Source organism: Siniperca chuatsi, linkage group LG16, assembly GCF_020085105.1.
Source record: "Siniperca chuatsi isolate FFG_IHB_CAS linkage group LG16, ASM2008510v1, whole genome shotgun sequence".
Classification (NCBI taxonomy): Eukaryota; Metazoa; Chordata; class Actinopteri; order Centrarchiformes; family Sinipercidae; genus Siniperca; species Siniperca chuatsi.
Window position 1 is genome coordinate 21,999,361 of NC_058057.1, and position 271,425 is coordinate 22,270,785.

The window sequence follows — 271,425 nt, forward strand, 5'->3', positions numbered from 1 at the left end:
TCAGCGACCTTCCCCGGACTTGTCCACGACGCAGAGGTAGGATAATTTATTTACTTAACATCCTTTAATTCATGAAATTATAGAAGAATGTGTAGAAGAATAAATACTGTTTGTTTTAAACTCAGTCACGGAGGCATTTCGAGACAGCAGCAGCTCTCAAGAAGTCTCTAACTGGAATATAGTACTGTATCGCATGGATTTAAAAAAAAATGTATATGCATGGAGGGAAGAAATGAGTCGTGCATCTCTGCAGCTGCCGGTAAAAACGGGGCTTTTTATTAGTGTGTGGAAGTGAATGAGGCTCGTGTGTGAGCCGGTAACAGTGTGATTAGAACATTTTAGGGCGGAACACTCCGCTGTGTCTCACTCTGCTTACCTCCCATCCAGAATGAGCGAGATAGCTGGGACAGTAAATTTGCCAGCAGCTCGGTAATAATAATATATAACAGCACGGCTTTTAAAACGCTGCAAGGAGAGTGACAGGCATGCCAAAGGGAGGGGAAAAAATACCGAAGGCTCCTGTTGCCGTGCGTTCGTTCCCCTCCCGGGCGTGTGGAAATGACATCTCCTTCAGGTGGTTTAAAGTGGCACAAAAAAAAAAAAACGCTTTGAGTGTGTGAGTTGTGTTTTTGAGTGTGTTTGGGAGGCAGAGAGAGGAGACACCGGCTGATGCTAAATGACACGGCTCATATATTTCCCCGTCTCTTTATTATCTTGTAGATACGTCACGACGGATCAAACAGCTACCGGCTCATGCAGCTCGGGTGCCTGGAGTCCGTGGCCAACTCCTCGGTCGCCTATTCCTCCTCCTCCCCGCTCACCTACCCGGCGCCGGCGGGGACGGAGTTCGCCTCGCCTTATTTCTCGGCCAACCACCAGTACACGCCCCTCCACCACCAGTCCTTCCACTACGAGTTCCAGCACTCCCACCCGGCCGTGGCCCCGGAGGCTTACGGGCTGAACTCGCTGCACTCGGGCCAGTACTACCAGCAGATCCACCACGGAGAGCCCGCCGACTTCATCAACCTGCACAACGCGCGCTCGGCCCTCAAGTCCTCCTGCCTGGACGAGCAGCAGCGGCGCGAGCTGGGCTGCCTCGACGCTTACCGGCGCCATGACCTGTCGCTGATGACGTCACATGGCTCACAGGCCTACGGCGTCGGTATGCACCACCCGGACCAGAGGCTGCTGCCCGGCGCCGGCCTGGGTCTCCCTTCGTCCGCGTCAGACGACCTGCAGGTACCGGCGGCCTCCATCACCCCCCCCCCCAGCTAATTCACAGTCTCACATCACCTCGAGGCCTAAGATCCAACTACACCTTATCGTAGCCTCTCTTTCCTCTCCTCCGGCTTCTCATCTTCTTCTTTATTAACCCTCCTCCGTAAGCTAGGATAATAACAGACCCTTAGAGCTGCCACAAGGCCCAGTCCACCTGCCCCACTGGCCTACTATTGACCCCCCCCCCTCTACCAGCAACACAGCAATTCCAAAATATTGAACAGAAAGACAGCGCCAGATGTCTGTCTGTCTGCTTCATCTGTCTGTTGTCTTTGACATTGACAAGGCTGTATTTCATTTGGCCTGTAGGTTATCCCCAGCCACTGACTCTGTCCTCCTTTGGAGTAAATAATGTTGGATATCATCTTGAGATGATTCTGTTGCCAAACCAAACGTGACTGTACAGCGAGCTCAGTAAATGTCAGGTCCGCACGGCGCCGCGCCTCTGAAAGGCAGGCCTTGTTTCTAAAGGTTAATTGACTGGCAGTCTATACAATCCCATTGTGAAATCCGCCTTTTATTTTTCCAGAAACACACGTGACCCATATTTTACATAATTCTTTTCGATGTAAAGAAATGGTCGAGATGAAAACGGATTCGCACGGTTCTTGTGTGTGTGTGTGTGTGTGTGTGTGTGTGTGTGTGTGTGTGTCCGGCTGTCTGTTGAGGCAAAGAAAAGCCGCTGGTTGCTCTATTCTCCGGTAAAGGGCGGATTAACGGATCGGGGTTAAGGACACAATGCCCAGCTCGAGCGCCATAAAGCACCGTAGTTTATCCAATTACCGACTTAACGTCAATCAACTTCGTTACTTATGCAGCGACATCTGAGCTGGTTAAAACACGCCTCTGGTTAAACACAATTTAAGACAGCGACACATAATTTCAGTCACGTTAACTATTTACCAACTCCACTCAAGTTCAGCTGGAGAAAGCGTCGCTTTTATCGACATTTCTAGATGTCATTACGCCACATACACTGAAAGTATCCTTGTGTTTACACTATGTTTAAATAGCAAAAATAATAATAGTATTATTTTAATGACGATAATAAATTATTTCATCTTTAGAGCATTATTTATTTTTATAACAATAATTCAGTTTTCTTTTAATTTATTTTACTTTATTTAAAGGGTGTGGCAGTATAGCCTTGAAGATAATGTGTATTAAATTAAATTTAAAAATAACGTGACTTGTCCCTAAGTATTGCTGCGAGTTCAGGGAATTATAATTGTGCCTGCATGATTTTTTTTTATTATTTTTTTTTATTGCTCTTTCAGTCATCATGGACTTTTTTAATGCAAGTTCTGCGTGAAATTGAATTATTTTAATTCCGTGATAATGACAACAATATGCAATTTATTCTACATAACATGTGTTGTTAAATTATATTAGTATACAATTAAAATAAAAAATATCGTGTTGCCCTTATTTTATTTTAGTCTATTTTATTCTATTTTTCAAACCTATAGGCTCAAAGTTGATCATGAGCAAATGCTATATTTATCTTAAGCTTTTGGCACATGAAAAGAGCACAGGTCTGACCCTTTATTGAGGAAAAGAAAGAAACGGCTCGTGAACCTGATCTTGCACGAGGCGGATGTATGAGCTGAACAGATGCGCCTATGGTCTCGTGCAGCCCGGTCGCATCTTTGAGCGCGTTAAAGAGATTTTCATGCTGAACAAAAGCAGCTGCCACACCTTTCTCCCGTCACTAAGCTAATTCATGCAAGACCTCTGCGTTTTGTATATTGATTTTATAATCACTTTAGCTTCGGAATAGAAGAAAAGAAACAGAGCAGGAGCTGGTTAAGAAAGAACTACAACAAGCTCCTTTTTTCAGGTTTATTTTAATCAGGGGGTTCCGCGTGGGCCAGGCCTGGAGGCTCGCACGGGGGATTAAGTGTTTTCTGAATAAAAAAGCGCGTGTTCTCCTTTCTTGATGACATTGTTGATAGCACACGAGTGTGATCTGGACCAAAATGGCGGCGGTAACAGGTTTCCACACATGCAGGCCTTACGCAGGCTCCTGCAGGCTGCTGGCTGGGTGTTTGCTCCCCAACAGGTTGGTGGCTGCAGCAGACTCTGGACACTCGTTTTTCAGTCTGGATGAGTTGTGCTGTCCTCTAAAGCCGGAAGCCTTTCAAATTAAGCTCGTTTCTGTGTGAACCGTGAGCTGCATCCTTTATTTTACTCAAAGCCTGCTAAGTGACGTAGGCATACACTTTCTAACAAAAAAAGGCTTCAACCGCTGGAAAATGGTTCAAAGAGCGGTGCAACAGGGCCAATTTGTAGAAGCTATAAGGTGAAGTGTGTTCGCTCTTATTGCCAAACTGTGCGGTGCTGCGAAGAAACATAAAGGATCTATATGCAGTGGTTCCCAACCTGTGGGTCGGTTCATCCAAAGGGGTCGCAAGATACATCTGAGGGGTCATAAGATGATTAATTAACTGCAAAGGAAGAATCAAACAACATATTCTGCTACACAGAAATGCTTTTTTTAAAACTTTTTATAATGTTTTCCTGTTAAACACTGACTTCAGTACCTTAAGGCTTGTAAAACTGATTCAAATGAAACAACCTGAGAGGAGTTTTAAGTGGACAGAAGCTAAATGGTACGGAACCACTGATCAATAGGATGTACAGGACATACATGGTGTTGTCTAAAGAAGCACAGAGTGTGTGGGGCGCTGTAGATCAGCGACAGTGCTGCTATTATCATTAAATGTATTAATTATAGACTTTTCTTTATTCTGACATTGCATTCATTTTATGGGCTCAGTTTCATTGATCTTAACATTTCTTTCAAAGAAGAATGTCTCGTTTTCTGTGCCTGATGGTGAATGAAAACGTGAAGAAACACCTCCACTGGAGGTCCATAAAGCATCACAGCTCCCGAAGAAACGCCGTTAATTTCAGCTGTTTCTGGAGCCTGACAGCTGGGTAAACTGTGCTCCAGCGGTGTGAAAAATCCGGTTGAAATGATTTCACCTCCCTTCTCGTCCTAATGAGTGCGTGTCTCCGCAGGGCTCCGTGGAAGCGCAGTGTGGGCTCGTGCTGAACGGCCAAGGGGGCGTCATCCGGAGAGGTAAGGGCCCGTTTATTCTCTGTTGTTGCACCGGAGGCCGTGAACACTCACGGCTCGACACGACAAGACAGCGAGCAGACAGATAAACAGGCGGAGCACTCCTCTCTTGTCTGCTGTCAACGTGTTACAGCAGGAACGGCCCCATTTTCTCGCCTATTTAAACGCTAACACACTGTACAAGCCCGGAGACGCTGCTTCCCATTTCCAGTATGAAATTGACTGTCACTCAACACATAAGTCTGTTTTTTCCAGCCACTCTGAACACTGACATTTTAATTTTCTGGAAGAAAAAAAAAAGAGTCAAAGTCATGAATTGATATGGCACCGATTTGATAGTATAGACTTACTATAGTTCGCACGTGTTATACTCAAATGTGCATTTGACATATTATCACACAATACAATCACGTTACAACAGACATTTCCATTTTGAAGTCAAACCTGTAGGCTACATTTACACAGTGTAGACTGACGGCCTGCCTTTGTTTTCATGAAATAAACACGCTATTTTAATGTAACAGTCATGTTTATTTTAAGATCATAAATTCATCATAATCCCCCCAAAACTGCTGTTGATGATCTCATCACTCTTTTGTAATAAAATCAAATAGGGAAACACTGATATTACATTATAGCTTTTATTTTTAGTATCCTATAGAAAAACACAATTTTTGCAGACTCTAAAATAATGTATAATGTCACAACATTTAAAAGGCTGTGAGGCTTAATTTAACAAACTAATCGACTGCAAATTAAATTATAAGGTCTATAATGTCTATTGTAGGCTAAATTAATAAATCCAATGCAGTTCGATTAATATGGTATGCTAACAGAAGACAACGTTCATGTATTAGAATTACCTGAAACTAAAGGGGCAATCCTTTTTATATGGCTGTTCTCAGTGTTACCACGCATTGGATCGCTTCGGGGCAAATTCTTATTCTGTTTTTCTTTTATGTAGGCTATTTATTTGTGGGCTGTATGGTGTAAACTATATCACAGGAACAATTGTGGTTTTTGTTGTTTGCTGTCGGCCTGTTTACCTGCATGTTTAATCGCAGACAGCAGAAGTATTCCTACAGCTTTTAAAGGCTGGGGTCGTGAAGGCGGCTCGGGCCGACTCTTCAGGGGGGGAGGTGTGGAAGTGGACCGGGCCTGCATCAGCACTTAGCAGGCCGGCCGATTTCCTCATGAGTCTGGGTTTTAAACACGCTGTGGATCTGCTTTTGGTCCATCAAAGCCTGCTCCTGTTTTTTTTTTTTTTTTTTTTTTGTGGGGACTGTGTAGGCTAGTTTTCCATACAGAGAGGAAGGCTGTGTCTCGGGTTTAATTTTTCATCAGCTCTGCCTAGGTGTTGGGGCTTTTCTCTCGGATTGACGCGGGAATCCCTTCGCTATCACTTTCGGTTAATGGTGCGCCGTATTTGGCCCTGAGCTCAGCCGCTGCAACCATCACAACCAATAATCTTTGCTTTACCTCCCGCTCCCGTATCGATAGCTTCTCTCGCCTCGGGCGGACGCTTTGATATGCTAATGCCGAGCGGGGCCCCGGATTCAGCCGAGATCATATTAATGTTGTTCTTTCTGACTGCGGCTTTGGCGGCATGAATATTCACATAACCTTTTTCAAAAGAAAATCACTCAAGAAACGCGGATCCTACTTAGGAGGAGTCGTCTGTGTTTTTAATCACCCTGCTTTCCCTTTTCCAGTTCAGCTCTAACAGCAGCCTCACAGATCAAGCTGATCTGTCAGGCGCGCGCCCCCGCCACAACAGCCCGAGCACGCGCCTCTCTTTTCTGTCAAGACATTGGCGGGCTTTTTTGGCGCTATAAACATTGTTGTTAAAATATGAGGAGAATGACATTTGGCCCTTGTCTCTTTTTCTTTAATTTTCGTGGCAAACTCGTAAAAGGCGCTTGATTCCGCGTGTGATCCCGCCCGCCGCTCGCGCCGCAGCCCGAGGCTACTCTCCGTTGCTTAAATACCGTTATCGCCTCTGGGCCCGCGCGCTCCACTGACTGCACTACCGGCAATAGCTCTTTTCGATTGCCCTTGGCAACATAAAATACAAACTACTTTGAATCAAAACATTTTTAGGGGAATTAATATGATGTGAACCCGCGGCTTTCAGAGACGCGCGCCCCTGTCAGAGCGCGTGAGTCTGACAGACAGGTCTGCCCGGTTTGTGTCACATATAGACACAGACTAGCCGGACGTCACACGCGCACGCCACACACGCACCCACACAGACACACACACAGGAATCCAAGCTTAACAAATATCAATCGATTCCCTCGACCTGCAATCGTCCATTTTTGACAGAGAGAAACACGTTTCCCATACAGCCTCGCACAAAGCGCTGCCCGCTGGAGTACAACAGGCTTTTGTACCGCACCATTATGATGTCACAGTTGTGCTGTGGGCACGAGTCGCTGTCCAGGTGCTGAAATGAAACGTGCACGCCACTGTCCATGGTGCTGAAATGAAACGTGCACGCCACTGTCCATAGTGCTGAACCTGGGTGACATGTTTTTGAAGCTACTGGTCTGCCTGCTGTCTTCCTGCGGCCGGAAATATGATACGAAACTAGCACATTTCTGCTGATGGTGAATAATAGATTTTTAGAGCAAAAATATAGGTTACAGTTGGTCATATATAAGGCTTTAGCTGGTGGCCAAATTGTCCACATTGCCCCGAGAAGATTGGCGTGTGCAGATATTCATGGCCGGCAGCGTTGTTCTATTCGGCCTAAATGGCATCCTTTTTCTTCATTCCATCATATCCAGCACGGCCTAATAACAAAGCGACACACCCTACTGTTAGATTTCATAATGAGGCGGATGAATAATAGAATATAGCCTACAGTACATCAGACAGAAACCTTGCGTTTCAGCTACTTGGGACGTTAGTTCAAGTGAAAGTTTAATAATAATAGGCCTACTCAGAGCAGTCGATATATTCCAGGAGGACCCAGCAACACTGATTCAGATGCAATTAATAATGTGGAAAAAGCCTTCACAATCACAACCACAATCATTTATTCACACATTCAGGAGCCTCAAGTCCACAATGAAATCAACTTGGTGGTTGGTGGAAGGTGATTAAAGGAAGGTTTTGTTTCCCCCTCCTGGGATTATAGCATGCTTTTCTTACATACAGACAAATATTGAGCTGAAACAGAAATATATGTATATAGTAAAAAAAAAAAAAAACACACACACACAAAAAACTAAAAGTAATATTTACCAAGTGAAAAGGAGTCTGATGAAGTGCTGAGCAAAACATTGATCTCGCCAGTGGTGAGTGAAGATACTTGATCCTATGTATTTCTATGGACTGAGTGTGCATTTATTATCGCAATCTTTTCTGCCTTAAGTTTTGATTAAAATTATATTTAAACATATATTGTGTTTACAGCTATACTGTGAAGAGAGTACAAGGATGATAAAGGCTATGAACCAGCAAAACACAAAATCTGGTGATTTTGAATTTTTCAGATAAACTAAAAGGATTAAATGTTCTTTGATGGGTTAAGAAAATTCTCATACTTCTTAAGATGAATAAGCCATTTAAAAATCCATTGGACTATCTGAAAAATGTAGTGTCACAAAGCTGAAAACAGGGCTGTTTTTCTTAGCTCATGAAAGGGTGAGCGATTTTGGGGATGCATGGTTTTCACAGGACAGCAACAAAGATTTTTAAAAAAGTGTAGTTAATATAAAAATATCAAGTTTGATAAATGATTTTGATGTTATAACACAAGCAGAAAAGATTCAGTGATGAGCATTTTTCCATTCACTGTGAGTAGATACTGCACACTGGCTGCACTGACACATTACATTATTGCACCTGAAAAGAGACAAGACACTTCCTGTTTGTTCTGCTCACAGATATGTAGATGCTTTTTATAACATGTATCATGTCCTGATATGTGATTCTTACAAATAAGAACGAGGGAGTAAACAATGCTAATCCAATACTGGAAACCACTGATGGACACAGAGTTAGGGTTGAGGATACATTTCTACTTTTATGCATTAGTTCTTTTTCAGACCAAAATGTACACATATTTTCTGTGAGTGAAGGCTTTTCAAGATCTAAAGATTTTTATTGGATACACTCAGTCCAGACTTGAAAGCACCACTAAAAGTAAAGGAAAAGGCTCTTGCAGCAAAAAATACAAAATCCTCTCATAACTTGCAGCATTCATTACAAAATGATGTATCCCTCAAACTAAAGGCTGTTATTGTTGTTAATATTATTAGCTTCATGTACATGACATAGATATATGTTTAACTATAAATCTTCAGATTATAACTGCTGTTTGTGGCTGTATGTTGTATGAACATGTGGAGGCAAGAGAAATTCAGTTAGTGCACTGACAGAAGTTTGGTGTGTGCATGTTTAAATGCAAATGGACTGCTCCACAGTGCTTTGTTTAATAGTTCCACTGTTGTGCTGAATTATTTCAGCTTCATGTTGGTTTATCTGCTGAAAAAAAAAAAACAGCATCATTAGAGAAATAGTTTGTCCATTATTATTCACTCCTGTATCAGTTGAAACTTGGGTGGAGTTTGTATGTTCAAATAACACACAGCTTGTTAATTAGCACAGCTCCATGTCAGCTTTCTCCAAAGCAAACTGAAGTGACTGGAAACTGGTTAGTTACTGTTCCATGAACAGTAACTAATGTACTCACTGTGTGTTATGTGGACAAACAACCTTAATCAGTGTCTCAACTGATGGTGAGCGCACAACAGTGCTGTTTGTCCACGCTGAACCTTGTTCTTACAAGTGTGTTGTGTTTGTGTGCAGGGGGGACATGTGTGGTGAATCCTACAGATTTGTTCTGCTCGGTACCGGGCCGCCTGTCGCTGCTCAGCTCCACCTCCAAGTACAAAGTCACCATTGCCGAGGTGAAAAGAAGACTGTCTCCACCAGAGTGCCTCAACGCCTCCCTACTGGGCGGCATACTGCGCAGGTCAGTACAAATACACATACACCCGGGAAAAACAAGGGTTCATCGCAGCTTCTTTAATGGATCTAAATGCAACTATAATGGTTGAAGAGAGTGTACTGATTTGTTGACTTAGAGACAAATCAAACTAAAGAGTTGTGGGGTTTTTTAAAGTTCTTTTACTACTAAACATTGGGTCCATCTTGCAGCAGCAGGGTTATATATTAATGTGTAAGTATAATAGTGAAAGGGTGGAAAAAATAACCGGAACACCTGGCAGTGTACAATAATAACAAAAATATAGCCTCATAAATCAACAACTTGTGGACAAAGTCATGACAAATGTAACACTAAGATTGAGAGAGGGCGCTACAGGGCTGTTCTTTTGGGTTGTATTAGATTATTAAAATGTTTCAGTTATTTTGTCCACCCCCTGTATTTATTGTAACAAAATAATATATTAAGTAAAGAGGCGAGTGTGAAAGAGAGGGATTTTAAAAGTGAAAACATTGTTTCAAAAGCCTCAATCTGGCTGGTGAACATTGGAGAGCGCTGCCTGAGTCTGTGTAGCCCTCAGATGAAACAGAGGATATACAGCAGCGCCCACAAAGACTATTGTAGGCGAAAGAGGGCCAGGGCTGCACGCGCCGCCATGCCCAGGGAGCCAGAGGGAGGCGAGACCAGGCCAAAGCATGCCAGGATCAGAGGAACCAGAGGAAAGCAATAGTTGCCAGCGCTGTATTATTGATGAGGGGAGAGAAAGGGAAGGGTGGGGGGAGGGAGGAGAGAATATGGCTGGTCCTACAAGATGAGGCATCAACAAAGTTAAAAAAAAAAAAAAAACGTGTTGTTGATCCTCATCTGGTATAGAATAACTCACATCCACAACACAGAAATGATTCTAACAGATGAGAACCTGAACTGTGTTTTCACATGTGTGTTGGTGTTGTGTGATGTATCAGAACCACAATCACTTCAATGTACAGAAGTTTATTTTAAGTAAAACTGTGCAGGTACCTCTGTTTGGACACTGATGTGTTACAGAATGATAGAAAACCCTCAGTAATTTTAATCAAAACGTCCCAAAAGGATCTTTTTATTAAGTTTTATCAGATAGAAGGTATGCACGTTTTTAAAATTTCACATAAAAGATACAGAAATGACAGGGACCATCGTTCCTCTGTTTTCCAAAATAGAACTTCTCACTTTGGGTATAGAAAGAGACAAATGCTCAAACAATTAAAGAGGAAACTCAAGGGGACATAAAACCATATCTATGTCTAAAGAAAGCATATTTAATATATGAGTTGACATGTTTTAATTTTATACTCTTTGATTTTATGCTTAATTCTATGCCTTTGTCAAATCAAAGGATATCTATATTCTTCCATCCTTACTTGCAAGACTTAATTAAACGCACATTGTTTTGTAGAATAAAGGAGGCCAGATGATTTTGTTTGTATTTTGGTTTGGTATGATGATGTGGAATATGTGGTGTAAAAAAAGTTATTTTATTTTTCCACAGAGCAAAGTCTAAGAACGGAGGCCGGTGTCTTCGTGAGAAATTAGACCGTCTAGGCCTCAACCTGCCGGCAGGACGGAGGAAAGCTGCCAACGTCACACTGCTCACCTCCCTGGTGGAAGGTAAGGAACTTTTGTCCAAAATACTTTTCAAAAACATCCAAAATGTTTTAGGTATGCCTTCAGATATATTCATTTCATATTCCAGTTTTCATATTGAATCCTTTTAGCGCTTGTCTCATCAGTTTTTTTCCTGGTTTTGTGCTCAGGTGAGGCGCTCCACCTGGCAAGGGACTTTGGCTACACCTGCGAGACAGAGTTTCCCAGTAAGGCAGTGGGGGAACATTTGGCAAGGCAGCACAGTGAGCCGAAAGAAACCAGCGCACGCAAGAAAATGGTTCTGGCTACAAAGTGAGAATACAAACACACACAGATACACCATACACAAACACAGTGAAACAGTTTAGAGCTTAAATTGCTTTTGTAACGTCTCAGCAAGATACAATATGTTTTATTCTGAAATTCTCCTGATGTCAATGTTTTCATTTCTTGGCCATGATGGACCCATCAGGTCAAAAGGTCCAGATTTAAGCTAGTGTTTGTCTACAGGGTCTATAGGTGTAGGTGAAAATCATGATCAATTCCAGAGTTGCAACAGTGCCAAGAATAACTGATCATTTTAAAAAAACAATTATTTGATAAAAAAAAAGTGCTTGGACCTACATGTTCAACAACTAGACAGCTAGTGGTTGTATTGGGTGTGTGAGAGTCAGACAAAGAAAATTTAATCAAGGTTTCGGAAAGGTTTGGTTAACAACAAGAACATTATATAAAGATCTAAACTTCATGGACAATAGGGGAACAGTTGTCATGAGTTAGGACAAACTCCCACTCCAAACCACACACACGTTTCATGCATAGAGCATCTACTGGATTTGAATTTTAAGATATTGTTGATTAATTTTAGGCTATCAGGCTTGTGTTTATTTAACAGTATGAGCGGCATTTACAGTAAATTCCTACAAGCACTATTGCACATCGAGTACTGAATGTGCTGAGGGGAAACAGCTCCCACTCTTGTCCAGCTAACTTGATTTTCCTTTTCCGATAAAGTCATCCCAACAATGATTTCAACACTGAATAAAATCCAAAAAGACAGCCTGAACCAATGTTGAAAACCAACTTTGACTCTACGTTTACAGAATTTTTTATATCATGTTGTGAAAGTGTTTTGCTTGTTTTTGGATTGACATTGAACGTGTTCTTGCTCCTGCACGTAGTATTTCCTTCAATGTTTCCTGGGTGGAATTTACGTGTGGGTTGATCCAAAATGATAAGGATGGGTGCAAGAAAAAAAAAAAAACGAAAAAAATTGTGACGGTTGTGTTGGAGACAGATGGTAAACCCTCATTCCCTCCCTCCTTTTGTCTGTCAGGCAAATCTGTAAGGAGTTCCAGGACTTATTGAGCCAAGATCGTTCTCCTCTGGGCTCCTCCAGACCGACCCCAATCCTGGACCTGGACATCCAGAGACACCTCACACACTTCAGGTAACACACACATGCTCTTTATACAGAATGAATGGACCTTTTTTAACACGTGTCCAATCTGGAGTCACTCTAAACAATCAAAGGTACTGAGTGTAGACAGTTTTCTTGCAGAGCCCGGCTGCTCTCTGTTTTGGCTCTGACTGCTTTGCCATTTTCGAAAGATGCAGCTGTGCAGTTTGTTATTTGGCACAAAAGACAGAGGAGGAAGGAACAGCGGTTTGTTAGCAGAAATGTCACATCAATGGCGTCATCCTTTGCAGAATAGACAAAGTTTTATCAAACCTCCAAAGGGAGATGTACTGTAGAGTGCTGGGCAGTGAAATAAGATGTGAGCATGTTTGTATAAACACAGTTATGACAGATTGAACAGCAGCATCCTTCTGGGAGCTTAAAGGTCAGGCTGAGAGGTGACCAGACATTTAGCTCTGCCTGAGGATCTTATAGGGTGGACAAACCAGTATCATATTGTAAAATTGATTCTTAAAACCTACTTTGGGGCCATTTTTCTTACCTCAATCATCCTTACTTATCCTCTATTACTGGCTTTAAGTAACATTATTCTGATGTGTGCCATTTCTGGATTGTGGGGTAAAATTAGTTTTTTTAATACATACAGAAACTGAAAAAATAGAATTTAAAGAGCATTCTGGTAGAGTAGATTTGGGTAAATTTTGTTTTAGGAAAGTCAAATAAAAATATGGTTGATTGTGAGTGTTGATCGCTATAAACACCCACATGGGATTTTGAAGACCCATACAGCAACTGTATGTTTTGAAGCCGTCATGTATGATAATATCTGTATTAGGGCTGCAACTAAGGATTATTTTCATTGATGATTATTTTCTTGATTAATTATTTTGTCTATAAAATGTCAGGAAATAGTTAAAAATGCCCATTCACAATTTCTAAAAGCCCAAGGGGAAGTCTTCAAATGTCTTGTTTTCCCTTTAACAGTCCTAAACCTAAAAATCTTCAGTTTACTTTCACATTAGACAAACAAAAGCAGCAAATCCTCACAACTGAGAAGTTAGAACAAGGGAGTATTTGGCATTTTTGCCAACAATTAATCGATTATCAAAATAGTTGGCAGTTGTTTTTGTGTCAATCGACTAATCGATGAATCGACTCTAATCTGTAATATGTTACATACAGATTAAACCTGACAATATTCAGGCCTAGAATTTGCTAAAACAGTTGTAGTATTCAGTGTTTCCCCATAAATTATTGTAAAAACAGGGTGGAGACAGCATTTAGAACACCACAGGACTTTAACACTCTGCTCTGACAGGGGTTAGCCCGACTAAAGAAACTCTTAGGAGGATTAGAATCTCGATAATGCACGGAGAGGAAAGTTTCTGGTGTAAAGGTGTAAAAACTGAGGAATGAAAGAGGCATCTGCACTACTTCAGTAAACCAGTATGCCTTACAAACCAAACCCTAACTGTACCACTGATTTTTCTTCTTGCACCTGAATGACACAGTGGTTTGTCATTGTTCTGATGGTTGTTTCTGTCTCCTTCCTGACAGTCTGATCACTCATGGGTTCGGCACGCCGGCGGTCTGCGCAGCTCTCAGCACCTTCCAGACAGTCCTGAGCGAGATGCTCAACTACCTGGACAAAAACTCGAGCGGGAAAACGAGCGGACCCACCGACCAACAGATCAACAACAGCTCAGAAAAGACGCAGCTCCGGAAAACAGGCGAGCCCCAGAGCAAAGATGGGAAAACAGAAAAGACTGAGTAGCCCCCACCCACCCGGTCCCCGTGCCTTGGAGCGCTGCATTTAGGAGTGTGTGTGTGTGTGTGTGTGTGTGTGCACTCTCAGAAAGGATTTGTTAATTCCCATGCATTACTGTGTCTTCTTTGGGACAATTCATATTTATTGTCATTTATTTATCTTACGCTGAAATGTAACATTAACCTGAACTGTCCCAAACAAGACATCCTGATGTGTGTGTTGAAATAACACATCCTGTTTAGGTGTGTGTGTGTGTGTGTGTCTTTCATGACAAGGAGGAGCCTCGCCATGGAGACGGCTGAGGCATCGACTTATTTGTTTATTTATTAATTCTGAAAACAGGAAGTAAACATGGACATGCTGGCATCACAGTTTTCCAGGACAGGGGTGGTAACTGCCAACACAACATAACACACATCACACACTCACACACACATTAAGGGTTTTGGGCAATTTGATCTCAATCCAGCTGATTGAGATGTGAATTTTCTGCAACAATACAAAAACTGAAACACTTTTTTGAACTCTGAAGGTTCTATTTGTATTAAATTACTAAGAGAAATCGCTGTCATTGCCAACCAAACTTCTAGTTTTGCTTTCAAATTCGCAGACGACTGAATTGAAATTTTACTTTCAAACCATTTTAAACAGATTGAATTGAAAAAATATGACCCTGACCCAAACTCTCAAACATGCACACAGTCAAAAACACAGTCTGTTTTAAACCCCTCCTCCGTACCTGTGAGAGCACTTGAACCCCACCAAGCAGACTTATTTTTATTTTTACGCCATACAATCAGTGCCATAGCAACCAGTGTGTTTACCATGTGGGGCGAAAGAGAGACTGTCTCTGGATGTGAGACTAACGCCACTGCCTATGGTAGGCTACACTGTGGTGTGTCTGTGAATGTGTGTGTGTGTGTGTGAGAATGTGTCTTAGTGTGTGGGAGAGATAAAGAGAGTGGAAGAGAGAGAGAGAGAAAGGTCCAACTCAGCCATTTTGTAAAAGGTGACTTTGTGGTTGCCGTCGTTACTCTTCCCTGTGCATGTCTATCTTTGTACACTCCCCAGATCGCAAGTTTAGCCGACACAAGCTCTCTGACTCGCTCATGAACATTTGTAAAGATATATATAAATATTTAAATTACTTTTCTTGTAGGCTTTCAACTATATATATGTTAAATCCCTACCTTCTAAAATGCTGGTGTTCAATAAAGACAGTTGCTATGTGTTCTACTATTTACCCTGGTTTTAAGATGTGCTGCACACGCACACACACACACACACACACACACACAGATATATACACACTACATATAAACATAAAGAGGCAAAAGAGCAAGCAGAGACCAAAGAGAGGCAGTATAGATCAAAGCCAGCGAGTGTGAATTATCCATATGGGTTCACAGTATTAAAATTATAAAAAGTCAGAGTTCCTCTCTAATGTTGTGAAAAAAGGCTACACCTAGAGAAAAGTTCAAAAGCCTCCTTTGTGTGCATGAGCATGTGTGTTTTCTTTCAGTCTGAGCGTCTTCTGTCAGCTTTTTCTGCTTATTTATATTTCTTTTAAAAAATATCTGATGATAAAACAGAGAGGGGAGCAGCTGCCTGCTGGCGTCTCCATCCGGGCTCTGTAGGTTCTGTTTACTCTTTAATATTCCAGTCATTTAAAAGGAGGTCACGTTCACTGCAAACCACACAAATACATAATCAAACAGGATGCATTTACAGTGATGCCTGCGCTGGTTTGTCACCCTGAATCAATGCAAGCGAAGCCTCAGGTGGAAAAATAGTAGTAAAGACAATGATATAAAGGGAGGAAGTGACACGGGTGAAGAATATATATATTATATATAATATATTCCCAGTCTTGCTGTTATTGTTTGGTCTGGTATTTGACAGATGGAGTTATCCCCCAAATATACACACATGCAGTCAATGTTTTATAATGCTGAGGATAGAGCTGAACCATTGATAATGCATTGCAAAATGTCAAAAAAAAAAAAAAAATGCACGATGACAAATGGTAAATTACAGTTTTACCCTCAAGTGTTTTTTAGTTTTTACAGCAATTATTACGCAAGAGCAACACTATGCTGTCTGCAACCTCTTGTGGAGTGATTTGGGTTTTTGAAGACTCAAATCTTTCAGTACACTTCAACGATTGTGTTTCTGTCCAATACAATGAAAAACTAAAGGATCAAAGCAAATCTGCAACAGTTTAAACCAAAAACACGTCCTGTGCAATGCAACCAAACTTACTAACATAACTGCCAACATTTCTAGTGCTGAAACTATCATTCAGTTATGTGATTTGTCAGCTGACGGACAATTATTGTCAATTTCCATCGTCAGTCGAGTCATTTAGCAAACAAAAAATATTAAACATTCTCTGTTTGCAGCTTCTCAAATGTGAGGATTTGCTGCTTTTCTCTCTTTTGAGATTGTAATATAAACACAACTTATCATGTTGATATTTAACACCATTTGCTCCTGACTTCACTGGTTTATCGGATATATTTGCTGCATGTCTTGAAACACTTCATGAAGTCACATTGAAGGAAATGGAGTCTGCCAAACACTCACACATATCCTACTTCATATCACCAGGAGGTTGATTGAAATGTTGTTTACACTCAGCAGTCTGTATCAACAGGAAGTCCAATATGACATGAACTCAACATTTTGGGTGCATGAAGGGCACCCAAAAACACATTTTTCTGGCAGTTGCTAGGCTACAGAATTATATAGATATTGGCATATTCTATTATTTTGCTTTTGTTTTTAAAACTACATATTTTAATCACATTTTAATCTCAGCGGCTGGGAGGAGCTTCAGAGATATCAGGGGCTGATATGGAAGAATCAGCCTGAAATATAATCAAACTCATGTGTCTCAACCACTGTGTGTGAAGATGTAACAGAGTTGTGTGTATGAAGCAAAGCAGCTTTCTAAATTGGCTCTTTGATGGTTGCGGCATCTCACTGGAGGATATGAGCAGCAACAAATAAGCACGAACATACATACTGAATACAACCGCTACACATATGCAAACATGCACTCAGAGAAAGTAACTTAATCACACTTTTATTACTTGCATGATAAACATGTAATCCCTGCGAAAGACGTCCCTACTGACCCTGCATCAGAATAATAAGCAAATAACCAAAATGAGCTGGAAAATGAAATCGATTCATTGCCTGTGCCGGAGTTTCTGTAAATTGACAAACGGACGAGAATGAATCACAAGTTTGACATCAGCAATGCATAATGTGATGGTGTGGCCGTTGCATTATTCACACAGGCTATTGATTGTATTACAATGCAGCGCTCTGTTATCACCACATTAAGCATCAGAGCATATTTTCTATTTCACCATTCTCCTATTCAGCCTTCAGTCTGCAGTATTGTGTTTTTATGATTAAATCTAATTGAATTCATGAATCATGCCCATGTAGTGCAGATATTTATACATGGAAGGTTTAACAACACACACTAAAAATGTACATCTTCAACACAGAAATGCATGCAATGAATACAGCCATTTATATAGAGGTGCATTAAACAGTCTGAGGTCTCAGAGGGACTATAACTCTTGCTGACTGAGCCCCACAGTCACGAATACCAAACTCTGCTAACTTCTAAGCCCCATCTCTTCAGTCTCTCTCCTCTGAAGCTATAACCCCCCCACCCCCCCGCGCTTCTCTGCTAAAACCTCTTCCTCCTCTGTCCTGATCCTGTTCAGTCCCATTCGAGGCCTTTTCTCCTCAGCTGCCGTCCTGAATGTCCCCATCACTCTATGTCAACCCACCCACACGAGCTACTGCAATTCACTCAAACCTGCACGACTCTTCCACATCCAGGAAGACAGGAAAGCCCTGTTCTCCATTTATTAGATCCTGAGAGGGAATTGGATGTGGAAGCTACAGTTTATTTAATAATGTAGCATAATGGAGTTTGGTTGACATGTTAGTATGAATACAACTCTTAACTCCGTTAACCTGTTTATATTTTGACATTGTGAATATATTGGTTATATTTTGGATTTTCACCATACCATTCACCAGTTGATACTTATGTCCACTACAGTTGACCCATTTACATTTTTGGCATTGGGTATAATTATGATTTGCACCTTACCGTTAACCAGTTTATAGTTATATTTATGATATTTATCGTTAACCTTTTTATGGTGTTTCCCTCTGTTGTATTGGAGGAAGTCCTGAGCCTGTAAATGTTTACTAGTAGGCTTTTTTTTTTACAGCAGACATTTTGACTTGTTAAAGTAGGAAAACATCTGCACCATTTATGGTAAATGGCCTGTACTTGTACAGCACCTTTCTAGTCTTCCGAACACTCATGTTACACTACATGTCACATTCACCCCATTCACACACTGATGGCAGAGACTACCATGCAAGGTGCCAAGTTCTCATCAGAAAGAAACTAATCATTCACACACACTCACACACCAATGGCACAGCCCAAGGCCACTTTGACATGCGGGCTGGGGGAAGCCGGGGATCGACCCACCGATCTTCCAATTAGTGGCCGACACGCTCTACCTCTAAGCCACTGTGTCCCAGTAAGACATGACAGTGTGACAGTGAGCCAGCATGCACAATAGCAGGACCCTAAAACCGAAGCAGCTAAATGGAATTCAGCCAACATTCATTTTAATATTTACACCTGATTTTCCTACTGTGAAATATATATTATAAAAACTGTCAAATATTTGCTGCTAACATTTTCCTTGAGTCATCCTTAGGACCCATTACTCACATTTACAAGCTCAAGACACAGATTCGTGCTGATAGTTTATCAAATCAATGCTGAACTCAGGTATCCACGTTGTTGCCTGCTTTCTTGGCCATCATCTCTTTTCTGTGGTGTTCTAGCACGACCTAGTGGTCACCAACTGAACTGCAGCTTGAGTCTGCATAATTTCAGCACATAATGTGATACCTTTTAGACTGGATGGAGTTAGAAAATGAAGTCCTGATGAACATGTAAAAGGAAATGGTATCTTAAGGTGTTGTAATAAATGGCGAATGAATGAATTAAGTCTTTATTATTGTGTCACGCATAATAAAACTATGTCCAACCCACATGAGCTTAAAAGACACCACAAAGTCATGAGCCAGATCCAAATTCGTGCAGGTATTTTTTCAAATAATGGTTAAACATACTGTATAATACTGAGGAAATCAGAATAAATACAAATTAAATCATTCATCCATGGCTTTTTCCAGGCTTTTGAGACAGTTTGTTAGCATACTTATACACGTATAAATTGAGCAACCATTCATTCAACCATGGTGCTATGATAAATAGAGTACATAATACTACACTACATATTGTTACTGTACCTGCAGTAGAAGATGTCGATGCCATTGCATAAATACATTATGGTTCTCTTTGCTCAGACAGAAAATAACAGGACTGAGTTCTGGAGATGTGCACAAGCAATCAATTTATCATGTCTGTAGTGTGTCTGTGAGTCATTCTCCTCTGCTTTCAGTCAGCACTGGCGGTGCATCGCATGTAAGAAGTAACTAAATGATTCAAGGATTACTACACTGTTTTTCAGCCTTACATTCAGTTATCTATCACACTTATTGGGCAACTTTTGCCTGAACAACAATAGCCTTAATTGAGATGCACTGCTAGCTGTGAAAGTCTGTAATTGCGTGAATGTGAATGAAGGCATTATGGGACAAGGCGTACCTTGACCCTGAGCAAATGTAAAGGCTGAAAATAATCTTTACAGATGTGCAATAGGCAGTGAGACCAAAAGGGCCAGAACGGGTGGAATCAAAAATATTACCACCCTCCTCCTGACTGAAATCCCAGTAAAAGTGAAAATGAAGATTACTGTGGCTCTTTTGTAGTGATGGTTGCAAACAAAAGGCAGGGAGCAGATAGAGCAGTATCAGTGTGACATGTGTGTAATGTATGCTGATACATCGTGTGTCAAAGCCCCGCAGGACAACAACCACAACCATGCCTCCAGACTTCCAGACTGTCAGGACATCTGTCATTGCTGACAGTCATGCCCTGCCATGTGTGTGTTTGTGTGAGTGTGTGAGGGAGAGAGAGAGAGAGAGAGAGAAGATGGGTGAATCTTTGGCAGCGGGTCATTCCAGAGAACATGGGAACAGCCGTGCTTCTTAAACATTCATGTCTGGTATCCTCAGTGGCAGTTTTTTATTGTTTTTTTTTGTTTTGTTTTTTTTTTGCATCAAACATCAAATGAGCTTAACCATGGCAGCCATGTCAGAGAAAACACACACACATACAGGAGTGTATACATTGATAATATGAGAGCATGGATAAGTGTATGAGAGCTTTACTTGGGATTGATACATTTGAACTCGGCCCAGAACTGAATTAGATGAACCGAAGCTTAGTCAGTACAGCTTTTTAAACATTTTAAAGATGGCTACAAAAACGGAATTCCTGACAGTAATTTTCTGGTCCAAATGTCAAGTTCTGACTCAATTGCACACACCCAAAAAACATGTGTTTTTTCTCCTAAAGGGATCTAATTTTTACTGTTAATAAGACACTTTCAGTTTTGACTTGTTGAGAGCGAAATCAACTACATAACTGTCTGCGGTTCAACTTTTAAATGTCCTTTCTCTCATTTAACACTACTTTAATCTGTAGCACCAAATCGTTGAAATAATCAACTTTACTGAGGCCCTTTGAATTAGAAACAATGAGACAAGAAGACATGACAATTCTTTCACAGCATACAGTTTTGATAGCTTGATGCATGTACACTCTTATGACACTAGGGGGAGCAGTTTACACACTCTTGGACACATTCCCACAGGGAAAAATTATTGGGTGGTTATAGGGGAATGCCATAGTTATGAAATATTTATACTCTGGATAGATTTAAATATGATCTTTTCGTAATTTAACAATGACACTTATTTATTTGATGAGAAGGTACAAGTAAAGCAGATCAAAGGCATCAAGTCTGTCTACTGAACATGGACTCAACCCTTGAGAAACAAAGTGAAGGCTGTGATTGCTGATTTGTTTCATTTTGTTTTGTAGGTACACTTCATTAAGAAATGATGCAGATCACAGGAAAGCTTAAAGAAAAAATCCTAAGCCTTGAAACAAACAGGGCCTGAATAAGAACTAAAGTCTATCTCATGTACTCTGTAGACCTAATTTAAATGGAAAGCAATACATTTTCTATGTCATCCCCTTCTTGTGATGTCATGTGATGTATGCCATGAAAATGTAACCAGATGATAATCTTTTAATGCCAAAAATGCACTTCTCATCACTAAATGAAGACAATTTTAAATATTTTTACGCAAAATTTTCAGTTTGAGATCCTAAATACTTGAGAACATATATATTTAAATAATAGATGTTTATTTAAGTACAAACATTTTGAAACATTTGACTTATTGGAATAAACAGGTGTTTCAAATATTTTCATAAATGTCTCATACTAATATTAAGATAATACTTATTGCAATAATTAGTCTACATCGCCATCCCTACAATATGATGCAACGTGACGACAAGCCAATGATATGTTTTGAAAATTCAAGTTCAGTATCACCACCAAGCCTTGGATATTGCATAGTGATTGAGCAGCAATGTGCACTGGCCTATATAACTTACAGTGTGAGATATGATAGTATACTTCCTGTAATTATTAATGTGAAACTAGCACTGCTACAACTACTTTTTGACATGTTTGTGTCGTCCGAGCGGTGTTGGTTGGAAGTACTGTGACTACACTATTTCCAGATAAGTCAGTGCCAAGTCAGTTGATAGGTGGGTATAACTGTCCACCATCCTGTATTCCACTGCTAATTATGACAATAGATCAATAAATTATTACTCCATTAAACCAAACTACCAGTTACAAGACTGTCCTGCTCTTTGAGGATGTGCAAACACAAGTCAACTTATATACAAGTGCCCAGTTTACATGGACTTAGTATAGGCCTCATCATTACAATGCAAGCAAATATACAGACTGGTGACACATTAAAAGGAATTAAAGGGAACGTCTGAATAGATGAGTGGAGAAGAAAAATGCACAGACTTCCGCAGAGGGCACAAGCGGTCACTGAATGGCTTGATGAGTATGAAAATAATGTGAATGACATGCTATGGTCTTCACAGTCACCAGATCTCAACTCAGCTGAACCACCATGGGAGATTCTGGACCAAGGAGTTAGACAGCGCTCTCCTCCACCACCATCAAAACACCAAATGAGGGAATATCTTCGGAAGAATGCTGTTCATGCCTCCAGTAAAAATAAACAGGCTTGAGGAATCTGTGCCAAGGAGGATTGAAGCTGTTCTGGAGGCTTGTGGTGGACCAATACCTTACATTATTGGTTTGGTTTATTGGTAACATTTTATCTACTTATATTATATGCAACATGTCAGACTTTGACAGGAATACAATGATGAAGTCGTGGACTTGTTTCAATTGCTGTCCCTGGTGTTTACACAGTCCACCAACCTTTATCAAGACAGAGACAGAAATCCAATGCCTGACATTAAGACATACTAGAAGATAGGAACTAAAAAACTATAAACTTGAATAAAAAAAAACTAAAAAATTTGACTTTTAGTTTTTGCTTTAATTTGTCACCTATGTAAAAATATGTTTGATGTCCCAGCAGTGTTCTCTATATATTAACTGTAATAGATAAATAACTACATTCAATCATATTTCAATTCACTCAGATCTCGTGAGTTGTCAGTCTTTGCTTCACTTTGTTCCAAAAAATTCACACATTGTGAGAAAAATTACCATAAAGTTTGGAATTAGTGGCTTCTAAAGTCATCCTTTACCAAAGTTGTCCATCTGTGTGTACAGTACATGAAAGCTTTTGCTAAGTGGTTGTGCTTTTATTTAGGAAATTACAGAGATACCTGATGAATAAAACATGTATTCTTTGTATGTGTTTGCTTGTTCCTCATTCTTACACATGGAGCAGCCTGCTGCTGTCAACCTGCCCTATAGCTCTTTTTAACAGTAGTGGAGTCTTTACAGGGGCTCCCCATTCACAAAGCCTGACTTTACAGAGGGCGGAGAGAGAGAGAGAGAGAGAGAGAGAGAGAGAGAGAGAGACATCCCTTCCTCACTTGGCTGCATTCGGTTTACCGACACCGGAGAAGCGACCATGCTGTGGAAACTAGTTGAGAATGTCAAGTATGAAGATATTTATGAGGTAACGTTGCCGTCCATCTGTTTGTGAGGAAACAGACTTATTAGACATGCTTTTAGGGAATACTGAAGTGTTAGACGCTGTTAAGCTAAGTGAGGTGTTTTGCAGGAGGCTTTAGGGCCTGTTATTTTGTGATGTGGTGATGTGAATATGAATTGGAGAACAATTCACAAGATGACAATTTCGTTCAGGCAGAAATGTGGCTCATTTGCGCTCAAATGCTTTTAAGTGTTTATATTATTTTATGTTATGTTTGTGGCTATGGTGCATGGTCCAGTCACTTTCAGGACCATAGGGTAAAATGTAAAAAAAATATATATATATTTGACATTGGATAAAGATCAATTGTATTTCACCTTATCTTGAATTTCCACATATGGGATATGTTTTAAATATGGCAGTGCGCTTTTTTGCGCAAATTCATATTTAAAGATAATATTAAACTTTTTGAATAATTTTAGATCTGAAAATATCTATAAAAATATATTTAGAAATAGACCAGTGATGCTGCAAAAATATGTTTTCTAAAAACAGTCTAACAACAAATGAATGGCTCATTTTAGATTTTAAATGAAAATAACTGCAGAGGAGGGTGATGATATGTCAGAAGTATGTAAATCATTTGGCATTGATCCCAGAACAATAATTTTTAAAAACGAGTGAGGGGAAGGGAGAGGGGAAGGGGAGAAATACCGCCGCGCGCGGGGGGCGAAATGTTGCTCCGGCTCGCGCTGAATGGGCTCGAGCATAAAGCAAACGAAGAAAGGGCAGCTCGCGAGGCCCCTCTTCTCAGCCCGGTGGGAAACCCTTGTCTCGTGCCGCACATGGCTTTTCTCCCACGGCGCGGGGGAGGGGAGGCTATAATGTTGTTAAACAAGTCATCCAAGAGGGCACAGAGGGGCCGGTATAGACAACAATGTAAAGTTTAATCGCTTATTTTGACTCGTGACACTATTCACACGAGCCCCGCGTGCGCCCTGTTGTGTCTCGGGTGTGTTTTCAGTGGGCTAATAAAAAGGCAGCTGCAACACAACATGAGCCACCCTTTATTTTTCGGGAGTATCATGTTGGCAGGCTGAAGTTTGGGCAAAATGTCTTGGCATAACTGGAGACAAATCTTAATAAGTGTTCGCCTTTGTGCATGTATTTTGTGCCTGTGCGTAAAAGTATACTGAATTTTACTTTGGTGGAAGCCCTTTCTACATCGTCTGGCATTGGCACGGTCTGGGTGTATCTGGCAGGAACCGAACCCATAACACTGGTGGTATTAGTGTCATGGTTGATCCAGTAAGCTTTACAGCAAACCCTGTTTATATTGTTATCCACCAACTTAACTTATATTGGTTTTTATAACGTCAGAGTCTGTTTGCGCAGAAATGGTTTGTACAAAAGTGTCTCCAAAAGCAAGAAAATGTGCTTTTCCTTCTTCAGATTTGGCTTATAAAAAAGGCCACCAAAGTGCGTTTTTTTTTGTGATGGGGAATTCCTCACGGGTCTGGTCACCGTGTTCGCTTTCTCCTGCGAGAGAGAGAGTCCTCTTTCTATCTCCTGCTGTTCGCGCGTCGTTTCGGCTCTCCACGGAATTTAAACGTCACTCACGGTTGCGCGAGAGGCTTCACGCTCCATGTGTCGCCAGTCCCCTGCCTCGCGCACATTAATATTCCTGTAAGTCTCAGTCATGAATAACAATTACACCGTATACCGGGGATAGAGGCGGGCGCTCGGTGCTCACACTCAGAGCGGCGGCAGCTCCGGGCGGAGGAAGGTTCTGCATGGAGCTGTAGTCCAGGCCGTGCCTGCAGATACAAACGTGCTGCTTTTACCTGGAATGAGTTTCGGTATCTCGGCCCAACACGGTCTTTACTAGCCTGCTGTTTAACCGTGAGCCCGCTCGTGACACCAACAGAGGGTTTACAGATGTTAGTTCATTCCTACTCCACTGCGGTGAGTTTCTTCCCTCAGAATTCGTTTGTGCAAATGGTGAATCCGTAAATATTGCTAGGAGGTTTTCGTTGTGAGACATTTTAAATTAGGCTATAATATTTTTCCTCCAGGCTCTTATGTGCTTTTTTCCCCCCAGAAGATTCAATGCCAGTTAGATTACTTTGGCTGCATCACCAGGGGCAATAGGCTACATATAAATGCATAATGATCCGGATCCTAGGCCTCCATACGGTTTCATTTCGTTAAAATGTGGTTCCAATTCTGCAAGGAGTTGATTTTTTTCTGTTCTTCTCTGCACCCTCTTTAAGGACCGGCATGACGGTGTCTCGAGCCACAGCTCGCGCCTGTCCCAGCTGGGCTCGGTATCGCATGCGGGACCCTACTCCAGCGCGCCGCCGCTGTCTCATGCGCCCTCATCGGACTTCCAGCCTCCGTACTTTCCGCCGCCGTACCAGCCGCTCGCTCACTACCAGAGCCAGGACCCGTACTCTCACGTCAGCGACCCGTACTCCCTGAACTCCCTGCACCAGAGCCAGCAGGGCGCATGGGGGGCGCGGCAGCGGCAGGACGTCGCCGGGGACCGGATGGACAGCTCCGCTCTGCTGGCACAGCCTCGGGCCTCGCTGCCACAGCTGTCCGGGCTGGACCCACGGCGGGACTACGGTGGTGTGCGGCGGCCTGATGTGCTGCTGCACTCCGCTCACCCGGGACTGGAGCCCGGTATGGGCGACGGACTGCTGCACGGGCTGCATGGTATGGAGGACGTTCAGGTGAGTCAAAGATTACAGCTGAGAGTCGCCGGGGTTAAAGTGCATGTAACATATTTCCAGTTCCAACGATGATGATTTGGTTGCATTTTTGTTTTTTGGAAAGTTATTTTAAGGATATTGGGATACACATATCCGAGAAAGGTAAAACTGCAGACCACCTGCAAGTCAGAATAGGGAATATGCCACTGGGATTTTATTACAACTTATTGTATATTATCTCAATAGCACATAAAAAATGTAGATTTTAATAATCATGAATCTAACCATTCCCATTTACAGAAAAGATAGTTTTATGTTTTACTAAAACAAACATATTTACTCCAGGTATATAAACCTTTGTATTGCAAAATGTAACTAATGGGCAGCTTTTTCCTAGTTTGGATGGCAGTTATGAAATACTACAACTAAATTAAAATGAATTAATAAATGTTCCGCATGTTTCCCGTGCCTTTAGAGTTAAGGTCAGTGAACTCAGAGCAGCTCCCTCAGGGCTGGCCTCTCACAGCAGCTGCAACCTAAACGCAAATGGCCCACAGCTAAACAAACTATCACAGACCTGAGACATCTTCTTTGATGAGAAGATGCTGATGTGTGTAATAACGGGGCTTCACAAATTGCTGCATGGAGCTCAAATGTTGCAAATTCACCCGCCTTTACTGCCATAATCATTAATACATATTTAAAGCAGAAGTCTGAAGAAGATGCAGTATTTTATTAACTTTGATATGTAGAAACATAGCCATTTTTAAACCTATCCAGTTTTATGTAAAATTATATTAAATGCATTATTAATGATTATTATTATTATTTCCATGCTAACACTCTTGCTGTCATTTTGCTTTACAGGATGATATAGATTATTTGTGAGCATTGTTGCTGCTAATGTGCAAAATATACAAAGCAAGCTACCAAAGACTTGGTGAAATAGATCTTCCCCTCGTTTCCCCTCAGGGCACAACCATCACGAATTGTTTGCCATTTAACCTCCACAATAGATTCTCATTTCTGGCTTTCAGTATTTGTGTCATGCATTTATTAACCCCGTTTAAATCCGTTTTAACATTTTTTTTTTGTTTTTCTTTTTTTCTACACGAGTGTGCAGCAATGATGCCAACATCAGGTCTATTTAACAAGAAATGCATCTCGCGGGATGATGAATAAGAACAGCTTCTTCTGTATGAGCCACGTCGTGATGAGTAAAAGACAGAATGGATTATAAACCAGATGTGTTTGCTCTGTGGAAACAAACAACTTAAAGACGCCTCTTTTTCCAGCCTTTCGAGACCTGAAATGAATCCTGCAAGATGTGTGTGTGTGTTGGGAGTGTGTGATTGAATTCGAGTGAAAAAATAAGTTTCATATGCTCGTTAAGTGGGTTATTACAGTACGGATCGTCTTATGTGAAGCAGACTATAATGATTTGTATTTATCTTGGTTCTAACAGACCATTGAAGACACCAACGGAACGAACCTCCTGGATCAATCAGTAATTAAGAAAGGTAGATATACACACATCTGTCTGTGCTGTCTGATGTAGTGCAACAATGTGATAGAAATGACCAGATTTAATACAAATATCAAACATATATATACATTTTATTCATAAATCCTTTAAGATTTGTTAAGGCTAATAAAGGGGAAATATGTAGAGTTGCCACCTTATCGTGCTCCCTGTACAGTTAAATAATATATTTTCTTATGTGTGCTATGAATTGTGGTGATTTATGGTATGTAGAACTGCAGTCTCGCTCATAAAAAGGTAAATCTGGGCTCGACTTGGACCTAAACTGGACCAGGAGCAACATGTCGCCATGGTCTAGGCTGTTAAGGTCGATCCCTGAGCCATGTATGCAGATCTCGTTGTTTGGGCGTCCAGGAGGAGGAGTTCGAAGCCGGGTTAACGATCCCGGTATATTGACTAGCAGGCAGTGTGTCGCTGACAGGCTGCCATGCTGCCGCTCTGATGATGTGCAGTGATTTAGTTACGGGATGTTGAGTGACTGAGCTCCCCGCGGGGCATTTAAGCCGCTGATGTAATAAATGGCACCGCTCACGGAGATCTCGTGAGCTCGTTTAGAGCTAATCTGCGGTATTATCCCCCGTGGAGCCATCAAAACCCCCTCGCACTGGCCCCTACGCATGCATGCACGAGGCGGCTGGCTGCTTCTTTTTACTCCATTAGCGCGAGCATTAACACGCGGGGACGAAGGAGCATCCAGTGCTGCTGGTGGGAGTTAAACCGGCCGTGGAGAAAAGAATGGGGGGTGGTTAATGCGATTTGAGAGCGCGAGCCAATCAACAATCGATAATATTGTAATGAGAATGTCGCGCGACATTAAATAACAGCAAATGCCCGGCGCGTGGGCGCTTCATTAGGCCAGGGCCGCCCTCTGAGCGCGCGTGGTCTCATATAGGCTACTTAAAGTTTCACAGAAAAAAAAAAGCGATTTAGAGATTTAAAACTGGCGTCAGTCCCTTGTATTTGAACAATTTCTTATGTAAGAGAACCACTCATGTCGCCTCTAACCTTCCTCTTTCAGTTCCCATGCCACACAAGAACATGGGCTCTCTGATGCTCGGCAAGGACGGGCTGATCGGAGGAGTGACCGTGAACATAAACGAGGTGTTCTGCTCGGTACCGGGCCGCCTGTCGCTGCTCAGCTCCACCTCCAAGTACAAAGTGACCGTAGGGGAGGTGCAGAGGAGACTGTCCCCGCCCGAGTGCCTCAACGCCTCCTTGTTGGGGGGCGTGTTGAGAAGGTACGACTGCAGCCTCAGAGCATGTTGACGCAGACGCTGGTGTTGAGGAATAACTCTGTGGATGTATGAAAGCTTGTGGCTCGTTAAATATGCAGGGGCATCTATTAATTAAACCCTGAGCTGTATGAAAAGGCCTCTGTATCTGTGCCATTTACCACCCAGATTCTACTTACCATTAACAAACTCTCTGGAGACTAACTGGAGCACAAGCTGATGACTACTGTTTAATAAAGCTTCCAAACTCTGAAGCGAATATTGGTCATGTATTAATATCCTGCTCTGTGAGAGGAGGTGTGTTTAATATTATAAAGACATTTCAAAATATTTGTGCCCTGGGTAGACGTCTTTAGAAATGCAATTTTACATGCATTGGTTTCCTTTGTTTCTACAGAGCAAAGTCCAAAAACGGTGGGAAATGTCTGAGAGAAAAGCTGGAGAAGATCGGACTCAATTTACCTGCTGGAAGACGCAAAGCTGCCAATGTCACATTACTAACATCTCTTGTAGAAGGTGACTGATTTACTGTGTAGCTCCAGAAATACAGAAACTGCAGAATTATAGTCTTTACTCTTGAGATAGCCTATATGGGGAAATTGTGGCAACAGACTATAGAAACCAAACATTTTATTTGCTTCTCAGACTCCTTTTCACAATGATTTTTTGACGTACAAAGTGGAGCAATCAAATAGGCTCCAGTTTCAACATCACCAAAAATGATGCAAGGCCAAAATATAGGACTGCAAAGGTCATGACCTTACAGGCTTGACAACTGACAACGACCCTGGATTCATAAAATCAGTAATGTAATGTCAGAAAAATAAATATTCAATATTGAGCGAGTTGAGAGTGGAGGGCTGGGGTTACTAAATTACATTAAAGAATTAATTAAAGGTTGCTCTTCGGGCCTAGCCCGTTGTACACCAACATTTTGGCTACCACAAGTTGTGTATTGTCCATATAGGCGTTGTTTCCCTTACATATATCCCATTCTAATATGCCCCTTAAAATCTGCTCATTTCAATTAAGGCAACACGGTCCTGCAAACAGGTAAAATACAAGGAGATTTTTTTTTTTACATTTTTGAAATGTAGTTTAAATATTTTCATTCAACCCAGGATTTGCTGATCTACTCAGAAAGTCATATAGCTACTTAAAAAACAAGTAACATCAGAGATTTGAGACTTTTTTTGATTTTTTTTGCTGCCTGATTGGCAGTTCCTTACACTTCGTTTACACATCGAAATGTGAATGTTGTGTTCGCGCTTGCCTGCAAATAGCGCAATAAAATAGCTCTCTGTTTTAATAATAATCAAAACCAGGTAATTGGCACCTATCGTTAATTTTCACAATAAAAACTGATAATTGTACCACTTGTTTTTACGTCAGCTGAGAGGACGAGAGCGGAGGGAAATTAGTGCGTAAATGGAAAACGTCTCGTTTTAAACAAATATCTGTATATACTGAGACAACCAGGAGGCATGTGATCGCAGCACATTCATGAATGATTAATAAAAACAGAAAAATAACTGAAATTGAAACTCGCCAAAATATCCGTTACTGAGTCAAATATTGACATCCTCTGTAGCGGATTGTTTGTCTAGCCTGTATTATATTTACATATATACCGCACATACACCTCTATAACTCTGCCTTACCCCCCCCAGGTGAAGCGGTCCACCTGGCCCGGGATTTCGGTTACATCTGCGAGACGGAGTTTCCCACCAAAGCCGTGAGCGAGTACCTCAACCGGCAGCACGCGGACCCCAACGAGCTGCACACGCGGAAAAACATGCTGCTGGCGACAAAGTGAGTTTGATGGGCCGTTTGATTAGATTCTGTTCCCTCATAGTCTTTATAGGGTGTTTTCTGTCATAGAATAATACATGTCTGCAGAGAGATATCGGTGGTAATGAGATTATACCCGGTGACTAGCTGTTGTTGAATCATTTAAATGAGGAATTTAGGTATTTAGACACATTCAGCCAGAGCAGAGCATCATGGGAAATAAGGAGTGCAAAGGTCAGGGCCCTGGATGCACATACAACACTTTCTGTCTGTCAACACAGAGGTATGTCAGAGCAAAGTGCTTGGAAAAGAAAAACAAGCAGATAGGGAGAAAGTGGTTTTTTTTTTCAGTATATATCACAACAAAACAGTTTCACACAAAAAAGTTAGTCACACAAGATATTTCTAGCTCAGACTGTCCTAATACAGCAGATGTTCTCCAATTTAAAATGTCCCAAACATCCAAAACAGTCACATATTTATGGCTCAGAATCTGCCAATTAGACAAGGTTTATAGTTCCAGGGTGCCATTTGGAAAGGTTTGTGTTGCTGTTGATTTGAATTACATAACTGTAACACATACAGGGTGAAAAATATGGCATTCTTCTTCTGTAAGTAGTTCTATTTCTGGTGAATGAAATTATTGTGAAATGAAACTCATTTTCCCGGGGCCTCTATAGCCCCACTTTAAGACCCCCTGAGGGTGCAAACCTCTCCTATCCTCTGTGCTTTACTCTATATCACACACAGTCCATTTTGCCATAGTGAACATACATTGACATTTTAAAAAGGAGGGTTTTTTTTTAAAATGAAACGCATCAAACTCAATATGGATCTAACCTGTACTGAAATGGCTGATTGAAGAATCACTGATAAATTGTCACACTGATAAATTAGGGCAGTTAAATTAAATTCAACCGTTTAAGAAATGAGCAGAAATCTGCATTAAAGTCAAGAATCTTATAATGACTAAACAAAAGCAGGAAGGCATTCATTTTCACCTTTTTGGAATATAAATCCTATATTTTTTTAAATATCAGGACAAGAGATGTCTGTGTGAGATGCCTGCAATGCGATTTCACCACTTTGTATGCAACTGCACAACTTGCATCCTTAACAGCGGTTCATTTCACAGGATAACCTTTAGCTCAAGTATATATAGATTAACCTTATTTGATGCTCGACACTTAAATGTGGCCTATACAGCTCAGTTATAAAATACAAGCTCTGGGGTTGCTAGTGTATGTTTGACCTCTGCTTCTGGTCTTAGAAGCGATCCATTTTACTGTACTCCTCGTAAAGTTACTTATATTAATCCATTTTTATGGCTGTTAAACTGTGGAATTGAATCCAGGATCTTCTGATTACCTTTAGCAACTGAGCAACCTAGATTTCTTTAAAGATACCAGGGTATCAGAGGGGATATGGATTTATAAATGTGGATTAAATCACAGAATTACAGTGGATTTTTTTGCCTATTTTTACAATGAACAAAAAAGCCTTCTGCCAATTAATGAGTAGTCCTATTCGAAGTTCATTTATTCCCCTGAATGTCGGTTTTCTAGACGAAAAAGGTTGCAAGCAGAGCTGTAAACCATCTAACAACAGATCCCAGGAAGCTTGTATTTTTAGCTTGCATAAATGATACTGTCTGCTGGCCGGCACTGCATAAACCATCCGCCTGTGTGTGTGTGTGTGTGTGTGTGTGTGTGTGTGTGTGTGTGTGTGCATCCCAATGTACTCAGTATGTACGGTGTGTTCGGTGGTGGATGTTTGATGCTCAGATTCAAACCTGTTCCAATACTGTGTGTTGGTGCTGCCTGTTAGAAATTCATTATTTAGCAGTGAAGTGTTTCAAGTCGTCAGAAAACAACAGCGAGAGCCTTGAGTGTAGCCCGGGGTGGCGGCTTCTCCTCTCTACTCCCCTAACCCCAGCTGGGCTCGGCCTGCACAGCCTGTCACTCATTTGCTGGAGCTCTGCCCCTAGGCCGCTTACAGGGTGTGTGTGTGTGTGTGTGTGTGTGTGTGTGTGTGTGTGTGTGTGTGCGCGCATGGGGCATGCAAGTACGAATCTGAGAGAGGGAGAAAGAGGTCTCTTGAATATAAAATGTGGGCCTAGGATGGAGGATGATTTGCTGAAATTTAACAAGGAGAACAAGATGAAGACGAGATTTTCTTTTACCGGTGCACATTTCTCATTAAATCTATAGTGAAGAATGAAGATCCATTTGATGACCTCTTGTCTCAAATTACACATGTTAACAGTTAAAGATTTGCTCTTAATGTGGAGGCCTCAAACCATACAACTTTATTTAGCTGGCATTAGTTTCATTTCATTTTCCAGACATCAAGGGCTTGTGTTTTTTTTTACAATGTTCACTACGTGCTATTGGCATTAGCCTTGTAAGTATTGTGGTAAAGTATTTTTATCATTCTTGAAGATAATTTGTCAAACATAAATGGTATGGCATCATACTGAGTAGGTGTTTAAGGTTGAGGGGGTGGCCAATGGAGTCAGATCGTAAGGCAGAAAAATGTTCACTTATCTAAAGCATCAACAATAAACAGTTTTTAGAGTCAGGCCTGAAGAATCGAAGAAGGAGCTTTGTTTTAGATTTTGAAGGAACTTTCACCCATAAAAATAAAAAAACAGAGGTATGAACTTCTTCACAGATTCACAGACAGTAGCCTCAGAATACAATTCAGCCAGAAGACATGTTTTTTTTGTTTTTTTAGGGAAAACTCATACTCTCGCTCTCTCTGCGCTGCCACTATGTCCAGGTAAAGGTATTCTGTAGCAGCTGATTGCATCAAGTTCATGCTTTTTCTCTGATTGTTTTCCAAAAGCATTCTGGGAAACACATGGAATCACAAAATGAAACAGAGGTAAACAGAGGAAGGCTGAAAGAAAGTGTGCTACACTCCATTGCAAAATAAGCCTTGGGATACACTGAAGATCACATAAAGGCGTTAAAAAGGAAAAGTATCAGGGGGAATCTGTTCCTTTGGGATAGATTATGTCATACAGGCTGATACAGGGAAGGTAGATTTTTTTTGCATAAAAATGTTGTGGATTTAACATACTCCTCTTCTGTAATGTCATTTATAAACACTTCTAGCAGCCTTTGGAGTACAGATTAAATAAGTACAGGACAATAAGGTAAAAACATTCCTGTTCTCTTGTAAATATTGTGATTTAGTGCACAACATGTAGAGAAGCCATAGTGTTTAGTTTTAGGAATGGTCCTAAATAGCACCAGGATTGTCAGGATTAGCACAGCACTGGTGCACCAAGTTTCCCCTCCCATTGAATAGATGGGTGGGGTCATGCTGTCTTCAGGAGCTGCTGCAAGAATTTCATCAGTTTGGGTTTCAGTGATGGTCCTAATGCTGCTGTTTTATGCTCCTTCTTACCCTAACAAGATCACTGTTCTGGGTGAATCACTGCTTTTGCTTTTTGATCAACTAAACTACTGCAACATGTGCTGTGCTGCATTCAGAAAGCAGTGTGTGGGGGAGACAACCCTACATCATTTATTATCCTAACATATTGCACTGTAACTTTACTGACACCGCAATTGTTTGTTGAGTTTTTCAAAAATCCCAAAAATAAGAGATACAGTGAAATGCAGCCTAAAGTGAATGTGTTTCTTTTTCCTCAGTGCAGTTAAAGCACCATAGAACTGTGAGATTGCAACGTACCTTCTTTCCCTGCTCTGTAAGATTTTTTTAATCAATAGGTTGTATTCAGTTTCAGGTAGCATTGCAGGAACATCTGCAACTAATGCTGAAAAAAATACCCTCACTGTGATCCCATGACATTGTTTCGCCACAGAGGCATCTCAGTAAGATGTTGGCAGTGGTGGATTTGGATGCATTTTGCTGAGGTTTTCAGCTCAGCAGGGTTTGCACATACTATATACTGTTTTGCTGACAGAGTCAGTGTTGATAGACATGTTAGTACTAATTGGGTATTGCCCACTCACTCTGCAATATGATCATTTACATATTAAATGCAGATAACTTAGTGTTGTTTTGATCATATTTCACACAAGTATGCATGATTTTGGTGCAGCAGAGGTGGCAGTTATAGAATAATGGCTTTTGAGAGTTTTGATATCCTGTAGTCGAAATTCTGTGTCAGCCGTTCCACTAACGACATTTAGAGGGAAACAATGAGTAAGGCGTTTGACCTATTTGGAAAACATTAAAATATACTGAATACTGCCACCAAATGTCCACTATCAGCAGTGGTATTACCATTTTGGGGAAACCCTAAGATATTCCCTCCTGACGTCTTGTTGTGTCTTCTCCCCTGCAGACAGCTGTGTAAGGAGTTCACAGACCTGCTGGCCCAGGACAGGACTCCCCTGGGCAACTCAAGGCCCAGCCCCATCCTGGAGCCCGGCATCCAGAGCTGCCTCTCCCACTTCTCCTTCATCACGCACGGCTTCGGCTCGCCCGCCATCTGCGCCGCGCTCACCACCCTCCAGAACTACCTCACCGAGGCTCTCAAAGGACTCGACAAGATGTTTCTCAACAACCCTCCCAACAACCGGCACGGGGACGGCGGCAACAAGGCTGGCGACAAAGAGGAGAAGCAGCGGAAATGAAGCAGGGGAAGAAGGGGAGCGATGACGGAGAGCCGAACGGGAGGCAGACACACAAACAGAGGCGTCACACCGTTACTTCTAGCTTTACACCACTGCCACTGACCTGCCACACACAGGGCTGAGGTGGAGGAGGAGGAAGAGGAAAGCTTGGTAGAGAGAAAAGGGCAGAGGAAGACACCCGTGGGCCAGTGTCAGAGAGCACAGAGGGATTTTTCATCTGTGTTACGTTCTTTTCATCCCCCTGAGGACATGGTGGTTACTGTGTTACATCCATTTCGCTCCCCCTGCCTGCATCCTGTGAGACTGAGATGCTGTGAGCAGCCAACAAACAACATTGTGTGTGTGTGTGTGTGTGTGTGTGTGTGTGTGTGCCTAAGTGAGTGTGTGTGTGCTTGTGTTTGTCCTCACACAGAAAAAGCATTGTGGGTATGAAGATTGAGTGATGAGCATTCTATCTGTGAAACAGGTTTGTCTGGTTACTTCACACTTCAGTACGACAAGGGAAGGTGTTAATTTATGTGTGTAAATATTTATTTATATTAATTTAAATGGATGGTTGTGTAAATAGGCGCACCAGCTATGTTGGAGTAGGTCTGTGATTCGACCTTTGTGAGCCGGCGGGGGGGACAGGATTCATCCAGTGTTTTTCTGTTCTTATAGAGCTGTTGTCATGGTGCTGATGATGGGTAGACATGCTTCTAATTGTCCAGTGATTTCATTTCTATCACATTGATAATAAAACATGTGTTTTATTATGCAAGGTGTGCAGCCTGCGCCTTTTCTCCAGGGAAATTCTCCACTAAGGTCCCACTAAGGGTTGGGGGTCTGAGTCACTTTCAGTTCAATCTATTCAAAATGTAAAACATGATATTCATTAGCTGATGTCGGGGCATTTACTTTTACTTATTTCATGACATATTAATGAACACCTGTGAGTGAAATAGTTTACATTTGGGGGATTCAAAAGAAAATTAAACTTTCTGGATGACTGAAATTGAAATTGGATTGACCCCAACACTAATCCTGTTATTCACTGTGATAGTCAATGTGATGGGTCAGATTCATTCTGATTTAAGTGAAATGTGAGTTAGTGTTTTAACAACTGCTGTCTGTTCATCGCAACATAAATGTCTTACTGGTTTAGGTACCAGTGTAAAAAAAAAAAAAAAAACACCCATTAAGATCTAATTAATGGGCCAACAACAACAACACTGAAGAAAACCCATTAAATTTCATTTTACTTTTCATTTGAACTAAGACTAATTATTCACTGCAGCAGACAGTAAATTTCTGATCATTGTGGAGACATGGAACAATAACAAACCAGAAACAAGAATTAGTATTTCAGATATTTATTTTAAAAGCAGTTTGTAAGAACATCCCTAATATGCAGTCAGTGGTGGAAAGTAATATATGTCCATTTTATGTTACTTTGTACTTTTTACTCCACTACATTTATTTGACAACATTAGTTACTTTACTTTGTAGATTCAGATTATTAATAGAACATATAAATCAACTAATGCATGATGTATTATTATGGATTAAGCTACCTGGCAGTATATAAAGTAGTCAGCCTCACCTGTACCAGTTTGAACATTAGTGATGCTTACACATTAACGCATCACTAATTATAATCCTTATAATTATAGTGATATTATATATTATTCTGAAATGGGCGATTCTGCGTAGTGAGTAGCCTACTTTTGGTACTTTTTTTACACTGTGGTCTTTCTACTTTTACTTAAGTAAAAGATATGAGTACTTCTTCCACCAATGTATGCAGGGACGATCAATGAGTATATTCCACATGTATCCATGTTTCAAGTCAAAGTTTTCAGTTAAGTACTTTACCACACTTGTAGTTTATATGTTAAAAACATATAAACATATATTGCTAAATGGTCCTTTAAATGGGATTATATTTTGATATTGCTGACATGGAGGTTAAAGATATGCTGAAATAGTTAAATAGCCTATGACATGTATAGTCCAAGATTAAAATTCCAAATAATAATGATAATAATGTTTTAATACTTGAATAGCTTTGTAAGGTTTAAAATATCAGTAGTCTGGAGTCTATATTCGCAACGCCTCTGAAATGAATACACACACACACACCATGATGGATACTGTCTTATTCCGGGGAGATAATTGGCTGTATTTTCCGGCCAGTGAGGCCCTCGTTTCAGAGAGGCTTCTCTCTCTCGCACGCGCGCAGGGGGAATAGAATCGTGCCTCGCGGGCCCGTTTCTGCGGTGGGGCTCTACCGCCGGTGTGCTAATGACGGGGGGAGCGCGAGAGACACAGAAAAGTAGAGAGAGACAGAAAGAAAGCTAATGAGAAAGAGAGACGAAGAGAAAGAAAATAGGGAGCTTGAGAGGAAGAGAGAGAGAAAGTGTCCCGCGGGCTCAGTGTGACCCGTGGAGTGGAACGCCGCGTGACGCAGGTGCAGAGTTCAGCACCCGCATGTCCGCGAGCGATTACCGCTCAACAAAGACAGGAAGCTGCTGAGCATCAGTGGCCACAGCAACGACAGGTTGGCTGGAACAATAAACAAATAGGCCAAAGAAAACAAAACAACAAACACGAAGAGAAACGCGACGTTTTAATAAATTAACCCAGATAATATCCGTTCATCACGAGGACAAGTGACGCTGTCAGTTTAAACATTAAAAGGCACTCAATCTAAAACAACTGAATGAAATTTTAATGATCGCCTAGATTTGTCTCTTTTGGATTAATCAACCCGACTGGAATATTAAATCCTAGAAGACAGGAATTCCTAAAAACCAAAATAGTGCAGTATCTATAGTACTGTATATACTGTATGCTATTATAATGCTTTTCAGGTTTTTATAGGAATTAAAAACAAAATATTTACCAGCAAAAACATTATAGTCTATAGGCCTGCAACCAAAAAGTAGATCTCAGTCACTGAGCTGCAATGTCAACAAAACTGATATGTTTAAGAAATCACCACTAGGCGCAAGAATGTAATAACTGAACAAACTTTTGCAGCAAGACTGGTGCGCTGATTCAGTTATGAGTGATGTTGTTTGTCCAGGATTTATTTTTCAAACTCAAAACAGCTAATCAGATCACACAAATCTTTAAAAAAAAATCTAATTTAAATCTAAGCACAACAAAATGATAAACTCAATTTTAGAATTAAATGTAAAATGCAATTAATTTGCGGTAAAAATCATGTCATCAGTATGTGTGAAAATGAGAAAGAAGTAACATCAGTGGTCAGTGCAAGACTTCTTACCATTGCCAACGAAGTTGGTTTTGTCATTCTCTGTATCGAGCCTCAGGCCTGCTCAAGTGCTTCAGTCAAGGCTCTGTCTTTACAGAAACAACCTGGTATTAAACTAAATATGCAAGTATCAAATTATGGCAATCTTGTTTTCATAGATTCTCCTTTATATAATATTTTAAATTAGAAGTTTCCTTTTTTAAAAGACCAAAAATATTATACGGTCTGTAAGGCTTGGAAAACACAGAAAAATGCTGTCAGAAGTCTTTATTCTTCATTTATTTATTCCTTTCTAAAATGATATAACATTTAATGTTGACTTAAGATTTTTTTTTTAATTGCGTGGCATTGATTTTTTTATAGCTGACATTAAAAGTGTAGCACAGTACTGAGTTTGTTCCACTGTGAGAGTCTACAAACGATTGTGTGCCGTCAACAGTCAGCATAGCATCACTGTAACTGCTGCATGGCTTCTTCTTCAGTATATATTTGCTTGTGGTTTGTAAACCTTTCTACATATTATGTGTCATATATAATGTGGCTTTGATCCATTCTTTACATAAGTATTTTACACATACAACATAAAATATCATGCAAAGACATAATGCAAATGTCACCACCAATCATATTGAGTTAACTTGTACTTTACAGCTTCCCACTTTCTTTAATAGTTTGACTGGTAGTCAGCGTGGGATATAGTTTAAAAAGGAATATAAATGCGTTACAAAACTTGGAATTTGGCATTACGCTGCTTTAGTGTTTTTTCCCCCCATGAAGACTAAACAACAATATGAAATACAACAAGCTTGTGAATGGACACTTATTCCAGAAATCGATGCAAGTTACAGGAAGTTTCAATCCTCATCTAATACCACAGAAAACAAAAAAACTTGTGTGTCAGTAACACCAGTAACTCCTCAGGCACGATTGAATGCTTCCCACAAAATCCTGCAAAGTCATTTTAACTACGTTAATATGAACAAACAGCATTAAACTGGAAACATAAAATTCCAGGCTAACACAGGAGTCAGTGGAGCTTGCTAATGCAAATATCCATTTCCCATTCCCACATTGTAATAACAAGACACTAATTCACAGCCGTATGAGCTTTTGTCATGAAGAGATCATTCCAAAATATCCAGCAACAAAATATCAGCATTGATGAGAAATGTATCATGATGCTGTGACATTCATTATAGAGGAAGGCTGAGACCAAAATCGAGCAGACACCAAACGTCTGGGGCAGGATAAGCAGAGAAGGTTAGGGTGGGTTAGCCCCTGGGTGCTGACTTTAGTTCGAGTACCACTTCTATAAACCGTAACAGTGAGCCACGGTGGAATATCTACCTTTGGACTATTGTTAATTTGTTTTAATTACAAGTCTTCTTGTACTTCTCTGCGATCACCTGTTAAATTTTGAGTTTTTTTGGTCTAATGTGGCTATTGCTTTCATACTGAGACACATCACTTCCTGTGCATCAGGGAAAGATCCAGCCGCAGAGTGTTTAAAATGGCAAATAAGCATTCAGGAGCTGGACATAATATGAATCGCTTGTGTTTGATGAATTGTTGATAATGGGAAGCAAAATGTAATTTTTATGAAAATGTCACAGGTTATTACTTTAATGAGAGGACCAGTGGAAGGTAATCCAGTTATGAACGTGGACTGAGCTTATGAAGACATTGGTAATATTTGTTATACAAAGTATAAGGAAGCACTGACAGTCTTCTCTATACGCAGTTATGTCTGCATCTCCGTCAGTCTGTCGTCTTGCCAGGAAGTGAGAGAGCAGGCCCCCATCAGCAATGCCCCTCAGCGTTCTGTCACGCAATGGGCTGTAAAAATGCTTATCCAACTCACTCACACACACACACACACAGGTTATCCAGCAAGCAGACAGCCGAGTGCCGGTCGGGAGTAATTCCTGCTCGGGGCACTGTGCTCCAGGCAAGGCAGGCGCGTGCTGGATATTTCATTATTCATTAATTTACTGTTTAACAAATCCTGTCATTACTGAGCCGAGTTCACACACACACGCACACACACATACACACACAAAACACACACACGCAGCAGTGGGTGTCAGGCGTGGCAAATCGGCCTGTTTGATCCTGGCCTTCTCAACAAACGGGGAGAGAGCCATGAATAATAAGAAACGCGAAGCCTCGCCGGAACGAGAGAGCGTGACACTGTCTCACAAAAAGCCCTTTAGCATGGAGCAAAGCTCCGCTGGGGCCTCACCGAGGGCCCAGGGTTCATTATATGAAAAGACAAAAACAAACAGTTGGCACAACCGTGATCGATATGAAAGGCAAAGCTCCCACACATACAAAAGGCGAAAGTGAATCAGTCATGTTTGACAAAAGATGCCGTACTGTTTCCTTTCTGCACATGGAGGAGTCTAGCATGGCTGCTGTTTACTATTTTCACTACTGAGTCCAATAATGGGATAAGGATTAAAGCTGTGAATTTAGTTTTTGGCTCATCCATCCCTGTTTTTGGCTAAAATCCCTACAAAAACAAAGGGTTATACTTGAGTTTTGCATAAAACAGTTGAATATATACAGAAAGATGAACTCAGACACTAGAATAATGACTTTTACTTTCCCTTTTCAGTCTAGTTCACTTAATTAATTAACAGGAAGCCTCGAGGCTACAAATATTCATTATTTCACAGGAAGAAAAACATGTATCATAAATATTATAATGATATATTTGTGTTGTACAAATAAATTTTATTCTAAATCACTTTGTAACCAAAGCCACCATGTCAGACTGCATGGTTTGTGGCTGGAGAAGGTAGAGAAAGGTGACCAGAGACTTGACAGCAAACCTGCAGTAAAGCGAAGGGTTAAAGCCTTCAAGTCCTGGCACTGAATGCCACAGCGAAAGGATAAGACTGGCGTTCCAAAGAGAAACGACTCAATCTGCTGCCCTCAAGTACGCTGCGGTCTGTGGGTGGCCACAGACTTGATGTCATTAACATGTGACATATGTAGAGCTGACTGGAAAAGGCTGGAGGCCAGTGTTTGTCTCCGCCGCTGTTCTTGTGTCTACGGGGCCAGGCAGGCTGAGTCTGGGCTTTGTCAGCAGCCAAGCAGCCAGCCAGGCCACTGTCTGCTGCTGTTGATAGTGAACACATTTATCAGTATGCATGACGGACAGTGTGCATGAATATGTGTTTGCTGGTAGCTCGGGGTGGGGGGGTGGGGGGGGTGGGGGGTCTGGCTGGCTGGTTGTTCTATCAGGGGGGTCCTTGGATGTGGATGTGTGGGCAGGGACACGGGCAGTCCGGGTCCCTTAAGGTCGGACTGAAGACGCTGAGTTGAAGTGACACAGCTGCTGCTGCTGAGGCAAGGCTGCCTCTCCAGACGGGTCAAGGTTACACAGAGGAGAATACACTTCTGCCACATATCTTCTCGTGCTCACTTACACGCAGAGACACCCGCAAACAAACTCAGGAATACAAAGCAATGCTCCCTAAGCCACCAAGGTCACAAACGTCTAGTTACTTGTGCCTGTTATAAGGAGAGATCTTCATGTGTTTACACACTATATTCTAGCATCCTAACAGGTTATAGTCTGGTGTTAAAAGTGTGTTAAGTTGAATTTTGCCATGTTATCAAGTCAGTGTTGTTTGATGCTTCCATGTTATGGGCTGACCCATGTGTACACTGTCATCATCAGTGGTCATGTGGCCTTTTACATGGCTTTTGCATCTGCTCAGGTTTTGGCATATGAGGTATGAGCCTGTCAAATTACCTAGCTGGGATATACAGTATAGCCGTGGACAGTCCAGTCCAGACTGACCACTGAGGATTGATGAACCTGCAGCCTACTAAACTTTGAAAAATTTGTTTGACATTTTGGGAAATACACTTATTTGCTTTCTTGTCGAGAGTTAGAAGAGAAGATCGATACCGCTCTCATATTTGTCCGTTAAATATGATGCTAAAGCCAGGAGATGGTTAGCCTAGCTTAGCATAAAGACGGCACAGAAAACAGGCAGAAACAGCTAGCCTGGCTCTATCCAAAGATAACAAAGTCCATCTTCCAGCACCTCTAAAGCTCACTAATTAACACGTTATATCTCATTTGTTTAATCTGTTCAAAAACCAAAGTGTAAAAACAACAAGTTGTGGTTTCACTTTCAGACTTTTTCTTGGCCATGAGCAGTGACTTCCCGGAGGTTGCTCTCTGCCTGGCAACCTCCCCGTGACAACAAGATTTGTGTTCCATCTCATACCATGATGACAATGATCTTACTGTAACCTTAACCAAGCAGCATTAGTTGCCTTGATGTACCTTTACCATAACTAATTTGCCACAACCACGAGCTTTCCCTAAACGAGGCGAACGAGACGAAGTATTTTTAGCTGCCAAAACTTGAAAGAAAGTACTGCTGGTGTTTCTTCAACCAACCGACAGGGATGTGCTCACACTAGTCAATTTGAAATGGACTGACAAACAACGTATGAACAGGATTCTGTTTTCATTGCAACCAATTAACAATAGCAGATTTAAATTTAAATTTAAAGCTAAGGCGACACCTATAAGTCATTTTGTGACATCAGGACGTAAATATCTTTCTGAAACTAGCCCAAAATCAGATTTTGAAAATTATTTTTTACTGTTATATAATATATTGTGAAAATGTTGTGCTTGTTAGAGCTGACCTTGAAATTCACCGCCTTGCACTTGACGCAGGTAGAGACAAAACAATGCAGGTATCAGCTGTGGAGAAAGAGGGAATGAGAAATGATTGGTGGGATGGTGTGGGGGTTTGAGGATTACTATATGTACACCACCACCACTGAACCCCAGCTTGTGTGTTTGTGCATTATTAACTCCCCGTTTACAATATAAACACAGAGTCCTCTGAGAGCCAGTTGATATTGTGATTATTGTTGGAGGCATGCTTGGGTCATACCATTTACAGACACAAACAGACAGGCAGGACCTGTGAATGGGAGGAGGGGTGTCACAGGAGGAGGTCAGACATGAGACAAGAGCATCGATTGCAGACAAAAAGAGATTTCAAGGATACATTTTCAAAACTGGTCAATCCAGAGAGCACAAAACTCTTAACACTTGACCGACTGAGGAAGAGGATGACCACAGGAGGGGAAAATAAGGAAACTAATGATGTTATTAGCAATAATCAAAAGTATTTTTCCACTGTTCAGTCTGTGTGAAAATGTTTAGAGCCACACTTGATTGACCCTGTTGAATACCATTAAATCTTACTGGTGTCATGAATTGATTTACATTCCAAAGCTACATTTGCACAGATCCTCTTAATCCTTCTCTTTAGATAACAGAAACTGAGTGACTGACACACATATGGCTGCCATAGTGAGCCATGTTTTGGGTTGCTGACTTGGGATGTTGATTCAGCTCTGGTTAGCAGCATGACAGGCAAGGTTTAGACCAGTTTTTGGTCACCAAACATGATTATAGCTGCAGTATTTATACCTTTATGTGATGCAGGATATGTAGATAATACATATATGCATACATCATGCTGTGGTTGGTTCAGGTGTTTCTTTCTACAGTGTATAACACTTCTGTGAACGGGAAAATAACATACTATAGTAATTTTTATTTGAGGCTTTTAGGATTTGTGTGTAGTACAGAGTCAAATACCTAATCTAGGAGACACTTCAACACTTAATTAAAATAATTTATTGACAAAGTTTTGGCCAAGACATGGACTACACTGCCCTTAAAGCAGCTACAAGGAACTTTCATTTTGTGTTGATTTTGGTGGCCCCCTGTGGACAAAAGTTGTAGTGTTTCCCAAAATGAAGACTGCATTTCCCATGAGCACCACCGCCTCGTGAAGATCTTGATCTGGCTAGTGTGTGCATTTGTTTTGTGTTTTGGAAGCCAGTGAAAGAAATACGCAACTTTTTTTAATGATGTTTTTCTTTTTTTAAACACAGCTGTTTGCAGGATGCATCCATTTGTGGCTATATAAGATTAATAATTGAAATATGACAATGGTGAAACAAAGTAAACCTAGGTTACATATAAGCCTATAACTGACAGATTCAATTGCTCGGTTATAGTAATTTTGTTGAGAAAACTAAAGTTATCAACATTCCATAGTAATGTTATGTCTTCATAATAAGCCAACAGCGAGATACAGCTCGGTAGCAAGGCTAACATAAAATGTTACGTTATAAGCCAGTTGTATTACAGTAATGTCCAGGGTGACCTTTACCTCTATGGACTGTACACAGCCAAATAAAATAGACATGTTACATACCTGTCTATGAGGAAGAGGGCCAATTCAGGATCAGTTCTGAATCCTTTCAAATCCTGCAATTCTCTCCATCTGTTGAATGACCGACCAACGTTGACTCGTGTTTTCGTCCGTACTCTATCGCTGTCCCTTTTAGCTTTTTTTTGTTCTTCGGTCAGTTTTTCCTCTTTGCTCAATAACCACAAAATATAACGTCAAAAATAAGAAAAATCTCCTCCTGCTTCCTTTTAATTGCTAACGTACTACTCAGTGCGAAACTTTACTTGGGAAAATATAAACATGGCTGTTCCGGTCTGCATGCCATAAACTGTTTCGTCTGATTTCACGGGGAATTTAGAATAACTATATAGAAATAACCAATCGTCTCACTGATGGTCCCGTTTGCTTATGTCGGTCATATAGAAGCATCAGTATTAAATTGACACGGATACTTGCATTGTGCATCTAAGCCTGTCCAAGCATACACAAAACATGTATTAAACCACCTGTTTAAGCAGTATTCAGTGATGGTCTGCACCTTCCAAATTGTGTTGGGTGTTTGGACCCCTGTATACCTGCTTGCAGGTCTAGTTTAGTAAAAATGAACCTTCTGTTAAATTCTAATTTTGATCTGGAAATCACATCTGGTCAACAGGCAAAGACCAGCCATTCAGTCTCATCCTGATGTGTATCTACATAATGTAAATGCATTGCAAACAAAAGGTGTGATCAAAGATTTAGAAACGTCAACAGTCTGGAGAAAGATAAAATGAGAGAGGATGATGTGATTTAGAAGAGGATGATGAGAGAGAAAACAGACAAACTGTATTGTCTGGTTGTTACATATAATAGAAATTCTGCTTAGGCTCACAGACTATGAGACAGCAAGGGAGAAAGAGAGAGAGAGTAAGACATGGCCTCAGGGCGATAGAGGTCTCTGCTCAGTGTCTGAACAAAATGCCCAGTCTGATCGAGTGAGCAAGGCCATGAACCAACCTCCATCCCTATAGCATCCAGCTCACCCTCCTAACACTCCTAAATCTGTGTATGGGGAGAGAGAGAGTGTGTGTGTGATAAGGCTAGACAGATAGATATAGCCATCATTTCTGTGACAGTTCATTTCAGATATGACGTATATAGTGCAGTTTGTTTGAATACATATTTAATGTAGATTACTAACAACCGCTGTCTGTTGAAACAGGTTTTATTATTATAATGAATATAAATAAGGATAGGGCTCATTACTTAAAAAAAAAAAACAGGACTTACTTTACTTTGAATATAAAAAAAATGGTGAAAATCCAATTTTACGAATACCATGGGCAGCTCAAAGATTCCATTTTAACCCCCTAATGCACTTAACATAATTTTCTTTATTTCCTCCTAAGTAGATTTTAGGTTGAAAAAATAATCCATTTTCACACTGTCTAACAGTATCATATGTTTTATATCAGCTCATGCCAAATTTTTATTGAAGCTATATGATGTAAAATGGAGGAAAAAAAATTGGTATCGGTGAAGACTTTGGGATCTACTCTATAATTTTAAAACTAATTTCCTGTGGATTTTAACAATGTTTGATTACACAGCAAATACAGCAAGTTTGTAATGACTGGCCCACCAGCAGGTCAGTAAGGTTTAAAGGAATAATAATTAGACATTTTTGAAAAGTACCCTTTCTTGCAGGCAGTTAGATGAGAAGATCGACACCACTCTCCTCTCTGTATGGTAAATATGAAGCTTGATTTAGCAGCTGGTTAGCTTAGCTTAACATGAAGACTGGAAACAGCCACAAAAACAGATATAATGTGTTAGCTTTAGAGATGCTAGTTACTATAAACTGCGGTGATCAATGTCTTCTTGCAGCAGGAGACCTAAAAATGTCTGGATTCATAGGAACATAAATGAAGAATGAAAATCTGTTGGAAATAGATAAAAACTTGAATATTGAATATCAGCGCAAGCTATCGGGTGCTTCAGTCCCAAAAATAAAATGTTGGCTTTTGAATACCCACTAATCTACTGTATATACTTTTTGTACATAACATTTGTTTTTGAGTAGCATAAAGGGAATTACAATCAAAATCTCGTTATACAATCCTGTGTTGTAAAATGATCAATAAATCTATCTTGTATATCAGCCGAACCAACTGTGTGTATGAGTAAGTGTGTATGAGAAAGGGACAAGGAGGAGGACAAAGGGGACACTGGTGTGGCCGATGGGCTGCTCGGGTTAGTTTGGACAGCAATAGCAGGGCTTTTCTTGATGCTGAACCAAGAGGACAGGAGGAGGCCCGGTCATGACGCTCATCAAATCTGAAGCCCCCATCTGTACTGGTGTCTCCCCACCAGTCAACTAGCCAACACACACACACACAAACACCAACACACATGGCTCTAATCTCTTCTGACAGTGCTCACATTCAGTTAGGCCCCACAGTGCTTGTGCATGTCACTGACCATAAACAAAACATACACTCCTCTACAGGAGACACACCACAGGACACAGGGCGATACCCGAGAAATACCAAAAGACAGGGGTGTGGGGAGTGTGTGTTGTAGAAGTGTGTGTGATGCCTGTGATGGGTGTCTGTGTGTGTATGTATAGCTTCTAGGGAAGGAGAACAGATGCCTGCAGGTCATGTCATCTCTCTGACATTAGGGCAAAGTCAATGGCAGCCGAGCCAATGGAAACAAAGAGACAACAGTTAGCAAGCAGCCGGGCTGGGTGCTGGATGAAGCCATAACATCACATTATCCTGCATATCTGGATCTCTTTTCAGTATCTGGTGGTGGTTGGTTTTTCCAGTACAAATAAATGTCTTGAACGAATCTCAATGGGTGGCACCAAGAAAGTTGTTTTTCTTGAAATAAAGTTACCTTGAGGTTCAGGAAGAGGTAAGAGGGGACAAATATTTAACTAAATACTTTTTTCACTAACTGAAAATATGATCCAGCCGTAAGTTATTTATTTAGTTAATTCAGTTGGCTTTCCATGTTCAAAGTAGCATTGAATAATTATTGACATTCATCATTCATTGACATATTATACTTATATATATATATATATATATATTACCACCTTTGACAATTTATCAGTTAGCACTCAATAAAGTTGAACTCAAAAAAACCTTTGACTAAAAAGGTGCCTTCAATGCAGAGTGCCCTATACTTAAATCAGTACAGTAAGGGTGTGGAGGTCGGGCTGGTGGATGAGTGTGTAGCACGTCTTACTTTAATGCAGAGACCAGACTTTGCGTTCGGGTACAATAAATATGGCCTGAAAAATAATCAACTGGTCGAAATAAACCAAGACAGAGATTCACCTCTTCTTGTATCTTGGTAAACCACCAAATTAAAGGTTAAAATATAGCTTCAAAAGAGCAGCCAAAGCTCATTTTAATGTTGGCTTGCTAAGCCTAAATGTAAAGATACCAAAGATATCTGCACATCATTGTTTCCACGAGAAAGAGAGAAAAAAATAAACAGGAGACTGCCACACACTGGTTACAGTGTTCCCACATATTTATTCAGCCATTTCACATCCCGGCTCGAGGTCTTCATCAGATAATGTGTTCACCTTGTAAGCTACACAATGCAGTACTAGAGAAAATTTCTCATTTAGATGACGTGTGTCTCTCCTCTTGTTCAAAAGTTAAGAAAAATGACATTTTAAAAAAAAAAAAAAAAATCATTTTCATTGCGTTCAGAAAGAAATATTGACACACACACTCCCTTGGGGTTGTTTCTCATATTTTTAGCTACTGTCAAAAATTATTACTTTAGATTTTGGTGTTGTGTTTTGGGTAGATGAGCTTCCAGTGTGGGTCCCTGGAGAAAAAGTTTGAATCCCACTGTGCCAGCTCTTTGGCTGCTGACTGCTTAGCGAATGGAAACAGTCAGATGTTCCCACCAGAGAAACTGTGCTGTTTACAGACTGTTTTAAAGCAATTCTGGTTTTACTAAGCGATACACAGTGTGAGAATGACAGGAAAGATGGGAGAAAGCAAAGATGGAACAAATAAAAGATCCAAGTGGATGTGAACCAACAGCATCATGTAGATGGCGTGTCCCCTTAGATCAGTTATTCAGTCCAACGAGCTAAACGACAAAGTATATCATTCGTCAGTGTATTCCAAAATGACACATGAGAGTACTATAAAGTGACTTTTTCTGATCTGCTGCACCTGTGGTTTAGTTATGGTCAAGTTTAGGCAACTTAAAACTACTTGGTTAAGGTCTTGGAGAGCTCACCTTTATCATTAATAGAAACAATGACTTATGAGGAGACGGGACGCAAGGACCCCAGAATCTGTTGTAAACATCAAACGGTTGTTCAGACTGAAAAACACGCACAGGGCTTCGTTGGTTTGGGTGTGTTGCTTCAGCTACTGATGAGAAGATGAAGTATGATCCAGAGCGTCCAGTTTGAGTGATGTATCATTAATTTTTAAGGCTTAGATATCAAAAGACTATGCAGCAGTTTGATATTGCATGTCTGTAATGTAAGGACTGAGTAAGGATTCATTTTATCCTGCATATCAACAATCATGAAATAAATATTTACACTTTACAAAGTCTTCAATGACTAATTCATGATAGCACGTACTTGATTGGCCAATGCAGTGGGTTGTCAGGTGACGTTGCATTGTGTTGTGGCAAATGTTAAGCCAGGTTCAAAATTTTTGCTGGAAAAGCCTACATTTTTTGCCAGAGCCTGGTTTCCTGGAAATAAATGCTGACGCTGCACTTTTTACTGTTGGTCTGAACACAGCCTTTGCATTTATTGTTAAACATAAACAAATGTACAAACAGCTATATTTAAATATGTGTGTTATACATATTTATGAACATACTGAGCCTATGGATTTACAGTAAAGTTGATGCAGGAGTGGTTTGAGAGCAAGCTGAGAGATACTTTAAGTCTACAAGGTGAGGTTTGATACTCAAAACATAGTATTCCTCTAAGAGTCTGGTAATAGTCACATTGCATTATTGTTAAAGTTAAGGTAATGTTTTGGTCATAACAATTAAAACAAATTTAAGTTATGTCTCATATGTTCTACTTTTAGAGCAAAGAAATTATTTTACTTGCACAAAACACAACATCCTCCAAGTGCACAGGAAGTGTGAGGAAAACCCTGCAGCGCTAATGGACATAGGAGAAACTTTTCTAGTGCTCACTGCTAAAGATGGTTTTAGGTTACTCTTATGAGTCAATACACACACACACACACCTAACAGACTGAGCATGATTGACAGCTCTGACCTGAATGTGCACATGGCTCCTTACCCTCAAGCTACTAGCAAGCATGCGCACACACGCGCACACACGCGCACACACGCACACACACACACTGCTATTCACAATGATACACATATATTCTTGCATGTATGCCCAATGACAAAACCATTAACTGTTCCATCTGTGTGTGCATGCATGTTTGTACTATGCATATATGTACAAATGTATGTTTGTATCTATACACAGATGCATGTAATGTATATTTATTCATCTGTCTTTTTGTATGTCTTTCTGAAGATAGCTACTGCAAAATAGGACTGTAAAATACTGTAAAATTGTCAATACTGTAAAATAGGACAAGCATGAACATCGTGACTTCCAGTTTATTTGGGTCTGTGATGATGAGCAATGTGTTCTGTGTCATATAGCCAAAATACATGTACAGTTAGCTAAATATACAGTAACTTTCAATTTTAAGAATTTTGAAGTCGTTGACTGCCCAAATTGCTCTCACTAGGCTAAATTCTATCAGTATTATAAAAACTTAATATATGAAAGGTGAATGTTCTAAAACACAATAGCATTTACAAGTTATTATAAAAGTGTTTAAGTTAACACAGCCTATAGCCTTAATGTCACCTTTCATTTTTATCCCTTTTGACATTTAGAAAAGTCAATCACCCACCGGTTTTATGGTGAAGGCAGGGCTCTGTTAAAATTAATTAATTAATTACAGCTTGACCACGACATAAACTTCTGTCATGCCACTGCTAAATGTTCATATTTTCAGTGGAATGATCACAATTCTGTCACCCTCAAAATTATTAAAACACAAGTTGCAAAAACAAATGTTTGGGTTGGTTTTGATACCTGGCGTCATTGCATTTAGAGCTCTTTTAAGAATAGGGCTGGCAATATACAAAATGTTTCTAACTGTCAACAAATCCCATGATAAGACCAAACCAACAATGCGTTAGTCCACGTCCCAATACTTTCCTACTTCCTTAGCTTATCTGTGGCACTCAGCGCCAAGCCCATTCATTTCTTCTGAAGATGTACATTTTTAAAAACTGGTCTCATAAATAGTTTCATTTTTAAGGAATTTCTAAGGAATTTAATTAATTTAATTTAATTTAAGTATGAATATTAAGTATGAATTTAAGTAAGAATTTAATATAAGGAACAGCTGGGCGCTGTAGTTTTTAGCAAACACTGCTCAAACTGGAGGAAATAGTGCATTTGATGGAGACTATTTTCATTTGGTGCTCTCGTGAGTGATGGACTCGAAATGAACTACAATGTGTGTATTCATCGTAATGAAGGAACATGTCACCCAGTGCAGCTCATTGATGAGTTTTAATAGTTTTTGGACAACAATGGAGCTCTACGGCACAGAAGATATCAACTTTATCAGGCTTTGGCTACGCAGACAATAGTTGTCATTAGGATCACTTCACTGTTGGTTTAAGTCTTTTCATGGGATTTGTTGACAATAAGAAAAATATAGAATATCATCAGAGTCATCCTTTATTCATATTTAGACGTACTGTAGATGGCCATACTGTGTCAGGATTGAGGGTTGTTGTGCATTGTTTTCTCTCAGATCGTCCCTAAAATAAGCCACAGGCGAGTCAAAGTGTTAGAGGAATACCAGCCGCTTCCAGCACTGAGCCTCAACTCGCCCGCCGGAGCCAACAGTGGGCGAATATTCATCCCTGCTCACAAAATCATTTTGACTTCAGTGCCGTAGATCCGAGGGGTTGTTCTTATGACCTGCAGGGCTTCAGAGGAACTATGGTGGCTTGTTTGGATCATGTGAGCTGGAGGGATGAGGTATGATGATTTTTTTTTTTGTTTCCAAATATGTCGTTTCCAATGGAGAGAATATCTGCTCTGTCCTTAATGACTTATGGTTAAACTTCAGCTTCAAGTTGTTGAAGAAAATGCTTAAATTTTTTTTTTTAAATTAGCACTTTTATTACTACATACAAGTTTGGGGGATTTGAAGGGGAACAGATGCAAACATTCACTCTGTGTATCCCTGTTATTTTAGGCAAAAACTGAGAAAATTACTGCCTCATTATCCTGAAATCACTTTTTAATTTGAATGAATTGACTTAGGCATAAAAATATTACATACTATATTGCGACTGTGTCATGCAAAGTAGTGATAAAGTGTAATAAAGCAGACGTGCCCTATTTCTAACTTTTTAAAAACAGTTTAGTGTAGCTCTGCAAGCACACACACACACACACACACACACACACACACACAGAGATAGCAAAGGCGGAGCAGAGAGTAGCAAAGCAGAAAGCGAGAGGAGGGCTCACCATCTTCTCCGTTAAGCCTGGCTGACTAATTCTTGCTGCTAATTTGCGTTTGGTTAATTAACTAATTACTGAGGATGTCTGAGGGCGAGGCTGTCTGTCAGCCTGTATCAGTAATTATTTTCATCGTTTTAATTAGACTCACACTCCTAGACTCGATTTCTCCCCTCCTACCACACCCGCACACATTGAAGCATTCTGCACTTTGTAAACAGCCTGACCACAGTATGGAGACCCTACAACATCTATATCTCTTAAGATATAGTTTTAAGATAATCTGCATTTATAACTCGGTGTGATCATTTATAGAGAAAGAGGAGGATTGTTACTGATTTGCTGATGGGATATTATCATTATCTCATGAATACACTGCAGGGACATCCCATTGGATAGGGACAGTTTAGGTTTTTGCCACTGACACCATTGCCTCCCTGTGTGGTGTAGTTTATTTAAGGTTTAAAAGCATAATTGAACATTTAAGGAAATAAGTTTATTGGCTTTTTTGCGGTGAGTTAGATGAGAAGACTGATACAACTCTCATACTGTATCTATGTATTCAATATGAAGCTGGAGCCAGGAGCCGGTTACCTTAGCTTAACATAAAGACTGGAAACAGCTAGCCTGGCTCTGTCTGAAGGTGACAAAATCTACCAGCACCTCTAAAGCTCACTAATTAAGATTTATTTAATCTGTACAAAAACTGTGTGCAGTCTAAAAACGACAACTTGTGGTGTTACAGGGGTTTATGAAGGGACTATTTCTTGTCTGAGTGCAGTGATTTCTTGGAGTCTCAGCTGGTTGCCTGGCAACCTGCACAGTGACAATAAGACTCCAGCTGGCTCCAGCTTCATACTTAACAGACCAATATGAGAGTGGTATCGATCTTCTCATCTAACTCTCAGCAAGAAAGAAAACAAGTGTATTTTCCAAAAGGTCGAACTATTCCTTTAAATTCTTGGTTAAGGAGCTGCTCACCAAGCAAAAAATAATTTCTTTAGTCAAAGTTATTTAAGCAAACTTTTAGACAGAAATAAGAGCAGCATTAAAAAGTTGCTTCACTGCTGTGGGCATGTTACTACAGTCACAGGTGAGGAAGTGAAATACGATCCAGGAAGTCTAGTTTGGGTAATACATTCTTTGGTTTGAAGGTTTATCAAGCAGCAAAACACTGCACAGCAGTACAGACAGGATTTTACAACTCATTATATCACGTTATCACTACAATCATTTTATCGCCCACCTAGAATTACACCGTTCACAATACAAAGTTTTTATCTAGCAGGAATGTGTGCTTGAACATATTTGTCAGGCCTAAGCAGTGCTAAATGACTAACCTATGGAAAAAGTTGTGCCAGCTTCAACCCTGAGTTTTTTACTGGAGCCTTCTGCGGGATCCATGCTCTGCCACTGCAGTGGCCTCGCTGAAATGCAGGAGGAGGCTGCATTTTTTGACATTGTTAATGTCAGTCTGAACACAGCCTAAAGAGAAGTTTAGTTTCCCATGATGGTCAAAATGCTGTTTCAGCAACTAGACCTCCAATCTACATGACAAAGTAAGTTGTTTGTCAGTGCCTCCCAAAACTTCCCAAAAAAATAACCCATATGAGTGTTTCTAATCTGCTACTTCAAGGTTAGTGTAAGAATCATAGTCACGGTTAAAAGAAACCAATATCACAAACTGCGGCCAACCATCCGCCCCGACCTCCTCCCTAACACTTTTTTCACTGTGGCGTTATACCAACATCACGCTACTTCAACCTTTGCTACAGAATGTACTCATAGGTCGTTTCATGAGTCTGAACAAACAATGAGTGCTATCAAGTGCTGTCTGTTTCAGAGGCATTTCCACCCTGATAAGAATCACATCACAAGGGAAATGGTGGCACAGGGTTTCTTCCTATCATTTAAAAATCTGTGAAATAGAAAAATGAAACAGGGCTTGCAGTTAAAGCTCATGTGCAGTGATCTATCATAGGTGGAACAACGATCATACATAGATAACTCCCAACTGTGGAACATGGAATATGATTAATAATGAAATGTAAAATCCTCAAATGAAATCTGGTGGAGAAAACTCATTTCTGTAAAGTTCTAAATTTGCTCTTTGCTTCGCTGTTGAAATTGATATGTGATTTGTTCTTTAATGCATTGTTGTTTAGATGTTTCATGCCCAGAATAAGATGCCTCATCAGCTTTCTGCTGGGTCAGACCCTGGCAGCGAGAGAGAGAGTTGTAAATAGTGAGCAGATCTCTGGCAGAGCGGCCGCACAGCAGATTTCATCCCAAGAAGCCAACTTTAGTAAACAGGCAGAACTAATGAGGACACTGAACACACACACATGCACACACACACACACACACACAGGCAGGCAGACATCCACACCCACATACACACACACAACTCAGTGTCTGAGCATTTGGAGGCCCCGAGGCCCCGGGGCCAGAGCAGCCCAGATACCTGATGGGAGCAGGGACATCAAAGCTGCAGGATTAGAGAGAGGAGAGAGGAGAGAGCGCCGCAGGGAGGAAATGCTAACTTATTATCCGCTTCCCAGCTAATCCTGTTATCTACAGAATATAGCTGTGTTTAACCCCCCAACACACCTCCCTCTGACAACACACACACACATACGCTGTACACACACAGAATTCAGTGTTTAGGGGTTCAACAGCCTCCCAGAGAACCCCTAGTTCCACACTGAACCCCCCAAAAAACCATCTGGTTGCATATCTTGGTTTAAGATAACATAGATGTAGCTGAGCATGTTCATGTCCCAGTCCTCCTTCTAGATCCTTCTCAGGTCCCCTAGTGATGCCTATACCATGGTCCTGAAGTCCACTTCAGTTTTTGTGTGCTTTCAGGTGATGTAACACACCCTCTGGCAGACATATTGGAGGTCCACAGATCAGGGTTGCCCCAGGCTGAGTGAGACACCAAAGCTGAATGATTTGGTTCCCCAAATCCATTTTCATTTGTGAGCCTATATTCATGAACCAGATTTGAAACAGAATTGTTCTTTAAACTATATATAAGTAAGCGAATGTGTTTTGCTAAAAAAGTCACTGTTTAGCTAAAATGCTGTGCTGGGTGTTTAGTTCTAATAACAGAAAACAATGAATATATTGAAAAGAAAAGAACAAATGGTACAAAGCTAATGTGGATTAAACCCAACATTTTTCATTTTTTTAAACTGATGTGCATTTTGAATATTTTATCACAAATATTTGTTTCCAAATGTCAAAAATGAACCTCCAAATTCATCATATATTCTCATATACTCAAACAGTAAAGACTAAACATATATAACACTAAAACTCGCAAATGTACGGAGATGCTCTCTAGGCTGTTATTCAAAAAGGTAGATCAGGTTTGTAAGGTAACACCCTGCTGGTTGACAGTGCTTTTGATGTCTAACTTCATCACTTGATATATTTATGCTCACTTTACCTTTTGTCCCTGCACACAAACAACGAGTTGTAACAGCTTCACAAAGGCAAAGGTGTACTGCAGTGTAACAGGACACAGATTATATGTCAAGGATTTCAGCTTTGAGCAACATGTGATTTATATTTAATGAAAGTGCCACGAATGTTATTCTGTACCTATAAATAGATTTCACGTGACATTACATGCTCAAATTCACAGCTCTAGTAAAAGTCGTGTTTTCCAACTAATGGAAGGGTTAACAATACATGGCTTGTAGTAAATGCTGACTAGTAGTTCCCATCTGTTAGCTTGATGCATAGTTATCATAGCTATTGTTTGTAGGTCGAAATCAACTATTCATGAGGGTTTAACTGAACTGTCACCTTAAAGTAAAATTTCAGATCTACACTAACAGGGCCGATTGAATCCAAGTCAAATGTCAAACTTAGTTTACGATCCTAATCTACATGTCAGATTTTTTTATTAGGCTAACTACAGCTAGCTTTTATGTCTTTGCTATTTACGGACTTGAGTTTATGTAAGTATAAATATTGTTGGCAATGCTGTAGCCAGATACAAGAACCAGTGGGTTCCATAGCCAATATTAATGCTACCTTCAAGTGCTCTTCGTAAGCTCCTCCATTTGAGTTCAGCTGTAAAAATGACTTGTTGCACATTCTGCTGTCTCTGCTCAATTTAGAGATAAAATGTCTCGACACAATATACCTGGCTATTGTTTCATTTGAGAAATGAAGACACACATAGCTACTTGTTATTTAGTATGTAATTGATACTTATTATTGAAATGTATTCATTAATTGATAAATGTATTAGTCCATGTATAGTTTTTCCATTCGTATTCATTTCCAAAAAATAACATGTGATAGCAAAATACACCTGTTTTACACCAGTTGCTGACTCTCCATATTCTAAACATCACATATCTGCACACATGTGCTCTACAGAGTCAGTTTACACCTTTGCAAGAATATTTCAGACTTTTGGATATTAGGCAACAAATTCATTATATTTCTGACAGCATGTAGGCAGCATATGAACCACTAATTCCCCCTGATTAAGCTGCAATATATTGTGGTATGACAGATGATTAACTGGCAATTAAACAACTTTATTGGCATTGATGTAAACCATGATGAAATAATTATATACCAAAACAATAACTTATTTTATTACCACAACATGGCGGCATGAAGGCAAAGGTATAATGCTGAATGGTCCTGCACATTAATTTACTGCAGGTACAAGAGTTTACTTCTAGCCATAATTAGCTCATTGTCCTTTCTGACCATAACACCTGTAAAATAAAGAGAGGAAGAAAAAGAGGGGGGGGGGATTTGAAATTCCTTGCAGATAATGTTTATGCGAACAGAGGTAGTGAAAGAATATGGTATGCTAATACATGTACATGAAGCAAAATTGTCATTAGGCTAATCAGCACTAAACTAATTGGGAGTCATGGACCCTCCTATCGCTAATTCTAACCCTAAACCCCAGCCCATATCTGCAAGCAAATGGAGGAAGAGAGAGAGGATGAAAAGTGGAGGAAAAGAGCTGAAAATGAGAGTGAGGTAAAGAGAGGAAGAGAGAGATGAAGCCTAATTAAGAGTGCTGGGATTTATGCAAATGAGACGGTGCTGATATGGTAATCAGAGCCTGCAGGGCCGTAACAGGCTGTGCACTGTGTACGTGTGTGTGTGTGTGTGTGTGTGTGTGTGTGTGTGTGTGTGTATCTAAGAGGCTGACAGCTGGCTGTGAGGAAGGTCAGCGCCAATCAGGCTCTTACTCTAATGCACACTGCCCTCTGGCCACTCTGCCATCTCTCTCTCTCCCTCTCTCTCTCTCTCTCATGTGCTTGCTCTCTCTTTCTTGGTGTCTCTCTACCCCTTGCTGTTAACCTAACCCTCTCCCTCTCTTTTTCTGTCTCTCCTTTTCTTTACATTTCATTGGTTGTCTGTCATGATGCATCTTGACACTGCACAAACTCAAACCTACGCACAACATTTGTTTTCACACATTTACTGACAATTGGACGTAAAAACACATTTGTCACTTCAATCCCACCTTATCCTATGTGATAAATAATAGGTTCAGATTTGTTCTTTCCTAATAGCCTATCCCCTCCTAACATGACTATACTGTAAGAAATAAGGGACAAAATTCAGTTTTAGCTCCATGTAAAACTGCACTCTGAAGTTTAGTTGAAGCTAATACGGGGCTTCAGCAGTCTGTTAGACAAATCATCATTCAAAGTTATGATCTTTTTAGCACAAAAATTCCCGCTTTGTGTTTTCCCGACTAGCTGTCACTTTTTCAAAAAATTTAGTTTGAACAATTTCGAACAAATACGTAATTACTTCAAATTAAATTGTACGCAACCCACGCCTCATCATAAACTATGTTGTAGAATTAACGTTGTTCTGTTCCTTCACAGTGTATCCACTGCCTAACTAGCTAGCTAATGTCACTGTAGGGAAGTTGCATTTTATAAAGTCAGCAAACAGCCTTACCTTTAACTGCAAATTTTCCATCTATGATGTCAAATCCAAAATTCTTCCACACATGGTTTGGTGTCATCTTTAGCCATTCAGCACGGCTCGCTAGTCGTCTTCCTTTTGAATTATTTGCATTAGAGTGGTATCAATGATATTATAAACACCAAAATCATCTACGTGCGAGCAGTAGCTCAATGGTTGCTTTTAAAGCAAACATTATATTGACTGAGCATTTCTTAAAAACTACTAAAGTGATAACCTGTAGCAGAAATAAAGCCAAGTGATGAGTAAACTTCCTAATTGTGGCTGTTTTGTATAGAGAATAGGTAGAATTTAGAATTAGCTACCTATGGTGAATGAATGTTTGAATAGGAGAATGTCCACAGCTTAAAAAATGCTTGTTAAAATTGTTCTAAATAAAATAAACTGACTAGATTAGCTATATTTATGTGCTGCATCTCTTACTGCGCAGGCTATATGATCTAATATAAAATATATATTATATGATAAAATATCAGTCTTTATATATGGATAAATCTTAATTACTCAACAATGGGTATGCTTAACTAGCATAACTAGCGACATCTATGATTTGTTTAGCGATTTAAATAGGTCTGGTGTTGTGGACATTAACAGCTGTTGGAAAAGCAGTTGACCGATCAGAGCTTTTGTAGGCGTGATTATGGGGGCATCATCTTTCTACATAGCTACCTGCATCCATGAAAACAGCGACAGAAAAATAGCCAGACAAATAACTACAAAAATGGCGAAAAGCGTGAATGTGACGCAGCTGTAGTTTGTTGAAAGTTGGCGTACAGATACAACTCTTAAAACAGCACATTTCTTCAATCTGCAAGAAAAATGTTAGTCATGTTAGCTTCAGTATTGTGACATATATACAGAGTATGTGGGCGAGGTTTATTTCTAAGAGGGATTTAAAACAAATCCTTGAAATTTGATTGGATTGAGAAAAGGCGGAGTTATGGAAAGATAGAAATGTAGGACTGCTCACCTCCACACACACCTCCCAAGATCACTCCTCCCTCACCCACGTTGTTAGATCAAATGAACAAATTAGACCTTAACCACATTCTTTGGAAATGTAAACAAAGTTTCTGCCAGCTGAAATCCGAACACACTCCTCTTACTATGACATTGCTCTACTAGCTACCCACACTAGCGGTCAAGTGTGGTTTTATATGATGGGCGGGGTTAGCTAGTCATCCCAAATCACATTTGATTGGATACATTTATGTAACCGCCCCCGAGTTCAAGATGAGTCATCAAAAAAAAAACATTTTACAGGAAGAGAAAAGAGGGAATTTGATATAAAAATACTCAAAAATGACATTTTAAGTATGCAGCAAGAGAAAAATTATCAACTAACACAGGGTTTAAAGACAGGATTAGAACTTGGAAAATGTATTTTCACTGTGTGAAACTGCTCCTTGAAGTTGCTACTGATACGACAAACTAAAATAACTGTCCCCCCCAACAAGACATGGAATAAAATGAAAACAATGTCAGGCAGACTGAATGAATGAATTAAGTACAACAAAATGGTAATTCATTCTGATTATCAGGCTACCTGGCACACATTGATACTCTGAACGACTGTCTCATCACTTAACAGGTGAGTCAATTAACAGAACAACCTCTTAAGTACTGTGACTCCCTCCCTCATCCGTCAGAGTGTCTTCATAAGTCAATGTAGGATTCATGGACCTCACAAGTTGAATGAAACAGAGCTTCTTGACAACTGTTAAATGCACACGCGTGACCATGTGTGTGCAAACACACACACACACACACACACACACACACACACACACACACACACACACACACACACACACACAGAACCCAGGGCCATGTGGCCATATCAACACATCTGAGTGTAATCCAGTTAACAGAGTATCCCAAATGACTAAATTAATCAGAGAAATACTATCTGGCTCATCTCTCTGTACTGCTTTGATGTGTGCACACACACAAAAACACACACACATACTCGTATACACCCATGGACACAAATGTAGAGGATGAATTAGTGTGGAACATTGGTCTAACTGAGAAATTACTTTACCTGCTCTGATAATAAGGCCTCAAACCCATGGAGGGGCCTGTGAGATACTATCATTATACCGGCACCCTTGGGGGCATGGAAACACACACACACAAACACTTCTGTTGTATACATGGGAGTGAGAGGGATCAAAAAGATGCATTGATTCACGATTTCAGATAGAGAGTACAATAGCACAAAAAAGATCATTACTGTGGTTCTGTTGCACCTGTGAAGTAGGAGTCTTCACCAGTGACATTCTTCACAGACAATGTTGCTTTGTAGAAACAGTAGAGGTTATTGTGCTGTCAAGAGCTCTGACTTCCTTATCATCTTTCCTCCTGATGCTGCAGCTGCCAACAGCAGAACAATTAGTGTCTTGATTCTGAGACTGAAACATGCTGCAAAATGTGACATTTCAGACATAACTAATAACAATAGCTAATAATTTGACATGTTACTACATGCTCTACTCTGTAGTAAGAGAAAATCTATTGTTTGAAGAATCTGAAATGTTAAAGAATAAACGTGTTTCGGAGGTAAGGCTAACCTAACATGGCAGCAACATCAATCTCTTGTCTTCAGAAGGACCAGTCAATCAGTAAACAGTGCTTTCACTCTTCCACTATATCTGAAGAACAGTTCCAGGTTTTACACTAATCAGTGATTAGCAACACACAGTATCTTATCCTCTCTCTCTGTAGCCTGGCAAAGCTGTAGATAAATTTGATTTAAACACATGAAATTTAGGTAGGAAATTTAGTAGGAAAATGATTGTCAACTGTCTTCTTCCCTCAGACATCAACATAAACTCGTCCAACACCTGCTTTGACAAGTGCATCGCTTATCAGGTTATCACTGGCCTTTGCTTCACATCCTCAAACTGGAAAGATGTGGTAGCTGGTCTGCAAATGTGAAATTTCTCCTAAACTATCCACCAAAAACAGGTTCTGAATATATTTCTGAATTGGTTGTTGAGGAGGTTTAGGAGTTTCACGCCAAGTCACGTCAATATCTAAACATTAACCCAACTTCCTATAGTTTGCGCCAACACAGGTGGTACTACACATTATCTTCTGGGCTCAGTTGGTTCCAAATGGTATAAATCACACAAACATCAGTGAAAAACCAACAAAGACGGATTTCTTTTTCTATATCATTGGTATGATATTCAAGCAACTTCTCGTTTACCAATAAATACATAGATGGGACTTAAATTAAACTTTTAATTACATGAAAGAGTTTCAGTGTCACTTGTATTCGTGGTCTGTGAAATAATTTGATAACTCTGTGTTTAAAAGGAGAATCTCAGTTTCACCTGCTTTGAATGTTGCTTCAAACATCTGTGGTCCACAAAGAATGTGTAGCATTATTAGCATGTAGCCACGATCCAACATCTCTGGATTGCGTTGATTAAAAAGGAGCATGTTAGCAGAACCAGGTGGCTTTGAGCTAAACCAATGCTCAGTAGCAGAACCCTCCATTAAAATAATGAAAGCAATAAAAGCAACAACAACAACAACAACAATAAAACCTTTGGAAAACATTTCATAAACCATCAGCAGCCAATTAGAGGAGCCGGCACAGGCTGTGCTGCGCTTTTTGTGTGTGTATATGTGTATGTATGTGTGTGTGTGTGTGTGTGTGTGTTGGGTATTAGAGCGTTACAGCGCCCAGCTCGACTGTGCCCTGCAGGCCCGACCTTCTAATCATTATCTGTCTGTCTTATTACGCTCCAAACCGGGCCACTCTTAAATAAAATATGCAAAGGTTTCTTAAATGATGACCTGAGGCTGCGCGCGCCGCCGCTGCTCTACATGCTGTTAATCTGAGAAATGCAAATTCCCTTCATCTCGCACTCGCCTTTATTAACTTTTTTGAATTTAAAATTCCACGAACAATGAGTTCTGTCAGCTTCTGAAATGATATTTTCTCTCCTCTTTTTATGTGCGCAGGGAAGCGAGTTTAGAGCATGAAATTACCAGGGGAAATATGAGCGGTTTCATCTCTCCCGCACAATTTAATTGGCTGCTTTGCAATTATTAGTTTTTTCTGCTAAAGTTTTTTTTACTTTACTGTTACTGTTTCCTTAAAGTGGCAGCTCACAACAGTGTTTTATTTTTCCGTGCGTGTGTGTGTGTTTGTGTGTTTGCATGCAATTCCACCTCCAACCATTAGCCAGCTGCACTGATTGGATAGCTGATTCCATGTGATTTGCACAGTGATTTGATATTCAGATTTCAAATTCAGTGATGTTGAGAAAAGATCAGGAAACTCTGAAAAAGGACAGTTCACCCCAAAATCAATAATACATATTTTTCCTCTTACCTGTAGTGCTATGTATCCATCTAGATTGTTTTGGTGTGAGTTGCAGAGTTTTGGAGATATCGGCTGTAGAGATGTCTGCATTTTTTTTAATATAATGGAACCATATGGCACTCGGCTTGTGGTGCACAAAGCGCCAAAAAAATGCATCTGGCCAAACTACACGCCATCTTGGACAGTGTCTCCCACCCGCTCCATGACGTGCTGGCTAAACAAAGGAGCACCTTCAGCGGAAGACTCATCCCACCAAAGAGCACCACAGAGCACCACAGGAAGTCATTCCTGCCTGTGGCCATCAAACTATTTAACTCCTCCCTCTAAGGATTAGTCTGTTTGACCCTAGGTCACTAAACTGGACATTGAGCATTACATCTTAATAATAATTGTGCAATATTCTGTTTACTACTCAAGTGCAATATTAGTTTTCCCTTGTTAGTTTTTCTTATTACTGTTACGGATATACCTCAATCACTCTCGACAGTACATGCACCTCCGCTTTTACTATTATTTATTACATAATTAGTGACATTGTATTTATACTGTACTTCACCATCTACCAGTAAACCCACTTGGTACTCGACACTTAGTTTATCTTATACTTATACCAACATGTTACTTAATTTATTTCTGACCTGTTTATAGTGTATAATATCGTTTTCTCCTGTGTGCACTGACGTAAAGAAGAGCTACTGGAACAAAGAGTTTCCCTACGGGGATCAATAAAGTATTTCTGATTCTGATTCTGATTCTGAAAATCAACAGCAACGTCTCTCTAGACATCATGACCCGGTTACTCAAGATAATCCACAGACTTTGTTGTGAGCGGTTTCATGTAGGAACTATTTTATATCTAATGATAGTTCCTACATGAAACTGCTCACAACAAGGTCTGCCGATATCTCCAAAACTCGGCAACTCACACCAAAACAGATTTATCTAGATGGATGAATAGCACTACAGGTAAGAGGAAAAATATGTATTTTTGATTATGGGGTGAACTGTCCCTTTAAGCAGATGAAAACATATGGATAGATACTGTAGACAGACAGATTAGAGTTAGACAGGATGCACAACATGCTTTACAGCATGTGTCTTTTCCTAAATTCAACTAAAATACATTTTTGCGTTCTTGACCTCCAGATTTCACACACGTCTAATTTTCAGCTTTTTCTTCACGCACCCCTTTTCTCCTTTCTGCTCTGTGTCTATATTTTTCTCTGTCTCCGTAACATTCTTCGCCCTGCTTCTATCCCTCTGCCATTCGCCTCTCCTCCTCTCTTTCTTCCTCTCACAGGTTCAAACACAGCTCCAGGTGAGTGTAAACTTCTGACTTCCCCTCTTCAGACTGTCAGAGCAATGTCTTGATGTGTTCATTGCTGGACTTTTCATATAAAAAATCTTTGTGTTTACAAGGACAGCTCAGGTTAGATCATTTTACAATAAAGAAGACTGCTTTGACAAGAAAAACAACAGCATCAGTCGTGTGTGTCATGCTTAAATTGACCTATGCTTACATTTGAATTCCCCTGTAAATGATAACTCTTCTGTGAGGAGCAAAGGCAAAAGTAGCATGATGCTACAGCATCGCAAAACCACTTTTTGGCTAAGTTGAGATAAATGGACAGCAATGAGTGTGATTTTGACACTACTGTTTGTTTCTAATTTCCTACCAAAAGTCAACGTCGGTTTCTTTTAACAATGACCGCAAACTTTCCCTAACCGTAACCAGATTTTATGCCTAAATCCAACCAAACCTAAACCCTGCATTAACTGATTTTTTCTCTACTCGGGGGCAGTACAACAAGCTGTAAACACAACACTGACATATCACCTCATAAAGTTAGGACGGTGTAGTCCTTCATTCGTCCAGGAGTGTTCCATCGTAGAAAAGGTTTCGGACGTAGACATCTGGACACAGTTTTCAGAATCAAGACGCTTCGGCTCCCATAAAGTTATTACGGCTAACGTGTTAGCAGACAGTTGCCTATTTACACATCCAGCAGACAAATATTATCATTCATTCTGAGTGATGTTTTTGGCCACTTTAAGTCTCTTAGCTCTGTTTTTGGTCCTAGTCTTTAGCTGTTAAATGCTCCACTTTCTTCACCAGCTAGTCGCTAACTGTGTCTGTCTGCTGTTTAATGCCGAGCAGGTAGTATACAGTGGGCTTATCAGAGCTTTTTACCTGAAAATAACTGTCTACTGCTGTTGGAAACAAGGTAGAAAATCCAGCGAAAGTGAATCTGAATATTATTAAAGTTGTGTGCTGTAAAATCAAAACAATGATCTGAAAGACACTAAAACACTCCACAGAGCGGAGAGGAAGTGTAGAGTTGGTGATCATTCTGTTTTCACGTTCATGTGTTCAGGTTTGTCACTACGAGCGACTTCTTTGACATGTAGTCATTAGATCCATGTCGATATAAAAATATTGATTAGTGCAGCTTTAACCCATTGCACTGGCAGATCAGAAAACAGTAACGGTCATCTGTAACAGTTTTGGAAGGCAATGACAAACAATGAAGCTGTTCTGTCGTATAGTTGGGAGGACTTTGGAGAAATAAAATATCACCTAACAGAAAAGAACAGTGACAACAGTCCCATTGTTTTTCCATTTTCAAGAACAAATTATTGTCATAGCTTTTAAAAACATGAAAAAATCTGTTGACAACATTCCTGAGAGTTGCATAGAAACATTTGTAGTAATATAAACCAAACCTTTGCTCCATCAATTTCTGTCTTTATTTTTTGTGTCTATAAAACATGTCAAACGAAACATGATTATTTTTATTTTACCCTAAAACTAGCTTTCTTGTACTTCTTTCTGTCTATCCCTATCCTCTTCCTCAAACCCTTTTAATCTCTCCATCTCCTCCTCTGGTCTCTTCTCTCCTGCTTGGTGGCAGAGAGTAATGGATGAGGTTATGAGTGTGTGGAGGCTTCAATTGCTTCAGAGGAATAATGACTCTGAACTAATTTTGATTAGAAAGAAAGAAGACGCAAACATAACGAGGGCTTGCGCTTCATTCCCCTTAATCACTCTCCTTATTTACCTCTCTGCCAGAGTGCTCAATCTCAGCTCAGCTTCAAGGAAGAAGCCGGGGTAACAAACACAAAAAACCAACGGAAATATGAACTACAAGGTGCTGTGTAGAATTTTTAATAAAGAAAATATGTTAAAATACATTAGTGATATTTATATTAGCAAGACAAGATCAAGCACATTCTGTCAGCTGTTTATATCAAATCCAATATCCCCAAATTTTGCTTTTGGGGTTAACTTTTGGGGAAGGCATTTTAATGTTTAATGTAAAAAATGGCCTGGTTGCATCCAAAGGGAGCACATTTGAGTGGTATCTATATAATACTAATTAAGGCTGTTTAATACAAACAAGTAAAATTTGCTGTTACATCAAGTTTCACTTTTTATACGGGTTGTATTGCCAGCTGCCATTTTTTCTAAATTAAGATCTTTTTTCCATAATCCTTGTTGATTTACATGTTTGAGGTTTTCTCTTTAGTTTCAACAAAGGGGATAAACTTATTGAAGTGATTTTTCATGGCTTTTGCCATCTTCAATCGCCATTTTGAAGCTTAAAGGACCTGTAAGCGACAATCACTGCCACTAAATGTCGCACTAGAGCACCAGCATCTTAGACCAAAACAAATGGGTGCTACTGCCCACCAGACTCCACTGACAAAAACAATAATTTTACCTTGCAAACCATCGTTAAACACACTTCATTCAAACTCTACAGAAACAAAATAAAACTCACCAAAACTGTCTTCGTTAGTCTTTCCAGTGTTCCAACAATCACCAACTCTGGTTTGGTCAAAATAAATCCTTAATTCACCAAGTTAGATGAGAAAAGAAACAACCGTTATATCGCTCTCCTCACAGACAAACAGTTTCACACAGAAGAACTCACATGCACTAACATGCACGCACGACTGTATAAACAAAGCACAGAGAGGTTCCGATAACAACACAGGCAGAGGGAGTGTGACGTCATTCTCTGCTCAAGACGCCATTACTCCACTATATCTTTATTTAGCAAATAGTTGTTCGCTGCTATATTGATGTTCAGAATCTCATTTACAGAACCTTTACGCTGTGTTTTCATGGGAAAAACAGCCCTTTTTCTTCTTTCTGCTGTAAAGCAATCACACAGATTTCCCACCAAATCTGATGCAGACATGTTGCATCGTAGAAGTAAGTAGAGTCTTCCTGCTCATCATCTAGAATGCTTATGGTAGTTATAACAATATTTAAAGTGGTACTCAACCAATTTGGTATTGCACTTCCATAAAGTTGGGGGTTGGTCAGATTTAGATATATGATGACTTTTAGTTCCTAGTATGAGTCAAGCTCCAAAAACACTGGATCGTTGCCCAAAATGCAATTCAATAGCAACATTTCATTAGACCCTCCCTGCCTGGTGAACGCCAGCGTCTTTCAAACTCCATGTCGACGTTTGTAACGCAGGCTGTTTTATACATTCCAAGTCCAAGCTGAGGTAACCCTGACAATTATTTTGTACAGATTTTAGAAAGCTCCTCCAGAGCCACATACATTATACAGTTAGGTGTGGAGCTAGAGCAACGAGGCGATTAGCTTAACTCAGCATAAAGACTGGAAGCAGGGGAAAACAGCTAGTCTTGCTCTGAGTCATCTAACTCTCAGAATGCACATACAAGTGCCCAGCCCCCATGGACTTCTAAGACACCAAAAAATAATAATAATTATACTGTTGCAGTGGTGATAAATTTGTCAGACATGAACATAACGTTGTCTAGGGAAGGTTCTCTTCTTAAAAGACAGCTTATAATCTTATAATCAATCATCCCAAGGAATTTATCAGAAATTAAGGACACTTTACTAAAAAGTGTAAACCTGCATGCCTGATGAAAGACAAAATCACTTCGGCCAACAGAACTTAACTGTGTGAGAAGGCCGGTGACAGTATGTTCAGTTTTCTGTGTTGCTAATTCTTTTAGCAGCACACTATGTTTAGTCTGCAGTACATGATGGCATCAACAGAGAAACATTTGCATATCCACTGTACTGCACTACATACAGGATACACAGGTGATCATACCATCAGTAGCTTTTTTCTTTTCTTTTCTTCCTCTAAATTCAAAGTGCTGTGTGTCTTGTGTATCACCCCATACATGGCTTTGGTTTGCCCCATTGTGATCTTGACATTTTGGCTCTCAGCTTGTTTAACTGAAACACTGGATTTATTTACATGGGAGATTTCACTTCTCTCATCACTTGTGGTTAATGTCACTCCCACTGAATGTGAGAGATTTGCTTGCTAAGAAAATCTGGAATTTGGGTCAAAGGGTTGCTTGTGCTGTTTGATTTCAATTCTCTGAATCATAAACCTGGAGTCAACCTCAACTTCTAACAATCAAGTTAAACAGCAGCAATCATATCACCTAAACCTAAGGAATAAAGAGGAACATGATGAAAATAGTTTTAAAACAAACACTGAACTTGAGCTCAGAGCACTGCAGAGTTCAATCTCATTCCATGTTCCCAAACGACGTGAACACAAAGCCCACACCTCCTCTGTACCGAGTTGTAATTTCACTCTACAAACATTGTTTCATTTTCACTGTAACATCCTGCACAATTACAGCATTTCTCTGCTTTCATCAAACTCTTACTATTGTCCTTGGCGCACAACTGCTGTACTTCAAAGTACTTTTACCACCACCCTCCTCCTCCTCCTCCTTCGTCTTCCCCACAATCCATTTTGTTTTGCTGTCAGTCTTTAGTAAAAGAACTTTCTGGCTGCTTTCAGACATGCAGAAGATGCTGACGCTAATTCATTGCAGCGACTCAAAGCGATGCACATTTCTTTGTTTTCAAATACAGTAGAGGAACAGTGAGCACAAATATGGAAACAAATACAATCTAAGCATAATAATTCTACATTTTAGAAGTCTTGAAAGCATCTGCATATGAACAACGGTGTTACAGCGTCTGCAATGTTGCCACCATGAAAACAAATGAATGGGTGTGTGTGGAGGATCTGTGTGTTTGTGTTTGTGATGGATTGTTGTGATGCTCGGTGGAGGAGCAATTGATTAGGACTGCCGGATCATTGCCAGAAGCGCAGTGCATTGTGGGTGATGGAGAGGAGGTGTTGGGGTGCACAGTGACCTGCACACACATGCAAACAAACATTTACACACAAACGCGCGCACACACAGATTTATCTATCCTGCGATATTGTTGGTATTGAATAATTCAATGATTTTATCAGCCCCAACCACAACAACTGACTTAATTATGCTAATGTGAGCCAGAAACTCAGAAATTCAGATATGTGTGTACGTATGTGTGTGTGTGTGTGTGTGTGTGTGTGTGTGTGTGTGAGAGAGAGCGAGCGAGCATGTGTGCGTGTCAGCAGGATTGACAGGAGCCTACGGGCTTCAGCACCGAAACGCTGATCTGGAATTTCACATCCTTATCCCGAAAGCCTTAGGACACACACACGTGCAAAAAACTTATACACGCGCACACACACAGACGCAATACACACTCACTGCCCAAAGAGCCACCAGGCGATTAGCACTACCCCACCTAGAGTCTTTTGATTTGCATACCAAGTCAGATGGAATTCATATCAGTGTGCACACATTCTCTCTCACTCACACACACACTGTATATATGTACAGAAGAGTATGGCCAAGCAAAAACACCCACACACTTACACACAGGAGTGTGTAAAGTGAACACAAAGCAGTTGTGAGTGCGTTGCTGGCTCCTCAGTGAGGTTATAATTCAGCATGATGGACTGTCTGTGTCTGCAGTGTATCACCTAGGGCAACACACACACCCACCGTGGTCTTCACACACTGACACCATGAAGATGAACACCAGCCCGCTCCACGTTGACAAAGGAAAAGAAACCGTACTTGTCTTTAATAGCATTACGTCTTTCTTAGACTGTACAGTGGTGATAGAGAGCTGAAGTCACGTCATTGTGAGAAAAGTTCAGTTGTTTGTTTTTAAAGTCGATACAAATACCAATTACTTTAGACGGCTGTGGCTCCCTTAAATTTTGACTTGTTAAGCCAGAACTCACGCGGTGGAAAAGCCTCCAAAACAGCATTTAGAGCATCACAGGGCTCTAAAACACTCCATGAAAACCCCAATTATTTTACGTTTAGCCTTACAAGACAAGGTGACTCACCTGCCTGTTAAACAGCAGAGAACATCTCTGCTTATGGACTGTTTATACCTTTACAGGGGACGTTTTGTCCCTGTTCCTGTGTGTTTGCAGGAAATCTCAGTTTTCTTCAGATTACAACATAATCTGGCTAATAAAGTTAGGCCATTGGCCAGGCCAGGCAACAAGTAACTAGTTTTGATGCAGATACAAATCCAGCTGAATGTCTTTCAGGATCTCTGAGTATTGCAGAAAAGACACTTCAAAGAAGTTGGTCACCTCTGACTTCTGGAGCAGCCTTTTCTCCTCTTTCCTCCCCTCTGTTCTCTTTTGTCTCTTGCCTTTCCATCAGAACAGCATTAAGAATTCTATTAATGCAGCTCGGGTCATGTTGTCGAGTCCAACAGTGAAAGTCTCCAAAGTTCAAAACACAAATGGCATCATCATTATCAGTGTATCGGCATTAATGTCCATTTCTCAGACACTCATAACACTTTCGTATTTTTCTCATTAACTAACTTGCATTTTAAAAATATATCAACCATGTGTGTCCAGTGATTGTCACTTTCAGAATTCAAATTTTTTTTTTCCAAACACACAAATCTCTTTGTAAAAATCTGTCAAAATAATCAGTGAAAAATTCCAGCTCAAAGTTTCTATTTTCAGCTCTAACACTTTACAGAAATCAATGTTTTATAACTTACTTTAAAAAAGGGACTTGTGTACATTATCAGCAGCTCATTTGCATTTTCTCATAATTTTGATCACTTTCTTTTACACAGGATTTTCTGAGTTGTCACTATTAAAAGAGGACCTGGGTATGTGGGGGGTCATAAAATCTGGGTACAAACCAGTTTTGATAAATATACCCTTCAGTAAAAACTGAAACAAACCTTTCACATCATGATTTTTGTTTCTTTTACTGTCAAAAAAAAGTCGCATGACTAAATATATCTTCCTCTACAAATCTGAAAGTTGTACTTTGACAATAAGCCATTATGCTCTCTTCCTGTTTATATTCTCCGCTTGTCAAAGATCTAGTGTTGCCTAGTCCAATACATTGTATACATTAATATTCCAGCAGCACAGTCCAGACAGAAATACTACATTTGATGGAGGCCATGAACGGTTTTATGGAAAACAGCTGTTCCGCCATTTTTTTTCCACCTCATGAATGAAATTTCCCATGCTGCACTGCTCCAGGCTCTGGCACATCTATGAGGTAGAGCGCTCTTTGTCTCTTTCTTTAATGCCTTCAAACACCTTATTGCTGTTCATCAATTACTGACACATTTTGGTAACAAACACCATTAATTGAAACATTTAATTAGCATTAAAACCAGCAGTAATTAACACCTTTTCTCCAGCGCTCTCTGAGCCGGGCTCAAATTCTATTAAGGCTTTAAGCGGCTCACTATTTCTCTGCTCTGCACTGACTTTCTGTAGCATCCACAGATGTGTGTGTGTGGGTGTGTGTGTTTGTGTGCACACACACACACACTCAAGGCCCCCAGGTAAGGGGGGGAGGCTCCGTGAGGAGTCGAGCACCAAGACCAGGCCTGCTGGGTGCCCAGGGGAGAAGAAGAAGAAGAAAGGCGGTTGAGGAGGGAGGCGAAGACGAGAAAAAAAAAATGAGGGAGGAGGTCAAGATGGAAGGGGATGGGAGGGGAGCGCTTGAAAGAGGGACGAGAAAGAAATAAGGTGGGAGGCAAAGGAAAGACATGAATGAGGGAGGGAGGAGAAGGAGCGACAGGAATTAAAAGGAGGAGGAGGGCTGGTGAGCGAGTGAAGAGGAGGAGGAGGGGGGCGTGTGAAAAGGTGAAGCAGAGCAACTGAATACATACACACCATGAGGATTAACCAACACTCGTGTGTGGCAGTGTATTTTACATACAGTACGTGTTTGCACATACTTCTGTGTGTGCTTGTGTGTGAGGCCTACTCTGAGCTAAAGCAGGGGCCTGGATTAGTTGCGTTTGCCAGGGCTGGGGGGCAGGATTAGCAGGCCGGGCTGCTGTCTGACGCCGCTCTGCCACCACTAATGGCATTATTAATAGGCAGCTAAAAATTTCATTAAAAAATCTATTAAAAATAAATGTGTTTTACATAAGACTTTGCCCCAGGTAAAAGGGAGGGGGGAAGCAGGGGGTGAGATGGCTGCAGGAGGGAGAGAAGAAGGGAAAGGCAGAATGGGCAATTGTTAGCTTTGAGGTCAGCTGAATATCACAGTTCAGATGGTGCAGAGTGTAAACACCAAGACTCATCTGACTGGAAACATGTTGGATGCGTGATAATGAGGCTAAACCAACACGACCGACGTCTCCGCTCCATTCAGAGATGTCGACAGAGCCGACATCAAATGTCTAAGCCTCAAAGTGCATGTTAAACACATGTCTGCGGCAGCTGCTGCACGCTGTCAGTCATCCTGTCAAACACAGACGACAAAGTGTGGAAAAAAAAAAGTGAGAAAATAAAATGTCTTCAGTCCAGTGAAAATGCAAATGACGCCAACATGGGCCAGTTAGGGACAGCACACACTGCTTCATTCAAGAAACATATCCACAAGATAATCCACACTTTCATATAAATAAAATGACAGTTTTTGCATCTGTATATTGCTGGGTTGCATATGGGAGCAAGAAAACTGTTCAGAATTCATCCTTAAAATTTCATCATTTGTATTTATGACGTATGAACATGTTTTATTATATTAAATGTGCATGATATAAGAATGATTCCAAATACAGTATACATGTAAACCGTCTTAAAAGCTTTATCATTTGCACTCATGACCTGGGGGGGGCTTCTACAGGAGAAGCAAAGATTGTTGTTGCAGTTCACGTGAAATTATTGGGACACTGAGCTTACATTCACAAAATATGTTGCCCCAACTTATTATCTGCATCAAAGTATTTAAACTGATTAGCCTCTCAGAGTGAAATAGCCGGGGATTATCTGTAGGGAGAGCCGATGAGGAGGAGGAGGTTAAAGGTGAGGAGGTTCTGCTTTGTGCACGCCCTGGGGACATTTAACCAAATCAGATTAACAATAGCTGTGTCTAACCACATACAGACATACATAAAAGAGTGGGCGTAGAGGTCCGTCAACACATCGCAGCTGCTAGGTGAAAGCGTTATCTTTGCTTTGTACATTTTTCAGGAATTGTTTCATTTTACGTGCAATCACAATGATTACAGCTTTCAGTTTAGTGTAAGAACGAGACTGGCGAAATCTCATTATTATGCTTTATGGGTTCTGATGTTTTTGGTGTAAACGACAGCAACTATTGGCTCACAGCAGCATCATAACCAATAAATAAGACTGCTTATGTCCAACAAGGAAAAATGGAGGAGTATCTGCACATTGGATAAAAGCTCCCAAAACTTTATTGAACTGACAAAAATGTTCCTATTTTACCAGGTATTCACATCAGGAAAATGGCCAACATGACAGTCAAGGTATAGGTACAAACAATATACACTTACAACACAGCATGTTATCAAAAAGTCTAAAGAAGAAGAAATCACAAAAATACTGTCTGATAAAACAATTATATATTTTTAAAGCGCAATACAGCATAGCACCACATAATATTCAGTAGACCATCAAGAGAGTGGCAAACAACCAAACTTGACACGCACATGTTGCATGGAGCGCCAAGGGGTTACAACACAGCATAAATAAAGCAGACTTGCTCATAAGGAACAGGACTATTGATATGCTGATTGATAGGGATCGGTTAAAGCATAAGCTTCACTAAAACACTGGAACACCAGAGTCATGGAGGGACAGGGGTTAAAATGAAAGAAGAGAATCTGCTACCTGCATCTCGCCTCCTTCCAGACCTCTGAATCGCCACGCACCTTTTTTAGCTATTCAAATAGGTCTGCCGTTGTGCTCATTGATGACTGTTTCCCCATTTGGAAAAATTATCAGATTTGTAGGCAAGGTTAAGAATGGGGATGTCACCTACCTGTGCCAGAGCTAAAAATTGCCACCAAAAAATGCTACAAGCATGTTGAGATGAGCTACAGCTTACAAAATTCTTAAAAATCTCTTAAACAACAACATTTCTTAATCTGACAAACACTAAGTAAACTGCTCTTAGCCACCACAGCAGCTTCTGTATCAACTGAAAATGACATCAGTGTTTTTAGGGCAAATTAACTTCCCATCCCAAACAGATAACTGCTAACACAAAAACAACATCAGACTCAATGAAGTGAAAACTAAATAGCAATTCAGTCTGATTACCAGGATAACCAGCATCATTCTATGAAGTCAGAACCTGAATATCTCAGATGTCAGTTCAGAAGTTGGATTTTTACTGATCTATTATATTAAATTTCAAAGATTTTGTGCTACTTTGGGCTAGAATTTAACCTGGCCTCTTTCTCCCACATCATCCATCAAATGCTTGTTGCGAAGATATCATGAGGTGATTACGAATATGTCAGCAAAGGGAATCTAAATCAGAGCCGGAAAAAAGTAAAACGCAACTTACCGAATTTGGGGCGAGGAAGGGCAGAAAGTGAAAGGCAGGAAAGCACCTCCCGCTGCGCCGAGAAAAAGACAGCAAAAAGTCAGCAACATTCACACTCAAAGCAAACATCAAACATCATCAAACACACAGAATGAGACACTTTGATCTCCCTGGCTCCACAGGAAGCCAGCATCTTTAGAAAATCCTCCAAATGTAAATTAATTTACTACAGAAAGAGATCCCGAGGCACTGGTGTGCAACCGAACAGCAGACATCAGAGGGTTAAACCCAAACTCTGCAGCTCAGCCCACAGAGACAGTTCAGCCCTGGTGAGTTTCTTAACTCTGAGCCATGCATGTAGTTCCCCCACCAACAGCCAAACTAACACGCAAGACAGTATTTTACATTACTCCTGAGTCGATTGCCGAACACACAGGGAATTCTGTTTGTGTTGGCATCTTTGCTCATCAATACTTGACATTGTAAAAAAAAAAAAAACCTTTTTCCTTTGCAGGCCTCCTTTCCAGCAGAGGCCGTTTTTGGGCACTGAATGTTGGATGAGAATTTAGGATGTGTAAGCAAACAAGAGGACTTTTTCTTCAGGCTTTTAGCAGACTCTTCAGTTACACACTGATGGAGAGTCTCATCCATCTCATGGTGTTGTGTTTCATGCTAAGTGTTTAATGCTTAAGCAACATAGAAAGATTTGTCAGGATTTTTGCAGTAGTCCTACATAGTCCATGAAACATGAGCAGTTGGGCCAGCACCACAAGCAGGCATGCTAACCATTGTGAGCTCACTTCTTTCCATTTATTGGATGGTGGCAACCAGTATTAAAGCTGTATTAATTGATTTTTTGGTTACTTTGGGGCAGCGGAAAAAGCTGTAAAAACAATGTGTTAGCAAACATTAGCATTCATTGGAGTCGTGCTTCTGGCCACCCAACAATGTTCAGTGTATTCACTTTCTTATTACCTATGTGCTGGTCGCCAGTAACTAATATCTGGCTTGTTAGCAAAATGCTCCACTGTGTTCACCAGCTAGTGGCTAACTTACCATTTCTGCAGTTTCGTACTCAGCAGGTAGCATACAGTGGGTTCATTGGAGCTGTTGCACGGAAACTGCCTGCTGCTGTAAACACGGTTGATTAAAACGGTAAGAGTGAAGCAAAACAGTAGTTTTTAGCCATAAAACCATAAGAGTTAGCCCAAAGAAGCTAAAATGCCATGTAGAAACTGCAGAGTCGGGTGATAACTCTTTCACATTCACTTTTTGTCAATATAAAAACATTCATTAGTGCAGCTTTATTACTTCATTCCCTTCTGTTTTCTACTACCCTAGCCTCAAGTCTTCTCTTTCTACATTGAACTTTTAACATCCAATCAGTACATGCTCAACATTTTCCTTGCGGTTACAAACCTCACATTTATCTGTTACCTCTGGTTCATGATATATAATGTTGCTATGCACTTCTATTACACTTGCAATATAGAGCATTCTCACCTTGTTACTCACCTGCTTCAGTTTAGTCAGACAAAAGGGTTTGTAGTGGATCTCATGTGTTATATATACTTCCTGGTTCTACCATGTTTGAAGCGCAAATGGGGGAGTATGTCAAGTATGTTTTAGACCAAAATGTGTTTTCCTGAAGTTGGTGGTTACATCAATGTTCTGTAATTAGCTGGTAATTTCTGGTCAAAATTGTTGCAATTACAAATATTTATTTAGCCAAAATTGTCTGTTTCTCTGTCTGTATATAGTGAGCTCCCCCACTGGTGGTTTACTCCACTCAATTTAGTTACCAGGAGGGTATACCTATATAAAGGGCATTCATTTATACCTGTTGTGTCATGATACTGAACATGGTGAGGAGAAGAAATCCACCTGGAGTCAATTTGATGTAGGTAGATGGATAAAGGGCCTTTAAAAGATTCAGTTAAAGCTAATATTGAATATGTAATATCATACAATTACACAAAGCAAGTATTTGACAAATGACAACATGCAAAATGTTGTTTTTGCCTTATGATGTCAGTGCGAAATTAAAAAAAAAAATCACATTTAGACATCATTGAAGTTTCCAAAGTTTTAAATACCAGAAAAAAATATTTAAAGCCCTGATTTTTCCGAACATTTCTAGTAGCAGCTGTGGGCAGTTATGGATATTGTTTCATCTCTCATTTTGGCTCTAAACTTCCTTAGGTTAGCAACATCTATTCATCATTAAAATGTCTTAGGATGGGGGTGGCCAACCTGCAGCTCTTTGCCTGCACATATGTGACTCTTCTATTCACATCCTGATCTCTTTTTTATTTTATTTTGAAACCCATACACCTCGCAGAGGACCCTGTCAGTAAGTTATCGGTAATTCATTAAAATGATTTTCATGCTATTCATGTGTGCAGGGAGCCAATACAAAGTCACCAGGCTTGGCCAGAGACTATAGTGTGCATACTCTATGGGACTAAAGATGCAGGAAACCAGAGGAAGCCTGAAAAACCTTTTCGGCATATGCGTCCTGTGAGCAACTTTGATTGGAATGAATGGAGCGCCATCTTGCAACACAGCAGCCAGTTCTTTTCATACATCCATGGTCTGGAATTTCTTCACATCATGATAGGGACAAGCTAAGCACAAATATGAAGATGAGCACAGAACATTTTGTTGGAGGACTTTTATTAAGATAATGTCAACTTTTGCTTGTGTGTGCCAGACTTCACTGTCGCATGCGCCATTTAATTACACTCCATGCTAACATGAACCAGGAGTTCACCAAAGGTACTGAGCTTTGTGAGCAGAAGATAAACACTGAGATATCAGTCAGAAAAGCAGCTCAGAAAATGTATCATGTATTCAGAAGCATTGCATCATATCAACTAGTGCTGAACAGGTGCAAGATGTCTCGCTCAAAAGTAGCTACATGCGAGGTAAGAAAAACTACCCATGAAATGATGTACTGTCATTGCTTTTTACTTGAGTTTGGGGTTTTTGTGGGTGTGTCTGTGTGCATAGGTGTGTGAATGTACCTGCGAGGGTTGTCTGTGCATGACATGATATGGCTGTTTAAAGTCCTATGCTGCCTTTTAGGATCTTACTGTCTGACTGGTTGGCTACACCTGACTTGGGATGATCCCCGGCTTTTTAAAGAGCTGCTACATCACTGGTTACGCAAAACAGGAACACATTGATATTTAAAAAAAAAAAACAGGTGAAAATGGGTGAAACAAGAAGAGGGAACAGATCAGAGTTGCAGACAAAACAACATCACCTCCAGCAGGATTCCAACTGAGGAATGCTCGACATGCTGTCTAAACATCTGTCCTTCAGGTTACGGTCAGACGTGAGCTTATCCTCTGCTGACTGACATGCTTGTCTTTGCCCTGTCAGTGTAGAATAGCTGGTAAATGTGAGAGCAGGACTTTGTATCTCTCTCTCTCTCCTATACCTCTCCTTCACACCAAGAGACACGTCGCGGCCCCTCGGTCCCTCCAACCTACCTCGAGGTCCTATAATCTTTTTACAATGTGTTGAAACAGAGCAATAAATCTGTTAGCTTACAATCTAATTTCCCTGGCCTTTTCCAGAAATCCTCATAAACTTTTGGCGCCCCCATTAACGGCCCTATTGAATCAGAGCGCTTAATCTGCTTCCAGGTGAGGGGTCAGAAAATGAATGCTTTGAGATCCATCACGCTGACGGGAGCAGAGAAAACTGGGCGAGGGAGAGCGCTGGGGAAAAGGGCAGCATCTCTTCCTCATAGGTCAATAGCAGCCAAGAGAGTCAGTCATTCACTTTTTCCCTCAGCGCTGCTCTCATTTTCCATTTAATATGGACATCCAATTAATGTGAGCACGTCTGGGGCAGCCCGGATCCCGGTGAAATATGGCCCATCATCCCCCCAGTTATGGCTCGGTAAGAGAGAGGAGGACAGAGGAGAGGAGGAAAGGGAAGGAGAAAAAGAGAGGAAATCGGGACGGGAGAGGAAATGGAAATGGAAAGGAAAGAGAACAAGGAATGGAAAAATGGAATAAGTAGAGGAGAAATAAGAAAAGGAAATGAGGAAAGAATAATGAGGAGAAAGAGAAACAAGGGGAGGAGAAGATGAATGAGGAGAGGAGAGTAAAGGGAAGGAAATAGGGATAGGAGAGGAAAAGTAAATTAGAAGGAAAGACAACAAGAAAAGGAGAAGAGGAATGAGGAAAAGATATGAAACGAAAAGGAAAGACAACAAGGAAAGGAGAAGAGGAAAGGAAATAAGGAGGAATGAAAAACAACACAGAATAAGAAACAAAGGTGAGGAAATGAAAGGAAAGGTGAGAGCAACAGAGAAAACAGAGGGAGAAATGAGGAGAGAGGAGGACCAAGAAAAGGAAAGGACATGAAGAGTGGAGAGGAGAATGAAAAGTAAAGGAAACAAGGAGAGGAGATGAGGAATACGGACAGGACAAGAAAGCCTTTCCAGAATTAGAAATAATTGATTGGTTGTTGGGGCAGCAATGGCTGCCTCTGATTGGCTGCTAGGAGGAAAAGCCAGATTAGATTCCAAAGTGGAGCGACAGACACCTGAGCTGTGTGTGTGTGTGTGTGTGTGTGCGCGTGTGTGTCCAAACAGCATTACACCAGGGCCTGTGATATTAAACTTGGACAGCAACACCTTATTGTCGCAGCAACAGGGATTTGTCATTGTACCTCATTATCCAATTAACACCATGTGGGCCTGCGGCCAAACATACACACACACGCACTGGACCTTCCTGTGTGTGTCGGGGGGTCAACAAAGTTAAAATAGGAAATGATGGAGGAAACTTTTAGCTCTGCTGCCAGCTGCTAATACATTATACGTTCTCTTTTTTAAATTCATGACACAGAAACAAGACTCCTAATCATTGCAAGGATTGTCAATTATTTTAAAGCTGGTTTCTTGTTATAAGTGCACTAGTGTACAGACACTGAAAGACAAACATACTTAAGAGAAGCAAGGGATAAAAGAATTACAAATTAAGAAATTACAAGACCTTCATCTGCTCGTCACCTTCACAATGTGACTGAATTCTCTAGTTTATTTCTCTCTTAATCGATCTCACCAAGCATTCAAAATACACCCACCTTCAAAAACACTTTGGGCCTGTTCCAAGACTGAGGTTTACTGAGTTATCTGGGTAGGTTTGCTGAGTAAAGCCTGGAGAGTAGTCGTACTGGCTCCAGTAAGGCAGTGGATGTGAGAGGGTGGCCGTTGTTAATGACAGAAAATGTGAACATTTTCATACCAATGATAAGTCACCTAAACTGACTCCAAGAGGGACATTTTACATGTAGAAATCTTTACATGTCTCTTTATGTCTTTCTTCAGACCAGGGGTCACCAACCTCTCAACTGAAAAGTAATTTGTTAGTTTTCACCATGCAGAATGCTCTCCTAGAGCCGCATCGGGACTGCATATGCCAATTCTTAAAGTTTTCCATAGGCGGATCACGTGGAGAAAAGCCTCTAGACTTATATTTGGACATAAAAAGTGATTTTCTCTTGGGAAAGGTTGGTGAGCACTGCTTGAGACTTTATATTAATAACCCCCAACATGTACATATGTAGTTTTGGTCAGATGTGTTGCTATTTTGTGAATGAGTTTCCATTAGTGGAGGCTCTCCTCCTGAAAAAAAACAAGACGTGATAGTTTGGAATAAAACTGGCCAATTATGAACATCATCACCTACTGTACAGAAATTCAAATTTCATTAACAAGATACTTATCTGTTAATGGTAAACTGGTGTACTTAATCATAACTGGGGAAATGATAACTGTTTGGAACATATACAGCAGGTACAGCAGAGACGATATTATGCAGCAGGACTAGAAGTGGAAGTTAGAAGAAGTTTTTAGGGACTTTTTTTCAAGAGCTTGATACAGTACTCCACCGATTATATTCAAGCTCTAACAGAGACCAGAAAACACAAATTCACACATTAAAGCACACAACCTGTCCTCACAGCAGCTTGGCACGCAGGGCTCAAAGTGGACGGATTGAAACCTTAAGTGGGGAACAGAGAATGAATGAAAAGAAAACAAACTAATAAAGAGTATATCAAAACATGGGTCATCCCTGTATTTCCCCAGATTTGGAAACGTTTCAAACTAAATGAAAAATATGTGCATTTCATTAAATGCTAATATCTGAGAGGACTCTCTCTCTGATTGTGTCTCCGCTCACAAATAGATCTCTCTCTGATTTCGGAGGAAAATACAGGAGTTATTGCAAGGATACATGAAGTATTCCAGTGCAAAGCCCTCTAAATCCAGATGTCAGATGTTTTATTATTAAAACTCTGAAACACTGAGTCCACTCTTTGCAGTTCTCAGAGGCTCAAAGACTGAGAGGAAGAGAGACGGGACAGGCTGGAGTCATTCGTAATGCCAGACACAACAGACACGCATCTTAACTGATCATCTAACACCAAAGGATATAAACACTCGACAGACTTCTATGATAAGACAATCACAAATAAAAATGTTTACATCAATGAAATGCTGTATATCTCTTGAAATACATTGCATTTGAAACACTTTTTTTCTTCATTTGATGAGAGGCAGACAGGAAATATGGGAAGAGAGGGGGGTGAGTTTCCTGGCTTTCCAGACACTGCTGCAATGTGGTATGCCTTACACATCTTTTTAAAGATTGCAGAACGTCCAGCTGTAAAAATGCCAGCAGGTTGGATGTTATTATCTTAGTTGTCGCTAGTAGTAGTGAGATTACAAGTTAGTACTATATTATATTATATCCACCACTGTCATTGTAGAAATTCTGAATGCAAGTGCTCCGCTGGTAAAGAATAAGGCTGGTGATATTCTATATTTTCTTTATTGTAAACACGGCCCATGAAAAGAAACCAACAGTGAACTGATCCCACTAACAAGTACGGTTTGTGTAGCCAAACCCTGATATATTTTATTCCATTGTTGTCCAAAAACTATTAAAAACACATCAGTGAGCCACACTGTTACAATGGGTGACTTGTTCCTTCATTATCATGAACATAGGCACTGTAGTTTATTCTGACTCAGTCTCACATACATGCTAAATACTCACTAGAGGACTATGTGTATTAATCCGCGGCTGAAAATAGTCCCAAACAAATGCACTATTTACTCCTCTCTGAGTAATGTTTGCTACAAACTACAGTGCCCAGCTGCATTAGGAAATTTTTGAGCCTTTTTTAATAAATCTTCCTGTGTTTTATTTAAGCTGTCTACATGACCTAGTAGCAGTATAGGATGTCGGGTCGTAAATTTGTACAGAGGTGCAGTGGTTTGTACTGTCGCCTCGCAGCAAGAAGGTTCTGGGTTTAAACCGGCAGGCCAGCTGGGGCCTTTCTATGTGGAGTTTCTCCTTGTGCCTACATGGGTTTTCTCCTGGTGCTTCGGTTTCCTCGCACAGACCAAACACATGCAGGTTAGGTTGACTGGGGACTCTAAATTGCCCCTGGGTTTGAATGTGAGTGTGAATGGTTGTCTGTCTCTGTGAAAGTGTCAGCCCTGTGATGAACTGGCGACCTGTCCAGGGTTTTTCCTGCCTCTTGCCCAATGTCAGCTGGGATCAGCTTCAGCCCCCTACAGGTTAAGCGGGTATAGCTAATGGATGGATGGATTTTCATTTAGGCTTCCAGATAACTGCTTTTGAGAACTGTGTTCAGATTGTTTAAAACAATTTGAGCTTGTATTTCTTTGCCTCATTAGACTCTATTTTAAAGCTGTTTCCAGATAAGCTCTCATAGCTGTGATCCCTACATTGAAATATATGGTGGTAGTTTTATGCCTACCTAAAGGTAGAGAGCCACATGCTCATAATCCTCCAAACTCAAGTGATTTCATACTTGTCTTTTACTGAAGTTGTGTCATGTTCATTGTATCAAAAGGTTAATAAAAGGCAGGTCAGCTATGAGCTTTTACATTTAAAGTTCTGATTGTTACTTTAGAAAATGTGATTAGAAAGAAAAAGAAAAGATAGATGCAGAATAAATCAGTCCATAAAGCCATTTACTGCAAAAAATAACAAAAAAATAAAAAATAACTTTTTCTGCGCAGGGAGATTGCATAAGGCCTTGGAGGAAACTGGATAGGACTACAGTTGAGACTGTGTGTGTGTGTGCGCACGCGTGTGTGTGTGTGTTGACAGTGTGTATCTGCACTGCATCGTAGCTGTGTTTTTAAAGGCCTAATGTTTCCTGACATCTCACAGTTAAAGTATCATAGAGGCAGAATGATCGCCCCTGGCTAGCGGGAAAGAGACTGCCTGGGGCCTTTCGCTCTGGGCAAGAGTGTGTGTGTGAATGTGTAAGTCTGTATGTGTGTGTGTGTGTGTGTGTGTGTGTGTGTATGTGTATGTGTATGTGTATGTGTATGTGTGTGTGTGTGTGTGTGTGTGTGTGTGGTGAAACAGCCTTTCAACATGCAATATTCTCTGTGTCATCAGCTTAAACAGCTAAACAGGGTGCTGAAGGGAGAGAGGAGGAGGGATGGCAAAAAAGACAGACAGAGAAGAGACGGAGATAGAGTAAGAAAGGTCTCACAGCCAACACACAGCATTACAGCCTGGCTCTGCACCGGACTCCTCTTTTAATGAAGGAGGAAATGAAGACGAGGGATGAAGGAAGAAGAAGAAAGAGGAAAATCCTTGTGTTAAGTCGACTCTTATTATCTCATTATGCTTCCCTCTCTTTTCCCCCTTCCACACTCTGTCTTTCTTTGAGTGTGTGTGTGTGTGCTTGCAAAGTGTGCTGTGATCTCCATTAGCAGCGACACCACGAGAGAGAGAGAGAGCTGTGGTGTTGAAACCCATTTGTTGTCGTTCCTGAAATAATCAAGCTGATTTATAATATTCAGCGTTAAATTATTCAAGTGTTTAAGGCTCAGAAGTTTGAGCAAATTGCTGCTTATTTCTGCCTTTCCTCCCGTTTTAAGTGCAGGAGGCAGCATGGTAATGATGTGCACTGCCAGGCCTGAAACAAGCTACTGTAGGCCTGGATTTGAGGTCTGATCTCTTCTTATCAGCACTCCTATTTACCCTTTAGTGTTCTTTAAGGGTTAAGATCTCCAGCTCCTATAAACAGGCAATTAACACCAGACCTGAGCTCGGCTGGTGTTATTCTACAGATTATCATAATGCAATTAGTTCTAAGAAATCAGGCTCTTTAATATTCTTAATGTCAATGTAGGTAAAAGCTGACAGTGTGGCTAATAGAAACACAAAGCAATACCTTGCAGATGTATTATTAGGACACAGCTGCAGTGGTTTTTGGCCTGTAGCTTCCAGCGCACAGGAGAAAGTGAGAGAGGAAGGGAGGGTCAGGGTACAGTAGTGTATAATGGTGTCTAGTGTGAGTCCACACAACAGATGAAGTCATTTCACACTCGTCTGTGAATGAAATGAGAGCCCGGCGATACCATCTCCCCTCGCGCCCGCTCTCTGCCAGCAGAGCTTTTGATCTTCCCGAGCGGCGCTGAAATGATCTTCTGTCCGAGTTTTTTACAGCGAATCAGTGCCGGACCATTCTCTCCCTCTGTCCCGATTTCCTGTCTCGTTCTGAAAAGCCACTGAGCCAAGAGTTCAAAGCTGGAGCCCAGATGAGATGAGCACCACTCACGAGGAATTACATTAGTGCCTGACTGTCCCATGTGCCGGCACGCAATACATCAGAAAGAGGAGAGAATATTTTCATGTCTTGAAGATGACCATATAGTGCTGTAAAGGGCTGACAGAGTGTTACTGGAACACCTAAATTCCTGTGGCATTAACCTGCCTCCTTGCCAACTGGATTGTGATCAGGTGGAGCAAAAAACAAATATTTGCAGATGATCAGAGACACTTTTGACCACATTAACATAAAAGTGCAAAAGCCATCTGTTTCCGTTGCACATACAGCAACAACAGGAACAGAAGAAATAAAAAGGCACCAGAGAAGATTTAATAGGATCAGGTACATTTTAATGTAGCGATCTAAATTTAATTCTGCCGTTAGCGTGATCAGCTGTAAGAAAACATTTTCACACAGAAAGTGACCAATCGAAACTCCCAAAGCACTGTGTAGATTTCGAATATTGGCAGTTTTTTTACAAAAATTGATGGCGAACTGAAAATGTGCACCAACGTTTTAGGAGTTGAGAAGTTCCACAAGCGCCCTGCGGGCGAAGCTTGCTAGCCAGCCGGCCAGTCACACTCACAGACCAGTCACAGACCCCTCTTGCCCCCCAGTCATACAGACCACTGCGGCCAACGCAGACAACTGTAAGATATTTTTTTGTTTCCGTACCGCTGTTATTCCGTCATTACGCTCTGAGTAATGTTGGAACATTTTAACTTAAATAAAGAGACATCTGACTTGTGATGTACAGAACGTTTTTGGCTCATGAAACTTTGAAGCACTTTGGGAAAAATTTAATAATAAACATCAGAAGCAGTATGAAAGGGGATCGTACAGTTACAGTACTTGCTTTTGATTTGCTTTTATTTTATAGATTTTTTATTTTTCTCTACTATTTCTCTACTTATTTAGGCACCAATATACCAAAGCAAATTCCTTGCATGTGAAAACCTACTTGGCAATAAACCCGATTCTGAGCTGATTGGGTGATAAAGCCTGGCTGTTATTTTGGAGCGCTGCAGGCAGCCTCTGTGTTGGGGGTATTGCACAATACCAGCAAGAACGCATCGTCTCAACTGTCAACAGCGTTCTGTGTGCCCGTGAGTTCATTCTTCCAAGAACGACTAGCAAGAACGGTCTTTGCATTCTTGGGTTTGAGAAACACCCAGGAGCTAAAACGGCTTGTTTCAGACAGCTTGTTTTTTGAACTGTGAATCGTGCAAAGGTACTCTAGTGGAATCCCAGAATAAAAATATAGAGCTGGAAATAAGCATAGGTCCCCTTTAAGCAATTTGGAGTCACCACGGGCCTGATTATGTTAGAATTAGCTACAATTAAGGTGTGTTCACACAGAACGCAAAGCAAATTTTCATCCCCCTTTATTTACACAAATTTGACTTCTGGAGAGTTTCTGCAGTCAAGTTTATTTTTCTCACAGTCAATATACTGACCTTACAGACAATAGCTTTTGATACACTAGCTAGCAGTGTGCATCGGTGCATCAGTGTGTGTGGAGTGTTCCTGTGTGTGTTTGAAAACTCTGACTAATCTCTGAGCCCACCAGGAACTCCAGTTATTTCTGTTATTTTGCTTCAGACCCCTCTCCTTTCTTTCTTGTCTTTTATGAATTGATGTTCAATTTGTGCATAAAAAAGCCTGAGTGGAAACGCCGAAAAATTCAGGTATAAGTCCTAACAAAGCATTACGGTATGGGATGGAAACACGCATTTATTGACTTTTTTTTTTTTTGCAGATTTTCTCAAAACTTGGTTAAAATTTCTCTTTAATTGAAGAGAAGGTAAAATTTGATGTCTTTTAAAAAGTACTAAAGTAATATAAGCTTGCGTGTGTCACAACAGATTCACTCCCTCACATTGTCTTTCTCTCTCTCTCTCTCACACACACACACACACACACACACACACACTTCCTGTGTTCATGTGGAGTGAAAGCTACATGCAGGGAGGGAGAGTTGAGCCATGAATCATGACTATTATCATTAGGTTAAGCACCAACCAACCCCAAAGGCAGTGAAAGCCTCTGTGGAGAAACGGCACTCTAAATGAGCCTGATTATTATTATTGTCCTCCAAATGAGAGTGATTAGTATTGATGTCTAAATGAGCGCTGAGGTTATTATTGCCCTGATTATTATTATTATTATTATTGTGGCAGCGTTATGAAAAGCTGGCAGCCTCGCTCATCTTTGCTTCATTCACTTTTAATTCCACAGGCTGCCTCTTTTACCGACAGCAGTGCCACATGGCCGCTGTGACACACACACATGCACACACACATGCATACAAATCTAATAAAAAACCTGCAGAACAGTTACACGCGCATGTTTACACTCTGGCATATATGCAAAAAACTGCATTCATAGGTACACGTGCACAAATGCACACACACACATCCTCATACAGATAGACTCCTCTACATAAACACAAAAATGCACACATTCACACACAAAAATACACACTTTTATGCATGCATATACACATATATGCACCGAAATACGCACATGAGCCGCACTAACCTAGAGGAAGGTTCTGCTGGAGCAGATGGAGGCAATTCCCTGCCTTCCCTGAAACAGAATAAATAAATCATCATTACATCTGGACAGATAACAGATCTGAGGAACCAGCTGAAAAGGAACATCGCACATGTTAATTCAGTTAACGTGATCGATGTGAAGGGCCTGTCATCCCCACCGCGTTGTTTTTGGAGCTAATCGTTGAAGCTAATCGGTGAGTAAACACGGCTGCTTTGGTCTGTTTCAGTACTGTGAATGTCTTGTTCTATGTTATTGTTATAAAAACGTTATAAAGATGAATAAAATCTTCCAAATTTTGCTTATTTTTCTGTCTAATGATTCATTTTAAATTGTGAATTTGGAGTTTGGAATTGGGTTTGGAGTTTAGGTTAGAAGTAGCCCTATCTGTGTACACATCCGTGTATGTGTGTAATGTGTGTGTATGTTGGTCAGGACAGCTGTCAGATCACTTCGCTGATTGGCCAATATGACAGGCATCAAAAAGCGCCGTGGGAGGAGAAAGGAGGAGGCGGGCTGCCCAGCTGTCAATCACTGCCAGTCACAAGTCCAGCTCAGCCAACAAAGCATCACCTGGGCCCACACACACACACATACACACACATACACACCGCCTTTTAAACCCACATGTACGAACATAATCCATAAATCTCCTTGCATACATCCCGAAACACACAATGCCACATTCACATAAAAAAGCCACCTTCTACTTCTTTGCGCACACATTGACTGGCTCTATATCATTCTGACACACACACTTCTCACATACACACACACACAGTTGTCAGTCTTAACACAGACAGGCATTCAGTTTGACAGAGTAATTATGACGTCCCACTCTGAAGGAGCCCTGGGCTGAAAGGTGAGAGTTATCGATCCCACACAGGAGGAAATTTATCAATGTCCAAACGCTCAGCTCTGACAGGAAACCAATCCACTTAGAGCGCAATGTTCAAACTGTTCAGGTCGGCTCAGAAAACACACCTCTGCTCAGCTCAGAGGAGGAGCGGCCAGCTGGGATCAAAGCCGGGTGATGGGATGGAGGGGTCAGAGGGTAACGTCAGATCACCAGACACATATAATACATGTAACATACAAGAGTTACTTTGTGGTTTTATTTTTTGGTCAACAAGTCCTCCGAATTAAACAAATAGATACGCTGCGGTCGAGAACTACGCATAGAAGAGTTTTCTGATCTGATGCCCATGTTGACAGCACAACATCATTTGTCTGTGACTTCCAAAACCGAAATCACAGTTGAACAATAAATCTGTTTTATGATGTGACAAGGCTCTGTTTAAGGTTTGGTTAGGTTTATGCACCAAAACAACTTGGTTAGGTTTAGGGAAAGACCATAGTTTGGGTTAAAATAAATATTTAGTTAAGGTTAGGGGAGCTTCGTCGTCATGGTTACAATAACAAACATCATGCTTAAAAAATAACCACGTTGTCTGTTGGTTGGAAACAAACAGACTTCTGTGTTAAAGTCCGTTGTTGTTGTTGTTGACCCATCCCTCCTCCTCCCTACGTGGACTTTGTCGCTCTTTAATACAGTCAACCTGACTTCCTCCTTTTCTCCCATCATGATAACTACAGCCGCTAGAGTGTCTTCTGCCGCTCTTTCAAAACATATGCCTACTTAGACTACTATCAGTGCAGGATTACTACCATTGGAGAATAACTGGTGCCTTGCCTGGTCTCATTTTTGATGGATTTCTCCTTGTATGCATCAAAGAAAATGCATCACAAACAGCAGCTAAAGATTCTGTTCACAGTTTGAGCACTGGATCATCAAAACTTAAGTAAACCGTCTTAATCAGTTGCGACTCATTTGTACACTCCAGGTCCCAGTTAACTTATATACTTTAATACCAATACATAACTCAAATTCATGCGAAAGAGTGCAGTTTTTTTATGGATTTGGATTGTCAGACTTGGTGTTTTATCTTTGCCCAATCCATCAACCTATTTAGACTGCTTTCAGAAACTGCCTGCACTCATGTTGGTTGGAGTCAGTAACATTTATCTTTGACTGACAGATCAAGGCATTAAAGTGTGGCTTACCGCAGCTTGAGAAGCAAAGATTTTGATATCAAGCTTGTAACAGACTGGAATTCTTACAGGAATACTGTCTCCTATATTGATAGGGAAACATGGAACCAGGGAGCATACTGTACCTCACGGAAACCAGAGGCAAATAAGCAGTGGCCCAGTGTTTTAGGGAACATTTGGCATAAATGTAAATAGGACCAAATGCGGGTTAACAGTGTTATGGTTTTGCTAATTGGTTTGCTTGGTCTGCATCTTCTCTGTGGATGGTTACAGGTTTTTACTATTGTTTTGGTCCAACAACGTGCATAACTTAATGCAGAAACTTACAGGTTCCATGTTCTGTTCCAGAAGTTAGAAATATGGCATCTGATACATAACTGAAAATAACATTTACTTTAATGCCAATTCCTAAAACTCAGGCCTTACAACATAACTTCATTCAGTCTTCATCTTTGTCTAGAAAGGGATGACAACATTTTAAAACTTGCTATAATAGCATTGTTTATTACCATGATATATTTAATATTTCATCACAAGCTTTATTAAGCCAGTTGAGCTGTGAACTATAAAAATGGACAGGGAGGGCTGAACAGCATAGGCTAGATGTTTTAGACTGCAGAGATTGCAGTTAAAAAAAGTGGAACGATGGCATGTTGACAGTGTGTGGGGATGTCATGGATTAGGGAGTTACAGTTACCATGGCATACAATATGCGTGCTGCCACGCTGGAAGGATTTAATAGATCAAAACAGCTTCTATATCTTAGAATATGGATGGGTAGTAAACCCCAAGAACACTTTTTCAGGTTTTTGCATGTAACAAAATAACTTTATTCATCTTAATTACTAATTATACTTGATTAATAATTTGCAATATAATAATTAACACCATTAAATCAATGTTTTGTCGAAGTTTTGTCTTCTTTGCATCATGCTGAAGATGAGTGCTGGTGTAAATTATTTCACAGTAATGAGCTTAGCTTTTCCATTTATGAATACTGTAAACATTAGGAAATGCCGTTTTATTGATAATTGTCATTGTATTATTATAATAACATTTTCCATGATGACTCATTTGACCCAGGTATTTTTATTTCCTATATGCAAGTAGATAAGACATGCTAGATTTTCACACCACATCAGAAAGGATTCAAAATGGGCTATTTATTTCCTTGAAACCATTTTAGCAATTTTCTGGATCATAAAGAAACAGACTGTTCCCTCCATTTATAGTAGTTTGTTTAATATTTCTGTCAGAAGACTGCTTTCAAAATGAGATTGTCATGAGAAAGGCCCGTCGACTAAACCGTCAGCGAAAAAGTATGGTGAAAAATACATCCAGTAGGGACATGTGTGTCTGTGTGTGTGTGTGTGTGTGTGTGTGTGTGTGTGTGTGAGCACTCTTTTTAAAGTTTAGATTCTATGCAACACAAGGGGGAAACACATAGTGCTCTTAGTATGTGTGTCTATGTGAGTCTGTGTGTGTTATTTGTCTTTGCACTCATCAACTCCACCATCATACTAACCGAGCACCTGTGGACATCTGCCTACAGCCTGAGGTGATGTCCACACCTTCATTTTTCTCAGACAATGAGTGGAATCATTTCCCCTCGCACAGACCTCTCCATCATTATTGACACAGATTTATTGATCAGGACCTCGGCCGGTAAATTACAAGCTATTAGTCAAACTCTTTCCCCCAGTTTTGAAAAGACCAAAGAGCAAAAGGTTGATAGAGTGAGATTATGGAGATGCTCTATAATCTGCGAGGCAGTTTATGTTGCTGACTGGTATTATATATATTCTGGATATGCCTGTTTTTCTCCTGTTAAAGGACATTTATTAGGTGAATGCAGATTAAACAGCAGACAAACACACACTTGCCCAGCCCATTCCTCAAGATGCTGCTGCCACTGAATCAACATTAGTTCAAGGAAGTCGAGGTTCCAGGTGAAATCTACAACATTGAAGTTAGAGAGCACACCAGCTGCCTCACTTAATTTTTTTCTTTTCTCTTTTTTTTTTTGATGTTTTGCCCAAGGCCTATCCTACTAAAGAGAAGTAATTTGGCTTATCTTATCCCAGAGACCTAGCAGCTGCTTTTTATTCTTTTTTGTGAGGTCTTTTTTCTCATTTAGTCCAACAAAGATTGTCCTCATAGATTGACCTTCTCTGTGCCTGCAGGCCGTTGCCCTCATGCCAGTAACTAGATAACACACTCTATCAGAGATTTGAGAAAATCATTGGGAAAGCAGTGGGGCTGATAGTGGCATCAATCCTAACCTGACACCAGGCTGGGTCAACCATTTATCTCTCCACACCGCCTCTGGTCACAACAGCGGCCATCTTGCTCTGCTACATCCTTCTTTAATAACCTTGGCCACGTCTCTTTGCAGACTGAGAGGATAAGACGCCACGCCACTCCTAGCGCCTCGCCTGATCGCCGCTGTTTTGTTTGCATTTTACCCCGTGAAAATCACATTCAGACACATTCACCGTGTGTGTTTCAGATCAACAAGATTCTCCAACACAAGCACTAAGGCAGACAAGCAAACACACACAAACAAGATGTGTCTAACAAGGGGGCCAAAGCTCACAAACACGTTAGCGTAGGAGTTAATGGTGACTCCACTGTCATTAATTCCCCATGGTGTTTGACTTAAATGCTTCTATATTGGTGGAGTGAGAGATTCCCAGAGGCCTCCTAGCGCTGAGATCATTGTTTTTCACTTACTAACAATGAACTTATGATCAGAGCACTGCAAGGCTTTTAAAAAATGCCCTGCAGGATCATTACAGACCCTGTGTGTGTGTGTGTGTGTGTGTGTGTGTGTGTGTGTGTGTGTGTGTGGGCGGGTGGGTGTGTGTGTGTGTGTGTGTATCTGTGTGTGTGTCTGTGTATCTGTGTGTGTGTGTGTGTGTGTGTGTGTGTGTGTGTGTGTGTGTGTGTGTGTGTGTGTGTGTGTGTGTGTGTTTGTGTGTGTGCCAATGAGGCCAGCAGAGCAGCAGTGTGTCCGAGGCTCATCTCGGTGCTCTGTGGCGCAGCCAGGATGAGAGTGGAGGTTAAATGGGGCGTCATCAATCTCAATGAAGTGCAATTATTTTCTCACTTATTAATCATTGCAGGCTAATAGCTAGTGGCAAAGCTGGGCCCGCCATTTGTCAAACTTAGCAGATTTCTGTAATTTTGTTTCCCCCTTTCCCTCTAATGTTTGTGTAGACTTTGGCAGATATCTATGGAGGGCTGCAATAAGTCTGTGCCTCCAAGTATCTATCTCCTACCTGCACGGCAGAACTAACTGAACTTCTCGCTGTTACTCCATGTGAGTGATTCTCTCCATTTCAGAGCTGAGTGACTATTTCATGGTCTGTGGCAGAGCAGAATGGAAAGCTTTACTTGCAAGGTGCAGCATAGACGGCCTATTGATGGTTAACTAAACTCAAACCCTAACAAACTTCACCCATTACTCCATACTGTAGGTTGTTTGTATGTAACTATAAGATGTGCAGGCATCTACATGTCATTAGACATTGTATACATTCTGAGGGAAGAAATTACCAAAGTATTTTCCAGACTGAGCAATGCAATGCAACAGCACTGCTATTTGGCACTTGACATTTATAAGAAAGGTCATTATGTGCACTTTTATCTAACAAGATCCAGTTGGAACGATGCCTAATCAGGTCATGATTAAAGAGTGACTGACTATCAGGCTCTGAAGCAGTGGTTCATTGCTTCTTTGCTTGAAAGTTTGTTGCATTTCTGACCACACTTAGTGATGTCACAGTGTACTGACCACACCCTGAGTACACCTCTTCACACCTCTCTACACCAGAAATTACTAGAGTTCATTAAAACCAAGATTTTCAGCTGCTGTTACGTTGCTCTTTAAAGCAACACTTATCATAATTTTTCTATTAACAATGGATCGAATGACTGTGTGCAATGTTCATAGCGACGAACCCACAGAGAATTATCACCGGCTCTGCAGCTCCCCTCAGCTCTATGGAGCGTTTTAGCTCATTGTTTTGGTTAAACAGCCTACAACTTTGCTGTTTTGGTTCACTCTCACCGCTCTCATCAGCAGCAACAGGCAGCTTAGCCTAAAAGCACTGAAAAACCCACTGTACTGTACACTGCCTGCCCAGCACCAAATGCAAACAGACAAAGTTGGGGACTAGCGTTTGAACACTTAGCAGCTAAAGAGTCATATATCTCCCTCAGGAGTTGGTAGAGACCAAAACAGAGCTAAATATTATTGAATATTAAATTCACCAGGTGGCCAGAAAAAGGACTCCAAATGAATGCTAATGTTGCTCTGTGTTTTTAGTACTTGCTAACAAATTCTCAATAACTTTAAAAGGTGATAATACGTCAGTGTTGTGTTTACAGCTTGTTTCACTGCCCCAAGTGGCCAAACAAATCAATGAATACAGCTTTAAAAAACCATTAAGTGTGATTGTGTTTTTTACAACTCCTTTAACTAAACCTAATTATTTTGAAGTGGAAGCAAAGGTTAATTAACCTACAATGTCAATTATTGTATTGAAAAATGTACCTAAAATATCAATTTGAACCTAACGGGTGTAACAGACAGTGTGATAATTTCACTTCCAAATAAGTAGATTAGGTGATACAGTAAAACTATGTCAAACTGTTCAAGTTGCTCATCGCAATGCTGCCTTCGGATTTTAGCAGTTAAAGGTCATGAAAGTATATAAAGAATACAGTTAAAATGACAATGCATCACACAAAACATCTAAAATAGTGCATAAAAAATACTTTATATGTTACTTGGGGTTATGTAACATGTTAGTTTGTAGTTACATTATAGATTAATATTTTACATACAAACTGTATCATCATCAGTTTAGGAACTACAATACATTGCCAGTGGTGGAAGAAGTACTCAGATATTTTACGTAAGCAATACCACAGTGTAAAATACAGTGTTATTACTCTGCGTATTTAAAATGATACTTAAGTAAAAGTACAAAAGTATTTCATCAAAATGTACCTAAAGTATCAAAAGTACTCATTATGCAGAATGGCCCATTTCAGAATAATGTTAATTTATATTATTGGGTTTTAAATGGTGATGCATTGTGCGTAAGCATCACTTTAATGTTGCAGCTGAGCTGGCAAAGGTGAGGCTGATTTCAACTGAGTAGTTTACAGTAATCTATAATAATAATAATGTATTAGTTGATTAGATTTTCTATTAATAATCTAAATCTGTTATCAAATAAATGTAGTGGAGTAAAAAGTACAATATTTCCCTCTGACATGTAGTGGAGTAGAAGTATAAAGTAACATAAAATGGAAATACTCACCACTGTGCATTGTTAAAGAATAAACTACCAACAGCATGTAAAACTTTAAATTAAACTTAATTTAAGTTTAAATTAGCTTCACCTGGACCAGCTGCAACATAAAATGTTGCTTACATGCTAATGCTTCTGTAATCAAAAAATATAATACATTATAATATAACACTCTAACAGTACCAGTAGTAACAGTATCTTTACATTGTAGTATTGATCATTTTACTTGGTAAAAAAAAGAATCTGGATACTTCATCCACCACTGGTAATTTTGTATTATCAAGCATAGTTCAGTGCAAGCACCTTGTCAGTAGTCTTTTCATTCCTGTAATACCCTGAGTATGAAAAACTCAGGATCACAGCTTCAGGAGAAAGTCTGCCTGCCTGCAGCCAGAAACTTTCTGAGGCTCGACTGCAGGATGCGGAGGCTCAGCAGCTCTGTGTGCCAGATGTATCAAGCAATGTTGGCTGGAAGAGGCAAGACGACTGTTAGTGTTTATAGTTGTTGTTTTCCCGTTATCATTCTACTGTTTAATTAATTGTTTCTTATTAATGCAATAAAGTCTAAAATTTCCATCTCTCAGCTACATTTTTTTCATCAGTGCATGCCTATGTCAGACAGATGTGTGGGTGAATGAGAAAGAATAAAAATGAAGGAAGAAAGATGTGAATAATATTTAGATTTTCATATAAAAATGTAAATGTTCATTGTATTCAATAATGTGTAATTTGAAACACAACAACATAACCTCAACAGTCACAGCACTTGATTTGAGTGTCAATAAGAGACACAGTGATGCATAAATAGTTTGGGTGTGATTATCTGTAATTTGCCCACAGCTAAATGATGAAGAACAGACAGATGTGTTTAAAGGCAGTGAAATAACACAGCCCTGTGGATGTGTTTGGTTTGGCAGCCTTGTCATTGAGGGCTGTTGATACCGAAGACTGTTAAGTGAAAATACATGGATGAATGTGTGGTCAATGTGGGACATCTAGTGGCAAAACAGAAACAGGACACTCTGCTATAATTATTTATCTAATCTACTGATTGGTTTATTAGTCTTTTTTACCTTTATTCAACCAGATTATGTTCTAAAACACTATCCTGTTTTATGTCCAGTCAAACTGCTGCCACTCAGCAGCTTCAGAAGGGCAGCAGGGAGCTCAATAGAAAAAATACTTCTGAAAGCAGTTCATTTGACACTAATTCTGTGACATTTCCACTTATATTAATTCAATGTGTCGTGCCCCAAATACTGGAAAGTTGAGTTAACATTCGTCAATTAAAGTAACAAAGACAGAAAAATAATCGTCAACCTACAATATGAAATTTAATGTCAATGTCACCAAATGGGAACAGCACAAGGAAATAAATCTGCAGATTTCACTGTAGCATATTCATGTTGAGGCCCATTATATACAGTTTCTGTATTATGTAGCAGCTATATACAGTACAGTATAGCTGTTGTGTATTACTACTAGCTATATGTGGTACAGTACTTCACACTCGAGGGCCGCTGTCGCTCCACCGCTCATAGCAGCAACAGATAGATGAATATAATGAACAAAAACAAACTTCTGCTTTAACTATACCTGGTAATTTTTGCAAACTTGTCCTCAGAGGTTTTTAATGTACAGGTTAAGGAATTCCTCATTGTCAACTCTTAATACCTTTTTTATTTGGAACAATATAGTAAATTCAGGTTTGCACAGATGAGCACATGAATGTTGATTGTAGTTATTTTGCTCCTGAAATATGACGTTGTGGTGATGAAATTTGATACCCTTCTTGGAGAGCCACGATGAGCTTTTTGACTTTTTGGCTCTGCCTGCACATCTTTTGTGATTGCATGAATATTTCCTTAAACTTTTATTTGACTTTTTACATTTTACCTTCTATTTGATGCAAATAAATAAATAACAAACAAACACACTTAAAGGTTCTGTAGCCTATATGAGATTCTGAACATTAATATAGCAGCAAACAACTATTTGCTACCTAAAGATATATTGGAGTAATGGCGTCCTGAGCAGATAATGACGTCCCTCTGCCTCTGTTCTCTGTTCATACACCCTCCATGTGAAACTGTTGTCTGAGGAGAGCGATACAATGGCTGGTTGTTTTCTCATCTAACAAGGTTAATTAAGGATTTATTTCTGTCCAGTTTGAACAAAGTGTGTTTTACAATGATCTGCGATGTAAAAGTACTGTTTTTCTCACTTGAGTCTGGTGGGCCGTGGAGCCCATTTGTTTTGGTCTGAGATGCTGGTGCTCTAGTGCGACATTTAGTGGCAATGAATGTCGTTTACAGCTCCTTTAAGAGAGATGTGTAGCTTCATGTAGTCACAAAAACAAAACTTTTTTTATTTTGTACAGTTCATATTCTCTTTTATCCGTAAGAGTAAACACACTGATTGCAAATTATTTGATATCAGGCCTGGGTCTTGTTGGTTTATATTAAATTAATATGTATAGATGTTTGTTTGTTTTTAAAGAAAAAGACACAACAGTGGAGATGCAATGAATGAATCCTAGCGGAGGAACTGTAAAATAAGTAATCCTTAAAAGAGAGAAAGTAATGGAAAATAATTGTAATTTACAAACAAAGACATAGTTTGGCTTATGAAATTAGTTGTCTTTTTAACTGTTAACTATATTTTGGAAATATTTTTTGATAAATCCAACCATTTTTTAATCCTTAATAGAAAAGTTAGGACAAACAATTGTGAAATAGTTTGGGCTGTTGAATCCAAGAAGTAGTTTAGTAGCTTTTCAAATATTAGTAATATCAGGTGCCTGTGGCCAAAGTCACCATCTCATAGAAAGAAATGCCACTGACACACACTGGCTCTTCAATATAGGCCCATCCCAGTGCAAAAGGTGAGAACAGGTTTCACACCTGCCCACAAATGTTGTGTAGACTAAAGTCCCTGGTCCTGAGAGAGGAAACCACTCTCTCTTCATGAAAGCCATAAATATCTGTTGTATGTTTAAAACGTGATGTTTGTTAATAGAAAATAAAAATAGTTTTATTCTCCCACGTGTCAACAGGCATGTTCTCCGTTTTTCCTCCCTCATGCACTCACCTGTAATATCAGGTCCTTACCACAAGAGGTCCTCCTTATGACAGGAAAGAAAGGGGCCACCAGGTTTCAACAGGTGACAATTTATATAGAAGGCAACAGCTTCTGTATATGAATTCATTACATCAATTGTAAGTGAAGTGAACTCTAATACTTGTCACACAGAAATACAAAATCAGACTTTACCGCTGAGAAGCTGAGCTGCTCCTGCAGACTGGATAATAGCAGCTGAAAGTGTTGCCTAAAACTTTTCACAGATGAATGATTTACTGTGTAATCTGTTTGGATCACACAAGATTAATGTTCGAAACAATGCAATTAAGTTGCAACATTTTGAAATGCTTCCAGCACACAGCACTGAAAAAACACTGTAATCATTATGGAGATTAATGTTCAGTCAAGGGCTGTTTGTCTGGACTTTAAAGTTCCCCTTCTTTCACTTTCATATCAGCTGGTGAATTGGTGACCTAACAATTTCTAATGTGGACTAATTAGCAGCGCAGCCGATTGGACGTGTTGCCACAGCAATTGAAATATTGCTGAGTCGGGTTTTTTTTTTTTTTTTTTGGTCGTGTTTTCAGTGAACTGCTCCTTTCCTGAAGTACACAACTCCACATATGGCCATCGTGTCTCCGCCCAGCTACACCAGGCTCCCACTGTTGTCCCTCCGCCCAGTGCGTGAGTCTGGACTGGAAGATAACAGTGGAAACTGGGCAGGGTTTGCGTACACATGAAAGCAGCCTCGATGCGTGCGCAGTGTGCTTTCTCTTTTGAGAGATGACAAGCCGTGCGAGGCTTTAACTGCGCTTAACTTCGCCCTGGTGTAACATTCCTGGTTCCTGTGGGCGTTGCTGCGCGGATACAGGCGGCGTTGCTCAACTTGGAAGTGTGTGGATTTGTTGTGAGAGCTGAGAAGGAATGCGCGGATTAGGTGGCTTTTCTCCTCGGAACAGTGTCGTGACTTCGTCCAACCTGCGGTGTCCATCAGCGTTGTCGGGTGTTATCGTGTCTAAGCGTGCAATCGACAGTAAACATGCAGCATGATGTGTAGTTGCACCACTGCCTCTAACAGACTGTTTACCTGTGTTGAAACCGAACAAGGTTGCACGTCGTGCCTGTGCAGAGGCTCCATGGGTAACCGCCGCGCGTAACGCTGGCTCTCCATGGAGGACTGGTGGAGAAGCCGCTCATCACAACCCACACTTTAAGACAGTGAGTGACACTTGAAAACATGATGAGTCAAGACCAGGACGGGATATCCTTACCGGTGCCTTGCTTCGGTGCTTGTCCTAGCAGAGAGAGCTTCGGCGGTGAAAGCTCGAGCAGCAGCGGTGGTGGAGTTGGCGGCGCCTCCGAAATCCCCGCAGCTGGGACTTTCTGGCATGACTCGGTGGTCGGCGGCGGGGGGCTCAGCCCGACAGCCGTGAGCTGTCCGATGGACGGTGGGGGCTTGCTCTCCACCGGGAAGTCGTGCAAAAGCAGGCCGGTGACGGTGGCATATGTGGTGAACGGAGAAGCGAGCCAGCAGAATAACGCCGAGAGCATGGCCCTGCAGTGTCTGAAGGACGCCTGTGAAACGGTGGGAAGCAAGCTGGAGACGGTGAACTTTGGTAAACTGGACTTTGGGGAGACCACGGTGCTGGACAGCTTCTACAATGCAGGTGAGTCAAGTGAAGGAAGCCTCTAAAAATCCTTCCAAATCCAACTCAAAAAACTTCCAAAACTGCCTCCATCATGTGAAATTCGGGAATACAGATGGCTGACAGGAAATAAATATTTAGTGATAACTCATTCTAGATGTAGTCAGTCTTGATCCTAAATGCTGCCTGTTGGGATTTCTAGATCAATCCTCTAAATGCATTTCATAGGACTTAACTTAGTCTTTGCTCTCCATTATAATGATTAAACTATAAGATCAATAGTCCTTAGTGAGAGTCAGTCACCCCTGAAGTGCTGGTAGGCCTACTTGGCACATGAATGCTCACCTCTCTTCCAAACTACTTTAATGGGTCAAAGGTCACGCCCTCCCTTCATCACCTCTCTCTTGGAAGCTGGCTGCCTGCAGGTCAGGTTGTTCTGGGCTCCCTTAACACAACACACAGCTCTGCATGTCAGAGCTTGAGTGTCCCAGTTATTTCCACACTGCACTGAGCAAAGCTGGAACTCATTGAGCAAAAGAGCATCATTGGGGTTGTTTAATTTGCTCCACAAAATGTGAGGGTGATTGTTATATTTTCCCCCCACGCATAGTTTCCCCCCTTCCATTGTGCGTCTCCAGTATTATGCCGGAGTGTCATGGGTTGAGCCATGAGGCTGGACTTTCCACTGGAATCTACGAGCAGAGAAACAAACTTGAACCCTCTGACTGAAAGCACTCCTCTTATTCATACTGTATAGTAGTTGGCTCCTAATCTTACTGGAAATGTTCAGTTGTATAATAAACACTGAAAAAAACTCTTTGGAAAGCAGACCTTTCAGGGGTTGTGGTCGAATAAAAAGCAGCTGCAATGTACAGGGCCGGCCAGGGTGTCGAGGTGCCAGGAACAGCAGCCAGTGTTTGCATTTCACTCAGATATTTGGTATCAGGAGTTTGTTCAGCAGATACTGCAGACATAAAAATTACACAGCCCAGATGCCTATGACTGCTGCTAAGAACCATAAAGCCTTTTAAAGAGCAACACCTTAGCAAGTACCAGAATATAAGTGTCAAGGATACAGCTAGGCTTCATCTAACTCTGATCACTGGATCAAACTCTAGGTAGCAACTCAAGCCTAAATTCAACTTTATTAGCACAGCGATTAAAAAACGCTAAAGATTTACCTGAGAAGACTTTTATCCAAAGGACAAACATGAATCAAAATGTGAAACCTTTTGGTCAAATTTGTTTTCTGAGCACGTCTAAAGGCCTTCAAATGCGTTTTCAACGACAACGACGGCTGTAGAAAGTCAGTTCTGCTTGTAAAAGTGCAGAGTTCGAAATATAAAACATAGTGGCAGAAATAATTTTGACAGGGACAGAATTTACCAGGAAGCCTGGTTTTTGTGAGGCAAACGGGTTGTAACTTTGCAAAAGTTGGTTGAAAAGTAAAAGTCAATGTTATTTAGAACTATTATTTCAACAGCATTTTAATGACTATATTTCAGACCTGCTTTACATTGAAATATCAACCGCCTGTTGAAACAATGGTTGTGTAAGTAAACCATCAAGTGTGCAGTCATAAATGTAAGTAACCGTTAATCAATGGTAATAAAAATTAATGTTAAAATGTTATTAATAAAGGGGTATTACAATAATTCAAGTCTGCAGTTGTAAATGTTAATACGTTGTTAATGAATTAATTGTGGTCCATATGCCCTGCAGCTCTTTTCCAGAAGGTCAGTGGTCAAACAGTTGGTGTTGTAGTCTTCATGATTAACGAAAGAGCTAAAAAGACAAAGCTACTGTGATGATGGAGGATGTCAAACACCTGCCACAACCTGGCAACCCAAAGGTTGTTCTTATTAATGGCTTATAACTGATCTATAGACATCTATAAAGAGGAACTTTTATATGTAACCTAGACATCTGAAAAACTATCACTTTTCAACCACATTTAGCCCAGTTTACAGCTGAAACAATTAGCTGAAAATGAATCTAAATGTCAAAACATTCTCTAGTTTTAGCTTCTCAAATGTAAAGATTTTCTGTTATTTTCTGTCATATATGATAGTACCTTGAATATCTTTGGGTTTAGGACTGTTTGCTAACATGATGATGTCATGCCGGGCTCTGAGAAATTGTAATGGGGCATTTTTTCACTTCTTTTTGACATTTGACAGAGTAACTGATTGATCGAGAAAATAATTGGCAGACTAATCGATAATGAAAATTATCATTAGTCGCAGCCCTAGCCCAGTTTTGACCTCCAAATCACTAAATAATTGCTTACTGGGATGTAACACTAATGATTTTTATATTAAGAAGGAAATTACCTCACAGAGATAAAAAGCACAGGAGTGTCCTGGTCAAGACAGAAGCAACACATGATAAGAAGCATGAATTGAAAAGTTGGTGGAAAATATTTAAATGCATATCCAAATAGGCTGATTGATACTAAACTAAAATGCAGAAACACTGTTGTCACAAAACGTTTTAATTTTACCCACATCACACCATCAGAGTCCTTCATAATAAGAGCGTACCAGTGAAATCAGAGAGTTGTACAGTTCCTGTTCAACACAAGACAGGCTTGTTTTGTCATAACATCACGTTATTAGTTGTACAAACACACTGAGTTCTCTTTATTTGTTCATTTGATTTTCTTCCTCTTAACTACTGTGGAATTTTCTCATAATTTACATGTGAGGGCAGAGGCATTTTCCCAGAAGCGCGCTGCTGTATCTGCTGTTCAAACACACACTGCGTCATCCTCTTCCTGCACATGTGTGTATCAGAGATGAGGGCCAGACAACAAAAACCTTTAAACAATGAGCTCAGAGCCAGACTGGAAGCTTGTAGGTCCCTGTTAATTTTGGAAAGATGATTTGCCAGATTCCAGTACAACGAGAAGCTCTTCATAACTGTCCTTAAATGTTCTCCTCCCATGAAACTGTGGACAAAGAGGATTTTGCCTGAGAGATGACAGACGCTGATTGTCAAGCCTCTGGGCACTGGAAATGTTAGGAAAAAATGTAGATACAAACTTTTGCCAACAACAATGACTAACCATGTCTTATCATTAGGGGTTTTGTTTGTTACAGCCCAGCTATTGATAACAGATTCTCTTCCTGGAGTCAGTCTTCAGATCTGAAGTTTGAAGTTGTTGCTCAAGCGTCTCAGTCTGTCTCACTCGCAGCGTGATCACGTTATTGAGTGAGACCAGTCAACAGTGATTGGTAAAAAAAAAATAGTAAAAAAAAATATGGATAAACTACATGCTCTGGTTTCAATCATTACAACAAAAGAACCTTCAGGAAAAAAGTGTACATTTGGTTAACAGTAGCGCTGCACCCGCAACGATTATTTTCATTATCACTTAAAGGTATAATATGTAACTTTTGCACTTTAAAATGTCGACTAGACCTATGTTATATATTTTGTTGAGTTGTGTACTTACATTATCCCAAATGTTTCCAACAATTTTCAAACCCAGGCAAATCCGTAATTTTTATCAAGGTAACAGTGAGTTTCATTTGGTCGCCTGTCAATGGCGTCGCATCATATCCCCTTTGCGCATGCGTCAGCATTATGGTTGTCTTCCAGAAGCTGTCATAAATTGACTTTTTATCCAGTTTTAAGCCACATTTTTACTATACACCATTTAGATCTTGGTCGTTTTTTAAATATATATTTTAACCGGATGAAGGATTTTAGTCATCTGCATCTGGATCTTAAGTTATCAGAGAAACAAGCTGAGCAAATGTTAGCGGCAGCTCGGCTCGCAGCCCCTCTGGGACGTCCTTTGTCCGCCGAATAGCATCGGAGAAACACTTATCGCTTTTTTTTTTATGTGAAACTAATATGAAACTACTTTATTCAGTGTTTTACTGGAGGAGGAGACCTCTGCGAATAATTCGGCTCCTAATAAACCCTGAAGGATTCCTAACCGGGAGATGCTGACAGCAGTTGTGGTGAAGACAACAACTCCTTTGATCCCACGCTACTTCACGATGTCATCAAACTTTGTCTTTTTATTATTGTTTTGATGTGAGAAACTCCTAGCGGCAGAAATTACAGAAATCACTTGGCCTCCATATTGTAATGAGAAACTGACAAATGTCTATCACAATATCCCAGAGCCCAGCGCGACGTTGTCTAATGTCTTGTTTTGTCTTGACAGCCGTCCAAAACACAAATATATTCAAATTGAAATGCAAAAAAAAGCAGCACATTTTCACATTTGAGAAAGTGGAACTAGTGAATCTTTGTCATTTATTAAAGGAGCAGTGTGTAGAATTTAGTGGCATCTAGCGGTGAAATTGCAGATGCTAATGTATAATACTAATATTATTTATACTTGTCTAACAGCAGGATCTATAGGACCACTATCTTGAATTGATGATCAAAGAATACACCATGTTACTCTCACCACTGTCAGATTTTATCTGCCCAGAATTGCGCAGTGTGAAGGAACTGCAATATGGCTGAACTCAATTTTCTGTTTTTATAATGTGTAACTTAAATTAAGATGAGTTTTCTGTCCATGTTATCCCTGCCTATAGGACTTAATACATGTAGTATACAGTAATTGCAGCAACAGAGTCTAATGGTGCTAATTAGTGAAGCAAATAACCACTCTTGATCCACCTGCAGATAATTCATTTTTGCTGCAGTGAGTGGCTGCTTCCAGTGGTCTCAAAGAGAAGCTTCTTTCTAGGTCACAAAAAGAAGCAGCAGCAAAGATCAATACACTTGCAAGCATCTGTCATAGCTGCTGGTTCACTCCTCCAAAACTACCCTTTGTTGGCTATCGAATGCACACATTCACTGACTGAGCAAAGCGCATGTTAAACTGACCATAAGTCAGTGTGAACTGCAGAGGGAGAATTAACTCTTCTGTCAGCTTGGTCTGCACTGGCTGGATTCAAGATTTCTGAATCATCGTCCACCTCTCAAATTTTATCGAGCAGTTCAAAGGTCTTGTTAATGGCTGTTTTCCTGGTTGGAGATACAACAAAGCCTTTGTTGGTGGGAATAATGATGGTGACAGAATCTAAATTATTAAAGGTATCCAAACAAATAGGGCAACTAATTTGGATGTCGTTGCAGCTAGCTGAGGCTATTGGAAATTGTCTTACTTAAACAGCTCTGAAATCAGAACCACACTGTATGTTGAAAGCATTTGTTTTGCGGTGTTTTTTCTTCCTCAAATAAAAAGAGTGATTTAATTGGACCGTCTGTTACTTGAGACAATGAGTTGGGAGGATTCAGTGCTTATAGTTGTTTCTCCCTTGATCACCTTGATAGAGGATCAAGTAAAACAAGATAAGCGGTTTTGATTGATGGCTGTGTGATGTGTAGTGCACAGCAACAATAAAGTACTGCACAGTTAAGTGGGCTTGCTCGATACGTTTCAAATGGTATATTACTTCTATCGACATGACAATTTCCAAGCTTGCTGCTCGTAGCCACCCCTATTGCAATTTTGGGGTAAACTGTAAACACCATTAAAGGATGGATTGGTTAGGTCAAGATAACCTGTCTCCTGAACAGAAAGCCGCTCACAAGAAGTTAATGTCAGACAGAATGAAGGAGTGACAACAAAATGACAATTCATACTGATGCATATTGACATTCTGCTAGAAACAAACCCATCCAAAGCAATAACAAACTACTTCTTTCTCCTGAAATATTAAAAGGAAATCCATGATGAGATGGTTGCTAATGCTCTGGATTTCTTCATGAAACATATTTGAATGATTTAAACCAACACATGTAATTTGTGTGGCAGGGAATAACCTGTTTCAAAGCACCACTTGCAATGTTAAAAATGCAGCAGTTAATATTGGAATTTAAAAGGGATCAGTTGCACAGACTTGTGCTGTTTCACCTATATTAACAGGTTGTGTATTCAGTCATAGCTGTGGTATGCAGGGCTTTCTCTCTCCATTTGATCATTGTGCTGCATTACTGTGTAATTTACAGAGTACAATGGATTTTTTTAACAATTCCTGAGCACTTTGAAAACAGCTTTGCCTCAGTCTGAGTGTTTGCTTACCTCTTGTTTTGTGCTGAGAGCTCGACTCCACCGCTCAGCACTCCAGCCAACAACACAGATACAACAAGTTGTTTTCAGGCTGTTCACTTGTTTTCACTTTGGGGTAATATTTAGAAGGCTGAGAGAAGCGTGTTGTTGAACTCTGAGGTGAAGCACTCACAAGCTCCAAAGCGTTTGAAAGCATGTTAGCCACTACAGTATCACTAAACGCAAAGTAAACACGTTTTCTCACAGGTACATTTTGTCTGTATTGCCTGCAGTGGCCCTCAACTGTTCAAACGTTACATTTCCATCACTATCAAAGCAGATTTGAACAGTTTTGAAACGCAGAACTGACTGAGAAATTACTAGTGGTGAAAACAGAAGAGAAGCGTTTTCTCCTTGCTGAACAAAATACTGTTTAGGTAGGCTATCTGAGCAAGGTGTGTGTTGTGCGACCAATCCTAATATATTAAATTTACACCTAAAGAAAGCACAAATCCTCACATTAGTGAGGCTGGAATTAGAGAATTTTCTATATTTGTGCTTGATATATGACTTAAATGATTATCAAAATTGTTTTCAATTAATTTTCTGTGAAACGACTGATTGATTAATCGACTTAGGCACTAAGGACGCCACTGAATCCCACCAGAGCTGCTCACTGGTAACCATTAGGTGACATGGGGTGTTAAGACAGGGTCACACCAAAGATTGGCACAGCAAAATTCATTTGCATGTCTTCACAAAATAGGCAGTGCTAATCACAGGGCTAGTTGGTGAGCCACTGTAGCTCACGAGCTAACAGAAAAACAAGCTAGCAAGCTGGAAACATGCTAGTGCGAGTCAGTCACAATAGCTTCCCGAGACTTTCACGAAGTTAACGAAAGTTAAACTCAATGAGAATTGTTTGCAAGGATTTAGGCGATTCAGTTGAAATTTATTTATTTTGCTGCCAGATTTCGATGTTTTAAATGCTGGTGTAATTGGGCCTTTACTGGGCAGTGTGAAAAAAACGAATATATCTTTAATGATGTGGCTTTAGTTTGAAATACTCTAATAAGTGGAAACATAAAATCTAAACAGTCGACCCAAACAGGGCACAGATGTAATCCTTGCACAGGCGGTGAGGTCCCACTATGTCCAGTGTCAACACCGCCGGGCATCAGCTGACAGCTTCTTGTTGAGAGCATCTCGGGATTCACCAGCATAAGTACACTCAGCTTCCCAACAGGGAGGCCTGCTGCTCTGAAATCCCATCAGCTGGCCCTAAGTTGTTTATCCTTCCTCCTGTTTACTCTGTATGCTTGGCTGCTCGTCAGAGGTTAGAGAGCACAAGGTCAGAAGGAATTAGTCCACAGGCCACTCACTGGCATCTGGGGAAAAGTGACTTCACCTCGTTGGGAGTGGTAGACTGTAGACAGAACCACAATGTTAGAGAGGAAACTTTATTTTTATTTTATGCTGATACAAGCTGATATTTCTCAGCAGGAAGTATAGTGTAGACTCAAAATCGGAAGCTAATGGCTAACTGTCTTTAAACGTCAGGTTTTTTGCTTTGTCATCTTTGTGTTCAGCAGACCAATGATTGCAGTATTTCATACATCAACATTCTGTTAAGAGGGTATTCTTCATATACGCTGAACATGTTGTAAGTGTAGGATAGATAGATAGATCCACTCTCCCTCTCAGGTCTTATCAGGGGTTCATTTGAGGCACCAGGAGTAGGTAGCCAGCATCTTTAGAAAGCAGTGGATGGTGAGAGTGAGTGATTTTATACATCAGTATGATGATAAGGTACCAGTAAGCAGTCAGTGGCTCTACCTACCTGAAAAGATCAGTAGGATTACTCTGTTGTATAGGCTCTCAGCTGGGAAAAGTATATCTGGAGCAGTAACATACAGTGATATGTACAAAATGAGGGAAATTTAAGTACAATCATTTTGATTTAAAGGGGAAACGTTTAAATAATAGAGCTGAAAAACAAGCACTGGGGATGCATTTTTGGTCCAATCATAAAAACAGCCTCTGTAAAGTGCACAACTCTTTCTCAGGTAGAACAATTCTATACTAAATTGTTGTTTTCTCCTCCTACATACATATAAAACACATCACTGAAGATCTCAATCATTCTTCACGTTTACATGCACAGTATCTATTAATAAGATTATAATCAGGCTGCAGTTGACAAGAGGTGTTTTACTCATCGGTGTACTCTACTCACGTAGGCAGCTTTAAGCTGTTTTGTTTCAGTGTTTTGATTCTGCACATGCACCGCAAAGGTCACAGAGTGAAGTGGATGCAAAACTGTGTGTTTGATGAAAGTAAAACATGGGTGGTTGTGGGAATGAGAAAAATCTTTGTTAGGCGGCAACAGAAAAATTGTTTCATTTTACTATATAAACTATAAGTTATAGGGCTAAGGTTCTCTGTAAGTTTACTGTAGGCTGCCAACACCCTTCTGGACATGAACCCAACATGAACCCAAGAATTATGTATGTAGTCATTTTAGGGAAGTTACTGCAAATCATGTTAACCCTTTCATCAAATGATTACCTTAATGTGTGTAATTAGCACTAAACACAAAAAACAGCTGAGGCTTCTGGCAATGCCATTAGTTTTGCAATTATGTAGTCATAAAGTATTGGATAACATTTCATCTGGCACCATCATTGTCCAATAGTTGTTGAGACATTCCACTTAAAACCACAAAAATTCAACTTCATGGTGGAGCTGGAGGAGAAGTAATGGGATCACCAAAGGCATTAGGATTCATCGTCTGGGAACCACGAATGTCTGTACCAAACTTTGTCCCAATCCATCCAGTAGATGTTGAGAGATTTCACTGGATAAGTAAAAACTTTGACATCCTAGTGGAAAAAGTCAGGGGATCACCAAAGTGATTGGGATTCATCCTCTGTGTAAAATACAAACATACAAAATTTCATGGTAAATCATCAAGTAGTTGCTGAGATATTTCAGTGTGGACCAAAGTGGTGGACTGATCGACTGACATTGTCATCCCTAGGTATGGCTAAAAATCGGAAGGTCAAATAGTCCTTTAAAACCTCAGCAGGCAACTTCATACACTGACATCTGACACAGTTTGCAGTAACTTTTACAGTTTTAGGAGTTGGTCAAAAATACCAAGAAATCCTGTATGGAGATTTTGATCACCCATGCTGGTGTGTGATGTTTCTGCTGTTTCAGACGGAAAACTCTTATCTATTCCACTTTTCAGGATTTTGCAAATAAGCACAACTGTTCTTCAATCCTATCATGTGAAATAACTGAGATAAGGTTGAAACATTGTTCACTCGGCATAAATACAAATCCCTCTGGTTTCAATGAATTCTGTTTCACTGAAAAAGCAAGCAGGAAGTAAATCAAGTAGGCAAGTCAGGGCAGCTTGCACAGTAGCATGGGTTTCTCCCAGCATGCTTGTCAGCCGCGGATGAATTCACATTCTGTTCTCAGCTCTTTTCTCCCTCGGGCCCATGGCACTGCAGTTTGTAAAATCTCTGTGTGTGTGAAAAGGCAACAAAGTGGAGCAGAGGTATAAAGGGCCAGTCTGCCAGGAGAACGGTGCAACTGGTTGGTCTCATTTCCTGCATTATGGTGTTTTCAGGGCTTGGAGTTGTTTCTTTCGAGCACACTTATGTCTTAAAATAAAGGGAGCATTAATCTCTCTGCTGGGCAGGGCATCTAAACTACAGAATAACCATTGTCTAGTATTTCCCGTATTATCGTCTGGGAGTAGAGATGTATTTTTAGACAGAAATGCTGAGTTGAAAGACTTGTATGGTGCTTTTCTTCCATTCCCAGGGTTGTATTTTGGGAGAATGCCTTTGTGTGGCTTTTTGCCCTCGCATGTAGAAGAACCTGATTTGGAATTCATTATAGATGTTTGACCACTTCTAGAGACAATTGCCACTCTGCCTTTCAGTTGTTAGTGAAACATGGGCATCAAGATATTTGTTTTGTTCCAGGCCTACCTGAATGCATTTTTAGCCCAAGTTTGTATTTGTTTGTTACCCTTTCTTCTGTTCACTGAAAGGGTGCTGAAGGAGCAGTTGGCATGGACAAAAGATAAAAACACGAAACGACAAGAGTGAAAATGTCATTCCGCATGAGTAATGGAGTGTCCGCGAGGGACAAACATGCACCACCTTGTTTTTACCGGGAACTGTAGCACCACTAGTTTCTGTAATCTTGATTTCCAGAACAAGTTCATGAGATGGGTCATCTTAAAAAGTTAGTAAAAATCTGTCTGACAAAACCCGTTTCCCAAAGAACTCAATAAAAATTACAATTTAATTAGATTTTTGTCTAGGAAAACCAAGACCTCATCCTGCAGAGCTGTTTTCAAGTTCTTAGAAACAAGTCTCAAAATCTCAAGTCTTTTAGAGCAAGACACTGAGGGCAAGTACAAGTCACGTCACAAGTATTCATTAGCAAATCCAAGTCAAGATGCAACACTTTCTGTTGCGGTGTTTTAGCAAGTCAAGACTTGAATGTTTTTGCTTTCATGTTTAAAGTCAACTCTCAAATACTTATTTTTGTGATTTGAGTCCCAGTTAAACTTATAGGTACCCTGGGGTTTTTTTCACCACTAGTGGCACTATGGAGCAATATTTTCATTATCGGGCCCTTATGATGTTTGTATCTCATGCTCTACTAGCACACTCACGGGGACCCAGGTGACAGGATATGGGAAGGGGATATAGAAAGAAACATATCGCAATATGCCAGCAAAAGGCAGCAAATAAGCTAGTCAAATCAAACATTGATATAAACACTGAAAATAAAAAAAATTTAAAGTAGCTTTGCAAATGTTTTATGAGGAAGGAAATACAATCAACATGTCTGTAAGCCTTCATGGATACACACAATGCTCATTGATGAGAAACACAAGAAAACTCCACAGGGTACCTTTTTAAGTCTGTCTTGAGTCCAAGTCTCTAGTCTCAAGTTTGCAGCTCTATTATCTTGCATGTCGCTTCTACCTGACAGCACCAAAAAGTCATCTGTGGCACGAGCACAAGAGGTAGTCATCGTGCAGCTGCCACACAGGAACACAACAGCCATTTGAACATCTGCCGTTTGTGGAAATTTGGCATAGAACATAAACATTATACTCCCAAAGGTTCCTTTTTTAGGGGGAGGAAAAAGACTTCTTCAGTGTGGGAAATGGTTTCCAGTGGAGCTTGGAGACAATAATTCCACTGTCTCTTTCTGTCCTCAGTGTGGGACAAGCTCCAGGGAAATCCTCCCACTGCACTCTGCTCCACTAACACAAGCCTCTTTCCCTCCTTCTCCATTAGCGATAAGGGGAAAAACCTCAACAGCAGCACACTGAGGGTTTCACTCACATCTTTTTCCTTGCTGAGTCTCCATGGTTACAACTTCTTTTGTGTGGTTGTTATGTAATTGATTGTAACAAGTGCTTTATTTACCTACTGTACCTGTCCTGTTCCAGAATCAGACAGGGGGCCTCACAAAAATACTGCCGGCCATTACAGCTGGCCCCTGCGTGACCAATGTAAACAGTGCTGTCGCAATGTAATTGCAGTGCTTTCAGCGTTGTTGTGCGGTGACATTTTCACAAATATTAGGCCAAAGTAAGGCCACATACCTACACATGCAAACATTTGATCCCTCCCTTATCCTGCTAGGGAAAACAGATTATATGAAATATGCTGTGACCCCGTGAGAACGGTAGATAAGTCGTACACTGTAAAAGACCAAAAAAAAAACAATTATCAGCAATGCCACACAAGATGCAACTGCTGTGTTTATAATTATGCAACCTGTTGATGTTGTTTATAGTTTCAAATGCCACCAGATTTGGAAAAAAAGCTCCATATATTTTAAAAGACACCCCTCACCACCTGTATGACCAGTATGATGTGCTGCCCTCTGGGAGGTGTTTTCTGATGCCTCTGGCAAAATAAGAATATTTAACAAAAAGTCCTTTATCCCCAATGCAATTGAAATGTTAAGCTTGAAATCATATGATTATAATCGTAGTCATTCATTCTTGCTTTTACCACTACCACTTGTATAATAAAATAAGCATAGTTTGCACATCAGTAATATTTTGTTTTTCATTTGACTATACATGCTATAATTGTTTTCCAGGGAGTCCTGCGATATAATATTTCAAACTAAATAAGACGGTGTAGTCCCTCATTCGTCCAGGAGTGTTCTATCGTAGAAAAGGTTTCAGTCGTAGTCATCTGGACACTGTTTTCGGAATCAAGACGTTTCGGCTCCCATCCGGAAGTCATTCTCAATTGTGAAAAAATTGGACGGGAACTGGAAATTTAAGCAACTCTGTGTTACATAAGCCCTGCCCTCAGGAAGGAAACTGCCTGAGTATCTGTTAATAGCTAGTTTCACCTGAAACTGACCTAATAGTTTCCAAGATGGCCCAGTAATCAGTAATCAGGCCTATTGTTTTCTGGCTGCACCTCCCTCATCACTGTTAAGTACCTGATTAGCATGTGATTGGCATGACCAAGGTGATAATACACTCTGATAGACTTTGGGCAGATTGAATCTCAGACCACCATTTCTGTTCAAAGAGGGGTTTTTTTTCACAAAAATGGCTTCCTTGACGCCCCGTTCAAACCAATTCTTCTCTCTACTTAGAATCTTCACCTCGCTGTCTTCAAATGTGTGGTTTGTGGCTTTTCTACGATTTCAAACTAAAGGTTCACTCACTAGCTTTTTTCATGGGTTTTTGACCATATCCCACGGTCCTCTTTAGCTTCAGCGTAGGACACCTGAGCAACTTCCAGTCTTTGAGGAATCTGTTTTATTACAAAAATATAGATTGTTTTTCAAGCTATTTTATGATGTGTCACCTTGGGCTGTGGGATCTTGTAAGGAGCATTTTCTTACATCCCAAAGATTTAAAGATTAATCGATTGGTTGGAAAATTCGAAATCTAAAAATCTACAGAAGTTTGTAATTTTATAAACTCACGGTTCACTTACTAGCTTTTTTCTGGAGCTTTCGACTTGATCTCACAGCCCTCTTCAGTAAATGCATCACGCAACTCAAGCTGAAGGAGGATGTGTGGTAAGGTCGAAAGCCCTTGTAGAAAAGCTAAGTGAACCTTGAGTTTAGATTTTAGAAACACAGATTTGTGTTGCCAATGTCAGTAATGAGCCTCCAGTCTCAAATCTATAGATTAATCAATAATAAAAATCTGGTGTAGACATAAACAAACATTCACTGTGGTGGACAATAAAGTCGTTTTGTTTTATGCATTTGCATACACTGTGTATAGCTTTAGGAATGTGTAGTGTAGATGATACACACAGTCTCAGTGTTGTTTATAGCTGAAGGCTGTCGGGAGCGACTGTTTACATTTCTCAACAGCCCACGCTCATTAAAATAGATTTCTTTGTGTCCAAATGTATGCTCTCCATTTGGCTCCAAGCACAGGATAGAAAGACCAAAGACACTTTGAGTTGCTGAAATAATCCATATCCTCTTCAACAGTCTCCAGTGCCATTTAGATCCTGCTGCGATTATAATATTGAGCAGATCCCCCCCCCCCTTCAAAAAGAGCATGTGTAACTGGTGGAGGCACTCAGGGGAGGGCTGAGAGGGATCTATAAAGAGGAGCCAGTAGACACCAGAACAATTCCCAGTGAATTCATGCATCTCTCCACTCTCCGAGCTGCTCATCACCCTTCGCCTCCCTCCTTCTCCCCCTCAGAGGCACCGCTGGGCCTGAGGAACCTGCAGCAGCAGGCCGAGTGCTGCTGAAAGCCAAACAGTGTGCGAAGGTATTGAATTATTTTCCCTCCTCTGCTTTGAGCAGTAGGCGAGGGAATCAATTTAGTTTTGGTCAACAGTAGCAGGTCCAGCCGTAGGAGGTGTAGCAGGATTATCAGGGAACCACTATGCATGTTTTGGTCTTTTGGTTTTCCAATTTGTCTTATCTCTCCCTGGTGTAGATGGGCTTGGGTTTACTACTGATTTGAGGTGATTGCAATGGTTACAACAACAGCTGAGGTGAGCCCATTAGATCAGGCGGCAGGGCCTGATAAAAGGGTGACTGGATGAAGTTACTCCACTACTGGCTTTACGCAGCCTTCTGTCAACACTATGTTGGCAGCTCTGCAGTTACATTGGCATGCATTCAGCTGTGCTATTGCATTGGTAAGCAATCACGACATCTGAATGCTGTTCAGGAAACTTTCAGATGCTCTACTGTTCCAAATCACAGTCCCTTTTCCCATTTCTGTGCTGTCTGCATGAATTCAAGATTATTGTTCTTGATGTGGCAAGAAGCCTATCATGACTCTACTGGCAGAATACAAAACACATTTTGGATATACCCTGTTATTACAGTGTGACATTTTGTTAGGGTATATTTAAATTATTACAGTGCTTTGAAGTGTGAAGCATTTCCTCCATTGGTTTGTTCAGTCATGTAGTCAAATGCTCATTAGGATTATGTTCTCATGAAAAAGTTAAGGGATCACAAAAGTTATTAAAATTCATCCTGAGGGGAACATGAACAAAATATAATGACAATCCATTCAATAGTTTGAGACATTTCACTCAAAACCACAAATGTCAACCTCATGGTAGGGCTAGAGGAAAAGTCAGGAGATCACGAACGACATTAGAGTTCATCATGAATGTCTGTACTTGAATGTCTGTACAAAATTTCATGGCAATCCATTAAATAGTTGTTGAGATATTTCAGTCCGGACCAAAGTTGTGGACCGACAGACAGACTGACATTGCCATTAATAGAGCCATAATTGATTGATCAAAATAGTTGCCAATTACTAATCGATTAGTTGACTAATCATCTTAGATCTATATTGACAGTAACACCTTATGTTTGGGCACAGATAGTTGTATTGCAAGAACTACTTGCACTACAACTGCTACACAGCTTTTAAAGGCCTTTGTAGTAAAAGCAAAACTTGAAGGATGGAAGTGGTTCTGTATGGCTACCACTGTATTCAGCTTCTTACTAAAGTCTGGAATGTTTTGTTCTTTTCTAGTTTTATCATATTATTGTTCAGTATGTGTGCATCTAGACTGAAATACACACTCCATACTGACAACATCATACACCACTAGTGTTTTCAGCTCTCAGGGGCTTTGATGCCCTGAGAGCGGTTATTTGAACTGATCACTCCTCTCGACTCTCCCGTCAGAACAGGACTCACTTGTGTCTTTTCCTTTTTTTCATATTTGAACAGAGTCATACACTGTGTTCTTAATCATCACCTATATTAGCCCTGCCCTATGACAGCAAAAATGTTCCTTGGCTCGGATGTATTTCTGTGAAGCAGGTGAGGTTTCCAAGTAGCGCAATGCAAAATTACTCCACCCAAGACATTGCTGCATTTTAGAAACATGACTGCAACCGCAGATATATCAGACAAGCTTATCTTTTATTCATCAGCCAACCTGCGCTGTCTGGATGTTGACATTCAGTTGTACCTTATGTGCATAATGTAAGAGCACTGAAGAAGCTAAACAGCCTTTCATTCCGTGTATGCTCAGGATTGTTATTTTTTGTAGTAAGATTAGCCATGGTGTACAAAGTATTTCTCTACTTAATGTCCAGTAAACTCCTGAACTCAAAACTGAAATAGTCCAAGTGTCCTTATTTTTCTATCAGTCTTGGTTTGGACTTTTAATGACACGTGAGATGTCTGAACGTTCAATGAGTCTGAATGTTGTGTGTGATTGTGACGATATAATTGATAAAATGCGTCATAGATATGGAAGTAACAGGTGGTTGTTAAGCAGAGGTCAGTGAATGAGGATTAAGGTGTACGTTCCCTCTCCGCCTTGTACGTCAGAAAGTGAAACCTAACTTGCACTCAATCACAGAGCAGGCTGCCTGATGTGAAGATGCTGGCTGCTCATCCGGAGAACAAAATCCTCTTGATATTCCGCATCACTGCACAGAGCTACAGAGCTTAAAATCCCTTATCCTGTACTTGGCTGTAATGAAAATGTGAGGCTGTTTTTTCAAACCTTGTGTGGAGGAAAGGGTTGATGATGAGAACACCTGAGGCCAGCAACAAGTACCTGCTTCCTGGTTGAATTTGCATGTGCTGATGATGAGTGCGAGGAGCTGCATGGCCCCTCATCACTGACAAAAGCTCTCCACCGCTACAACCAGCCAGCCTCTGATGGGCTTCTCTCTGCAGTGTTGTGTTGGCATGCAGCCACAAAGCCACTGAAATAAAGTGACTGTTTGATGTTAACTGCTCAGTCAAATTGTGAGCATTCACATGGTTGTTTTGAGTAATTTGTTCTGATGGCCTTCGTAATGATTAACTGTACGTGGAGATCTGTTCCCTGAACATTCAGATTGAATGTTCTCAGAAGAATGTATTTTTCCCTATTTTGGTGTTGCATTCCAATGATTACATAGTTGGTTACATAGATTTGAGAATTATTTGTTTTATTGTTTACAGAGGCAGGGCTGTTATTGTGTAGTATTTGACTACTCTACTCAGAGAGCTATCAGACTTGTTTTAAACCTGCATTAATAGATTTTTGGACACTTCGGGGCAGCACAGCAAAAAAAGCTTTAAACAGAAAATTAACATATTTTCCCATTAGTTAGCAAACTGTTGCCTATTTACACATCCAGCAGACATAACATACACAGCATTCATTGAGTGTCATTTTTCTGTCCATCTGACAAATGTAAGTCCAATATTCACTCTCCTTTTAGCTCTGTTTTGGTCTCCACCAACTCCTGAGGGAAATATCTGGCTATTTAGCTGCTACGTTCCACTACATTATGTTCAGCAGCTAGTTGCTAACTTTGTCTATCTGTCGTTTGGTGCTGGGGAGGTAGTGTACAATGGGATTATCAGAGCTTTTTTGCTGGAAACAACTGCCTACTGTGACTGGAAATGATGCTGATGAGAGCGAATCAGAGTGAATCAGAGTTGCAGGGCGGAAAACCAAAACATTGAGACGTTAAAATGCTCCATAGAGCTGAAATGTTATAATTTTCTGTGGGTTCGTCACTACAAGCAACCCCTTTCACATTACACGTAGTCATTTGATCCATTTTGAACATAAAAGTATTGATTAGTGCAGCTTTAAATATTTTGGGGCAAGTCTCAAGTCTTAATTTTAGGTGAGGATGTGAGCCAGAATGCCACAGCATTTGAACATGATCCTTTAATAGTGTTTTTGCATAGCTGAGAGCAGGTTCTTTCAGTACATAAGTCTAATAATTAAATATATATGGTGTATTGCTATGCTAGGTGCAACTGACATTGTCTTATTTATTTTATTCTATTCTATAATTTTTTCTTATTTTATTCTGGTCAGAACTCAAATGTTTTTGCTTTCAAGTTTCAAGTCAAGTGTAGTTAAGCCTCAGTCTCAGTAAGTCAAGTTTCAGAGCAATCAAGTCATTTCTTGAGTCCTCATTTTTGTGACTTAAAGGTGGGATATGCGATTCTGGAGGAATCCAATACCATGACAAATACCATGATATAGAGCGAACAATGACACAGCAAGTAATGTAACTAATGTTAACTAGGTTGTGGGTTAGCAAACGTCCCTACAGTTGCTGCTGTGAAGCGAACAGCCAGAGAGGACGAGACGGTTTCCCAGAGCCAGCACAGCAGCTGCAGACAGCGATGCTCACAACTCTCCTGCTGCTATAGCTAACATCACAACAACAGCATATGTTGGCAAACTAGAAAGTAAGCTGAATGTCCGTGGGCAAGTCATTGAACGTTACCTGACACACAAATCATGGCTGGAATAGTGTTGTGTGGGCCGGTCCGAGCCACTTTATTTATTTCCCATTTACAGAGGCAGGGCTGTGTACAAACAGCCCACGCACTGAACAGACAGCCAGCATACCATGAGGAGATATTCGCTGAATTTGACAAAAAAGACGTGTATTGGATTAGAATCGCATACCCCACCTTTTAAGCGCAATAAAAATACGAGTGACTGGATGTAACCATTCTTTGAGCATCTGTTGTCTTTCAAAACAAAAGTTGTAGAAAACTTAGAAGCTATTTTGCACTTTCCCGATGTATTGTTTCACTGTTTGTTCTATCTGTCACAGGCAAAGTGGACAATAACCTGATAACACCTGATGATAATAACATGATTCTCCTGTTCAAAGCCACTACCACTACACAGAGGCAATCACAGACTACTACTATACAATTGGTCAGAATTGAGCAACCTATCATCTGACTTGCTTGCAGTGTGAACAAGTGCTTACATTGCCCCAAATGACTCAATATATTTAGTGCTTTCCTCCAGTTGTAGTCCACCAACACTAATGGGTGCTTGCTTGAAATAACCCATCAGGGGTAAAAGATTTGGTTGGTTGGATCTGCTCTTAAGCTCCATGTAATGTTTGTTGACACAGATAGGTGGATAGTTGGAAACAGATGAAAAACCAGGGTGCGGCATTATCTCTGTGACTCTATCTCTCTGAGCTCCTGTGTCATTACTGGAGCGCAGCCACCGGGCTGATTTGTTTTTGTTGTTATCAGTGGTGCGTGGGGGCCTCAGGAACAGCATGTACCGCCCCACCTCATGTGTGGGCCTCCATATCACTTCCATGCTTATTCTACACCTTCATGAGTGTGTTTAATGCCATACGCCCATCCCTTAAAATGCAAGAATTGAGGGATTTTAGGCTGTTGGAAAAGTCATATGCTATTTTTATGTTATGGTTCAGTTTAACAGCACACCTATGAATGAGCTCTTTGGTTACAAAGCAGTCTGTTTTGCTAGTATAAGCACAGTACTCTTGGTTCAAGGCTGGGAACTCTCCGCCCCTTCACCAGAAGCTGTTGTCCCTGCTGGCTTGAGTGACACTTGGCAATATTTACTCCTGTTGACCTATTGATCCAGATCATATACTTGAGTCCAGCTGGAGTCAGTGTGGTATTGAGTGTATTTATATTCATTTCTAGAGTTGAAAAGGCGGGTCGAACCACCTTCATCGGTTGAAATGTTCTGGTTTTGAAGTGTGTGCTTCTGAATTGGCTCCACTTGTCTGTCTTACACGAGAGTCTATAGCTGACAACACAACAGACTTATCATAGCTCCTGTGGACATTGTGTTTTGTTTCTCATTAAGGTTAAAAATCTAAGCAAAGCAGCAAATCCTCACATTTGAGAAGCTGAAACCAGCAAATGTTTTTGATTTTTACTTGAATGACAATGAATGCCTTAAACATTTAATGTATTTGATTAGCCAACTGATCAATATTGTCTGTATTAAATATATGGAATTGTAATTTTTTTTTTCAGCAAATCAATTAATTGCCACATTCGTTTGAGCATTACTACACTGGTTTGTGTAGAAGAAGCACTTAACCTGAACGGATTATAAAACAGATTGCTAAAAGCACTTCAGCTTTAGCAATAGCACTGTTTGAAATTTAATTGATTCCACACAAAAATCTGTTCTTGTCATTTTTGTTGCTATCATTAGTTTTTAAGTGGGTGAGTAACAGCTACCCTCACAGGTTTTTTGATTATGAAACAAAAGATAACCAGATTCAGATTCTGAAGGGTCTTTCCTGTTTCAACATGACAATGGGGCGCCCCAACATGTACATACATACACATACAGTTATCACAGAGGTAAGCAAAAAGTCCTTAATTAATACTTTTTTTCTAAAGTATTTTATCTTATGGCACTTCATGCGTGGGCCTGGTAGGAAACAAATCACTGACTCTACTAAGCATTGGTGTTACTCTTCACTCACACCTAACAACATCTGTACCTCTCACCATCAGACATAGCTGTTGTGGAGATGACGGATGCCTTCCGCCAGCCCTCGCTCTTCTACCACCTGGGAGTCAGAGAGAGCTTCAGCATGGCCAACAACATCATCCTGTACTGCGACACTAACTCCGACTCCCTCCAGTCCCTGCAGGTGAGCTGTCATCATGAAACCAGGACAATCCTGCCCTCATCACTTTAACACATGAACCAAACAATCACCGTGGTTCACAAGGGTGGTGATTAAAGGCTATATTTAGGAGGAGGCAGGGACAGGGGATTGGCAGAAATGTAATTTGGTGGCAGCGGCACAGAAATGCATCAATAATTTGATGGAAGGAAATATATTTATGAAACCGTTTGAAATGGGAAGTCAGCGGTAGCCTCATTTTATTGTGGATGAGCAAAAAGTTTGGTCTCGGAGTGTCAATAGAGTTTAATGGGGAAAGACAATTCTGTTTTTTGATTAGTGATTAATCACTTATTAAAGTGGTAATCCACTGGATAGTTCTTTATTTATTGTAACTTTTTTTATCTTCAGTGGTGTTTCTGTCTGTGTGTCCTGTACTTTGATGTCTTTTTCTTTTTATATTTAAGTTAAATTGAAGTGTCTTTAGTTAGTAAAGAAGGAGGTTTTTCATTTCAGGAGGTTTTCATTTCAGTTCTGTTTGTTTGTTAGCTGGAAATTCAAAAACATATTACGGTAATAGATTTCCATAAAGTTTGGTGGTAAGTTAGGTCAATGCCCAAAGAACAGGTGGATCTTGGTCCAGGTATGGGTCCAGGGACTTTTGAAGGACATACATCAAAGGCCCCTGGCCAGAATCGAACTGGGGATGTTACGGTTATGTGGTATGCATTTTAACTACTAGGCCACCAGGACACCCCCATTTTCTCTCATTAAAATAATAAATGTAGTGCATGCCGTGGTTCAGGTATGCACTTTCTGCTTTGTAGTTCTTGTGTTGTTAATCCACGGTGGTGATCTTTGCTAATGCTATATAGCTATTTTTTATTTATTCCATAATTTCCCAAAAGCTATAAACATATGTTTCCCAGGAAAGAGCTTCCAGACAGTGAGTGTTCACAGTAATAAAGTTCATACTGTATACTGAATGTTGAATCACTACTGCACTGTAGCAGTCTGCAACGAGAGTAACAGTGTTCAAATAAAAATGTCAGACTGTTACTTTAATGGGCTGAAATCCAAAATCTCGCTGACAAATTTTGGTTGAGTCAGCATATGACAACAGTGTGAGTCTTATAGCTCCTGTGTAGCAGACAAGATGTAGTTCATACAGTCTGGGGCCCAAGCTTAGCGCGTTTAAAAACTCCTGCTGTAGGTGACCTGTAGCAGAGGAACACTGAAGCTTTTATTGTAGGTTGTTTGTGTAGTGAGAGGAGTCTTATGGTGACAGGGATCCTCAGCCAGCGACCACAGTGTACAGTCGACATATAGTACTATACACTCTGTCAGGAGAGCCACCAGAGTCAAGATAAACATGTCATAAAAAGCTAATTGGCATGCTCAGCGCTATTATTTATGCTTCTTAATATATAAAAATTGTTTTAAATGCCATTCTTTCCTGCCCTAATGCAAACTGGTACGTAATAGGAGTCTTCCCTTCCTGTGGTCAGTCGTGGTGCCCACCCGCCTGGCTGGGCGGTCGGCTAACTGCACCTCACCCAGCCTGAAAAGACCACTTGTCTGTGGTGGTTTCCTCTGATCTCTCTCAGGCTGCTAAATTGTTTCAAAGGGTTCTGTTTTAACGTCAGAGTTTTTCTTCAAATACTGGAGCTCTTTTTAAAAAGTACACAAAGACCCTAAAGAGGCCTTTGTGTACTCAGTGTACCCATGCTGGTCATGCTTCTTTTCACAGCAGATTGTTGTTGTTTGTTGAGGAATAAAAGTAGTTTCACTGTACAAGGAAGTACAGTTTATTCACTAATGAAATATGGCTTGAAGTGGATCTTCATCTACAATTTGAAATACTTGTATAGATACATGCTTAGGATTTCTCCTTTTGAATTAATTTTGAAACACAACCAGCATGAGGAAAACTCTTATTGATTCAGATTGTAAAACATCCTAAAGGTCATCACAGAATTGGTATGACAAACTCAGAGTAATGTGGTATTGATGTTGTGCTATCAGCCATTATTGCCTTGTATTCCTCAGTGACCAGTAGAAATTAATGCTTTGAGCCATGTAATGCAATTGTAAATAAAAGCCCATTAGTCACTTTATCCAACGTGTTATGAGAGAAATGGCACCAAAATCATTTCTGTCTCTGGTTAAGAGATGGATGTAGTGCATGTACATTGTACATGTACATGCTGAGTTAAAACTGGCAATGCTATTATCCCACAGAAACTGAGACTGCTCTAAAGCTGGATGGTTAGCTAATTTTAAAGACAGGTTAAAGACTGTAAAGACTGTTCGCTGGATCAGTAAATTAGACTGCCCCCTTTAGTGGCAGAATATCTGACTTTGTGCAACACTAAGGTCTCAGTATGCTTCAGACAAACTAGTTGTACATCTTAAGGTGTTTGTACCTGTTTCGAATGGCCGCACTTGAGCGAGTGTAGGCAGAGCGTAAAGTATGCTGTCGAACAGAAGCCCACACTTAGAGACATTCTTTCATCAAAGGCATTCATGGTGTTGCACTCTATTGTATACACAAAAGGTGACGTAGTGAAGTAATTTTGTGAAGAATGAATAAGAGACTTTGAGAGAGAAGTACAAACCCTTCCTACTTTCACAGCTCGGCACACCTAATCGCTGCATGAAGTGGGCGTGACTGTAGGATTGTGTCTCGTAAAGACAAACCACCACCACCCCCTGATTCCACAAAAAGGCGTTTCAGACACTATTATCAACGATTCAACAAGCACTTCGTTTGAAGCATACTGAGACCTACTGAGACCTTAAGCTACTTCGTTTTTGTGCTTTTGACTTGTAATGGCATTAAAAGAATGAGATTTTGTTATCAGAGGTTTTGAACATGCAAATTATTAAATAAAGACCAATACTATCTTTCCATTACTAAAAATATATATCTTTATACTAGGATAGGCCAAACACTAAATACAGTATGCAGGGTGAACCATGCATGATGCTGGAGTCCCCACCCAGGCTACCTTTAATACATTTTATATTTAGCATAGGCCTCATGTAAATAATGCACAGTGTAAGGTACTGGGTGGAGTACCATAAAACAAAGCCTTAAGGCCTAACACATAAGTTGAATGCATTTCCTTCCTCATAAAATATTTGCAAACCCTTCTTTGAATATTGTGAAACCTACATTGTTTACATCAGCTTTTGGTCTTTTTCTTTTATTTATTGGTGTATTTCTACCTTTTACGATGCATTACTGGCACAAGCTGTTACCACATGCTATAGTGTCACTGCTTTTAACCAGAAACATTCATCAGATACTGGACAAACAGCCAAACTCCCAAAAAGTCAGTGTCCTCTTGATAAAATGTTAGTGTCTCAGGTATGATGTATTGAATTTTATTTTATTATTTTAAGATTTATTCAATAACACAGTGTTCCAAAACAAAATAGGAAAAAAAATGCTCTTCTTAAATCTCTAAATGTATTTTTCTCTTCTCTTGTTTCAGGAGATAATTTGCCAGAAGAACACTGTAAGTATACAAAGCAATCTTATTTTTTCCCTCGCCTTTGCCTTTCACACATTACTCACCCAGTGCTCACACATCACACATATTACGTGGTGCAAAGAATATGCTTCTTTACAACGTGCAGGGAGCACAGTGTCTAACACCTTATGTTTCTCTTCTTGGTGTTATAAAGGTTTTCTCTTTTGCAGCCCGCTTTTGTTTAGAAGCTGTGATAAATGTTTGGTTTCACAGAAATGTAAAATGAAAACATCTTCTCTTCCATTTTCAAGATGTCTTTCTCAGATGACAGCTGTTTCATGAGTTACAGTGACTGCATTGACACGATCTACATAAAAATTTGACTTGCAAAAACTGCAGCATTCAAATAAGGTGCTGCATAAAAGGATATCCTGTTATTTACTAACTCATGCCTTACTGTACTTCCTACTAAAATTTTAAATTGATTTAGATTCACCCACTGAAACACATTAGGTGCTAATATATATTTTTATTAAAGCCAATACAAATATATACTATACTAGAAATGTGCATTGTTTTACTGTTGACAGTGTCTCTGAGTATGTGCTGAGTACAATATGTAGAGGACAAAGCCAATAGTGTTGTTATTATAAACCGTCTATGAGCGCTGTTACAGTACCAAATAGCATAGTGGGTTCCTAAATTACTGCTATTTCTACATCAGTGGAAATATGTTGTTTTCATTAACGATTAATGAATAATTAATATAAAATGTCAGAAAATGGGAAAAATATGTATCACTGTTTCTCAGACCCCATAGTGAACTGCTTGTTTTGTCTACTCAACAGTCCAAATTTCAAAATAATTGAATTTATAGTGATATAAAACAGAGAAAAGCAGCAAATCCTCTTATCCAAGAAGCTGGAAGTAACAAATGTTTGGCTTGATAAATACCTTAAATGATTAATCGCTTATCAAAATTGTTGTCAATTTATTTTCTGTTAATTGACTAATTGAACAATCAACTAATTCAGCTCTAGAGCAAACAAATTGTGATTAAGGCAGAAGCATGGGAGCAGTCTGATTGTTGTCCAGGAGTCCATGTTCGGGAGTGAGATGAAAGGCTTAGTTCTCCTAAGTGGCTTTTCAGAGTGAGAGGAGGTGACCCTGTGCTGCATGAAACTGAACATGTACTGATCTCTGACACTGACTCGTACCGTGTGAGGAGAGCTGATTATCACTCAAAGTATGAGAGTGTGAGCTTACTGATCTCCCTTATGTGCACTCACTGCCTTTATGCTCTCTCTTTCTTCTTCTATTAGGGCACTTAACTGCCCTCTGCACTGATGCATGTGCTCTTAACTAACCCTCTGTGCTGGTAAAAGTGCACTTAAAAGTGCAATGTTGGCAGAGTTGATCAGTTTTTTTTACATTTTCCATCACATCCAGGTAGCTGTTTTCTCTGCATGTGCCATGATTAACAATATTTATAAAGCAGTTTTAATCAATTTTCATTCCCATAGAAGCACTAAACCTTTTCAGTTTAAAATACATTTTGAACACGTTTCAGTCATATTCATGCATGTATTCAGAATAACAACAAAGATCACGATAAAATGTTCAGCCAGTAGCAAACCTCCTCTGAGGTCAGGACCTTCCTCCTGCAATCCACAACAAAGTCAAGTCACAAATGCTGTTTTACTGTGATAACAATGGCAGATTTACCACTTCAAATTTGTACTACTTTTTGAAACAATATGGCTTTAATTTTACACAGAAGTAAACAAAAGCAGCGATCATCGATTTCAGCTGAAAGGACAGTTGTTGCCTGTAGTTAGCGATGTAATAAAACTAACTCCAACTCAGTTGAAAACACTGTCAGCAGATGCCTTTTTGATGTTTCTAGCTGACTTGTTTTAAGAACCCTGAAAAAAAAATTTTTAATAAAAAATTGTCTTTAATATTCATATGAAGATATAATGCCAAAAGACCTCCCAGGTAAAAAAATCTGCCTCCTCACCAGATGATGTATAAGATGTAAATAGTTAGCTTCATCATACTTGTATTGCACGGTGAAGCTAGTTTCACCATAGTATCATATCAAAAATGGAATTAAAATGTTATCAGATGCTTACTATAGAAAAAACATACTTGGACAGCAACACTGAGGTTAGATTTGGCCTTTATTGTTACTATTTTCAAAATGTATGTTTAACTTTTACAGGGGAAAAGGCAAGATTTGAAAACATAACACTATCTAACGAGTTTGGCCGGGGTTGCTGGAGTTTAAACCTCTCCAAACCAGATGAGCAAGACAAAGCTGCTAACGTCACTCTCAGATCTGGTATGGTAGCATCTTGGTTCCCATGGTGTGGACGTTTCCGTCCTGAACAGGGATTTTTCTAACAAAACCTGTACCACAAAATAATGTAATTAGTTAATGATGTACACTTTTGCTTTGTTAGTAACGCTAGGTTTCTACTGTAGCTAGTAAGCCGGGCATGCTAACATTCGCAGCTTACGTTAGAGCAGATAAATACACTCCTCTAAAGTCTTGGGATTACCAGAGCGCCACTTCCAAAGCCTGACAGGCCTGCCTTCCTAGTTACGGTTGCTTAACTAGGATTGGACAGTCACTGTTGGGGGAAGGGGTTTAGCCAACAGTCAATTACCCTTTAACTACAGTGCCGTCTGTGCTGATGCCAATGCATTTCATTTCTGTTATTAGAAAAATACAATAGGTGTAAATGTATCTGATTATCCTCTGCTGTAACAAGAGCATATGTTGTTAATTGTATTTAACTAAGTGCATTTAACTACCCACCATGATAGTGGGAATCCAGGCAATTAGCCTCTGTTGGTGTATATCCAATTACTGTAATTGCATGCACATTGCTTCGTCTGTGCTGGTGTAAATTCACTCACTGTAGCTACCCACTGACTTGGTTCAAATCTGCAGTTGCAGCTCACAGGTACAAACTCTCAGAGCTTTAGGCCTGGGTGGAGGAGACCATGGGTGGTTATTAGCCATGGCTACTTCCTCAATGGGTTAATGAGTGTTGGAACAGTCATATAAATGAAGTGTTAACATTAAGTTACTGTCAGCTCTGTGTGTGTCTCTGTGAAGGTGAGTGAGTGGGCATGCAGCTCCAATACTATCCTGCTGTAACTCCAAATAGACAGATGGACCATCGGCAAGGCTAACTAAGCAGATGACTCACTCACTGAATAACTGATTCATTCTCAGTCACATTCATCAGATTACCCCTGAGCCAGTGCTGTCACATGTGTTTCACTCGCAGCCGTTAAACTTACCTGTAAGCGACTAGCGGAGGTTAGCTTCGAATGACCTTCAGCCCTCTGAAATATGCATTGGCCTGTGAAATCAAACCTGTCATGTGATACCCATGACGGCATTAATCATACAAACACAGATGAGCTAAATATAGTGTCAGGATTTTGCAACCTGTCTGGTTGCACCTTATAAAATCAGGGGTCACAGGTTTATTTTTGAAAGGCATGCACTGCCACTGCAGCAACCGGTGATGTCATGAACCGCTGTTGCACAGGAGGAAGTAGTTATCTGCAGATGGCTTTCATTGCTTCTAAACTGCACCTTCCTTTCACTTCCTTCTTTGTCTTGGCAGTGAGAGAAGCAGCAGTGTGTTTTCTCTAAGAGGCTGCTGAAAAGCTGAAACCATGATAGAATATTAAAGCCGTCAGGATGCAGCTGGGTAGCAGCCCAACCACCTTCAGACGCTCTCATGTTGTGTATCACACACATCTGACATTCTGGGAATAGCTCTCCTTGAAAAGACCTCAGCTCGGTTTCTTGAGGATGTCAGTAGTGGATTTCCTGCCTCTCTCGCTTTCTCTCTGTGCTGTCTGTAAACACCACATGCACGTGTTTCCTCTTTGTCTATTCAGCAGTGACAGGCCACCGCAACAGAAGCATCACGACCGCTGCTGGAGAATAATGTGAAGTTAAAACAAATACAGATACAAAATACAGAAATCAACCTCCAGACAAAACACAGATGTCTAGAATTAGAGTTAAGTAAATAAAGAAGAACACTTCTAGTGCTACAACTGCAGCTAAAACGTGAAACAGACGTGAAAAGAAATTATTCCTGAATGCCACAGCTGCAGCAAATAACAGGGTAGAGCTTTGCAGAAGGTGAGCAGCGAGACTTCTGTTTCTGCTTGATTTTCATGAGCACCAGGCTGCATGAACAAGTGGAATTTGTAAGTGCACTGCTGTAAGTGTTTTGTGGTTGTAAGAAAGCATGCAGCTCCTAATGGGACTGTCACCACTGATGCACATGCAGTCACCTGACTGCTGCCTGTTTAGACTGGTTCGGTGAAGACAACGCCACATAAAAACACTATTGTCTGTGTAGACAGATCAGAGCCCACGCCTCGTGTCATTACTCGAAATTGTCTCAAACAGGGGAAACTGCTCAGACTTCCTCCAGGCAATCTGCTTCCTCCCTATACAATGTAATGTTTTACATATACAGTGTCTATAAAAATCGGCTGTAAAGAGTGTTGCTTACATAATTTAGATAATATAATATACATATATAATATATAATATACATATAATAGCTCAACATGCCCAGTATTAGCAAAACTACACAACAGAGCTGCTTCTAAATAACTACATGAAGAGACATAGCATGCCATGTCTTTTATTGTTATTTTGTAACATATAGTCCTAGAGGATACACATAATGTGTAGCTGCAAACTGTCTTCATTTGCTGTTAACGTACATATAATGTATTTAAATACGTCAAGCCCAAGGGGTTTGGATCAGCGTGTGTATTTAGTATTTAGTATAACCAGTGCTGTCACAGAATGAGGAAGATTTAAGGCTGAAAAGGCAAAGTAATATTTTGTATTGAAAGTTTTTTCTTGACCTTAGAAACAGTAGCTGACAAAAAAAAATCTCACCACAAGGTCAATTTAGAAACTGCTGTGGAGATTTCGATCGACTGATTTGATTTGCTCAGAAAAATGGACATTTACACTTCCATGACGACGACTGGGCAATTCCAGCTGCTGGAATAAACTCTAGAAGAGCTATTAAATGGACCTGGTGTTGAGACTGTAATGTCAACTAAAATGTTGTCATTTTGAAGCACAGCAAAAACAAAGAGGTGAAGATTCAAATGCAGATTTCATAAAAAACTAATGAATGTAGTTTTATCCTTTTGGGGTCACATTTAATCTGATTTCTAAGCCTTTTGGATTTTCCAAATATTGCTGATGCCTCTTTCACACCAAACCTACAATGTCATACAAAAGGAGTCCTCCAATGCTGCTCCAAAACTGTGTCTCTTGTATCAACAGACATGCTCAGCCAACTACACCTTCATCCCGTACATGGTGACGCCCCACAACAAGGTGTACTGCTGTGAGAGCAGCCTGATGAAGGGCCTGACCGAGCTGATGCAGCCCAGCTTCGAGATGCTGTTGGGGCCCATCTGCATGCCGCTGTTCGACCGCTTCATCCAGCTGCTCAAAGTGTCGCAGGCAAACTCCCAGTAAGTTCACTGAAGGGCTGACAGTGGGTGGACTGGACCAAAGACTAGACATTTTTGTGTATTTTTCATTAATTTTCACACTGTGCATTTTTCATTTTGTCTTTTCTGTAACACTTTGCATTAACAGTTTTTTATGCTTTTCATTCATTTTAATTTGAATTAATGTTTTATAAATCAAAATTACCATCTCCCTACACTCGTGCTGTTCATCATTGTGACAAACAGATAGCATGTATCATAGATGCTAAACAAGGCAGAGACCAGTAACTACAGAAGCAGTGAAGTTTCAAGTTTTCAGGCTATCTTGTAACAGAGATAAAAGGTTTTAATGCACGTTTAAGATGATTAAGAACCTACATAACACCTAAAAATGCAAATACTGCACTGCAAACAAAATGTGTATGAATCTCTGTTTTGTCTATCAAATATTAATATTTACAGTAACATTATATTGAAATCAATAACAGATTAATCTACAATTTAAAGGTAGCTTAAACAAACCAAATCACATAAATTCCTCTAGACAAAAGCTAAGAAGGCAGTTAGCGTTACTGCTACTCTGCGAAGCTAGCATTAGTTACCGTTAGCAGGAGTTTAGCTAGCTGGGTTTTTTCCATCATGATTTAATTTAGCAACTGCCTCATTTAGTAATGTGGAATAACAGACTGAATTATGTTGCTTCATCAAAGTGAATATTTTTAACAATTTATCACAGTAAGGGAAAATCCGTAAGTAAATTTAGTTGTAGCTTTAGCTAAGGCTAGCTATGGCTGTATTTTCTCTGTTTTAGCTAATGTAATGTTAGCTGTCTAGTTTTATTTCTCTCTGTCACAACTTTGGCTTTGTCAGGCTAAATAGGGTTGGATGGTTATTTCCCTACAATTATGAAAATGTTAATGACTATGATTTTTTTTAGGTACTGTGACTGTTGAAGGAAACACTTTAACACTGAGAGCAAAGCAATGGGTTTGAGGATGAGGAAGCAAAAGAAAAAATCTATTTAAAGCTATTCCTGCTAACAAGAAGTTCCTCTGAAGGCAATGTAACGTTCGTGTGAAATGCCCAAAATGTTTCTTTAGGTATCTTATCTTAAGGTTATACAGGAAAACAATGTTCAACTGCTTGTTTTATTGTATAAATGCAAGTTGAGGTGTATGTTGGTTCATGTTCAAGTAGGGACATGACAGATGAGGAAGAAGCCATTATAGTGTGATTCTTCAAGTTCCTGTCGAGCAAAATTTAGCTCACAGGTGTTCATGTTTGAGCAGCACTGTGACTGTTTCTCAGCAGAACATGCCTTTGTTTTATTATCCCACTCTTCCTATTTTTACTTTCTGTAATTATTTTTATGTAGTGCATCCCTCAACTTTGACATGCGTGGTGAGCCACAAAAAAAAAAAAAAAACATTTATCACCACCTCAGTTGCTGCTGAGGTAATATTTTAGGCTTTCCTGCCAACAGGCGATACAGCAGCCAGTTAGTTCTAGCTCGGCTCCAGGAATAGTGACTCAGGTTTTACAGGCAGAAACACATGCACTTTGATGAAGCTTTTGTCTCCTGGAGACCAACATGCTGTGCATGAAGTTATAACCAGTGAGCTGAGAGTTTTTTAGCTCAGCCATCACTGGTATCTGACCAAAATGCATTCTGTACATTGTGTGAAGGAGCATAATTTCTATTTATAATAACCTACCAAGTAGAGGTAAATGTATTCTGCCTTATGGCACTGAGACCTGTACTATGAACTGACACTGTCCTTTTTGTAATAATGGTGTCTTTAGTTTTTGCTGATGTTTTGCTATGTATTGGGCAGACAGTGGGCCTTTTTAAATTAAAACTGGATATCAGTCAGTGTCAGTGCTGTCTTGTTCCAATATGAGGGAGGTTTACTTTTAAGATAATTCAATTTTAGTTAGCTTACTCACATGGAACAAATTTATTATGTGAATAGAGTTCATGTACTGAGTCATTATTTGGCATTTAGGCTTTAATCTTATCACTCCCTGCAAGGATACAGCATGATCATCAGTACATGGATCATTTGAATTTTTTTTGACTGGGTTTTGCTACTGATATGATACTTTCTTCGATACCTTAGTGTGACGATCATCTGCTGCAGGTGATCATCAGTACATGGTTCTTTTGAAATTTTTTGATACTAGTCCAGAGTTTTAATACCAATATCAAAACCTGTTTTTACAATGAAAAAAGAAGCCACAATTCTCTGTTCTAATGACAATCAGCAACAACACAAGTACTTTGTAACTTTTCCTAATAAAATATAGTTTAAACTTGGCAAAAATATGTTTCAAGAGCATTCAATGCAAGGTTTCAGAGGTTTCCTAACTTGACAGTTTTCAATACTTTTTGCTACGACACATTTCGGGCGGTGTTAGTTAGTGTGTCTGAGTGAAACAGTAATTTAAACATTTTAAAGAGGACCTTGACAGCTCAGCAGAAAATGTAAATATGTGTGATAAAAGCCATGTGGAGTTGTGAATGAAGAGCCAACAAATGGCCTTTTGCAAAGTTGCACCAAAACACTCATAACAGGCTGTAAACTTTTACATTTTAAAAGGGTTTCTATTCATCATTTACTGTCTGTGTATTCAAGAATATCAAAGAGCATACTGGAGAAGAGAGTATTCAATTTTGTGTTTGTAAATAATGCTGCTTTCAGTTCATTGTCTTAATTTTATGCTTTTCTCCACAAAATCTATTGAAACTAATATCTAAAGTTATCTGCAGTTAGCTGCCTCTGTCAGTCACAATAATAACCCATACAATAAGCAGAAAATAGTTATATGTAATACAATTATTGTTTCAGATGTCTTACTTACTGGAAGTGCATAGCAATATTTAAACAAGATTTATGAAATATTTCCTCTGAAAGACTCTTCAGAGACAAGCGCAAAATAGCTTGTCTCACTAGAGAATGATGGTAAGAGAATGCAGGAAATGAATTAAAACTCCAATCATGTCAGAATTGCCCCTTAAGGAGATACTAAACTACCTCAAACAATGTGATTAGTACGATGTTAATTGGATTCTTGTGTAGAAGTTGTTTATTTTGAATAAACGTTGGCAGGAAACTATCTTGAATGTAAAAATATTCTAATAATAATAATGTATAAAAGAGTCAGAGAAAGGCTTATATTTACATACTGTTCTAACTGTAAATAATGGAAACTGGGGTTGTTTTTTAGATGTATTGCTTCATCACAAAGATGATACCTTCAAGCCGAACTCCTCTATCTTATGTATTTTCTTCTCTGACAGCCAGTATTTCCGTGAGTCGATTCTGAATGAGATCCGTAAGGCTCGGGAGTTGTACACTGGCATGGAGCTTGCTGCCGAGCTGAGCCGCATCCAACAGCGGCTGGACAATGTGGAGTGCCTTTCAGTCGACATCGTCATCAACCTGTTGCTGACATACAGGGACATCCAGGTACACCTGCTCTGTGTAGCATCTCTAAACATCAGCATATTGTTGTCATTTGTTAAATTAAGTGTGTTGCCTTAGGATAATTAAACTAATTAGACCATTGGTGGAGACAGTTGGTTGTTGCTGGTTAGATGCCAGTAATAATTATAATATTGGCACTATTGTATGTCTGTAAATCAACAAGGTTGGTTCTTGTTGTTTTATTTATTAAGAGAATAGGCACATTTGCAGTGGGTTTTACTTCAACCATTGCAGTTGCCAGAAACAGAACAGTTGAAATGAGTTTACACTGATAGAAAAGCTCCATCTTCCTGGTCTGTGCCATAAAGCAACCTGCCTTTGTGCTGTAAAAACACCCTTTAGCTTTCCTGCCACCACAGAGACTGCCCATCGTCTTTATCGAATGTGTCCTCTTGGTTTGCTCCATAGAGATAGGATTTGACAGCAGCATGGATGCGTAATTGAAATTCAAACCCTCACAAATAGAATAGAGGAAAACATGCACATCCATGAAAAATAAAAGAATGATGGCACAGTCCTTGTTAATAACTCCTAGTACATTTAACAATAGGGCTGCAACTAACACTTTTCATTATTGGTGAATTTTTTTCTTGATTCATCTGTTAATCATTTGGCCTCTAAAATGTCACAGAAAATAGTGAAAAATGCCCATCACATTCTCCCGGAGTCCAAGGTGACATCTTTGATTGTCTTTATTTGTCCCACGAACGGTCCAAAACCCAAAAGTATTTAATTTGGAATGAAACTGAAAAAAGGAGTAAATCCTCACATTGGAGAAGATTTAACCGGTGAAAGTTTGGGTTTTTTGTTTGTAAAACTGCTAAAACTATTGAACATTTTTCAAAATAGTTGCTGATTAATTGAGTTGACTAAACCTTTCAGCTCTACAAAGCAACATTTCAAATCTTTATCAGAAATTGGGAGGCCAACAATCTCAACATCTCAAATGACTTTACGAAATCTGTTGCGCAGTGTTACTCAGGTGATTTCAATATGCATGAAAGAAATCAATGAACCAATAAGGATGCACCTCTTAACTCCAGGTTCAAACATCATCATAACCCTGAGAACCTGACTCTTTAGAAAAGGACATACAAAACCTGAGCACAACATCCCAAAAAGTTTCTAGGAAAAACTACAAGGGTATAGCAGATATTCAGCTAACCACTGGTGCCCTTCTTAAGTTCAAACAAATTGCCAACTAAGTATAGATGATCTGTGTGTGCTGCTTATGTCCCTGACCTTGGCAGAGGAAGTTACTGTACAAAACCTACTGTACAAGTTAGAGAGAGGTCACTGCCTCAGCATCAATCTGTCAGCGTCATCCCTTTTACAAGTGGCGTTTTCTCAAACAGAGGCCATCGCAGACCGCCTGTAGAGAGCTCTAGGCGAAGCTTTTGGTCTGCTCATCTTAAATCTGCCGCTCTTTCCGCTCTTTAGTCTCCGCATTGCGATGGCACTCACCGTCCAGATCCTCCCACTCACCACAGGCATCGCTCAGCCTCATTAATCATTCATTAGAACAACAAGCATTGAGGACGTGCTGAATTATTCAACATGCTTTGGGTATAGTGACTGTGTAGGCAAGTAGGAGCAACAAAAATGTGATGAAGGGGCTACTCAATTATTGAAGTGATTTTGGTGTTAAGCAGACAATTGAGTCTCAGACAGAATGAATAAAAGGACGTCAGAAACTCTCCCTCTGGCCTCAAAGCAGCTCAATACCTTGATGAGTTGGAGTTTGTGTTTGGAGGACACTGGTGCAGAGATAGATGGACAACAGTCCCACAATGCTTAGCAATGAGCGGGTAAAAGTGCAACAGGAGCTCATCAGTGCGTTCCTTACTTATCATCTAGGATTATGAGTCCGTCGTGAAGCTGGTGGAGACTCTGGAGAAGCTTCCAACCTTTGACCCTGTGGCACATCCACATGTGAAGTTCCACTACGCCTTCGCACTGAATCGGTAAGATGGCGAGCCTGACAACATACATGACACAGCAATACTCACCCGTTGACACTTTATCTCACACATTCAGTTTGATAGATACATTTTTTATTAATTAATTTCATTTAAAATGTTAACTCGGAGGTCTTGATTTGTGTGTAGGTGCTGCTATCAACTTTGATTTTGTGTCTTTAGCCATGTTAAGCACTCCAACTTACATCTTTACCACTGTAGTAGTGTCTTTATCTTTTTGTCCTTTACTTCCAAGTATCAAGACAGCTCATGGTCTATAATCATATTACATATCTTACATAAACATTTGTCATACCTGGTGCAGATCAATAATTTTATTAACAAAAAAGGCTTACACTGAATTGTCTCAGCAGGCAAGCAGTCCAAAACAGAAACACAAATCAAACGGTGGACAGGCAAGGTATAGGGGAACAACAAACCAGGGTGCTTGACAGAGATATGACGACGATATGACAACTGAACGAAAGGAAGGACACATACTTAAATAGACTTAGGTTAGGGAGACAATGAGACACAGGTGAAAACAATCAAAGCAATCAAAGACAGGAAGCAAAACTAAAAGACACTTGAGGGAAGGAGACTATTTCAAAATAAAACAGGAAATAACAGAACACAAACCCAAAACCATGACACAGTGGAAGGAGAATGTTCTCAAACTCCAATTAAATCTTGAAAAAAAAAAAATTCACTAAATTTGAAGTTACAAGCAGCAGCAAATTCATGTTAAGGGCTCCCAAGCAGCAGTGATGTTATTAGTAGCATGTGTGCAGCTACTCTACTCAGGAAAAAGACAGATGTACAACACAGAGAGGTTTTGACTGCATGTTTCTCACCAGCTGCTTTTCTTGTAAACTTCCTGCGGTTTTCGTGGTGCAACTGCCTCAAACGGCAATAAAGCGTGCTGTTCTTTAATTTGGCAGCAATTGGAAAATGTTTCTGCAGGGTGCCAAGATGCCTGTGTGTTCGCTGTTACTGTCTGGCCCTTCACCAGGACGGGATAACGTGTTTGCGAGCTGAAGGCAGCACACTGAGACATTTTGTGTGACAAATTCATATAATAAGTGTTAATGAGAGAAGACACTCCCTCCATCGTGAGCTTGAGATGCTTCCCTCAGGTTTCAAACAGGACACCATGTGTAGAGACAAACAGCTGTAGAGGGTCTTTTGCGTCATCTTACCTATTCAACAAAGTAGGATGAGTCACTATCACTGCAATAACTGTTACATGTGATTGTTATGTGTGGTGTAACTGTGTTATTTGATTTTGAAAGGCAAAAATGTATAATATAATTGACACTGGTTGTCTAACAAACATTCAACATTCCCATTTGGTCATTTTGTCAGTTTCACAATTGATTTTTATATATATCCTCATATATATCAATATTGCATTATAAAATTATATTGCGATATTGTAAGCGTTGTCCTCCCTGAAGCCCCCACCTCTGACCCACTTAGATGCCCTAATAGTATCCTCCCTTGCCATAGTAAAAACTAATGGCATTGGATAAGAGAATTTTATCCATGTTGCCCTCTCCTAGTGGACTGTTTAGTGTTCCCCTAGTCTAACAGCTGTCTTTTCGATCCTGGAAAAAATTAAACATGTGTTTATTTATTTCTGTGACATTTAACCGGTGAAATAACTGTATTGAAGCTTGAATACAAAATGACTGATATTATACTGTCAAGCGTTGGATGTAGGTTGTAAGAGGCTGCACAATAGAGTGATAAAGTAGAACAATCTTTCTCTTCTCAGTTTGAACCTGAATGAATTTTCCACTTCAAGTGACTACTTTTAAATAAATATAAATCATTACCTTGACTCCTTTCACTGAGTTCTTACTCAGCTGCCCACACCAAGCCTTGAGATTATCTATATTCAGCCTTAACAAACACTTGATGATTGGCCTGAAGTAGGTGCTCTGCTTCTAAATTAATCTGCCAGGTTGAAGTGTGTGTGGACTAATTGGCTTCAGCCTCTTGACTGCAGCAGGGCAGCGTCAGGCATGCGAGTGTTGAACGCTGCTCTGGGGCCTGTTGCGCAGCGCTTGCTGCTGGGAGCCCGACAGGAGCGAGGGAAGAATGTCCTCCATCTAAATACCAATCAGTACTCTGAAGAGATGGAAAGAGAGAAATACAGAGATGCACGAGGAAAGAGCAGGTCTTCTTGTCTCCCTGAGCGCGCTTCCCTCTGGACGGTCTCCATGGTAATAGCTGTCAGCTCATATGTTTTATTTAAACTTCACACTCTGGAGAGGAGCCACGATTTTTTTTTTTTCATGACTATCACACATTGTGCCTGTGTGAAAGTTAACTTCGCAACACCACTTGTTTCTTTCTCAATGTTGTGTTTTGACATATTCAGTAACTCAAGAACAAAGCCTTATCCAAATTTCAAATAAAATTACCCCCATGGAGTAGAGGTTCTGAAGCACTTTGCTGCATAAGTTACCGTTATAATAAAGAAAGTGTTTTTCCTGAAGATATTAGGGACCTATGTTGATATTAATGCTCCATATGTTATGCAGACAAGTATGTGCAAATGTGAGAATTATCTTAATTAATGGTCTCTTTATCCTAACTCATTAATATATCATGGCAATTAATGAGTAATATATAGTGGCCATTAATTAGGCCACTTTATGCAGCTCAAGTGGCTCTTGTTTAATAGCTGACTTCATCTCATTGCTGTGGTGCTTCTGCACTACAATTCAGAGATCACCTGTGATTTAAATAGTGTGTCCAGTAGTGTGGCATTTGGATTTTCTGTTGATTATATTCTAGTTTGTTTAGTTGTCAATTTCAGTACATAAGATTTGTGCAACAAGTCCTCCAAATGAAACAAAATACGTTGCTTGTCCATGCCCTCTAGAGTGACGCACAGAAGCGTTTTCATTGAAAAACTATGCTGACTGTCGGTGGGAAACAAACCGTGGTCTCCCATGTTAAAGTCCGATGTTTTGATGACACATCCATCCACCCCAACCTCCTCTCTACGAATAAAATAATGAATAAAAGTGATCCTAAATTTTGCATGATTTTAAAAATGTATCTTATGTAATTTATATTAAAATGTTCAAACTTAAATAAAAATAAAAACACATCAGTGGATGATATTTCCAGTCTTGTGTTTGCTCGCTTCTGATTTGTTTGTACTAATTTATTACAGTATGACCAGTTAGTGTCTGGACTGTGCTGTGTGCTGTTTGGTTGGTTGAACACGTGGTTAGAAGTCATCAATCGATAGTACCCTCATTGATATAAATGGGGTAGACTAAACATTAGAAACACCACTCAGTCTAACGAAGTACGAGTCAACGGCACCAAAACCTACAGCCTCCAAAATGACCATGAAGTTTAATCAACACCTCTCTAAAACAAAACTGAACACCATAGCCTTCATTAAGGTAGTACTTATTGCAGGGTGGTTGCATTAGACTTAGGTAAGTCTACCCAATAACAACTGACAACTGAGGTTATGATTAATTATATGTGTGGGTCAGATGATTTATTGAAGATTGCGATGATAAATTGATAGATTTTGGTTTATTGTCCAACCCTGATTGCTCATTATAGCAACCCAGCTATACTTTTGTACTATATTTTTGTTTTGTTTTTCTAATGCAGCAGAAGCATTAAACACTTTAAACACACTTTTCTGTTCTGTTCTGATGATCAGAACAGGAAATATAAAAGCTTTCATGAACAGACATTCATGTAATTCAATTAATTAACAACTGCGGAGGTTGCAGTTCATTTCCCAATACGAGACTCTGTCTTCTCTCTTTGTTATTTTTGAATGGGTTAGTCATAGAGCCTCAATTATTTGCTTACAGGATAGTTATAACAGAACCTTCAGCACCTGAATGATCCACTTCAGTACAGTTGGAAGCTTGCGGTACTAAATAAAAGTGGTGATTCTTTAAATGAACCCAGTAACCTCGGTAATTTAAGTCTGGCTCCTAATCTCCACCTCTGTGCATGGTATCACTGTCCCACAACAATAGCTGTGCAACTGTTCCCTAGCTACACACACAAACACACACATACAAACAACACACATATAGTTATGTGCTCCATCATGTACTCCACACACACATATTATCCATTTACTGTCACTATATACATTGTATACTCTTAATTATGTTGTAAAAATTTAATTCTTTATGCTGTCATGCAGCATTTTAATATTTTGGCTTTAGGCTTGGAAACTACATTAACACTCATTGCGATTACGTAAGACAATTTTTTTTTCTTGCCTTATGCATGATACAATTCCAACAAAAATCACTTAAAGGGAAACCGCAGATTTTACACATCAAAGTGTGTTTACAGGTCTCGGGGAGTATTACTGCATATGTGAAAAAAGTTGTATAAAGCATTTTGTGGCTCCAGAGGGAGCTGCACGAAATCTGATATATTGGTCCTAGTGTTGCTTGGGGCTGAAGACTACAAGTTTGAAAAAGATCTGGGGGTGCAGAGTTAGCAAGAAGTGAGTTTCCAGCCATCTGTAGCCCGCTACTCATCTCTGCTAGCGGCTCAAGGCTACATTAGCCGCTACTAGCATAACACACCTGAACTTCCTGTCGGAAATCGAGTTGCATTGTGGGTAATGTAAGTGCCAGGTTTTAACAAGAAAGAAGAACGTGTGGAATAAAAAAGATCAATTTTGATGTTTTTTTAACTGTCCACCGTGAGACGGTGTAGTCCCTCATTCGTCCAGGAGTGTTCTATCGTAGAAAAGGTTTCAGTCATAGTCATCTGGACACTGTTTTCAGAATCAAGACGTTTCGGCTCCCATCCAGAAGTCATTCTCAACTCAATTCAATTGAGAATGACTTCCGGATGACGCCTCTTGATTCTGAAAACAGTGTCCATCTGAAACCTTTTAATGTCCACCGGTGTAACGTTATAGGAGTGAAATGCTAAATCAGTGGAGTTCTCTTTTAAGGTGTCCCGTTCCCACGTTCAGGTATCAGAAAGAAGAATTCTTTAATTTAAAGATGAAGATATATCAAGTGCTTTGGAGTAGTATCGGTTTATAGTACTGTTGTGCTTTTTATTGTTTTATAACTCCCATTGTTGTTAAATTGGAGAAGGCATGCCACCCGTTACTACCTTCACCATTTGGATTCTTGTGGAAACTCCTATAGTTTATGTGTGATTATCCTAAAATAGAAAGTAATGGAAAGCAGTGTTTACATGACAGATGTTCATCTGTTAAATGGACTGTGAAAGGTTTAAAACAGCCCTTTGAAATGTAATTGATTTTCTTTCAGAATTAGCCAATTCTTATATCTTCATTAGGACGATTTATTCTCATACCTTCTATTTTGATGAATACTGATATACCAGGTTTGATGTAAATGCAGCTAATGTCACCTTTAGAGAATCAAGAGTATGCCACGATTTAGCATTTCCATAAGTTCGGGGGACTTCCAAGAACACAATCCTACACTTCCCATAATGCAACTCAATAGGGTCCTTTCAGGTCCCTTCAGAGCCAGAGAAGACACAACTATTTGCACAAACCGAGTACTCCACATGACTAATATAGTATTGACATATAAAATCGGTGGAGTGCCCCTTTAAGATTAGATTAAGATAAGATGTCTCAACACACAAGTGTTAACAGTTACAAATACCCATAACAGTTTCCACTGACACATGCCTGGATGGATGTTTACTCATAACTGATTAGTTTTGGCATCATTGCTACTGGAAAATGTCTCGCTCAATTTAAAAAATGTCAACTTTAATTTCCCTCCCTTCTGACTTTGCATGCTGTGTGTGCTTTTGTGTGTTTTTTGCATGTTTGTGAGTGTAGGAGGAACCTGCCGGGCGACAGACAGAAGGCTTTGGACATAATGCTGCCCCTGGTAGAGGACGAGGAGCAGGTAGCCTCAGACATCTACTGCCTGGTGGGACGGATCTATAAGGACATGTTCCTGGAGTCTCACTTCACTAACACACAAAGCAGAGACAGCAGCACACACTGGTGAGAGAGCCGGGCAGGATGTTGGTGTGTGTGTGTGACATTTCTGTTCAGGCAAACAGTTGGTTCCTCCAGGCACTGAGTCACATAAATATTGTTAGAAAAAATGTTTTGAAGGGCAAGATGCACGATAGATGCCTTTAAGGTGACTCACTGGATCGTGGCACCACAATATTAACATTTTATTGTCACTGGTGCCAAGAATAAAGGACTTCTTAATAGCTGTTATCGTGAAGGTAAAACCCTTTGTCAGTGTGGTGAATTATAAGTCATTCAAGGTAGGCCACAAGTCAAGTCAAGTCATGTCATTGCCGTAATGACAGCTCATTACGGCATGCAAAAGGTGCATCTTAGATTGCACAACTTGTTACACCTTAAAGCAAATGTGCAAAAGCATGAGAACAACATGCTGAAGTTCCATTCCTGCCAGCTAAAAATATCAGGTGGTTACAAAACCAAGTTGATGATGAGTTAAAATGACAAAAAAGTAATATTGTATGTTAATAGTTTGAGACGCAAAATGCATCAGTTCTGCCTTGTGTCAGCGTTACAGGCTGCTAGTGGTAAGAGGAAATGGTGATATGGTAATATATTTCATGCCTCTTACTGCCAATCAAGCCTCATTTGAAAGATATTGCAAATGGAAATATTAGTACGGGTGAAACTTTTCTCTCTTTTAATAGCCTTAATCCCTTTTCGCTAAAAGTGGATGTAAATTTGTGTGAAGGGTGAATGCTAGAAACATTTTTCTTGCTAATGCACCACTACTAACATCATATGACATGATAATACTAACATCATTGCAGTTCTTAGAAAATTCTTAAAAGGAAGAACATAGTCAGGTAACAGAAGAGACAGCGTTTAAAAATAAGTCAAGTTTTGTTCCATAATCTAATATAAACCCCTTTATTGTCATTTCGGTCTTTTAAACTCAACTTGGTTTTTGAACATACCAATATCAAGTGAAAACAATACACGCACAGAGGAAGATGCAGGGATGACACTGTTGCTTCAAAGATCGCCGTAGGTATTACAGTGTATTTACAGATAATGATCATAACAGTGTCTATTTTGGTAGACAGAGTTTAGACACTAGTGGTAACATAATTCAAAGGTCTGCCATATTTTCTCAAAATTTTAAAGGGAACCAAAAAGCCTGTACCTGAGCTTCTCTAATTTAAGGTGCTGCATCGCTTCCCTCAGCCACAGAATGTGAACATGTGGGCTTTTGAGTTCAGTAAAATTAACGTGTTTTCTAGTAGCGTTACAAAGGTTTTAGTCTGTCTGTTATAATTCCATTAGATTGAGTATGATTTTTGAGAAACTCAGTAAGGATAAACATATCTTTATGTTTAATCTAAATATATTTCATCTTAAAGAAAATCATTGATGAACATTTTTCCTTAATTTCAGTCTGGCCTTTTTCATTCAGAAACCGCTCACAGGATAATATGCCGTGTCTTAAAATGTCCCAACATTCAATCTGTGTTTCAAAAACCTCCATAAAAACTTATTAGTTGCCATAAAATTTCTAATGAAAGTTTCTCGCCAAATATCACAAGGAAATTCAGTGATCAGTTTTTCTTCCCAGTGTTTTTTCAATTTATAAAGGGGTTCAATACATGTGAATGAATTAGGGAATATCCTGTTCCTATAATTTCTTTGTTATGACGATTAATCTTAATGATAGAATCTCATAGATATTTCAGTGTTAGTTAAGGATAATCATTGGTGTTGCTAGAAGCAACGCAATGGTCAAAAGGCAATTGTAAAAACCTAAAAAAGTAAGATCGGAGTATATTTTGAACAACAACATTATACATTTATTGTCCTTTAAGGTGCAAATGCCATTTTTTGATGGCTGCCGACAGACCTGCATGTGGAGGGTTTCCAGCACCTTGTTGAATCCAAGAATTAAGGCTGTTCTGAGGCAAACCCGGGTATTACTTGCTACTAACTAGTTTGCCATCTCCTTATGAGTGTATGTATGTTAACATACAGAGGCTAAAAGTCACTGGCGAAGCTGAAGTTGACTTAATAACAGAACAATAATAATAACACAAGGCTGCTGATTGCTTTCATCTGGAAATTGCTCTTAGGATCTCATATCTTTGTTGATTGAATATGCTGGTTGCATTATCGAGCTCCCATCTGGCTATTATTTTCAGTTCCATGTCACAACTTGGCAGAGGCCCCTAATAACATTCACACCCCATCCCTCAGCACAACAGATTGCTCATTAAATAAATGAAATTTCTTATTTTAGGAGGGTACTCACAGTTGCGGTTTGTCGTTCTGTGGTCCCAGCTCAATATGGCTGTAATTGTTTTTTTCTAACTTGAAGTGTCTCAGGAAGCCGGGGGAGCCCCGTGAAGCCATCCGTTATCTCAGAGATGCTTGGGATTTGGAATGACGCATTTCTTGGAAGAAAAGTGTCTATTGGAGTCATTTTTTCTTTCTCTCAGGTTTAAAAAGGGCTTTGAGTCAGAGCCAACACTACACTCTGGTATCAACTATGCTGTTCTACTTCTGGCAGCCGGACACCAGTTCGACACATCGTTTGAGCTTCGCAAAGTGGGTGAGTGGACGCACTAATATTTTTGTATTAATAATGGGGAAAATTATTGTGTGTAAAGTGAAAGGTTTGAAAGGTGACAATATGCCAATGTTGTGTTTACAGCTTGTTTACTGTTTGTTGTGCTGCCCCCAAGTGGCCCAAAAAATTAGGTTTAAACCTGCTTTAACAATATTGTATGTCAGTTTTGTGTTTACTGCTTGTTCCACTGCCACCAAGTGGGGAAAAAATCTATCATCTCAAAAAGTTCATATGGGGAACATGTCAGCAAACAGATTCCTGTTTACACATCCAGCACAAAGCACATAACATTAGCATACATTTGGAGTTGTGTTTCTGTCCACCTGTCCAATATTTGCTTTCCTTTTGGCTCTGTTTTGGTCTCCAACAAGTCACAAGGGAAATATCTGGCTCTTAAGTAACTAATAGTTCCATTATGTTCACCAAGTAGTTGCTAACTGTGTCTGTCTGCCGATTGTTGCTGGGAAAGATAGCATAGAACTGTTTTTAGAGCTTTTTTGCTGAAAACAGCTATCTACTGCAGCCAAAAAAAGATGCTATGAGAGCTCTGAGAGAGAACAATGAGCTGAAAGAAGCTGTATAGCGCCATAGAGCTGAGGAGAACTGCAGAGTTTTATGATAATGCTCTGTGGATTCATCACTAAAAGCGACCCCTGTCACATTACACATAGTCGTTTGATCCATTGTATTATAAAAATATTGATTATAGCAGCTTTAATAAAGAAAAATCAGATTTTATACATAGCAACATTTCCTCCTGTTTTGCATGAAAGCATGCTGTTAAGCCCTTGTTCCCAATCTTCTGCTTTTGACCTGAAATCTGAGGCTCAGAGGAGCTCAGGAATGTGGGAAACAGAGCAAGCAGTCCTGGGAATCGGCCTGCAGCTCCCTAAATTAGCCCCACCCTCTGTCCCTCTAGACCCTGCTTTCCTCTACGCTTATCACTGCAACCCCCACCTGCCACTCCAAATGGCTGGTTACTGCAGCAGGACATGTAGCAGCAGCTCCCCAGGACATGTAGCAGCAGCTTCCCCCGATAATGTTCCCAAGAACATTATCACAATTACCTTTAAACAGAATACAATGGCAAATCATAAAGCTAGACCTCTGCACTGCAAGTTGTGGCACGTCCAAGTAGAGTACGAACATTTTTTGAGCCCTTTCTTACTACAGTCTCTCCTCAGCTACCTTGTCTTCTTAAAATCTCAGTTTGCGAAGGGGAAACGTAAACTCTTTCTTGTTTTCCAGGAGTGAAGCTGAGCAGCCTGTTGGGGAAAAAAGGCAGCCTGGACAAACTGCAGAGCTACTGGGATGTGGGCTTCTTCCTGGGCGCTAGCATCCTGGCCTGCGACAAGACCAGGGTCATCCAGGCCTCTGAGAAGCTCTTCAAACTCAAAGCCCCCATCTGGTGAGAACACAGATAAACCGTTCTCAGATTAGCATGCCGAAAACCACATTTTACACCGCATTCATCACCAACTGTGTGCTCTGTTTTCCCTTGAAACCACAGTGGCCATCTGTGGCCATTGTGCAAGCATTTGGTGTATTTCGCATGGAGAACAGAAAAAATCAAAAGGAACTCATTTTGCTCATTTGAACAGCACCTCTGCCTTTACATGGATTTGACGAATATAGCCTGTTGTCGTGACATTTCGTGAGGAGCTTAAATTGTGTTAGAATGCAAATAATTTGCTCTGTGGAAAGAAATGCTTTTCCTCAACATGAGACACGACTAGAAACAGGCAGTTTGATATTAAAATGGTGCAGTGATTACAGGATGACGCTTCCTAAATGTTGCCAACAAGATTACTACCATGAAAAACAGTTTTTCTTTTTTTTTCCTTCTGATTTAGTCATGACCAAAACCTTTTCTTAACTATAAACAAATTGTTTGAGTTTCATAAATAAAAACTTTAACCTAACCTGCAAGTGTGGAGGTACTGGTGTGTTTTAATGGCAAAACAGGAAAATAAGGCCCAAAATGACCCTTTTAACAATTAACATTTTTATATGACGAGCACATGAAAATAACTCATCCAATCCATGCTGTTCTCACATAATCCTTTCATAGTGGAGGAACAAAGTATTAACTATCTGCGATACATAATTTCAGAATTTCTATCTATTCCTCAAGATTTTATGAGACTGTCAGATGTACAACATGTGGAGGAGAACAGTAAACTATCTGCAGCCTGTTTTTTACAGTGTGTAAGACCCTGCTGTTCTGAATTTGTGTTAGTGCTGTGAAAACGCTTTAAGTTTCCATTAATGTCACAAAGAAAAATTAGCTCCACCATGGAAACACAATCATATGGTATTGTTTGTTTCTGTGATTTATGTTCATGGGTTCAAAACAATATGATACACGTGCAAATTATCTGCCATTAAGTTATTTTGTTTGTAATATCAGATAATTTTCTGTTGAGAAATGGGATGCCAGTGAAGTTTCCTGTAGTTCTGAAAATTGGTTACATTTGGTTAAATAAATATGTGGATTCTGACCTTTTTCAGGGCGCAGTGGATAAATGTTTCTTCTTTTATTCTCTCTGGTTGGTTTCAGGTATCTGCGCTCGCTGGTGGAGACCATCTTGATCTACCAACAGTTTAAGAAACCCAGCGTGGAGCAGCCAGCCCCCAAGCAGGAGCTGGTGGACTTCTGGATGGACTTTCTGGTGGAGGCCACCAAGAAAGACGTCTCCTCTGTCCGATTTCCTGTAAGTGACTCCAGCCAATGAACCAGTTAACCCCAAATGATGCAGCTCAGGGGCCAAACAGTGGCTGATTTTACTGGGCAGCTCTCAGGTTTAATATGTTGAAACAAAAGAAAATATGCATATGCATGTTCTGCAAACGTTCATTGGTTAAATAAAGGAAAAAATGCAACATACAATTTATCTCTTCTCCAGGTGTTGATATTAGAGCCCACTAAAGTGTATCAGCCTTCATATTTGTCCATAAACAAAGACGTGGATGACAACACGGTGTCTATCTGGCATGTTGCTTCTGATGACAAGGTGGGTGTCCATCAATTGTATCGTCCAACAACTCTGACCCAACAGTTCTGCTTTTTCTTTGTTCAGTTCCTCAAAATTCTGTTATGTAATTTGCACTGCAGTTGACAAACTCTTCTACTAGTAATAATCTGTTCCTGAATCTGAGACGAAACATCAAAAACATGGAGCAGTTAAAAAAACATCCATCTTCCCCTTCTGTTTAAAATACCTGCACTACCTGTATGGATGTTTATAATTGCATGGTTTGATATCAGCACCAATATTACACTGTGAGTGTTAGAGAAACATAGTATGCCACATTTTTGGGAGATTTATAAACTTAATTATTATTATTATATTATATTATATTATATTTTAAATGAAGAAGCCATGGAAATCCACAATAGTTTGATGCTCAATGCCAAGTATGGAAAGATGGCTTTCTCCATGCTAGCATGTTAGCATACATTATTTTTACCTATGCAGTAGAAGTGAGAGATAATCTGAAATGATATGCAGTAAAGTTTTGTGCAAGATACTGGCAACAATATGCATGAAATATAATATAAAGGCTGTTGGTAAACATGGACTGCTCAGCTTGTTTAATAGTAACTGAAGCTGGTTGGTAATGGGAGACTGTGCAAGGTGTATAATAATCATACCATAGCCACAGAAAATGCTTGTTTCTGATAGAAAATCATACATTGGTACACCTCAAACATGCTCTGTATCATGCTGCAAGTAACCATAGCGACAGTTCTGATGCTTTACGTGATGTAAATGGTTAAACTAACTAATGATTAAATCAAAGATGCTCATCATGTTTGCTAACAGAAGATAACAGATGGATGATGATTGACAGTTTTCCTGTTTTGTTATCTTTGGTTAGATGCTATGCTGTGATAATGGACTCTTGTTTCCTGTCATGAAGTTCTTTGCGTCTGCCTTGTTGATTATTTTCTCATATTTTTGCTTACCTAGAAATTGATCCTAGTAAACCTGCTACATCAGCTACACTGACTTCATATTTCCATTTAATTCATGTGCTATAGCCAATGTAATAAAAAACACTAATGTCTTTTTATTACTATAAGGTCAGTCAGCATATGTTGGATAGTGCTGCTGCTCTAATAGTGCTATCAGTCTGCTGTAATCAGTCAGTGTAGTCTATCCACAGAAGCTGCAATGTTATTTGTTTTAATTTTTCCTGCAGCACAAGGGGATTCATGAGTGGAACTTCAGCGCCACATCAGTACGAGGTGTCAGGTCAGTGTCTGCTGTCTTTAATGACACGCTCATATTACAGCAGAGTGATGTGACAACAACCTCACACCTGTCTCCGGAGGGTGATTGATTTAAATTTATCATCAGATGGTGGGTTGGAAGAAAATTGTTTAGCTCCACTATGTCTCTAAAAGTTACCAGACGAATATATCGAATCATTTCTGCCATTGACATGGATGTCATGATTTTTTAAATCCAACCCTGCCATTATGTGTGTACTGTTTTCATCTATCACCACGCTCAGTTGTCCATGAAGTAAGTGTGATAATATTAGCATGACACGCTAAAGTGCAATAATAGCAATGGAGCATACTGAGACAACAAAGTGAAAGTCTTATCAAGATTAAAATCTCTTTTACAGGAGAGACCTGGCCAAGAAGGCAGCTTAAACTGTGTTACGACAACAAATGCAATACAAACAACATAAACAGGATGGAAACAAGACTATTAGTCCACAGCCACACTAGCAGCTCTCTGAGACTAACATGCTGATGTTTAGCACGTATAATGTTCACCATCTTAATTTAGTGTGTTAGCATTAGAACTAAACGCAGAGTACAGCTGAGGCTGATGGGAACGTCAGTGTTTTTTTTGTAAGTATTTGGATATATATATCATCATCATAATAATAATAATAATAAAACTTTATTTATAGAGCACTTATCAAAACAAAGTACAAAGTGCTTCACAACAAGATAAATAATATACCACATCTAGCCGCTAGCATGGCTAAAAACCTTCCAACTAAAATCCTGCCACTTGTAATTGTTTTCTTTAATGTGGAACTAATGTTTAACATTTATGTGATTTCTATGTGCATTGTCTATGCTCATACTGTATAAGTTTATTCTTCTGCACAGGTCTCTATTAAAATGGAGATCTTGATCTCAGTGAGACTACCTTTTTGAATACAAAACTAACTAACAAACAAACAAACATTGTTTCAAGTATCAGAAATATACCAATATTAAGGTTAGTGACAAAACCTTAAGACAAATGCAAAATATAACAAAAGAAAAAGTAAACGTGCCAAATAAATATATGGATTTACTGCTAACCGTAAGTATGTAAAGGACTCACATTAGGGCCTAACATGTAATTTGTGAGAGCTGTCTAAGCGTGCACAAAAGCACTGCAAAAAGCATTTTATTAAATGCATATTATGTGCAGTTGTAAATAACATAAAGAGCATGCAGATTTTAGACATGTGCATTACTATCACTTCAACTCTCACTGCTCCAGACTGTATCAGAGTGCTCCATTAATACCACAGACAGTCTACCAGAGACTGTTTTCATGATATCTTCTCTAAGCCTCCTTTTCCACGGTCCTCAAAGGAATTCAGTGTCAGATCAGGGAGAAATGGAGGGCTGTGCTCACATGTTGCTAGGGAACGACTCGTTCTCTGTGCCCACTCAGCCTGCAGACAGTCAGCAGGACACAATAGCAGCCCTGAGAGCAACAATACCACACATACAGTCACTTCGTTGTCTGGCTCAGCAACTCTGGCCTTGGCGCACTGGCTAAGACTTGGACGAGCGCTCATCCCAGCAGATAAAAGTTTCCATTTAGTTGCTGAATCGAAGCTCAACATCTTTTGTGCAGAAATTCAGCATCATTTAATTCGCAAAACAAGTTTTGTGTTTGTTCCAGATGCAGAATTTGTCTAGAAACTCTACGTATAACTGGTGCTGCAGCTCATACTCATAATACTGCATACTTACTGTGTAACTCAGTTAGATGTATTGTTATTACATCTGTGTGTACATCCTGCATTTGTACATCTACTGGGGTTTATATTTTTATGGAGTGACTATTAACATGCAGTGACAAACAGTCTTTTATTTCATACCAGAGATTTGATGGCTGATGTCATAAGTCCAGTGAAAGGCTTTATGCATTCTCTGAGTCGTATCTGCTCTCATGGAATTATTGTAAACTGACTGTGAACTGTTTCTACTCAGCATCTCCAAGTTTGACGAGCGCAGTGCCTTCCTCTACGTCCTTCACAATGCAGAGGACTTCCAGATCTATTTCTGTACAGAGATGCACTGTAAAAGGTTGGTCTGTGTGTTCTCAGTCTCTCTGCGTTTGTTTGACATCAACAGTTAGTATACTGTTCATCCTGTTAACATTTATAAATCTTCACTTAATGTGATTATATTATACATATTTAATGACCTTTTCCTATTACTTTAAAATTTATATTTGGTTTTATGAGCCAGTAATAAAAAATTAGCTTAAAATCAGAATACATTTGTCACCAATTTATTATCTATGGCACTAAATCTGAAAAGGCGTATTTAAATGTATAGAAGAGCTAACATCATGCTAACATTCTCACAATTACAATGCTAATTGAAGTCAGATTTCACTGTACCACTTTCTAGTAATTAAGTCTTTATTAAAGTGTTTTAATTAATGACTTTATAAATGGTAAGTAAATGATTTGGTTAAGCTTTATAAATCACTTACAAGCCATTAATGCAAACAACTTTTGGGTTGCCAGGTTGTGAAAAATCTCTCTGACTGCAGTAAGACTACTTATCTTCGGGAAAAGGGCTGCAGAGGATCAGAACCAAACTGCATTTATTAAGAAATTATTGAGCATTTATTCATGATGCACCAACATTTATAACTGCCTTATTACCAATTAGAAGGGATAACTGATAACTGATCTATAAAGGATTAGTAAACAATTCATTAACCTCTTATATCCCACTGACTGGAGGCTGTGTCATTATAAACTCATGCTGGTTAGTTAAACATTGTTCAAACAAACAGAACTTTATTTTATATTCTAGTGGAGATCCCATTAATCCCATCCAACTAAGAGTTCAACCAATCTGATAAAGAATACTGTACATATGATACTATCAGTGTGGAATAAGATGATTTCTCCAGTCTTTAAGGTAATTAGGGAGAAATAAAAGGAGTAAATTGCATGCTACGGGGGGAATAAAGCCATTAGTTACCACTTTTAAACCCTTTATAAAGAGTGTCTTATTAGAAAGTGGTACTGATATTATAGTACATTACATTACTTTCATTTCAAGGCCTTTGTCTTCAAAGTGATGAATAGCCATTTATAACGCTGAAATATTTGACTATAGAAAACATCTATTTGTGATCTGAATTCCCCTCTTTTTTTCAGTAGTCAATTTCAAAAACTTATTTCCAGCATATACAGTACATTTTTTTAGGGTTCACAGTTTCATATAGAAAATCCAAAGAAAAACTACATTGCTCAAATTCAGTAAGCTCAATTTGGATCTAAAAATTCAGGTTCCCACACATACACACATCGATAGCAATTTGGGGTTCAGTACGTTGCTGAAGTACACTTCGACATAGACAGGATCCCCGGAGATCGAACCGCCAGCACTACGATTAATGGACAGCTTGTGTTAACATCCACTTTTACTCACAAGAAAAATAAATTTGCATTTTTATGACTTACGGTTTTATTCCCTAAAACGCCGCCGTAATTGAACTATCTGATTTTCCTGATATATTTTTGATCATAAAGATTTATGTCAGTCTAGAAAGATTGTAAACTCTCTCCCACTGCTATCTCGTTTCTGCTTGTACCCATCTCTACAGTAGTTCAGACACTCTTGTCAGCTCTGTACTCAGGTGGGATGTTTCGCACCTCCCCGTCGCCACGAACACACCTTGTTTCATTTTGGCACCATCATGTTCCTTGCTAGCTGCTCAGTAAAGCACTGAGTGTTCAGACTTGTGACTCTCACATCAGAGGCTAGCGAGCACTTCTAGTTCCATTATGTGGAGTGTGAGAGTCAGTGAGTCATGCCTGCTGTTGTTATGATGCTGTTCTCCTTTAATTCAGAGAGAAAGGAGTGACAGTGGGCAGGGAGGGGTGAGAAGGAAGAAAGGAAAGAAGAAGTAGACGGAAGGTGGTAGAAAGAGGAAGAGACCCAGTCTGACTGTTTGTCCATATGCATGGTTGACATGTTTGCATGCACAAGCACACATGTATCACAGAACACCTGCAGGCATGCCATGTTTGACAGCATGATGAGCAATGTGCTAATTCACAGCTTGTGCGCAAAGAGAGCAGTAAAGGTCATTATATGTATACAGTATATTTATGTGGGAGGTGTGCATGTAAACATACTGTAACCCCTTCTGGATAAGACCAGCAGCTAAATACTGCCACTCTTTCACAATATGTACTTAATGGATCTCAAACATGTGCAAATTATCCACGTTAAATGGCTCTAATGTGATTCACTCTGGATAAAAAATATAGATAAGCCAAACACCTGAGCCATGAGCATTTTTTGCATAATTTCTTTACCTGCACTTTTTCAGACAGGGAGATATTTATACTCTTCTTGTAAAGCCTCTAGGAACAGGTGCATTAACAATATAATAATAGTATAATAAACTTTATTTACACAGCACCTTTCAAAACAAAGTTACAAAGTGCTTTGTGTGGGAAAGACTGAAACATAAATACAGTCAGGCAAATAAAAGTGCAGAAAATGAAAAAGGACTATACCAGTGTGTTTGAAAATGTCAGCTTTATAACTACAAGTCATGTACAAGTCTTTACAGATTTCAATTTTTTGAATGTATTTTTCCTGTTATGCCAGATCGCTATTGGTTTCCACTTGTACAAAGTTAATTAGCAGAAACCTGCTCATATTGTGAAATCCATGTCAGTGATTATTATTGTTGAACAATAATGCAGTTTAACCGCTGATTAATTTGAAAAGTCTGTACTTCACAACAATAATGCAACTATAACAAAAAATCAATGATGACTTGATGTTCATTCAAATTACACAACTTAAGGATCAAGAGTGTGCTTATACATTTTCATACCTTATGGAAATGAATGAAGTAATCCAACTGATGTTTTCAAAGGTTGGACAACATACATCCAAAACACAGTAGCATGATTTGCAGAATGCTTAGCTGTCATTTTAAGTATAAGTATGATGAAAGCTTACTCATTGGCTCTACTGTAACACATTGGCTTCTAGTAAATTAAACAATGATGTTTAAGACTTTGAGCTTTAATTTGAGTTTAACAGAGTAGGAATCATAGCCTTATCATTGTATCCAAAAAATGGGAGCACTCTATTAAGGTCACGAGTCCTTAACTTTTCACCTAGTATAGATACAACCACACAGTCAAACATGCTCAAAATCTGTGCTTATTTATTGTTTTATTTTAGATCAAATGTGCTGTAGTGGAGCCAAAACAATAGTAGCTGTCCAAAAACTTATAGACTCCACTGTATATTTCTAAGCACCTTAATGAAGCTGTGTGGATATGCTGTGTGTGATCTGTATTTTGGACTGATCAGGCTTTTCTTTGGCAGATTCTGCGATCTGGTCAACAGCATAACAGAGGAGGCCTGGAAAGGTCCAGAGGAGGGAGACTGTGATGCTGACGCCTTAGAGGTGAGAGGACTGAAGACCACATTCACTCCCATATTGATAGTTTTTGCACCAGAGCTAATGGCACGTCTCAATTACCATTTTTGACTGAACACAGGCACACAGTGCCACTACTTTTATGTCCATATATTTAACTTATATATAATAAAGCTTTTAATTAAGAGGCATTAAAGCCTCATACACAGTATCATACACTAGTATCAGAATCAATTTAGATACAGGATTCCTAAAATGAAGGAATCCCCTGACATAGTAAAAGTCACATTTTATTTTTGGGATTTTCCTTCAGCACAGATTTAGCAAAATACATAACTTTTGCAACTCTTTTTCAATGCATGGGTGCCAAGAAACGATTCACCTCTTTGATTCTGTACGTTGTTTTGTTACATCCTGTTGTGACTCTGTGGTGCGCTTTGCCTGTTTTTTAAATATCACAGGAAATATGATGTGATTGTGGTGTTTTCATGAAAAGATTTTAATTGCTGACAGAAAAAAACCACAAAACCATCTTTTTCAACAGTTATTTAGACTTGGACAAGTTCCTTGTTCATGCTTCCATCAAAAGACAGAAAAACAAAGAAATGCAGAATTATAAACTGCAATGAAATAATTTATCAACACTTTATTTCCTTCTCTTTTTATAGCGTAATGTCTTTTGACAAAAATCTGTTTTAAGCGTGTATGAACTCTGGATTTCCATCTAGGTTTTCTAATTCACTTCATCACAATTTGCATTATAATTGTAAACCCAGCTGCAAACCCAGTGAAAATGAACAGTAACCTGCTGGGATAAGGCCTGGAGTTTGCTTGTGTGCTTTGTATGCTTTGGCAGTACAGAACAGACACCTGCTGCTGCATTCACCTGTCTTCCCAGCATAGCCTTGGGAAAAGAAAAGCTAATTACCCAAAAACGCTGCTGCACCTTTTTTGACTCAGTAGCAAGGCACGGATCAAATGTCTAACAGGTTTCTGTCAAGAGCTACTTTTATATCTGTCAGCCTAACTTTACTGTCAGTTTGTCCCTTTCCCTTTAAACACAACCTGTCCTGAAAACCAAGGTCTTAGCTTGTTTCCTGTAAATATCAATCACATGATTCAGAAAGAAAAGTAGAATATTTGAGCCTTTCTTACTGAGGTTTCATCAGGGTCAAGGAACCAATGTAACAGGTTTAAAGTGACCTGATTACAAATAAACGTTAATTAAGAAATAAGTAATCAGATAAGTTTCTTTTGATAAAAAAATATGTTGTTTTGGTTTGTTGGACTTGTCCAGCACAAAAAACAGGAGCACAATGCAGTAACTGGATTCTGTAACAATAATCTTGAAAATAATAGTTTAAAGTACAGAACAGTACAGTTACAAAACACACAGAAGGAAGTAGGTTTTCTATGTTCAGATTTGCAGGTTGAAGATTATTTTAAGGTGTAAACAATCAAAGAAATATCCATGCAATTGCTTCTTTCTTTCTACACATTTAACCTTTTTGCCACTGGGTCTTTATTAAGAATTGCATGTAGCTGGATTTCTGTAATATACAGTAATACAAAAGAAAAGGTGTCGTCACTTATAAATAATCAGAATACCAATATTATTTTGATTGTTTCATTTCAATCATTCATTCATTTGTAAAATATGTTTAAAAGATTTTTTTTAAAAGACTGTCTCTGGTGCTTTATTATGGTTGATACCTACTGTATATGTGAGAGGATTACAGTAGTCTGTTAGTTTCTTCAATAAAAATGCAGCAGCTCTGATTACTTCAAAAATAGTTTAGAGTAAGATTAGATTAGATTATAGTAGCCAAATGCAGTTACATAAACTATTTTAGAGAATCATTAATCTGTAATCAAATATTACTCTGCTACAGGCACAGTGGTAGGAACATATCAGGTCTTTATAGTGAGTGTTAATAAAATCTGATTTAACAATAAATGTACATCACCAACCGTTTATCACTTTAACTGTTAAAGTGACTGTTGCATGCTTGTTGCCTTTGTCTCCACAGTACGACTATGAGTACGATGAGCATGGAGAGAGGGTGGTTCTGGGAAAAGGCACATTTGGAGTGGTGTACGCAGGCCGAGACCTCAGCAACCAGGTCCGACTGGCCATCAAAGAAATACCAGAGAGAGACAGCAGGTGAGAATCTGCCCAGACCTTTTTCAGGAAAAGGCCACCATGTTCTCTTTTATTTGTCGCTCTAAAGGTTTCACACTGTTGTTACCACAGAGGAAGCCTTTTTGCAGGGACTTTGTGAAATGCCAGTGACATAATGTAATCACTTTCATGTACATTATGTATAGTCATGTGGTGTTACTTACAGGCACAAGCATTTCCCATTTTTTGCCTCGCAAGCAGAGAGGCCCAACAATAGTGATATCAGTCGGTCTGTATATTAGTAAGCCGTCAGTTTACAAGGAAATTTGATATGAATATTCATGGTCCCCAGAGGACAATTTTTAATAAGTTAATGACCATGTAACCCTTCATCCAACACCACCAACAGGTCAAAATCTTCCCTCAACCAGCATTTTGGTTCATGACAAGATGTCTCAAAAACTAATGGCCAGTTTTTACTTAAAGGTGCCCTGTGAAGTTTTCTTGTAAACAAACAAAAGTTATGTTTAGATTTTCTCACCAAAACGCATTGTGTCTATCCTTGAGGTTTAACAAACATGCTGAATGCATTTCCATCCTCATAAAATAAATATTTAGAATCCTGGATTGTTTACATCCATGTTTGCTAGCTTGCAAACTTCTTCCCTGCCTTTGTTAGCACATTGCTATGATTCTTTGCGCAGTGCAGCTACCAACTGTTGAACAGCGTGAAACAGACGGCAGGAATATGTATCGCGTCGCCTACGTCCTTGAGTGCGGTGCGTCGTCGTGCGCGCAATACAAACAAAATGGGGAACCGCTCATAAAAACGTTGCTCCATAGTCATCAAAAACTGAATGAATGCTAATATTTTTGGTGACCCACTGACCTTTGTTGTAGTGCCAACATCAGATCAAAATATCATATTTGCACAAGATTGATCGTAATCTAAGTGGCAGATTACGCGTCACAGGGACTCCACTTCCAGCCATTGAGGACATCCAGAGGAAAAACTGTCTGCGTCAAGCCCGCAGCATTCTTAAGGACTCCTCTCACCCCGCCCAGAGACTGTTTTCTCCCCCACCTTCCAGCAGGCGCCTCAGGTGACTCCGGACAAGGACCAGCAGGCTGAGAAACAGCTTTTTTCCCCAGAACTGTCTTCCTACTGAACTCTGCTCCCCGCTGATTCCACTGTCCCCTTAATGCTGCTAAATTGTTTTTGCTTGATGTACCACATGTTCATTTGCACTATTTGCAAATGAACATTTGGACTATTTATTTATACATATACTGCATCATTTGCACTCCAGTACTATGTACTGAATACTGCAATAACTCATCTACTGCACTGTTAACTATTTCTGTCCATACTTAATATTCATTAGACTACTGTTCTGCCCAGGCCAATTCATAATTGTACATATCCATCAGTATACTTCTGTTTATAGTAATGCCATCTGTATATAATGTCCATAGTACCACTTGTAAAATATTTCATAATACTGCTCTATCCTGCATTTATGCACACACTTTATATCCTGCACATGCTTATTGCACCTCTGGTTAGACCTAAACTGCATTTTGTTTCCTTGTACTTGTACATGTGTAATGATAATAAAGTTGACTCTAATCTAATCTAATCTAATCTAGATTGCTAAGGAATTGGCACATTCATGTTCAGAAGAGGATAAACTCTTTTGATTTGAGGCCAGGACATACTTTATATTTTTAGCTGTCCTTGCGAATGTATTATCCTGTGCAAAGATTAAATTACAGCCTGAATGTAAACAGGTGTCTGAGCTGTTAATGCCTCATCTTGTTCAGCACTGCTGCTGAGCATCATTAAGAAAAGTGCTGCTTTCCTGTGACTGTGAGTGTGAAGCGCAGCTCAGCGGTGTCCCTGGTGGTTTCTGGCTTTCACTGGGCTGGTATCCACTTGAGTGACTGGTTAGTGGAGAGGTGTGAAGGCGAACTCCCACCCTCCACCTTGAATTCCCACCACTGTCTCCGCCTGTCTCCTCATAGCTCTGTACCTACTCATCTCCAATTGCAAGACTCTCTCACAGACTAGATCATTCCAATGCCGCACTTAGTTCCACTAATCACATCAGCAAGTCAGCAGGGCGCTCGGCTGCAAAGAATGTGGAGAATTTGGGTAAATAATTTATAAGAGGACTGAAATCTCAAGACAGGCAGAGAGAGAGAGAGAGGGTGTGATTCATGCAGAGAGCTGAATGTGAAAAGAAATTGCTGGCCTCGCTGTTTTTCTGGTTTATTCTTTTGGCTGCTAACACGTCATCTATATCTATCCTTTTTACTTTCATGTCACCTTAAAGAAAAGGCACAGTGACATCTACATGAGCCTTCTTTCTCTACTGAATAATGCACGCTCAGACCATGAATCAGTTAATTATCAGATGAATATAGTTTAGGCTTTTTTCATGTATTTTTATTTTCATCTAGGTTAGTGCTGTAAAAATGTGTTGATCAACAGAAATATTAATCTGCAGCAATTTTGATAATTGATGAATCATTTAAGTCATTTTTATAAACAAAAATAATGATAAAAAATCACTGGCCCACCTCCTAAATGTGAATATTTTCTGGTTTTCATAGCCTCCTATGATGAACTGAATGTCTTTGGGTTTCTGACTGTTGGTTGGACAAAACAAGACATTTGTCACCATGGGCTCTGGGAACTAGTGATGGGCATTTTTAGCCATTTGCTGATGTTTTATAGACCAAATGATTAATCATTTAATCAAGAAAATAATCTGTAGATTCACTGATAATGAAAATAATCAACCCTAATCATGGTTTTGCTTTGTATTTGAAAGTTTTCTGTGGGGTTTTGTAGTTTTAGCCATTTTAAGTTTATCATCTGGGTGTTATTTTTAAAGGTATAATGGCGTATTGTAACTTCAATATACTGCATGTGTGTGTTGTTGAATCAGGAAATCTAAAATTTTAGAATGGAATTTCATTTTTCAATACACCTTCAACTAAAATTGGGACCTTTGATCTTCAACAAATGAATCATTTTATCTGACTCAACAGGAAACTTTAATTGAAAATCCTTCAAAATCCCACAAAAGGGGAGATAAAGAACAGCAAAAATCTTTATCTGTAGAGACGATAAAGACAGAAAAATAGTGTTTGGTAAGTTCTTCAGTATTTAACTGTATTTAGTATTGATCAGCATGTTGTACCAGCACATACACTTCATCTACATACAGTATCTAACCTGTTTTCTGGGAATTAAAGTATCTCATTGTAATCTGTTCTTCTCTAGCATTGACTCTAACATAGTTTTTTGTTGTCTTTGCTTTTTTTTTAATACAGGTACTCTCAGCCGCTCCACGAGGAGATCGCTCTTCACAAGCACTTAAAGCACAAGAACATCGTCCAGTACCTCGGATCCATCAGTGAGAATGGCTTCATAAAGATTTTCATGGAGCAGGTGCCTGGAGGTGAGACCTGTTGTTGCTGTTATGTTCTTATAATGAGGAAATGAAAGATAGAATAGAGTTTGATTCAAACAAGAGATATACACAGCTTGCAATAAGTGTCAGACAAAATAACACAAAGCACAAGTTAAATGAAAAGGACAAGATGCTCAGCTTACCTGAATAAAGATATGTTTTACTCAAAAGAATAAATATGCACTGATGGCTGTGTTTACACCACAAAACCAACTTGCTGCTGAAGTCGATGAGTTTTTTATTACAACTAAATTGTCTTGGAATAGATTTTTGCAGTTCCAAAAAAGGCAAATTACCAAAAACTTACTTCAGACTGCTTATGAAATGTAATCCACTTTTTACGCCAAAAGACTTGCAACTCGTCACTAAAACTGTTTGCATTTCTGAAATAAATGCATGGAAAATGGAGTTTGTACATGATTTATCAGAAGTATCAAGGTAGAAGAAAACCACTACAGACTCACTAACACTCTGAATTGCCGACTGATCAGAAATGTGCTGCTAATCTCAGCTCAGAGTGAATCTACTGTATTGATGATCATTGTTGTTCTTTGTCCCGTGGTCTCCAGGGAGTCTGTCTGCACTGCTGAGGTCCAAGTGGGGCCCTCTGAAAAACAACGAGTCCACCATCGGCTTCTACACGCGGCAGATCCTAGAGGGTCTCAAATACCTGCACGACAACCAGATAGCACACAGAGACATCAAGGTGACTAAACAGAAGTTATTGTACAATTAATGTCTATTGGAGTTTTTTTTTATCATCTTTGTGGCATCATTGGCTTCTTGCAGGCTCATTTCCAGAGAGGCATAATTTAGAGAATTAAGAAAAAAACTAGTAGATCTTAAGCCATATTAGAGTTTATTATCATTTATTTAAATTCTACAAGGATGCTGAACTAGGCTGCATTTAAAGGCTTCTTTCAATTTCGCATTGATTTCCATAATACAGCTGTGATCCAACTCAAATTTCACTTGTGAAAATGTTGACACTGACAGTCACAACTACTCTTGTGTCTGGTAAGTCCTTTTTTAAGAAAAAAAATCCTCCGGTGCACAGGAGGTCATAAACTTAACATTTGCATTTAGTTGTAATAGATAGAAGAAGCAAGTAGTTACCATGAGCAGTGAGGGCTACAGTGGCTGAACAGACAAAGAAAAAGTGCACCACCTAGACAAACCTAAACCTTGTCAATAGGACGTCCAGGGGGGAAAGATGTCAGTACTGGCCAGTGGCCACACTGTTTGATTGACATGTGATTGACATCTATGACAGACTAGCGGTTTGTAAGGCAAAGGAATTTTATTTATAGCTTATTTCATCACTCGTAAACTCTGCTTTCATTTAAGATGCGTACAGCAACAGAAAAACATGTACAGAAGAATAAAATAATTACAAGAAAATGCAACAATAACAAAAAAGAAAGAAATTAGAAAAAATACACCTATCCACCCAAAGATATTGATGAGTCACACAGACACAAAACCACAAACACAGACAGACACACAGTAAGTAATGTAATATAAAGTAAGAACCAAGAGAAATTATTCAAGGATTGAAGAATTTCCGTTTTAAAGGTCTGAGTTTAAATCCTTCACTGTTTGTTTGCACTCTGAAATTCGTTCCCTGTGACTCTCTGTGCACAGTAAATTTGATTTGGTGTGAATGCATTCCAAGAGCATCTCAGCTGCTCACAGCATTTTAGCATTTTCTTTATAGCTCTTTGGTTACAACAGCAATCCTGACATCCCCTTTTTCTTATGTAAAATCCCCTCCCTGTTTTATCTCAGTTATGAGAAACCAACACTGATAACACTTCCATCACAGACAGTCATTAGGGTCAGCAGCCGCTTCCCCATGCGTCCACCTGATTAAACAACACGGTCATATAAGCATCATTAGCGGCACATAAATGTTAATCACTTTGTTTTGGCTGGGATATCGCCTTCCTCCTCCCGTGCAGTGAGCTGTAACCTGCTGTTTGTCACTTTCAAGGATTTGCAAGCACCTCACATTATCTCAGTACCAGCATGGCCTTGGAATTTCAAAGGAAATGGTTGTATCTGTTCTTGTCTTTTCAATCCGCAGGGCGATAATGTTCTCATCAACACCTACAGTGGCGTCCTGAAGATATCAGATTTTGGCACATCCAAGAGGTTGGCTGGGATCAACCCCTGCACTGAGACTTTCACAGGTACGCTCTGACCCTCTGACTGACTAAATTACTCCCTGCTTCCAATTCACACAAACCCTCAAAAATGCTTGAGATATCTATCAAATTCCCAAAAATCCCCATTTTCAATAAACAAGGACAGACTAAACTTTGCTCAGTGGTGGCCATAAATAAAGCTGGTAACCCCATACAGATAATACTTGTCTTTGGCTGTCACCATTTCAGAGCAGTAATCCAGTCTCAGTTCCTTAGTAAGTGATATCACTGGGAATAGCTGACTGTTGCTATTCAGAGACGCTGGGTTTGGCATGAGTCTGCGGTAAGAATGGGCAGTTTTGTGCCTGTGTGATGTCGGCACCACAGCGGCCAATTGCAGCTCAGTTTGACCTCTTGGATTAGATCATCTGGCAGCTTATTGGAACAGACAGGGACTTACCCTGAATGGTGGTGCTCTTTCAGAAAACTGGGCTACTCCTTTTTATAGCCCAGGCCTGCTATAAATGTGTCCCTGCCTGTTTTTAGTTCAGTACACAAGGTTTTAAAAGCAGCAAATACTGCTCAGCAGGCTATTGTTAGAACAAAAGAGTCCTTTCAATGGGGAGCTGAAAATTTGGACTGAGCTGTGACATCACTGTTAATTGACATCACAGAGAGGCTCTTTGCTGTTTCTCACACAAGACCATAAGCTTTATAAAGCTCTTGTAACCTGATTGGTTATTTGCAGGACAGGACAGAGGTAAATGCAAACTATTTTTGGCATTTACATCAGTTTCTTTCATCAGTTGTTGATGTCACTTTTACCTTTACTGACTGTAACATACTGCTGTGCTTGTTCCCAAACCTGAACAGTCATCTGTAATGCCCATATTATTTTAGTTGTATACATGGAGCTGTTAAATGTAAAAAGAGCAAAAGTGCATTGATGTTGCCTAAAGCAGAGGCCAGGTTTGACACACTTTTAACTGCATGTAATTAAGATTAGAGTTTGCTGACAGAGTCACCGTCAATAATTAACTTATTTATTTACTAATTTACTTTCATTCATTAGGTTTGCTGGCTGGTTATTTGATCAAGAGTGTCTTGGCCGAGATAGCCAGCAGCAAGATCAGAATTAGATCATGTATCTGAAGAATCATAACAGATCACACCTTAAACACAACCTAAGGTCACACCTAAAAGCAGACGTTTGACATTTTGGGAAAGAACGCTAATTCACTTTCTTGCTTAGAGTTAGATGAGAAGACACTTATGTCTGTCTGTTAAATATGAAGCTGCAGTCAGCAGCCTGTTGGCTTAGTTTAGCATAAAGACTGGAAACAGGGGAAACAGCTAATCTGGCTGATTGCAGATTGCATCTTAAAAGATAAGTGTATTTCCCAAAATGTCGAACAATTCCTTTAAGGACATCCTTAAAGGAAGAGATATGAAACTGTCAACAATAAAAACAACACATCCAGATGCAAATATATCTGATAACGTGACAGCCAGATGAGACTGCATCAAGTTTCTTTTATATTATTATACATCCTGAAAGTATTTTTAGCAATCCCAGCTCAAACACTGAAACCCTGCTAAGCATATACCCTATCTTGCTGAGTTACTGAAAATGATTTTACTTATTTGTTAACTTTTTTGGCCCTGACACCTAAAGGAGATCTACACTAAATAACATCTAAATATCTCGCTTTATGTCTATGTATTTATGTTTGTTTATCTAGGCACACTACAGTACATGGCTCCTGAAATCATAGACAAGGGTCCTCGGGGATACGGCAAGCCAGCAGACATCTGGTCTCTGGGCTGCACCATCATAGAGATGGCAACTGGGAAACCACCTTTCTATGAGCTGGGAGAACCACAGGCTGCTATGTTCAAGGTGAGAGACACCAGCAATAACAAATCCCATCATCCCACATCCCATCATGTGTTTAATTTTAGCAAACGTGTTGTGGAAAACAGGTGAACATCTGTTTCTGTAGTGACATCTTCCATAAAGTGTTGATCAGCAGTGCCAATGAACAGCTGCAGCTGTGTCATTCAACAGAACTGAGGATGTGGTAAATGTTCATGTTTTATAAAGTATCTGATATATATATCATGTTTTTAAGATTATGTTAGAGTTTACCATCAGCTTCCTGTTGTTTTCATTGATTTGTGCACTTGCTTCAAAAGCCACAAGATTTGCTTTGCAAACCACCAACAGAAATTACGTCCATTGAAACTGAATTACTCCTTAAGTTTTTCTGGCATGGAGTGTTTCTCCTCTTAGATATCTAAATAACATCATTCTGTTAAAGTTACCAAACTAACAACAGCAATGATAAGTTGAAAGTCATGCCCATCTAAACATTACAAAGTAATGCAAGAAAACCTTTTAATTATTTATAACTCAAACTTGATTCAACCTCAAGAACTATTAATGTTACCCTATTATAGGAAACTTGATTGTGGAATGGTTAGCATGTTGTAGGTATCATGCATTGAAACTAGATTTGTGAATATTGTATATAGTTTTCTCCCCATTTTCTTTTAATTTAATTATAATTAACTTCATTTTTTAAAATAAAATAATCCTAATTCAAGGACCACATAATAATAGCTTTTTCCAGAGCATGTAACTGCATCTCACAGTCTTCATCAGCAAATTGAGTTTGCTCAGGTGTCATGGAGTTGGTTTGGTCATCATGTCACCTAAATATGAAACTTCATGTTCTTGTGATGACAGGTTGTCGAGTATTGGGGGGTTTGTTCAGGTTAAATACGAATGAAGTTACATTTTTAACGATTTAATGGAGAGAGACAAGACAATAAAGAAACAACAGATTACTGTTACTTGTTAGCAAAAAACACTACCTTATGACACTATGTTATCTTCATTAAAACATGACCTACGCCAACGCTACCACAATATGTTTTAAGTATATCTTTTTATTGCCTGATTAAAGATACTATTTGTGCACAGCCAGTTCTCCACTAGACCTCCATGATGGTAATAGACATGATTACTAGTACAGTAAGACAATTAGCTTTTATCAACCCTCACACATTAAAATTATGGAAACCTACTGTACATGCAAACTATCTGCAGGTGTTGTGTGTCATGCAAGTCTTCTTCTACCAGCCTGGGCCTTTAAAATCCACTGTGTTGAGTTCATTTATTACCTCATGCTCACGATATGCTTTTAAAAAAGTCACTTTCTCTCAGCAAATTCATTAAAAAGACGCCGTCAAATGAAGTACTCAGCAAGTCCGGCGTCTGCACTTATCAGTTCCTCTTTTTATGGAAACAAAACCAATGAATCAGCCACCTGCATTGTGTTACCAACTGTGTGCTGTAACATGATCGAGCCCAGTAGAAACTCCAAATATTGTCTATGTACAAACATTTGTTTGAACACAAACAAACGTGTAGCTCAGTGAGAGTTTTTTTCCAGTTTCTATGTGCAGATGCCTTTGTTTGAAATATTTTGCTTATTCAATTTACACTCTGTATTTGCTTTGGATGGAAATGTAAAATGCTCCACACCAATGAAATATTGTTCTTAGCCATGTGTAGCCCATTAAAGACAGTAAAAGATGTTTAAAGGTTGTCTGGAAAACATTATAACACTCCTGTCAAAGCTCTGAATCATGGAATTTTCCATATGATGTAATTTAATTATAGGGCTGTGAATTCAAACAAGGAGGCATATGTTACTGTGCTGAATATACCTTCTGGTAAACAAAACATAAAATCAGAAATCAGATCTCCTCACATTTTCAGGACAAAGATCACAGAATTTATGGAACTGCAAGTACAATCACATCATATTTTTCTCTTTTAAAAGATCTCATGTTATGTCTGCACTGTGTATGGTGCATAGACTTGTCCCAGATAGTAAAACAGTCCTTGTATACTTCACTCATCCTTGTGGAATGTCTCAAGGGAGGGGCATCTCCCTGCTAATCTTATGTCAACATTCCTCAACAGCAACGACAGGAATTACTAGTGTTATTATTGTCATGAGAGTCTCACGCTTGAACTTTGAGCATTATTGCTCTCAACTGCTGCCCCAAGCTACAGCCAGGTTCATAGTTCACTGGGCAAACACTCACTTTACACTTAAGTTGTCTCCATGCAGTGACTCAAATAATTTACCCTGAGAGCAGGACATCTCAGAGAGCTTTTGAGAGGCAGTGTGCTCTCAGTTTTCTTATTTCTTCTTTCTTATTTTAAACTTCTGTATGTCTTAATTCCTTTCTGCTCCTTCTGCTCCTGTTTGAACTAAATATGTGTCCTTTGTCTGCAGGTGGGCATGTTTAAGATCCACCCAGAGATCCCAGATTCCATGTCGCTGGAGGCCAAAGCCTTCATCCTGCGCTGCTTTGAGCCCGACCCGGACCGTCGTGCCACTGCCCTCGACCTGCTCACTGACGAGTTCCTCACCGTCACCAGCCGCAAGAAGAAGGGCAAGAACAGCTTCACAGGTGAGTTCAGTTCAGTGTAGTTCAGCTCAGCAGCTGAGAATGCCTTGTTGATGTTTTTCTACTTTATTCCTCATTTGGACCTCCATTAGCTTCCATAAAGTTATAGCTAGGTGTCCTGGGCAATTGCATAAACTGCAATTTAAAATCGCTCAGTAGAAGTGGATCGAGAAAGGTTGAACAAACCAAAAACAAACAAGTCACAGGAATAGTTTGACTAAATTTGCTTTTTTTCCAAGAGTTAGATATCCCGTATCTGTGTGGTAAATACAGTATGAAGCTACAGACCATTAGCTTAACTTAGCATAAAGAAACTGGGGGAAACAGCTAGCCTTGCTCTGTCCAAAGTTAACAAAATCCACCTACTACCACCTCCAAAGCTTACTAATTAACACGCAATATCTTTAATGCATACAATAACCAAACTTTAAAAACAACAGCTTGTGGTTTTACGAGGGTTCATGTGCCGGATTATTTCTTGGCCGGGAGCAGTGACTTCCTGGAGTCTCCGCTGGTTGTCAGACAACTTCACGCTGATGACAAGACTCCAGGCAGTCTTTGCTCCTGGCCAACCTGGCTTCTACTGGCTAACCGTCTCCTGCGACAAGCACTGCAACTGACCACTTTATGGGAAAGCAAATGCACATAATGATCAGCCAGTCACACTGAAACTGAGGTAGAGTTTGACAGCTGTTACTTTAGTCATTAAAAGTCAATATATATATTTTGGCTGTGTTTTACGTGTCCTTAGATGTACCTGAACTGTATCTGCTGATAAGTGTCACCGGCTATACCTGCTCATCATGGAATAAATAGATGCAACCTGAGCACACCCTTAATCTTCATTGTCTGGATTTGTCAGTAGTCTCAGTTCTTATTGGCTTTCCACCCCGCACCAGCACAAAAGATTTGAATAAAGCTGTGCCCCTCTGCATACTTGGAAATGTTATTGTGCCAGTCTTACATGGAAATGGAAATCATGTTCTGTTTTGTTCTCTGTTAACTGCTGACACACATTTTATGTTTTTCCCCCACAGCGCTGTCACCGGGATCAGGTGAGTTACTTCACCCTCTACACTTCTTCTTCTTTCAGACATATTTACCACTAGAGGGACTACTTTATAATCTGTATCAGTGTCAGTTTCACGAAACATCTGCCTGCTTTGCTGAAGAGTATCAAGGCTACGCTTTTGCATTTTTGCTTAAACGTGATGGAGTATTATCTGATTTTTCTTTGTGTTTTTTTCTGAAAAGAAATTTTTCTTCAACACTTTTACTAATTTCATCCTCTTGAGAGGTTTACCTCTCTTTGTTATGGAAGAACAGCTCCTACTTCCTGATTTGTCTCCTTCTGTGCTACAAAGCAATACATCAGATTATTAGTACAACAAGCATGAGCAAGGTTTTCATTTTCTTATGTTTGTTGTGTCCTTCAGAGTACCTCCGCAGTATCTCCCTGCCAGTGCCGGTGGTGGTGGAGGACACAAGCAGCAGCAGTGAGTACGGCTCCGTCTCCCCTGACAACGACCTTAACTCCAACCCCTTTATCTTCAAGCCCAGCGTCAAGTGCTACAGCGAGAGGGATGTCAAGGGGCCCAGGTCCCTCTTCCTCAGGTAGGATGAGTGGGACCGAGATTCCTGGTGTCATGGTGGCCTTTTATTAGTAATCTGTCATTTTGCTTCACCTTACATTGACATAATGTTTGCTTATGATTGTAGTATTGATAAATACTAAGCTAATTGTCTATATGAAGCCCTTAGCTGAGTTGGCTCTAATGCAAACACTGTTTTAGTGTTGTGTGTGTATGTCTCCCAGTTACAACCAGTTCAACCAAAGAGTGTTTTTTGGAGGAAACACTGGATACATCTAATTTTGGGAAATATTTTGGTATGAAAATAATCTAGTTTGAACATACTAAACAGTGTAATGTAAACGCTGGTATCAGCTGTCCAAAAAAAACATTGGATGAACTTTGATGATTTGTATCAAAGGAGAAGAAGATAATCATAATAAAATGTAACATTCTAATCAAATTTGAACATATGACACACATTTGAACTTTATTTATCCTGAAAGGGCAATTGGTTGCTCAGCAGTGAAACAGAAACAAAAAGCACATAAACACATGATAGAAATACAAAACAGAAATGAGTAAAAACAGAGTACACAATTAAAAATTATGAATAAATATATAAAATCCTAACTTTTTCTTCACAGGGTTTAGTTGAGATATGGCTGTTTGTTAGACACACACAGACTGTAGCCATATATATTTTTTCTTTTTATTTATTTAGAATTAGTGGAAAAAATTTTGAAGATACACTGAATTGCATAAGATGAAAAGTCATATTTGCACCGCCCCCTATCTGTTAACATTTATGTTGCACTTTTTCTGCTCCCAAATCAAGTTTTAATTCAAGAGTTTTACATGCGTGTTTGTTTACAAACTATGTTGTGGGCGCTGTATTAGAATTGGAAGAGGAAAAACATGTAGTTCTAGTCTACAGGACCTGAATCCAAAATGTTTGTTTTCTTTTCTACTCAGTATTCCAGTGGAGAACTTCGAGGACCACAGTGCGCCTCCGTCCCCTGATGAGAAGGATTCAGGCTTCTTTATGCTTCGGAAGGACAGCGAGAGACGAGCCACCCTGCACCACATCCTGACCGAGGACCGTGACAAGGTGGTGGCCAACCTGATGGAGGCCCTCACACAGGTTGGTTATGGAAGGCACCATCAGTCAGACAGATAAATCAAATATAAAACCCCTCGTACCTTACGTACACCTCAACCTTTCCTGTCGATCCCCATCTTTACCCTCACCCTCTCACCTCCAGGGCTCTGAGATAATGAAGCTAAAGTCTCAGCACATCTCCACCCTTGTGGTCAGTCTTGCCGACTTTGTTCGCATGGCGGACAGGAAAATCATCGCCAACACACTGTCTCAACTCAAGCTGGAGCTGGACTTCGACAGCACCGCCATCAGTCAGCTGCAGGTTGTGCTGTTTGGCTTCCAGGATGCTGTAAGTATTAAACACAAAAACGCCAGCGAACATTACAGAACCAGATAAATTATTGCATTGAAGATCAAGAAGGAACTCACTGCAGTAAATCTCTACATTACATCTCACATCTCATCTTATTGGACTTTTGAATTATTGATCTAAATATTAGAAATATGGCAACCCAACTCTTTGCTGCAAACAATTAAATTTTACTAATTTACTAATTGACTAATTGTCTTCAGCTTACCTGAGGATACATTTTTAAATTGCAACATAACAAAACCCAAACTGTTTCTTTGAGACTCACATGCTGCTCATTTTCTCCTCTCCTGCACCTGTAACATGTGATTTCCTGTCTATTATCCATCCCCTATTTGTAAGTAGAGGTGCTCCTAGCCCTCTGCATAAACCATGGGCTCTGAACACTTCAGTATAATTGTTGTCATTTTACATGAGCTGTAGAGAGCAGCAGGCTGTCATGTTGCTGCTCTTCCTGCACACAGATAAGACAGATAACTGTGAAATTCTTGTAACATTTTAGTAAGACGATAAAAGGGGAATCTGTCAGGAGTAATTCTGTAAAAAGGCTGATCTGCTCTCGCCCTCAGAAATGCAGTAATGCAGATGAAATTACACAAGAGCAAGTGGTTGTTTTCATATATGTAAGGGGTGTTGCGTAATCCTGCAGGAAGATGAAGCTCTGATGCCTCCTGTTGGTCTTCAGTGCAAACAATTTATAGTAGAAGAAGGAAAGTCATACAGCTGGGAAGATTCATTTTTTTGTAGTGCATACATTCAAAAGCACAATAATTAAGACTAAAATATCTGCAAATATAATATGATCCTTTAAAGGTCCCTTTGTGGACATTTGGTCATTGCAGCAGAATATAGCAAGGTAAAGAAAGAGCAGTAAAATTAAATATAAATTAAAAATCAGGAAATAAGGGAGTATCAACTGTATTAAGTAGAATTTTAAGAATGTTTATTCATCCAAATATGGATGAATAAACAACTTAAAAGATACGAAACATGAATATAAAAATATACCGATAATATGAAGTGTATTCAGTATGAAAATACAGTAAAACTGCGTTTCTGACTATGAAACTCTTCACATCTTCAGGTGAACAAAGTGCTGCGAAACCACAACATCAAGCCTCACTGGATGTTCGCTCTGGACAACATCATCCGCAAAGCTGTGCAGACGGCCATCACAATCCTGGTTCCAGGTAACATCATCAGTGTCCTGAGCAGAACTTCTCTAAATAAGTTATCACTGGTCCCTCAGGGCAGCGCTGACTACCTGATAAATATAGGAGTTTTCCCTGGAAGCTACAGTAACGACAGATATTTGGGAGACTGAGGATGTTCAGTGATGACGACTAAAACACCAAATTCATCTACTGTATGTGTGCACAATAAATAAGTGCTAGTGCATCAACTAGTCTCTTGTGTTGAGTAGGCCCACTCAACATACAGTAGGGGCATTACTGTAGCTCAAAAGTAAGAAAAGGAGAACTAGTAGCAGCTCTAAAGCTCAACTGATGTGCAGCTGAGTCTGGCAGTTTGTATTTTTTTGCAGAAGCTTACAAAATTATACAAGGAAGATGATCACTTGATGTAAGTAACTCAATACTGTCATATAGATGTGTTCAGGACGGGACTCTTATCCAGCATGTGAAATTTGAGGATACTTGGACAATGAAAAGTGAAGTTACAACAGCTTCCTGTCTCATGGCGAAGCACCGAAATTGGCCATGCCCCCACGCAAAGGCCGTTTGTCGAAAACTCACAATCTTCACAATAAAGCATCATGAAGGTCTTAAATCCATTTCTGATCACATTTGGAGTGGATGTACTCAACCTGCTTGCTGGAGTAAATCAAAGTGTAAAACATGTCACTTCCTGTTGCCAGTAGGTGGTGTTGTGACAATAACTGAATATTTGTTATTTTAACTTGATAAATAACCTAATTAATTAATTAATTATCAAAATGTATCTCAATTTTCTGTTGATCAACTTCAAGCTTTTAAGTTCTAATACTTTAATAATATATATATATATATATATATATATATATATATATATATATATATATATATATATATATATATATATATATATATATATATATATATATATATATATATATATATATTTACACAGTGTATATATAAAATAATGTATACATTCTTGTCAGCATCATAATCAATGATACAGTGTATTTTCATAACAAATACATAATCAAACAAACTGCATCCTATCGATCGTCATTGATTAAGTCACTAAAGTAACGCCTTGTGTCTGTGTTCAGAGCTGAGGCCTCACTTCAGTCTGGCCTCAGAAAGTGATCCGGCCGACCAGCAGGACGTCGACGATGACGTTGAGCCGGAGAGAAACTCCACCCACCAGAGCCGGGCGCCTCCTGTCGCCGCTCACGACGACACCGTGGCCACCTCAGGAGTCAGCACGCTCAGCTCCACTGTCTCACACGAGTCCCATAATGCACAGCGCTCTGTGAGCATGGAGCTGGGCCGGATGAAGCTGGAGACCAACAGGTAGCCATGAACATTTACTGTGATTAGACACATTACAGCAGCATGGGATCTCTTCAGCTTTCATTTGTACAGTTTTTAGTTAGCTTTCACATAGTCATTTAATTAATTATTCATCACTTTCTGCTAATAAAATAAAAATAAATCCTCCTGTCGTGTTTCCTCCCTCCGACTTGTTTGACTTCAGGCTGCTGGAACAGCTGCTGGAGAAGGAGCGAGAGTATCAGGCCATCCTGCAACAAGTGCTGGAGGAGCGAGAGCAGGAGATCAGACTACTGAGGCTGCGATCTGAGGCCGCAGGTCTGTGCTTTAATCTAATTTACCTTTTTACACTCACTGTATGCAAAACTAGCACCACTTCTAATGCTACTACCAGTCTGCCTTTACATTTTGCAAGCTGTGACTCTTTGAGAAGACTCCACTTTCCATTCACAGCTGATCTGTAATAAATAAATCACAGGGTAATTAAGAGTGCAGGGAAATATCCAAAATTCACTGAGGTTGCATCAGACTTTTTCCCCTCCAGCTCACTAAATAATTTATGCACGTTGTGACTTGAACAATGCACATGAACAAAGCTTTCTCATCATCTACTGGAGGTGCAAATGTGTGACTTTTAATTCTAATTTGCTGATCTGATGTGGGATTTTAGGATGAAAACACCTATTACGTATGATATGCATCCTGTCTTGGTGATGTGATGATATTGCTGTGTCTCCTGATCCTTTCTAAATGGACAAACTCCTTGTGCAAACATTGTGCTACCATTTCTTAGTGCTTGTGTTGCAGTGTGAAGCCCACTTGTTACTGGATATTGAGCCCGATAAGGAACCAAGATCAGAATTTCAGACATTTTTAATCAAGATCAAACATTTTTGGCATGTTATGTTGAATTACTTAAATTAATACATTTGTGATAAAAAATATGCCTGGGGCAGAAGATTTTACACTTGGACAACTACATTTTGAGCAGTAAATTACACTGGAAATTAAGTCGCTATAAATGATAATTAGAACTAAAAATTAAGGTCAAATGCAGTCTAACATGTATTGCTGCAATTTACTTTACTGCAGTTTCTTATTTCATATCTGCCAACATGTACACCAATACATACATATATTTGTGATAAGCCAAAATCAGCACTGTGGATATATTGGTAGAGCTACTTTAATTTGCATGGCACAAATATGAAATAAGCTTTATGTGGACAAAAAATGAGATACAGGTTAGTTACAGTACAAATGAACAATAATAACATACCTGGTGCTGATATATTGACTGACTATTGTTGCTATATTAGGCATCTAATCGAAGCATAAATTAATTAACGTATCCTTATAATCAGTGGTGGAATGTAACTAAGTACATTTACTTAAGTACTGTACTTAAGTACAAATTTGAGGTACTTTTATTGAGGTCATTTTCCTGATTATACTTACATACTTTTACTTAAGTAACATTTTCAAAGCAGGACTTGTGCAGAGTATTTTAACAGTGTGGTATTAGTACTTTAAGTAAAGGATCTGAATACTTCCTCCACCGCTGTTTGTAATGTGGTTATTTTGGTGCTGCAGTTTATTTCCTGTGCAAATGTTGTGTGAATGGGTCCAGTGTGTCTAAAGGAGTCTATATGCTCTGGCAGATGTCCCCACATCAACAAATGGTCCAGAGGAACAGAAGAGTCAACCTGAAGACAGACATGAAGACCCAGATCTGACCAGCTGGCTGAGGCTTTACGGTGCTGACCAGGACTCCATAGACAGAGTGAGTCACCACAGCACAAGATTATACAGTACACACTTGAATCTTTGAGACAGTTCAGCTGGTCTTTGTCGTCCTGTGATGGTTGTTTCCGTATTTCCAGAAAAAAAGAGGAAATTCATAAAGCCCTTCTTAAAACAATGTTACTAGGTGCTTTGCAACTAGATTAAACCATAAAATAAAAGACAGTAGAAAGCATTGTACACTTCCAAAGAAAAACAGGTAAACTAAGAGTTTTCTTGAATCTGATGTAACTGTATAGTTTGTTTAAGTACAGCAGCATGTTTTCACCCTGAGTCCTCATTTTGTTTCTGTAGATACTGAATGAGGAGTACACGTTGAACGACATCCTCCACGATATAACAAGAGACGATCTGAAGAGTTTAAGACTGAGGTAGTAAACTTTTTTGTCTTTCAAGATGATTGGTAACAGTTTCACTTCTGTATTCACTATTTAGTCACTAAAATACATGCTGACACTCACATGTAAACAGCACTGCAGCTCTCCGAATACCAGAAACACAGAAGTGAAGCTGTGACAACTCTGTTGCATAATGGAGTTTGTATTCAATTTCCTTTGTTAGGACTTAGCAAGTAGTGTAAAACTGAGCTCACAGGTTCTTAAATTGTTTTCACAGTTTGGTTCTGGATGTATTGCTAGAAACTTAAATTTGGCCCTACAGCTAAAGTACTATTAGTGCAATACTACAGTTTTCATCTCCTTTTTAAATGTATCCCATTTGAGGCAGCATATCAGCTGTCAACTGTATGTGTATGATTTCTGCCATTGGTGCCCCTCAGTGGTAGTATCAAAAAAGACATGGTGGTAGACAGTAATACACACCACAAAGAGTGAACGTGATATGTTCTCCAGGGTATCTGCAGGTCTTTAAAAGTCTTTAAAGTTTCTTTAAAAAGGCTTTAGAAAGTATTATCTATAATCTATTAAAAGTATTTATTATTATTATTGTTCTCTTGCATGCTGTAGGAAGTAATGTTATTTATGAAATGTTTTTGTATCCGGTTGTGGGTCTCTGGGAGATATTATACACTTATAAATGACAAGTGAGTCTGGTACGACGGTGGATTGTGTGCACAGGAGACTCCTTTTTTGTGGAGACCTTTCGCAAACATTGCAACTACTGTTAGCTACATTAGCTAGGAAGCTCGTCGACTCGATTTTATCAAAAACTGAAATTAACTTAAATGAATTAATAATTTTAAATTAATCCATCCATCCATTTTCTACTGCTTATCCGAATCCAGTTTGCATTAATTTAATTAATTATATAGGAATTATTGTCATATACCGCTGGGAAGTACTGAAATAAATGTGATATAAACATAAATGAATCTATTCCATATCGTCCCTTCTGGTTTTCCATCATACTTTCATACTTTGGCCGGTTTGACTGTGAAACAGGTATTAAATGGCATTCTATGTCATATTAACAAGGTCTTAAAAAGTCTTTAATTTAACTTGGTATACCCTACAGTAACCTTGTTCTCTGTATTTAGTAAAAAACTTGCTTCATGCAACATTAATTGACAGATAATGATGTGCACATGTATACTCTCAAGACAAGAGAAACAATGTGAAAATGTGTCAGAAAATGTTACAATGGGTAATTATAGACAGCAAAAAACATTGAAAAGCTGAGTTATAGGGCAGACAGTGTAATTTCTGTTGGTTACATGCAAGCGGTAACTTACTGTACATTGTATATTGTAACTTAACAGTATTTTCTCTCTGTCCTGTCAGAGGCGGGATCCTGTGTAAACTATGGAAGGCCATAACAGACTACAGGCAGAAGCCAACCTGAGGCCTTAAGTGGCGACAACCACTCAGAGAAGCCAGGACCTTTGTCCCAACTACTCAGTATTCTCCTCTTTACCTCAGTATTTATAAGAGCAAGACTTTTAGGAGAAAACCCTGTGTTTTCCGTGTGCACAGAGCAGCTTTCCACTCACACAAGAAACTCCTCGACTGGTCTTTTGGAGGGGGAAAAATAGGATTTTGGAAAGCAACAATTACTGAGAAGTGCCACTAGTTTTGCCATGCCTTATGAACATAACACAGCTTTTTGTTACAGGTGCGTTAGAAATGACAATTGGTGGGAACATCTATGGTTAAACTCTTGAAAACTGTCAAAACATTTTCTTCTGTCTTTACAAGATGTAATGTTTACAAAACTGGAGACTGACCATTTTCTAATACAAGCCTGAGATACAAAATACTACATTCAAAATCTCTGTACTAATGTTTTTATCATAGGCATCTTATCACTACTTTATTTAAATGTATTTTTAATTTAATTGTTATGGTAATCTGAAGGATGTCAGTGCATGCCCTGTTTTTATTTTATTTTTTATCCATACTGAGACTTATTTAAATTGTTGATGTTTTTTTCACATTTCCTTTTATAACACAAATCTACATTTTTATTTTTCAGAAACGTGTAAATATTATGTTATAGAATTATATGTGAATGACATTTATGTACTTAAAAAATACATTGATAAACATAGTTAAATCTCCATGTGGATTGGCCCGAGTCTATAATGAACACATTTGAAAAATGAATTGTATAGTATTGTATTTTTTAGTGTCACAAATCATACGAGATAATATTCAGTTAGTAATTAATATAATAATTTGCTCTGTTTTTATTGTTGTACACAGACACAATTGTGCTTATCTTGCTTGTGTAGATATGATCATTCAATCAGATGTATGTTGTAATGAAAAATCTGAAATGCAAACAAATGTCATATGGAAGAGCCTTGACCTTTTTTATTTTAAAACATGATGTCAGAAATGGGGAAAATAATCATGAGCAGTGTGTCCGTTTTGTTTCATATCTAAAATTATTCAAGATTTTTGTGTCATTGTTAAAATAAAACGTTTCATCTTGAAACTATGAAAGAAATATGTTAGAAATATTCTGTTACAAATGTGATTGAATATAGTTAAGTAAATTTTTTTGTTCAAAGAACAGGCTTGTATATGCAGTGGTTCTTAGGAAATCTACTCACGGAGAAAGGTTACATTTCTACTTGCTATAAAACATAATATACTGTTATATCATTATTATTCTGTTCTCCATAGGCATTTTAGATTAGAAGATCTCCATTTTCAATCCATAAATTATCAGGGTTTTATTTTTTTAAGTGACATTACCTTTAGTCAGTGCAAAACTTTATGTCAACACCATAAAGTCAATCACAGCTGGTGTATTGGTGAATTGATTATGCACAAATACAGTATCGGGCTAGAAAATTATTCCTAACAAGGCGTTGTGGTATGACAAAGTCGTGTCAAAAAGTAACACAGAATGAACTGACTATTAAAGATGTAAAGTAACAAAATATAGTAAACAATTTCAGAGTAGTGGTACTTTCATTTTTTGTGAAACTTTCACAACAGTTCATACTAAATATTGTAGTTTTTACATCAGCAATGCAAAGTCAAGATTGTTTGTAGAGCACAGTCTCATAAAGAGGAAATTCAATGTGCTTTCCAGAGTGATAAAATTGTTAAAATCAAGTTATAATAATAAACTTTATTTATACAGCACTTTTCAAAACAAAGATAGGAAGTGCTTTACATAGCTGAACCAGGAATAACACATTCCTGGACTGCAGTGAGGCAAAATTTAATAAAATACCCAACAATAATATAAGATAAAAACAATAATAAAAAAAAAGATACGACATGTTGGAAATAAAACGGCGTACTAGCATTAATAAAAAGCTATTTTTAAATAATACATTTATACCATAGATAAAAGCAGACAACATGCATATGCACACACGCACGCGCGCGCACACCTAAACAGCGCCTCAAAATATGTACAATAAAAAATACACAAAAATGACCCTATAGGCCGCAACAAAAACAAACTATTTAAAAGCTAGAGTGATAAAACTGTTACCGCCCCTTGTGTGTTGCATAGTGCTGTTCAAATGAATGCATACTGGGCCTATTTATGCAAGCAAACACCAGTAGGCGAGAGAGAGATTGAGAGATAAAGAGAGCTGCAGGTGTGCTAGCTCTCCGTTCGCCATATTTATTCATCATCGTGACGTCAGAGGTTTCTGCTGAGCAGCCAAGTGTTCTGGGCTCGCGGCCGTCTCCCCCTCACCATGACAACGACGAGGGATTTGTAGCATCGTCAGAGGACAAACCGTTACCTCTTCGGCTCACGGTGTAGAGACGAATATTATGTAAAATAGCGTGTTTTACACGAGTATTGCGGCGATACATTTCTCGTAGGAAGGCCATCTTTGTTGAGTGGACGCTCATGCGTCGGAGACCTGCCGCAGGCAGAGGCAGACGCCGTTTTACTGCGTGAACAACATGGCTCTTCCTCAGCATCCCCGGCTGCTGCTCGCTTGTGTTGTGCTGTTGAGCGCAGTCCAACGGATCGACAGTCGGTCTTCGCCGATATCGGACCTGAAATCCAAAATATCAGGGGTGGAGGAGCTCTTGGAGGAATTCCGCAAGCAGCTCCAGCAGGACCAGACGTACAAGGTAGACGATGAGATTGACTCCTGTGTGGGCGACTTCAACGCCGTCGGGGAGCGCATCATCCGGGCCAAGGCCTCCATCGAGCAGGGGGCCACCTTCCTGTTGGCCCCGGATAGGGTGTACACCTGGAAGGACTGTCTGCACGCCTGCTGCTCCCAGCCTCACTGCACCGTGGCGGTGGTCCAGGAGGACCCGAGGCAGCCCGGGGACAGTCTCAGCTGCTACCTGTTCAACTGCACCTACAGGAATAAAAATGTCTGCTCCTTCGCACCGCAGCAAGGCTTCACCACATACAGCCGGACTCCCAACACAACGCAGGGACACCTCCCTGTTTCACCCAGCGGTTCAGCCAGGAGGCTCGGGGAAGCACATCCTGATGGGGATGATACACAAGGTGGGGGATGCTGGCACAAATCACAGGCTTACAAGTTTCACAGCAACCTGAACATAAAATGTGTTGGTGCATATTATTGATCATGATTTAGAAAAGCGTCCTTGTAAACACCTGCAGGGCTCTTGTAGTTATCAATTTGCTGTATTGGTCACTAATAAAAGCTTAATTAACTAGTGCTTAAGTATTACATAACCAGGCAAACATGCTGGTTAGTTATTAAGTTGGTGTTAGTTATGGTCAACTAATCAATTAAGCTTAAGCTTAAATAATGGTTACGTTTAAATAACGTGTGTAAGTGTGTTTCAGTCTTGTTCAACTTAAAACAAATTAAAATTTGAATTTTCAAATGTCTTCATGGGCACAATATAAATGTTACAGTATGTTTGTTTGTTTTACTTAATTAACATGCAAATTATATAGAAAAATGACTTGACATTTGTTTGTGATGAAGAATTAATGAAGAACACACCAGGGACATACAAACATAATACATGTAGTGATTCATGTTGGAAAGTTACCTAATTTCGCATTAGCATGTTATTTTTCTAATGCAGTAAACACAAAAAGCAGCTTCAAGTGATGAATTGCAATGTTGTACTTTGTGTATCTTTGGATCAGTGACTGATATGCATTTGTGTATTGTGTAAGGTCATATTGGAAAGGCTTAGGCACTTTTTACTCCAATGTATTTATAGAAAAGAAATGAGAAGGGTGAGGTAAATGTTTGGGCAAATTGGTACATAAAGCTTAATTGGGCTTAAGAAAACTTTATCATGATGGATCAGGTTTTTTTTTGACCATCAGAAGAAGTTTTTCAGCCCCCTGACTGTAGTCTCAGTTTAATCTCTCTAGTATAAGGGTGGAATTTATTTATTTAAGATAATCAAATTTGATAGTCAGTCTACTAAGTTTCATATCAGCTTTCTGACATATATCTCAGCACATTAGGGTCAGCCACTAGCGACTGCTACTTATCCTGATAAAGCAGGCAGAGTGGGTTAGGGATTTGCCTTTTCGGTTCTAGCAGTGCAAACTTTGACCAGGACACTGAGACCACCAGCAGCAGGCGTTTGGATCGCCTCTATTTATTTACGAGTGATTTCCATCAAAGCAAGAATAGTGGACGTTCTACTGCAGTTACAGAAAAGGTGAAATAATAAGTACAGAGCTGAAACGATTAGTCAACTAATTAGTTGATCGACAGAAAATTAACCGCCAAGTGTTTTGATAGTCGAATAATCGTTTAAGTAAAAATGCCAAATATTCTCTTGTTTGCTTTTCTAAGTTTTATATCATTATAAACCGAATATTTCTTTTTTCACTATTTTCTGAAAATATATAGACCAATTGATTAATCGAGAAAATAATCAGCAGATTAATCGATGATGAAAGTAACCGTTAGTTGCACCCCTAAATAAGTACAATCTTATATTCATATGCACCTCCCAAATATGGTAAAGATATCTCTATTTTTAATCATCTTACTGCAACACCGCAATAAGAACATATTTTATGTCTTAACCTGCAGAGGAATAAAACAATTAATGTGCAAAGTGACAAAAAAGATTGAAAGAAACTGAAATAAAGTAGGCGTGTAGTACACATCCTCTGCATTAGCATGGTTTTCCTGTTTTGATTCTGCAGCGGTGGATGAGCCTCCTCGCAGTGACGCTGGACAGGATGTGGTGATCCAGCTGCCCACGGACTGGGCTGTCCTGGATGGACGGGACAGTGTGGACGACCATGCGATCAGCCACTATGAATGGACTCTGGTCAGGGGGGACACAGCCATCAATATGAAGGTCAGTGTTTATTTTATGTAGTCTTTTCAGTGAACGCTAATAGCCAAGCCATCTTGCAGCAAAATGACTGTATGCAGTTTAATTTGGGTCCTCCTTGTGAGACTGAAAACCTGAAAACAACTAAAAAACAAACACAGAGGGAATTCCGAAAATATGCAGAACAGCTCTATTGTTCTCTCCTTTCAGGGATCAGATGAGTCTAACATTTGAATTTGCAGTATGAATAATCACTAATCGCCCTCACAGACACCAGTGTCAAATTGCTTGTTTGTATAAGTTGAGTCAACAGGGTGGCTTGTGGCCAGAGCTGCATAATACCTTGCTGTACCAATAGAGATAAGAGTTTATTACGTCCAAACCTGCCCCAAGGACAGCAGCAATGTTGGAGCCTGCCCTCTGTTCGCAGCCATAGAGGCAACATGTGGAGCGTCTGGTACAATATGTCCTACTCCTTATATATAAATACACACACTTTGATCTGTGGTCAATTTTCACCATTTTCTCCCTTCAACAGAAAATAGTTTCAAGTGAAAACACTTGACTGCAAGCTCTGTGCATTATCCTGAGTAACTGAGACATTGTTTTTTTTTTTTTTAGAAAGACATGTTGAGTCTTTCAAATAGGGGTGAGTAATATGAAGAAGTTTATACCGTTGTAATTGTCCCTTTAGCACCACAAGGCCATTGTGGACAATGTTGTAAATCAATGATCGGGACTGTTTTATGGAAATATTGTTTTTTTATGTGATTTTTGCATCAATGTGTATTTAATTTGCTGGATAAGCCAAAACAGACATTCTTGGCTGGTTATTTTATCCATTAACAATCTCTCAATTGATTTTCCATAAAATTTATATTATGATATAAAATTACATATACAGTGAACAAGGGTTTCAAATCTAACTTTTATGTATTTTTTAAAATATTTTTTGTGCATTTTATGCCTTTATTGGACAGACAATATAAAGATGACAGAAAATTAGGGGGGGGAGAGAGAGAGATGCCGGCCCAATGCTAACAAGGTCAGCACCCTGAGATCCACAGAGAAAACTCTGTTCACCTTCATCTTGGCAGAGGCTAAATCTATCTGCATGACCATGGACTGTATATAAAGATATATATACAGTCTATGCTGCATACTAGTAGGGGCTTGTAAGAGGGCTAATAGGTATTTTTGTTATTTTTGTGTGAACTGACCGAAGCTGTTATGTAAATAAAATAAAAAAATAAAAAATTCCTAAGCCAGTAAAGTTTTAAAAACTAATTTTGAAGCCTATCTCTAACTTGTGTTGGCATGTTTACTGTCAGAAAGATAAATTTTAGATTAAAAATCTCAATCTGTGCACATGTAATTAATTTAAATCTGAGAACAGCTTTGTTGCCCATCATAGACTCTCTCTTTTTTTTTTTTTTTTTTTAATGTGTTGAAGGCGACTCATCCAGGGCTGCTAAAGATCGGTGGTCTCCAGGAGGGTGTCTACACCTTCCAGATGACTGTCACTGACACAGCGGGCCAGAAGAGCTCTGACAACGTCTCTGTCACTGTGCTGGCACCAAAACACCAAGCAGAAGGTGATTTTTAAGAGGTGCATGTGTGAAATATTGGCATTTTTTCTCACCGGCCTTTCTTTCAAATTCATGGATCCTTTACCAACTGAAAGAGAAGTCTTTTGAGGTGTTAATCTCAGCTAGTTGAACATTAAATGGGAGCCCTTATGATGCTACAACCTTAAAAGATATATACAGTACTTTCACCATTTTTAAAAGCTGGGTTTTTGTGGTTACGGTGCAAGACTGTTACAAGATATCTAGTTCTACCTCTGTGTGCCCACAGTGTGTACAGGCCAGTGTTCAAACTACCAGTTCAAGTGTGATGACGGTTGCTGTATTGACATCACCTACGCCTGTGATGGGAAGCAACACTGTCCAGACCGCTCTGATGAAGACTTCTGCCCAAACTGTAAGAAACCCTTGTTGTTCAGAAATGAATGTTTTGTTTTTTGTAAACATGAACGCAGAGTCTTTCATAACCTCTTGTATTATCAGGATCAGTTAAAGGAATGCAAGAATGAAGGAAAAACATAAGCAGAAACATATAGCCCCCACCATCCCCACCATTCATTTGTTTTTCTGTGATTTCTTTAGTTGACAGCGGCAGGAAGTCAGTGACCCACCCTGCTGATCTGTCAAGCCCTCATCGGCCTGCAGCCCAGACAGAGGAGGCTGAGGATGGCTCCATGCGTCAGACTGGGTCCAGAAAGACCATAGAAAACATCATACCACCTCAGGACAGGAGCAAGGCCACTCCTCCACAAAGTCCCAGTCAACAGGAGGCTCCAGTCAGTCAAGGTAAGGTTGTGTTTATGTTTGAAGCGCTTTATGCACACACTGTTTCTCGCTTTTCACAGTCTGTTTGGCCAAACCAGAACAATGTAATTTGAACTTAAAGGGCATCTAATAACTGAACAAGACACCAGACAATGTTGCTCTTCAGTGTGGTGATACAAAATATAGTGGTAGTTCCAAATATATGGTTGGATGGGAATCTACAAGCATTTCTTTTACTTTCGTTGTACCTGTTAAAATGTTCGCTTCACAATATGATCCTCCATCGCTGTGTCATTAGTGCCGTATCCCTTAGTAAAGAGGCAGAGAGGGTTTTTAGTGTGTATTTGGAGATAGAAGCAGATGGAGCCCCTGTAGGCAGCCATTGAGTCATAGCACTGAGCTCAAAATGCTGGCGAAGCCACAGGGCCACTCTGCATTCCCTGGGAAAGCAGCTCTTTGCCTGCATCCCCTCTGAGTGCTGGAACAAAGCGCCTCTGTCCCCTCGCCATCTGATCCCTGACTCAGGCTGACCAAAGGGGCTTCTTTCCCCATTAGTATTTTACCGCAGGTATTATGTGGGTGAGGTGCATTCTCAGGAGTCTTTTCTTCATTTAACAGATGCTCAGTCACATGTCTAAATGCTCGGCAAACTAAGACGAAACCTCATTGTTTAGGAGTGAGAGCGGAGAAGTCAAGCGGAATGGCATCAAAAATACTTTGACCTTTGCTCTCTGTTGGTTAGGAATATTGTTGTTGATGGGAATGTATTGACACTCCAAGGGCTGCAACTTCACTTCTTGGGATCAATAAAGTTTATCCTCCTTAATCTACATTGATTGATTTTTTTAGCCATTGTTATTAAACAGCATCCAGCAGACATGGAGCATTGAACATTAGCATTCACTTTGAGTCGTGTTTCTGGCCACCTGGCAAATCTAAGTCCAACATTCACTCTCCTTTAGCTTTGTTTTGAACTCCACCAACTCGTGAGTAAAAAATATCTGGCTCTTTAGCTGCTAAATGCTCCACTAAGTTCACCAGCTGGTCACTAACTGTGTCTGTCTGCCATTTGGTGCAGTACAGTAGGTTTATCAGCTCCCTGCTGCAGCTGGACGCAAACTTGAAAGCGGTGAGAGTGAACCAAAACAGAAAAGTTGTGGGCTGCAAAACCAAAACACTGAGCTGAAAGAAGCTGAAATGTTCCGTAGATCTGAGGTGAGCTGCAGAGTTGGTGATAATTCTCTTTGGGTTCGTCACCATTTCTTCCATTGTCAATATAACAATATTATTTACTGCAGCTTTAACTGATTTTATTTCCATGATCAATTCATTTCTCAATTTTTAAAAAGAAATTCTGATAAATTGATGAATTGTTAAGTCTATAAAATATCTAAATATTGAAGCATGCCCATCAGAGCCCAATGTGACATCTTCAGATTGCTTGTTTTGTCCTCCCAACAGTCCACAACACAAAGCCTGTGCAGTGCAGCAGTAAATCCTCACATTTGAGCCGCTGAAAATGGCAAATGTTTGGCATTTTTTGCTTGATGATAATGAATTGTTTATAAAAATTATTGTAGATTTTTAGTAGAATTTCTCAGGTTCAACTAATACACAAGATCAATCAATTAATCGTTTCAGCTCTACACTCAGATCAAATTATCAAAAGTAAATAAGAAGTTAATTGTATCTGTCTCTCTGTAGATCCATGTGCTGCAGCTCCAGTTGTAGGACCCTGTAAAGGCACCTTCCCACGCTGGTACTATGACCAAAATGCAGGAGAATGCAAACACTTCCTGTATGGCGGTTGCCAGGGCAACCATAACAACTTCCTCCAGGAATCTGACTGCGTCAGTGAATGTATACAAAAAAGTGAGAATCTGCTTCTTGTCCATTTCTTTTTTGTAACCTAATTTTGCAATTGCACCAACGTAGAACTAATAATTTTGACTATTCATGGAAACATCGTTCAGGTCCAGCTTTCAAACCAGCAACTGTGGCTCCTCCGATCACCAAACAAACAGAGATAGGTAAAGCTTGAGTGCATTTAAGTAAAACTTCATTGACATACCAGTTAACAGTGTTAACTGTTGAATGTTTCCAAATTTAAATTGTATTTGTACTTTTCTTGAAGCTGCCCCTAAAGCAGAGAGTGACATCCCCATCTCCAAACCATTTCCAGTTATGGGAGGGCATCCAGGACCAGAGTCAGGTGAGACCCAACATGAAATGTTTGCTTTATATCATTTGTGTCTTGGCTGTACTAATTTTATATATGGCCTGTGTTTCCTCCTGTAGGTGCAATCCTTCCTCTTGCTCTCGGCCTAATCATCACCGCTCTGCTGCTGCTCATGATAGGCTGTCGTCTCAAACTTGTTCGTCACAAACTGAAGAAAGCCCGACCCCTCACCACAGAGGAGTCAGATTACCTCATCAATGGCATGTACCTGTAGCTAATCAGCCAGGGAGTGCCAAGATCTGAGACATGGGTGTTGTCACCGGAGCCTGAGCTAGGACTTTTTGAATTTGCACTCTGTATTTCTTGCTGCATGGTGTCTCTAATTTGTCCTCACTTCAGGTTGGAAATATCCCAAGTCTCTGCTGTCATGAACATTTTCTGAACACCCCCACACTGAACCCCTCTGACTGGTAAATCTGCTGCTGATAGATGCTGCCTTCAAAGCCAATGACACATATTCAGATGCTTGTGAATTCATATTTGTTGTTATCTGATTGTGAATCCACGATGAAAGAGTCAACATTCCTAGTTCGATACTGATATACAGCTGTCTATATTTCCGCAATGACTGCTGGGATACAGTCTTTTGTCCCCTCTATTAAAAATTCCCTTTATTCCTAAAATGCTCGTTCCTTCGACATCAATGACATCAAAAATGTTTTTTATTTTTACTAGAGATGTATTTTCCTGACTAGTGACGCACAACAATGTTGTGTGTTTCTGCCACTGGGTGACACTAATGTGCCATATTTGTGCTGTACATTTGACCCAAGTTAGCTTGCCTGAAGGTCAGAAATGTAACACATTGGAGTGCTTGTTACAGTGCACTTTTCTTTGACTGACTATGAATCAACGAGTTTCTCAGAATCATATAAAGCCATAGTAAATTGTATTCCTGTCTAAAATTCTGTTGCATATTTTTCTTTACTAAGCAAACTCATGTGTGGAGTATGTACTATATTTGCGCAGTTGTATTCCCTCAAAGTCCTGTCTTTCATGTGAGATATTAAAATTTATTATATATCAAAAAACACTGGTGTGTTCTGTTGACAAAGTAACTTACAAAAGTGCAATACATGTGATTTATATACACGTTGTTTTTAGGAATGTGGGAGTTATATTTATTTCTCCATCAGAATTATATTCTTGGTGGTGTGAAAATGTACCATTGTACAGGGAATTAAGGGCGTGAGGTTGAGGTTGACTTTATGACACACACACACACACACACACACACACACACACACACACACACACACACACACACACACACACACACACACACACACATATATATATTAAAAAATATATATTAAACACTAGGTTGCAGTCTGCAAACAAAATATTCAATAACAAAAGGCAGACAAAAACATAAGCATCTCTTTATTTTCATATGCCTTCCAGAGACTGAAAGCCAAATATCCATCACTTTGATCACCCAAAAAAAAAAAAGTGCATTTTGATTTCATGTAGTTTTTTCAGGAAAACAGACATTCATTTGCTTTATATTGTTGGAGTTTATTTTGGCAAAGCAGTGACTATCCCATTTAGTATCAGTCACCAGGAGAGCCTGCGCAAATTGTTAATGAAAAACCAGCGGCAGAAAGCAACACATCACCAGGTAAAAAGCACAGCCCTGCATGTGCACGTGTCGGTGTTATTAGTGCTCCGATCTGTTTGGAGTATATTCAGTATATGCAGTGCTTACTCTATGTGTAGAATGACTTTAGTGCTGCACATCAAACAGGATGTGTGGGTTACATCAGTCATTGTGTTGCCTGTGTGTGTATGTGTGTGTTCCTAATACTGCTGGCAGGGGAGAAAAGCTCATGTTAGCACAGAAGTCTACAGTTAGATGATCCACACACATACACACACGCGTGCGCGCTGTAGCTAGGTAAATTATCGTAAAGTTTCAAGCTTTCCTCGTCGTTGTCCGGCGTTCCTCCTACATTCAGCTTTGATGCTGCTGAAATGTAATACTGTAAAAACAGCTGATTGTAATTCAAATGATGGAACAACACCAACAAAAACAAACAAAAAAAAACCCCAACTAAAATCCAGCAGTTTAAAAGAAAACACAACCCAAAAAAATGCAGGCCTGAAAAGAAAAACAAAAAGCCCTCTCCAATATTTCTGTGCTGAGCTTCAAGCAGTCTTTCTTCCCAGCCCCTCTGGGCCGTCATCAATGTGATACTCTAGTCCATCATTAGACTTAAACAAAAAGAGCATGTTTTGTTATGCTTTGAACAAAATGTCATGGGCTGATTGACCCCATCCAAGTTTCCTCCAGGTTCAAACTTAAAGGTGGATTATGGACTGTCTTCCTCTTCAAAGTTCATCCCTGTGAGAAACAGAAGTCAAATGTTTGAAAAGGTAGAAAAAGACGAGCAGCATGCAAGAAACACAACCATCCTCCAGTCATGCAAACACAAAGTCAAGAGTTAGAATCACATGCAAAATGTTCAGATACATTCTCACAGTAAAATCCAAACAGTTATTGGTTTTGTCTACATCTCACAGAGTAGAAGATCAAACAGAATAGTCTGGGAGTTTGGTTGTAATGTCTTATGAGCATCCAAATCGACAAAGTAGTCATGCTCTTGAAAACCAAGTATATGCCTTCACACTGCTGCTAATTGAGTTTCTTTTGTGTTTGGGTTCCAAAACGACTATGACTTCAAATTTCATTAGTCAGGCAGGTTTTATTGAACCAATTTGGAACTATGGAGTTAAAAAAAGATGAAGGAAACGTGCAGCTAGTTGGTATGGTATAGAAGAAGCAAAAAATGTCAACAAGCAGCAAAATGCAGCCCCTTGTGATCCATTGCCTGCTCCAAGCCACACCATTTCACCTTTGCCACTGTGAGAAGGAGAGAGAGAGAGGAGGGGGAGAAGGAAGTCACTTCCACCTGGACCACTGCTTGTCTCTGTCTGTTAAAGGCACATAAATCACCCCCATCAAGGGCTTCATTTTGGTGCTGCCGTCCTCCATTTTGTCGTACTGCTCCAGCATCTGGTTTCCTCCCGCTGGGCCGACGGGCAGAATCAGCCGACCCCCGGGCTTCAACTGGTCGAGAAGCTGGGAGAGAAGCAAGGTTTATGTAGTGAGTGAATAGCATGGTGACACAAAGGGCCGAACCAACATGCATTCATGATGGTTTTAAAACACAAAACTGTATTAAATTTGGGGGTTTTAAGCGTTGGTATTCATTGCTTGTTTTGAAGTGAACTGGGACAATGTGACCTTGATCATCAGCTCTCAAAGTATTCAGAGGAACTCACAGCTTGGGGGACAGTAGGTGCTGCTGCGCCAACATGGATGGCATCATAAGGCGCTTCCTCAGTATGGCCCATTCGCCCGTCTCCCACTGAAACACACACACACACACACACACACACACACACACACAGTCATTGCAATAAGCTGTAGTTTCAGCCCACACCTTTTCACTCTACAGAAACCCTTTCATGCCGTTTTGTATTGTTTTCTTCTGTACACTTTTAGCCTATTATCTTATAGCCTTTTTAAGGAGGGGTAATTACTTACAGACCAAAATAAATTCCAAATTTCAAATTAAATTCAATATGTTTAGCAGTATCCAGTAAATGTTTGATACTTTTACACAATTAATGACTGAAAACTGAGACTTTTTTCATTTTTTTGGTGAGACACAGGATCGCAAGGGAAACATACTGGACCTCAAGTAAACAGCTATGTTTGCCCACCCACACTAACAATCTGTTAGTGTCTAAAATGTTTTGAAATGTAACAAAACAAAGAAAGTGTGTCGTCTGTTGACTGCCTAGTTTTATTAATCGCCTAGTCGTTTCAGCACTACCCCCCTCCTAGGTGAAAGTAGGTACTCGCTGCTCAATTATTTAGCACTGCACTGCCCTATGTACTGAGCTACTGTTTGTTTACTTCCCCACTATAGAGAAGACAGCAAGGACTAATGAACATTACACTGTCCCCTGTTTTAAAAGGAACAGCCAGCTGAAATTTCTGCTATTCAAATAACTTCCAAAAAACGTTTGACAATAGAACAAAGACTAATGCCTGTTACCTTTCATCAATGACATCTTACCTATTAGCTTGACTCTGCCTGATGTTATCAAACTGGGGTCATCTTTCTTCACATTGGTTATAGAATCGTCTACCAGCTCTTTGATGTGATCAATTCCTATAACTTTCCCTTTAGGACCTACCTGCGAAGCACAGAGGGAGGAATGGTGCTCAGTTCATACAAGAATATCACAACATTAAACGTGTTTTTATCTCATTTTATGTTGATTGGTTGACAAGCTAATTAATCAATCCGTCTAATCAATCAGAATGCCACCAAAGAGAAATTGTATGTGTTTACCCGTCATGTGTGGCTCACCATTCGTGCGAAGCAAGCGGACAGGATTCCACTGCCGGAGCCGACGTCCAGAGCTTTGGCTCCCTCATACAGCTGGTCATGTAGGAGCTCCAGGGCGTAGGCGTGCTGCGTGGAGGGGACGTCAACAAGGACACCGCTTTACAACCCTTCAGTCAGCATTCATATTGCATCTAACACTGACTATGACAAGGTAAATCCCCCCCCCCAGAACATCTGTGAGGTTCAGCTAGCTGACCAACATCACTACTTGTCTCTTTCTGTGTCTGTCAGCATTACGAAGTTATCAGTTCTTATCGTTTTCCAGTTTGTTGACACTTCGGACAGCCGCATATTAGAAAGATTTGACAAAGCTAACATTCCAGCAATCAGCTAAAGTACATAAAATTGCTTAGATTTGGTTAACTGCCATTGCAATGCACTAAAAATATTTGATTAGGTTTGTTTTGGAATAAAAAGAGGAAAGATAATTTGTATGTCTCTGACTGCTTCTCTTTGCTATCTACTGAATGATTGAATGGGAGCAAGCTTTACAAAAAAAACTGTTCACAGTTGTGATTCACAGGATGCAGAAATGTCTGAGAATCTTTTTAAAGTCATACCATGTGTGGGGCACTGATGGTTGCTTGATACCCTTTTGGTTAAAAGAGAGGCACAGATCTGGTTAGTTCATCCCTCTGATATCAGACTGTATTTGGATTTCAGACTGTGCTGCGATGCATGAATTATTACATGAGCAAGACGTACCTATTGACTGTGGCGAGTCCATGTATGGATTACACCTAGAGAAATGGGCTCGGTCTGTGGCCAGCATGACTTCGTAGACCTTGTCGGACTTAATAATGCCATTTTCTGGGGATGCAAAAGAGTTTGTGTCACTGTGTATTAGGGAATCATGAACGAGTACAAACACCAGGCAGGAATATATTACATAACCTTGCAGCAGATGCAAATAGAAATACATAAAAGAAAATTAACACACAGGCAATGACAAAGTGAATTCAGGAATATTAGGCATTACACAACGAATTACTACAATTACTGGTGCGTTTGGGGTGTGCTATATAACGACATATACCTTGAGAATTTGTCAACCATCAGAGTTGCTATCTATTCCTTTATAACTCTCGGTGACCATAAATGACCATTGTGATGATGTATCTTAATTTGTCGGGTTTTTAATTCACTGGAATAACCAAAAACAGAAATTCCTGTCTGATTATTTTAAATTTTAACAATTTTTCTATTGATTTTCCAGAAAATGTACTATATCATGATATATATCGCCATCGTGATATAAAATGATGTATATCGATTTTACCCATATCACCCTCCTTATGTAATGGTACATATTAATTAGAGAATACAGTACAGTATACAGTGGAAAATACTGAGACAAAGAGGACTGAAAAATGTGAAAATATATGCAGGATGAAAATGAAGCTGCCCAGAATGAACTGAGAATATCAGAGAAAAATGCAGGACGAAATGAAGTCAGCAGCATACAGACGGGAAGTGCCACAGTGTGGTGGAAAACACTAAAAAAGCTCCCTAAAGCAATATTTGTCTCTTCAGAATAATCTCTCATAACAGGTTCCTGTAGCAGCTGGTGCCAAAGGCAGGAAAAGCCAACGACAGCCGGCACTGCTGTCATTACTGACTCCACTCACCCACAGAGCTATGTAGCACTAGGATACATTACAAATAAACCATACAAGCTGCCAGGTGGACACCTAATGATTTCGGAAGTTAAAATAACCCATATGGGCAGATTTCAGGCTGTTTTCTTCCTAATCATAAACACATAAGGGGGTGCTGAACTTTAAGAATTCATAAGGCAGTCATGGTTTAAAACAAATGCAACTGGGTGAACTATAACTGCCTGTACTGACCAATCCTGAGCACTGGTCAGGAGGACACAAACAATAAAAAAACAGTTGTGAATTAGCATGCATCCTGAGTGTGAACAGCTCCCCCAAACTGAGGGTTACATTTAAGCCATTCGTGCGTCTAAATGGATCAGTGTCCAGTAAAGTGTTCACTCAGGAGGAGCAGAAAATCAAAGTAATGACCACTTCAAGAACAAATAGAATAAGAATATTTGACTTAAGTTAAAAGGTTAAACTTGAGAAGATGTTCTTATACTAATGCTAGAAAAAAAGAAAAGCATTTGTGTTATTAGTAGAAATCATAAGGGGATGCTAAAAGGTGTTTTGGTGAAAGACTAATTTTCTTGTTCTTGTGGATTTCCGGTATCTTATTATGCTGCATTACAGTTTTGCATACTGAGGAGCTGGTTTCAATTTACTTATGTACTAGATACATTTTTCATTTCACCATGCAGGACTGCAACATATGGTCAAATATATACTGAGATATATAATCATATCTCCTGCCGAGAAAAATAAACACAGAAGGATATGCAAATTATTCTTTGCTTTCATTTAAAAAGGAAGTGGAGCATGACTGGCAACTGTCCCCAAACCATACAGCTTTTAGCAAAAATGCTTGCAGCTGAAATATCTGTTGCAGTGCTATGCTGGGCTGCACAGAATATTAATAGCCGCGGTAGATACTTTATATTGAAAGCGGATTTGCACACTCAAGTCTGCAGATATCATCACATTGAATATACTTTTGTTATATGCAAGTGAGACACATTACATGTCAGATCAGAGCTTGTAAGTTGTTACAGTGGCTGTTAATGCACAATGCACTACCATCTGACTGCAGAATAAACCATGTGGCATTGATGGCACCGATTATAGTGGACTTAGCACCAGCTAGCAGCCGTCTAGCAGGGTGGTATACTGAGTCACTGCTCTTTTTTTGTTGCAGCCACTATCGTTTGACTGAACAACTAGCTAAGTGCCGCTGTGACACAGCATGCTGTCATTTACAATCACCCACTAACAAAGGCACTGCTGAAACTAGCCTCACATATCCAGCTGCCGGTGTCATTCAAGTAAAACTAAACTGAACGGTTCAGAGATAGCGTTCAATGAATGTGGGCAGGGCACTTAGCTAGCAGCGCTGCTACTGCTAAGCTACAACGTCCCAAATGACGCACATAGAGTTAGCAGGCTAAATTAACCTAACACAAAACTGAAGCTGCACACGTAATCTGTGGCTATACACATTAAAGATGTAATTTGTGTCTTTATTGTTAATATATTTTTTGCAACGACGGAGGCATGCATCTGATCCACGGCGTAAACGTGGTTTGGAAAAGGGGTGGAGAGAGGTAACACTAGGTCAACAACAACATACCACATAGCTTAGCAACCAGCTAACCTAGCTACCGCTCCTGTGTTAACCTCAGCCCCAAAACTAAACCTGTTTTCGCGCGACCCGTCTGTGAAGGCGTCGGTGCTGCCGTCGTTCAAAACATTTGGACTTACTGCGGAGGTTGTTAACAAGCTCTGCGTGGCTGGCTCCTCCAGATTTCCAGGCCATTATTAAACAGACTTTGCGGAGTAAGTAGACAGCAGCTGTCAGTGCCGCGCCTGCGCCAACTGTTTTGCCGATGAAGCTGACAACCTCCAGAGCAGACGGCGGAGCGGCGGATACGTCACCAGACATCCGAAATTATTTTATTGCAGGGCTGCTTTTCTAACACACGCCCTGACACAGAACAGTGTCATTTTACAAAATAATTAATCTTTTTAGATACAAGCCTCAGTCAAGGTTAATTTTATAGGGAAAAGGCCACATTGCTCACTCAGTGTTTGATGAGATTTGCCGCAGTAACACTGACGGTGGCCGCTAAGTGGAGTGCGACACTTGTTAGTAGTGAATGTGAGAAAAACGCGGCTGTTTTGATAGTTTGACCTTACCGGGCCACCGTAGTTACGTACGAAGTAGCAGGCGCGTACATTTCGGTGTTGTCCATGAATGCTAAGCTAATACCAACAGTCGTTTTGTTTATTTAAAGTGGGTGAGACTGTTTCTGTTTCAATGGAGAGTATAAATGCTAAGTACGTGTCCCAGAAAATCAGTAAAACCAGGTGGCGACCAGTATCGCATTCGTCTTTGCAGCAACCAGATATCTTTGCGACTGGCTCGTGGGATAACGAGGTTGGCAAGTTGTCAGTTAATGTTAATGTTTATGATAATGAGATCGCCAAACTTCATAGAGAAATCTCAGAATTGTATGGGATTGTGCTAATTGGCGGAATTACACATTTTGTAGCTGTCAAAACACGACTTAAGACATGTTGTGAATCGTAAGGTGTCCTTTCGGCATGCAACCAGATGAACAAATGTCACATTTGCTGTAGGGATGTCATGTTAAACTAAACTATTATTTACTATTACGGCATAAAGACTGGCCTAGCTATGTCAGCTAAATTGAGAGAGACACTAATGACTGATTAGTGACTAAAGACATTTGGTATATATATGACAACTGGTTAGAACTAACTGTCAGTTAGATCGTATTCTGCTTGTCTTTTCTTCTTTGCTTCACATAACGTTAATGATTAAAATTGGACTTAATTATACCAAATGTGTGTCTATTACAGGACAACAAGATTTCCTTTTGGTCCATTGGGAATCATGGAAGTTCTGGCATGGACGATGGATTTGAAGGAGACCCACAGCTTTTATGTGAACACAAGCATGATGGAGATGTCCTGGACCTTCAAGTAAGACATGGGAATCCAAGCTAATGTACCAGCCTGTGATTGGTACTAAAGTAAAGAATATTAAAGTTTCTTAACTGCAACTGCAGCTTGTTGACCTGAAATGTGCACTTACTAATTTAGGAATGCACCAATCTAACTTTTGCCCTCCTGGTACCAATTCTGATTCCCCAACTCAGGATGTCTGTTAGCACAAGGTAATTTATTAACAAGGTAATTTATTTACCTTGTACTGAGTACCGATCCGATGCAAGTGCTCTCTTCCTCAATATTTAAAATCTGTATACTTCACTGCATGAAACTTATTGGAATAATTTTTAAGTAAGGTAACATAAGGCCAGGGATTGCTATGGCACGAACAAATATGAATGTAACTGATAGTGGAAAAACTGAATTTTATGACATTTACATGGAGAATGAAGAGGTCTTTGTTATAAAGTACAAAATGCTAAAAGGAATTTGTTGCTGTCATTTTATTTGTTGCAGAGAACAACTTGAATGCACAGTACTTTACATTGTTGTACCAGGACAACAGGGCCTTAAATCAAGAGTGATAGATATACAAATGGAATATGCATTACACTCTACATTAATGTAAAATGTTTGTTGATTCAAGACAGGATATACCAAATGTCTGTCCCTGGAAGGAATAACTTATAATAATACGAGTCTGTCTACCTACCTGCCAGCGCTAATTTCACCTTTGTCCTGGTATGTTTTTTTTTGTTTTTTGTTTTTTTTACAGTTTTTGGATCAAGACAGAATTGTCACAGTATCGTCAACTGGAGCAGTCACCATCTTCCGTCACCACCAAAACAGTCAGGTACACACATGGCTTATGGCTTTCAGATACACAGGTTTCACATACAGTGAGTTTATCCAGATCCAGTCTATGTAATGAGCCAATAACACGGGGACAGATTACAGCCACTCACAGCAGATCTTGACTCTCGTATATAATCTCTTATGTTTTCACTCTGTGCTTCACATGGCACACTTCATGGCATTCCTGACATAATTTTGATCGTTTTTATAAAATTAAACTAAGCAAACTAAATGAAAACATGTAAACACTGTTACAGTTCATATTTAGGGATCGTGCATCTTGAACGTTACTCTTGTGCAAGACAAGAATATGTTGTAACAAACATGGATACATCAGTAACTCTGATTAGACAAACACTTGACCTGGCTTGAGCTAGGCTTACCTAGCTTGATAATTGCCTTGTATTTCTGAGGTCATTTACCCAATGTGAAAGGTGTATAATTTGCATCATGTCCTCAAGGTATGTTATTAATGACTTTATTTACCCTTATTTAACAAGAGAATTTGACTAAAGTCACATCTACAAACTAGGAGTGCAGTTCCAGGAACTGAATGTTAGACAAACTGTTTAACTGGATATATAACATGCTTGTGGTTTGGTAAATATTCAAATTTCTTATGTCTTCTCTCTCTCGACTGCAGACGATATCAGTTTCTCAGCGCTGGGCGAGAGCACATCGTTACCCTTGTGACAACGCTCCCTGTACTGGTGTTGTGTGCAGCAGTCCTGAGATCGTCACGGTCGGTGAAGATGGCAGGATCATCGTTTTCAGAGCCGACCAGGAGGGAGTGATTCGAGTCATAGGTGAGATTAAGATTAAGCTGCTGTAGCTAGACCATCATGTCACATTAAAATACACACAGAATTACAATTCTTAGCATATGATAGCATCTTTCAGGTCATGTGGAATGAGACAGGTTTTGTATTGGACTGTTTAACCATTGCTAGAGAATGCGGACAGCAGCACGATTCATGCTGTGACTTACCTGAGGACAACAGAGATTTTGACAGTGAACTCTATCGGCCAACTCAAGCTGTGGGATTTCAGACAACAGAGCAACTCGCCATCCCAGATTCTCTCCCTGTAAGATCTCCTCAGTTCTAACCAAAAAAATTTAATTTCTCAACATTAATTTTTCTGTTCTGCTCTTTACTTAGTGAATTTAATATTTGGGTGCTTTTGATTATAAGTTGTTTTCTTTTCAGGTCAGGGGATAGAGTCCCGCTGCACTGCGTGGACAGACATCCTAACCAACAGCACATTGTGGCCACAGGAGGGCAGGACGGCATGCTCTGTGTCTGGGATGTGAGACAAGGCAACACACCCTTCTCACTCATGGAGGCACACTCTGCTGAAAGTAAGACTTTATTGTGGGCAGATGATTTAATTTACCAGTTTTAAACTTACAAGTTAATTTTGAAGAAGTCGTATATGGAAAGATTTATATTTCTCTTTTTGCAATGACTTGCTTTGGTTTAAATATGTTTTTCTTTGGTTTTCTTAATAGTGTGGGAGGTCCACTTCCACCCAACCAACCCAGATCATCTGTTCACATGCTCAGAGGACGGTTCACTGCTGCACTGGGAGACATCCTCACATTCAGACATGCCCTCCTTCTTACAAGGCAAGTCAAATGATTCTGTCTGCTATTCGGTTTAGCCAGCAGGGAGATAACAGTATTTACCAAAGAAAAATCTGCTAGGTGCTGCTAAGAAACAGCATTTTACTACAAAAAAAGGATGTCATGTAAAAGCCATTTGTGCCATAATCCAGAAGATATCAGGCCAAATAATCTCTCTGTCTCTCTGTCTGTCTCTCTCGATCTCTCGGTCGATCTCTCTGTCTCTGTCTCTCTCTCTGTCTGTCTCTCTTGATCTCTCAGTCTCCATCTCTCTCTCTATCTCTCTGTCTCTGTCTCTCTCTCCATCTCTCTGTCTCCATCTCTCTCTCTATCTCTCTGTCTCTCTCTCCATCTCTCTCTCGGTCTCTCTTGATCTCTCTGTCTCTCACTCGATGTCTCTGTTTCTCACTCGATCTCTCTGTCTCAGTCTCTCTCTCGATCTTTCTCTCTCTCAATGTCTCTGTCTCTCTCTGTCTTTCTCTGTCTGTCTCTGTCCCTCTCTCAATCTCTCGGACAGATAAAAAATAAGCATTTTTTTATTATTACATTAATTTTTAATGAAGACGGGTTAAAAGGTTAGATTTTCTGAAAAATATGTGATTATATGACATTATTATACACATTATATGAAATATGACATTATTTTAGAAATTCAGTGGTAGAATGTAACTAAGTACATTTACTTAAGTACAATTTAGAGGTACTTTACTTGAGTATTTCCATTTCAGGCTGTCAATAGTGACCTTTGGCCTCCCAAAACCTAAACCAGTCACCAGATTTAATCAGCAAATCGCTGCATCAAGAGTTGACAATTATACATGAGAGCACAATCATATGATAGTAACTAGCTTATATCTTAATCATAGGGTATTTATGTATTTCATATATTAGTCATATAACCCCGACTGTTATCTTTTGGTTGTCAGAGCAACCAGGAAAACACTGAGTCAGCTAGCGTGACACAGACAATCAAGAGCTAAAAAGCTGGCATATCAGCATGCTGGTGCATGCTATACACCAAAATAATAATAGTACAGTAATCATAATAACCTCCTAAAATATTAAGAGATATTTTTATCATTGTTTTCCAGGTGGCAGGAACAATAGCATGATATCTCGCAGTGCGATGGCCCCGGCTGGAGGGAACCAGTCCCTCATCAGCGCCTGGCTCAGCGGAGACTCCAGTAAAGGCCGTCTGGAGACGACTCACATGCTGCCCAGCCAGACGCTGTCCGTCAACAGTTTGGATGTACTTGGACAATGTCTTGTCTGTGGGACTGACGGAGAGGCTATTTTTGTCAACAGACAGGTCCCAGTTTAAAAGAGATGTTGGTGCACAGGACAAGATATGGATGAAGATCTGTTTGTTTGCTGTCAATTTCAGTCACAACAGAGGTTTTATTGTCTCCTTTGATCATAAAGGGTGCCAAAAATACTTTATGTTCAAAAGTATGCTTGTGACATTTTGGCTTTACGTGTGTATTTGCAGTTGCATGGATCAAGGTTTTTTTAGATCATTGCAAGCAGAGTAATTCAACTCAACAGTACTTTTGTATGGATGTCATTTAAAACAGTTTTGAAATAAATAAATAAAAGGCCTTTACACAATGTCTAATGAGTCCATTGACAGTTTTGTTAAAATAGAAATCCAAGGTAGAACGTTTAGTTTTATTTTTGTTTAATCTTTTTTTTACATTTGTTATTATGTCACAAGGAATGTAACACCAACCGCCACCCTTTTAGCCCTCATTTTAATGAATACTGTAGCTGCAGTCACTGTACATACCTGCTTGTTTCCCATTAACCTTCCAAATATTGTATAGTTTCATTTAGTTCAAATTACCACTGCCGAACATTAAATCTTTACCAGTTCAGACCAGTGGCGTTCAGGAGCTACAGGTGGATAGATGGTCCGGAGGTGAAGTGAAGAATGATGGAGAAAAAAAAAAAACAAGCTTCATCCGGGTAACCTGTGTGGAGTTTCCCAAACTTTAACTAATAATTCCTCTAGTAGCACTTCCGGTCTTTATATTAAAATTAGAGTCCTAACATGATGTAAAAGGCAAGTTTTGTATGCAGTCTTGGTAGTTAGCCCTGTGTGTTTCCAAAATGATCCTGTTTTTAATAACACCTCACTGATTTGGAAGATTTCTGAGGAACATTTTTCTAATTCAACTGATTTATTTTACTTGCATGTGTCTTTTAATGGACTTATTGAGTATGGATTGCAGCTAACTGCCATGTGGCGTTATTTATTTGCAAATGTGAACTATACTATTTTGTGCACATTTTTTATGTTTTATATATGATTGTTTCATGTGATATGAACAAGATATGTTGAGGTTGTTTCTATTTTTAGTGTGACTTTTTAACATCTGGCCAAGAACAACAGATGAAAATTAGCCACTAACTCGACAAGTGTTAGCTGTTTTGTTATTACAATTTGAATTTATAAGACTGTGTAAATGTTAGAGTTTCTGAAAATATATATGTGCTTTTGTCTGTCTGCAGGATTGAAATAGTTCTTAAAACTATCCTCAGGAGTTACTTCCCTCCTTTTATTGTGAAATCTACAGAAACCGGAAGTGTGTTGCGCTTCTTCCGTGTCTAACTTGTTGCTGTTGTACTTGTCATTCAGACATCCCAGGAATTCAACACGACTAGGAACAAGCCAGCTCGGCACAACGAGGACATTTTAAGTTAAAAACACTTCATTGTCGCCGAGAAAGGTCAAGGAAATATATCGTTTGTTGTCAAAATAGGAAAAGTGTCGAAGACCGCGGCAGCTACAGATACTGGTAAGTTGTCAGACACGGCTAACGGCTAACTAACTGTCGCCAGTTGTGTTCCGAGCTAGCAGCTAATTCTCAACCTGTTGTTGAATTAGCCTAGCAGCAAATGGACGCCTTTAACGCACAGGCCGCGGAGAAACTGCTGCTGCGCTGTTTGATTTTATGCAAAGTGAAATTGCGATAACTCCAGTCTGCAGCTGATGGGTCGCTGTGTATTGGGGATATTTAGGCGAATGTGATAGACAACTTTAGCATTACATTTTTTTACAAAACTTGACGCAAGAGGATTAGCGTTGAAGTAGCGCTCTGTTAGCCTGAACTGCTAACGACGCTAGCAAGTGTACTGATTATTGTTTCGTGAAGGAATACTTTTTCTTCTGAGGCAAGTTTCTCCACCTTAAAGCTTTGAACAACGAGTTTAGCTTAAAGTGAAATAGTAAAGCGCTGAAATCAAACTTTATTTTCAGCTATTGGTCCATAATAACTCCTAGAACTGACAGTCTGACTTTTATTGATATCTATATAGTTAGCTAATTTGTATCTGTTAGTATTTGTTAATTATTACTTTCTACATCTCATTTGCCCAACCTGTTCTGTAATATGACATGCACTCTGGATGTCTGCTCATCTCACATTGGTTCTGTACATTTCTGTTAGCAGCATGCAGATGTGAGGTCAGACATCAGAGACACCTGCTACCCTTTGCTGCAGCCCTGGACTGAGTGACATCTTCATCCCCTTCATCGTCATCATACATGCTCTTACATGAAGAGAGGGGAGAAACCCGAAGGATACAGACAGATGAGACCCAAAACGTTCCCCACCAGTAACTATAGCGGCAACAGCCAACAAATGCTGCAGGAAATACGGAACAGCCTACGCAACTTATCCAAACCCTCTGACCCACCTAAAGTGGACATTGGTGGAGCTGGAAAAATGCTTCCTGAGGACCCAAGGCAACAGGGGCGCTGCAGCAACCCCAAAAACCCCTACCATAAGGCCTTACAGGAGATCCGCAAATCCCTGATGCCTTTTGCCAATGAACCCAGTACTTCAGGCCCCAAGGAGAACAAACACGTGTCGCAGGAACCCCCTTGTGTTGGGTTTGAGAAGGTGAGATGAGTGTTTTCGTGTTCTGTTTGTCACCAAGACAGGTTGTTGTCAAGGATTGTGGAGGAATTTTATTCTTAACATAACTCTGTAATTGAGAATAATCACTTTGTTTACGGGAGAATTATTCGAAAAATGAAAAGTATGCAAGGTGGAATGACGAGCTTGTACAGGTGACAATACAGAAATAGTTTCTCAGTTGGAAGTTGGCACTTGTTTTGAGCCAGTGCGTGCAGTCCAGGTATGTAGTGCCACAGTATGCAGTGCAGTAATTTCAGTTGTAACTGTAACATTTAACTGTTGTGGAAAGAAACCGTCCATTTCAGAGCTGCAACAATTAGTCAATTAATCGATTAGTTGATAGACAGAAAATTATTCTGCTACTATTTTGGTAATTGACTAATCGTATTAAGTTAATTTTTAAGCAAAACCTCCCAACATTCTCTGGTTCCAGCTTCTCCAATGTGAGGATGTGCTGCTTTTATCAGTTTTATATCATTGTAAACTGGAAATCTTTGGCTTTTGGACCGTTGGTTGGACAGAAGACATTAAAAGATGTCACCTTGGGATATGGGAAACTGTGATTGACATTTTTCAAGAAAATAATGTGCAGATGAATCGATAATGAAAAGAATTGTTAGTTGCACTTTTAGTCCATTGACATGACTTTTGAAGACTGTAATGATGTGTGAACTGTTCCGAAAAATAATTAATCCTATATTAAATTTATTTGCGGCTCATTTGCATCTTATCACACTTTGACTGCCCAAACTTTAAATGTTAATAGGTTTGTTTGTTTTTTGTGCCTTTTGAACAGAGCAACAATCACAGTATGGGGGCAGTTATAGACTTCTTGGGTAAGGTGAGCTACCAGGACTCGATGAGGGAACAGATGGCTGTTGCCAACCCCAACGCTACAGGTCTGAAAGCCCCAGGTACGTAACTGTCCACTGGGACTAAATGCTGGGTTTCCTCTTTTATTTTCCACCCATGTGTGTTTATTCAACCTTGATATTGTTTGCAGGATTTGGGACATTTGCTTAAAGAAATGACAATACATGCAAACAAAAGGAGAATGAGTCACTGCATCACGTAATGGAAGAAGTTGACTGGAAATTAGGTTTTTGGGTTTTCATTCATAAAGACAATAGTACATTCAAGGAAAAACATGCATTATAATATGTTGGCAACCGTTTTTAGTATCAACAGGTGCTTGAATTTTGATAACTGTTTTGGACCTTTTATTAAAAAATACAAAAACACACACAAAGTTAAGGAAATACTGATGTTGAGTATATCTTACAACAAGCCACGTTATTCAGCTTTGGTCTTCGTAGTTTTAGCATTCCTATTGGATTTAATAGCATTGTATATACCAAGTTAATTACTGAGTCTTGGGAACATGGCCCTGCGGCGAGAGAGCACACCGTTCCTATGTGTGCATGCATATGTGTACATTTTAAACAGTATAACAACTGTTCAGCTGTGAAAAAAACTTATTTAGAAATGTTTGTTTTAGTTTCAGTTTTAGATGGACTTTGGTTTTAATTATTTTGGCTGTGAGGATGCAGTGCTACAAGTAGTGATCTTTATTTTTCATGCCTTCCTCTCTTGATTGTATTTTTGCAAATTTTTGTGTCTATAGGATCTTCTCATATCCAGCAGGCTGTGCTGAGGAGGCCGAGCTGGAAAGGCTCTAAGGAGTCTTTGGCTCCTCGACACGGTCCTCTCATGGTGGATGGAATGATGTACCGCTCAGACAGCCCCGGACCACCTCCTGCCTTCCCACAGGGTCACCCTAACAGCCAGAGAGTCAATCCTCCACTGCCGCCTCAGGTGCGCAGTGTCACACCTCCACCAAACCGCGGTGCCATGCCTCCTGCACCGTCTTGGGACAGCAACCCATCAACCAAGCGCTACTCTGGCAACATGGATTACCTTGTGCCCCGCATCTCTCCAGTACCCCAGGGGGCCTGGCCTGATGGGTACCAAGCAGCAGCGCCTCAGAATCAGCGTGGGATCAGCCCTGTGCCTGTGGGCCACCAGCCCATCATAATGCAAAGCTCTGGGGGGAATAAGTTCACCTTCCCCTCCAGCTGGTCTCAGAATGGCTCACCTCAGCCAGACTATATGGCTGGGGGCAGCAGGCAACCTCCTCCCCCATACCCAGTTAATCAGAGCAGCCGGCACAGTCCCACTGACCAGCTGATGCAGGCAGGAGGACCTGCATCATCACCCTCTTACGTCAACGGTGGAAACATCCCTCAGTCCATGATGGTTCCCAACCGGAACAGTCACAACCTTGACATGTACAACATAGGTCCTCCTCAGTCCTGGTCCCAGGCTCCTATGGCCCCCAACCAGCCCCAGTCTTCCCCAGGCAACAGCAGCAACCAGGATCTGTCCCCATCATGGCAGCACAACATGCCAGTCCGCTCTAATTCCTTCAACAACCACCAGCTGAACGGCAGATCGGTCCACACAGCCAGCTCCCAGCCCTCTGCCACCACGGTCACTGCCATCACCCAGGCTCCCATCCTGCAGCCAGTCAAAAGCATGCGTGTCCAGAAACCTGAGTTGCACACTGCTGTCGCTCCCACACACCCCCCATGGATGCAGCAGGCTCCGCCGCCTCCAGCTGCACCAGCTTACCCAGAACCCTCAGCCCCTGTACCTCAGATCCCTGTTGTAGCAGAAGTCCCCAGCTACCAGGGCCCCCCTCCGCCCTATCCTAAGCATCTCCTCCAGCAGCAGGCTGCACCCTGCCCCCCTGCCTACGATCCAGGGGCCAATAAGCTCGGCACAGGCAAAGAGGAGCCCGCTGAAGAGGAGAGCAACGGCGGTGATAGCTCCCGAGACAAGACGACGGAAAGTCCAGAAAGCACCGCAACGACAGAGAAAGAGAAAAAGCAAATCACGACATCACCTGTTCCTGTCCGCCGTAACAAGAAAGACGAAGAGCGGAGAGGGGAGTCTGGAAGAATTGCACTGTACTCCCCCCAGGCCTTTAAGTTCTTCATGGAGCAACATGTGGAGAATATCCTGAAGAACCATCAGCAGAGGATTCGGAGGAGGAAGCAGCTGGAAAGTGAGATGCAACGGGTGAGAATATCAACAACCTTAGTAATTTTCTTAATAGACGTTATAGAGTTATAGATGAATCTGTTTCAGTTTTTGCTCTTTAAAGGAATACCTTTCACCCTTTCCAAACTGTTTTCCCTACTATCATGTCATCACTGTATTATCTGTCTCTGAGATGATGTCCTTTTCATGCTGTTCTATTTTTTCTTAGCTGTTCTTTCGCTTCCTTTCTCTCCTTGCTGTCGCTAACAGCTGATCTAAAAAGGTAAAGGTATCTCTGCTGTCCTGTGACACAGAATAGTCCACACACATCAGTAATTCTAGTAAGCTGTTGTTGAGAGACTGTTTTTTGTATTTTAAATGTACTAAATGTAATTGTGTGTAAATGTAATAAATGTAGCATGTTGGCCCCAGTGGCTGAAGGAAATGCATGCCACTCCACGACCTCCATCTCACTGATCATGTCATTGCTCGTGCATCTTTGTTTTGGACTAAAGTGATGCTTAACACAAGGGAAATACAGTATCCATTTTCCAGTTTCCATTTATTGATTGATTGATTCCCTTGAATGCCAGTTTATGTCTAACCAGGACTACATGTGTGTTTTTATGCAACTTTTCTGAGCCTTTTTGAGGTTATGTGGGCTATTAAATCACTTTTGACTCTGTCCTGTGCTCAGGTGGGTTTGTCTTCAGAAGCTCAGGAGCAGATGCGCATGATGCTCTGCCAGAAAGAGTCCAACTACATTCGGCTAAAGCGGGCCAAGATGGATAAATCCATGTTCAAACGAATCAAGACCCTCGGCATAGGAGCCTTCGGTGAGGTGTGCTTGGCCAGAAAAGAGGACACAGCAGCGCTGTACGCCATGAAAACGCTCCGTAAGAAGGATGTGCTGCTGAGAAACCAGGTGGCCCACGTGAAGGCTGAGAGGGACATCCTGGCTGAGGCCGACAATGAATGGGTGGTACGTCTCTACTACTCTTTCCAAGACAAGGACAACCTGTACTTTGTCATGGAGTACATCCCTGGAGGGGACATGATGAGCCTTCTCATCCGGCTCGGCATCTTCAAAGAAGAGCTGGCCCAGTTCTATATCGCAGAGCTCACCTGTGCTGTGGAGAGCGTCCACAAGATGGGCTTCATCCACCGAGACATCAAGCCTGATAACATCCTCATCGACCGAGACGGACACATAAAGCTGACCGACTTCGGCCTTTGCACTGGCTTCCGCTGGACGCATGACTCCAAGTATTACCAGAGTGGTGGGTATCGCTTTTTTAACAGTTCATCTAAAATATTAAATTCACCATCTAATCTACAGTACGTAAAACACATTTTCAAATAATAGCCTGTATTAAAATTATGTTTTTCTTTATTAATTGTTAGGTGTATAAAATGTCAGAAAATTACTTGTTTTGTCCCAACACCACAAATGTTAAATTTACTATAATAGAAGACAGAGAAAACCAACAACTATTCACATTTGAGAGGCTGGATCCAGTGAATTTGGGTGGAATTTTGCTTTAAAAAAAATAAAATTACATTGACTTAATTGATTTATCAAATTCTTTGCCGACTCATTTTCTGTCAGTTGACTTATCTTTTCAGCTATAATGCCGTACTCCGCACTCTGATGATCCGAGTTTCTCCATATAACAGAAATACTTTCCTCTCTGTTTTAAATGTGGAGGGAGCAATGCCAGTAAAGACTGAGGTATTAATGGTCTTAAAAGTGTTAAACAGAGTGTCAGGTAGGTTTCATGGTGTGCACTAAATTGATCTCTCAAACTTTGCGAGTACACAGTTGTTATGCAGGTCAGGATCAGGTAGTTTTCAAATAATTAAACTTTGTCATAAAGTTGCGAGCAGAACAGAAACATCTATGTGTAATCTAACTTGGAGCTCCTTCAACCTGCCAAGAACATATATTTCTCTGCAGCTGAACTTTCTGTATGAAAATGATTAGATATTTGACTATTGGCAGTTTCAGTCCAAAAAAATAACAACTGATCAGTATAATGAGCAAAGTAATGAGCGTTTTACTGTGTGGTCTCTGTCCAGGTGACCATGTGAGGCAGGACAGCATGGACTTCAGTAAGGAGTGGGAAGACCCAGCCAACTGCCGCTGTTCAGATCGCCTGAAGCCTCTGGAGAGGAGAAAGGCCCGGCAGCACCAGCGCTGTTTGGCACATTCACTGGTGGGGACGCCCAACTATATAGCACCAGAAGTGCTGCTCCGAACAGGTACAGTGGACCACGGCTACACTCTCTTTCCAGGATTTGTATCATGTTGTTTCACTAAAATGTGCTACTTTAATCTCTAACATTGGTAGCATGAGTCTAATGAAGAGCAGTGTGCTCAAAATCTCACTCAGATGTTTGTGATGATAGATTTTATATATTTGTTTGTATTGGCAACTTTAAGTATCTCGACTCTACTATCATGATTGTTGCTCACATGCAGTCCAGCACCTGGTTTACTTTTCGTATGATGTCCGTGTTTTCTATTCTATGAGTTGGCATTTGTATTTGAAGCTTATGGGCACAAATGACTGCTACATGTACCGATTATTTTCATGATTAATCCAATAATTATTCGGTCTATGAAATGTCAGAAAATTGTGAAAAAATTAAGGATTCACCGATCCAGCTCTTCTCTCCTGGTACCGATTCTGTTACCTCAACTTAAGGTATCTGCGATACTGTGTACCAATCCAATCCCATTGCCCTCTTTTTCCCAAATGTATACTTTTGTATACCTCACTGTGTGGAACTCACTGGAAACAGTTTTATGTAAGGTAACATCAGGCCAGGCATTTCTGTGGCACTAACAAACAAGCCGCTTGGACTGAATGAATGTAACTGAAAGCGGAAACACTGAATTTTATTATCACATTGACAGAGAAACTGTATTTAATGTGGATTGGTCATGTTGTGGCCAATCAATGCATCCTAAGGTTACTTTTTTTATCTGACCAACTGTCCAAAACCCAAAGAAATTCATATTAGTATTTTATTTTACAAAGAAAAAAGAAAAACTGCAAATCCTCACGTTTGAGAAGCTGGGACCAGCGAATGATTGCCATTTTTGCTTTAAAAATGACAGAAACAAGTAATCACTGTCTTGCTTTGTAATTTTGAGTTCAATTGCTCTTTTTATTTATGTTCTTATTTTTATTTTATATACTTGTAATTATTTTCTTTATACTTTATCCATTTATCTGTACTTATCTCTGTCCTTGTGCTGCTGCAACACCTGAATTTCCTCTTTGGGGATCAATAAAAGCTTATGTTATCTTCATCAATTATCAGAATAGTTGCAGATATTTTTCTGTCTTTCGACCAATCAGTTAATTGACTTATTGTTACAGCTCTACTGGGGAGATAAGCTATAGTTGACTTGGTCTGTAATTAAGCTTTGAAATAAAAACTGAGAAAAAGCTAACACTTCTTAACTGATTATAAACTCAGAGCCCTCCTAAGAGATGTTGTTGCAGTGTGATTGATGTGTTTAATCGTCCCCAGGATACACCCAGCTCTGTGATTGGTGGAGTGTTGGTGTGATCTTGTATGAAATGGTTGTTGGACAGCCTCCCTTCTTAGCGACCACGCCCCTGGAGACACAGCTGAAGGTATGTGAAGCACCTGCAGTGAAATGTTTTTGCATCTACAGACTTCATTGTTTCTTAATCGTTGTCTCTACTGTTGAAACCAGGTGATAAACTGGAAGAACATGCTGCACATTCCCCCGCCAGCCAAGCTCAGCCCAGAGGCGTCAGATCTCATAGTTAAATTGTGCCGCGGGCCCGAGGACCGCCTCGGCAAGAACGGCGCGGACGAAATCAAAGCTCATCCTTTCTTCAAGACCATCGACTTCTCCAGCGACCAGCGGCAGCAGGTGGCGCCCTACATCCCCACCATCGCTCACTCCACAGACACCTCCAACTTTGACCCCGTGGACCCGGATAAACTGTGGAGCAGCAGCAGCGATGGCGAGAACAACCACAACGACACCCTCAACGGCTGGTTCCGCAATGGCAAACACCCCGAACACGCCTTCTACGAGTTCACCTTCCGCCGCTTCTTCGACGACAACGGCCACCCGTACAGCTGCCCCAAACCCATCGAGTATGAGGGTTATAACGAGGACGAGGCGGACTCAGAGGGCCCGGCGCAGGAGGCAGCCAGTAGCTCAGCGACTCAGGGCCGAGACCTGGTCTACGTGTAGCGTCTGAGGCCAGTTGAGCTGCTTGTACATAACGAGTTTGTGGAGGGTGTTTGTGTGTGTGTGTGTGTGTTTGTGTGAAGGGGATTGCAACGGTACAGCATTTAAATCCTTGAACATAGGAAAGTATGTTTTTAGGAGCAGTCAGAACACTCTGCAGCACACGGTCACATTAACAGACTTTGATTTCCAAACCACAAGTTCACACTACAAGTTAAAGGAAGAGTTAGGCATTTTGGGGAAACATACTTATTCACTTTCTTGCCGAGAGTTAGATGAGAAGATCAATACCACTCGCATATTTGTACAGTAAGTATGAAGCTACCGCCCGGTTAGCTTAGCTTAGCAAAAATACTGGAAACGGGGGGAAACTGCTAGCCTGTGTTAGTCCAAAGGTAACAATCTGCCTACCAGCACCTCTAAGATTCACTAATTAACAAGTAGTATTTCGTTTGCAAGCAGCTGCCAGAAATCCGAGCGGAGGAGGATTTGTTACCTTATTTGGACACCACTAGGCAGTAAGACAAGACATAAAAGAAACACACTGTACAGTGTTTGAAAGCACAATGCCTCTTTATTCTGTCTGTGTAAACCAATTTAAAATCCTAATAGCACTGCGACAACAGCTGCTTATTTAGTAACAGGAGTGCAAACAAAACAGTACAGTAAAACAACAAATCAATAACAAAAACAAGGGACGAAGAAACCTTGACATTTTTACCATGTTTCTGTCGCTGTACATTTGGTTTGGTGAGACCAGGATCGGGACTAATCAAAGGGTTGTGTTTCAGGGTTATGCACAGAAAAGGGGTTAAACGATGCAGTGACTTCCTGGAGTCTCTGGTGGTTGCCTGGCAACCTCACGGTAATGACAAGACACCTGGAAGTCTGTTCCCAATCGAGAAATAGTCGAAAACATGACTCCCCATGAAACCATGTGTCGTTTTTACACTTTGGTTTTTGTACGGATCAAACAAACAAGATATATCTCAAGGTGGTGGTAGGTAGATTTTGTTACCTTCGGACAGATCTAGGCTAGCTGTTTGCCCCTGTTTCCTGTCTTTGTGCTAAGCTAAGCTAACAGGCTTTGGCTCCAGCTTCATATTTACCGTACAGACATGGGAGTGATATTGATCTGCTCATCTAACTCTTGGCAAAAGCAAATAAGTGTGTTTTCCCAAAATGTTGAACTATTCCTTTAATGTTTGAAAGGTACACCGTATCATGTGTGCTGCCTGAAAAGCTTCAAAGGACCAGAAAGCAGAAAAAAATCAGGGTGCTGTCTTTGACAACTTATCGCAAACCTACTTAAAGCCTTAATTTATTTAAGAAAATTGTAACTGGTGATGCTAGTGTAGATGCTGTTTGAGTGTGGGAATTCTTGTTGTTGGAATTACATTTATTGGTTAAAAAAAAAATTTGTCTTAATTTATATTTTAATGTCTGTTGCAATGGGGATTTAGTGTTGTGACTCTTAGAAATTTGCAGGGATAAGTTGCTCTAATTATTCATTGCTGTGCCTTTTTGATCTTTTGTTGTTGTTGTATCTTTCACCAAATATAAAGAGGGTTAATAATCAGACTGGCATTTTAAAATGAGAGTAGCAGTAGCTGATTGAACTACACTAGTTTTTTTGTTGTTTTATTTTTCTAATTTATACCTAAAATGTATTTATAAATTAAGTTGTATACAGTTGATGTAAATATTTTTCTCTTCCCTGTCAGCTGATTTAGGTATTTTTTCCTTAGGGCAGGCCCTCGTCAGTGTCCGCTGCTGCTGCCTTCTGTCAATATGTTGTGTGCTTTTGTCTCTCCTACACCCAAAATACCTACAACACTAATTCACAGGACTCTGAATAGATTGAACTCTTTTTGCATAACTGAACTTATTTCATCGCCATTCAGACTTCATGCTCGTCTCTCAACCAAAGCACTAAATAGGTGGGTTTTGACCTTTTTTGTTTGCAATAACCCACATTTAGAAAATAACGATCACAAAACCATGAAATTAGTTTTTATGGCGTTACAACACTATCAAGCAGAAATGCCTTGCTTTTAGGCACCTAACCACTTCATCCTATAGTATTCTTTGTGTCCAAGGATCTGTGAGATGCTTGAAAGCTTAAAACCCAGTTCCTTCAAAGTCATTTTCTTAATTCCTGTCTTTGAGAAACACTACAGCTGTCATGTGTTGAGTTTTTCGTGCCTCTGTACTGATTTTAAAAAAGAAAAACTGGATTGTTGGACTGACGGTGGAGAGAACTGCTCTCCATCACGTATCATGATGATTTTGTAACCCGCTGTACTTTTCTTTGTGTTTAGGAAAAGATCTCTGAATGTAGTTATGGACTTAATGGTGACCACTGGCATTCTGCACTGGTTCTGTGTTTTCATTGTAAGTGAGAGAATTTTATTTTTGTGTACATTATTGCTCTGGGTGGTTGGGTACAGGGAAGAGGGTGATAAATAAAGAATGTAAAGCACATGCACACCAAACGTGTTACGTTATTAAAAGTAGATTATTAAGTACAAACAGACTACTGGACTGGCGATTTAATTTAGGGCTCCCGACTAAATGATTTGATAACATGGTCTATAAAATGTCAGAAAATACAGAAAAATGTTCATCACAATTTACTGAAGCCCAAGGTGACGTCTTTGAATGTTTTGTCTGACCAACAGTCCAAAACCCAAAGATATTCAGTTTACTGTCATTTAAGACGAAGAAAAGCAGCAAAACCTCACAATTGAAAAGCTGGAACTGGGCAATGTTATGCATTTTTACTTGAAAGAATACTTCGACTAACGGTTTCAGCCCTAAACTAGATGAAGATCTTGAGTTTCCTCCTGGCTTCTGTAAGGGTAAAACGTTAAGTAACACTAAATATCTATAATAAGAGCAGTGATTCCATACTTTGGAGCTGAAGTGTTTGAAACCTAAAACTTGAGCAAAAGAAGCCTATTTCTAAACATTTAGAAAATTAGACACAGAGTAATGTACACTTATTAAATTGAAATATTTCCAACAGCTACAGTGGTGTGCAAAAGTGATTTCCTGATTTCTTTTTTTTTTTTGCATATTTGTCACACTTTAATGTTTCAGATCATCAAACAAATTTAAATATTTGCCAAAGATAACACAAGTAAACACAAAAGGCAGTTTTTAAATGAAGGTTGTTATTATTAAGGGAAAACAAAATCCAAACCTACATGACCCTGTGTGAAAACGTGATTGCCCCCTAAACCTAATAACTGGTTGGGCCACCCTTAGCAGCAAAAACTTCAATCAAGCGTTTGCAATAACTTGCAATGAGTCTTTTACAGCTGTGGAGGAATTCTGGCCCACTCATCTTTGCAGAATTGTTGTAATTCAGCCACATTGGAGGGTTTTCGAGCATGAACTGCCTTTTTAAGGTCATGCCGCAGCATCTGGATAGGATTCAGGTCAGGACTTTGTCTAGGCCACTCCAAAGTCTTCATTTTGTTCTGTTGCTATATCAGCATGTTGAGAAGCTTTGGTATTAAATGAGCTCACATGCAGAGATACCCACGTTGTTACAGGGACATTTCTAGACTTAGTTGACCTTTAAATATGCCCAAAATAAATTTCCACTAAATATTTACAAGATAAGTTTTGCGGATGTTCCATTTGAAAAAGGGATATTTATTAAAGGGCTTCCTATATTGCCTTATAAAAACAAACACATCAACCTTTGGTAATCAGTTATTGGTCAGCTTTTGGGTAAAACCCAATAGAGAGTTTGCAACTTCCTGGGTAGTTCAAACATCTGCGGTAATAGATAAAGTTTCCATAAAGATAGAAGCTTGTGCTCAACATGAAAACTACTGTGAAAAGGAAATAACTGGCCTAATATAGATACATTTTGACAGCACAGTTTAGTCCGTCAGGAAAAAGAAAGGGAGGCGGGTGGTGATGATTTTAAGGCTGCAGCCACCTGAGGGCGCCACACAAAGCAATAGAGCCCTATGATGGGCACCACTACACCCTCCAGTGTCCCAACTCTAAAGGCCCTACTGTATACTACAAAGATGTGTATGCACTAACGCTGACAGTGCACTATTTTGAGAGCTGATAGATAAATTAATGTACTTTAGTGTTCTGTAACAACACTAAATGAAGGCGTGTGCCACTACTTGCAAATGTGAAAACTTTTTTTTTTAATAAATAGCAAGCAGACATTTTCTGAAGATTTATTATCTACATTTTTTTTTCCTCCAGCCTGAGTAGCTCCTTTATTTCTGCTGTAAACTGCAACAGTGGAACTCAAGTATCCAACACCACAATCCAAAAATCTGCATGCTGGCATTTTTGAGGAATTAATTTGACATTTTTCTAATAAAGTACACCGTCAAAGCACAGAACTGTAGTGTGCGACTGGGATTCAGGAAGACGGATCATTTTTGAGATATTTTCATACATATACATTTTCCTGCGGCAGAATGTATTGGTTTTCCAGTTGAGTTTTGTCTAGACAGTACTGCACAGTCCCATGGTTTTGTTTTTAAATCGCTGTATAATTCTACTTGTAGATTAACCCATTTTTCCCCTCATAGTTTACCTTACACCAGGTGTCAATCTGTCCCCAAAGCAATGCAAATGTTTTTTAATTTCCCACCTGAAAAACCTGTCTGCTTTAAATAAGAGCAAAGACGGTACAAATATGACATTCAAATAAGTTTGAAAATTCATCTGTTAAGTTCATCTCACTGACAGTAACGGGAGACAATTAAGACTTTTTTTTTCCTCCATCTGAAAATATTTTTAATACTGGTATCTCAGCACGGTGGCAGAGCGGCTAAAGCTCCTGCCTCCCAATAAGGAGATCGTGGGTTTGTGGGATCGATTCCCGGACCAGACCAACATCACACAATCTCTCTGGGTGGAGTCTGCATGTCCTCCCCGTGTTACCGTGGGTTCTCTCCGGGTTCTCCGGCTTCCTCCCACCGTCCAAAGACATGCATGTGTAGGTTAATTGATAACTCTAAAATTGCCCGTATTGAATGAATGTGAGAGTGAATGGGGTTGTCTGTCCTTGTCTGTGTCTGTGTTAGCCCTGCGACGAGTTGGCCACTGTCCAGGGTGTACCCTGCCTAAGGCCCAAAGTCACTGGGATAGGCTCCAGTCACCCGCGACCCCTAACGGGACCAAGCGGTAGAAAATGGATGGATGGTATCTCAGCAGTCCACGGCGCTGCCCCTAATGGCGTAAAGTGACTTAATAACTTGCAGTTTCTCACATTCCACCAACTAATACTGAATTTGACTTCAGTGCCAAAATTAGCTGAGAAATGTATTCACATGGTTTGGCACAAATAACGTTGCTAGCTGCTGGGACTACCTTCATTTTCCCCCCGGTTTTGCCTCGCAGGATGCCTTAAATGGGTCGTGATGTAAGTAAATGAGAGACCTAACAAATATTTGCTAGTGTGGCCGAACTCTTACTAAAGATTAAGGACTAATCTGAAATAAAGAGGCTCCACCATCTTCCAACGTGCTCTGAAATAGAGTCAAGACCAGGAGAGAGAGAGTTATTAAGCCAAGCACTGGAGTCGAGGTTTTGGTGTTCATACCAAGTAGGAAACTTTGATTTTAAAATCTGTCACCCCTTTTTAGCTTGACAACCTCCTCTTCAGGTCACAAACTTCCCAAATCTTGCTTATTAGAAGTGGAGACATGAAACTACACACAGCACATCATTGAGGACAAACAAGTTAACTTAAACAAGCTTATTTTTAATGGATCTGCAAAACTGTTTGAATTTCCAAAGAGAACTTCTGTACCTCCCGCCCACAGTTACCCAGTGGCAAACGTTACACAACGTTACAGAAACGCTTCCAACCCAAAGAAATCTGCATGCAGGAAAAAAAATAAAATTAAAAAAATGAATTCAACCCAAAAAGGGAAAATGAAATCAAACAAATAAAAGTCAAATAAATCATACAGATAAAAATAAAACATTAATAAACAGGACATACTGTATAATGCCGTTCTCTTGGCTGGAGGAGAAATTCAAACGCGTCCGCTTCGGTTCGGCTTCCTCCTGTTGGGAGCCTGAACCCACAGATTATTAAACTGTAATTTCATTGGGTGGATGTGGCTCCGCCCACCACACAGCCCCGCCCCTGTCTTCCATATAAGGCACAGGACAAAATAAACCCCCACATACAAAAGGAGCTAGCCACGCCTCTGTCACTTGGTAACAAATTGTATATGACCAAATACGGTTAGACAACAGAAACCCCACTAAGTGTACAAAATGTTAATCCTACATTTGTCTTTTTTGTTTGATTTTCTTTTCTTTTGATTTCCTTTGACTGAAGGTGAGTGCTGTTGGGGGGGTTAAGGGTGAGTATTAAAAATATGAGCTTGTCTTTTCACTTTTTTTTCCTTTTTTTTTTTTACAACTTTTAAAACAAATGACAAGAAACGTGACTGGATTTCTCTTTTTATCAGAAATAAAAATAATGACGTGGAAGAATATGGTGGGGGTGGGGTTAGACGAGTGAAGTGGTTTATTGTTTTATTCTGATAAAGAGACAGAGTGTCAGTGTGCAAGAAAACTCATGAGACAGGTTAGAGAGCGAGAGAGAGAGAGAGAGAGAGAGAGAGTGTGTATGTGTGTGTGTTTGTGTGCGTTAGTGTGAGTGAAACAGAGGAGTTGTTCAACTGCAGCACTTGCTCTTCCAGCCTGTGACTCCACTTCCACTGCTGATGTCGACGTTTTCACTGTTGGGCTCTTTTACAGGCGTCTTAAAGAGAAAACACACACACACACACACACACACAAAAATACATCTTATTAAACACATTGAGGAAGATCATCTATCACCTCAGGTGTGCTGACATTTACTTTCTTCGACTTTAATGGACTGTCCGAATTCTGAGTGTGACATTTAAGCATTATAGTGCCCTCAAAGATTTCCACAGCGGAATGAAAAACGTAACGTCCATGGCATGTGCAGTACTTTCTGCCAACAATCCCACAATGCAATGTGTTGTTGCAACAACCGTTGTGTGACTCTACACCTCTCAGCAATGACGCAAAATGAAGATGATTCGTAGGTGTCACTATAGGGTAAACTATTAAGTGTTTATTACGCGGGAATGAGTGACCGAGGGAGTGATTTAGGACACGGCTTCGAATAAGTTTCATGCTCTGCCGGAGGTCTGTGTGACCGAAGCTCAGACAATGAGCTAGGGCCGCCCCCTAAATGTTGATGATTCAAATCGTCAGTAGAGAAGCCCCCCAAGTCGAACCTCATTTTGTCGGTCGAAGAGACCGAGATGAGAGAGGGCAGAACGACTCGTTTCTGTTCGCTGCTCCGACACTGAATGCCGCAAAGTAACTACTTTTGAATCAGACGCTGGTACAACCTCCTCGACTGACGTCCAGTGTTCAGCTGACAGCGCTTTATCACTGACACACTTTTTATTTCTTTGACTCGAAATATGATGTTTTCACAGATGAGCATTTAAAACAGGGGTCTGGCAGGTAAAACATGAGACTTTACATGCATGCTGTTATAGCAGTTTAGTCTGGGCCGGTGCGCCAGAATGTAAGGCAGAGATTGTGAATAATATATTTATTTATTATTATAATATACAGATAAGGAACCACAAGCACACAACAAATTAAAAGTCAAATATCTGGCCAAAACTGGTGATTCAGATTTAGAAAATTCTGATTTGGGTACAGCCCTACGATAACTACCCTGCCTAAACTTACCGTCTTCACAGATGTTATGGAAACTTTACTTTTTTAACATTTAGAAGGCAACAACGTTGACGAGGAGGAAGCTCTTGTCCCTAACAACCTATATGTTGTAGACGTTTAACGTAATAACACCAGCAGTAGCTCCACCACCTGTCAGCACATTATTTATCCATTTAAAGTGGGCAGAATGCTGTAATGTCTAACTGTAATGTCATTACAGTTAGATTAGATACACGTTCACTTAGCATCACAATTTGCATCTGACTGTAGGCTAAGTTAGCCGTCCGAGAAGAACAAAACTATGAAACGGCTACTTGAAGAGTAATATAGGTACTAATAAATTAAACTAATACTACTACTAATAAAAATAAATAAATTGATGCATTTGTTGTAATTCTATCTATAAAAGACAACAATTAATTAATTAATATCCCGGCAAATATCAACCAGTCAAATAAAAGCATTCCTGTTGGTTCTGTAAAAGTTGTATGAATGTACGAACACTTTTAGAAATCATTATTGAACACACACACACATTAATTCAATCTCCCAATCACACAGATGTTTTTGAAAGCACACACCTTTCTCAGGATGTCTTCTGCTAACGTGAGGAAAGCCTTCTCGATGTTGATGTTGGCCTTAGCACTCGTCTCAAAAAACCTAATGCCGTGCTCCCTCGCGATCTGTGGAAAAGAAAGCAGGGCGAGTTAGAACGATCAGGGCGGCTACACTTTAAGACGGTCCAGTCCAAAAATAAAGTGGCTGATCTTCTGTGCGGAACAGAGATCAGGTATCACTGCTGTTACCAACACACACACGCGCGCGTATACACACACTTCCATTCTCGTCAGGTAGGTGTGTGTAAGTGAGTAAGCAGATCTGTATTTGATGTTGCTAAATCTGCAGACAGACTAGTCACTGCTAGTTTGCTTTGGTGCTATGAGCCAGAGCTCTTAAAAGGCCCCTGTACACCCACACCCATGTTTTCACTTTTTCTAGCTGATTAGATCTCCGCTTAGGCTGAAATTGGGCGGCGCTGTACCGGAGATTTCATTCAAGTGACCAAACGCTATATACTAATAGAGGACATGTACAGTAAGTGAAGTCACCGAATGCAGACGTCACAGTGGTCACTCCACCCTGAGGGGAAAATATGCAAACATTCTGCGGAAATACTTAAGAAGTGTGTATTTAACTGCACTAACACATGAAATGTAAGAATTCAGGCAAGGTGCCTGGTGACGCCATCTTGATTGCCATTTAACTGTTTTTTGTGTGACTTGATGATTTGGAATTTAATGACAAATCCTGCTTTTAAAATGGCACCGCCTTACTAGTTTCTTGGATACCTTCAGGCTTTGTTTCTTCTGCACTTCACAAGTATCAAAATAAGATACAAATGTGTGTGAAGAAAAAGTTTCAATGCCTACTGGCTATCTGGTACATACCATGAATTACCATTGGTGTGTCGAGATTTGAAGTTACAACCCACACTCAGCCTCACAATTAGTGGCCTTGATATTTCTACTAGCGTTGATGTCAGTCTTTACGTCAGACACAGTTTGAAGCGAGCAATGCTGACAAGATTGTTTATAAAAAAGGATATATCATATCTCCTCAGTGATATGGACATGTTGTGGTTTTGTAAAGTCCCAGATCCGCTATGCTGTGTAAGCAGCCCTGCAAGTGGTGCAGCTGTTTTATTGTTCTACAACAGTTACGGCACAAGCAGGCCTATTAAATACAAATTATGCTGCTTTTTTATTTTCTAATACAAACAATGCCTACATACACTTTGAATTATGCCTTGGTATGATGAAGATTGTGTCCTGAAAATAAAACCACCCCCTTCATTTCAGCTATAAAAACACCCAGCACTATCTGCAGTATTATTTGTGTCATTAGTTACACCAATTTATCAATTTTGCATACTCATAAACAATGCAGTATTTTGTTTAAGCATGAATGCAGCAAGTTTAAACCCCCAAGAGAACATATGAGGATTTCTGAGGCAAGCTGACCCATAATGTCTTTGCTATCGGCTCTTCAGCAAATCAGAAATAAATCACACAGTTGTGCAGTGAGGCCGATACACAGGGAATGAACTTTAACTGTGGCCAGTGATAACCACAATGCACGTCTGGAATTTGTCTGGAGGGTCAAATATAATGTGAGTCTCATATTCATTAAGTAAACAAACATTTACAGGAGGACAACGAATTCTGAAATGTTGCTTTTCAAACATTTTTAATATGAGTTACAACACTAAATATTCCTGAAGATGAATCGATTCAAACGTTAATTGGCCAATGGTTAAAAGGCCTCTGGTGGTGTTGGCGCTCCTCAAGGGCACCTTAACTGTACTTGTTAAGACAGTAAAGAGGCTCTGATCCTCTGAGCTTCCTAAAAAGTCCAGTTATTCTCTAACCTTTTACACTGCAGCAGCTGCTTCTTAGAGAGAAGCGTTGCCTATTCAACGTAGAAAATTTTACCTGCAACATAGGGTGGCACCAAAACTAATTTTCTGCTACTAAAATTTTTTATTTGGACATCAAAATATATAATTAAAGGATTCCTTTTTTATTCATTTCAAATGGTTTATGTCCCAATAAACTGTTGTTTGAGTAGTTGTTGTCACTAGTCACAGAGTTGTTACAGTAGGTATCAGCCTTTACGGCATTTTCACCAGTTCTAATACCTTATTCTAAAGCCATTCTCCATACATCATCAACAAATCCGCCATTAGACACGCAAGACCTTGATGACAAATGGCTGCTTATAGCTGCGGTGGACTGCACCATCTCACCTGCTCCCCCTTGGCCTTTGGTACGACCCTCTTGTCCTCCATGTCACACTTGTTGCCTAGCAGCATCCTCTCAACGTCCTCATTTGCATGCTGAAAAAGATAAAGAAGAAAGAGTTGATTACTAGATTTTTTTTTTCATCAGCAACATTAAGCTTAGCTTCATCTCTGATTTCTGGCACTGGCACATGTTTGTTTTGAACCAGTAGCACTTGGACAAGATCCCACAAACCAACCGATCGATAAACCTAATGAAACACACACACACACTCAGATAATAAACAGCTTGTCTATTAACTTTTCAACGCTTCTAATAGCCACTAGGGGCAGAGCAGCTGAGAATACAAGTCAGTTACTTCCTAGATTTTGTAGAGTAAATGCTTTGCATCTAGAACTGATTGTATCCGACTATCTGACAATTGCCAGAACTGGTAGCTTCTTCAGTCATCTAGACCAGTGGTTCCCAACCTACGGGTCATGGCCCCCCTCAGGGGGTCTCAAGATGATTAAAAGCATAGGAAAACACAATAAAGCATATTTATGTTACACAAGACTTTAGACTTACATTTTTAGACTTTCTACTCTAATTGTTGGATAGTTTTTAAGGATGTGACTGACAAATATTTTCATTATCGATCTATCTGACAACTACTATCACAGTGAATCCTTTGGTCTATAAAATGTCAGACAATAGTGAAAAATGCCCCATCAATCTAGAATGATGATGGCATTTTTGCTTGGGAAAAAAACTTATTTAAGCAATTAATTGATTGTCAAAATAATTGCTGATTAATTGTCTGTCAATCGCCAAATTGAGTAATTGACTAATTGTTTCAGCTCTAATAATTTTACCTCTCTAAAAATTATTATAAATAAACTAAGGCTGCATCTAACTGTGATTATGTTCTCAATTAATAGATTCACTGTTTTGTCTATAAAATATCAGAAAATAGGGAAAAATGTCTGTTACAATTTCCCACATTTCAAGTTGTCTTGTTTTGTCAAACCAATAGTCCAAAACCCAAAGATGCTCAGTTTACTACTCATGTATGACAAAGAGCAGCATCAAATCCTCACATTTGAGAAGCTGGAACAAGGGAACGTTTGCATTTTTGGTTAAAAAGTTGCTAAAACAATTACTCTATTATCAAAATAGTTGCCGATTCATTTTCTGTCGATCAACTAATCGTTGCAGCTCTAGAATAAACAATAAAACAAAAATCAGTCTTTGGTTGGAGGGGTCACAACTCATAAGACACATGCATATAGCACAGCGGGTTACCAGCCAAAAAAAAGGTCGGAAACCATTGATCAGACTCTATTTGTATTTCTCTAAGTATCAGAAATCCCTGCATCTTATTGGCCCTCTCTGGAGTCAACAACAAGTGTTCACAGAAGTGCAACATGAGAGTTTTTAGTTTGCAGGAAATGCATTGTGTTTCCTTCCCTTGACCGGACTCAAAGCTCTTTAACAGCGAGGGTGCGAAAAATTACAAGAAATGCCTGGCGGTCTCACCCAATCCGCTTCATTTAATGCATAACACCCTCATACTGATCATGTGTCGTAATAATACAGTGTATTGCTGCACCCAGGAATAATATAGATAGATAAGGTGAGCTGTTGATTAACGGTCACAGTAATTCACCTGATGTGTTTGATCTGGCATGGATCCCAGAAGATTACTCACATAATGTAATAATAACTACTAAGGCAAACAGTAGGATAGTAGTATAAAACACAATGCAAGGCAAAGAGGCACCAACACAGAAAAATATTAGAGAGCTAGAAGCTAAAAACAAGAGGCACAATAATCCACAGAGATGCATCTACCTCTAACAGGGGGGAGCTCAGCAGCAGGACAAACTGACCACATGTTACCGACAGCTTGTCTTATTCATCTGAAAATCAGTTAATCATTTTGAAATATCCGGCCTGTTGGAGACTGATGTCATTAAATGTTGCGTACATTAGGCTACACTTCTTTGCCCTTACGGCCTTATATCCATTAACACTAAACAAACATGGAAACACTGGTCCTCACAGATCCTGTTAAATACTCTCTCAGCAACCCATAATGCACACTTATTATGTGAGTTTGTGGACAATATGCAACAACACTGGAATATTATAATTAGTAAATAAATGAATAAATAAATAAAGCTGAAAGTTTCAAACAGCAGACATGTCGTTGTCTGGAGCTGAACTGGTTCCACTGATATCCACGATGTATAACGGTACAACCCCTGGTTCTCAAGTAATTTAATTATCAATTCAATTGGGGCTTTATTGGCATGAGAAACAGATTGCCAAAGCATGTGTGAAATAAAAACATACATAAACAGAAGAATTGTGATATTAAAATATATACAGATAAGTAAGACAGGATAAGAAGAAGAAATTGTAGACTTGCAGTTTTTAAAAAAAAAAGTGAAAACAGAAAGTGAAAACTAAACACTGCAACTTTTTTTTTTACGAGTATGAGTGTGTGTGTGTGTGTGTGTGTGTGTGTAGGTCATTCACTGTCCCTCAGGTTGTGGCATGTTGATACATATTGGGCAGCAAGATCTGCCCTGCCTCCTTCTCCTAGGAGTATTTTAAATTTTGAGAGCTCATTTAGCGCTTTGAAATCTGACATTACAGAGTTGAACTTGTTAAAGTAAATGTTCCTCATTTCATTGAATGTTTTACATTGTAGGAGGAAGTGCATCTCTGTCTCAACCTCACCTGTTGAGCAGTGACCACATATTCTGTTTTCTTTTGGTTGCCTGGATTTTTTTGTCTTCCTTTTTCGATTCGCAGTTTGTGATCGCTGAGTCTGTACTTGGTTAGGATCTGTCTCTGCTTTCTATCTCTGACAGTGGAGAGATATTCTGCTACAGTGAGCCAGATGCATACAGACATCTGGCTCATTTGATGTAATTTAGTCACAGACTCCTGCTACACAGCTCACTGCACACAGATCAGCCAGCTAGTTAGCAATGCTGGCTGCATTTCGTTAAAGGACTCAAGTCACCCTGTCATCATGCCAAAGACAAAACAATAGAGGAGAAAGGAGTGCCAACACTCGACTCTACAAACGCCACAAAAAAATCCTGATAACATCTCGGATAAGATTTTACCCACCAACATAACTCCACATGATGATATTAGCTCTGCGTATGGAGAGAGGGTGTGTGTGTGTTTTACCTCGTCAATGTTGCGCAGCCATTTGCTGATGTTTTCGAAGCTCTTGGCATTGGTGATGTCGTAGACCAGCATGATGCCCATGGCGCCTCTGTAGTAGGAGGTGGTGATGGTGTGGAACCGCTCCTGGCCCGCTGTGTCCCTACACACAAAAACACACACAGATTTTATTTGTTTGTATTCACTGTTTACTTGTATTGATTTCAGCCCCTTAACACAAACAACAAATGAATCTGTAAGTCACTGCATCACTGCACAAATTGGCCATAAAATATCTGCAGGATTTGACAGAGAAGTCGATCCACACCAGTGACTCAAAGATTACTTCACAAGATGCTGAGATTTCTCACTTTCCATGACTGCAAATCCCAACAAATGTTGAAATGTTTTTTTTTAGCCAGAAAAGCCACGAACAGTATTATTATATAGTATTATTTAGCGTACGGATACATTAGCTCTAAATTTCTGCTCTCTACTTGGCATGCTTACTCCTCTCAATTATTAAAATGTGGCTTCATTATTTATGTTAGTTACAGGCCACTATAAAAGGTGCGCCAGATATCTGTCAATATCATTGTAATGGAATTCCTTTAATCACCAAAAGAGGATGATAAGTCGTAAAATATTTAATTCCCCATTAGCACAATTCTGACTCTGAGCAGAAAAAGTATCTCTGTTTTGAGGCCCAGAGGAACAATTTTATTTTAAAAAACCTTTACAAAACTTGAGAAGCCTGTTAAGCCTTACAAGTCAAGTTGAACCTGGTAAACACGCACTTTAAAATCCACTGCAGGCTAACCATGTCCCTCACACGTCTGCACTAGCATGCATCTCAACTATGACATTTTCCTATCTGGGGAAACCCTGCCAACATCCATCTATCACTGCTGATACAGAAAACGAGAAGAAGCCCAGCAGCACCAGGCTCACATGAGCAAATCAAACCTACGCTTACAATAGTTGTTTCACTATGATGTTCAAAATAATGTGGCTGGCTGTGCAAAAGTTAGATTTTATTGTACTGGTGAGCTTGAGCACATCTCTGGGTGCTCAGGCTATATAGTGAAGATTAAATCCAGACATAATGTGCCTGGACAGGAAGAGGGGAAAATGTGATGTGGACAGAGACTGAAGCCACAGAAGAGGTTTTATGGACAATATCAGGCCAAATATGATCCAGACATATTCAGTTTACTCTTAAAGAAGAATAAGGCAAACAACATTGTTGTAAATTTTCTGTCAATCAACTTATCGAATAATCAACATAGAGACTCTCTAAGTGCTGTAAGAAACCTCACAGTGGGTGTGGATGTGCAGGTGTCTGTCTTCTAGATAACACTGAACGACTAGCCTTGAATGAAAAGACTTCTGTCTGCTGAGGAGATATTCACCTTACCGTAAAAAATGCCACTGTATCAATTACAGTTTTGTGTACCGACCTTGTAACACTTGACTGACAACTGTGTGTTGTTTCAGAAGACATTTGTATCTTAAATATTCAACACAATACATGTATGTGAATTTCATTCAACACTGCAGTGTACTGACGCACACACTGCAGCCTGAAGAAACTGTAAAACTACCACTCTAACTGAGCAAGAAGTTCCTTCTTGATTTTGGCGATAGAAGTAGCTTTAACTGCCTCTCATGGTCTTGATAGACTGAAAAAAGCTACTATGTGGACTTTGAGATTATTTTGTCAAACTACCACTAATGTCTTCAGCAATTGTTCATAGCTAGGAGCTATTAAAAGCCGGGGCATAAGGGTAGCCCAATCTACTTCTAGAGATTTATGTATGCTACAGACTCTATGCTGTAAAGAGAGATTCTTCTTTGACTTTATCCTTGTTCCTCCTTCCAGTCTCTCAAATGTGAAGATTTCCTGCTTTAGTTTGTCGTATATGACAGTAAACTGAATATCTTCTATCTATAATTAATCAATTAATCGACTAAATATTTTGGAGATTAATAGATAATGAAAATAACTGTTAGTTGCAGCCCTGTATGCAATCAAATCTCACCTGTCAACCTAAGTTCAATATTCACGTTTCATCATATTTGCAAAAGAAAATGTTACAAATCAAGTCCTTTCAGTTGGGGAAAATCAGCTGTTGTGGACTACAATCATAACCCTGCAGCAGACCTCCGGATGGACTGATGACCGTTTCCTGTTCTAGCATATTTCTGAGCTTGAGGGAGGTATGCCAAACAGATGTTTCACTATGATGTAACAAGGCACAAACAGAAGAGGCTGAATTGAAAGAAGATCCTCACAATGTCAGTGTATTCTCCAGCCCTGTACTCTTCTCTACACAGAGCCTTGACTTGGGTATACAAACTAAAAAGCCACGTCTCCAAACAGTCTATTGACTCACCAGATCTGTAGTTTGATCTTCTTTCCTTGCAATTCAACAGTTTTGATCTTGAAGTCTATTCCTGTAAAACAAAGAAAAAATAATCAGCATACACATCTATCAAAGATATATGAATTACTAGCACGTGAAGCAGAGATAAATACAGAAATGAAGGCTTCCAAACAGAGACTTTTGGACTTACGTAAACAGAGAGAAATAGAAACCCGGTGGAGAGAAGAGGGAATGGGAAAGTGAGCGACAAGTATTTCCAACAGAGAGACAATAACATTATCGCTTCCTGATTCTGCAGTGTCATGGCCAGACCTTGAGCCTATCAGCAGATAGAACAATGGGTGTACACATACACACACCAAGTTATTGAGAGAACTCAGGTTAAAGGCAGGAAAACTGAGAAAGTGTTTACATGCACTGCAACAACCTTGTTACTGTTAAACCTGTGCTTTAACGCAGCTGGTTAGAAACATGATATTATGCACATCTGAAGCGTATTAGTGACATCTGATGTTGAAGCCTTAAGGTTTTTTTTATTTTTGGTTGGAGCATTTGGGCTGATGTTGCAGTGAGAGGACAGGCTGTGTTGAAAGAGCACACAGTTTTTCCTATGTGTACATGTATTTCAATGTGGAAACTGACTTATTTTGACTTGTTTCAGTTTCCGGTTTGGTTGGACTTTGGATTCAACTGTTTTTGATACAAAGGATGCTCCACTACTTTGTCTTTCAGGAGGTTGACTGCCATCAAGTATTTCTTGGCCAAGTGTCTCATATTCTCATATTCTATCCAACTTGGTATCTTTTTAACAAGTATTTTATCTAAATCTGTATGCTTCAAGTGCTGTGACAAAAAAAAAAAAAAAAAAAAACATACTTTCCAGAAACAGGCAAGTAATTACCAATACTGCAACTACCCTAGTGGTAAACTGACTCACTCTCGATTAGAATTCAAGATTTCTGGTATGGCGAAACTATGACTTACCACCAAACAAGGTAATGTAATTGTAAAGCATTTAAAAACACTATGAAGCTGAAATGATTAGTCAACTTATCAATTAACCGCTTTTCTCTGTTTTATATCAATATAAACTAATTAGAGAGTTGATGAGACAAAACAAGATACATGAAGATGTCACCTTGGGCTATGAGAAACTGTGATGTGCATTTATCACTGGACATTTTACGTCATTTTTAAACTAGGACTACCACTAACAATTATCATTATCGATTAATCTGCCGATTATTTTCTTGACGAATCAATGAGTCTTTTTGTCTATAAAATGTCAGAATAATACAAAAAATGCCCATCACAATTTCCGAGAGCCCTAAGTGACATATATAAATTGGTTTTTTTTGTCCGACCAACAGTCCAAAAGCCTAAGATATTAAATGTACTATCATATAGGACAAAGAAAAAGCAGCAAAACCTCTCATCTGAGCTAAAAAGTAAAAAAACAAAAAAAAACAAACAAAAAAACATGGTGCAAAGGTGAAATGTAGACAAACAACAATCCTAATGAATGATCGTGTTCACAATATTTAGTAGGGTAACCAGGATTATCATCTTTGTCATAATCATGAAGCCCTAGAGGAGGCCAATTTAATTTAGGCGGTGATTCGTGACTGAAACTTTTTGGCCAAGAAGTGGTGTTTTCCAGTTAAATAGTGAGCTGTCAGTTCGGCTCTGGTCAGAAAACTGTGGTTGGTTAAAACGTCCAAGAAATAGCTGTGCTCTAGGTGGGACAGGGCCATAGAATAATGAAGGAACTGGCTGCCAAAGTGTGACTCACTAAATATTATGCGCTCCCGAGAGAGAGGGTGGGAGGGACAGCAAGATATGGTTAGCTAGAAACAAAAAGAGACAAAGAGGAGAGGAAGATAGAGGTTCTGCAGATGAGACACAATATGCCTACATTGATATTTTACCACATTCAACAGGAGCAAGGATGCACCAATTAAATATTGGGCATAATACAAAAGGTTTTCTTGACAACTATTGCGAAAAGTTTTGTTCTCAAAAATCAAGCTCAGCAGGGATGACTTAATATCTGTGTGTTCCTTCGTAGCGAGGAGTAAAACGTTTCCTTTCTTGGTGAGGTACACTGGTAAGTTGTCAAGAAAATAAGTGCATTGTGCAATCATCGCGTGTTTACCCAATCAGTGGAAAAAGGGGCACACTTCACCAGAAGAGAATGACACGTTCCACGTCAGCCAAATGTTGAATTGGACGTCTTAAACAGAGAGTACATGGTTTATGGACTGGCTCTCTTTTCAGTCCCAGAGGAACTGTTCCTTCCACAAGTATGAATTCCACTGTAGCCATCGCCAGTTTCCATGCAAAATTCATGATGTTTTGTGGAAAGAGATTTTTAGATCGCAACATCATGCATATTCAGCACTCTTAATATGCATAACCTCTAATACACAAGGAGGGAGGGCAGAGACATTGGAAATGAGGATGAGTGACTGATGAGAGAGAGAGAGGGGGGTTTTCCAGTGGGGGTATTTTGAGAAGCAGCTGTGCATCTGTGTCTCCAAAAAGGTATGAGTACTGTGTCAGAGGAAGAACACACTCCTGTTTCACATGTCCTGGTTCTGCTGTTTCTTCCCAAAGATCAGTTCCTTTTAGATATCAAGGGCTATACCTGATTTATGTGTGCGGCCTTTTCTAAAAGTAAAGAAAGAAGAAACAGTTTTTGCAAACTTTTCTAGTAATTTAAAGACTGCACATTTTGTACTTGCTGCACTACAGTGCCATGATGCGTTTACTTAAGTAGTTTGTTGCAATCACTGAACTTAGAGTAGTGTATGCCAACATTAGTAACCACCGTAGCAAACGAAACACTGGCCAAAAAGATGAAACCACTAATCACAAAGCAGAAGTAGATCATCACACACAAAGATGCTTGTGTTAATATTCTTCAAAAGTTCATATTTATCTTGCATATATTAAGCACAAAAGCCAAACATTACCAGCGTCTCAGTTATAACTATTTGCTGCTTTTCTTTGTCTAATGTGACAGCAAATTGACTATCTTTGGGTTTTCACCAATTGGTCGAACAAAATAAGTAATCTGTAGAAGTCACCTCGGGCTGTAGGAAATTGTGATGGGTATGTTTGCCCTATTTTCTGACATTTTATGTACCAAAACATTAATCGAGAAAATAAATGAGCAGAATAATCAATGATGAAAATAATTGTATTATATATATATATCATCATATATTATAACCATACAGTAATCTAATCAAAAGATCCTTTGACATTAAGGCAGAACATACAGTACTTCTTTTTCCAGATGTAGAACAAACAAATCAATACCACAATAATTACACATATTTACTGAATATCGCTAACAATCAGAGCTCCCTGACCACTAAAACTCTGGATTATATGATGTGCTGAGAGATTTTGTTCTCCATAGTCTTAACTTTTTACAGTTTATCCCGTTGCATGCTGCTTTGTTTTGAATAGAGATGTAGAACAAAGACAAGCTGAGACAGAAGCTTGTGGCTGGATGATAACTGTGTTGCGAGTTTTTAAGGGGACAGTTCTCGAAGGGAACCAGTGAAAACTTCTTAGAGTACATCCTGACACGAGTAAAATTATGTTGGTTTGTGACTTTTAATGTCTGTAACGTACCAGTATCTGTTTACTGGTCTTACCACATTTTTAGACAAACTGAGGTGGGAACACCACAAGTGAGCATTTCCTAAACTAAATGACAATAATGACTATTGTGGACAGTTTCAGTTCAAGCACAATGGTGAGCTTTGTTTATGGTCGTCTTGATACTTTGAATAACTTGTCAACTAACATAAACGTTTGCCCTATGTTTACCCAAGTTTTGGGATAAATTAGACAAAAACAGCATGTTTATAACATGGATATCCACACAATCGCTACATTATCCTTCATGTGAAACAGGTTCTTTTGGAGTTAAGTTTTGCTTGAGGGTAAACATGGAGTAGGTTAAATATATTGTTTTTCTAAAGGTAAGGAAAAAATAACACCTGCAATTGCTGCAAACACTTACAGGCATTGAAATACTTGACTTACTACCAAACTTGGCAGGGAAAGCACCCCTGCAAGGAGCAACGGTCACTATTGGTCTTTGACTGCTGAAGAACCCGTCAGTCTGCATCTGACCATCATCACACAGCCTTCCCTTGAAGTGGCTGAACTGGCAGAGCTCTGATATGGTGGGTTTAACTCAAATAAGGCACATAATCACCATAATTTTGTTTCTAATTTGACAGCACAGACTATACATACTACATTTTGAGAAACAAGAGGGAGTGTAACACAACACAAACACTACAGGCTGATTGCAAGAAAAAACAACAACAACAACAAAACCATAAACAAACACACAAATGCATACATGTGACAGCAAGCTTTGCAACACAGTGATTGTTCATTGCTGTACCTCAACAAATCTAATTTAACCTGGATGCCACTGGGAACACTGTCGCCCATTATGGTTGCGTGTCCTTAGGCATACAGTCAAGAGGAGTTGTCAGCACTTTTACGAAAAGCTTGCAATTAATGCTCAATCGAGAGATATAATACCAGTGCACTGCAAACAGTCAGCTTCATGTTGTTGCAAAACACATCCATGTTACATTATTACTCAGCTCTCAGATCTTAAGCAACAGGAGTAAATGGAGCCCTCACTTGGGCCGTGGAGGGATTTGACATAGTTTGACACTTGACTCATATGAGAGTGATGTTGGACGCATGCGTAGAGGTCAGAGAAAAAAAGGCTGATGATGCCACCATGATGGACTGTTTATGGTTCTCTTTGGAGCGGTCGTGGAAACTAACTAAATACATTTACACAATACACAAGTGCTTAAAAACAAATTAGAGGTACTTTGGTATTTTTCAGTAGCAGTTCCTGCTACTTTATTCTTCTACTCCAGGACATTTCAGACGGAAATATTACATATTATTATATATATATATACAGCTATAGTCACTAGTTACATCGCAGTTACAGATTTTACATACAAAACATATGATCCATTGTTCTAGATGAGACTAAATAACTGTATATTAAGTGGTTAAAATCCACCGCCAGCAGCTGAAGTACAACATTAACATGTTGCTTACACATTAATGTAGCAGTTATGATGGACCAGCAACATTATATACATGCAAAAATCTGTAACAAGCCCCTTTTAAATAATTAGTACTTTTCGTTTTGACATTGTACTTTTGCTAAATTTTGAAAACAGGACTTTTACTTGTAATGGATTATTTTTGTATTACGGTATTGCTACTTTTACTTCAATAAAGTATCTGAAATACTTCTTCCATCACTGCTTTTGAAGGGCTTTACTTGTGTGGCATCTATCATTTTGAACAAGAGATTTGTTACCTTGAATGTGTAATTCACTAGAGGGACAAATCCATATAGTTATAAACGTTGACAGTGAGATGTAAACGCCTATCTGTTATATGGGGAGACAGTTTTTAGTGCTTTGTAACAGCAGCACGGCCCTGTACTGCGACCCTGTGCTAGCCTCGTTAGCTCACTGGCTACTGGGTCAAGTGACATGACAGCAATTCCTCTGGCACATAAACCGGTTATACTTGCCATTTCTGGCAGGCTAAATCGAAATAAAAAGCATGTTTTGTTATTAAAGTCACAGTCGTTTAAAACAGGAGTCACTGGGGTTGAGCTAAGAGCTCATAAAGCTGCACAACTAGCTTTCCAGCTAACGAGCGCAGGCCTGGAGAGAGGCTAGCCAGTGCATGCTGATAGCATACTGGCTAACCAAATATGTCCTGCCTACCATTTCCAGCTGCAGAGTCAGGCGAGTCACCCAGCTGTCAAACTACAAAATCAGAAACACCTGTGACAACACCCCATCCAGTGTCTGTGCCCCCCAGTGTCTTCTTACCTATGGTGGAGATGAAGGTTGTGTTGAAGGCGTCGTCAGAGAAGCGGAACAGCACACAGGTCTTCCCCACGCCCGAGTCCCCGATCAGAAGCAGCTTGAACAGCAAATCGTACGTCTTCTTCGCCATTGAAAAGCAGCTTGTGTTAACCCAGACAATATACAAAAAAAAGATTATAACCTAGCACGCCTATGTGAAAGCCAACTCCTTAGCCAACCTGACCAACTGCCCCGCTTCTCTTGACTGTTAACAGTTAACAATCTGGGATTTGTTGATTAGCTTGGCAAGCTAGTCGGCTAAATACCACCCAAAATAACGTGCCCGACAGACGTGTCCGAGAAGGTATATTTCCAAAGCTTGGCTGTTTTCCCCCCTACAGCATGAGAACAGAAAGCAAAAATAGGATCTCCTCCAGTGTGATTCCTCTTTTCCACTCTTTCTTTTCTCCCACACAGTCGGGACAAAATGGCTCCCCTCTCTCTCTCTCTCGCTCTCTCTCTCTCTACCCAGACTCACTCTTTCTTCAAACTAACGGCGAGCTAATTCAAATTCTCGGCACACCCCGTCATTCCAGAGCCCTGCCACAAGCTCGACCGAGAAGAATCTGGGGGGGGAAAAACTAAAAGTTAAAGTCTGTCAAATTCACTGTCCTCTCGGAGATATTTCGCTTTTTTTTTCTGGAGAGATTAGAACCGAAATATAGACGACCGCCGTCGCCTTCGAATGGGAGCCACCAGGGCGACACCCTTAACCCACAGACACGCCTCTCTGCCGCCCCTTCTGTCAAAACCCACGCCTCTGATTGGTCAAACTCGCTGTCAGTTCGTTAAGCGCCCTAATGTGATTGGCTATCCTCGCAAAACTCGAGAGGTAAAAGGGCGTATGTTAGATTGACAGAAAGGGCAAATGTTACTGCGTAAGTTACTCGGACATTTAGGCTCAAACCTCCCATTGCTTCACTGAATTAAATATATCCAATGATCCAATATGGCGGCCGGTTTCATGCGGATCTGTGCCTCAGCTTTCATGGCATGGCAAGCTGGCATTTGATGCGGTGACTATCCCAGCTGTGAGTCAGGCAAAGTGATGTCATATATAAGTACTTATGTGCTTGTTACGGGCGTTTCCCACATCCTCTGCTCTGTGAACTGCAAAGACATTTACCCTCTAAAGTCTTTTAATAACTGTACACACTGAAAGAGTATCTGCATGTACACACCATTAATGTTGGTTCTTTAGACTTGGCTTTCTGAGTGTGTGTGTGTGTGTGTTTCCTTCTTCCGCTTGTCAGAGTAGTTTGACTCTCAGACACTCCTTAGGAATGCTGAGTATGCCCTGCTTTTTACTGCCGAGTACAGACTTGCCAGACAGAAAGAAAGAAAGGTATAAGATATAGCCTAAAGAAAGAAAAATAAAGGCAGAGAAGAGGACATAGTGAACAGGACTAAAGTGTTTATGGCCACCCTGGCAGTTCTTTGCTGTAATAGTCATTGCAAACTGTCACATACATAAACCAAAGTATTTACCTTATGGTGGCATTATAGATGGAAATTTAGGAGATGTAAGGTCTGTACTAAATTGCATGGCGATAACAGTGGGGGAAGAAGTCCTCAGATCTTTTACTTAAGTAAAAGTAGTAGTACCACTGTGTATAAATACTCAAGCAAAAGTCCTGCATTCATAATGTTACTTAAGTAAAAGTACAAAAGTATTAGCATCAAAGTGCTCTCACATGTATTCATGTGAGAGCATCACTTTAATGCCGCAGCCGGTAAAGGTGGAGCTAATTTCAAGTACTTTATATACCGCAGGGTAGCTTAATCACTAATAATACATCATAATTTTTTAGTTAATTATATTGTTATTATTATTGTTTATCTGCAAAGTAACTAGTGACTAAAGCGGTCAGATAATTTTAGTGGAGTAGAAGTATAAAGTAGCAGAAAATGGAAATACTCAAGTAAATTACCTCAAAATTGTACTTAAGTGCTTGAGTAAATGTACTTTGTTAATTTCCACCACTGCCATCCAACAGTTATCAAGACATTTCACTAAAAAACAAGCGTCAACCTCTTGGTGGCGCTAGAGGAAAAGTCAGGGCATCAGTCAGCAGGCTTCATCCTCTGGAGAAACTGCCGTACAAGAAGTACCCGCACACAGCTCCCTTTATCGTTATAAGCAACGTTTAGACCAACTACAGATCCTCAGGCAAACACCCACAGCAAGGAAATGAGGGAAATACTGTATATAGCAAAATGACCAGTGACATTATAATCGTCTAATCACACACGTGTGTCAAGATATCCTTGTTACAAGGAAAATATTAATATGAATAGACATACAAGTATAATTCAGAGGAGTCTTGCATAAACTTCCAAGCAGTAAGTCACAAAACATAGAATAAAAATATTCTTTTAAGTAATAAGGTGGGTGCCATAGGTTAAAAAAGTAATTAAAAGCATATATAGTGTGTCAAATATTCATAACTATCAAAAAGTGTTAATATAAATAGACTAAGTGGAATATCACAAATATATACAGATTGTTTTTTATGCCATGTGTACATATAGGTCCTTGGGGGAATCAAAGAACTTCTTCATCCTCTGGGGAGCATGAATGTCTGTATTTCATGACAATCCAATGATTGATGAGATATTTCCACCAAAGTGGAAAGTTCACAGCCACGTCGATAGCACGACCAAAAAGAGGAAAAAAGATGCAGCCATCTAAACACAAAGCAGCCCGTGAACAAAGCCTAAAACAGATGGTACCGAGTATAAAAAGGTGATACAGAGCAGAAGTTCACAGAATTTCTTTCAGGTGTCATCGGCTAAATGAAGAACAGCTTAATTTTTATTTTAGGCCGTATTTTAATTGTATCCCTGCTCTGTCTCTTCAACAGTTAAGCAATCTTTATGCCAATAAATCATGTCTTAACACAAAAAAATCCTCCCAGATCAGGATGCATTCCTGTATTATGCCGCATGGGGCCTCAGGGTTTGTCTCACACTCCCACAAACAGCGAGCAACCACCACTCCAACTTCTACACTGTTCTGGTAGTGATAGTTAAGCACATTTAGGGACAAAGTCTGTCTTCACGTGTGCCTGTTTGACCAGTAAACCAGATAACCTTCAAGTTTTTATTTGGGTATTTTTGTCTTTAATCCACGGTGGACGGTTGAAAGGTGACAGGAAACAAGGGGAGACAGAGAGGGGGAATAAGTGGGAGCTGTGTCAGCTGCTTTCCTCAACAGTTAAAACACATTTTATTCTGCACTGGAGCTAAAACAAGTAGTCGATTAATTGATTGGTTAATTAAGTCATTTTGCCAAGTATTCCCTTCTTCCAGCTTCTCAACTGTGAGGATTTTCTGCTCTTTTGTCTTTGTGATGGTAAATTTTTTAATGTTTTATCTCTCCTGTTTTGTTTTATTTACTCTTTGTCTCTTTATTTTTGGGCTGTTTTAATCTAGATTTAAAAGCCTAACCAGGGACGGGGACTAAAAATGAACTTCAGCAAGATGCCCTCCTTACATTACATCTGCTGCAAAACTAAATATCTTTCAATCTGGACTTTTAAGACAACATGGATGCGAAATTCCTTAAATTGCTAATATATAATATCTTTAGGTTTCGAACTGTTGATTGTACAAAACAAGCAATTTGATGACATTGAGCTTTGTGATGGGAATTGTTGACTATTTTTTGACTGTTATTATACAGGCCAAACAATTCATAAATTAATCATGAAAATAATCAGCAGTTTAATCCGTAATGAAAATAATCATTAGTTGCAGCCCTATACATACCATTTACACTTACAACATTTGCCAGATGTTTTTATTTAGTGCTGCTTAGTATTCATTTTCAATACAATACCACCCTCCCAGGTCAAATCATTTCAGTAATTTGCTGACCGTAAGTGGAAGAAGTATGAGGGGTAAACTTCTCCGTTGGACCAGTTTCCATTCATTCTCTCCAGATTTCCATTTAAGATACTATGTGAGTACTGTGCACCCTTTTCCTTTCTGTAGAAAATACAGGACTTATTAACTTCTTGATATTTTGCATTAGATTAGTTATTTTCATCTGCTGTCTAGCTCTCACATTCATTTTTTTGACAGGCAAATATTCCTGGCATCATATTTTCCAATCAAACGACCCAGACGCACTTTTGGAAATTGTAACTGCCCCACTGATGTACATTCCCTGAGAATGACTCATAACAGGTGACACCACGTGCACCTGAGCCAAGGGAATTTTCTGAACACATGCGGGTAATTTTCCGGTTCTGCTCCATGAAACTTCCACAAACAGTGCACAACCATACAGACACATTCAGTCAGTCGTTAGTTGCTTTGCAGCCAGATTAAACACATCTTGGTGAAGGGACATATTAAAGGTCACGAACCCAAGATTTATATTTTTATACTTGCACCTTTATTGGTATTTTATATTTGCACTCTTTCCTACTTTGTACTGAAACTGCTGCACAACAATTTCCCTCAGGATAAATAAAGTTCTGCCTTATCTTCCTCAGTGTCTTCTAGCTCTCGCACGTCAGAGGAATAATGTGATGTGTTGAATTCCCCATGTGGCTGAGTCTTTCTCCTTTCTGGTCAGTCAAGCCTATGTCAGCATTAATGCACAACAGTGAAAGAATAACATATTTTAAATGGGAAGCGGTTATATGGAAATCTTGGTAGCTTTAATGAGAATCACCCAGAAAACCCCCTAGTGTCACTTCCTGCATTACACCTGGAAACAGTTGTGTTTGCTCACATGACTCTCCTGACCTCCTTTGGTGACATTGACCATAGTGTATTCCACACTTATGTCACCAGGTGGTGCTGTTGTGTCATGGTTAAATGGTTGAATAGTTATCTAGTCTAGTAATGATTAATTTTGCATTTGGCCCCCTTGTCCTCAATTTGTGCCACTTTGGGAGCCCAGTTGTATAACTGGTGCGAAACTGGTTTCAAAATCTGACTGATGATTAAGAGGAATTCACTGGGTCCAACTAGGAATCAGGAGTAAATCATTATTTTCCTCTTCGTGCAAAATATAGTGGACCATAAAGCCACTTCAACTGAACCAAGTCACCTTTTTGGTGAAAAACCTTAAGACCGACATCAAATCTTTGACATATATTCAGATCAAACATTAGTCTTTTACAGTACAAACCTGTTTATTCTTAACTGGAAAGTGAACTATTTGTTAATTATATTGGAGGTTATTCTTGAATATCACTGACTGCAGGTCGTAGTGCGACTTCCTTACCTCGAGCGACAACTCTGCTTATAGAAATAACAGGCAATACTCAGTTAAAGACAAATCCAGATCCAATATAAGATTATAACCCAAATAGAAAACTAAAAGATAACAAATAGAAGAAAAAAAGTTTTCTTACAGTATAACCACCAGAGAAACATCAGGGAATTGCAACCAGATTAACATCTTATTAAACAGAAAATCCACCCTAAAATAGAAGTGATATAGTTTTATTTCAGTGCTGTTCTTGTATAGCCAAGATCATCAAACACAAACTGTCCCCCTCAGATAGAAATCGGAGCTTCAGTACTTGAGATGTCATCAAGTGACCTTTTGTTGGCTTTGCAGAGATTATAGATATTACATCTAAATGAAATTTATTTGATTTGTAGGGCTGCCAAGTCATAGAATTTGCCCACAACCCAGTAAAATCTAAATGCTGTGAGCGTGTTGTCTGTTATTCATTATGTATGGAGCTCATTTCAAGTAGAGTCTTGTTCAAATGCAAAAACGATGTTGCAAAAAATGTTCTATGGTTTTCATCTATAAATTCAGTATTCAAAGTTTTCAAATGTATTCAGCATCAGTTTTATTTTATCACAGCACCTTGTTATTTTGCCTGTTATGCACTGACAGTATAGCTTCAGCTTGTGATGCCTTATGAACACCATAATCAAACTGATACTATAAGTAGAGATGTTGTAAACCATCTTTTGTCTCAGTGTATAACATGTACAAGGTAATTCTCAGAGACAAAAAATAGTTTAGAACCTTTTAAACATTGTTCAAACTCAAAAAGCTTTTTTTTTTTCAATTCTAGAGGCAATCCCAAAGTTTCTAAAGATACCAAATATTTATTTAGGGAAAATGTAAATACTTTCATAATATGGTGCAGCCATTAAAACTAAAATAAAGAGCTGCAACAAGGTGGTACAACTTATACTGTTGATACTGTCAGGCACTATGTTATAGGATGATTTCTTTTCTAACCTTAAGGGGGAAAAAAGAGAAAACTGTATGTTTAGGGGTTAAACTAACTTTAATTATGAATAAATGTCTTCAGTTGTGGGAGCATCACCAGTGTTTGTAACCATAAAAGGACACACATGTTCCAGTTATAGTTGTTGACTGAACAAAGTGTGTCCAGTTGAGGAGTTGGTGGCAGCCTTGGACAAGCATCAACTCAACAGTGAGACGAAACTCCATTTCCCATGATCCTTTGTTCCACTCCGCAGTGATGTGGGGTGTGGTAATTGAATGACTGTGTATGCGTGCGTGTGTGTGTGTGTGTGTGTGTGTTGCGTACAGGAGGGGAGGTCTGTCTCTGCACACACCGAGAGCCGCAAATCCGCTTCGGAGCATCAGTGAGCGGAGGACGTGAAGATGCGGCCTGTAGCGGATCTACCGGGCGTGTAAAATCAGGACGACATGAGAATGATACCTGATATGATTGTTTTTATTGTTGGATTTTTTTCACCGACCTGGACGTGTAGCGGGACTGCAATGGAGCGTCGATCCAACGCGTGAGAGCTGCTGACCGTCTGTCTGTTTGTCAGCTGATATTACAGACAATAAGCAAAGGAAATTAGCCATTAGACATAGTGGCATTTCATCATTTGTGTTGGTTATTATAGGAGTCTGTGTTATTAAGCACTGTGGCTATTTACCTTTATAATATGATCAAGAAGACATACTGAATTTGTTATTAATGATTTAAAAGATCAATGGTTACACAATTCAGAGGCAGACGGGAGACTGGTTAAAGGCATCATAAAGGTTTCCAGCCTGTTTTTGATTTAGATAATATAAACTGTTCTTTTGTTGTTTACAACAAGAAAGAAGCCAGTCATGTCAAAAAATAAGAGCAGTGAGTCAGTGAAGGTGGTAGTTCGATGCCGCCCTTTGAACCGGAAAGAGGAGTCCAATGGGCCTGCAGGGGGCATCCTGCAGATGGACCTGCGGCTCGGACAGGTGATCCTCAGGAACCCTCGTGCACCAGCCAGCGAGCCCCAGAAAACATTCACTTTTGATGCAGTTTATGATGCAAACTCCAAACAGCGAGACCTGTACGACGAGAGCGTGCGACCGCTGATAGATTCAGTGCTCGCAGGGTTCAATGGCACCATATTTGCATACGGGCAAACCGGAACTGGGAAGACGTACACCATGCAGGGGGCCTGGTTGGACCCAGAGAAACGGGGTGTGATCCCCAACGCTTTCGACCACATCTTCACACACATCTCCCGCTCGCAGTCTGATAAGCAGTACCTGGTGCGGGCGTCCTACCTTGAGATCTATCTGGAGGAGGTCCGGGATCTCCTCAGTCCCAACCACGGCAACGCCAGAGCCCTGGAGCTCAGGGAGAGTCCAGATTCCGGGGTGTATGTGCGTGACCTCACATCGTGTGTCTGCAAGAGCATCAAGGAGATCGAGGAGGTGATGAACGTTGGCAACCAGGCGAGGGCGGTTGGGGCGACAGACATGAACGAACACTCGTCCCGGTCCCATGCCCTGTTCCTGATCACAGTGGAGTGCAGCCAGCCTGGACCAGATGGGAGGAAACACATCCGGGTCGGCCGCCTCAACCTGGTGGATCTGGCTGGAAGCGAACGCCAAGCCAAGACAGGCGTCCAGGGAGAACGCCTGAAGGAGGCCGCCAAGATCAACCTTTCCTTGTCAGCACTGGGGAACGTGATCTCAGCATTGGCCGATGGGCGCAGCAGCCATGTGCCATACCGGGACTCCAAGCTGACCCGACTGTTGCAGGACTCTTTGGGTGGAAATGCAAAGACCGTCATGGTCGCCACCTTGGGCCCGGCCCCCCAGCACTACGACGAGACTCTCACCACCCTCCGCTACGCCAACCGGGCCAAGAACATCCAGAACCAGCCCAGAGTCAATGAGGATCCCAAGGATGCTCTATTGCGCGAGTTCCAGAGGGAGATCGCTCGCCTCAGGGCCCAGCTCAACCACCGGAAGTGGAGGAGCAAGCAGAAGAAGGAGCAGGTGGACGGCGAGGGCTGGGAGAGAGATGGGGATGAAGAAACTGAGGGTGAGGAGGAGGTGGAGAATGAGGCGGAGGGCTATGTGAAGCTGGAGGAGCAACGGTTGGAGAGGGAGAAGGAGGCCATCAGAGAAGATCAATTCCTGTTGGCTGAGGAGAAGCAGAGGCTCCTGGGAGAGAATAAGAGGATGATGGGAGATCTGAGGAAGGAGCAAGAAGCCACAGAGCAACTGACCGCCAAGTACAAGGTGAGAGCTCGAACCTGTTTGTCCAGTCAGTAGTTTAATTCATTCATTCATTCATTCATTCATTCACACAAACACAGTCCACACAATCCAAGAAGTCAGATAAGGACATGTTGTCCGTGGGATTATCATGTGTGATAATCTGATGAGCTGTTAGTAAGGGACATTATGGACAGTAACACCGGGAGCTTCATATCTAATTACATCTGTGTGTGTGTGTGTGTACTCCTGTGCATTACACAAACCACATTTCAAACGAACCATGCACTCCTGACGTTAAGTGTGCTACATATCAGGTATTGATATCAGATATTAATGACATTAAAGGGGCCCTCCAGCAATTGAGTAATATACTTCCATAAAGTTGGGGGACTTGTGGAAGTCAGAGGCTGAGATATCCCGACTTTTAGTACTTAATCTGGGTCCAGCACTTGATTAAAACACTGGATCCTGCATTACTCATAATGCCACTCAATAGTGTCTCTTCGTTAGGCCCTCCTTGTCTGGTAAACGTCCATTGTTAGACTCCATAAGCCAAATTTGTAATGTAAGTCTCCAAGACCCAAGCCAAGATTTTCTCAGAAGTGAGAAAGCTCCTCCAGAGCCAAAGAAGACATTATACCACTGCGTTCACAGGTTGAGTAGTTCTTCTCCTGACAAGTAAACTTATATAATGCTTAAATTGGTCGAATATATAGTGTATTATATTAAGTCTTTATTTTAGACCAGTAACATCCTGATGTCCAGGATTGAGTTGCACCAGCTCTTCAGCAATCCATCACTAAGTTTGTGTGAAAAATCCTTCCTAAGTTCTTAGTAAAAAGTTTAAAACTAGTGATTTACTAAATCTGGTTGCACCATTTCAAAAATAAGAAATGTCTCACCTTTAGACTTGAGTAATGTGTAACACTGTTGCTAGGATACATCTGTGGCACCGTCCAATCAAAAACAATCAACTATGTAAACAGGAAATCACTGAAGCATCAAAAGCTATAGCATAAATTACAAATGATTTATTTAACTACCAATGCTTTGTAATGTAGGTATTACTTTGTTGTATTTATACATCCAGAGACAAAGAAATAAGTGTCTTTTATTCATTCAGTTTAGAATGAGTATGAAATGGCCGATTAGGCTAACCTAGCTGATGTTATTTGGACATTTAGCAAAAGGTTTTGTTATGTTGTGTCAGTTTTGTGAAATAATAATTTAAAATCTTCCAACCTTACATCATAATCAAACAGCATTTTATCAAGTGTCAGATGTCTCGACCATATTCCACGTAATTATTGCACTATTACTTATTACTTATATTTTTACATTGTACCGTACATACTTAACCTCCAAATCCACTTTGGTACTTACACTTTTCATAGCTTTTATACTTATATCCACTTTGTACTTAATTTATCTTACCTGTATTATATTTTGATTTGCTTAGTACTTCTATCCCTGTGTGCATTGAAGTGATAGTGAGCAGCTATAACGAAAGAGTTTCCCCTTGGGGATCAATAAAGTATTTCTGATTCTGATTCTGATCACTTTTACTCTTCGATCTAAACGGGTTGTATATTAGCAAGCTAACATTAGTTAGTTCAGTTAGCTGCACAGCAGTTACACCTGGGGCCTGTGCCACAAAGCGGGATTGGTGGATTAGCCAGCTAGCTTTGGTCTTAACTGATCATAAATTGAGTCATTATTCCTACAAGATCCTGACATGGACAAAAGTACTGAGTGACAAATAATAAAGAGCAATCGATATATTTAAAGGTCAGTAGAATCATTTTACTGTTCCAGGCTTTCCATTCCCACTTTTAAAACACCGCTTCTAACAAACAAAGGGATAGTTTACACAAAATACACAATGACAGTTATAGCTCTGTTTAAAGCGCAAAGTCTATTTAATTCCCAAAGAGATTATTTACGGTGTTGATGCTTTTACACTCTCGATCACTGCAGCTCAGAATAACATGAGGCGACTTTGTGATGATAACTGGAAATAAAAACTATACCCACTGAAAAGTAATCCACACACTGTTAATTAGCTCTTATGATCATAAATGCAACATTTCGGTTAGATAGATCTCATCAGGCATCAACTGCTTTTCTTCTCGCTCGTCTCCTCTCTGCTTTGGCAGCAGAAACATTACTTTTAGTGTCTTTATGTGCATCACATATGCATAACTGTTTGTTTATCATCAGACAAAAAAAGCAAAAAATACTCACACTACTAAAGACATATACTGTATAATAATTCCAGCATTTATTCATAGACTTAGACTTATTTCCAGTGTTTCTACAGATTCTTATTCTATTCTAGTTATGTGATTATACTGTAGATATTTCACCTGGTTTAATATCACTTTTTGCAGTCGCTATAATCAATTATTTCCTGCTGGTGTCATCATTTCATGTAATTTCATAACTTCAGTCATAGTTCTGACGATGTCGCTTTAACATGAACGTGCTCATAGCTGGAAAACCCAGAATTAACTGAGCCAGTTGATAACCAGCTTAGGTTATCCAGGATCACCAATGTTAGGTTGAGTTAAGCCAGATATTCCAAAGAGAGCCAGACTAAGCTGAATTTGCTTTGTGGCCCCTGGCAGTTATCGGGTGTAAATATTTAATAACAACTAATCTTTGCGTAAGAGCTAGTTTGTGGGCTGCAACCTGTTTTAATTTAGTGATGCTAAATTAGTAAACACTTATAACTAGGTCAAGTTTAGAAACACCTGGTGCAGCTGACCAGTGGTTCCAATAACTGGTACTATGTGTGTTTTTGTGCCTGCTGCCCTTTCTCCACAGTCTGGTCGGGTGTCTCATATGTCTAGACAGGAACTGGTGACCACTGTAGCTTAAAATGTCAGTTCTTTCTTTGCCCTGTTCACGTGCACCAACACACACGGGCAGCAATCAAAGACTGAGTCAGAGCTGCATTAATTAACTTGCTCTGATTCATGGGCATATGTAGTCAATAAGTCACTCATGCAGAATGACTGAGTGACTACAGTCTATAATTCTGTAGCTACAGCCTGGACCATCAAACATGAGACACTACTGGATCAGTTTACTAAGCTGCAGCAAACAGCCTGAGGCCCTAATGTGAGGAAATGAGAGGAGGAAAAAGATATTTTCAGTGTCACGCGTACGGGAACAATAGAAAGGCAAGTTGAGGTTCAGTCCCAGCTAGTATCCTCTTTTTCTGTTATCAATTTGGTGATGTTTTGTGTATTTTAGGGGCAATTAAATGTTAAATTCCTTCACTTGGGAGTGCCTTTAACAACTCCCAGAGCAGAGGTGTGAACTTGCATTCATCTGTGGGTAATATACAGTCTGTGTAGGTGGTGTGAGGAGTGATAGCAACAGGAGAAGTGTAATAACAGAGAGAGATTTTCCAGTTCCAGAAAAGGTTGCAGTTATACCCATGTTTCAAAACACAGCATGCATTGTGGCTGCATTACATTCTGGTCTATTGAAGCTGTTGTCAGTGGACAAATTGATCTGTTTGCCTCCTCTACAATGGATTTCTTCCATGTGGTGCTGGTCAGAATGGTTGAGATCAATATCAAATAATAAAGTAATAATATTTATAATATTGCTATATATGTACAGTGTATCATAATATAGGAAATTAGTGCAAAATCACATAAAAATAATGATAATGATCAGATACAAGTGACATCAACTTGTCATCATTTGGCCAGTTATCAGTGGAATAAGCAAAAAGACATTGCAAACGTTGCATCCAGAAATGCAAAGTATATTGTCAAGAGCTGTTTTTCAGCAGTGCTACAGTGTTTTATAGGGAATTCTCCTATATATCAATAAATCTCCTTTATAAAGTTGACTTATGTGAAGGATTCATTTGGTTTGGACAGACTATAGGAGAAGCCAAACAACTTGTTATAAAACAACACATTACAACACTTTGCATAACACCTTGTTTGGGTTATATGCTATTTAAAGTTTGTTTTATTTTATTTCATTTTATTTTTTTTTGTCTTTGCGTGTCCGGGTCCCATTGTGAATTCAATCTCTGTTTTTTGTTTTAGTTTTCTTTATTTTTGTGAGTATGTGTAGATTGTTTATGACAGGATAAAACCAAACAAAACCATGGTGATGAATTGATTGACATTTGAGTCAATCTTGAAGCTAAATGCTAATCCTTGCATTTCACTTTGCTGTGCTTAACATAAAACCAAAAAAATGAATTTAAAAATAATTGTGATAGACTTGGGTGCAAGCTCTTTTTGTACTTTGACATTAGATACCAGAACCCATCTCTCTTTTTGTCTTTGGTTGAGTCGTTTTCTTCTATCTTCAATAAGGAAAAAACATCATAAAATATCTATTTGTGCGCAGAAATGCAGGATATTTTGCCAAGAAATGTTAGAGGGGGTATTTCTCATGCACATCTGCGTGTATATGTGCTGTATAAAGTTAACTTATGTGAAGGATTCATATGGTTTGGAGTGAAGGACAGAATACGCCAAAATGACTGTCTATAGTTGTGTATCTGTTTCATGTAATAAATGCACACTGCAGCATACACTCAAAAGAAAAAGACTAAAATCCCTCAAATTGTGCCGACCTACACTAATTTTTAAGAGCAGTGTAAGCACTCGCTCTTGTTTTTGCCTCATCTTTAGGATGTGGCACTTTTTCTTTGTGAGTGAAGGTCTGAGGGCTGGGAAAGTCCCATGAGACAGAGCTAATGTACATCCTGCCTTCATGTACGTTTCTGTGCGAGGCATTTCTTATTTCTTCCCATCACGTTAATATTGTTTTGTGCTAAACCGTATAAAATCTGTGATCATACAGCGCAGTTCAGAGGGTTTTTCCTGCCGTGTGTGTTTGTTTGATGCTGACTGGGTGGCTGCTGAGTTATGTCAGTCCTCCCGACCCCTCCACGGAGGAAGACGATTAAGGACAAGAAGTATTTCCTGCCTTTGATGCATCGGTCTGTTGCTGTTGGTTCATAACTTCAAAATAATGTTTGTCATGCAAGACACAAGTAAATGTGTTTGTTCCAAGATTCAAACATTAAAAGTTTAAGTCTGATGATGTTATGTGTTTTTCTCATTGTCAACAAATCTCGTGAAAATCTCATTTCTCTTTGCCTTGGAGCTCACTCACAAGGTTTAATTAAATCAAACAATTAATCGATTAAACCAGAAAATTATTGGCAGATTGGCAGGTCTACATTCGTGTTCTGAGAATATTTTGAAAATTGTTTACTCGTAAAAAGCTTTTTACATCAAAATGTACATATTTAAGAAGTATTTATGTTGTGAAATTAATGTAGTAATAATTCATCAATTTCCTTATGGTGATCAAAAACAATAATTGATCATTTGACTGCCTTATTAGATCTGTGATCCTATAACAGTTCCAGTCTGAGCAATCAGCCAGTTTTAACAGAGCCCCTGCCCAGCTTTCCTCTGATTGGCTGAGACTGATATTAGCCCACCAATCACAGAATGTGGCCTGCAGGTTCCATTTTTATCTTTGCTCTGATAACCAATGAGAGAGAGGTTGCTAGGCAGAGAGACAGACTGTGAAAGAGACAGACAGAGACTAGGAAACATGGTGGAAATGAGCTCAGAAAATAACCAATTATAGATAATATCAGATTGAAACGCAATAGAGTCCCTTCTCCCTCTTCCTCTCTCCCTCTCTTCCTCTCGCTCACCCACTCATACATCCACATAGACACACACAACACATGTAAGTAGGTCAGGAACCAACCTTGTGAATCTGTGTTGGGTCAGCTGGTGTTTCTGCAGGGTGCTGTTAGCTAACTGGCCTCCAAGGTATGACGCTCCATCTGTGGATTGTGTTGGTGCAACTGTTGTTTAGCTGCTGTCTGCTCTGCTGGAAGTGACACCAGTTTTGATTTACATGAGCAAATGCAGTGTTGGAGGAAGTATCCAGAGCCTTTACTTAAGTAAAAGTAGTAATACCACACTGTTAAAATACTCTGTTACAAGTAAAAGTCCTGCATTTATAATCCTACTAAAGTAAAAGTATATAAGTATAATCAGGAACTCAGTACTTAAAGTATTAAAAGTAAAAGTACAATGCAGTAAAATGTCCTCTGTGACTATTATACTGTTAGAAATTATATCATTAGATTATTATTGCTGCTGCTGATTATTTTCTCCATTAATCGATTGATTGTTTGGTTTATAAAAATTCTGAAAATAGTGAGAAACGCCTTCACAATGCTTGTTTTGTCCATCCAACAGTCCAAACCTCAACATTATTAACAATAAATTAAAATGATTAAAATAAGTAAAAGGAAAAGCAGCAAATCCTCATATTTCAAAAGTTGAAACCATTAAATGTTGCCATTAAACCACTGTAGAAGAACGAGATGACGTAGTTAAATGAGCGGCAGTCAAACCTCAAATGGTGGAATAAAATGTAGAAAACATGATGGAAATATGGCATTTATGTTTGTTTCATGTATTAATTTAAGGAACATCATCGCTCCGCACAGATCTGATGTTTTGGTCTGCCGAAATGTTTTTGTCTCTCTCAGTGGACGTTTAAGTCACATTCTTCATGTACGTCATGATTTATTCACTGAATCTGTTTCCATGTCACTTCCTCGCATTTTCTTTTTATCGATAAACCAACTTTTCCACCTCCCCCTTGCATAAAAACTTGTTTGCAATATTTCGACTTCTTCTTTTTTAATTTTCAGCGTCCACTTTTGCCCTAAGATGTAAATAAGTTAAATGCAGCTTTTAACAGTGTTTGTGCTGTTATGAAACAGTCAGGTATCAGCACAGTCAGTGTGGAGCGCTTCATGCTGAGCAGCTGCTGTGTCCGTCCCTCCAGCGGACTATTCTTAGATCCATTTTTCTGGGTCACAACTGTAACTTCTTACTGTCTCTTTTTAAAGCATCTCTAGGTCCTTCAAGAAGACTTAAAATGTCTGAAAGCTATCTGAACTTCAGACCTTGAAACATGCATTTATGTTGTTACTTACATTAAGGTTATATTCTGATAGATCTTCATCTAACTGACATTAAACGCTGCTTGTTTTCTCCATCCCACTTTCCTTCATTTTGTCTCTACCTTCTTTTCTGTCTCTAATTTAAGTTCATTTCTTACACGTGTCTTCAATCTGAGGTGTTCCCATTTATTACAGGGGTTATTTAAAGAAGAAGTTTTACTGAACATTTTCAGAGATCCTACTTTCCCTCAACCTGCCTTCTCTACTACTTTGTTTAGTAGTTTTCTGCAATTCCCAAGAATGCCTTTTTACAACTTCCCAGATAAACAGCACAGTAAGTAGGTCAATTTAATGCATCTTAAATTAAATATCTGAAGTTACTGTCACTACAAATACTTGCAAATTTGGACCAAATTGTAGAATTTTAAATCTAATTTATGGTAAATTATATTAGCACAGACAGCTCTCAAGACTGAAAATAAAAAACTCCTCCATGGCAAGCTGCCCAGATAAAGTCTGTGTGGGAAACACTGAGCTATTTCTCTTCAATTCTTTTGATCTTTTGATTTCTTTTGTAAGAAGCCTAACATAGATGTTGCTTCACAGCAAACAGAGGAGGGTAACTGCCTGGAGCAGGATGATAAATGAATCTTTCAAATGAAAAACAAATACGTTTGAAACAACATGAATGCATCTTTCCAGCCTTCGCTGTCTTTTGTTATTGGAGGAAATCGACATCGACTGTGCGTTAAGGTCTTTCCTACATCCTGCCAGCTGAAGTTCAGCCAATCAGAATGCGTGGTCAACAACAATGTCCAGTGCCTCATGGGAAATATCATCAGCGTAACACACAAACTCAGATGCACACACACATGCACATACACGCACTGTGCTTACATATCAGCTTTCCACAATATAACATAGACATGAATTTAAGCATGCAGAATGTATTTTACAAACGCACACACGCATACATGCAAAGCGTTATGGATAGAATGACTGTTTCCTGTTTATATAGCTGCCTTCCTGTCTAATTAGAGGAGGAAGATATCTGGAAAGAGGGAGGGAGGCCTGTGTGTGTGTGTGTGTGTGTGTGTGTGTGTGTGTGTGTGTGTGTGTGTGTGTGTAGGCTAATGAACAGAAAGAGCTCATCGCTGCTCTCCATCTTTCAGCATGGAAGGCTGCATCACTGAAATATTGATGAATCAACTCTGTGTGTCCATGTGTGTTTGTATGTGTGTGTGTGTGTCTACATGATTTTGAAGCCTGTGTGTGTGTGTGTGTGTTTGTGAACTGAGCATCCAGTCATGGGATCGGTGGAGAAAGCAGAGCCATTTCTTAATCAATAAAATACAAGGAGACAAACAGACACAGAGAGACATAGAAATGTCTGCAAGTGAAAAGAAAATATGTAAATGAAATATGTGTTTAGGTACAGAAAGTGAAAATGGCAATTCTGGATGGTTGAAAGATGTAATATTTTGCTAATGTAACCACTGTAGCCTCGTAAAATATACAAAGCAATTATCAAAACATTAGAATAATTAATTAAACCATTTTTATAGATTGTAAAGATTTCCAAGTATGAAATTAGTTAAAACCAACCTTGTTTTTGTCTCAAAAGAGTATGCTACTGTTTTAGCATTGCACTCCTTTAACATCGTCAGACTCACAATGGACAGTTTTTAAAAAAAAAAGAAGGTAAAAATCGATGCATCAGAACCAGATATATCGTGTTTTTTATCCCACAAATTCTTCTTCCTCGTCAAAACCGAGTGCCTACATTACCCATAATGCAACTCATCCGCTGAACCATTCAATCAGAGATTCTCGTGTGTTATGCTAGTAGCGGCTAATGTAACCTGGAGCCGCTAGCTTTCAGCAGAGATGAGAAGCGGGCTACAGACGTCTGGTAACATCACTTCTCTTTAACTCCACACCCCCCTGAACGTCTTCAGCCCCAGCTGCTTCAGTTGCCTCAATTTAGGAGATTTTGTGCAGCTCCCTCTGGAGCCACAAAAGGCTTTACGCAAATTTTTTTCACGGTATCCCCAACACCTGTAAACAGACAAATTGGTGGCGTTGCCCTTTAAGATGTAGAATTAGTTAGTTAAGGTTTGATTAGGTTTAGGCACAAAAACAACTTTGTTATGATTAGGGTAACGGTTAAAATAAGTACTTCGTTAAAGTTAGGGGACCTTTGTCAACATGATTAAAACAATAACTACTAGGTTAAGGTTATGGAACGATGGTGGTCGGGGTTAAATGAAACCGAACAGCAGTCTCTCGTATCAAAATCTGAAATTTTCTTGATCCATCCAACCACCCTGACCTCCTCCGTTTGTGCAGCTCGATAAGAAAGTCACACTGTTTCCTCCCTTGCTGCCGACGGACAAAGGCTCTGTCTTGAATGTAAACGTGTTGTTCTGGGGCATTTGCTGAAACGACAGATTCAAATCTCGAATTTCAACAAATGTGACCTTATCACCAGAGATGTATATCGTAAACAGTTCATTAGAAGATGAAATCTTCAAAAATACATTCCCTCTTGTAATTAAGTCATGAGAATAAATGAGGAACATCCACTTTGACTTTATCCTTTGAGAAAAATAGTACACTGACATGCATATTGCTGTGACATATTAGCTTATTTGAATAAACCTGTGTCCTTATTCAGTCTCATTCTGGCAGGATGAAAGGATGTTTTTCAGGTTAATCTGGGGTATCTGGTCTTACGTTGTGATCTGCTGGTTGCATTTCACTTCGTGTGTTTGGTAGATGCAGGAGATGACTGACAGTGAGTGAACGTTAATAAGGTTTAAGGCTTTAAGTTGTGGCTTCTTAAGTGGTTTTTGCATCAACCAGGACTGATGTGAAACAGATTCTCAGAGATGACCTGACCTTTGTTCTCGCTTTTTTCCCTACCTCTCTGTCTTTCATGCTCAGCGTCTCTTGTCTTTCTCTTTTTTTACCTCTCTTCCTCTTCTGTGTCTCTTCCCAGCAGGCTTTTTGTCTCTCTGCTGCACACGAGAGCTCGGTGTCGTCACATTGTATTTATAACCCGGTCGCTCCCAGCAGGCCCCGGCCTCGCTGTGATTGGCTGGCTCATGCGGATGAGCCAGCTCAATATGCAACACTTCCCATTCTCTTCACTTTCCCATCAGGAAATCAGATCAGTCACAGCCAAAAGAATTTGAGCATGAACTTATGGGCAGATTATACATACAGACACAAATATGCAGGCTGGCACACACAAGCACTCACAAGCTCCAGGAAAAGTGTGATGCTTTTAGAAATGCTTCAGTGTTTTCTTCTTCTCTTTTCAGCAGTCGTCCTGCAGAAAATATAAATACATAAATATGTATCATCCGACTGTATCTGTACTGATATCCATGTGTTATTATAAAGACAAGTAAGAGCACTGACAGCTTAAGCAACTTAAGTAAATTAACTTGTGACCGTGGAAACAGCAGCAGACAAAACAATCTCACCACTTGGTACATTTAGTAGCTGTTCTGGAGCTTTCGATCAAATTACATGATCTTTCTCAGCAGATGGAGTTTGCCCGGTTGTTATTGAAATATAAATGTTAAAATTTCACTTGAAGGACTTCTCCATGTTGGCTTAAAACAGTATTTGTCAAAAGAAACAATCTTGCCACAAGGTTCACGTGGTAGTTGTTCTGTAGACTATACTCATTTTAAAAATGTAAAACTTGAACATTGCATGTGTTGCAAAGACTTGAAAGTTCATGCTTTAAAACTGGGCATGAATGGCTACTTGAAATTCTATGCTACAGTTTCTGTTTTTGCAATGTTGAGGCCAGTTAAACTAGTTTTACTAATTTAAAGCTCGGGCAGGTAACGTTGGAGAAACTAGCGAGAGGCAGCAAGATTTTGAAAGTATCCAACCGAAAAAATCCCACCCCCTCCCTTCAGGCCTCCCTCCGAAGCCGCTCCCCAAAAACACCTTTTCATGCGTAATGAGTGCACGGGCAGCGTGCGCGCAGGTAGACAGGCAGGCAGTTAGGTAGGCTTATTACAGGCCTGCAACAGCCACAGATACCAGATTTTTTATTTTTTATTTTAGAGCATTTGATTTATTGATTCCTGTCGGGATGTAAAGAGAACTTCAACAAATATAGCAAAAATGCTTCTGAAATACATTACCTCCCCTAACTTTAATTACAATGGCATGTATTCTTCAGAAAGGGACAAAGCTTATTTATAGTCAATGTGGCATCATCCTCAGCCGCTAAAAGCACCACATGATTTCAGCAAGAGATGACAGCTAAAGATGCTAGCAAAGTGTTTGTTTCCCCAAAATAAGTTCAGTAAAAGGCAGAACCCCAATGGTTAAAAAAAGCAAAAGAATCAACTCATGTCTTGATTATTTTTCATGAATTTTATATTCAACTAATGGACTGACAAAACTACTGATGTGAAGCCTTCGTCAGAGCATGATGCTCGCCTTTATCCTAAACCTATTGTTGGTGAGAACCCAACTGAAATGTATTGCAGGAGAAATGCACTTGTTTCCTCTTATGAACTTAATGTTAGCAAGCTGTTTTTAGGATAACCAGGGGACATGTACAGTGTAACAAAACATTGTTCGATTTTAATTGGATGTTGCTGCATTTGTGAATTGATGTAATTGGGGTTTTGACACAGTTTCATGAACCCAGTGAGACTCACCGTGGATCTTGTTTATCTTTTACTGAAGTTAAAACATGAATATGCATTTTCTTCACTAGATAAAAGCACGATGTGTGTGTGAGAAAAACTAAAATCTTGAGTTAAAGTGTCAAGTTGTCCGTTTAAGTCAGCGACCATTCATAGCCTGCATTATAAAAGCCTGTATGCAAAGGATTTGTATCTATCTAACCAGCCTATCAGGGGGGGAAGAGACATGGGATGCATGAGAGAAAGGCCCTGACATGAATTAGCCCTTTAATGAAGCTGAAAGAATATGACAAAACACAAAGAGCAGCAAACCAGGCAGTCTCTTTTCACACACACACACACACACACACACACACACACACAGAACACAAAGACAGCTCGTAACAAAGAGGCTTTCTGTAAAGACCTGCTGCAGATGCAGCCTCTCTGAAGGACTCTACTGTACTCTCTGCATGACTCTGAGTGTGTGTGTTTTTGTGTTCGCTCATACAATCAAGTGGACAGTGTGGTATGTGCTAGTAATAAAGGATGTATAGGCTGCACACAGTTGACACACACACACACACAGTGTCTTTTTGTGTAAAGTCCTAAGACTGGAATGTGGCCAATACAAAATGGCCGTGGCCCCTGCTTGCCCTTCTTGGGCCCCTTTTTTCTTTCTTTTCCCTCCTCCTTTTTACATTTTCTTCTTCTCTTCTCCTCTTCCCTCCCTATCCTGTTTCTTGTCTCTCTCTGTTCCTGCTTCTTTATGCTCATTTTAGATTTCTGCCCTCAGGACAGAAAGCGTGTGTGTGATCATGTGTGTGTGTGATTCACCTTCAAGACAGATTGCATCACTGCGGGCCCGGGCCTTTAATCTCCACGGTAACCAAAGATGCTGTAACCAGAGGCATGAAATGATAATAAGTCTTCATCAGAGTTAACACACACATATGTAATAAAATCTGCACCTTAGATTTTCCTTTTAAAAGGCAGAAATAATAACTAGAAAGCACTCAGAGAGAGCAAAGCTCACAAAGGCTACACAATGCTACATACCCTGTTTTAATCATAGAAAACGTTTAGACATTATTAATCTGAATACACGTGCCTAATACTTTTATTAAGTGCTCTAGTTCTTGAGACGTTAGTGAAAATGTAAAAAAAACAAGTCTACAGTCATGCTAGCGGCTCTTTGTGGCTATACTTAGGCACAGTGGTGCTTTGAGCTAAATGCTAACGTCAGTATGCTAACATGTTTACACTGACAATGCCAACCTATAGATGCCAAGCAGGTGTAATGTTTACCATGTTCACCACCTTAGTTTAGCATGTTAGCATGCTAACAATTGCTAATTAGCAAAGTGCAGCTAAGGCTGATGTGAATGTCATTAGTTTTGCAGGCATGTGGTCATGAACCAAAGTATTACACAAATTGAAATTAAGAGATACACCAAAGTTATTACAATTCATCCTGATGGGGACATGAATGTCTGTATGAAATTTCATGGCAATACGGCGAATAGTTGTTGAGCCATTTCACTAAAAACCAAAAATGTGGCGCTAAAAGGAAAAGTCAGTGGATCACCAAAGTCATTAGATTTCATTGTTGTTGACATTTGTGGCGTAATTTTCATTGATGTTGAGATATTTCACAAAATTAGACAACTTTGACCTGCTGGTGGCACTAGATGAAATGTCAGGAGATCACCAAAGTCTGTAGGATTCCTCCTCTGGGGAACATGAATATCTGCACAAAATTTCATTGGAATCCATCTAATAATTGTCAAGATATTTCAGTCTGGATCAAAGTGGTTATCAGACTTCAGTCACCTATCATTGATACCATATTTTACTTTATGAAAGCACACTGTGTCATTTTTGGTCTACTTTTGAATGTGATTCGTGTCTGAGGTCGTTTTTAGCCGAGCTCAGCTTGTTCTGGCGCGGTGTCATCATGGTGTCATCATGGGGGACGTTAAGCTGCCCACTTCCAGCTCCATCTGCCTCATCAGCACAATGTCTGCACTGACTGCAGCTCCAACACTCACAGAGACTTAACTGTTAGATGTCCGGATGAACTCAGTTTGACCTCAAGAAAGACACGCAACCCTTTCAAACTGTCAGGCACATCTTCTGGTTTTATTTCTGTAAGTTAATAATTCTAGCTACAGTACATTTTTGTTACTGGATTTGATGTCAGTTAAAATTTGAATAATAAGCCTTTAATTACGTTTTCCTGTTGGATAAGATGACACCTTGATAACAGGGAAATGCTACCTGATAATATCCAATACTGTTTTGTAGTTGAATGTTCTTTATTTGTTTTTATATGTGAGACAAAGTTTGGTTGTGACACAAGACAAATAAAGATTGCTCTACCCAAATCTAATCTGATCAAATAGGTTTAGTATCAATACTAACCCAGTATGAGCAGTCATCTAATGTTCTTGTGGTCAAATTGAATCATTTGCTACCATGAAAATGATGAGCAACATAACACACATGAGAAATGTACAGCAAAATGAAACACGTATCGACATTCATAACTTAACTATAACACACTCTGAACAAAACACACTCTGATAAAATCTATTACAAGACGTTGATACCTCATAAAACCTGATTAAAATTAATCTGAACATGTTCAGACCCTTTAAAATCCATTTAATTCAATAAAGTATCAACACATACTGCATCCTATGACAGAGTCTAAGAAATATCATGACTTTTTCTTGTAAAATTAAAACTTTATTCTCAAAATATTACAACTTTGTCTTGTAAGATTATTACTTTTTTTTCTAAATTTTGACCTTTTTATGATTTTTTTCTCAAAAGTATGACTTTTTTTTTCTCAAAATATTTTACCTTTTCTCTCAAAATCTCACTCCACCATATTACCCTCAACACCATGGCTTTCACCAATACATAATACATTTTAACAAAACAAAACAGTGAAGCTGCATTTACTATTGGCAATTTTGCTTTAATACATTTGATAACACCAGACAGTTTGAAGCTTTAATTTCTTCACAAATTGAGCAATTCTAGTTAACTGGTCATTTGTTTTGTAAACCAGCTATGTGATTACCTAGTTGTGTAGTTTTCGTTCAATAGCATCTATACCTATAAATAAAGTAAAAACGGGCGGACTGAGTGAGCAGGTAAAGGTTCACTGTGTTGGTTTGACACTGTAGCTCCTACAAGGACACAATACAAGTTCTTCATCTTAAATATCAATCCAAAATATTCTTTTGTTTTTCTCAGGCGATGGAGAGCAAGCTGCTGGTTGGTGGAAAAAACATCATGGATCACACCAATGAGCAGCAGAAGATGCTGGAGATGAAAAGGCAGGAGATTGCTGAGCAGGTAAACCTGTGTGTGTTTGTATATATATATATAAAACAGTAAACTGCATTTTACTGTTAGCTACTCCTGAAAAGTAATAGTTAGTTCAACCATGAATGGATAAGGATGTTTTTTTGTTTGTTTGTTTTTGTTGAGGTTTTTTTGCTCCTGGTCCTTTAATATTAAGATTTATATTAAGAATATCAGCCAATACCAAGTGGTATTCATTTTTATTGTATGTTAGTACATTTTCCCCCTACGTAATACAGCTGCACAATTCATACTTAGGCTGCTTTAAAATTAGTAAATGTTTGACAACTAAGTAAGAAAATATGGTTTCCTATAATATGTTGTTTGATATTTGTGGAGAGGAGTGTTTGTGTGAATCTGCTGACAGCCTCTCTTCAACTGCAGAATGAAATACTGAAAATACAGAAGTTCAGGTGCAGTTCTCAACCATCAACAGAACTTTAGATCAAGGTTAACCTGCTAAATAAAATGGAAATAAAATGCAAAACAGCGGCGAACAGCACAGCAAAGGTGACTTTTAAATGAATGCTTTCAGTCGCGAAGCGAGAGGGAGATGCAGCAGCAGATGTTGATCCAGGACGAAGAGACGGTGGAGCTGAGAGAGACTTTCACTTCTCTGCAACAGGAGGTGGAGGCCAAGACCAAGAAACTCAAGAAGGTAAGAGATGCACAGATACTACATGTACATCCACATATAAAATTCAGAAAAGAATCACGTGCACACACAGTAGGCATGCAGCAAATGCACACACTTTTATAAACAGAAGAATACAGATATATTTTTACATGCACACACCTTCCTTTTTTGTTCCTAATGTCAGTATATCCCTCTTTACCCCTTTGATCCCTTTGACCCCTTTGACCCCTGACCTGGATCCTTATGACCCCCTGCCTCGGACACATGCTGCGTCCGGACACACACTTAAATCTCAGTACCTCAAGGTTTGTCCTGCCGTCCCCTCCTCTTTGCTGGACGTTTCCCTCCCTCCGTCACTCTCTATCACTTTCTTTCTTGGGCCTCTTCACGCTTTCCATGCTAACCTTCTCAATCTGTTTTCCCTTCCATGTCAAGTTGCTCAGGATCTCCCAGCAACTCACTCCTAAACCCCTCAGTGCAAACCCTAAAACAACACTCCGAACCTTGTAAACCCCTCCCTCCTCTTCTCCCTTCCCAATCCGTTGCACGGCCAGCAGGACTAACCCCAAACAACCCATTGTGTGTGGATGACAATGTGATTAATGATCCTGTGTTGATCTTTGCTCTGCTGACGCCCTAACTCGTGCCATGTACCCTTCTCTCACTGCATGGTGCCGTCTCTCTGAGGAAAAGGAGGATAAAGATTAAAAGTTTTCACACTGTGATTTCAAAGCTCAGAGAAACTTTTAGGTTCAACAAGCTTGTTGACTGCTGGACTTTTTGCAGTTGGAAAGGAGCGGTTGATAATAGTCAGGGAGCACTCAGGTGTACAGTATAGTTGTGCATTAATGGTACACAGTGTAGCAACGTTGAACTGTGATTGGTCAGCTTGGACTGATTGTGTTTTCTTCTACAAGTTTCCAATGCTAGAGGAGATTGTTGATAGCGAAAAACAACATTAAAGGCACCCTGTGGAGTTTTTTGACCACTAGTAGCGCTATGGAGCAGTGGTTCCCCGTTTTGTTTGCATACTGTTCCACTGATGTGCAGGTGGCGGTTATGCACCAGCAAAGGCAGTGAAGAAGACGACTGCAAGCTAATAAACATGGATGTAAACAATTAACAAAATTATCAAATTATCAAAAAATCGGCTTCGTAAATGTTTTATGAGGGTGGAAATACATTCAACATGTTTTCTAGACCTGCATTAAAGAAATAGTCTCCTATTCATTCATGAAACAAGCTGAACTTTCCCATCAGTGCTTTATTTTACAAAGTGAATGAAAGACTAAACTACTTCTGCCTGTTCGTGTACAACACATCTGTCTTGTTTTGCTGTGGTGATGTCACGGATGAAGTCAGACACTGAACTATAAATTAATGCCCTTGTGCACCGGAATCTTTTGCCACATTTTCGTATTATTTTTAAATGTTGTGTTTACAGGGAATTCCCTTTAAATATCTGATTCCAATTTCAATCCAACTTCAATCAGTTTGTGAACTGCAGTGTCATCTTTCAGGCTAACTACACCAGGATTAGCCTACTTGTTTAAAGCGCTTGCAGTCAGCCCTGGGCTAAGTCAAAGAATGAACAGTGTGAAAGCTCAGGAGGAAAGAGGAGGAATGATCTGGAGAGAGGGAGGGCCGTCATGTTGCTGTTCTCCTATTGGCTGCCCATTTCTCCAGACGCCAGTGCCTCCAGTGCTGTTGCTATGGGCAACCAAGCTGCAGCGAGTTGGAGACCAGTTCATCAGCGACTACACTGCACTGGGCGACATCGCTCCTCCTCACCTTCTCTGTTTGTCTCTCTCTCTCTCTCTCTCTCTCTCTCAGCTGTATGCCAAGCTCCAGTGCATCAAAGCGGAGATCCAGGACGTGAACGACGAGCACGTGAGGAGCCGACAGGAGCTGGAACAAACTCAGAACGAGCTCACCAGAGAGCTCAAGTTCAAGTGAGTCGAAAACAAAACGTCCAGAAGAGTCAGCAGAATCAGCAAATATGCCTGGATGGTTCAGCAAACACAGCGTGCACTGACATCAGATACATACATGCTTCATAGGAGCTTCATTATTCCAAACACTGAGATATGCTGAGATGGGAGATGTTAAGATAATGGATCATTTGTTTCTGAAATGACCTCAAACTAAAACTAACTATTGCTGTGTGTTCTGTACATGCAGGTATCTGATCATAGAGAACTTCATCCCTCCAGAGGAGAAGAATAAGATCATGAACAGACTGACCTTTGACCCCGAGGAGGATCAGTGGAAGTTTCAGCCTCTTGTTCCTGCTGAAAGGTCAGTGTGGGTTTTAGATGTTAGGATATTCTCATTTGGGCCATCAGGTGGAAATAATGGACTCGAAACCTGTTTAATTTGAGTCCGGGTTCATGACCTTTTGACCTTCCTGCTCTCTGTGTCACTCACTCTTCTTCTCTTGTCTCTTTCCTGTCATCCTCCACTGCTATTAAAGCAAAGAAGCAGACTTTTAAACTGTCCATGTGGCGTCATTCACCACTGGAGAGAAAGCTAGATCCTATTTCTTTCACAGAAGATATCTTGGCTGGAGCTTTCTAATTTCTAATCGATTTTCTTTTTGTTTCTCATTGATGTCCCCTCTCTGTCTCTCTCTCTCTCTATTCAGTAAATCCTCGCAGATGAAGAAAAGGCCGACATCTGCAGTCGGATACAAACGACCCATCAGCCAGTACGCCAGGGTTGCCATAGCGATGGGAGCGCACTCCAGATACAGGGTAAGTGTGTGTGCATGTGAGTGGTTTTGTAGTGTGTCTGTTAAATAGCAGTATGAGAAGTAACCACTTTAACGGCTAACGACGTACTATCAGGGATTTTGAGGTGCAGGCCACAAGGAGAAACCCAACTCTCCTAGTGCTGATGCAGAAATTATTTGAAGGAATACTCCACCAGATATATAGCTGTTGAGTATCAAAATATTACCCCCTGTACACTTGAAAGGCTTAAATCTTTTTATTTATTTAGGGGTAGTATATGATACTCAAAAGACACATTTTTAATTGAATATTCCTTTTATTCATCCACTATTTCAACCACAAGGGCATAATGATTTTGTGGTTGAACTGTTGGATAAATAAAATTATTTTTGCATCTTGACAAAGAATGTGCAACCAGTCTTTTCCTTTGTTAATAAAACATTTGTGCAGTTGTTAAAAAACCTTTGTTTTAGTTAATATAAAGTTAATAAAAGTTCATAATGATCATTTATAGAGCATTTCTCAAAATAAAAGACATTGACATGACATAAGCACCAATGAATTAATGATTTTATTTGATGATTTAAAAACACATATAACACTGCACTGCAGTCATTACATACATACTTTAAAACAGCTGCATGAGGTAGAAAGCAGTAATCATGTAAAATGTAAATGTAATATGTAAAAATGGGTTTTATGATGAGATTTAAAAACAGACACAGCGTCAGCTGACCTGATTGTAAGCGGAGCCGAGGGGCCAGTACAGCAAAAGCTTGATCACCCTTCATTTTTAACCTGAACAGCTAAAGGACCCAAACTGGCAAGTCTGAGGGGCCTCTTAGAGCGATAAGGGATTAGAAGTTCACTTATATACTCTGGTGCTAGAGCGTGCAAAGTGTGATAATACTTAAAGTTAATTCTAAAAGAGGTTTGCAATATAGCCAAGATTGATGTGATGTGTGAGAAACACTTTGTATTGCATGCAACACCTTTGAATGAACCTTCACAAGAGAGCAAGGTAGACTTAAATAAGTGTGTGTGTGTGTGTGTGTGTGTGTGTGTGTGTGTGTGTGTGTGTGTGCAGGCTGAGAACATCATGTTTCTGGAGCTCGACATGACTCCTCCAAACACCGCCTCGGTGGATCGCTCAACGGAGGCGGAACCAAACCAAAGTCACTCTCTGGACAACTCGCCCACCAAGGACAGAGGCGTCCGCAAGTCTCGCTCCTGGTGAGCCTAAACCCCCAAAACCCCGAACAAGAGCCTGACTAACGTATCAGCTGATATTATCTTATAGTATTGGCTTATCACACAAACAGTACTGCTGCATATGGTGGCTGATCTGCAAGTAAAAATTGTGGTATATAAATGTTTAAAAGGCTACATTTTGTTTTTGCATTTTTGACCTTTATTTTTCTTAATTTAACATAAAAATTGTTTTTTGTATTTGTGTCTTTTAATCTTCTTTACTCTTCAAAATGTCCTATCATCTTTGATACAGTAGTAAAGTTTATTGCACAACACAGCTCTCACATTTGAGAGATCTTTGCCAAAAAGTAGTAGGCCCAACATATGGGTCCATATTAGCTAATATATGTCGGCCGAGAAGAAACTGCAGAACAGAAATGCCAAAGATATATTTTAAGTTTATTTAAACTGTAAAATATCCCGCTCAGTACACATCTTGATCATAATTGTTTAAAAAACTAATTTAAATGATCAAAAATGTTTGTTTATGTCATGTGTTTATGTAAAAAGATGAATATCGGCTGATATATTGTTATCTGATTTTGTTAACTCTCTATTTTCTCATAAATATCAATATTCACGTTGGTATTAGCCAGGTTTCTTATGAAATTCATCCATTATGATTTATATTGTCCATTGATGTCAGTGTACCATTTTACACTTGGAGTGTTGACTTTATTTTGTATGTGGGAAACCTGCTTTTACTGGCCTGTATCTGACTAGTATAAATGGTTTAGAGTCAATGCATCGGTAAATGGGATTATTCAGGATTAGCCACACCCTCTCTAGGCGGTCCTAATCTGATGGTTTATCTCTCATTTGCTCAGCAGCCTATAATCTCAATGTTGCTGGATAATCTTATTAACCTGTGTCTAAATTGTATGTAAAGACGGAGATTATACATTATCTATATTTTAATTTTAATTTCTTGTTTTTTTTGCAGGTGCCAGACCCCAAAATCCATCACTTCCTCTTCTTCTAATGTTTCCTTGGCGGCATGTCACACTGCCACACCCATGGCGGCACAGTAAAGCTTTAGTGGGGATGTTGTTGTTTTTTTAAATTGTTATTTATTTTATTCCTCCGCTTCCTCTTCCTCTTCCTCTTTCCCTCTTCCTCTTTTGGCCAGTGAACCTCTGAAAGACTCCTCAATGAGACCTACAGCTGGGAACAACAAACTCACACCACCACCTATGCTGAATCCTGAGAGGTGACTACATTAAAAAGTAGTTAACAAGGAAGCGATCTTCTGACAGGAAACTAAATGACTTGATGAACCTCAGAAACTCTGTAAAACACCAGTTCCTCCTGTTCTACGGATGTAAAAACCCACCAGAACCCCTTCTTCCTTGCATGTTTGAGACCATGAGCCTCGGATCATCCTCTGAAACAACTGGCTGCACTGCTGTAATGCCCAGACTGTTGTGTGTGTGTGTGTGTGTGTGTGTGTGTGTCTGTATATACAGGGCTGTATGAAACAGCTTGAATCGCCTGTTAGATATAAGTGTAGATATTTCATGTATTTGGGGGGGGGCAGGTTTGGTCTGTTTTCTGTGTAAAAGGGGAGACAGTTGGCTAAGAAATGAATTCATAGAGTTTGTGTCCATGTTGGCAGAATTGAGCACAGTAGAAAATAACGATGTAACTAACATATGATGTGTGCTGAGGTACTCTGAAACCTGAATGATGACCTTTGTCATACCTGTTGTCTCGCATTATTACTCTGTCCCTCCACGGTGTCTAATTTAAAAGCAACGCCTTAAAATAGTCTCATTAAAATGAAAATAGTGAGGCATGTCACACTTCCAAAATAAATTTATTGGGATTTTTAGTCATACCAGGGCAATGTTAAACACACATGGCCATTAAAATCACAGATCAGGACATTTCTAATATTGTTCTGGTCAAAAATGTAACTCTTTTATATCAATGTCCAAGGTTTATTAAACAGTGGTAACCATGGTAACAATAATACAGTACTAATTGAGTGTGAAAGTTCATTCTTGGCCATGGAAACAGTAGTTTGACAAGAAAAAAGCTTAACTTAAGGTCCACTTACTTCTTACATCTTTTTCTGGAGCTGGACGGAGATTCAATTAGATCCATCCAATGAGGAAGAGCAAAAAATGTGGTTAAAAGCTCATAAAAAGCTAATAAGTAGACCTTGAGCTACTGTAAGATTTTATTTTTGTCAAAACGCGACTAATTCTGTACCCTACGTTATCAGTTCAAACTCAACCAGGACTTATACTGACTACAAAACACTGATGAATTAAACACAGCCAACTTTTTTCCTGTTGTATGTATGGCCACTTACTCAAACTCAAAATAATCGAGAAAATTTGAGAAAAATTGTTATTTTCATGCATTCTTTCCTCTGAGTGGGAACCAGCTAAACAATTGTTTAAAAAAATCAACCAACAGAAATGCTTTTTTTCTGAATAATGATGATACCTAAAAACTTAAAAGAAACTTGGTCGAACACTCAAACATTTTCCTGCAGTTTAATTAAACAATGTTTCATCAGACAACCTGACTTCATCACGACATGCACACAAAGTTTATATATAGGCTGTATTCAATCAAACAATCATTCATTCATTTGATATCAGTCAACTGTGGATTACACTTGTGTGATGATGATGATGACAAGAGCAGCAGCTACTTTAAACATTCAGGTTGGGCAAATAGTGCAGTAGGTATTGAATATACTGTAGGTCTGTATACGGTAAAACTAATATTATTTCAATACACCTGTTCAAAGGTTGACTGAAATGTACCTCACTGACCTGTTGTTTAGACAGAAGTCTGCAGTCAGGTGAGTACAGTTTAGTGTCACAGGGTTCGTTACTTGCTAGAGGTTAAGAGGAGCAGACAGTGGGGGTCAGGCTGACTAATTATTACTGTAGTATTGATGCCAGAGATCCGGTTGCAGCTGAACCCCCTGCCAGGTGTAAGAGAGCACAGAGCAGCCCTTTACTAGTGTGTAGAAACAACATTTATCACCAATGTGCTGCAGATATGTTTTGTTTATTACCAATTTTTTTTTTTTTTTTTTTTTACAATACTTGATACATGACTTTGTCCCCCTTTGTGTACAAAATGTTTCCTGACCCAAACATCAAACCATGTCATTGATAATATCTGATAATGTGTCAGAAATGTACTTGTGGAAAGTTCACTGAGATGTCAGTCCTGGATCATTTTAATGGTATGCGACAGTTACTGCAGCTTGCTCATTCTGGGGCCGCAAATTATTAGTTAGTACAAGTTATTTTCATTATAGATGAATCTACTAACAATTCTTTTAATTAATCAATTAATCACTTCGTCTAGAAAATGTCAGTGGAAGTCGTGATCATAAACACATAAACCTGGCAAGTTTATTGTGAGTGACTGATGTCAAAGAAAAAGTTAATTTCAGTCCATTAGAGCTCAAAGGACTTTCAATAAATACTTCACTTCCAGTAAATATACTGTATTGTAAAAAAGTTCCCAGAGCCCAAGGTGACGTCTTAAAATTGCTTGTTTTGTTCGACCAGCAGTCCAAAACCCAAAGATTTTAATTATATATAACAGAGAAAAGTAGCAAATCCTCATATTTGAGGAGCAAGAGCCAGAAAATGTTTGACATTTTGACTTACGAGGCTCTGTTCACACTCATTCTCAGCAAATACAGTAGCCTACTAATATTCTATCAACTAGTAATATAAACAAAATGAGAGGGGAAGGGTCGAATTACAGTGAGATGCTGTTTTCTGTGAATTTTAAATCTGTGTGAACTACTTCCTTCACTGTCTCAACCATTTACAGATGCACACTGAGGATTTTATGTTTAGTCGTCAGTATCTGGGTGCATAATTGACGCAGTTTGATATTTTAAAAAACACTTGGCTTTAAATGCTCTGAGGCTTCATGAAAATGTTCATGTTCGTGCTGTATAATGGAGGTTAAAATACATGCAACTATACCTTTAATGAAGTGAAAGATTCCCCACAGATGGAAGTATATAACTGTAAGTTGAGTTGAGTATCTATGGAAGAAAATTGTTTTACATTTATTTGGCTAATGTTTTAAAGCTACAGCTACATTTCAGGCTGCTATTCATCAGAAAAAGACATTAAAATATTGATATTCAAGTAAAAATGAGAAAAACTGGTGTCTACAATCCTGAAAACAGCACCTTTGAATGTTTATCTCAGTATGCTGTTTATTCGCCTTGTGTAATCAGCATCAGTCATCTCTACTGCCTCAAAATATCCATGAATTATTATCTAAATTTTAGGGCAGGACAGTGATGCAAGGATGAATTGAGTTAAATAATTTAGGAACAAAGGCAAGATGGAAAACAAGCAGTTATTTCCAGTCTATGTTGCCTCTAAACATTGCTCAAGCATAAACATTTTGTCACATTAGTGAGTGAAATCATCCATCTGTGTCGGGGCTGTAAAATACTGTATAAATGTGTGTGTTTGAGGGCTGTGGGGGCGGGGAGGAGGGAGGATGCCGATGGAAGAGGGGGGGGATGGACGGGTGGATGCAGGGATCCAAAGACAATCAGGAAGTGAGGAGCCGCTGTGGAGGAGGTGAATACTGAGCCTGTTTCCATGGTAACCTGCCAGTAAAGGGTGTTGGGATGGGGATGGGGGTTTTGCGTATCTACATGTATGTATGTATGTAACATGGTGGGCCAGTCGGGCTGAGCTCATGTCTTGCTGACAAAAAAAATAATCTAATAAAGACACTGTCACAGGCGCCTGCTGGTCGTTCAGCCATGTTTAAATACGTCTAATCAATAGCTAAAGATTTGTTTCAGGTTATTGTGTGTATCATTTTTAATTTTATTTCATTTTATTCCCATTAGCTTCACTGGAGCAGAAGCTTTTCCTCCTGGTCCACGTCACATGCAATATTTATGGTAAAATCCCAAATCACATTATAACCACACCACAGACCAGCTGACAGCCAGACGCATAAAACGTAAATGCGGTAAATAAAACAATACAATACACCAACTTGCTCCAAAACAGTATCTTAAGGAAGAAGTTATCGATTACAGATCTAGTAATGTTATGAGATTGCAGAATACCTCATGTTTATCTCAATACATTTCATACATGCTCAAAAATTCTGTATTATTACAACAGTTCAACGCTTAACCAAAGCTACTTTCAGATCCGAAAACAAGAAGTAATTTAAAATGATCCCCTGCTAAGGCTCAGTATCTACATACCTATACACACAGTCTATGATACACTCACACAAACTGATATAGTACAATATTAAGGTAAATGAAAAGAGAAACGTGTCCAATTGGTAAATACTACCCCAGACAGTTTAACATTCATCCACAAATATGTTATCAGGTAAGAGCTGCAGCTAATAATTCTTTTCATAACTGATTGATCATATTTTTAGCTACGCCAGCAGCATAGCTCCAACGATGCTGATGTTCAGTCGGTCCAGACTTAAATGTCTCAGCAAGTGTTTGCCATGATTTTTTTTTTTACAGGCATTCATGGTCCCCACAGGATGAATCGTACTGACTTTGGTGAGTCTCTGACGTTCCACCTATCGCCACCACGAGGTTGACATTTGTAGTTATGAGTGAAATGTCTTGAGAACAAATGGATGAATTGACATAAAATGTATCCAATGCTTTGGTTTATGACCAAATACCTGCAAAACTGACAACATCCCATCAGCCTCAGCTTTACTTGTGTTTAGTGCTAATCAGCAAATGTTAGCATGCTAACAAGCTAAAAATTATACCTGGTTAACATCAGCATGTTAGCATTTAGCTCAAAGCATCGCTGTGCCTACAGCCTCACAGAGCTGCAGGCATGGCTGTAGACTTTTAGTCTTTTTAAACTATAAAATGTGAAAATAAAAGTCTGTCATGATGTCAGAGAGAGCCCAAGGTGACGTCTTCAAATTTCTTGTTTTGTCTGACCAACAGTTAAAACCTATGATATTCATTTTCCAATTAAATAAAAGAGAATAAAGCAGCAAATCCTCTTATTTGAGAGGCTGGAAGCAGTCATCATACGCTGATAAATCATGAATCAACTCAATTAATTTCCTAACCAATAAATCAACTAATTAGATTATTCAAAATGTTTCATTTCTTTAAATATACTGCCAGTCAGTCAGTTAGTCAGTCTGACACACTCACAGTCAAGATTAGTCAAGATTAGTAAGCTCACAGGTTTTGGATGCACACACTCAAGTCTGTGATTTATGAGCAACAAATAACACCTCAGGTCTGGTGATGACTCATAGGTGACACACACACACACACACACACACACACACACACACACACACACGGGTGTATACATTCACTCATGCAATCTGGGTCTTATCAGCAGCTGACTTACAGGCATAACAGAGGTCTCTTCTTCACTCCTCTTCGCCCCCCGCCTGTCGACATTTAATATTTTATGACTACAGAGCAGCTTTATTACGATAGTAGGAGTACATTTTTAACTCAGCCACACTCCAAGTTAACATCAGATGATAAACAACAAATGAAACACAGATTGAGCTCTGTTAATATTTACCAGTACAATTAAGAAATAATACAATTAATCACAATACAGAATCCTGTAAAAACACTGGACAGAACACTGTTATTGCTGTTGACCTCATTTCCTATTTAACTCCCCTCAGCACTGATCAGACCTATTTATCCAGTTTATCCAATCATCCATCATGTTGATGCTTATTCCTGTTCCACTTTTATGAATTCACGGGTCACCCAGCTTCTAGCAGGTTCCCTGTCTTTCTCTAATGTATCAGAGGCTGTGCAACTAACTGCTGCATTGCTGCACACTTATCCCAGCTGGGAAAGGTCTGGTTGGTATTGTTTTAGAAGTAGCCACAGTGTTGAAAAGCAGCATGGAGGCCAACAGTCAGTGGGTGCTGACTGGGCTGATGCTGCCCTCTGCTGTAAGAGGAGGAAACATCCTCCGGCCTCATTATGCAGCTTCTTTACCAGCTCAAAGGGAATACTGCTCATTTTCTGCCATTAAATACATTATATCTACTGGAAGTGAAGAGATTTATTGAAAGAAAAAACTCCTTTGAGCTCTAATGGACTGAAATTAACTTTTTCTTTGACATCAGTCCCTCAAATAAACTTGCCAGGTTTTTGTGTTTTTATGATCACAACTTCCACTGACAACATTGGACACCAGTAAGCTGCTCATGTAAACTAACTCAGTTCTGAACGAATAAATCACTTCAACCATTACAGTTGTTGCCTCCAATCATACAGATTTATGTCTGTGCTTCATGTGGGTATGAGAAGCAATCAACTCATTATTTGTCATATTTTGTACTTGATAACAACCAATCTGTTTACATTTGTGGCTGTTAAATGGTTAAAGTTTGCCCTCTTGTTTCCCCTTTATTGTACAGGTTGAACATTAACTTAGGCTGCCATTAATTGGGACAGAAGATATTGATTTAGGCTGCACAGAGTGAAAACATCAGTCTGTGATGAACCTTCAAACCCAGCTGTGATGTCAGATTAACTACTTTCACTGAAAATTTAATGTAGACTTGACATGCAAAATTATGAATGAACGCATGTCTGCTGGTACAACAAAAAGCTGGTGACTGTGTGATAAAGAGTAGAGCAGCGCTGGTTCATGAGAGGGAGCGTTAATACATTCTAGATAAACCTAGAAAATAAAGTTGGAGACAAATTGAAAGAAAACTCTAAACAAAGGAGTGAAACATAACAAACCGTTCATTGGACACCATGTGTGCTGTATGGAAACAGCACACATGGTGTCCAATGAACGGTTTGATGAGTATAAAATTTTTGTGCGATGGCCTTCACAGTCTTCAGATCTCAACCCAGTTAAACACCTCCAGTATGGGAGATTTTGGACCGATGTGTTCTCTATCTAGTGTTCGGGGTTGCGGGGGATTGGAGATTCTCCCAGCATGCACTGGAAAAGAAGTCAGTTTTTTACATCCAAAAAGCCAAACGCTTTAAGTATTATGCAGCTTCACCTGCTGGTATAATGATAGACTCACGCTTTTTATGCTTAGGAGGATTTTCGTTAGTTCAATGGACCTCAACCCACAGTTGAGTGATGCTGCATTTGAGTACACTTTTGAGGTATTTGTGCTTTACTTTTTGTGCTTTCCATTTTATGCCACTTTATACTTAGACAGCTTTAGTTACTAGATACTTGCAGATTCAGATTATTAATACAAATTATAATCAACAATTTGTGATGTATTATTATGATAATTATTCTGATGATTATTATAGAAATATAAAGCAGTTAAAATTAGCCCCATCTTTATCAGCTGCAACATTAAAGTGATGCTTACACATGAATGCATCAATAATTATAATCCAGTCATATTTATTCCTTTTTAAGTGGCCCATTCTGCATAATTTGTAGTTTGACTTTTGGGACTTTAAGTACATTTTGAGTTTACTTAAGTACAATTTGGATTGCAGGACTTTTACTTGTAACATAGTATTTTTACACTGTGGTATTGTTACTTTTACTTTAGTAAAAATCTGAGAACTTCTTCCACCACTGCTTGTCAGTGATGTCTAAACATAATATCAACAAAACCTAACCTACAGTTTTTGAATCGTACATAACTTCAACCCTAAACCTTTTAAATTAGAAGTAGAGAAACATTTTGATGTGACTGGATTTTCTCATCTTTTTGTCTGTGAGAGAAAGTTTAATGCTCACATAGAGCAGAAATACAAGATGATGATGTGATTACATGATAGCTTCAAAACTATGTCATTAATTGTTTAAGAATAAATGTTTAAAAATACATAGTCACAGTAGATGGCATTAGATACATAACACATTTATTTTATTTATTATTCCACTTAAATCTTGAAAATTACAAATTTCAAGTTACAATTTTATAACATTATCTGGAAATATTACATTTACAGATTTTAATAAAAAAAAATTATGTATTTAATTTTTTATGAGATTATTCAGAACATACATTATTCTGCCACTTATTACAAATTGGGATCATACAGGGATCAAGTGATCAACTCAAATCAACAATACATGGCACCCGTGTTTAATTCCTTATGATTTTCAAGGTGTCACCTTGAATACATACATATTTGCTCCGTTTTAGTTGATTTTACTGCTTTGTGACCTGAGCAGGGTAATCTAGCAGAGGAACATTATAGAAACCAGAAGGAAATTCACATCTGAGCTCTTCAACAGGACTCAGGAAGGTTACGTTGGTCGTCTTCAGCCAAGTCAGGAAGCTCTTCAGGTTTGGATTGCAGTGAAATCGGTTCGTTTTTAGGTCGAGGAAGCTGAGAGAGCGAAAAGCGGCGGGGTCAGGGGAGGCTATAAAGTTGTTGGAGAGGTTGAGTACTTTGAGACTTTTGGGTAATACTTCAGGCTGGAGGTAAGTCAAGGTGTTGGATGAGAGGTCCATCTCCACTACTGAGGTGAGACCCTTGAAAATGCCCTGAGGAAGGGACTGCAGCGCGTTGAAGCTCAAGTTGAGACCCTTCACATGTCCAAGATTGTCAAACAGATTCAGGCATCTCCCCTGAGACCAAATAGACTGCAAGGAGCTGCTGTGAAGATCCAGGGCTTGGAAATTATTCAAACCAATTGCTGAAACTCGTCTACTGAGCGTGCACCACCTGACTGGGTTTCCTCCATAGAAGAGATGCTGGAGGCGTTTCAGTTTAGTCAAAAAGGTGTCAACATCCCCCAGGTTTGTTAATCTGTTGTCCTGAATGTTCAGATGCAGAATATTACTCGCAAACCGTGTGAGACTGCTCACTGACGAGGGTGTCAACTTATTGTCATTCAACAGAAGATAATCTAAGCTGGGTAAAGACGCAGGGAAGCCAAGTTCTCGCAAAGAGTTTCCTGTTAAATATAATGCTTTCAAGTTGGGGAGTCCACTAAATGAGCCATAACCCAGTGCACCAATGTGATTGTAAGACAAGTCTAACACTTGCAGGTTTGTCAGAGAAGCAAAAGTGTACGAATAGATTTCCCCTAGCAGGTTGCGTGACAGGTTGAGCAATTTTAAATGTCCCTGAAGACCTTCAAAGGCATTATTGTGTATCTGATTCACTCTGTTTTGGGAAATGTCAATGATTGTGACTTCTTTCAGAGGACTAAAAACCCCCTCTTGCAATGCAAATATCCTGTTTTTAGACAGATCCAAACTGTGGACTGAACTGTTCTTCAGGCCTTCAAATGTGCTGCGGTCTGGATCAGGGAGATTATTGAATGAAAATCCTTTACCCATGTGTCCCGACAGTTTGAGATGGGAGATCTTGGTCCCCTCAATGGCTCCGAAGAACTGCTTTGATTTACCCACACTAAACCCATTGTGGGACAGGTCGAGTGTCTGAAAGGACATTCCTCTGAAAGGATTCCCACATTTTTGCCAGTCAAAACCTTCACTAAACATGGCATTAAGTTGAACAGAGTCCAAGTTCAGAACCTTGAAGTGCTGTCCCTGGAAACCAACCAGATCAGACTCACATATTTTGTCAATTTTGTTCAGTTTGAGATTCAAATCTTTCAAATTAGTCATGTTTGTGAAGAACATCGAAGGCTGGAGTCTCTTTATCTGGTTACCAAAGAGGTTAAGAGTCTCTAAGGAGGACATTGGCTCCAGATAGTTCTCCTTCAGTATGGACTCTTGAAGCAAACAGTAATCCAGCTGGAGATTCTGCAAACCAGACAGTCCCACAAAAGCCCGTGGTTCCAGTTGAAGGCCGACGTTGAAGCTGAGCACCAACCTCCTCAGGCGTGTTTGCCTGCTGAAGGCGTTGTTCCTGATCACAAGCGTCACATACTGTCGTCCAAGGTCCAGCTCCTGCAGCTCCTCCAGCCCCAACAGGGAGGTGGAGTTGATCTCACCGATGTGGTTCATCTCCATGTATAGGTGGGTGATGTGGGAAGGGAGAAGAGGAACCCAGCGGAGTTTCTGGAAGCCACAGTTGGCTACAGAGCCCATTATGAGGCATGATGGAAAACACCCCGGCACCTGCAAGTGGAAATTTAAAAGTGTAAGTGGATTATGCTTACATTTAATTACAGATTTTTTGTTTGTTTTGTGTTGTATATATCATTTTTGCTTGGTGTAATGTTTGCTCATTTAAAGAACTTTCAAAATAAAAGAAAAAAATGTGCACAATCCTGTCACACTTTGAATTTCACCATACTCCTTACGCTCTGAGATTCTCCTTAAGCAGTTCCAGTTCCACATATTTTGTAAAAAATAAACAAACAACAACATAGAACACCAAGAACAAAATGCTCCATTCATAAGTTGCCTTTTCTAATGGGAGACTTAATAGCTTCTGCCTACAGCTCATTCTTTAATACTTGGTCTGTTAGTCTTTTTCCAAAACAGTGCAATCAGTCTTTTGGCTTGCAGAAAACAAAGATGTATCATTATTCTTTTCTTTTTTGATGTAATTGTGTCCTTTTGGACACAACCCTAGTTTAAAACAAAAATCTTCTTTTATAAATACTGTATTTCTCCCCAAAAGACTATTTTTTCTGCATTACCAAACATGTTAAAGCACTTTAAATTCATTTTGGGTTTAAGACAGTGCTATACAAATAAATAAACTTGCCTTGTCTTAAAACATTCGGCTAAGTTCTTTTTACACTTCTGATTGCAGTATTTACAAAGTGTCATGTTAATTTACATTTCTATTATGTTGTATGTTTACCTACCTGTAGGAAAACACAGATGACAACCACCTGAAGACCCAGCGTCCACATCTTCATGCTGCTTGCAAGAAGAAATCCAGCTCTTAATATCAGAAGAACTAATGGCCCAATCTCTGCAAAGTAAAAACCAAAGCTCTGTTCTGCAGAGATTTCTCAGTTGGCAGCGTTTTTATCTCTGAGTGTTTGCGTCACTTCTGCTGGGCATTGCATTGATCCTGCAGCGTAAACATGACGCTGAACGGGATTTCCCTTTTTTTTTTTTGCCAGATTTACATGAGGATGGGAAGTACACTTGCATGTTTGCAGCTGTTGCTATGTACTATATGTTTTATTGTTGCGTGTTGAGGTTAGGATTGTACATTGTTTTTGCACGATTGGCTGTTTTTTCGAAAACCCAGTTATTGCCAGGTTTGTGTTTTGTAAGTTATGTCTTGATTTTTGTTTCCAACATTGTATTCGAGATTGAACAGATGCTTTAAAAAGATGTAAGGAATGAAGAGTGTAGTTTTACAAGAAATAATGAAAATATATAACAATTTGAAAATGTTGAGAGATATTCACTTTTGCATACCAACAGCTTTACCACAAATATCTGCTGCTATTAGCCTTTCTGTCAAACCCTTCCAGTCACAAAATTTTGATATAAAAAGCTAGAAATCTCGTATGTGTTGGAAACATGTTCTTCATTTCTTAACCTCAGTTGTGTTATTGTTGTTGTATGAACATTTTAAAGTGTATGATTTGAGTGTGCGGAGACTCCTTGTGTGATGCTGCACTAAAAATATACTGAATATACTCATTGAAATCAATGGATGTCAGTTTCACAGAAAAGGACATACAATTGTTTTCCTGGTGATACGTAAAATCGAAAATGTATTTAAAATACATTTTCTGATATTTTCAGGAGGGCTATTTTATTGGATTAACATTCTATCTCTCATTATTTTATGATTTGTTAGATGCTTCTTTGAATTTAAGAGTAAAAGTAAGTATGCACTTACATTAGTGTAATTTCAGCGTCAGCACCTGTTACATACTAATCACACCAGTCACTCTCGCCTAATAATTTTGCCTTTAATTGCTCTTGAATGGTTTCTATTTTTACTTCTGTTCTTATTTTTGTTTTATATACCTCTAATTATTTATTTTGTATTATTATTTATCTACTCTTACTGCTGTCCTTGACTTGAATTTCCCCTCTGGGGATCAAAAAAGGCTTATCTTATCTTACATAAGATGTTCAGCATTTTTTTTAATGCCTATATATTCCAATAATTCTATAACGTTAAAGCAAGGGATGAAGTTACATGTGAAATTCACTTCCATCAGTGTACTTAACATACACTTATTTGATGAGAAACTGTTTTAGTCACAGGATATGTTGCAAAACAGTTGGTGTGATTTTGCATGGTTTCCTCCCGTACACCTAATAAGCACATTATTTTAGTGAGTTGCATATTTTGTTAAAAGGCTCTTTCTCTTTCAGATATCAAGACTTTCCAGGTTCCTTCATCATATGTTTTCAAGTACAGTTTTGAGGTACTTATAGTTTACTTGAGTATATCCATTTTATACCACTTTATACTTCTACTCCACTACATTTCAGAGGGAAATATTGTACTTTTTGCTCTACTACATTTTTCTGAAAATTATGGTTTTACAGCCAATACATGTGACCAACTTATAAAGTATGATACATTGTTATAGATTAAACTACCCAACGGTGTATAATGTAGTTAAAATGAGTTCCACCTCAACCAGTTGTGATATCAAAATACTGCTATTTTGTCAATACATCAGTAATAATATTCAAATTATACGATAAATATAACAATATAACACTCTCAAAGGGGCTGCTCAGCCCAACAAGTACTTTTACTTTTGATACTTAAAGTACATTTTGCTGATAATAATTTTGTTCTTACACTTAAGTAAAAATTTGAATGCAAGACTTTTACAGTCAGAATCAGAAATACTTTATTGATCCCCGAAGGGAAACTCTTTGTTACAGCAGCTCGCCTTTACGTCAGTGTACACAGGAGAAAGTACTAGCAAAAAAATATATAATACAATACACTATAAAAACTATAAAAACAGGTCAGAAAATAAATTAAGTACCAAGTGGGTATAAGTATAAAATAAAATAAGTGTGAAGTACCAAGTGGGTTTACCGGTATAATAATGCAATGCAATAATATAAGTAATAAGTAGTATTGCAACAGCAGTAATGCTTTTGGGGGATGAGTCCTCCGCTGAAGGTGCTCCTTTGTTTGACCAGCACGTCATGGAGCGGGTGGGAGACACTGTCCAAGATGGCATGTAGTTTGGCCAGCATCCTCCTCTCTGACACCACCGCCAGAGAGTCCAGCTCCACCCCCACAATGTCACTGGCCTTACGGATCAGTTTGTTGAGTCTGTTAGCGTCAGCTACCCTCAACCTGCTGCCCCAACATGCAACAGCATACAGGATAGCACTGGCCACCACAGACTCATAAAACATCCTCAGCATTGTCCGGCAGGTGTTGAAGGACCTCAGCCTCCTCAGAAAATAGAGGCGGCTGAGTGTTCTTAGCCCAGTCCAGTGAGTGTATTGCTACTTTTACTTAAACAAAACATATGAATACTTCTTCCACCACTGCAATTACAGTAGGCAAGTTTGATATAGGTATTTATCTCACTGTGATGAGTAGTTATAGGTTAAAGCTTGTCACCTGATCTGTTGGAAAAACTGTGATAAAATCATGATTAAAAAGTCAATATGAGCTACAAAGTATAAAGTCAAATAATGATTTCCAAAGTTAGAGCTAAACAATCAAATGAAGAACTGTTTACATTACAAATGCTCTCAGTGAGGGAAGGGGATTAGGACTAATCGGGAGCCCTCTGTTTAATCCTGTAATTACATTTAAAATTCAATCAACTGGCCAACTAATGTCCAAATTAGGTAGCCTACATAACATGGTCAATGTTTCATTTTCATTGTAATCTGCCTGTAACACTACAGTGAGTACAGGGGTGTGTATGGTGTGTACATGTAGTTCAATCACACAGGGCTGGGGAATTCCACAACCTCTAGTTAATGAAGGTTTGTCAAATACAATACAGAGAGAAAGAGAGACAGAGAGGTTGATGGACTGAAATATTACAGCTTCTCCTAGTGAGGAATCGAGTAAAGTAACTATTACTTATATTTCAGGAATAACATAGTTACAAAATCAGCAGTAGCGGGATGTAATTAAGTACATTTACTCAAGTTACATAAGTGCAATTTTGTGGGGCCTGTACTTTACTTGAGTATTTTCATTTTATGCATTTTTATACTTTTACTTCACTACATTTCAAAGGCAAATATTGTAGTTTTTACTTCACTACATTTCAAAGACAAATATTGTAGTTTTTACTTCACTACATTTAGATTTTTATATTCAGCTCATAAAACATAATGCATTGTTATCAATGAAACTGTCCAACAGTATGTAAAATAACTAAAATAAGCGCCCCCTGGACCAGCTACAACATCAATCCACGTTCTACTGTTTAATGCATAAAAATGGTAATTTAATTAATTACATATTTCTATATTTCTATTAAGTACAATGTCAACTATAGTCCCTGCAGTACTAATTCTGTGGCCCTGTGATCATACAGTATATATTCCTAAATTAAGTGGTATTTAACCAAACTACCAAATCAAATCAAAACAAATAATGTGTATTGGCAAAATGTATTAGCAAAAAAAACAAGGGCACTTTCAGATAATATTCAGAAATATTAAATATACATATATATGAAAGTTTAAATAGTTAAAGAAATAAAAAATAAACAAGAACAATAAAAAAAAAAGACATACCACAATAGGGCTCCCCTAGTTAATCCGGCCATGAAGCTATTGGAGTAAAAAGTACAATATTTCCTTATGAAATGTAGTGGCGAGTAAATCTAAAGTAGTATATAATGGAAATACTCAAGTAAAGTACAAGTATGTTGAAACTGCAGGCTACAATATTTGAGTAAATGTAGCCTACAACTGTAGTTACTTTCCACCGCACTGTAGTAAAGTATCCAGTGGTGGAAGAAGTACTCAGATCCTTTACTTAAGTAAAAATACCAAAACAGAAGTACTCACTTACAAGTAAAAGTCTTCCATTCATAATCTTACTTACAGTGAGTAAAAGTACAAGTATCCTCAGAAAAATGTACTTAAAGTATCAAAAGTAAAAGTACTCTCCCCTGTGACTGATATATTATTCTATCTGACATCATTACATTATTATGCATCAATGTGTAAGCAGCATTTTACTGTTGTAGCTGCTCCAGGTGGAGCTAGTTTAACTTTATATACAGTTTAGTCCAGGGGTTCCCAACCTAGGGGTCGAGCCCTTCCAAAGGGTCACAAGATAAATCTGAGGGGTCATGAGATGATTAATGGGAGAGGAAAGAAGAAAAAACAAGTTCTGATTTATATTGTTTGTTTGTTTTTTGCACTTTTCTCTTAATTTTTGCTGTTTTTTTGATCCTGAACAATTATTTAAGTACTAGCTAGTTGGCAGAACTTAGGATAGGTTGTAGGAAATGTCTCTTTGTTGTAAATGATAACAAACTCAGACATCAGAAACATGACAGGGGCCCCCAGCTGCTTTTTTGTAAGGAGTCACAAGCTAAAAAAAAGTTGGGAACCATTCATTTAATCTTTAACAAAGCAATATGTAAGCTTATCATATGTGTTTTT

At 39.6% G+C, this 271,425-nt stretch overlaps 10 protein-coding genes and 1 long non-coding RNA gene across 19 annotated transcripts in view; 7 read left to right on the top strand and 4 right to left on the bottom strand.

Annotated features, from left to right (window-relative positions):
- Nucleotides 1-15,367, top strand: part of tfap2d (transcription factor AP-2 delta (activating enhancer binding protein 2 delta)) — a 17,523-nt gene extending 2,156 nt beyond the window's left edge. Inside the window, exons 1-8 of one of the 2 annotated variants that reach the window (XM_044169691.1) lie at nt 1-36; nt 721-1,239; nt 4,303-4,363; nt 9,179-9,344; nt 10,846-10,964; nt 11,111-11,252; nt 12,277-12,390; nt 13,918-15,367. The exon at nt 1-36 is cut by the window's left edge and continues 1,332 nt beyond it. In XM_044169691.1, coding sequence (XP_044025626.1) covers nt 1-36; nt 721-1,239; nt 4,303-4,363; nt 9,179-9,344; nt 10,846-10,964; nt 11,111-11,252; nt 12,277-12,390; nt 13,918-14,134 — 1,374 coding nt within the window. In that variant the 3' untranslated portion in view covers nt 14,135-15,367. The remainder of the gene's footprint in view (nt 37-720; nt 1,240-4,302; nt 4,364-9,178; nt 9,345-10,845; nt 10,965-11,110; nt 11,253-12,276; nt 12,391-13,917) is intronic. The other variant, XM_044169689.1, reaches the window with a different exon arrangement.
- Nucleotides 15,368-23,249: 7,882 nt separating this feature from the next.
- Nucleotides 23,250-35,982, top strand: tfap2b (transcription factor AP-2 beta). 2 transcript variants are annotated; one of them, XM_044169692.1, is made up of 7 exons: nt 23,250-23,353; nt 25,603-26,064; nt 27,509-27,563; nt 28,605-28,824; nt 29,216-29,334; nt 30,489-30,630; nt 34,931-35,982. In XM_044169692.1, exons 1-7 carry the CDS (start codon nt 23,306-23,308, stop codon nt 35,220-35,222), a joined length of 1,338 nt encoding a protein of 445 aa, XP_044025627.1. In that variant the 5' UTR covers nt 23,250-23,305; the 3' UTR covers nt 35,223-35,982. The 2 variants fall into 2 exon arrangements, with proteins under 2 accessions (XP_044025627.1, XP_044025628.1); XM_044169693.1 differs by lacking the exon at nt 23,250-23,353 and adding an exon at nt 24,982-25,294.
- Nucleotides 35,983-72,618: 36,636 nt separating this feature from the next.
- Nucleotides 72,619-75,845, bottom strand: LOC122863313. 2 transcript variants are annotated; one of them, XR_006374984.1, is made up of 4 exons: nt 75,815-75,845; nt 75,356-75,430; nt 74,321-74,372; nt 72,619-72,834 (listed from the first exon to the last, which is right to left on the bottom strand). It is a non-coding gene; the product is annotated as an uncharacterized LOC122863313 (long non-coding RNA). The 2 variants fall into 2 exon arrangements; XR_006374983.1 differs by having other exon boundaries at nt 75,803-75,821.
- Nucleotides 75,846-97,622: 21,777 nt separating this feature from the next.
- Nucleotides 97,623-173,767, top strand: map3k5 (mitogen-activated protein kinase kinase kinase 5). The gene is made up of 30 exons (XM_044168340.1): nt 97,623-98,609; nt 118,422-118,561; nt 122,038-122,061; nt 127,370-127,563; nt 130,844-131,012; nt 132,888-132,994; nt 138,837-139,007; nt 141,470-141,582; nt 142,849-143,008; nt 144,161-144,314; nt 144,507-144,614; nt 145,807-145,859; nt 147,842-147,937; nt 151,232-151,313; nt 153,317-153,450; nt 156,751-156,878; nt 157,460-157,596; nt 158,977-159,082; nt 160,780-160,937; nt 163,351-163,528; nt 164,563-164,580; nt 164,962-165,139; nt 166,072-166,240; nt 166,362-166,547; nt 167,653-167,758; nt 168,844-169,087; nt 169,272-169,384; nt 170,728-170,849; nt 171,164-171,240; nt 172,609-173,767. Exons 1-30 carry the CDS (start codon nt 98,180-98,182, stop codon nt 172,667-172,669), a joined length of 4,116 nt encoding a protein of 1,371 aa, XP_044024275.1. The 5' UTR covers nt 97,623-98,179; the 3' UTR covers nt 172,670-173,767.
- A 146-nt stretch (nt 173,768-173,913) lies between these two features.
- lrp11 (low density lipoprotein receptor-related protein 11) lies at nt 173,914-183,170 on the top strand. The gene is made up of 9 exons (XM_044168342.1): nt 173,914-175,771; nt 177,416-177,573; nt 179,003-179,144; nt 179,407-179,532; nt 179,718-179,921; nt 181,605-181,772; nt 181,874-181,930; nt 182,035-182,112; nt 182,199-183,170. The coding sequence occupies exons 1-9, from the start codon at nt 175,207-175,209 to the stop codon at nt 182,351-182,353; spliced, it is 1,653 nt and encodes a 550-aa protein (XP_044024277.1). The 5' UTR covers nt 173,914-175,206; the 3' UTR covers nt 182,354-183,170.
- A 335-nt stretch (nt 183,171-183,505) lies between these two features.
- On the bottom strand, nt 183,506-190,245 carry pcmt (protein-L-isoaspartate (D-aspartate) O-methyltransferase). 2 transcript variants are annotated; one of them, XM_044168344.1, is made up of 8 exons: nt 189,923-190,245; nt 187,269-187,373; nt 187,124-187,155; nt 186,525-186,629; nt 186,228-186,348; nt 185,425-185,510; nt 185,052-185,221; nt 183,506-184,483 (listed from the first exon to the last, which is right to left on the bottom strand). In XM_044168344.1, exons 1-8 carry the CDS (start codon nt 190,101-190,103, stop codon nt 184,471-184,473), a joined length of 813 nt encoding a protein of 270 aa, XP_044024279.1. In that variant the 5' UTR covers nt 190,104-190,245; the 3' UTR covers nt 183,506-184,470. The 2 variants fall into 2 exon arrangements, with proteins under 2 accessions (XP_044024279.1, XP_044024280.1); XM_044168345.1 differs by having other exon boundaries at nt 184,995-185,221.
- A 91-nt stretch (nt 190,246-190,336) lies between these two features.
- Nucleotides 190,337-195,223, top strand: nup43 (nucleoporin 43). The gene is made up of 8 exons (XM_044168343.1): nt 190,337-190,598; nt 191,045-191,167; nt 191,910-191,987; nt 192,633-192,795; nt 192,940-193,075; nt 193,198-193,349; nt 193,500-193,616; nt 194,705-195,223. Exons 1-8 carry the CDS (start codon nt 190,479-190,481, stop codon nt 194,932-194,934), a joined length of 1,119 nt encoding a protein of 372 aa, XP_044024278.1. The 5' UTR covers nt 190,337-190,478; the 3' UTR covers nt 194,935-195,223.
- A 975-nt stretch (nt 195,224-196,198) lies between these two features.
- On the top strand, nt 196,199-211,254 carry lats1 (large tumor suppressor kinase 1). 4 transcript variants are annotated; one of them, XM_044168397.1, is made up of 8 exons: nt 196,202-196,411; nt 197,063-197,518; nt 198,333-198,450; nt 199,161-200,617; nt 201,276-201,858; nt 202,658-202,840; nt 204,122-204,228; nt 204,312-211,254. In XM_044168397.1, exons 2-8 carry the CDS (start codon nt 197,171-197,173, stop codon nt 204,822-204,824), a joined length of 3,309 nt encoding a protein of 1,102 aa, XP_044024332.1. In that variant the 5' UTR covers nt 196,202-196,411; nt 197,063-197,170; the 3' UTR covers nt 204,825-211,254. The 4 variants fall into 4 exon arrangements, with proteins under 4 accessions (XP_044024333.1, XP_044024334.1, XP_044024332.1 ...); XM_044168395.1 differs by having other exon boundaries at nt 197,066-197,518; XM_044168398.1 differs by lacking the exons at nt 202,658-202,840; nt 204,122-204,228; nt 204,312-211,254 and adding an exon at nt 200,808-200,861 and having other exon boundaries at nt 196,199-196,411; nt 197,066-197,518; nt 201,276-201,331.
- rab10 (RAB10, member RAS oncogene family) lies at nt 210,553-227,560 on the bottom strand. Its single transcript, XM_044168400.1, has 6 exons — nt 226,821-227,560; nt 220,918-220,978; nt 218,546-218,684; nt 215,362-215,451; nt 213,137-213,238; nt 210,553-211,590 (listed from the first exon to the last, which is right to left on the bottom strand). The coding sequence occupies exons 1-6, from the start codon at nt 226,945-226,947 to the stop codon at nt 211,504-211,506; spliced, it is 606 nt and encodes a 201-aa protein (XP_044024335.1). The 5' UTR covers nt 226,948-227,560; the 3' UTR covers nt 210,553-211,503.
- A 5,825-nt stretch (nt 227,561-233,385) lies between these two features.
- On the top strand, nt 233,386-259,720 carry LOC122863271 (kinesin-like protein KIF3C). Of its 2 annotated transcripts, XM_044169603.1 has the most exons (9): nt 233,386-235,341; nt 250,234-250,335; nt 250,880-251,002; nt 251,278-251,286; nt 252,815-252,933; nt 253,163-253,279; nt 253,626-253,734; nt 254,801-254,946; nt 255,908-259,720. In XM_044169603.1, the coding sequence occupies exons 1-9, from the start codon at nt 233,938-233,940 to the stop codon at nt 255,993-255,995; spliced, it is 2,217 nt and encodes a 738-aa protein (XP_044025538.1). In that variant the 5' UTR covers nt 233,386-233,937; the 3' UTR covers nt 255,996-259,720. The 2 variants fall into 2 exon arrangements, with proteins under 2 accessions (XP_044025538.1, XP_044025539.1); XM_044169604.1 differs by lacking the exon at nt 251,278-251,286 and having other exon boundaries at nt 233,387-235,341.
- A 4,084-nt stretch (nt 259,721-263,804) lies between these two features.
- LOC122863272 (toll-like receptor 5) lies at nt 263,805-266,844 on the bottom strand. The gene is made up of 2 exons (XM_044169605.1): nt 266,700-266,844; nt 263,805-266,001 (listed from the first exon to the last, which is right to left on the bottom strand). The coding sequence occupies exons 1-2, from the start codon at nt 266,751-266,753 to the stop codon at nt 264,115-264,117; spliced, it is 1,941 nt and encodes a 646-aa protein (XP_044025540.1). The 5' UTR covers nt 266,754-266,844; the 3' UTR covers nt 263,805-264,114.
- Nucleotides 266,845-271,425: the final 4,581 nt, after the last annotated feature.

Excerpts from the sequence above, each read along its gene's own strand:
- tfap2b (XM_044169692.1), top strand. The coding sequence starts at position 23,306 with ATGCTGTGGAAACTAGTTGAGAATGTCAAGTATGAAGATATTTATGAG. Across the intron at positions 23,354-25,602 it reads AGTATGAAGATATTTATGAG|GACCGGCATGACGGTGTCTC; the intron begins GTAACGTTGCCG and ends ACCCTCTTTAAG. Across the intron at positions 27,564-28,604 it reads TCAATCAGTAATTAAGAAAG|TTCCCATGCCACACAAGAAC; the intron begins GTAGATATACAC and ends TTCCTCTTTCAG.
- map3k5 (XM_044168340.1), top strand. The coding sequence starts at position 98,180 with ATGATGAGTCAAGACCAGGACGGGATATCCTTACCGGTGCCTTGCTTC. Across the intron at positions 118,562-122,037 it reads ACTCCCTCCAGTCCCTGCAG|GAGATAATTTGCCAGAAGAA; the intron begins GTGAGCTGTCAT and ends CTCTTGTTTCAG. Across the intron at positions 166,241-166,361 it reads TGATGGAGGCCCTCACACAG|GGCTCTGAGATAATGAAGCT; the intron begins GTTGGTTATGGA and ends TCTCACCTCCAG.
- lrp11 (XM_044168342.1), top strand. The coding sequence starts at position 175,207 with ATGGCTCTTCCTCAGCATCCCCGGCTGCTGCTCGCTTGTGTTGTGCTG. Across the intron at positions 175,772-177,415 it reads TGATGGGGATGATACACAAG|CGGTGGATGAGCCTCCTCGC; the intron begins GTGGGGGATGCT and ends TTGATTCTGCAG. Across the intron at positions 181,931-182,034 it reads CACCAAACAAACAGAGATAG|CTGCCCCTAAAGCAGAGAGT; the intron begins GTAAAGCTTGAG and ends CTTTTCTTGAAG.
- pcmt (XM_044168344.1), bottom strand. The coding sequence starts at position 190,103 with ATGTCTGGTGACGTATCCGCCGCTCCGCCGTCTGCTCTGGAGGTTGTC. Across the intron at positions 187,374-189,922 it reads GCTTGTTAACAACCTCCGCA|AAAATGGCATTATTAAGTCC; the intron begins GTAAGTCCAAAT and ends TTGCATCCCCAG. Across the intron at positions 185,511-186,227 it reads AGGCAGAGTCAAGCTAATAG|TGGGAGACGGGCGAATGGGC; the intron begins GTAAGATGTCAT and ends TGTGTGTTTCAG.
- nup43 (XM_044168343.1), top strand. The coding sequence starts at position 190,479 with ATGGAGAGTATAAATGCTAAGTACGTGTCCCAGAAAATCAGTAAAACC. Across the intron at positions 190,599-191,044 it reads CTGGCTCGTGGGATAACGAG|GACAACAAGATTTCCTTTTG; the intron begins GTTGGCAAGTTG and ends TGTCTATTACAG. Across the intron at positions 191,168-191,909 it reads GAGATGTCCTGGACCTTCAA|TTTTTGGATCAAGACAGAAT; the intron begins GTAAGACATGGG and ends TTTTTTTTACAG.
- lats1 (XM_044168397.1), top strand. The coding sequence starts at position 197,171 with ATGAAGAGAGGGGAGAAACCCGAAGGATACAGACAGATGAGACCCAAA. Across the intron at positions 198,451-199,160 it reads TACAGGTCTGAAAGCCCCAG|GATCTTCTCATATCCAGCAG; the intron begins GTACGTAACTGT and ends TTGTGTCTATAG. Across the intron at positions 201,859-202,657 it reads CTCCAAGTATTACCAGAGTG|GTGACCATGTGAGGCAGGAC; the intron begins GTGGGTATCGCT and ends GTCTCTGTCCAG.
- rab10 (XM_044168400.1), bottom strand. The coding sequence starts at position 226,947 with ATGGCGAAGAAGACGTACGATTTGCTGTTCAAGCTGCTTCTGATCGGG. Across the intron at positions 220,979-226,820 it reads AACCTTCATCTCCACCATAG|GAATAGACTTCAAGATCAAA; the intron begins GTAAGAAGACAC and ends TTTGTTTTACAG. Across the intron at positions 213,239-215,361 it reads CAAAGGCCAAGGGGGAGCAG|ATCGCGAGGGAGCACGGCAT; the intron begins GTGAGATGGTGC and ends TCTTTTCCACAG.
- LOC122863271 (XM_044169603.1), top strand. The coding sequence starts at position 233,938 with ATGTCAAAAAATAAGAGCAGTGAGTCAGTGAAGGTGGTAGTTCGATGC. Across the intron at positions 250,336-250,879 it reads GGCAGGAGATTGCTGAGCAG|TCGCGAAGCGAGAGGGAGAT; the intron begins GTAAACCTGTGT and ends GAATGCTTTCAG. Across the intron at positions 254,947-255,907 it reads GTCCGCAAGTCTCGCTCCTG|GTGCCAGACCCCAAAATCCA; the intron begins GTGAGCCTAAAC and ends TTTTTTTTGCAG.
- LOC122863272 (XM_044169605.1), bottom strand. The coding sequence starts at position 266,753 with ATGAAGATGTGGACGCTGGGTCTTCAGGTGGTTGTCATCTGTGTTTTC. Across the intron at positions 266,002-266,699 it reads TCATCTGTGTTTTCCTACAG|GTGCCGGGGTGTTTTCCATC; the intron begins GTAGGTAAACAT and ends TTCCACTTGCAG.